The 226,469-nt window shown below is 41.3% G+C and overlaps 3 protein-coding genes across 8 annotated transcripts; 2 read left to right on the top strand and 1 right to left on the bottom strand.

Annotated features, from left to right (window-relative positions):
• The first annotated feature begins 5,221 nt into the window (after positions 1-5,221).
• LOC136288544 (fructose-bisphosphate aldolase B) lies at positions 5,222-15,475 on the top strand. Of its 2 annotated transcripts, none has more exons than XM_066181859.1 (9): positions 5,222-5,417; positions 11,837-11,974; positions 12,258-12,469; positions 13,000-13,054; positions 13,208-13,368; positions 13,592-13,675; positions 14,173-14,347; positions 14,488-14,687; positions 14,965-15,475. In XM_066181859.1, the coding sequence occupies exons 2-9, from the start codon at positions 11,863-11,865 to the stop codon at positions 15,058-15,060; spliced, it is 1,095 nt and encodes a 364-aa protein (XP_066037956.1). In that variant the 5' UTR covers positions 5,222-5,417; positions 11,837-11,862; the 3' UTR covers positions 15,061-15,475. The 2 variants fall into 2 exon arrangements, with proteins under 2 accessions (XP_066037956.1, XP_066037955.1); XM_066181858.1 differs by having other exon boundaries at positions 5,225-5,417; positions 11,853-11,974.
• Positions 15,476-17,526: 2,051 nt separating this feature from the next.
• On the top strand, positions 17,527-20,741 carry LOC136288543 (large ribosomal subunit protein mL50-like). Of its 3 annotated transcripts, none has more exons than XM_066181856.1 (2): positions 17,527-17,697; positions 18,450-20,740. In XM_066181856.1, the coding sequence occupies exons 1-2, from the start codon at positions 17,579-17,581 to the stop codon at positions 18,844-18,846; spliced, it is 516 nt and encodes a 171-aa protein (XP_066037953.1). In that variant the 5' UTR covers positions 17,527-17,578; the 3' UTR covers positions 18,847-20,740. The 3 variants fall into 3 exon arrangements, with proteins under 3 accessions (XP_066037953.1, XP_066037952.1, XP_066037954.1); XM_066181855.1 differs by having other exon boundaries at positions 17,532-17,697; positions 18,447-20,739; XM_066181857.1 differs by lacking the exon at positions 17,527-17,697 and adding an exon at positions 17,709-17,778 and having other exon boundaries at positions 18,450-20,741.
• Positions 20,742-20,914: 173 nt separating this feature from the next.
• On the bottom strand, positions 20,915-143,176 carry PLPPR1 (phospholipid phosphatase related 1). 3 transcript variants are annotated; one of them, XM_066181853.1, is made up of 9 exons: positions 142,923-143,176; positions 115,446-115,527; positions 84,488-84,595; positions 51,118-51,306; positions 38,785-38,917; positions 30,980-31,230; positions 25,343-25,519; positions 23,263-23,391; positions 20,915-22,000 (listed from the first exon to the last, which is right to left on the bottom strand). In XM_066181853.1, the coding sequence occupies exons 3-9, from the start codon at positions 84,548-84,550 to the stop codon at positions 21,968-21,970; spliced, it is 975 nt and encodes a 324-aa protein (XP_066037950.1). In that variant the 5' UTR covers positions 84,551-84,595; positions 115,446-115,527; positions 142,923-143,176; the 3' UTR covers positions 20,915-21,967. The 3 variants fall into 3 exon arrangements, with proteins under 3 accessions (XP_066037950.1, XP_066037949.1, XP_066037951.1); XM_066181852.1 differs by lacking the exon at positions 115,446-115,527; XM_066181854.1 differs by lacking the exons at positions 115,446-115,527; positions 142,923-143,176 and adding an exon at positions 95,432-95,451.
• Between the last annotated feature and the right edge of the window lie 83,293 nt (positions 143,177-226,469).

The raw sequence follows: 226,469 nt of genomic DNA, 5'->3' as shown, positions 1-226,469 counted from the left end.
CAACATTTCTATAAAAACTGTTAATAGTTTCTTCTTTCTGTGTCTCAGTGTTTTCCTGATTGGCAGATCCATCTTTCCTTACCATGTTTGACAAAGAAAGATACTCCCATGTTCGTGCGTTGGCACAAATGATGTAATTTTGATCCAACCCCATTCAAAGCAGGTCTTATTAGAGCAGGTTTCTCAGGCCCTTCTCCAATCAAAATTGAGGCATTTTAACAGGAACTTGAGGTAAAATCAAGCTCTGAGTGGAGGAATTTAACTTTGGCTTACTTTTGTATAGAGAGGGTACATATTTCACAAAATAAGAAAGGTAATTTTCTATGAGAGACAGTTATAGTTACAAAGGTATTGACAGTTTCTCTCCCAAAGTCAGAGTCTCATTTTGTGTATTTCCACACCAGCTTTAGAGACATTGTATCCAAATTCAGCAGATGGCAGGGCCCAACATGTGACTCAGAATAATCTTCAATAAAACACACCTGCCAAAAATGCATGGAAAATTAGTACTCCATGGTCTGTGCTTCTTCTACTGTTCTGGAGTAACTTAATTTCCATTGATTATCTGTCCTGACAGCTTTGGCAGAATCCACCCCATCAGCCAGTTTATCCACATACCTTATAGGCTAAGGGTCAGCAACATCAGTGTCCCTTCTCATGACTTTGATCTTCATGGTGAGCCAGGAATGCCACTTTCCCAGATGTAGAATGACAGTGATTTTTTAATGTTGATGAAGAGTTACATTTTATTGTTCTGTTTGTAAGCCTCTGGGCAGCTGTGCCTACTTTCTCTGAGAATTTCTGCCTTGGTGTCCAGTGTTCCTGGACAGAAACCACATCTACAAATGGTCTTTTTAGCAAGATGGTCCAGTTCAGATATCTGCTGTGTTTTGTATTTTGCAAACTTAATGCAAACATAACATGCAGCACCTGATTGTACTTTTTTAGGGGACCATGTGCTGCTCAGATAAACAGGTAATAAACAGCTCTTTACAGAAGCCAGGTGGTTGCCTTCTTGCTTTATTTAAAAACAAAATGTCAACAAAAAGGCACAGAGACATGTGTCATTACAGCATTTACCTTCATGTCTTGTTACAGCTTTTTCTCACAGCCCAGGAAAGTTGCCACAGGCAGCTCCATTTAAAGTTGTGTCCTTGTTTGCTATACCCACTACTGAAATAAGTGCAAAGGTCTGTGTTTTGATAACAGCAGTGTTGCGTGCTTGCCTGTTTTTCATTCCAAGTCATGATGTTTGTAGCAGCCCAGCTTTAAGTTGCAGAGAATGCAGAACAAAGTAAACCCTTCCTTGTGCAATCTCCTTGGTGGTCTGAGTCTGTTCTGCCCAACACCCTCTAGCCCCCCCATGATGTACTTGTCTGCAGACTCTGCTGTGGAGGCAAAAATACAGGGGCGTTTCTTCTAGTGGAGTTAAACATCCAGACTCTCCACGTTGGGGGTGAGGGCTGTAGGTGACTGGGGAAAACAAACCACTAAATAAATAATACCTCTGATTAGATAGGGATGAACAAGCTGGACTTTGAGAAGGTTAAGCAAGCCTACGGAGTACAGAAAACAGGAAACATCCAGCACGGCGTGGAGAGGTGGGTAGGAGGCGGACTCCACTCTCCTCAAGCCTGCCCAGATTAGACTTTAACCCCATCATGCAGGCAGCAGCCTCATGGGGCAACAGAGCCAGGTGTTTTTCATGTGGATGCATACTATTCTTGGACATCATTCCAGCTCCCAGTGGTTTTTTCCATTCCATTTCAATCCATTCTACAGATCTGACCACATACAAAAGTTGTTCTTAATTAACTTAAGTGCAGAGAGAAGCTGTTTGTTTGTAATTTTTTTGTGGTGACCATATAATCTCTGAAGTTGCTTCATCCATTTCCTTTTCATCATTCTTCTTGAGACGTACTACAATTTATCTCTCTTCCATTTACTTTTTTTTTAAATTTAAAATGCTAGTTCATTTGAGTAGTTAAAGGCAAAACATTATCAGAATTATATTGCTAGAAACAGACAATAAAAATCACAATCTGGAAAATCACAAGCAATTGAAATATTTTTATCTGTTGTCTTTAAACCAGGCTTTCTATTGATTTTAATATATTTTATCCAGCAAGACTTCACCTAAAACTTAAGTGCGCAACTGTCAGATTCTTTGACAGCAAGGCTGGATATAAAAAGGACAGCAATTAAATTAACTTCTACTAAAAAATCCAGTATTGCATTGTCAAATTCCAAAAAGTAAACCCACAAATTAAAATCTAAGTAATAACCCATGCTACATGTGAACAGAGTTTTCAATGGTCCTTAATATTTTTAAATGCATGCTTCTGCCAACTTTTTAAGGGGAATTTCAGATGAAAAAGTTGATGGCAGCAAAGCCATTAAAATAGAAAATTCACTTACGTTGTGACACATTTCTTGTGTTTTAACCTAAGCAGTCTCCTGTATAGCTAACTACCACTTTCTGTTTCTATGCTATCAAAGGCGCAACAATGAACATTTAAGCTCTGTAACTAATTTTGCATCTTGTTTGCAGGGATGTTTCAAACACAGGTATAAAGTTTTTTATATTCAAAGACTGTTTATATCATAAACACATAAAAAACCCCCATAATTTATGCCAAAAATCCCTGGTCACTGTACTCAGTTGGATATGTATTTAAGCCATCAATTCTCAGACATCCAAAGCTCAAAGTCAGCTAGTAATCCTTTCTTTAATAAATTATTATACTCTTCACTAAAAACGTGTATCAATAATCACTGCAATAGTCTACATAACCATTTTTAAGAATACAAAAAACTGAGAGTAGTTGTACTTTAATGCAACTGATCTCCCTTCTTGTTCACCCTATCCTTGTCCTTGACTGGGATCTTTGTTCTATGTCCTCTTTGACATGCCAGAGCCAGAGGGGGATGAGGAACGCCAGGGATGCCGGTGAGAGATGGCTCTACCTCCGAAACTGAACTCCCACTCGCAGCCCTGCCTTCATGGCCACTGGAAAGGTGTGAGAGTTGCCAGGTCTGAGTTCAAACACTACCTCCATGAAACAGAATTACAGTTTGGATAACACACCAATTTTGCTATGGAATAGTTGGTGCAGGCAGTGATTTGGTACTTTTTATGGGCCAGGTTAGTTGTTTGGTAAATGCAAGTAAACTGCATACTACTCATAAGGCACAAGTACCCCCAAAGTATGATTACATTTGATAGACGTATGTACTCTTCACCAGTGTAATTTTAATATTCCTGTAATTTCTGCACAGTATGGTCAGTGTGATGGGTCTGCATACTAACACCTTACAGTGACATCATCTACTACAATTCTTCATTCCATTTTCTGATCTGAAAAGGCTCCCATTCCTAAATTAAGTGAAAAAAATTAAGCATCTTTTTCATCCACCTTTTTATCTCCCCTGTCCCCAAAATCTCTGTGAGGACCTGTAATCCTTTGCTTGGAGTGCTGGATCGAAGGGTTAGATGGTTAGAAAGCCATGCTGGAAAGGCACATACAAGCAATTATCCATCTGAAAATACATTTATATACTTCTGAAGGAGTTAAAAATTTAAGGTAGACAGCTGAGGATTATTTAAAGTGTATCTAAATATCTGCCACTTCTTTTTTTCAATAAGATTCCCATAGATTTTCTCTATTAGCCTATGAGAAAATACTACAGATGAGACTGGGAATAAAACACTTCCAAGAACTTCCCTCCTGTATCTGCTTCTAGCCAAACCAGGAACAACAGGACTCAAAGTCTGACTCTGAAAAAGAAGACCATCATTATGGCACTTTCTTGGTCTCAAGAGGGTCTTAGATAAGGTATTTAATTTAAAATATTTTAAATCTATATCAGATGCTTTTGTTGTGGTGGAGAAACTTTAATACACCATGGGGTTTGTCTTTCTGCTAGGATGGGAGAAATGGAATGTAAAGCAAACACTGTAAAGCAGGGAAGGCTTTATGTCCATGTTATGTGCCACAGCTTCCTTCAGCAAAAAAAAAAAAAAAAATGGATCAGGAAGGGCAATGTGAAAGAAAACAGAGGAACACAAGCACAAAGCCTTCAACTGGACTGCACTGTCAGCTCCTTCAGAGGTTTCTGTGCTGACTGCCAGGCTGGCAGGTTCCTAAGATTTCCTACAAACACTGACCTTGGCATGCAGCTGCACAAGAGAGGCTCAAGGAGGAAGTGCCCTAAGGAAGACAGTGTTGTGGAGAGAGGAGAAATCAGGTGTCTCACCTGTCCACATAAAGGCCAAAGAGTCACTGCAGGAGCCAAACAAACGGAAAAATGACATCATTCTTCAGGCAAACACTGGGTCTCTGTGGTAAAAATGTGCCAATGTCCAAGGTTGCAGAGGGTGTTGTTCCTGAGGGTATGAAGTTTGTCCAACAGTCCTCATGCTATACTTCCTTCCAGGAATACTGGCCTGCAGGATGGGGGGAAAGAAAATAAAGCAAATAATCAAGTGTGTAGATCTGGACTTGATGAATGGTTGTAGTGTGGATTCATACAAACTGCAGTGCTGATACAGCATTTATACAGCATGGGGTTTTTTCACTGAAAAATTCTGCGAAGCAACGGAGAAGTTTGCATGTCACTGCAATATAGGTGGGCATCTCAGTGGGATTTGGGGGGAATATCTGGCTTGAAGCTGTGCAACTCAATGTGGGCATGTTTGGTCTGACAACCATTAATTTCACAGGTACATTGTATTACAGGGCATCAGAACTTGCACTTTCGTTAAACCTGATATTGTAGCATCACATTTTGCCTTTTCCTACACCAACTTTCCAAAAGGAAAGTATATTTCCATGCTAGACTTTCTGGTGAGGAAAAGCAGTGTAACACTTAGGAAGCCACTGAAGTGGTAGCAACTCATGCCAGTTAAGGATCTGTTGCATTGTTTCTGCATTTTGTTGTCTGCTCGTTCTTCCTGCAGTTTCCTAAGTATAAGGAAGCTTTCAGAAGATCTAATCCTAAATGATAAAGTTGTGCCCAAGATACCTTTAAGCAATTTCCGTGGTTTCTCTTGTAGTTCTTTTTGGTATGTTTTAGAAAGAGGAGGAATAATTTGAAATAACTGGAAAACATCTCAGTTTTACTGCATGAATCACCTTATATATACAGGGGAGGGGAAAGGGGAAGAACAGCAGGAGCATGACCAGGTCCCATTGGAGGTGTGTGGTGGTGGTCTGATAGCCAATGACCGACCTTGGGCAGTGACACCTCCCCAGCTTTCAGGGGAGGAGGGACAATGAAGGAGTGGGGGGGAGAAAAAAAAAAAAAAAAGCCCCACCAAGAATTTTATAAAAGTTAGTGATTAGAAGGACCAGGTCTCTTTGCCTGCAAACACCTCACCAGAAGCTTGTAGCAGCAGAGACACTGCCCACAAACAAGTAAGTATAATAATTTAATTTCTAAACTGTAAAGCTGGTACATATGTCAGCAGCTGAGACCCAGTATGCTTATCTACAGTGGGCTTGGAAAGTTGTTTTTTGTTTTGTTTCAATTTGTTTTGTTTCAGGAACAGCTTGTGAGAAATAACCACTCAGCCATTCTGCAGTGGTCTTCTAAAGTTATCCCTTTGCTGCTAACACTGGCTTTCTAAGCTTAGTCACTCGAACTCCTGGAGTGAGTGGGTGAATCCTCTGCCTAAGGGGACTACAGCAATTAATGTACCTGCATTGCTTTCTGTCACTTTGTTTCATGTTTGTTTTTGCTTGTGGTGTACATAAATTTCTGTTTTGCAAGGAGAACAGAGAATGACTGGAGAAGGCAGCTGGTCCTGACAGACATCAGTGCTGACAGAATTGCAATTATGTGTGTTTGTTGTGTAGCTTCTTCTGAAGCATAAGTGCACTGGTGCGGACAAGATTATTTGGCAAGGGGGTATAAGGTCTGCAGTGCATGAAAACAAAGCCTGTTTTTGCATCTGTAATCTGTAACCTTTCAAGCTGTGAACAGCCAGCGTCAGGAAATTGCTCGATCAACTCAAATCCTCACTGAGTCTGTGATCCTCCATCACTTACTCAACTTACCCAAAACTAGTCCACCTGAGACTCTCACTGCTGCTTCCCCCAGCCTCTCCTGCTGGAAATACAAGACTTGAATTCTCATGCAAGTCCAACAGCAATTTTTTACCTTCTCTGAGAAAAGCCCAGGGCTGAAAGGAAAGAAGCTTCTCCCTCATAACTTGCTTCCAAACAACCATCTTCTTGCCACCTCAGCCAAATCTAGCCATTCTGAGTGCTCTGCACTGACTGCAGAGAACAGGTCTCTGAACATAACCTCCTTTCATAGTTACTAGGGAAATGAAATAGGGACACATTTGCTCAGGGTTTGAGTACAGCTGAATCTAACAAGGGAATCAGCACAGGGAACTTCAGATCTGCAGTTCCACCTGGGACAGGATGTTGAATCAAGGTCTCTAGACAGAACATGAGAATGCTAAAAAAAATCAGAGAGCAAAAAACAACCAAGCAATTTACGATTATATATGCCCCAAAGGACCTATGGAGACGGTGACAACAGAATGTCAATCAAAAACATCTGCCCTTTTTCTAGGTGACACAAGTCTGAGTATTTCTTTTTGTCCCATACCCCTGAGACTTTTTAGAATCCAGAAATGAAACATTTTGCTAACCCAAAACCTTCATCTCAGTGCAAAGATGATGGGACAAATGTTCTATTCTTTCCTGAGAACGCCTTCATATGTACCAGAGGCGCCACTTCCACCTTGACTCCTTCAAATAGGTACTCACAGAGGGCCACGCAGTAATTCAGGCATAAAGGGACACAAGAGGTCTGTAGTCCAACCACCACTTGCCCAAAGCAGGGTTAGACACGAGGTCAGATCAAGGTGCTCAGGGCTTTATTCAGATGGGTCTTGGCAACCTCCAAGTATGGAGACATTGCAGCCTTTTTTGTCAATCTGTTACATTGCTTGGCTGTCCTAACAGCGAAAAAAATTCTTCATATCCAGTCTGAATCTCCTTAGTTTCAGCTTGTGCCTGTTGTCTCTAACCGTCCCATCACAGCCACTGCGAAAAGCCAAGCTCTGCCTCTTTGATCACACTCTGTAGGTTACTGAGGACTGCTGAGAGGTGCCCCAGAAGCCATCACTGCTTGAGGCTGAATGAGACCCAGCTCTGCAGACTTCTCCTCACAGAGCAAGTGCTGCAGCCACTGACCTCAGTGGCATCTGTTGAAATAACTCACTTCAATCTATCAGTGTTTTTTCTGTACTGCAGGGGCCCAACACTGGATGCAGTACCCAGATGTTAACTACAGAGTGCTGAGCAAAGGGGGATAACCCATCTCCTCCCCTGGCTCTCCAGGCTGGACCCCTGCTCACACAGGATGCTTGGGCCCTTGCTGCTGGCTTCTGTTCAGCTTCCTGCCTGACAGGGCCTTAGGCCATCCCCAAAGAGCTGTTCCCTCATCCCACTAGTCCTGGGGGAATGGCTGCCAGGCTCTGCATCCCCGGCAATGTCTGGGCATTTGTCTTGGCCAGACTGCATGGTGCTCCTGTTGGCCTCTTCCCATCCCCATGCCCAGGCTCCTCTGGATGGCTGCCCATCAATCAGATATATCAAGTAGTCCTGCCAGCTGTGTGTCTTCTGCTACCTACATAAGAATGTGCCCTGTCAGCAGGATGGGACCAGGCTTGCCCAGCTGTTCATACCCATCTGTTTTCCCCATGCCCAAGGAACCAGACTTATTTAGAAACAGCTTTTTAATGGAGTTCCACAGAGAAGTGAGGTCAGTAATGACAGATATCCGCTGCAGTGAGAATATAAGGTGTCTAAGCCATTATGTGTCTGCCTTCTCTAAGCACACAAGTGTAAAAGAGAAGTAAATTCAGTCAGACCAATATTGAGCCTACATGTGATAGGTTAAATTTTAGAATACTTTTCATTGTCCCTCCCAACTGTATTTATCTGTTTATGTATTCAGTTGCTTCTTCTTCAAACCCTGTTCTTTGGAAGCAAATCTTTTGTGTGCAGAGTTTGTATTGCTGACTGTCAGAGATGGTGCTGAAGGGCTGTGTTTACTAGTAATTGAATAGGAAAAAGCTACATGTGTGGGATACAAACTGTAGTTTAAAACTTTGGTCCTGCACTTTTGGAACCAATTTTATAAAAGAAGGCAGTGAAGAGACCCAAGAGAAAACCTTAGAGATTCTGATCCAGTCTTTTCCCATTTGCAAACCGGAACTCAGGTGAGATTTTTTTTTTTTAATGTAAGATTGGAAGATGCAAGTCACATGAGGTTCTTGGAAAGAAAAGATGCCAATGATGTACTGAAGTTTCTAAGATGATTGGAAGCAAAATGTAACATTGTTCCTTCTGCTATTCATCTTGACTCTGCTCTTTGGTTCTCACTATTAATATTAACAGGATGAAGTGCTTGTGCTGCCATCATGCATTTCCCCTCAGCCCTTCTTTCTTTATGGTAGCTGAGAAAAGCCCAAGTTTTCAGCATTAAAATATTTACTTTTACAACTGTGCTATCCCCTTTTCCCACACCTCCACCTCCTGCTAGCCACAGGCTGGGGGCTGAACAAAGAAATTTGTTAGCTTAAGGAGCTGTTAAAGCCTGATAAGCATTCCAGGTAGCTACAAAGCTGGGGCAGGAGGGGGGGGGGGGGGGGAAGTATTGCAGTTTTATTTTTTTGAGGTTTTTAAAATTCTACTTTAAAAAAAAATGTAAGCAGATACTACCAAGAGAATGCATTGTACTCATACAATGTAAAATAAATGGGAAATCACTTGAGTTTATGACACTTAGCCCAGAGTCTAAAATGGGTAAATAAAAATAAAGCTTCTTGAAACACCTTAGTGGTGGGACAACTCCCATTACTGTTACTGAGATCACAATTCATTAGAACGTTTTTCTTCCTGGAAAAGTTGTCAATTTAAACAGATAAATCAGATCAAGACAAATAGACTTTGTTCTTGGAAAATTGAAATGAGCTGTGCAGGTCTGGCAGCCTGGGCCCAACTGTTTTTTCTCAGGACTTGTGAGGTGACATACCCAGCTCTTTAAGAGGGGGCATTAACGCTTCTAGAGATGTGCTGGGATCTTACTCTTTACAAGGTGACTGTGTGAAATGTTACTGAAGCTTCTCCACTCCTTTTCTGCCTGCTCCCCTGCTCAGAGCATGACCTTGCAGCAGAGACACCCTTTCTGAATGCAGACATGGAGATTCTCAAAAATTATGATTCTTATGAAAGAATCACAGAAAAATAAAATCTTAAATCAAGAGGACTAGAACATTCTGCACCCTTGAGCTATTATAAGGTTTAGAACTGTTCTTTTGCCCTCATTTCTTCACCATTTCAGCTAGAAAGTCCATGCCTTTTAGTCATCCCTGTAGCTCAGCAGAGTAACTGTGAACCACTCACCGTGGCCTTAAAGATCATTTTGAGGAGACTTTGGGCAAATCTCCACCTGCTCCTTCACACTCAATGAGATACTTGCATAGAAACTGGAACTAATTATTGTCTTCCAATTCATCAGTCTGAAACGATACTGTGTTGTTTCAGTCTCACAGAGGACTCACTTGGAACAGCATTATTCACTGAAAACTCGTATTTCCTTATTTTGAAAACATGCCTTGCAGGCTGGTTTTGAGTGATAAGTGTCTCCTTGTTATCTTTAGGCAAACACTGGGAACAAGTAAGATAGAGCAGACATTAGTCTCATTGTTTATTGCACTGCTGGAAATAAAGAGTACCCATCATAACACGACTGGAGCCACTGGTGATCTTACAGTCCAGCCAGCTGGATTCCAGGTTACCTGGATACACCTCCTGGTGCTGTAACACAGCTCCAATCTGCAACTCTAAAATCTCACCACTGATTTAGTAATTCATTAGCTTTGACCTTGGACAAGATCAGATTCTTGCCTGAGCACAATTTTCCAGTCTTCTCCACAGACACTCTGAACTACTGATGTGATTCCTCACAATTTTATATAATGACTTATTTAACAGTAGTGTGGTTTTAACAGAAGTGCTCATCACCAAACTATTATTACAGTAATCATAATAACAAGCCAGTTTCCTCTTTTTAAGACATATCCAACACAGAAAGCAGGTGAGGGATAAGGAGAGTTGTAGGTGAACTTAAGTAGCTGTGCAGTATAAACCATAGATTTTCATATTCTTCTGAGTGAGCTGAAAAGGCCAAGAGCTGGGAGTGATGGAACTGTGATCACCACAGCAGAAGGATGGTTCCCAGAGTTCTGGCCACAGGCTGGCATACGGAGAGGGGGGTTCAGCTAAGCCTGTTTCAACAGGACCACAGCAAGAAGGCATTTCGGCTCTCTGAAAAGCAGGGAACTCTCCCTAATTTGACAGTCTTTATCCTGCACTCCTTCATCTTCCCTCTAAACCTAAAATGACTCACTCTGTGGTAAGCTGCATGTGAAAAATTCCAGTCTCTGTTTGGAAAGAGGTAAGGCAGACACCTGGAGACTGCATCTGACTGCTCTGTACTGGCAGACAATGCCATTTGAATCTTGCAGGATAACATTACCAGTACCAAAGTAACTTCAGCTATAAATCTATAAAGGGACATGAATTTACAGCTGTTATCATACTCTGATGACATTGTTGCCAGAAAATTTTGGCACCATTTGGCATGCTGTACAGAACTCTGTACACTATCATGAGTAGAAGACAGACTGTTTGTTTCTCCCAATTATGCCCTTCAGCAGGAAGGATAAGACAAGGATTCCCTGTCAACACAGAATCTATGTGCAGGGAAATAAGAAGCTAGACTTGGCTGCCTACACGTTTTTATAGGGAGAAATATTTTCTGGCCATCTCTGATGAAATGGGAAATGGCATGTTCTCACTCCTCTCTCAGGCAGAGCTTGGGAATAGAAAATGCAAACACTGTCCAGAGGCCTGCCCTTTGGAAGAAAACATGATTTTTGAGATCTTTTATGGGTTTTTTTAATCAATTACCTTCTGGATTTACCACCCACTGATAAAACCACAGGTTTTGCTTTAGCTATCACATATGATAAACTGAAGGGAGAGAGTTTTTCTGTTTCAGACTTACACGCCTATACACTCAGAAAAGTAACTTGGACTATTCAACTGATCAGAGAAACTGTAATTTAATGCCATATAACCCAAACTTTAATAAGACCAAAATGTTTGTCATATCAAGACAGAACCCAGATTTCAGGTTCTGGGTAGTTGCAGCTGGTAACCCCTTACCACAGCTAAGGTAGAAATGACAGATGAATTCTCCTAAGGCCCCATATCTTCTGTAGAGGAAGCAATGCACTACAGTTCTGAAAGCAAACATAGGGAGGAGAATTACAAACCCAGGCAAAAGGTTGGGAATGAAAAGTCAACGAGACACAGCAGAAAATACTGCCAAGAGACGCAGGAAGTAGAAGAGGAGCAGTGCTAGGATATGTGTAAAGGTAAGCAACGGAATAACTGGCCTTCTAGTGACAGGAACAAAAAAGTCTGCAGAGTCAGCAAATTGCTTATTTGTTACTTGGTGCATGTTTTTATGACAGACTGACCTTCTTTTATTTTCTGAGCAAATCCAGGTAAAATGCAGAGTCTTTCCCACTTTGGTTCTAGAAGGATGTAGTAGGATGTTTCTCCTGCTTTTCTTTCTAGTTTTTCAAGACACACCAAGGCTAGAGGAACTCAAATGGATTTCTGGTCATATTGCCTATGATAACATGGACCAGACAAACAGCAAGAGCCCTGCAGAGGAAACACCCAAGTGGTGACACTGGTTCACAGTCTCCCCCAGAATTTCTTGTAATTACTTGTAACAGTAATTCTCTCCCACAGAGAAATCAACATGACCCACCAGTTCCCAGCGCTGTCTCCAGAGCAGAAGAAAGCTCTTGCAGACATTGCTCAGCGGATTGTGGCTTCAGGAAAGGGGATCCTAGCTGCAGATGAATCAGTGGGTGAGTTCTGGACATCAATCAGTGAGTAGTATGCAAGATATTTTTTCCTTTTAGTTTTGCTTCATATTTGAAATCAGTGGAGTAGATTAAAAACACCTAGAAACTGCTGTCTGAGCAGAAACAATTCAGACAGGTAGGACTACAACTACAACAACAAAAGCTTACCAACTTTGGGATGAGAAGGGAAGCTCTGAACTGAAGTCCCAGTTCATTACTACTTATTGGGACCAGGAGGCCAGCCAAGCCTAGAACCTCTTTTTCTGGCCTTTGTCCGTGTCACTAGGTACCATGGGGAACAGGCTGCAGCGGATCAATGTAGAGAACACAGAGGAGAACCGCCGAGCTTTTAGAGAGATACTCTTCTCTTCGGACACTTCCATCAACCAGAGCATTGGGGGAGTGATCCTTTTCCATGAGACCCTCTATCAGAAAGACAGCAGTGGAAAGCCATTCCCAGCACTCATCAAGGAAAAAGGCATTGTGGTAGGAATTAAGGTGAGTATGTGCTGGGCTGGCATCATAATTTGGAGAAACACCATTTCCAGAGAAAGTTATATTTGGGGCTGCACTCTCTCCTGAAAAACACTGTCCCTGCGGCCCTCCCCCCTGCCCCCCGTTTTTGTCCTTGGTTTTAAAATTCTCTGCATTGCTTTTGTGCAACTAACTAGAGGCATATTTACACTAGATGCTGTAACTTTTCATACACCAACTCCTATCTACTCACCATTCACTGCAAATAAGTCTCTCCATACAGTAAAAAGTAAATCTAATCCTTTCCACATCTGACAGAATTCTTGAGCTATTTCCTGCAGGTATCTACATATACACTGCCCCTCCTCTTACCTAGTTCATTCCTTTTTCTTCCCCTTTGCTCCAACATTTCCTTCCTTTGCACCCTGAGCATGTTAAGGTTCACATATTACTAAAAGTCAGCCTTCAAAGGCAGACTAGACAGGGGTAAGAAGGTACGAATTAGACCAATTTCCACCTTTCTGTAACCCTTCCTGTTTTTCTGACCTCCACAGCTGGATAAAGGTACAGCACCTCTAGCAGGAACAAATGGAGAAACCACCATTCAAGGTAAGGAGAGATCTAAGGAGCCTAAGCTATGGCCCACACAGCAAAAGCCATAGGGTGACTCACCTGAAACACAGCCTTGGCTGGAGTCACGGTACTTTCCAGAGCTCCGTGCTGAAGAGCAGCTTTCAATGAAGTATTGCTCTCCCTCCGCAGGTCTGGATGGGCTAGCTGAACGCTGTGCCCAGTACAAGAAAGATGGTGCTGACTTTGGCAAGTGGCGTGCAGTGCTGAAGATCACAAGCACAACACCCTCTCAACTTGCCATCCAGGAGAATGCCAACACATTGGCACGCTATGCCAGCATCTGCCAGCAGGTACCTCCCCTCCAGCAGCCTTTCCTGAGATGCTGCTGCCCCTCCTCCCTGTTCCCTGTGGTAACACACTAGGTAACTCAAAAGGAGAATCCCTATGAGGGTTTTGGGAAAGACAGGGAGGAAGGGCAGCACAGCACAAAGGAATACCGCCAAAGTCGGGGCAAACAACAAGAACAGTTTTACTTCCATAGCCCTAAAGAATCCCCTGTCTTTCTTTTCCTAGAATGGCTTGGTGCCCATTGTGGAGCCAGAAATCCTGCCTGATGGAGACCATGATCTCCAGCGCTGTCAGTATGTCACAGAGAAGGTAAGAAGAGATTCCTCCCTCTGTGCTCCCCCTCATAAATCAGCAGCTAAATTTTGTGCAGTTCGTACTCACAGATCTCAAAGAGATTTGACCAAAATTGTCCTTCATAACTGCATCACAAAAAAGAGCTGCTCCTAGGAACATAACAAACTAATAGGAAATCCAAGAGTATTTTCCATGCTTTTGGATTTTCACTTCAATGACAGTATAGGCATTCTCAATTTCAAAAAGATGTATCAGAACCAAATCAAATTACCTCGATTTCAGCAGGGACAAATCCATTAAATATGAAGAGTTGTATCCTGGTCATCTCAAAAGCAGTGGGTTCTCCACAGCCGCAACTCCAGAGATAATTTTCATGAGAAAAATTCAATTTCAATTGAATTTCAGAAAATTCAATTTGATCATGCTACAGTACCAAAGAATAAGCTGTCTTTTCACAGCAGGCTGAGGTGAAGATCTGAGCAGAGCTCTATATTTAATCCTCCTGTTTTCAGGTTCTAGCTGCTGTCTACAAGGCTTTGAATGATCATCACGTGTACCTGGAGGGAACATTGCTGAAACCCAACATGGTGACAGCTGGGCACTCCTGCTCCAAGAAGTACACCCCTCAGGATGTAGCCATAGCAACTGTGACTACTCTCCTCCGCACCGTTCCTGCTGCTGTTCCTGGTGATTCCTGATTCATTCCTATCTCTTCATTCCCACTCTCTCTCTTACCTCTGACATGCCTGCTCCTCGGGCAAGTAAAGGTCAGGGATTGAGGCAGCTGAAACACTCTATTTCTAAGCCTCAAAACCTCTTTCTTGCAGGAATCTGCTTCCTGTCTGGAGGTCAGAGTGAAGAGGAGGCTTCTCTCAACCTCAATGCCATGAATCAGTCCCCTCTGCCTAAGCCTTGGAAACTGACCTTTTCCTACGGGAGAGCCCTGCAAGCCTCTGCCCTGGCTGCGTGGTTAGGCAAAAGTGAGAACAAGAAGGCTGCTCAAGAGGCCTTCCGCAAGCGGGCACAGGTAGGAGGCTTCCACCCAGCACAGAGAAGTGCTCCTCTCCATGAAGGGATACATGTTGTCACCTTTCTAAGGCTGCTTTTGATCTCAGCCCTCCTGGTACATCATATCCATCCAGTGGTGTTATTCTGTTATTTCTGCCTTGCTTGGTTACTCCTGGTAACCAAGTTGGTTGTTCTTTACACATCTGCCTTTCTTAATCCATGCTGATGGTTTCCCTCTTCTTTTTTTTTTTTTTTTTTTTTTTTTTTTTTTTTTTTTTTTTTTTTTTTCTTTTCAGATTAACAGTTTGGCTTGCAGGGGACAGTATGTCCTGTCTGGGAAGACTGATGCAGCTGCCATGCAGTCACTGTTCACTGCCAGCTACACCTACTGAAAGCACAGGAACCTTCCTTCCTCCTGTCTCTTCTCACACAGTGGAAGATGTTCAGAAATGAAAGAAAAACATAGAAATCTAATTTCCCTTACCCTGCACCTAACTGGAGATAGAATGGCTGAGCTTCCTCTACACCCTTCACTCCCACAATTTACCAAGGGGATATTCTTTTTTCATTTGCACATTCCAAGGAAAGGGAATTCTTTCCAAACAACAAACAACAGCAGCCAATGAATCATGAACCCACCCTCCCTCAGTCTGAAACTCAGCCCCTGGAATAGCAGGCAGATTCAGTAGTTCGCTAGCAGTTCAAATAGGTACCCTTTCCCATTACCACATTTTGCAGCCACAATCCTGAATCATAAAACCTGACTGTGTATTCAATCATGTCAATAAAACAGTAATTGAAAACTAATCTCTATCTCACTTTTTTTTGGTTTTGTGTAAACTTTAAAATATCTTTCACACATTTGTGGTTTTTGGTAGTTCTTGCAAAGATTGAGTCACAAAGTGTTACAGCTGGTGAGCTTGGGTGACTCTGGGGATATCAAAGGGAAATAACCAAATAGTGACACAGCTGGAAAGGTTAATCCTGCCAACAGAAGTCTGGCAGACACTAAAACACTTGGGAGATGTACACAGCAAACACTGCTCAGGAATCAGGCCACAGGTAAACAACACTACGTTCAGATGGTCTCTGGAGAACCATTGTTGGGGAGATGGGGCTGCTACACACTGTGTTAGGACTGCACACGTTGAGTCAGGGCTGTGCAAAGACTGTCCTTACAAATCACCTTTACAGTGGTGTTTTTCACAATAATTAATACAAAGCATACATGAACGCATCTTGGCCTACCTGTTGTGTGGCTTGAATAACGAGGCTGATGTTGCAGGCCAATGATTTGTTTGACCTTTGGCACATTGCTGTGTCTCTGTTAAAGGAGTAACCTTTGTTACCTATAGCACAGTCAGATGGCTGTCATGAAAAAAAAGCATAAGTGGCAAAACCAGCAGGCCTAAGGTTATGCAAGAATATTGGCCTGGCTATGTGCTACACCAATCAACTCATGAGGCCTTGGAGCAGCCCCCTAAACAGCCAGGGCCAGGTGACCCAGAGGACTCCACGTCTTTTCAGGGTCACCTCTCTCTGCTGGCTGCTGCTCCTTCTCACCACTGGCACTTGCTGCTCCTGCCAACAAATACAGGCAAAACAGGCAAAATCACCACCCTGTAACCACCTCCTCACGGCCTCTGCGTTAGTAACAAGCATGTCACACAGGCAGGAAACAAACACCCAAAATCCTTCATGTGGATCTAGTCACTGTATAATTAAGGGTTGCATTTAGTCTCTCCTGACAATGAACAAAGAGCATGTGATTTGCCAAAAAACACTCCAGAGGCTAATGCTAGTGTCAGGAATAACACCTCTTTCCTGCTTCAGCTGTGGTCCTCTGGGTCTCCACATACCTCAGTTCAATGAAACCTCTGCTCCTGATGAGCAGCATCCTACTGATACTTTGATCCAAGATCAATCTCAGAATCATTTGCATTAGAAACTACCTTAAAAATATTTTTCAATCCATCCAGTTGCAACCTCCCTGCCATGGTTGCTCTGAACCCTGTCCAAACCTAGCCTTCAACATTTCCAGGGATGGGGAAATCATCTTCCATCTTCTCTGGGCAATGTATATTAGGGCCTCACTGCCCTCACAGTAAAGAATTTATTCCAAATATCTACTTTTATCTTTTTCAGTCTAAAACCATCCCCCCTTGTCCTGTCACTGTCTGTATGTGTAGAAACTTCCTCTCCCTCTTTTCTAGAAACCACCAACACCATCAAGATTACCAAAATTTCTCCATATTTATATATTTTAGTAAAGAAAGAATGAATTAATTTTCATTGACAAGTTACCCAATTTTCATAATAATTAGTGTTCTGTCAGCTATTGGTTAATGATCCTCTCGCTTCTCATGCTAGTTAGTGTGGCTGCTCGGTCTTTCTTTACAGTCAGTCGTTTTTTGAATTGGTGGCTGTGAGTCGATGGCCTTGATCTGCCCCTGCTGTAATAACCTTTTACACCGCCGAAGCTGATTCAGCACAGTTGCTGCAACGGCTTTATTTGTTCCTTGTCTTGGAGGCTCTGCTAAATATCCTGTGGTCCGTAAATTCTGCATTCTTTGTGTCCACTGTCAATGTTACGTTCTCCTTCCCAAGCCTTGCAAACCTCCCCTAGGTCTGAGATCATCGAAGCCTGTCGAGACCTTAATTATAACAAGGCAATTCTGTCAACAAGTAATCTGCCTTTCCAACACCTTGATATCACTTAGAGCTTCTTGGCTACTTTCTGTTACACGGGCAAAATCTCCCTTCCTGTCGATTAGGCCGGAAAGCACACAAAAACCCAACATCAAAGAACGCTTTCCGGAGGAGATTTTCACACGTTTCATTTCCCAGCGAGGGAGCTGGCTTGAGGGGACGGACTACATTTCCCATGAGGTTTTGCGGGGCGCGGCAGAAATGCGTCACGCACGGCGGCGGCGGGAAGGCGCCCCCAGCATGGCGGCGGTGCGGGCGGCGGCGCGGCGGAGGCCGGGGCTCGGCCCCGCGGGGCTCAGGGCGTTCTGGGGCGGCCGCAGGTACCCGCAAGGCACAGGATGGGGGGTGGCTTCTGGTCTTCTCCGCATGCTGGACCTTCACCGGGCTGTAGCCCTCTGGAGGTGGGCTCGAGACCCCCTGAGCAAGTCCCTCAGGATTTGTCCAGGCGGATTTTGAATGTCCTTAGGGGAGGAGAGTCCCCAGGTTCTCCGGGCAACCGGCGCCCACCGAGGTGCACTGCTGGCGGGCGGATGCAGTGGTGCAGGGTTGGGGCCCTTTGGAAGTGTTACTGCTTTTGTTAGGAGTGACAAAAGAGGGATTTCACGGGAATGAAAAATAGTTCCTCTGTAACATTTTTCATGAGATCACACATGGGTTGTTGACTACATTGTGGCATAAAAGAAGGTAAATTTTTTTACTTAAAACTAGTGATGAGGTTTTTTCTACGTGTGGGTACTGATTTTCTTCAGTAGTAGTGGTTATTTTCTGTTATGCTTTTTATTCACAGTAAATTAGAAAATGGAGCTGTAACAGTAATTAATCTCGTTAAAACGCTGTTTTCACTCAGACCAATGAAATAAGGTGGGTGGGTGATTGCTCTGCAGAGGCAGCCTGTGTGGGGAGCAGCACTTCGGGAAAGCCTGTGCACTTCTGGATAGCTCACCTGGTGAGTCCGTGGGATGTGTGCACTGTACGGACTGAGTCTGGTTTCAAACACCACGATTACAAAAATGCTCTGATCCTGTCTTGAGTAGTCCAGAGGCTGAAACTGTTTCTGTTCCGGTGCCAGCAGGAAGGAGGAAAGAGAAGTGGAAGCAGACCGAGCAGTTCCTGAGAAGGAGGAGAGGAGTGAGCCCAGCCTGATCTGCCCCCTGCCACAAAGCCGGAGTTACCTCCCTCCCGAGGACCTGCAGAGCTGCCTCGAGTCCCATATCAGGGAGGTCTTTGGGCCCTCCCTTCCCGAGGACTGGCAGCAGACTCCTCTGCAGGAGAAGAGGCTGAAGCATCGCCTGCTGGCCCGGCTGGCAGCAGAGCTGGGACACGCTGTCCCCAACTCCCAACTGCACCGGATGCGCTGCGCCAGGGACCTGCTGGGTTTCTACTGCACCCCCGTGAAGGACGGGGCCAAGATTGATGAACTGGTGGCCACAGAGCTGCCCCCGAACCTGAAAATCATCTGGCAGCAGTGAGTCCCCCCACGGAGCATCCCCCTGCCTGGTTTGTACTGCAGGGCAGCAGCAGAGCCCTCTCGCTGGGGTGTGATCTGTGAATTCCATTAAAAAAGGTTCACTGAAATCTGTTCACTCAGTAATGGTGAAGTCTTCAACAGCCCTATAAAATCAGCTGCTTTCGAGGTATCTTGTTGAATTCTGCAATGTCTGTTAAGGGCCCCGTGTTATAAGTTCTTTGGGTGTTAGTTTTTCTTCCATGTTGGCTATGTATTTCGATTTTCTTCCCATCTAACCGATGATGGAGGTCTGCGTTTCATCAGATGAGGCAAGGAGTGAAGTCAGGAGAACAAGAAAATAAACAGTCTGAGAAATGCACGGTACTTTATGAGTGTTTTCTAGGAAATAAGTTGTTTGTAGTGAGGTTGAGAGTCTGCGTGATCTATCTGGGAATAATCCAAAATTGTCCTGGTACTACTACTGGGCTTTGAACCCTTGCTTCCCCTGGTTTCTTACAGTGTGCATATACACTCAGGCACTACTGCTTTTGTGTGTTACAGTGCTCAGTTTCTTAACTGAGCAGACTTCTCAAATGCTGCCTTCATCTCAAAAGCTCTGAAGAAATTTAAGAACACTTTCTTTTGTCCTTTTGACTCTTGGAGAATTACAGAATAGTGTAAGTGTACAACTTCATGTTCCACTGTGGGGTGAACTGGGGGATGTTTCACTCATCACCATGGGAGGCTGAATGTTCACAAATCTCTCCCCTGCAGCTTATAGAAAACATCAGTGTGACAAATGGCTAACTCTCATCTTGTTGGCTTCAAAGGCTATATGGGAGAAATGAATTGGAAGTTCCTTTTTTGTGAAATTATGTCCTTCCATCGAAACCAGATATACGTGCAGCTCCTAGTTTCCTCTTTAATACTCGGTATCTAAGAAAACACTTCAGTTGTAGTTGCACTTCGTGTTCAATCCCCTTTCTGTGTCTCTCCCAGGATGTAACTTTTATGGCTCATGTTATGTGATCAGAACAGAGTGAAAAACTGGTCTGGGAATTAGGACAGGCAAGAAAGGGGTTTGACAGCAGCCTGTCTTGTGTTTTGCCGTGTTTGAACTGAATCAGACTGCCATTTCCCTGATCTCAGACATGCCAGTCCTTGGAGGTGCAGACTTCATGCTTCCATCAGCACAGGAAGCTGCAGGGACTGGAGTACAAAGGAAGAGGATCAGACATGGGTGTTTGAGATGCAATACATTTAACTGCTTGTAACAAGCTGAAAAAGCAAATTTGAAATGACATCACAATCTTGGACACAACAAAATTATTCAGAACAGATTTTTCCCTTTGAAATTTTGATTACTGCTGTAGTGAGGGACCCAGAACACTTAGTAAAGGCTCCTCGTGGCCACAGAAAGCATGGCCCAAGTCTGATCCTTGCATTCCTAAGACAAGCAGACATCAGTAGAGTCAGAGAAGGAAGAAACACCACAAGACCAGATGCAGACGTTCCAGATTTTCTTTGTGTCATAGGCAAATGAAAGACTGGCAGACTGGCTCATGTGTTTGCTTTTTTGGTAATTTTTTTTTTGCTTCTGTTTTGGAAAAAATATACAAAAAACCCAAAAAGAACTAACATTGAAATGTGAGGTAAACATTCCAGTAGAAGTACAGAGGCTCCATTCTTTAAAGGAGACACACAGCAGTTATCACCATGCTAGAAAGAGATGAAGAAAAATCCTAGAAACAGTGAAATACCATTTAAGGAAGCCTTTGCCCCAGTTCTAACTTTTGTTGTTTATCCCCAACCCAAGCTTAATTGTCTTTATAATGCTTAGACAAAGTTGTTAAATTTTAAAATAGCAGTTTTCATATAAATTCTATATGGCAGAATTTACAAAAAAAATGCAGACTGCTACTACAGACTCAGCTCCTTCCCTTCCCTTCCCTTCCCTTCCCTTCCCTTCCCTTCCCTTCCCTTCCCTTCCCTTCCCTTCCCTTCCCTTCCCTTCCCTTCCCTTCCCTTCCCTTCCCTTCCCTTCCCTTCCCTTCCCTTCCCTTCCCTTCCCTTCCCTTCCCTTCCCTTCCCCCCTCATCAAAGCCCCTCAGGAAAAAGTATTTTGGGTGGCAAAACTGGCTTCTTGGCTATGCCAATCTGAATGCCAAGGAATTCCACCCTGGTGAATGAGTGGTGTCACTTTTCCTTTGCACCAGTGTCACTAGTTACCCCACAAATCTATGATGAAGTGATGAAACACTTAAAGCGCAGCCTCAGCCCCACAGTGGTGGCTTTATATCCCCATAGTCAATTCCTGAAGCCAGGTTTCACTGGGGGCTTTAGCTGGGCCTTGGGGAGGAATGAGGATCTATGGAGATGATATAGTGAGCTCACATGCTATCAGCTACTACTATAAATTTTGACGTCCAGTCTCTCTATACTGCAGACCAAGGATGTCATTTTAGTTATTCTTCAATAATTGGCACAATCACCCACACCAGAACAATCAGGCTTTGATTCGGTGAGATGCTTAAGGACATGTTTCTAGTCTGGAAACTGGGTGGTAACTGAAGTCCATTAATGCTTAGGGAGCACTTAAGTAGCTCACTGAATCAAGGATGGATTTTTGTTTCTTGTCGATAGTACAATTCAGGTTAGATTCCTGATCGCTGTTATTTTAACAGGAATTAAATATATGCAATTACTTTAGATCCATGCTGAGTTTACTCAGATGAGAATCTGACCCAGCACTTCTTATAGTGAGAAAAGGTAAAAGTGAATTTCTTTCCCCCCAAGGTATATAAATTCAAAACTGAGAAGAAAAAAAATTGTGTACAGGTATCACATGACAACATCAACAATTCCATAGATGTAGTTCCTCAGTGCACGCTTTAAACAAGAAAAGGTTCTTTTTTTTTTTGTTCTTTTTCGGTTTTGCTTTTAAAGTCTGACAATAATATTAAAGCTGACAAAAAATCAGGGCAAGCTACATCACTTCCTCATACAAAAAAAGTACAAAACATTAGCCTCTAACTAGACATAACATAATACTGGTCATCACAGTTAGACATTTAGTAACTGTGTGTCTTGGAGTATTTTACTGGAGGGTAGTAAAAAATAGCTTCGACAGCCGATCTCCCATCTCAGGTTACTTCAGTCATAGAGACAGAGTGATTCTGCAAAGATGAAAAGACAAACACATTAATGTTTGTATACAGCAGTCTGGCACTGACACACCCTACTAGTGAGCAAAAGCAATAGGAAAAACCCTTGCTTTTAAAACCTGCATTGGAGATGTATGATCAATAATTATAATTCAAGAAAATTATCTTGTTGGTTTCTGGTGGACATCAACAGGTGAAGTCCAGTCCCTACCTGTACTTCACAGTCCAGTAGCTATAAAGAGCTACTGGACTAAGTTTTTCTCACAGCTCATGAATATTTTCACTTGCTCAGCCCTTCTGGCTACACAACACAATGTGTATATATAAGTAGCACTTAATTTCTGGACTGTAAACCCACAGAGATGCAGAGTTCTGCAGATGTAGTGGAAAGTCTTCCAGAAAATCTGCCTGATCAAAATTGACTCTTCAATTAAGCCAAATATTTACGGACATTAGACAGTATTTTTCCCATTTTTTTTAAATTCCTCTTTGCAGTTTATTTCACAAAGGGTTTAATAAAAGTTGCTAAGTATCTTGCCATACATCATGTGGAACAGGCCATCTAATAATGGAAGTACATTTTAAAGACCAAATAAATCACACCAGTGTACTTTAGGTAATTCATAAACTAGTGTTTCTCCTTGTTCCCAGAATTTCTTGGCAAGTTGCATTTACCTATCTGTTTTGAAAGGACTGGGTATGATGCAGTTATGCCAACAGAAGCCATTTAAAGTTAGTAAAGTTATTTTTTTAACAGAAACACTATCAATATTGATGTTCCCATTAGCTATTTTTTGCAGGCTTGAAAGAATGCTAGTAATTTCTGATGACTTAGAGATAGAAAAATGTATATTATTGCTTCTTAGTATAGAAGATACTGAACAGTAACAAGGATAAAAAACCTAATCACTGTAAAATTTTTGAGGACAGACTAGTGATTTATCTTCAGGAAAGAGTAAATCCTTCATACATCCCAAAATTTTTCTGGAATGTAATTAGGCAGAATTATTTTTACTTTTCTCTCAGTTTTCTATTCTTCTAAGCAAAAGTTTGTGAGGCATCTGAAAACCTACTTCTTTAGCTGTGGACATGAAGAACTACAGTATTTGGTCATTTCAGAGATAAATGCCTTAAAACAAACTCTGCCGTGATGTAGATTCACTCTGCTCCATGGGCTTGAAATGAGGTATGTGTAGTCAGGTACAAAACTACTTTTTAATCTGTTGCAACAGAAAATATGCTTGCTGATGGTCTGGGTAAGAGATTTACAGTACCTGTGCACTCAGTGTCTCCAGAGGACTTTCCACCCTGGGAAAAGCCATTAGTGGCATTCCTCGTTGGTCTTCAGGCTTCAGTTTAGGAGCTGCATGACTGCCTTTAAAGTTATGGACAACACATATCCCCTGTGTAATGCAGAAAAAAACCAGAGTGAGGTCAGTGTGTTCCATCCCCAGGAAAAGCCTGGACAGGGAACTGCCATGTAGGGCACAACTGAAAGAATTTAACCTGGGTTTGGTTTCAAGGCATCATCTGTCTCAGCCTTGGGCTGCAGGTTTGTTTACTGACATGCCTGAGCATGATGGACTGCCTTGGTGATAAACCATTCTTGGCCTTTTTACATTTCACACTGGACACAGCAGAGACCCCAACGTATGCCTTATCATCCCAGAACCACTGAATAACTGAATGATACCCTTTCCTGCCCAAATACTCCCTTCAGACTCTGATTTTGTCACTTCCAAACAGTGAACACAACTCTGTGGATGGCTAAACCTCCCTCGCATCTGGATGACACCATTTAGCATCATTCCTGCATGCTTCCAGCACCACAGCTGTGGTGTTTATCCCACATATCCTTCTCATATGCATGACCACACTCACAGCATCCACATGGTGATGGACGCCAGTAAGAGCAACCATGCATGGCAGTGGGTAGCTTGAGGACATGGAAGAAAAAAAGAAAAAAGGTTCACAGGAGCTGACATGTTTGCTGGTGGAGTGATTCCTGCAAGGAGCTGGCTGTTCCCCTTCACTGCCATAGACCCAAGTAAGAAGCAGGCTGCAGCCTGGGTTGAGTCCTGTGCCAGCAGGATCTGACACAGGGATCTGACAGCACCCCTCTGGGGAGACCCCTTCCACCACTCTGAAATTTTTTCAGCTTGTGACATTTGCAGGGTGCCAGAAGGTCTGCAAGGTCAAAATACAGCTTGGGACAGGCTATCACTGCCACCAATGGGTACTGGAAACACTGACATTGTCCTGGCCTGACAGATGGGGCAACTGCCTCCTAAATTGCATGGGTGAGATTTAAACTACCCTTCCCAGCGGGAACCAGACAAATTATTCACATTAAAGTCAAGGAGATTCAGGTCAGAAACTGCAGACATCTTTTTATCTGAAATGAACACAGGAATAAATGTTGTTTGAGGGTTTGTTGATGTTGCTTTTTTTAGTACAGAATAGAAAAAAAAAATCAGTGACAGGACAATCGAGATTTAAGGGATCTTTGAAACCTAATCCCTCCTGATTACAGGGATAAAGTGTCTGTTGCTGTGCAGCGAATACTTTTGAAGCATATTTTGATTAAATGGAACCAGGCACATTTCTTGGTAATAGTGAGAATGACCTGGACTGCTTGCTGTATGAGTAAATCCTCAGCAAGAGACCTCTCACCAAACAAGACATTTAAACCACACAGCCCAGAGGAGAGCCAGTTACACTCAGTCTGGAGAGATGCTCTTCCTAGATTCTGTTGGAAGGTCTTTGATATATTTTAGTATTTTAGTATGTTTGGTTATCCTGTGAGTGGGGAATATTTTCAGCTTGACTCTAAAAGCTGCAAAGGGAGGTAGTTTTATCTCCAAGGGAATTTATCCTGACCTTCCCTTCTATTGCACTTCTTCTATGGTCCAAAACAAAATGGAGAACCAGGATCAATGCTCAGAGCCCCAGAAAACACCCTATACCTCACATTTTTGCCAGACACAAGGCACACAGAGGGGTTTTGCAACACAGAGAAGGAGTCTCAAGCACACCCTCCTTTTGATATTGACATCTACACAACCTTTTGCAGCATTTTCCAGAACAGATAAAGTAAGAACATGTAAAGCAATTAAAATATTTGAAATATATAAAATGTACAAGTGCTACCAAATTAAGACTTATCAATTAATCAACAATCAGTGAACCTGATTTCATGTTAGGGTTTTGATAATACTTTTAATTAGACAGGGTCAGAATTAGATTTTGCAGGCTACAAGTGATTCAAGTAATTACAATGTTTTAGTTAGTTGTTTGGGGTTTTTTTAAGCTGTGGTATTTTTAAAAGGAATACAGAAGGACTGATGGACTTACCAGAAAGAAGGCAACAGCACTCCCCAGGATGAAGCCTGCAATCACATCTGAACAGTGGTTTCGATACTCAGACACTCGATTTAGCCCAGTGAGGAAGGCAGCACACAGGGTTCCCAGACACAGCACAGGCTTGGCTAGCCTGCTGCTCTTTGTTTTAATTGTGCTTGTGATGTACATCTGTGAGAAAGGGCAAACCAAAGATAAAAAGAGGTTCCACCAGCAATGCATCTTTCCCACCCGGACAAATCCTAAATCAGGAAGGATGTGACAAGCCCCCTGATACATAAAAAAAAAAATAAAATAAAAAAAATAAAATAAAATAAAAAAAAAAAAAGGCATTGGGAAATGGAGAAAGATATTTCAGGTTATTCAGAGAACACTTTTAGGAGTACAAACCAAATACTGAAAAGTGATGTGAAATATCTTCTTGCATTTACCTACTGGACCTTTTCTGAGCAGTTATGCACAGGCTCAGCTTTACTGATTCTGTGCAAGTACTGGTTTGTATGGTGGCAAATACGCACTCTGAATGCACACGACTAAATGTTTGCAAAGGGACTCAGGAATTCATGCTTATACTCCTGCAGAAACTGTAATGTGCAGAGGATGGAGTGCTTACAATCTGTATGAGCTAACTGCTCCACTTTCCTAGGTATTAAATTTAGGGAACAGAGAACACTGAGAGAAACCATTCCAGCCATTTTCTCTGCAAGATGAAAGGAAACACGGAGTATGAGAGAGGTTTCTTTTAAAACAAAGTTGATTTTGATAATGTAGTTCTGGAGCATGAAGTTTCAGTGTTCTCCAAATATTTTTTGATGAACATGTTTCTGGAAGTTTGTTTGGAATTTTTTTAATACATTGTGAAACAGAGTAAAAATGTGTGGGTCACAATTAGCAGTCTGTCATTAGTGCCAGAGCCACAAAACAACAAAGATGAAGCAACCCAAGCCTGATGGCAAAGCAATTAATTAAAATCCTTTTCAGCCAACAATTATGCAAGCCTGCATGATTTCCAAAGCTTTGATAATTTCAGATGTTCCTGCTTGCTTTGTTTTTCACATCTGAACCTGATTGCAGCAGATGCATTACCACAGCTAACAGTGAGCATTAGGCAGCAACCTTGCCCCAGTCTTGGCTGGCAGGTTGAGCTCCACCTGTCACCAAAACTCACATTAAGGTTATTTGGAAACAACAGGGGAAAAAAAAATCATTGCCACTGCATGAATAATTATCATCCACCCTTTCAGCCTATGCACTCCTTCCACTTAATTCAACTGAGCAGTAGGGAGCCAGATTGCTTTCCTGTTCCCTACTGAAGCACTACTGCTGTTTGCAGCTTCCAAAGGAAAACCGATAATCTCTTTAAAGTAAGAATGCAGTCCTGCTGTGACAGCTGTGTATGCCAGCTGTAGGGAACAACCCACACGTTTGTTTCCTTACAGGTATGAGATGAAGCTGGATCTTTGGGTTACCCACATGGGAGGGTTCTCTTCATCACAAATGGCAGGTATCTGTAATTGGAGATTCACACATCTCGGCAAGAAAGTGTAAACTTGCAGTAAAAAGAACACTTTTAGCAAGGGCGGTAATCAACTATGCGAACAGACTGCTGAGGGAAATCTGTTAAACCCTGGTGAGGAGGGTTTAAAACTAGACAAACTGTTCCCCCACAAGGTGGGCTCCAGTTCATCCCTAAGTCACATGCTATGTTCAGAAATAACTGGGAGAGCCTCTCCACTCTGATCAGACTTCTCAATCACTGCAGCTTGATCTTTATTGTCCAGGCCCAAAGGCCAAGATTTTTTTTTTAGGGTTGCCACAGAATTTAGAGCGTGATTTCAGAGCTTTGTGGAAGAGACCAAAATCTCAGTCAAAGCCACTTACATGTGGTTTCCTACATACAGCAAGTGTTCTTGAAAATTCCCCACTATGCTATCCATAGAGTTAATTTATTTACAAAATTCTAAATGTCAAAACCAGAGAGGAGGAAAGAAGTGAATATAAAAACATGTCTAGAACATATTAAAAAATAAACTACACATGATTTAACTATATCATTTGTCTGTTCAGCTTTTTTGTTGTGATCTTATCAGTACGCTCAAGCAATGTATTTAGCAACATGAAGTGTGTGATAGCAGCATCTATCCATAATGAGAAAGGCAGAGTGGAAAAATCTGTCTTGCCCCTTCAGCAGAAAGTGAGGAGATTAGTGACAATTTATTTTCCTTAGAAAATTCAAAATTTCATACCAATATTGCAAAAGTCTGTGTCCTAGAAGTTTTACAGATATTTTATTTTACCATAGAGATTCCTACAGTAAAAAGCAGAGCCTTTGACAACAATGCTCAGTGCAGCTGCTCATGATGCCAAGGCCTTGAATTGATCAGGGCTGCAGCAGGTATTTGCTGTAGTGTCCTCTACTATTCAGCATTTCCAAATCTTTGAGGATTCATGTCCAGGTGCAGAGACCCACAGATGCTGACTTTAGTCATGGGGTAGATTGTAGTGGTGTACCTTTTCCCTTTCCCTGGCTGCACTATGAGCTGAGAAATGCTCATTAAGCCTTGGCCTTGACAAACTGCACTGGACTAATCCACTACTGAGTGCATCAGAAACACTGTCTGTTCCCAAGATCTAACAGGTGTCTAACAAGCACCTGTTTTTTAATGAACAACCTTGGAAACTTATTTTTCTTGCCTAAATAACAACCCAAGTGGTTGTTACCATATTTTTCTTAAATGAACTTTCAAAGAAAGTTACTGAAATTGTGGCTATGATGGAAAATTACCATAACTAAAAACCACTCTATTGTGGTCCTCTAAACAAGGGTCCAAAGTAAAATCTTTCTGAGCTCTTGACTCCCAGAAGATAAGGGGATAATGTATATGTCTCAAACACTAAATAAATGGATGATAAATGGATGGCCATGGAGCCAACAAGGACTGTTGCTAATAACAGACAAGAATTGTTGGTAATAACCCAGAATTGTTATTAACATGGCCACGAGAAATATCATGTTTTGGCTGGAGAAGGGGGGCAAAGATAGAGCATTTTTGTGTGACAACTACGACATACCACAGGAAATGGGCATGGACTACAAGGTGGGATTAAAACTACCCAAGACCCCTGAAGCCCTCCACCCATTTCCAGAAAGACTGGAAGAATGGACTGTACATGATAATTAATTTACAGAGATAAATTATTATTACAGATAATTAAATTACACCATCTTTGGGGTGAGGAAACCTGCCCATAAAATGGTATCCTCCCAAACCAGGTAGTGCCCCCAGGACCCTGGATATCTCATGGGCTGGGCCAATGGAAGTGGATCAATGCTGAAACCAGGATTGACATCCCTTCAGCTGGATTCATGCTGGAACCAGGAATGGTGATCTCTTTTTCTAACATTTTTTTTTTCCCTTGGAAAAGGAACTTAAATTCACATAAGTGCACAGCAGCTTGCACTAGGTACAGTGACAGCCATCACTTCCTGTGATCATTCTGGGAGACTGATAAAACTTCTTTAGATGACATTCTTAATTTTTTGTAAGTATGGAAGCCAGGGCTGCCAGCCCTTTTCTCTTTCTCCCACTTCAGGCATACAAGATTCATTTTCCCCTGCAGAGATCGCCTCAGAGATTGCCTTTAGAAGGTGACAAAGAAAAGTCTAGTTGATTACATATAAACCCCAGCTTATAAAAAACCAAAAACAAACACCAAAAAACCACAAAGTCAAACCAGTCACAGTGGGAGTGTTTTCAGCAGTGCAGAGAAAAGAGTGAGTACAGATACACTTGCATACGATACTTAAGGTTCAGTCAAGGGAGGAGACTCCCAGATCTCATAAGGTATCTATAAAACGAGAACCATGTCTGTGCTGATTCCATTCTCCGGCCTCCTATGTCATACCTGTTCTATTTTTCTTGCTCCATGGCTCAATTCTTCAGCTCAATTCTTCATGCAAAACACTATTACTAAGCAAATAACCTGTGTTATATGTTCAGTAGACCACATTATTATGCATACTAGAATCAGCAAGAGACTTCTCAAAAATTGTGCCCAGCACAGTTATTAAGCAAAGCTGGATATGAGCAATGCATTTGTTGTGTAATGCTCATGTTACTCCCAGCTGACAGACAAAGAAAAGAGGAGTGACAACATTTTTAGTTCTAGAAGGTGACTTCAGGCAGAGAACTGGGCTGAAATTGGACTGTGGGCCAAAATGCTTTAAGGGCAAACTTTCATGTCCTTGTGGCTCAGAACAGCTTCCATGTCCTGGCTCCACCCGACATCTTCTTATGTGAGAAGTGCAGGCCCATAGCAGATACTTCTGGAAAACTAGAGCTCAGAAATACTGAACTACTTGGGTCTTAGGCTCAGGAAGGAGAAACAGCATTACCCTTCAACTGTAGAAGTCAGCCTGTTGTAGAAAATTTGCCTCCTTAGGAAACAAGGGAGGGTGGGCAGGGAAAGTCCATGAAAGGATGTAATTAGCTTAGGACAGGACCAGGACTAAGCCTGACCCTGGAACTTCCACCTAAGAGTTTATCATGGTGTCAACAACTGCTACAACCATGCTGAGTATATTGTGAGCTCTATTTCACACATGGTTGCACATTGTTCAGAAGTAATGTGCACAAAATATTACAGGCTTTCCAAACAGTTCCCAACAAATCCTGAGCAAAGAAGTTACAGTTTATTTCTCCATCATTATTCAACATTCAGAGCAAACAGATGGATATTGAAACAGCAGTGGGTGAACTCTTCATTTTAGAAGTAATAATGTGATTTCATTCATCTGCTACCAAGAGCACAAGGCAAAATACTCAGTAAATACTCTGTCTTTAATAACTTTAAGGTTTTTCTTGCATACTGATGACCAACAGACAGACTGTGACACTATGAGAGTCAAGCTATAAGGAGAGAAAAGACCTAGGTTGATGCATTTTGAGATCAGAACCAGGTTAAGTCCTTGGATCTTTACAACAAAACTACCAATTTTTCTGCTTTGTTAACAAGACGGTTGGATCAATTTTCAAGAATCACAGAAACTTTAGCCAGAGAACATAAGAGAGTGGCTGATCTGTTTCATCAGACTTTGTAATTTCCTTCCTATGTCAGATGGGGTATGTTTCTCTGTGGTAACAACAAAATTCTGGCACTGACTTTTATTGGAACCCTCTCTGCAATGTGAGTTCAGGTCCTAAACAAGGGAAGCAAAATTCAGCCTATGTTCAGACCCCCACTGAAAGGGCACAATTTAAATTTTAGATGTTCAACAACACATGGCATGTGAACAAATATAGCGATCTAGAGGCTGTTTAAGGATCAGCTTCATTTTAATGCTCGTGAGACCGGGGCAGGGAAAAGAGAAAACAGAATGAGAAAATCAGCTGCAAAGACAAATTTAGGACCTCATGCCTCCACATGCAGTGCCTCAAAAGCAATGAACATTTGATTTGCTCATACCAGGATTAATAAAATGGAGAGAGAAGGGGATCTTTCTGATAAAGAAAAAAGCTGCCCCCAAAACAACCCACTTTTTCTCCAAAAATGCACTCTAAGAAAAATGCTCCATCTAGATGCACATACAGCAACCTCTCATGCAAGTCAGCAGTCATCACTGGCACCCACCGTGGCATATAAAGCTGAGTAGATGCTCAAAGCAGCATGTTTGGATGGAAAGGATCTCCTGGCCTTTTCAATCACCTCCACATCCCCAGTGCAGATGTTGCCATTGTTTATGAACTGGCGGTGGGCCCGACAGTCGTTTCCAGTGTAGTTGGGTTTACACACAGTCAGGAAGTAGGGAGCCAAGTTCCCAGTCACAACCTGGCCAGCATTTACAAAGATGTCAGTGGCAAAAAGTCCAAATGCAAACACTCCTGTGAGGAAAGGTTGAAAATAGTGATTATTGAAACAGGCTTAGAAAATACCACTATACCTGAGAGGGAGAGACATAATGAGAGTAGTATCATGTACTTACAACAAATCTGTGACATAAAATGGGATCACTGAATCTGAAAGAGAGTGTAGTGCTGAGTAGTGCTGTAATACTTCTCTTATCTAACATAGCTACCTAGGATTAAGTACCTCTTGGATTTTGACTATTCGCCACCTTCATGCTGAAAGTTTACAATCCTGACCTAGCAATATTTGGCAGGTACTTTTGGAAGAAACCCGATCCTTTGCTCTGGAAGACAGCTGCAATTCAACTCATGTCACTAGGAGCATATAACCACAATCCTGTAAGATGAATTATTCACTTGAATGCAGGAACTTTTCCGGGGTTGTGAAGCATCTCTTGATCAATACTGCAGTTGTCACATCCTTCGCTGACTCCCCTTGAGTGTTATCAATACCTGCTACAGTTGCTATAAACATATGAGGATCTTTCAGATGCCTGTAATGCCTACATATCAAAGGTACAGAACAGCAGGTTTGCAAAATTACCAAACCCAAATCAGCTCTCCCCTTCCCATCACTAAGGTTGGTTAAAGTGTCACAGAAACACAGAACAAATAAATACTGACTTCTGATGTAGGAATATTTAGGGTCATACAGTTTTGCTTTCTCCCTTCTGTAGTTCTGTAAGCAGAAGTCATTAAATTATAAATTATCTGGGATTTTTATATATTCAAATATGACCAAGAGCTGGAATTCTGGGGAAATCATCTTAGGAAAGCTGTGATAAAATCTGAAGAGGTGGCACCACTGTGATTATAACATCTTCACTGCTTATCTACACCGAGTTAAAAAAAATATTAAAAGGCTGCTATATTCTGAGACACAAAAAACATGAGGGACTAAAAATAAGGCCACATATACTGACAGTAACTTAAAATAAAACTGTAACTAAAATGCATTTGTTGTACAAGTGTTGAGTGGGGCTTGCCTGTGCCAGTCGGTCAGAGAGATGCTTTGGTGTCACTGGTGTCCCACCACTCACTGGGATACTGATGGGAAGAGCCCTGCCCTTGGGCAACAGCCTGGAGGGCCTGCAGAGCCGTTCCTCCTCACCTCCCTTCCCCAAGGCCAGCAAGGAGCAACACACAGTAAGATGATTCTGGAGGCTGAATGTATTAAGTGTTCTTCATGTACGTTTATTTTTATTTCCTATTAATGAACTGGTATGTGATCATGTATGTAAAAAGCCAGTGGTGGCAAAAGTAGAAGGCTGCCTTCCTCTGGTTTTAGGCTGCATGACTGGCCCCAGTCTTTTCAATGGTGTGACAGTTTCCCTCCCATTTATCTTGCTAGATGTGTTTAAAAGGAGGGAATACAGAGACTGCTCCTTTATTTCCTTTATCACTCTGATAATATTTCAAATCCATGGTTTTCCACAGCCATCAGGAACTTCTCACCTACATTAGTCAGTGCACAAAGTAGTTCAAAGGAAAAAGGCAGAAGGGTATCTTTTCAGCCTGGTGAAACAGCTGAAGTTATGACAGAGATGAATCTTGTTTAATGTACGGCACTCTGTCAAAATTTTGGGTTTTTTTGGCACAGCTTGCTTTAAATAGCAACTTTCTGATGTGCAAATTACAGGGAATGCAGTGAGGATCATTACCTAGCCTTTACAATAGTTAGAGGAAATATAAGTGTCAGGCAGTCTGGCTCATGGTCTTTTATCGTGTAAGTACAAGCCAAGAACCACGACATTTCAGAAAAAGGTCACAGGCTACACAAAACTATTTTGATCTCTAGGAAGTGCATATATACAAAGTTACTTCTCTCCATAAAGAAAAGATGTTTTAACACCTGCATTTTCTTAATATTTGGTAGCATAGAAAGTGCTGGCCCAAACACAGCTGCTAAGGCCTGCAGTAATCTGGAGAAGAGCAGAGCAATCCATGGCTGAAACCTTTATCACATTCTGACTGTGGCGCATTTTGGCTGCTGCAGTTCCCCTGTCACAGTTCTGCCAAGCTGTGCTCTGTGAAAATCACAGCTATGTGCACCAGTGAGTCTGACTGGCAGGGATGTGACCCTTGCAGGCTGATTGTATTTCATGTCTCTGGAGACTTGGAGCAAGGGTTGGCTGTAATTTGATTTAAAGGTTGTAATGCCACTGTGCCTGGGCAGTGCTGAACAGTACCCTGATGGTTTTTGTACCTCAGGAATACATCTGTTCAATGGACTTGTTCAATGACCTACAACAGCTAAACTAACTGACCAGAGCACAAAAATGTGCTATGATATGTGATGGGACTGCCAGCTTTTCAGAGGTGGACAAATTGCTCTGAAAGGCTCAATGCAAAGGGCAACTAGCCCCAGCTCTTCAGGGTCATACAGCTCATGTCTGATATAATGTCAGAGAGAAAGAATGGGAGAAAAAGTGCTTCTGACACTCAGGTGTAATGGGAGATGGCATCATCCTGCTCAGCAGCAAGTGCTTTATTTCAGTGTGCTCACTCTGGGCCAGAAAACATGGGGATGAACAGTAGGGCAGAACTTGGCATATGCTGAGAAAAGATGGGAAGTGTTGCAAGAGCGCACAAAAAGAAAGACACTCGCCCGTCAAGTTGAGAAGTGAGAAGAGAAAGATTATTATGATTTGGGGTTTATATAGGGTTTGAAAATTGTTCAGGGATTGGGGGATGAGAGGAACACCTCTCTGACCCCAGTGGTCAACTTGGAAGTCCATCAATTTGTCCTTCCCCCTGGAAGGAATGCGTATTTACAGAATATCAGTCTTTATTTATGTTACATGTGTGAGAAAGCTCCAGTCCAAGAATGAAAACACATCAGAAGGCTGAAAATCAGAGTGACAGAACAGTGCACACTATGTGGGAAGCAGGCCTACAGCTGCTCACTAGCAGAAAGAATGAAGGTTAATTGCAATTACATAAAGCCAATCTTTCCCCTCAGCCACTCATGTCACATAGTCTGGCTGCAAAAAGAGGCCTTAAAGAAGGAGCAGAAGCTATGTCTGAAAAGGCCTTCCAACTTTTTCTCATTGTCCTGACTATTCTCAGCTGTGTTTGTGTCTTAGGAGCAGCCAGAAAGAGGAGGCTGGAAAACAAAACAATAAGCAGAATGTATCTGGGAGAGATACTAGCTTAGGCCAGATATAAGAGGGCAGACTGTACTCCCTGCTACGCTCTCAGCTGCTCCAGAGTCCAAGAAAACAGAGATCAGATCTTAACATATCTCTACCTCCAGTAAGAAAGACCTTAGACAAATTAAATGTTCAAGTCAAAAAAAGAACAAACAAGGAAAGTCCTATTGAAAAATGCTGAGGATGGACAAAGTGAAGCTTGACTTTCCAGGTTTATCTCACCTGAACTAACACTTGCCTTGGCCGAAAAGTCTAAATATTTAGCAGCTTCAATTTTGAATGCTTCATTTTTAATTTCTCCACTTACACATACCTCTAAATGACCATCAAAAAGTTCTTCATGAATCCCTGGGCTGCCACCCACATCTTACTCTCATATTCTCTCTCCTATCAAGCTCCTTGTGTGGATGTTCATCAGTGTTGCCACCTCCAGCTCAATTTTTTCTAACAGAGGCATCTGCCCTGAAGAAGAACCCAGCTCTTCTCACTCACTGTAGCTTCCGTATAACCCTCTGTTCTCCCTGCAATTTATGTTCAAGCTTTCTTCTTCCACCCTGAATCTATGTAACACCAGTCACTGCAGCTGCCTGTTGACTCTGTGGAAACTCTTGCTACCAGAGGCATTTAAAATGCCATTGATTTGAAAAAAACTACCAAATCACCACCACAGCAAAACCCAACAAAATCCCTCTTGGGACCTGTAGAAGAGCAGCTGAAAAGATATTGGGAAGAGAGAAGTGAGAAGCCATTGGATGGAAATGATAATCAGGAAGTAGAAGGCTTTATTAAGGAAAAATCATTAATCCCTTAAGTAAAGTGACAAAAGAAACAATACACTGAAGGGTTCATGAGACATCAGCAGCTGAGCTCTTCAGTAACATATAATCATGTTTTCTACCAAGGATATTTATTTCATTTTCCTCTCTGTCCCAGTCAATTATCTGAATTTGTCACTCTCAACCTAACTTGCATGGAAGATGTTAATATTTCACATGCACACTCATACTCACCTAACCACTTTCTCACCTGTTTTTTAAGAAAGATTAATTTCATTGGACAGTGTCCCTGGAAGGACTCAGGGTTCTATGGGAATGCTGATCCTCAGCCCATCTCTGAATGTTCTGCTGTAAGAATCCTGTGCATCCAATAAAGCCATACATCTATAGTCCTGTGACTCACTCTGCTAAACCACCCTTCATCATTACATCTTAAAGGGTGATTTAAAAGAGACCAGTATCACTAATCCATTTTACAAGAGGAGATATGGGGATTGCAGAGGAATTTGTTGTCCTGTTGCCATGGCATCAGGAACAGGCTCAACATCAAGCTTCTGAGCACACATTACCTCATCCTAAGTTTGGCCTTGATCTTCTACTGAAGACCCCACAAAGCTCACTACTCCAGGATCTACTGCCTCCTGAGTCTGCCTGCTTCACCTGTGGATGTCCTGCCTGGATGCTGTTCTCCCCAGACATAAGGAAGACACATGGTCTACCCATGCCAGAAGAAATTCAGTTCCCAGGAAGCAAGAAGAAATTGTGGTTCTGCTTCATCTAGACAAAGAATCAGGGAGAGATTTAATATAAAGCTCAACATTCAGAGTCATGACTAAACTCAGGAGGGGAGACTCTTAGAAACAGATGAGTGCTGAGACCTTGAGGGAAACAAGGAGAGAATTAACAGAGAGCACAGTAAACAAGATAGGAAAGAAACAGAAAAGAAACATGGGGCTTTGTTAGCATTCCAGAAAAGCTGTAGTTTGTTTTGCTCCACTTTCAAAGTGCAAACAAGTCCTTAATTCTGTATACATGAAGGAGAAGTGCAGAAAAGCAAAAATCTAGTAACCAAACCCAAAAGATTCAATGGAGATTGTATTACAAGCGTCCTTGTGTTCCACAGGACCAAAAGACAGCTTGAAGTTTCCCTTTTCGCATCTCCTTCCTTGCAAAATACAAATGAATGTTCAGTGAAGTATCTAGGGCTTTCTGCTTGTTTTGTGGAAAGCACATTTAAGTTACAATTCTTAAAATCCCATCTCTTCCCAGCAGCTTCCATTACCGAGTTACGGGGAAGAAAAAGCCTCTTTGCCTTCCTAAAAATTGGGACCAGAAACTCTAAAATGTTCTCCATTATGTGCCTTACAGGGTCAGACAGTAGTGTTCATTTTTCCTGATATATGAGAACCTAGTCATATTGCAGGATTTTTCTCATCCTTTTGAATAATATAAACTGTGATGCCTTATAAGGCAATTTTCCAAGGACTTAAGTAACTGCTTAAGTAGGTACTCATTAAAATTTGCTCCAACATCTGGGTACCAAAACTAAATTGGCAGCAAATTTTTTTGCAACAAGCCAGACTGCTTGCTAGGGAAGAGAACTTTCTTGCAAGAGAACTTAATTCATCACCTCTGTAACTTTTGGCCTTAAAGTTTATCAAGAGAAGGCACACACAGAGAAATCCATGTGCAAGCAACCTGGTTGTCTTTGCACAGCCAAGTACCTGGGAAGCTTCATTTTGGAGTAGGCAGCTGTATGAAGCTAACTTCCCTGGATCATCCAGACACAGGGTACAGCTGCTCTGTCCATGCCACATTTTCAAAACACAGGTGGAATGTAAAATGAAAAACACACAGTTATCTTCAGTTCCTTTCATAAATTATTTCATCCAACAAATTCTACTTCTCTTGTTTCACTGCAGAGGCACGGAAAAGGTTTCAGGAGAAACCAAGCACACAGTGTAGCTTGAGACAAGGCAAAGACTTCAAGCCTTTTCTAGTCGTATTACCTTCATTCTTCTCAGGAAAACAAACACAGCTGTAAAGCCAAGATTCATTTTCCTAGCATAGTTTTTGTCCTACTACTCTCTGGGAGTCCACTGTCTCATTGCTACCCCTGTCTTTTCCACCAGATGAGAAACAACAGCATGAATGTTTAAGAATAAACTGTAAAAAGAACTAACTGTAAAAAAAACCATACTGAGCAAGTACTTAGCCTCTATGATCTATAGATTTCTAGTGGTTATCTCGCAGGCAAGAGTGTTTGATTGAGACTTTGCAACATGCCAAATGTGCTGGAATAGTCAAAAAGCCCTGAGTGGCCCAGCAGACACTGCTACGTCTTAATGGCAGTTTGTGTCTATCAATATATCCTGAAAGTTATGTGAAATTCAAGTTCAAGGTGAAAGTTTTAATTTTAACTGCATTTCTATGTCTTTTTGTTCCCACCAGCAGCCCACAGACCTGAGTAACAAAACAGAGGTGGTTTGCTTCCACCTCCATGGTAGCAGAAGGCACACTTCACTCTCTACCTTCCATGCACATAGCAGAAGGCCCAGAGAGAGCTGAAGGAGAAGGAAAACCACGGTTCTTCCTCCTTTGCAGCACATATTTGCTGATGACAAATATGCTAGCACAGGGTAAGACCTTCAACTCTGTGCCCTGAGGAAGTACCCCTGCCTGCAGCCAGGGATGTGCTCCATGGAAGCAACATAACACTTGCCACAGCAGACATTTTCATTCCAAGGAAAGCTCAGAAATTCAGCAGTGACAGAGAAGAAGCACCGCAGATACTTTCGGCTTTTTTCCCCCGTTGCTTGTTCTAAGTCAGACTGTGAATTTGGGTTCAGCTCTCTATCAGAGGCAGTGTGTGAGGGTGCTTCACTTCTGAGAGTGCACAAGGAGGGCAGTGCTGTGATGCTCTGTGGGGAAAACTCTTGGCCAGTGGGGAGCCATCTGAGGAGCCACTGGCCCATGCCATCAGCCAGACATCCAATCCTATGCATGAACTTGAGACTCATCATCAGTGTGATGAAGGTAAAGCGGTTTGCAAGCACCAAATAAAGCAACCTCCAAATGGTTTAATGACAGAACTTTATTTCTCAGCAATTAACTCAATGAAAACTCTAAAAAAAAGAAAATACTATGAAAATAATATTATTTTGAAGTGAGCTCTGGGCTTTTTTATGCTGTGCTCAGCTGAACATTATGTGGCAGAGCTATGGATGTTAAAATAAGAGCTGAAAAAAAAAATGCCAGATAGATGATGAGCTGGTGAGGACAAATTTGTAACTAAAATGGGTAGCTCACATAAACTAGCAATGATGGATTTATTCATGTAAGGATTTGATTGGTAGAACTTTTCTTTAAGGGTCTCAAAAAAGCATTAAGTTCAGCAGAATATGATCTAAACCAGCTCCAGCCAGCATGATATGGCATATTTTGAAAGTTACCTTGGAAATCCTGAGGGGATTATCCCTCTAAGGTGGAAGATGCCTGCAAAGATTTCACAGCTTAATTAATTTTGTGAAGTACTTTGTCAGGGCATTTCATCCTGATTTGGTGCAAGCAGGGTCCAAGCTTGCAGTGCACAGGATGCTTACCTATAAAACGTATTATTCTTCGAAGCAGTGGGTTCAGGTAACAGCACTCTCCAGTCAAAATAGTTTTCTCTTGAATAATAAGTGTTTCTCGGGTTGACTTTATGAAATACATGGATATCTCACCAATAAAAATCTGCCAAGGAAATGGAGAGAAACAGAAGGTTAAAAATTACATGAGCAGACATTAAAACATGGCTGACTAGTTCCACCCCACAGACAGTGCTTACACAGCCATGTGTTTTGGGGATACTGCACTTGCACTGAGGGGCTCAGCATGACTGACACACACCATCTCCCATCCTAGAGAGGGATCATTCCTGCAGAGAAGCTGACTTGACTCAGGGGGTGGACTGTGGTGCTGCATCTCTCCCCCCTCCCCTGGCAGTAGTATGAGCTGAGAAATGCTCGTTAAGCCTTGGCCTTGATGAGCTGCACTTGGACTAAGCCCCTGTTGAGCATATCAGAAACACTGTCTGTTCCCAGGAATTCTGCTGTCTAATGAGCACTTGTTTTTCACAAACAGATTTGGAAACTTAATTTTCTTCTCTGAATAATAACCCAAGTGAAATAATAGTTTTGTTTTGAACATTCCAAAAAAGCTACCAACTTGAATTGTGCCCAGTGTGGAAGATTACCATAACTAAAGCCAACTCTCTTGTGACCCTCTAAAAAACAGTTCAAAGTGAGATCCTTTTTGGGCTCTCAATTCCCAGAAGATAAGGGGGTATGTGTATGTCTCAAACACTGATAGTTGGATGGCCATGGAGCCAACCAAGGACTGTTGGCAGTAACAGATCAGAAATGCTGGTAATGTCCAAGGGTTGTTGTTATTAAAACACTGTGAGAAAGAACAATATTTGACTAAATGTTCTATTATCAAAAATGAAGTTTCCACAGAACCACTGATCATCATGTTAACTGTGCTTATGTATTACATATTTTTGTACGATCTGAACATTCATGCTTTCTATAAATGTAATAGCTGCTTCTCATAGGAGTAGAATCATCATTTCTTTAGCACTTAGAAGTAATTTGGTTCTGTTGCACTGAGGCCTATCTACCCTCACTAAAGCTGGACAGAATTTAATCACAGGCTGTAGAGGCAATGATGGTCCACACAGAAGTGGAAACTTCTGAAACTATCAGCTACCATGTTCTGTCAGCAGGCTTTAGAAAGAGAAACTGGGACTCTTTTACAAAGACAGAGTTTGTAATTAAAGTCTTTAAAATAATTAAAAAAAAAAGTGGAAGAAACAAGCTTTTAAGGGGGAGCACTCAAAATTATTATTTTAATACATTATTACAGGACATACACAAGAGAAATCCATAGTGTTAGGGAACAGTCAGAGAAATACCACACAGAAGTGTTTGTGTACACACACACAGGGTGGCATGGACACCTGGAGTTAGTATAAATGTCAAGGAAGTCACCTTAGTTCACTCTGACTGCTGGAATGGTGTTTTGTTTCAAGGGCAACAATTTATCCTTCTTAAGCCAGATGAGCATCCTTATTGATTACTGACATTCAAGCCAAGTATGCTCAACCTCTTAATAATTTTACCCACTGATGGCAAGAGATGTTGAGCTGTAAAATGCAGGTCGATAATGGCATCTGGAGGGGAGCTGATGCATGGGAGCTGCACTGAAATATAGCCTTTATCCCGTTTCACTCCATCTGCTCTTAAGAGAATTGGCATGCAGTTCAATAAGCTCAGCTCATTAACAACAGGCTGGGAATTAAGAAAAAGACCATCTACACTAAAGCAGTTTGAAAGTGACACTCTGTTTCAAACCATTTATTATTTTAATTATTATAATGTTCAGAAGTTTGAATTACTGCTTTGGCTCTCTCCCTGCCTGGGGCTGTACCTACACACTGAGACAATTCACACCCTGAGGGAATTCTACTCTATGAACACATGGGCTACTCGATTTTAAAATATCCTAAAGTTTTCAAATACAAGAGACTTATGTATAAAACATACTTAAAGTCCTCCTGTAACAATACATCCATATTTAATGTTCCTTTACTTCAGAAGTTAATGGAGTATTTTCCTGCTTTAATTCCCATCTTTGTTTCTACAAATCTAGCTGCCTGTCATACTCCTAGCAACTCCCATGTGTGTAGATTAGTTCCACTTAGATTTGGGAGAAAATTTTGCCAGGCTGTAAATCTGTTCAATTCTGTTCCATTGATTTAAGCAGGATTATCCCAGATTTCCTATAGCATAACAGCTCAAATTTTAATTTTTCAAAATGAATACTGCCTTTGATTTAATGCAGAGTTTAGGTATATGGCAATAAAGCTATGTTTGTGTGGTGATACAAAGTGATTCAACACAACTGGACCATTCTTGTCATGTCATCTCTGGCACTGAATTTAGTTGCTAAAATTTGTTTTTCTAGATGCTTAATATGGACTCTCTAGAAAGTCAGCCCTGCTGTTTTCTAAAAATTCAATGGGCAATTGGACACCTGATTCTGAAAGCTAATCTGTCTACATGCAGCTGAATGTGGTCTGAATAGCTCTCAAAGAACTTGTTTTTTTTTTCCTCAGGCATTTCTGAAATCAAGTAACTGCACTGATGGTCATGATTTAAACCCCGATGATGCTGCATGAGCAGGGTCCTCATCTAGCCAAGTAGTCCAGCTGGCCTCCCAGAATCAATCACCGGCACTACTGAGTACCTCACCTCCTGCCAAAACAGAATCAGCATTCCAGGAATGGTTACAAATCAGTTCTATAGCTGATCTCTAAATACAGACTCTATCCAAATAGGGGTGGAAAATGTAAACAGCAAGCAAACTGCTTTTATTTCCATTCGGGAAAACAATGCAAGGTTAATGAATTTCTGTATCATACTGGCTTAATTAGACAGTAGATATGTCAGGAGAATTGCACTGGTTTGAAAGCACAAGTGATCGGCAGTCTGGCATGTAATAGGTAATAGGGAAGCAAAGGTAGTGCACTGGATGTGTTTTTATTCTTGGTTTCCTGAATGCAATAGCAGCTCTTCTACACTAAGGACATATTGCTTGAGAACTCTTGCTCACATTCCATTTCCTATTACTAGCAGGTAAAAATACAATGATGACCGAAAGCCCCAGTATGAATTAGAGTACCTATCCAGCAGTTATTTTTCCTCTGCTGATTTCAACCTCTTCAGTGAGAAAACTTCTTCAATTTTCCCTGCTTTCCCATTACTGGCTGTGTCACCGAATACTTGCCCCTCAATGTTCTGCTCTCAAAGTCCTTTGCTGCACACGCTTTACTTACTTCCTGGCTCACCCTGCCCCAGCAGATGATAAAATTATCTGTCTATTTTCCTCTTCAACAGTCCTTTATCCATGATAGTTCTTCAGCTGGCATTTTCAGACAGTGAAATGTCTCATCTTCCCTTTTCAAGTTCTCAGCACAGCATTAGCACCTGACACTTCCAGCACTCCTGTACACATTACTGACAGTTCATAAATTTAATGATCAAGTTAATCAACAAAATACTGGAACTATTGCTTTTAAAGGGGCATGGAATCTTTTATTTTTCCTATAGTACCTGCTGTTAAGCTCACACAAAAGATCATTTGCACAACTTTGTTAAAAAAATTTTTGAAGAAAACATCAAGAAGGCTCCTTTCTGTGAGGATAAACTAAAATAAACTCTCAAGGAATGTGTATGCGGTAAAACCAGAGGAGGCTCCAGAACAGTGGCATTTTGTAGCTGACCTCCTGAGGTAATTGTGCAGTGGGGTAAGGGTGGGGAGCCGACTTGAAGAGTTGTATTAAATTTAGAAGAGTAATTATTGATGGTGCTGACAGCCACGGATGGGCCCAGCTTTTAACCCCCTTTGTTCCTGTTATCAGTTTTTCTCATTCAGGACATTGGCCTTGTACCTCAGTTCAAATGCTGTAGCAAAGCTGAGGACTGCATTCCTTCTTCACTTCCCTTCCATGCTTTTGCTTACTTCTCCAGCAACCAAAATATTTTCCCTTAGACATGTTTGTCCAAACTCCTGTGCAAGTAGAGTGACAAAATTTGTTTCCTCCTGTGCTAGAGTCCTGCTGCCCCAGTCTCACCTCTGTTTTCTTCCCTTTGAAAACCCACTACAGATTCACTGCAACTCAAGCTGCTCACCTCACTTCTCCAGTGGGATTTGCCTTGACTGTCTCCTTGCTGTCCCACTGCTGCTGGCAAAGGCTGCACTTCACGTTGGAAAATATCCTAATTATATACATATTTTTATACAACTTTAGTTAGTTTTCACAGAATCACAGAATGAACTAGGTTGGAAAAGACCTTTGATACCCTCAACATGTTTGCCTTTTCCCAGGGGGAAAGGGATCAGTTTCTTTCCAGGGAATTGTTCCATCAGGTAAAGGCCTGATTAGCTTAACATCTCAACAGACTGGGAGCAACACAGCAGATACACAAAAACTAACAGACCATCAATTCCAAACAACACCCCCCACCCCCCCCCCCCACTCTGGGAAAGGAGAGAAGAATGAGGACCTAATTAGCATCAGAGGTGAAGCTATCTGTCAGCAATAGGAAATCAAATACTAAGTAACCTGGAACCAATGAATAATAAACCTATGAATATCTATGGGTTTTGACTATAAAGTTTGTGAAAAATCTGCTATGTGTGTCATGGAATGATTTTTTCTACACACCCGGGCTACATGATGATTAAATGATTTCTGTTGCACATCCTGGCCAGAACAACATCCTGGCTAGAAATAAAGTAGTGCCTTGATTCTCTAAAACTAAAAATGTTATTGGAGGGTTTTTGTTTTTCCTGCAGTTTTGGTGACACTCACAGCCTTCTGCCTCCCCTTCACTCACTCACTCACTCCAAACATGAAAGCACCATTTTTGTAATTTTTTGACACTTCCAATGAACACTGGGATTGTGTGGATGTTCCCACTGTTTTAATTTCAGCGGTGTTATAAATGCCTATTATAAAGTTGGCTTTTTGCAAATATTAAAATGAATACTATAGGTATAATTGTACTGTATTATCTTTTATTAACAGAGTTTAGAAAGGTAATAAATGTGTATTTTTTAATTGTAACATAGTGTTAACAGTAAAAAGACTAGGTTTTTTCTTTGTAATATCTAAACTGACCAAACCAGAAGGTATAGAAGACCACCTTGCATTCCTGCATAAAGGCTGCTGACTTTCTGTTTCTTATTCAAATGAAGAGAACCAAAACCTCAGGAGACAAATTTATGAGACCCATGTTACATGACGGAGTGGAGCCACCCACAGATGGATCTACCAGATAAAATGATTGGGGGGGAAACGAAACAGATCAAAGCCAAAGAGAATGTTTGAATCACGCATTAAGGTCTATTGAATATGTAACACAGCGATCCTTAAAAATAGAAATGTGAAACCGTGAAGGTGTGCTGCTGGCTGGCTTTATGCCATGCACCCTCAGCTGAGAAACTTTTGCTTTTCTGTCTCCTAAACTGTCTATTTTTATTTTATTTATTAAACTTATAAATTTTTCTAAGAGAGTGAAACTCGTTTTTCACAAGCGGCAATTCCACATGGGCTAAGAAGCAGGAGCACCAGCGAAGGTGCATGGAAGAGAGGCAGGATGCACCACTGTGCCCACTGATACTGAGTAACATGTGGTCAGAGTGTCATAAGCCACATGCTAATATATCAGTCTCTGAGGGACCAGCCTTCTGCAGAGAAGTGGCTAAAATTAATTAGCAAGACTGCTCCTCAGAGGTGTTTTGTAAATCAAAAGGTTTAATAAGTAAAAATACCAAAATAACAAACGTTACAGAAAGCGTGATAAAGCCATGCAGAGGTGTCTGAGAAATCTCAGACACCTTGCTACAAACACCCCAAAAAGCCTTTCACTTCCTTAGTGCTTCTTTCTAAATACTGAATATTCTAGGAGGGATAACCTGGCTTGCCGCCAATAAGATCACCAAGAGGCTTGGAGTTACACTCTCAGAGCCCAGTCCATGTTCTTGTGCTGGCGCTGAGTCAATTACTCTCAGAAGGGTATGGAAGCTTCCAGGTAAACTTCCTAAAATGTCTAAAGCAAACTGAAACTCTTTCCTTATTTGGAAACATCTGCTGCGGGTGTGTGGGGGATGCTTTACTACAGCCCACAGTTTAGGACTCCCTCAAGTCTGTCTGTGAGAAAGTTACTTCCTTCTTCTGCTTTTCATGAAAAAATACAAGTGATGTCATTTCCTATCACAGCAAGACAATGGAGTTCCTATATTAGAGAGAATTATGTGAAGTACAGACATGATCTGTCTTTCCTAGGTATTAAATTAACGTTATACTGATTTCTGCAAGCTTTTAAATCCTTCAGCTTGTTAACTCTAACAGCACCCTCGTGACACAGTCCTTTTTAACGCCACTTTCTACACTGAAACCCCACCCAGGGACATGCTATAACACACAAAAATCTCTGCAGCAAACAAAACTGAACTTAGATCTTGGGACATCACTGCTCTTAGTTCTGCGCAGGTTTCAGCAAGTAGTATGACATTTCCCAAACCCTGTGCAAGGATGTGTGTGGCTGCATTTTTAATGTCACAAATAGAAAGAACCAAATTAATCAAGCCTACAGCATTCAAACAGCAGCCAAGGGGATAAGTGGATATAAGGAAGGCACTGGCTATGAGACAAACTGCATGCAGAGCACTCAAAAGCAGAGAATAGCAGCAGATGAGGGTCAATTAGCCAGTTTCAGCATGACTCCACACACTCTCCCTGGGAGAAGCAGTACTCTACCAAAAGGTGACCTTTGCAAAATGTTCCAGAGAGTGTTTCATCAGCACTGGGTTGAGCTGTGCCAAAAGCAGTTCTGCCCTTTTGCAGTGTGATGTCTCTGAGGTTTGTATCAAAACAGCTGCAGTCAGGAGAGGGATGCTCTTCAGGCCCTACATGGAAGCTCATGTCTTTAAGGATGGAGATCCCACGGCCTATACTTCAGTGTTTGCCTACCCTCATTGTTAAAGTTTGCCTAATTTTTAATCCATTTAATTTTTTGAAGCTGGTGTCCCTTGCAAGGTTGCCTCCTGTGATTTGAACAGTCTGTTTCCCTCTTCTCCACAGTCCCCACTAAGAACATGGCTGATATTGACTTTCATTTACTGCTGTGAGTTCCTTAATTCCTTAGATCTCCCTCACATTTAGCCTTAGCCCCTGAGGAATACTGATCTGCCATCTTATCTGCTACCCTCAGGACCCAGTATTGACACTGTGAAGCTGAGACACTGCATGGTCAAACGTAGGTGGCAAACACTTAGCAACATTTATATTGAGGAAAGGCACCTTTGAAGGCAAGGGGTAGCTAAGGTCTGCCTTGACACTCTCCTCAGGCAGGGCCCTGACTCAAGCCTGCCTAGGTGGATAGAGGTTTTCCCTGATAAGATCACTATCATTGATATTCCTGAGGATGAGGGACAGGGAAGAGCTCCCTCAGACACCCTCTTGTCTATGCCATCACACCCTGGACAGGTATTCTCAGCCCTCAGGAATCAATAGTGTATTTTGCAAAACCACACAAGACAATGAAACAGTGTCTTCAGCTGAATGTTGCAATGCCAGCTCACTTTTAATTTTCCAAGGATACAAACTCAATGAGCTCAATCTGCATTCAATTACTCACTCCATTCTATTTTGGAGTGGGTGGAGGTTGTTGTTTAACGAAAACAATAGCAAAGAACAGTTCTAAGTACTTTTCCAGAACAAGAAAATTGTTTTATAGTTTTGTTTCTTTTTTTATTTCAAGTCAAAAGTGTTGAAATCCACAATGTATATTCTAGCTTGCTCAAACCCCAAAACTGTCTTAGTGTTGTGCTCAAAAACCTCATACACTGTGGTAAAACTACCTAAAAGAATTATACTTAAATTCTAATGAAGAGAACACACATTTTCCACAGCCCTGCATTGTTCCTCACAAACTGGCATGTGGCTGGCACCACCATACTGTCCTGGAGAAGCTGTCAAAAGAAGTGCCTGGAAGTGTTGCACCAAACCAAGAAAGTGTATTTTTATTCTTTCAGAATGGTGTGCAAATAGCAGAATATAAACATTTACACAGGGCACACATTTGCCTCAGTCCTTTGTATACCAGCTCCTCATTCACCACCTCACAACCTGACAAGACTCCAGAAGAGGAAGGCAAGCCACCAACTGGCAGAGGATACAGCCTGCTGTGCCAGCACAGGGTGAAACGTGGTGGACAGCCCGCTGTGGCTTCTTGCAGCACCATCACCAGCAGAGCCTGGTGATTCCTGCCTGAAGAAGTTGGGAAGGAGCTGCTGTAACAGAGCTCTGAGCTGCCTCAGACATTCTTGGTTTTCCTGGTATCTGCTGCTGAGCAGCCACAGGAGAATTAGCCAAGACAGGCAGAGGTTCCCTGGCTTCCCTTACAGAAATAAATCACTGTAGTCACATGGCTGTGCTAAGTGAAAGGCCAGGAATCAAGACAGAAAAGGAGAACCATCTAGAAGAATGATGTTTCTGAAGTTTGAGAGGTAAGTGCAGATTGTAGAGAGAAGCTGGAACAATTTCCTGCTGCTTCAGATCAACAGTGTAATTCAGCTTAATTAATTAATTCATAATCAGACTGGTCTGGTTTGACTGGTTCCAACATTATCTGAAAGCAAATACCTTTGCACAAATTAAGAGCATTGGATAGTTAACAGATTACATGTAGGCTGCTACTTCCAACCTGGAAACAGAAGGAAAGCAGCTGAAAACAGTGCCCTTGAAACTTTCTGCCACTATTCAGTATTCATTTCAGTGAACTGGCTCTGTTCCTAAGCCTCTCTGCTTCTCTCAGGTGGATAGATAAATCAGATCAGATGAAGCAGAGCAGGCAAGTGCTGAACTCTGGAAGGACTGTTTAGTACCAGCTGGGGAATTGGCTGCTTTGCAGTAAGCTCATAACAGGGAAAGCAAGTCTTCAGGGACACTGATGAATGTGGTAGAGTCATCCCAGAATATTTTTAAGGAAATGTTTCAAAACCAACAAATTAAACTGCACAAAACCAGGCCAGTCACATTTATTTTGCCACTAAAAGTGCAGGGAAATGCAGATACAGTGGTACCAACCCACAGCAGCACTTCTGCAAAGTGCTCTCAGAAATAAAACATATGTACTTGTTTTCCCCATGCCCACTGTTGTAACCAAATGACAAAGACACAAAGATATTCCATTAAGTTCACAAAGATGTTCCCTTTTGGCTTGCAAGCACTGCCTCACAGCTATGCTGAAATCGTGGCTTTGAGTTCTCCCCAGACGTATGCGCACAGGACTGCACTTAATGCTGCTTGTGTCAAGGAGCTTGTACAGATCCCTAGGATACCTTCCATAGCTCCAGACGCCCTTTAGGAAAGTATTGTGGGTTAGTACCTAGCTGCTCCTGGGTTCCACCAGTAATTACTTCTCTCATGTCACGAGGTATCAGGACAGTGATAATCCGAGGGCAGATCAAAGATCTGCCTTCAGAGAGATCTGATCAGAGAGATCAGATTGCTGCTGCATCAGACCAACCATTTGCCAAATCAACCATTTTGCCATTAGGAACGGAAGCAGTAAGTGTTTCGCAGAGGAGAAACAAGTAATTGTTAAGGAAGGATTGATATTACCTTTGACTTAAGTCATGTCTTCATGATGGAGCTGCACAATGTTGGTGATTCTTCCTGAGAGCAAAGTGTAGGGAATGAAGCTACAACTTAATTGTCAGTGAATGCACACAATGCTCCCTCCCATGATACACAGTTGTGTGGGTTCTTTTGTTTCTGTGAGGTTTTTGTAGGGTTTTTTTAAAGAGTACAAATCATTACGGTCTAAATAGAAATGGCTGCATTTGCTCCTTGCACTGAAATCCCTGGGACATTCGATTGGATCAAATATTTCTTCCCAGGCTGTGGGCAGACTGAGTGAGAAGCAACACCTATTTGGCTACAGGATGACAGATGGGGATACTCACACTCTGAGCAGACTAACCAGCAAGGAAGTGAAATACAGAGTTTAGGGAGAATCTGAGCTCACTTTCTCATTTATAAGCTTTTTATTGATGACCACTGCCAAAATTCGGTCTGCAGAGTCAGCTACAAACTGAAGCAAAGTGTGAAAATACTGTGCAAAGAGAAGAAGGTCTCTCACGAGAAGGTGGGAATGAGAAATAAAGTGAAATTACTCCTATAAAGATATTGTGATGAGCACCAGTCAGGAAATACACAGAAAAACATACCTCTTACATATGCCTTGGTTGAAGATTAGCCCAATATTAATTAATAGGACATGAAATAATTGAATTATGTATTAATAATACAATACAATTATACCACTAATTACAATTTTTGATCAAACAATGCATTAATAAAGACTACATTAAAAATGGAAATAAAAATGTTTTCCCAGGGAAGTTTGACCTGCTGTCTCCTTGAGGTTGTATCTAGAGATCACTGGTGCAAAGCGTGGTGTCAAGAGCCCTGTGCTGACCCTGACCATGTCTTCTCTGTGTGGAGCAATGTATCCAGTGTAACATCACAGCACAGCCCAAGAAGCAGAGTTTACCAGTTATATCCAGCCCTGGATCCTTTCACCCAGGGTGATGATGTCCTTATGGATCCAGGCTAGCATTTCTTCACAGTTTGCATGGGATATGTTAGTTCACACAGTCCAGCTCCACACAGCACTAAGCTGAAGGTCTCTTCAGCACCCAACAACTTTACCTGACATTCACTACCTTTCATTCTTTGTGTTTAAAAGGGCTTTAAGATTGTGAAGTCTGACCATTAACCCAGCACTTCCAAGTTCAAGACTCCAACTTGGCTTTTCATAAAGACTAGTTATCAGGAAAATTACTTCTTGAGTTACTAAAAAGCAAAGAAATGCTGATCCAGTGGAGCAAAACTTGAAAGGTTAGCATCAAACTTTGGCAGAGCAAGGACTTAAACAGAAGATCCAAATAAAGAGCAACACTTATTACCCAGGGTTGTATCAGTAGTCAAGGGACAAACCGTCCACTAATGCCATTGCTCTGGAATCAAGGTATGGTTGTCACCCTCCAGCTACCTTTACAAAAAGCACTTGTGAAAGCTACATCCCTGAACACCGGCACTATGTTGATGGGGGAGTTCCAAAATGTGGGGGGTGGTTTTTTTTTTCCTTCATTTTCAAATAATCTATCACTGCAGCACAAAGTAAGATGAAAGGCTTGACATGCAAAAAGATCCAATACACAAAATAACTATGTTACTGTAGATGTTTTTTATAAACTCATGATGTAATCCACTTCAAAACACCTGGTTGTTTTCAGAAAGTGTCCTGTACCAAAACCTATAGCCTCTTCTGTAGATCCCATTCACACTTCTTACCACACTTTGTGACAAGAACCTGATTTGATGCACTAAAATTACTCCAGAACAAAACTTAAAATAGACTATGGTGAAGCATTCACCATTTAAAAGTAAACATGTCATGTACAGATTTAATCAACTTTTGAAAAGGATGAAAAACAAAATTAATATAAGGAATAAATACTAACAGGGAAGAAATAAAGAAAAATATCTGAAATAAAGTCCAAAATCACAATCTGACAGGAATTTATCTGTGTAATTAACAATTCAGCAAAGCTGGGGTTGTTGGTGAAATATGCAACTTTCTGTGTGGAAAATGGAAAAGGGCTGAAGTTTTGCTAACCAGAGACTGCAATAAATTGTTTGGCATTGTATGTACTCAGCTAATTGAGTATTTTCATCTCTGTAGAACAGCTACATTGCAGTTTACTGGCTGAAGTAAAATAGTAAAAGTAGTGAAGAAAATAAAGTTAAGTGACTGCTGAAAATAAAGATATTATAAACAAAAATGAAACAGCATTCATATTTCTCTTTGTATTTAGCATCCTGCTCATCATCTAAGCCTTTTAAGGCCATTCAGCAGTCCTTTTAATACAGCAGGAAATAATCCCGGATATACTGCACATCTGACCTGGATTTTACTTCAGCTTTATCCTGTTTTCTTATTTCCAGTAATAAATAACCTTTGCATTAGAGCCTCTCTGGAACCCAGGAAATTCACAACTAATCAGTGAAGTAAGAAAGCTATTGTAAAAGGCTTAACAAGCTCTAACCCTCACTCTTGCATTGTGATTACCACAGAATAATTACTTCTGGAGATAACTGATGAAGATCATACTAGGCTGAGGCAAAACAGAGATCCGGATAAGTGTAAATCAATTACAGCTGAACAGGGAGGCAAGGGGACAAAGATATCACAAGACTATTGTTATTATTTATGAAGTGGTCACAGGGATTTCAAATAATTCCTCATACTCACAATCGCTGTTGGAGTTGAAGCCAGCACACAGTACAGCACAAGTGGAGAAATGAAGCTCTCGTCCTCTGTCCCAGGGTATGGTTTCATCAAATTGCCATCCTGACAGAAGAAACCTTGGATATGCACCTGAAAAGTGTCAGTGTACTCAAAGTAGTAGGCGAGCAGAACAGTCCCAGCCATGATGACGAGCTGAAAATAAAGCATAGTCACAGAGAGCTGTTAGTTGCTTTTTGAACAGATGCAGCTGTGCCTGTGAGCTACTCTGGTCCCGTGGACCATCCTCCCCTCACCGTCACTCTGACAACCCATGCCGTAATAGTGTGTGAGTGTATGTGTGTGTTTTGTGCCTTTGCTTTGCACCAGCTGTTACATAAACCTTTTGGCAAACGACACTAATGAATGCCTCAGATAGGAGCAGGTCTGCACCGCAGTGCACAGGGGGACAAGAGCTTTACAGCTCAACATTATCAAAGGGCATATGAGTGTCAGCGCAACAGGGATCGATGGCAGTTGCAGGGCAAGGGGCAGTGTGACAGGAGACAGCAAGAGTGACAGTTAAAACCTGTGCTCAGTGGCAAGGAGTGGGAAAGGATTATTACAAAGCCCAGAGGAAGCTAAACCCAAAACGCTTCCCTGCTGCAGCTGCAAGCCTGTGCTGGAGAATGTGCATGTTGTGTTTATTCAGACGAGCCCTCTGTGCCCAGATGAAAATACATTCAGAGGAAGTCTTCTCTCCAGCCATTCACCTTTCCCTGGAGCTGCTTCTTTTGAGTAAAGGTTTAGAAATCTACTCAGAAATCTCCAAGCAACCTGCAAGGACTTCGGTGCACTGCCTGACTTACCCACTCCACTACAGTCACTTTCAAAAAAACTGGCTTCAGTCTGAAGCTGCATTTTTATCACAGATATGAACTGCAAGGAGCCTTTCTGGTCTCTCTTTTCATACTTTGTGGCTCCTAAATGGGTTGGTTGGAGGCTTAGCAATCCACATTTTTTGTATATATCCACAGCATCAGGTTCCCACACTGCTTCAGCAACACATTACAACAACCTCACCAAGGGTGTCCTTAACCTCACCTCATGAAAATAGGCAGATTTACTAATTCTTGCTCTCCCTCTGCCATGCTCCAAAGAAAATCTCACATCACAGTCCTCACCCAAGATAAAAATAGTAATACTGATTTATTATTGGTCTCTTGTTTAGGGGTAATGGTGGGTCGATTCAGATTAAGTATAAGGATGATGTATTTTACAATGAAGGTAGTAAAAAAATGGCACAGGTTACCCAGAGAGTTGATGAACACCCCATCTCTGCAAGTGTTCAAGGTCAGGTTGGACTGGGTTTGGAGCAACCTGGTCTAGTGGAAGGTGTTCCTGCTCATTGCACAGGGGGTGCACTAGCTGGCCTCTAAAAGTTCTTTCCAACTCAAATCTTATGATTCTAAACTATGACTACAGGATTTGATTCAAAATCTTTATGGAGATTAGTGCCACTATTGTCACTATACAACTATTTTTGTCATTACTGTGGTGGTCTGTTTTTTCTTAATGTATGTTTTTTTAATCCCTTAAAATGGTTCGCTCAGTACCATCCTCTTTCCCTGTATAGTTAGGTTAGTCCTTATTGAATCCATTTACTAGGCTGCCAATCTACTTACTTTATTGTCAATCCTCCCCAGTCCCAGCCCTCAGTTCTAGAGATTTCTGTGTTTTGCGACACCCTGTTGGTCCTCTTTAAGTTGTATCCTCCCCTTGTGTTCCCCCACTGGTTGTTGTTCTGTAAGTCCCTCCCCATGATCCTCCCCCAGTTATGTCCTATGGGTTGAATGTTTGTACCTTCCCTTGGTACCTCCCCCGTGTATAACTGAGAGTGCAGCCCCTGTTGAGATCTTCACCTCTGCCCTTCCTTCAACTTAAGTCCGCTTTGTGTTTCTGCTAATAAAATCAATCCTCGGAGTGGAAAGCTGAGCCTGTCCCATTATTTATACCCTGACTTACCTGTTAAGTGCTGAGAACGCTCAGGAGCCTGGGGGGAAAGTGTCACAGCCCCCATTGCCTCTGGTTCTTGAACCACCCCAGGAGTGCACACCGCAACATCTAACTATCCAAATTACCTTGCTACAACATAGAAAAAAGTGGAATAACCAACTCTTGGTTTTAGTATTTTGCCTCCTGCAAAATCTCTGCATCAAAACTGTACTGCGGCAAGACTACTGGAAGACCTCTGAAAATTAATTTTGGCAATTCCATCTCAAAGATACACTTGAAGCTTTCATGCACCTCTCTGGCACATCCCTGCACCCACAGCCAGCCATTAAAGTGATTGTATATTTGAGTAAGAGTTGCACTAAAATTGGAAAAAAAAAATGAAATCAGATTAGTCACTGATGAAAGTAGAGGACCAAAGAACCCCTAAATGGTTGAGGTGGGGAGGGACATTTGGGCGTCTGTTGGTCCACCCTCCTCTGTTCAGGCAGAGACACCTTGAGTTGGTTGCCCAGAACCATGCCAAGATAGTTTCTGAACATCTCCAAGGATGGAGTCTTCACAACCTCTCTGTGTCAGTTGTAAGACAGACTTAAAAGAATGTCACAGTAAAGCTGTATTTGGGATGGACATTCCATCCCCCATTTTTCACCTTTAACCATCTGTCTAGGGTTTTGTAAAGAACATGTTATTCTATTCTATCTGTTGAAACTGGGTGAAGCAGAATTGCTTATCTTTGCCCAAGTGGGTCAGTGTCGCTTATCAGAGGGTGGAGGGTTAGTTATCTCTTTTCATTGTTCCACTACTCCCATGGGGATATCTTCTGCTAATGAACCATTAAAAGCTCCCCAAGGACATGACACATTACATCGTACTATTGTAAGATGCTCCACACAGGGAGGATAAGCCTAACCATCTCAACCTAGACAAAAAAGGAGCCACAGTGCTACTAGGTATCCAGTTTTCCACCGGATCCCTGGAGGAAGAGCGGACCCATCTCACCATTACTGGACCCTTTTTTCTTCAATGGGATCATCTCTACTCCAACAGAACCACATCTGCCACTCCAGGAGGGCTTACTTTGGACTGCTTCCAACACCCTGACCAACAGGGTGTCAGGTTGTATTTTTGAGCCAGTCAGGGTTTTCTAGGATTTCTTGTTTGTTTGTTTGCTAGCTTATTCTTCTGTACTACAACATTTGTATTTTTATATCCCTAGTAAAGAACTGCTATACCTATTCCCAAAATCTTTGCCTGACAGCCTTTTAATTGCAAATTTATAGTAATTTGAAAAAGGGGGGAGTGGCTTACATTTCAAGGGAGACTCCAACCCTCCCTGGCAGATACCTGTCTATCTAAACCGAGACACCATCTCATTTTGTAGATGTATTATTTTCAAGACCCCATACCCACCCAGAATAATTTTTCTTTTTAACAAACATAAAGCAAGATGCTGCTATCTGTGTATTCCCCAGAGATCTTTACAGCAACCTCGATGAGTACAAGCACAGTCCCATAACTAAGGACACAGGAGTTAATTTAAATCTGAATTTAACTCACTGAGCAGCTATAGATTTTCTGATCAACCCGGGCAACTCAGCTTTGTTAATTAACGCCAGAGAAAGGCAATGACACTATCACTATTCTACCTGACATGCCCAGATAAACACGTTGGAGATTACAGGATTCTTGGATATAGTGGTCTTTAAACTCAGTTCCAGCACCTAATATGACCTGGGCTTTCAAGAGCAATCTGACCCACTCTTCCTATCCCAAACATACTCCCATAAATACATCAGGTTGCCAGCCCCAGCTGGCAAACACAGATAAATTATAAATAATACATAATACAACAGACAGCTGGATTTTTTCCTTTTACTAGACAACATGGAAAGCAAGTTACTGTACTTTAAACCTTCTTTGGGTGTCATTTTGAAAAAAGAATGCTTTTCAAAAAATAATGTGTTTTGATACAGGAGGAAAATGTCACTTATCTCAAATGCAGTCTCTAGACAGCTAATCTTGACCTTTCATGGTCAAATGCTGACTCAATGTTGTGCAAAAACCCCTCCTGCATATAAAATACAGCTCTTGACTGACTGACTCATTAATATTGACCTAGAATATCACAGATCACAGAATCACAGAATGATTTGGGTGGGAAGGGACCTTAAAGCTCAACTCATTCCAATCTGCTTGGCATGGGCAGGGACACATTCCAACTTGGTCTTGAGACGCCTCAATAATGAACCCAATCCTGTTCACACTCACTGTGTTTCTGTGTTTTGTTCTTCTAAGAAAGGAAAAAAAAAAAAGCATATAATCTGTGAAAAGATATTTGAATTGTGGACATAGTGTATCCTGTAGGTGACATCCGCCATCTCAGGAAAACAGCAAAAGTAGACAGCAAAAATTTAACCTCCAGCTAAACAGACACTACCATATCCCAAGGGATGACATGACATACAAGAAGTACAGTCAGCTACTACCACAAACAGAAGCAAGATTTTTGCTGCTCGTACAGTCAGCGAAGACCTGACCACTTCTGTGTTGGAACTTCCTGTGCCTCATCTTGAGTATTCACTTCTTCAAGCAGCTTCTCAGCAAAATGTAGCCAGAAACTTCTTTTTGTTCTCCCTTCCCTTTTTCCTTTGCACATGGTGATTATTTCACATGTGTTTAACATGAGTGAGATAACTGGCTGTTTGTGCAGGGAAAATTCTACTTGTAGCTGCTCGGCAGTGGTAATTGGTGACTGAGGAATGACCTGGTACAGACAACAAGAAGGTCCAAGTGCAAGAAGGGGTCAAACTGGCCAGAAGCAGGGATGTCAGTGACAGCGGGGCTCCCTGCAAGGCAGTAAACTTTCCCTGGGTGCTGGGATAAAGAACAGCTGCAGTGCTGCCTTGTACACATCCTGGAATTTGAGCACTCCGGGATCCAAATCAGTGGGCCTGAATTTTGTAGTCTTTTCTCCCTTTTCTCCCCGTTTTCAGGTTTACAATCATTGAAGGAAGAAGGGAAGAAGATCAGGTAGGCTGATTTAAACCAAAGATACAAAGCATCCCATTACATAGATCAGAAACCACAATGCAGTTTAATGCTAGCATTTTGTAAGGTTTATTTAGTAATCCTTTTAAACTCGTTTACTTGGGGAAAAATTAAAAATGCTTAATAACTTCAGAAAGGCAGCCAATGAACAGAAGGTTGCTACTAAGTCGAAGGTGCTTAATGGCCTCCATTAGCACAGTGTTTAATTGTGTCATAATCCTTAATATTTATCATCATGGTTCCATTGTGAGGTAAGAAAATGCTCTTATCACCATTTTACAGAAAGGGGACAAAAGCTGAGGAGATAAAATGACTGCCCTCAGGTCAGAGCAGAGCCTGTGGCAGAGCCAAGATTTATCTTTCTTCTGGATCAAATTTTTTTGGATTAGTCAATAATCTGCACATGAAAAGGCTCAATGATATATATGCTTAGGTCCTGATTCTGTAAAAGCTCATTCATGACAGTGTTAAGAAAACAAATAGTGTGCCTGATTTAGCCCCATTTAAAAATTCCTGCTGAATTTAGATAGATCTTGACAAGCTTGACTTAAGCAACTGGGGTGTGTTTTTCTCTCAGTCATTTATGTGGATTAAATGTACCACTTAACATCCATCCCTTGACACACCATTAAATTCTACCCTGTTTTAAGAGACCACACTGGTTCTGCCCTTACAGACCTTCCTATCACTGTACACTCTTGCTCTTCTTTAACCTGTGGGCATTCTCTGCATTCAAAAAATCACTTTCTTCAATGTTCAAGACATAGGAAGTAAGTCTTGCAATCTTCTTTGGGCAATGGGTAATTGTTTAGTGTAGAGTTAATCAGGTATCAATGAAAGATTGTGTACTGAGTATAAAGAAAGAGAATATTCAAGTAAGCTGTACAGTTAGTTACACTAACTCTAGGGTATTGGTCTCTAGGGTATAACTCTAGGGTATAGAGTCTCTGACAGCAAAATTCAGAGAGCACTAGTATCCAAATAAAGTTATTGCACTTCCAAGTAGTGGGACTGATGTCCCACCCTGTATGCACTCTCATAATTCACTACAAAGCACTTCCCCATATCCTCAACAATTGGGAGATTTTTTAAAAAAATACTGTTACTTACAGAAAAAGGTCCCTGTTCTGCAAGCAACAAAGCAAGAGGGTAACTCCCCTTGGGAAAGGGGCATGAAGCCGCAAAAGACAGAGATCAATATTAGAAGAGAGAAGACACTGTGGGAGATAGAATTTTTTGATCAGCCCAGACTGAAGACTCCCAAGAATTCTTAACAGAGGAGCAAGAAACTTATGGAAAAGAGGATGATGCTGGGAAATTTTTTTGTGTACTCTTTAGTCATACAATCTGTCTGTCCTGTAAGACAGGCACACAGCCACTGCAAAAATCTCCTTTTTCTGTGGGTTTTGTCACTCATATAAGTGATACTGCAAGTCACTACGAGTAAACTTGAAACCCCCCTAATATTGCTGCTATTTATACATGGATAAGTTCTTCCAGCTTATCAGCCTTCCCACAGACTCACATTTTACAGCACCTTTAATGTGCACTGAAAACTGAAAAACTGTTCTTGCACACAAATGGCAACATAAAACATGACTTATTTATTCCTCCTGAAAGAAGTCAAACCAGTATTTTTCATGTGGTGCTCCACAGTGGACAGTCACTGAATATCTATTGATGCCCTTGCTCAGTTTGTTTTCAGCAAATTTCAATGCTTTTCCTTCTTTAACTGAAACTGCCACAGTTTCATGAGCACCACAAACCTGCACAGGTGTTTTCAACCCTTGACACATGCTGTGGCTCACAGTTCCACCCATTTTGATCTACCTCCCCCTCTGCCTGAAGTCTAGTGACCCAACGTTATGAAAAACCTGAAACAATATGGTGTGGTTTTTTGAGAGAGGTGATGAGAGCATGACTCTTCTGAGCATCCAACAACCATGGCATATGTGTGTCCTGCAGTAAATCCCGAGTTACTGCTGAAAGTAATTGTTAAAGTGTGTCTTTGCTCTCTACTGGATAACATCAGAAATATTTAACTACGTATCCCAGACTGTTCTGCCCAGGGATGGGTCCAGGTGTCTCTCTGTGAAGGGACACAGTCCATTTCTTCTTAGACATGGAAACTCCAGTCTTGCAGCTGCAGCAGAGGGATGATAGAAAGACAGCAAATTGGAACAAATCACATTTATTATTAAATTCAAAGACCCACTTTTGCCTTTTTAAAAGCCGATCAAGCCTCTATTTAAGAATTCCCACATCTGTTTCCCTAAGTATTATTATTAGGATGAGGCCTCAGAAGCTCATGTAGGTTCAGGGATCAATTTTTTTATAAGTTTTGGCTGTATTTATTTGTGGCCAGTTGATCTCTACTTAGTAAATCAACCTTCAGCTCACAGTGCTTGTAACTGACAGGAAGAAAGAAAACATCTATTTCATTTTCTTAAATAATCAAACTTCCTTCTGGCAGAGGAATTGCAGACTTCTGTGGAATCCCTGGAGCCACTTGGGGTATTACCCAGGGTCTAGCCTTGGAAGGGTTTACCATAAAAATGACTCACGTAGACTAAAGAGAAGACTTCCCCATAGTGCCTTGTGACACTCTGTAACATTACTCCAGTCTCGTTCTCCCTGATGCCAAATTCTCATGATCTTTCCTTTCCCTGATAATCCTTTGGTTGTGGGACCCTGGTGACCAGCCTCATCTTCCCTACAGGCCACTGCCCTTGCCTGCCCCTTGTACCACCCCTGTGACCCAATGCAGTCATTGGCTGCTGTACCCCACACTTAAACTGGTACTCAGCACACAGTCTGGCCTTTTTGCTCCTGATACCCTTCGGCGCATGAAATAAACCTCACTGGAACTTTATCATACAAAAAGCCCTTCTGCCTCTCCATGCTGAGCTAGCCTCGTAGCATGTGTGGATGTGTGAGCTTGACTGCTTTGCCTGAATTTCTCCCAAGCGGCTTTTCCACTGGAGAGGCTTATTAGGATCTAAGCTTCAGCTCCACTCCTAAAAGACACACTGTTACAGACTCCTAGAAAATACTGGATTTGGATAATTTGACTTGAAACAGTTATTTTCCCAAGCATTTTTACAGTATTCTCTCTGGGAATTCTATTCAGGGTTCCTGAAATCATCTATGCTGAAAGACCTACTACGTCGTCTTAAGAAGGATCTACATTTTCACACTGTGGAGTGGTCAAGTGGTAAGGAAATGTTAAACAGGCCTTCAGACAAGCTTATATTTACAAATAACAAAGAACATGATTAGAAGCCCATGTGATCCAGATGTGCCAGCAGCTGAAATTTCACACTGAGGTATGAGGGTAGCAGGTGCTTGTCTCCCATTAGCGGTTAATGGGAATTAGCAGAATGAACCTTTCAGGGATCAAAACCAACCTCAGTCTATCGAAGTTTGTAAAGCATCTGTTGTGTGCCATCTTATCACAAGTGATTCACCTTTAAAGGTTTCATATTCACAAATGTGTAGCAGACCCAGGTCTGTGGAAAGAGACCTCCTGAGCTCTGTGGAAAAAGCCTCTTGAAGTCTGTAACTGCAGCAAATTAATGTTTGTAATGGATTATAAGGATCAGGCTGACTGCACAATCATTTATTATCGCCAAGAATGCTGCAAATCACCTACTTTTTATGAAAATACTGCAAAACAACAAGGACAAAAAATAGACACAGGACTGTTCATTACAACATTACGTTGCAAAATTAAAGAGAGCAAAAACGAACCTCTATTGGAATTCCACAGAATGGTAAAACAAGTAAAAGTGAATGATTTAATTATGCCGAATAACCATTTATTTTACACTGTCAGATTAAATATGAAATCCAATGGTCTTTCTACACTGCCACTCCTCAAAGTGTTTTCTCTTCCTTACCTTAGGTAAGGTATTTCAGAATCAGTTCTGAAATCAGTCTTTTTATGCAACTGTGGCACACAGCAACTGTGTTTGCAGCAGCCCAACACAGGATATGGCTTTGTTACAGGAGTTCTGAAGTCCATTCAGTGTGCAGGCACAAGCTGGGCAGTGAAGGCAGAGAGGCTTATTAAGGCACAGAGGCTTTTGAAGCTGTAGCTGTGTAGAAATCAAAGCAGTCTCTGCAGAGCTTGTTAGAAATCCATTTCATGAACTTACTGTCTTATTTCACCATTTTAGTAATTAAGTATGGATTAGGTATAGTTTGTAAAGCTGAAGAAGACATGCTCAGATAAAAAAAAAAAAGGAGTTCCTATCTTCCTAAGGCACTTAGTTCAGCAGAAGTTGTTTTGTGAGAGTACCATGACCTCTAAAAATACTGACATCTGGTTAAAAATTCTTTCAGCTTCTTTTTGATATAATGGTCCTTGAAAAATGGTGAGGTGCTACACTGCAATAACTTAATAACTAAGAGCTCACCCACATAAAGAATCCAGATTTCTCCAGCTCTAACTGTCTTAATGGCAACAGACATCAAGGCATAAAAATGCTCTAACCAGTACGACTCTTTCATATTTAGAAAATAAAATAAACAATAGTATGAAGCACCTTGATTACCTCAATCTATACAACTCAGATATAGCTCAATGCACTTTATATACTGCTCTAGTTTTCTCAGTTTAAAACAACACTTTTCAGCCTTTTAATGTAAAGATTTTTACTTTTCACCAGTGATTCTTATGTAATAAATTTAAGCCTACTTTCTTTGACAGGTAAGTACAATCCACAGATTGATCACAGACTGAAACTGTCAGCCTGAAGGAAGGAGGGGCATCTACCCACATCTTACCTGTCTTGTCACAACCTGAACCTGCTCTCAAGTGTATTCACTGCACTCACAAAGAGCTGGGCTGCCTTGGGAGAGCCTCTTTATACCAGCTTTGTCTGAGAAAAGCTCAGCCTTTGATGCTGGAGAGGGACAACACAGGTCTTCTCACTCTTCAGAGGGTAGATGTCCCTACAAGCTTCAGGTGGTCACCTAATGCTATGGGCACTTGCAGAAGATTTGGTGTACCTCAGAGAGGCAGGGAGATAAATGGACAAAGGAAAGATGCAGCAGCACAGGTGATGGAAACTGGAAAAAGCAAAGTAGTGTCTTTTTACTCACTGACAGCAGATAAAAGGCATTTCTCCCATGGCTTGAAGAGGGAGGAAATGAATCCCCCTCTCTCTTGTGGAATCAAGTAATACCTGTGTTGTTATTAGAAAGAAAGCCTGTAAAAATCAATACTAAATCTATCTTTTATTTACCTTGAAAGTAGATCATAAAAGCTATGAAAACGCTTATTATTTAGGAACATGACTTAGGGACATGGGCTAGTGGTGGACTTGGCAGTGCTGGGTTAATGGTTGCACTTGGTGGTCTTAGGGGGCTTTTCCAAACTCCATGGTTTTGTGACTCAGCTTCCTCTAGTATAACCTGAGTATCTGCTCACCCTCTTGCAATTTCTCTATTTTGACAATTTTTCTATTTTATTTTTCATTATAATAATCTGCCTTCTTTATTAAATCATCACCAAAAAGGTTCTTTTTCTCTGTTAGCATGTAGGTTCTACCCAGTAATGCTACATAACTGGACATTTAACTAAACCAAGAGCAGAAGGGATTCATGCAGGACAATTCTAAGGAGCTACTGTTACTGTTTCTGTGGCAGCACAGACCTTGCTATGTAGCAGATTTAAAAGAAATGTGATCTATTTAAGAACCCAGTTAGGATGAGATATATGCTAGTTTGTTGTTTTTTTTTTTTAATTTAAGGGATGGACTGATGCAGAAAACTATTATGAGCTTGATTCAAAGTAGATTTTGAAGGCTTATCAGCAGGGGGCATTAATGCAACATTAAATTCCAAATGCCACGCTACCGAACATCCATGCAGCGCCTGTAATGTTTTACCTTTTTAATATATTTTGTGGGCTGCCCTGTATGTTTCACAACATCATCTCATTTTTTAAGTATAGCTGGAATGTCAGGTCATTTGGTGGTAACAGTAATGTGGTTAATAATCTACTGCAGGCTTCTTCCTGACTTTTAAAAGAACTCTTTGTCCCTGGTTTGTGTAGTTTGAAAGAGGAGAGAGTGATTTTAAGACTAATAAATTTGCAGACTGCAGTTTCAAAGGGGATTATCACACCCAGGAAGAGGAGGTGGAATCATCCCTCTCAGTGAGTATCTGTTCACAAGCATCAGTTTCTCCTTGACATCAGATCATGCACTCAACTTTCCTAAGTTTGTACTCCGACCTTACCACTGACCTGGAGAAAGGAGGTGTTTCCAGAAGGCAATTTTAAATAGCAACATTTTCCCTGTCCACTGACTCTGAAATAAAAGCAACCACACTGATAATGTAAATTATTACTCACAAAGAATGAATCCAGGAGTTCATGACTAAAATTTTTATCTTGTGATAGTTTTCCAACATTAACAAACAACAAAAAGAAATTTTTTTCCCCCCCTAAATCTTATTGAAGGTGGTTTACAAAGGCTCTCTGTCAGAAAGCTGATCTAGCTGTGAGATAGTGACTGAAGAGGTCAGAGCTAAAAAGGAAGAGCTTTCCACTGCATTGGCTCTGCTCCCTGGTCTTATATTCAGGGCTGATTCTCAGATCCTAGCAAACTGTGATCTCAGTCTCACTTTGTTCACTAATAGCATAAAAGTTACTGAACCTGGTCAGACCTTCCTGGATTAAAATCTGTGTAATTTACATCAGTCTACAGTCTGTATAGTCTGTACATGTAGTGTAAAGAGACATAAATTTAAAATTTTGATAGGAATTACATTAGTAAATTTTCTTTTCCACAGTAAAAATCTGGAAATTTAGCTAACTCTTTCAAACTGAAGTTGAGATTTTCACATCAACACTTGATCTCAGGAATGGAATTTTTAAGGAAAATTAGGAAAAGTTTTAAATATGCAGCAATTCTGGAACTTAAAGCAACATTTGGAAGACATACACTTTAAAGACAGGTATCAGAAAGCTGCTTGTCTGCTATAGTAGCAAACTACTCTGTAAAATTAGGTAGGTCTTGCTTTCAGGGCCAGACTCTCCAGCTTTGCCTCCTGTATCTGAGACATCATGGTACGTCCAACACTTTTTCTGTCCCTCAAATACATATCCTGTATTTCACATAATATCTTTTTCTGAGGTATATGCAGACTGCTACCTTTGTTATAGTAACAAATATTTTGCAAAAAACAATAGTGAAATGAAATGTGTTCCTCAAATAGGTGTATAAATCCAGACATTCTGAACTTCCTGTGAAATCACTGGGTATCTTCTATGTATGAAAATCAAGACTCCTCTCTTAACAAAAATTGACAACTACAATTTTCCTTTAAGACCCCAAAAACATGGGGTCTGATACCCTTTCAGATAAATGTCAGGGTAAGATTTATACAAGGGGTGAAGAGAATTAACCTTTCACCTGTCAAAAGGGAGAATATATCACATTTAAAAAAATGTATTTTTACTTAGCACCTGAAGAAGATCATCACCATTACCAAGTGTTGTTAAAACCTCCAAACCACAAGTATAGCTTATTGATCTTCCCTTGAGCACATCCCGTGAGGCTTTTTAGCAGGTGGCATTAATGCTCCACCCAGTTCCAAATGGCACACAGCCAGGAAACTGCAGCTTCCAGCATGTAACACCTTAAAATGATCTACAAATTCTGGCAGAGACTAAGTAATTTTCTCAACATAAAAGTCTGCATTAAAATCGCAGCAGTTCAGTTTTTTTTTTTTTTTTTTTCAGCAACAGAAGCAGAACAGAGATATATTTTGATTACTCTAGTATTAAATTTAAAGGTGTTTTACACCTCTGGAGACAGACCTCTCCTTTCCCGCCTGGTCTGTCTCCTCCTCTCCCCATCAAGACATCTGCAGTATCAGCTTTTTCAAATGAGTACCACTGGAATTTCAGGCATGTACCAGCACGAGTTATACCTATACAGCACCTTTAATGACAAGTATGGGCACTCAATGCAGCACTACACAGCTTTCCCCAAGCTTAAAGCCTTGATGTTGAAGCTAAGAGAGAGAGGAAACGGAGAGATCTTGAGGCAGCAAATACCTGTGATCACTTGGGACTGACTGAAAATGAGTTACACTCCCAGGACTGGTTATCATGCCATCATTTGCCTAAAACAAATAGTATGAAATGCTGGGATCATCTGCAGGACTTGTTAAAAGACCTCTTACTGATTCCATGAAATCCAGCATCTAACACACTAGTAAAAACTTCAGTACTTCAAGCAACATGTGAACAGTCACTGCTAGAAACAGTTGCTTTGGAAGAGCTTGTTTGGTTGGAAGACGCAGAACATTTTTTTACCACTTCTTCTAAATGCAGGAGGAGTGCTTTCCACCTCATGAAACTGCCCACAACAATATTAGAACATAGATAATAGTCTGCCAGGATGTTCTCAAAAAACTGCTGCCCAAATTGTGCTTAAAAGGACTCAAGGTTTGTTTCTTTAAACCATGCTCTGAATTTACCTAATGGTCTGCTCCAGCCTCAGAAACATCCGAATTCATGAAACTTGCTTAAATATTTGCATACAGCAAAGCAATAAAAAGTCCTGAAAACTCAGAGCAACTCCAAAGAGTTTAATGAGAACCTGGCGTTGAATTTGCCTGACTTTGAACAAGATGTGTTCTTCTGTGAAAGCTTGCTTTGAGTTTGATTCTTTCTGACAGCAGTTCTTAACCTGGACTACACTGACATGAATCATCCAGTCCACTAGAAATAATGCAAAATCTTGTCATAATTCATTGTCTACCTAGTTTCAGTAACCAAAATCACAACATTGCAGCTTTTTTTGCTTTGAAGTACCACAGTCATTTCATAAAGAAATGTTGATTTGACTGGTGCATACACGCATTATATCTCCATGTATCTGTGTCCTCCAAAAATGCCCAATACAGGGATTGCTCTGGAAAGTTGAAAAGCAGCCTTCAGCTAAAACAGCTCCCAAGTTGCCCTAATAACCCTGTTAATGTTTTACTGACTAATGGGTTTTCACTGTACAAATGGCTCATAAAAGCTGTTAAATCCATCATGAACTCTAAAGGCTTTTTAATCTAATGATTATTTTCACCTACCTAGAGGTGTCAGGACAATTTATTCTCCAAGTGTTGAGAAGCAACCGATCCTGACAGGACACAGGATTCTGACACAACAGACTTATACATCTTTTCAGTATGCTTTTCATGATTGCTCTCTGGTATCTTCATAAGGTACCTAAGCAAAACTGTTCACAGGGAGATGGAGAGGTATATTTTGATTTCTAATGTTTCCTTCTAGGCAGAAAAGCAAGAATCTCTCTGAAAATTGAAGGGACTGACAGTGGGAGAATCAGATGAAAATGAGAACTAGGATAAAGCTAAATACAAAAGGAAGAAATATCTGCACAAAGTGAAAAGCAACCCACACACCAAAACACAAACCTTACTTTTCCTTTGCTTGTTCTCAGACTGCAGACTTCTGGATGCTAATGATGGATCAGGGGACATTTTTTGCAATGTTTGAGATGGGTTCAAGGTAAAAGAAGCTGAGGACTTTTGCCCACTCTGACATATTAAAAACCACTAAGGAGTGTAACAGGAGTGTAGTGTACATACTCTCACCCCAATGAATGCTTGTTTATTCTTACACCTTGCGCATCTTTCTTGTCCAGAAGATGCACACCAGATTGTTCCTCTAAAGAAAGGAGCTACCGATTTTCCAGCTGCTCTACAGTCCACAAGCCATTGCCTCATCCATGGATCATTGCTCCAGGAAGACCAAAAAAGCTGTAAAAAAGGCTGTCCATCAGACGGATCTAAAAGCAGCTGGTATCTTATCTGGCTAAATGAAGGGGAAACTGTTTTCCTCATCTCTGCCATTCAAGTTCAGGGAACATCTCTCCAGGGATGGAAACCTTATAATAAATTCATAGAGTGTGCATGGTTACAAAGAGCGGCTCCTCAGAGAGCTCCCCATTCTCTCACCTTCCTCACACTGAAAGCACTTGCCAAATCTGCTCCCTTCTCAGACATTTTTGGCAATACTTTCATCTCTTATGTTCTCATCATCAGTCTCCCTGTTGGGAGAAAATCTCAGTAAGAAACCAAACATGTCAGGTTCTTAAAAGATGTCACTCTGGGCAATGCAGAAGGGAGAAGAAAGGAAGCCTAATTCCAAAGCAAATCAGTACATAACCCACTTTTTTTTATTTTTTTTTATTGAACACAGTAGGTAAACTGCAAGTTGGAGAGTTATGAGGTTCAGAAAAGCAGTAACTTTTTTTAGTTAGAAAATTCTATTCTTAGACAGAACAGAACTGTTTTTCTACAATATTTCTCAGAAAATCCCAGGGTAAACATGAAGCCACAGACACTGTATATTCTTCGGCCCTTTTCTTGCTGTTTTTGAAGCACATGGTCCTGTTTCCATTGATTTTGAAAGGTGTTAACAGTCAGCCTTTTCTCTGAAAGATTAATTGCTTATGAATGACATTCTCTGGGCTTGCTTGGGGTTAGAAATGGGCAATTTCTCAGCAGTGGATGTGCACACAGAGACAAGAGGTTGTGGTCAGACCTTCTGTCACAGCAATTTCCTGCAGCAGGTCTCTCCCTCCACCAGCCACATGCCAACAATGAACACATTTTATTAGTCTTTCCCTGTCACAGAACTACTGTTCTGCTATGAGGAGTTGGGCAGGCATTCCTATCTTTTGTGTCCTTGCAATCAGAGTGCTTACTGGTGTGTACCTGGACCCTACTTGTGTTTTCTTCAAAGATGGCACTCAGTTCAATCAGTTACAACAAATTGCAATGCTTAATTCTTTGCCCTGCTGCGAAGTTCTTTTTTGTTATTATTAACTACTTCTTGCAGCAGTCTCTCTAATATTCTACATCTTCCTCCTACAGTGGCATGGCACTCTGACACGTTTAAGCATTTTTGTAACCTGCCTCTTTTCCCCACATGCATCAAAACTCTTTGATTTTTAAATGACTAATGCTTCACTGCTACCTGTTAAGGAAAGGAAGAAAAGGAAAAGCTGAGCAATTGTGTTTCAAAGCCAGCAGCTTTACAGAGGACTGCAATTATTTATTACTAAGATACATTTTTAAATGTTCTGCTGGTGAAATGGAGCTATATGTTGATAAATGTTTAGTTCTAAGAGAAAAAGATTTTTCTTTTGTTATGAAAAATTCTGCTTGTAGTTCAAGGTCATTAAAGTAAGAAAAGACTTATGAAGAAGGGAAAAGGCAAGTATTCAAATAGCAATACTTGGGTATTCTCAGGTAAATCTGAGACAAGTCACACCTTCAGACTGAAGCAGAAGTCAAGATAAAACAGGTCATATGCAGATACTGAGATCCTGACCCTCAGCAAAGGAGCAACTGTAGGCAAGTCACCCTGTGACCCACTTCCATTTCCTCATGTGTAAAAATAAAATACAGTTCCCCTTATAACTCATGTGCTACAGCAGTTATCTCAGCATCAGGGAGACATGGCAAACAAGGGAACAGTTAAACAGAGCCACCAGCTATAAACAACTGTGAAGAAGGTGCCAGACTAAGACTGAATTGCTCCTGCTGGCATTCACTTCTGAAGATCACTTAAACTGACTTCTGGCTTGAAGCTGTGTCAGCTGGAGCGGGCAGTCCAAGTCTATGTCTAGTTGGGTGTTAAACATCTTCCAAGGACAGAGACTCCGCAAGTTCCCTACATCATCTACCCTGGAGTTTCATCACCCTTAAAGGATGACAGTATTAAAGATAAGTAATGTGATGGTTAGGTCTCACAATTAAGGGATGAATATTAGGTGTATGATAAGAGAAGGTTTATTGATATATATATCTATATTATATGTTGTGACTTGTTGTTTGGACATCCTCTGTTCTCTCCATAGTCTCCTTTCGCCCTGGATGGTTGCCAAGGGATGGCCTTGGTAGTTGGGACATGTAGAGGGAAGGTGTGCACCTGTGCCCCTTGCACGACACATCTGTGAGGAGGGAAGGCTTGTTACTAGGAATCAAGCTGCAAGAAAGCAGTCTCCACCAATGGACGGTGAAGAAGAGTTGATTGGCAGACTTTGGGAGAGGCCAGGGTTACCTGATGCAACATCAAAGGTAAAAAAGGCAGAGCAGTCATTTTGTGGGTAAGCACATGGCTGTTTAGTTCACTCTCCCAGTGCTGCTCTTTCTCCTTATTCAGTTTTTTTGTTGTATTTTGTTAAGGTTAGTTTCTCACAACAGCTTTTATTAGGTTAAATGCCATTTCCTAAAGCAGTTTGTACCCACTGCACCTGATCCCTTCCCTTGAGTATCACAGGGAGGTCCCTCTCATACCGGGCAACCCAGCACAGATACATCTCAACAGCATGTATCTTACCAGCATTGGGCAGAAGGGAAGCTGATCCCTGCTGGCCTGCTGAAAATGCAGTATCTATTTTTGCTGTTCCAGCCTACCCTTCCTGAAAATGCCTGTTTACCCAGGGCACTCCACTCATGTGAGATACATCTCCACATCACTGTGACACCAATAAAATCACAGCCCTGCAAATGCATTCAGACCTTTAATTCCTCTCATTTCCTTCCCACAGCATGTACCTCAGTGTACAGACATGTCAGAGAGTGTGACCATGCACTTGTTCCTGGCTTTGAGTATACTCAGAGCTTGAGTGTGCAGCCCTGGTCTTGAGTGATCACAGAATATGCTCAGTTGGAAGGGATCCACAAGGATCATGAAGTCCAGCTCCTGGCCCTGCACAGCACCATCCCCAAGAATCACACCCTGTGCCTGAGAGCATTGTCCAAATGCTTCTTGAGCTGTGTCAGGTTGGTGCTGTGACCACTTCCTTGGGGAGTCTGTTCCAGTCTCCAAAGACCCTCGAGGTGAAAAACCTTTTGCTAATATCCAACCCAAACCACCCCTGTCACAACTTCTGCTCATTCCCTCAGGTCCTGTCACTGTATACAACAGGGAGAAATCAGTGTCTGCCCTTCCTCTTCACAAGGAAGCTCCAGATTGCAATGAGGTCTCCCTTCAGTCTCCTCTTCCCCAAGCTGAACAAAGTGGCCTCAGCCATTCCTCATATGGTTTCACCTGCTAGTCCTTCACCAGTCTCACTGCCCTTCTTTTGATACTCTCCAACAGTTTAATATCATTCTTACACTGTAGTGCTCCAATCTGTCCCAGGACTTGAGGCAGTGCCATCCCAGTGGACAGCAGAGCAGGACAATCCTCTCCCTCGCCTGGCTGGTGATGCTGGGCCTGTGCCCTCCAAGGTCAGGGATGTCCCTCCTGCCTGCCAGAACACTGCTGACTCATGTTCAGCTTACCATCGACCAGGATGCTCAGGTTCCCTTTCTTTGCCCAGTCTGTCCAACCCCCAGGGTTGCCCCATCCCCCCAGTGCAGAGTCCAACACTTTCCCTTGTTGAACTCCAAATGGTTGCTGATTGCCCAGTTCTCTAATTTGTTGAGGGTCTCTCTGTAGGGCCTCCCTGCTCCCCAGGGAGTCAACAGCTCCTCCCAGTTTTGTATCATCTGTTATCCTGCTTAGTATCCCTTTCAGTCCTATGTCCAAGTAATTCATGAAGATGTTAAAGAAATGCCCAAACTAAGCACCCATGAAAGCTGGTCTCAAGATGAAACGCTGAATTCAATGAATAAGCTGCCAATTGCTGGTCAACCAACACCTGCCATTAAACTAGAAAAAGAAAACTTGTTAATGGTATGACCTGCCTGTCATGCCAGCAATGAATCTGAATTTACTTTGTGAACCCTTTGTGCTGGGAACAGGCTGCTGACAGGTGGCACCCATTAACACCAACAAGGCAGGGATTGCTCCCACTGCTTGAAAAATCTGTCCTTTCCTGCAGAAATGAGAGGATGGGATCAGAGGTTCAGGAATTCATTAGTACTCAGTATGAAAAAAAAAATTATTTACCAACTGAGACTTATAATCCTGAATCCTGAGTGTGTGTTGTGTAATCTGGTTGTCTCACAGTGAACAAACACATCGAGTCACAAACTATTAAATGGGGTGTGCCAGAGAAGCATTGTGCCCATTTCCCAAAAGTGGATTGAAAACTTTTCCTGGTACTTCTTTACTTGTTTATGGTTCGCAGATTCCATTTCATTGTTCTTCTCTTGAGTAGTGCCCCTTCTGTTCACACCATGCTGAGTCCTTTGCTCTGTCCTTATCCTTTACTGGTCCTTCCAACCTGTTAATTCACTTCCTCACATGATTCTTAGCCACTATTCCCACTCCAACCCCATTCCTCTTAGTTTAAGCTCTCCTCTCCAGGTTGGCCAGGCTGCTGGCAAAGCTGCTTTTGCTCCATTTGGTCAGGCTGGCTCCCTTCCAAACAGTCCAGATCCTCAAAGAGGGTCCCATGGACACAGAAGCCAAACCCTGCTGCTGACATCAGCTGGACAAACACATGTATGAATCATTCACTTAAGAGGTGGACTCAGTGATCCTTCTGGGTCCCTTCTAACTCAGGCTATTCTGTGATCTGTGATCTCAACCATGGACCCATTAGATCCATCCAGTCCTCTTCAGACCCTCCCCCTCCTCCTCACCAGCAGTATCAAGGAAAGCACTCATAGTGGCCTTCACTCTCCACAGGTAGAGAATATCTCAACACTATCACTCATTGTTTTCTCCTGCCACGTGGTTCAGGTCCAGCTGGTTAAAGTGTTTCCCTGTGCAGAGCTCTCACCCAGGGAGCTCCCTCAGCACTGAACCTCTTCTCATGGCTGCAGCCCTGCACATGCAGCAGGGCCTGCTCCCCCAAGGCCAGAAGCCACCAGCTTCTAACCATCATCATTGGAGTTTCCACTTTCCAATCCTGGTAAACAGACTCCATCTGTTCTCCTGCTGCAGTTGAAGGTTCAGGGTTTGGAAGCTGCAGCATCTCTGGGCAACCTGTGCCAATGTCTCACTTGACCCTCCTTGTTCATGACTCAAGACCTGCAAGCTCAGAGCCCCCTCGGATCAGGAGTCTGGCACAGCTAACTAGAGGCTGCTGCCAGCAGACACGGGCTCACCTAGCTGTCCTCATGGGCACCATAATGTTCCTCCAAGAGTTTCCAGAACTCACCTGACAATTCCTAAGAAGCTCCCAGGAGACCAAGAAAGTCTCAGAGGAGGGTGGAGATAATGCTGTGTCATTGGCTGTGTCTGGGAAACAGGGAAAGACTGCAGACTTTTACATTCTAGGTGCAGTAGTTTTTACTTTTACTTTTTATGTCAATTACTGAAGCTATTGGTTGATATAAACAAAATTACAGGCATCATTAAAAAACTGTAAAACTCCCTGACATTGGAATTATGGATGCCAGCAATTTACAAGGACTTTTTCTATTTAAAAAAAAAGACAAACAAACAAAAAACCCTGGGGAAAAAAAATCTGTAACAAGCTAGTAAGCAGACTGACACTCCCTCTGACCAGAGGATGTAGCAACACCGTGTCAAAGACAGTCACAATACAACAGTCCTGTTTTATAGCCTTCTCTAGCTATCTCCTGGTTATGACAGATGTTCAGAGCCCAGCTGCCAAGACAAGGCTCACAACTGCCTAACTTTCTGTTGCTGAAGAATGTCACTCTCCTGGGTGCAAGGGTTGCTTGGGCTGGGGACAATGCAATCTTTTGTCTCCATTAATCAGCTCAGTATTTTCTTAGTAGCTGTGAAGCACGTTGATGTCTTTAGAAAGAAAAATCTCCAGTGGCACTGGTACACAAACAAATCACAGTGTAATTGTCATTGAGAGAGGTGATGAGAAAATGGTCAGCACAGGCACAGAAGAAGCCTTGCTGCATTTCTGATTTTAACACAAGGACAGCAGACAAATGGAAAATACCCCAGGGTATGCACTGCAGGACCCCTGCGTTGCAGATCTGGCAGAGACGACAACCCCTCAGTGCACAGACAGAGGCACAGGGGCTCCCTGTTGTTCTGCCCTTTCCTTACAGTGGCACAGTGAAACACGGCATGTGATTTTGCACTGCTGGTGTTGCAGAGCTTTGGAGATCTGCTTGCTGATGCTGCTCTGCATCCTATCCTAAATCCTACTGGAGTGAAGCATGCTGAAGTCTGGTGGAAAAAAAATCACCGGGAGATATCTTTCAACTCCAAAGTTTCCGGGCTACTTTCTTCTTCTGAAATGTCATCTGTTTCTCTGATGGTTGATATCTCTAAGCAGCTGATATGGCTTAAATCACAAAGCAGAGAACCTGGAACTCTACCTACCCAGTTTGCTCTCCCTGTTAGCATCAAGCAGTAAAGCCCCCAGAATGGCAGATGGGGCCTCTCCTAGAAGAAAAATGCTGTTCAAACCAGAACTGCAGCTCCCTCACTTTCCTGTTAGTCTGCAACATCTTGCAGAAGCCTTAAAGGTGGCAACGCCTTGCAGACACAGATGTGATACATTTATGGGGTTTGTATCAAAACACAATAATGAATCTTAAAAATCCAGCGTAGCCAGTTCTTTCCCAAGTGAACTAATTGGGCAACAAGGGATCTACTACTGAAGTTTCAGTAAATGTACTATATCAAAATTTATACTAAAAAAATTCAATTCCAGTAATTTTCTGATGGAAATTCCTGATGTGTTTGTATTTAATTATTTTGCGCTCCAATACCTTTGTGATGAACTGCTGTGTCCAGTGAAAGCCTCTGGGTCCATGACTATCAAGGCAGTGCAGAATTCATGTGTAGAAGGGAGAAAATGAAATCTAACCTTACTCTAACAACACTGACCTTATTATGTCCTTAGATGCTTATTCTGTTGCCTTGTTCTTCCAGGTATAAAAGCTTTCCATCTGAGTTGACAGCCTTGGAGCTGATTGGAGCTCAGAATCTTTGTCATTCACAGAACAGCATTTATTAAAATTCATAATACTTGCATGTGCTTCCAGATCCATGCTATTTAATAGGGTAGCGCAGGTTTACAGTCATTAGACATTGATAAATATAACACTTACTGCCAAAAAAACCTATCTGTTGATAACAAGAATGAAGGACTCTTAGACCAATAATAAAAATCAAATAGAGACAATGTTTAAAATTATACAGAAAACAGTCAAAGACATTTTACTTCACAGTCTTATTAATATGTAAAATGCATTATGAAATCCATTTTATTTGCCTTCAACATTTTCCCAGCTGAACAGGAAGGTTTTAAAAAAATCTATTTCCACTTTGAATCTCCTCTGCTGCATGCAAGTCATGTTTTGCCTGAGCCAATCCTTTAGTACAATACTTTATCACTGGCAGGCAGTCAGATTAAAAAATTAATAATGACTGCTTCATTTTTCAGAACTTGTAATCATCTTGCTATGTAACTTTGAATGCAAAGTAAGGAAGAGGAGAAGACCTGGGGCTTGAAAACTTACATAAAATCCCACCAGATTCTGATGCTCACTTTTCCCCCTTTCACTTAAAGATACCATTGTCCTTTCAATGTTAGCCCTGTCAAAACAAAGAGAAATATTCAAAGCTATTTGCTATGGCTATTTGTCATGACAAGGTTTGGATATAATTCAAGAATAGTCATGTCTGAACCTGGACTTCATGTTATTATTGTTCCTCTAGATGCTCATTTAACAGGTCTCCACATACACTAAGGGCAGTTTAATCTTGTTCTTATTAAACCAAGTCTTACTAAACCAAGGCCCAGAAGCAGGAGTCACGAAGGTGTACACATGGCTTTTACAGGGAGCTGAATAGTGGACAGTATGGAAAAGAGTGCACTGGAAATCACTTTGGGATGCAGGTATTAGGAAAAGGCAGCACAGGAATACAGCTCATTGGGTTCACAAAACAGAGTGAGGTGTCAAGGCTTGAACAGGAATCTTTTTCCAACACGTTGGGTTCTAAAATATTGATTGTGGACAAGGAAATCTACATGCTGACTACTGGAAATCAACACGCATTTTCATACTGGGCATGCCAATACCTAGGTGAAGTTCCTGCAAGAAAAACGGACTGGGCAGGCAAAATGGGATTCCAACTTCACAGAGCTATAAAAGTCAAAAAGGAAGATTTTTTAATGTGATTCATTTCTTCATTGCTTTCTGCTACCCACTGTCTTTTTTACTGCATTCTCCCTTCTCCTTTTTCTGTCATGGGACCTAGATTCCTTTTCTTTCACACTAGGTTGCATCACTTTATTAGAAAGAATATTAGGACAAGTGTTCTCCTAAGAGGACACTCAAAAACTAACCAGGTTGCCGGTAAGACAACTGGAAAACTCATCTGGACAAGGCCCAAAGGAACTTCAGCCAGCTGCTGCTTTTCTGAGCTGCATCATGCCTAGAGACCCACAGAGAACCTTTCCCACCTAAATCATTCTATGAGTCTATGACCTTTCTTTTTAACAAAAAAGAGCAAAGCCTTGGGTTTATTATTCACTTGATTGACCCTGGCTGCCCTTCTTGTCCAAACACATCTAGTCTGAGTTTTTTCCAAGTCTCAACTGCTTTACTCCTTTCTACAGAAATATGTTTTCAGTAAGAATGAAAAAGCCTGAAACTCAACATGTTAAGTCAATGCTGGTATTTATTCACATGATTAACCACCTCTATTCCCACAATTTGATCAGTTTGAGAGTTTCAGTATGTTCCCCATCACTGTGATAGAGCTTAACTGAGTTTTGCTTTGGCTGGTTTAAAGAAGATCATAGAGATCCCTGATGACTACTGACCTAGCTAGCTGCATGTCAAATATTAGCACAACTATGAAACTTGTAAAAGTACAATCTGCTATCCACTCTATTTGAAAAGGTAATTCACTCCATTATGACAACTCTTACATTCGTCAGGCTCTAATAAGAAACTAGACTACATTTATGCAGTACATTTACAGATCTTTTTGCTATTGTTTTGTAAAAAATGCAGTGTTGAGTCTTCAGTAAATCAAATAGAAACTCAATCAATAGTTCCACTGTGAAAAAGCAGCACAAACTATTTTAAAGCCTCTCTAACCTTATTCTCTCCATGAAGCATGCAAAATTCACAAAGAGTTTTGAGAAACCAAGCAGTCTGTTACATGGTATAAACTAAATAAAGGTGGTATTAATTCAATAATGTTGCACATCTGCACATAATAATCACACATTAAATTTCTGTGCTTTAGTAAAGTACGTAGCAAGTATTGACAGAGGATTAGTAGTATTATTAGAGCTCCTGCCAGGGATGCAAAGTCTAAACTCCAGAAGTTGCAATGAACAATAGATTATTGATTTTGGGGATAGACATGCAGCATTCAAGAGGTGGGAGGAAGAAACACAGGAATAATTTGGCCATTATAAGACCAAGTGTAGTTATCCTTTAAGTTACAGAATGCACTTTACTTAACTCACGAGAAAAGTGACAGCAATTGCAGCAATAACTACATCATTATTTCCAAGTTGCTTTAATCTTATTGCAGCATATTTTTCATAGGCTTCATCAATAATTACTCTGGAATCATTAAAAGTTAATAATGCCCAAGAACTGTGAAAATTAACAAATTATTCAAATGAATTTTAAACCCGTCTGGTTACATGGTTTCTTCCATTCATTTCCTGTGTTTAGGTCATAAAGGAAATTATAAGAGAAAGAAGTGCACAGCAGGTTTTGGAGTAGGGGCTCTTTCAGGCTCTTTGCACTGACCCTTTGCAAACAAGCAGAATCTCTGCTGGTAGACGTCATGGCCATCCATGGGATCTTAGGATGTGTAGTGTGATGTAGATCTTAATCAAAATAGCTGCTGTAAACACGTCACTCAAAAGTAAGAGTTACACGCCATTATGAACACCCATTTTGTTTCTTGAACTGTGAAACAACTCTTTAAAAACTGACTGTGTTATCAGTAAAATATTGATCAACCATGCACCTAACTACCACTTCTAAAAGTCCATCTGCAACAAAAGTCTTGACCATTAGATCACTCTGTTTCAAGACAAAGATGCATCTTAACTCCTGATTCTTTAACTTAAAATTGGAGCATTCCAGGAAGACCTAATACAATTTATCATTGTGAATTTATACAGATATCCTAAATCTGACCCGAGCCTGAACTTCCGAATCAGAAGTATTGTTTTAGGCATGGCATTGAGCTGAAAGATAATCCATGAAGACTCATGAACTCTAAAACAGAGGGTCCATCTGTCATCACTGTTGGAAGCACACACCATCATGAGTAATAATTTCATGTGTGTTAAGACTTGAATTACCATTTAGCATCCCATGCACAAGATGCAACAACTCTCAAACGATCAATTCCTACTACCTTACTTATTTCCTGCAAACACATCTGTATTGATCCCTTTTCCATTTAGTTTCTTCAACAGCTCCACTGAGCAGTTGCCACAGTTATGACAAAATGACACATGCAATCCTACCTGTGTAAAAGGCATATGATCTGACTTTAGGAATGGGATCTGCAAAGTACTTGCACTGTATCTACCACCTCACAGAAATTCCTGGTGAAATACATCAGGGAAGGAAACGTATCAGAGAAGAATTGTTTATTGTGAAAATGCTGGATGTAGGAATGAACTGAGAAGAAGCACCAGATGTCCCCTCACAATGCCCCAGGAGTTACAAAATAGGTCATGAAACCTGAGGTGCACTGGCCAAGCGAGTTAGAAATAGAGAAACATAAAGTGTCATTTTTCCAGAAAGCTTTTGTTATTGTTGTTGTTGTTGCTACATTCCACTGCATTCATAATAGACATTTATTTAATGTTACTCAAGTACTGGTAACTGGATTATCCATTTGTGCTTTAGAGGGAGAAGATCTCACAATTTAGAAGCCATTTGCTACCCACACAAAGGCACCCAAGTGTTGCCAGAAGCTCGTAGAAGTTCTGTGTTGATGAAGGTTTGTATAGGATGCACAAGGCTTGGCAGACCAATTCCTAAAGCTGGTATTAAAACTCAGTTGGAATTTCTAGAGAGTTGAAAATGCCAAAATTCTCTCAAAGCTAAATCACTGAAACAAATCTTTTTGCCATAAGGCTGATGATAATGTTCACCCTTGAAACTATGCTAAAACAACCTCCTCCTTTCCAATGTCTGGAGTGGCTGATTTGGAACTAGAAATCAAGTCCTAATGAAACCGGGCATGATGCTTCAAAAGACCTATTCCACTTTTAAAAATTCTCCTGATGTCAAAACTACTGTCAAGAAGTTGGGATGGGTTTGATATTTCAAAATGTGCTTTAAGCATCTTCTTTTGCTCCTGCATTTTTCATGTCTTTCCTTCTGATCAGTTCTGGAAAGGCTTGACCGTTGTACTTAGGGTTACTTAGATTGGATTTGTGAATTCCTATTGATTCCTTTCCTCTCTTCTTAGAACGTCATATAACTTATGCAAATAACCATGATAAATAAGTACCAGGATATTCCTACAGACTAAAACAACAACAACAAAAAGTTTATTTCAAGATGCAGGCCAGAGTAAATGGTGCAGCTCTATCACCAAACAGTCAACAATTTGATAATGCACTGCACCTTTCTTGATCTCCAAATTTTCACGTATCTGAGCAAATAAATAGCTCAATATTGTGTGCTTGGGAAAGAAAACATGAAAATCCCTTAGGTTTTTGAAGTAGGCAAACAAACAGAAGTTAACATATTAAGGGCTTTACAGCAATATCCATGAAACCAAAACCTAAGCATACTTCTGAAAAGAAAGGAGGAAAAAAATTGGCAGTTACATACTGTGCCCTGTGTATTTTCACATTGCTATCTATTTTAAGCCTAGTTAAAGTGGCTCAGTCATTACTGGAAATACCTTGCAACTCAGAAGGTTTCAACTACGGCTTGCAGACTTCTGCACACATAGAAACCTCCATGAACAGTGTGTGGTTCATAACCCCTTTTCTCAAAGATTTACACAAACTTTCTGATCAGTAGTTTCTCTACCAAAAATCTACCAAAGCTATGTTGGGTTTTTTTTAACTAAAAAATGAGAAAAATGCTTTTGTACTTCAGAACCAGAGCAAATCCAATTTCCCTAACTGCTGAGGATTAAAAAAACACCTGTACAATTCCTTTTCTTAGAAACCTGATTAAACAGAGCAACATATTATAAATTACAGTAGCTCTCCAAGTGTTGGCAAGCTTTGAGGCACAATGTAAACAGGTAAAGGAATTTGTTCACAGCATTTTTCTCTACTACCAAATGCATTTTTTTTATTACTCATAAAGGCAAATAATTTTTGGTACCCTTAATTCCTTCCTAGAAAAGTCTACCAGATTCATTGGTGGAAACTGTAAGATGTTATTCTGGTTGTCAAACAGATTATTTGTAATGGGAAGTTTTCAGGATAAAGGGAAGGATAAAAAAAAAAAAAAGGCTTCAAATGTCTGCAAACAGGAATACAAGCCTTTGTTCACTTATGTTTTAAAGAAAAAATCATTAAAGCACTTAATCTCTCATAGCAATCCCTTAATGTTAATTTTAAGAGGTCCTAAAGAAGCTAAGGAGAATCAAATAAAAATCAGATTTACTTCACAGTAGCTATTTAGGTGAAGTGTTTTCTGTGCTTTCTAACTAAGAGTGAAGCACTTAGAAGGGGTTTTTTATAGTCAGGTAATATGAAAGCTGCTTAGCAATTCAACAAAACTAATCCAATGTTCAAGAGACACCTATTCATTGAGATTATGCCAATTTTACAACATGGAGTTATCTAGTCACCTGGAACAAAGGAGGCATATGGAGAACAAAGAAAGCAAATACTGAGGAAAGACTGGCAAATGGGGAACATAAACAGATTTTTAGAGCAACAAGGAGAAACAGATACATATGCTACATGAATAAAATACAAAACAATGAATTCCAAGAAACAGAAGTGACTGAAGCACAGGGATTATGCAGAAAAACCACCCTGCTACAAGAGGAGCCCCTTCAAATTTGCACAGCATCTGTCAGCATCAATTCTTGCAGCCTAAGTGGGGATCTAATGACAGGCAGTTTATACAACACTAGCACATGACACATCCCTCGGGGCACTTTGTCCTCACAGCATCCCAGTGGAGCAGCACATCACATCTAAGCATGGCACAGATGGAGAAGGAAGGAACAGAATCACTGAGGGCTGCAGCTGTTTGGAAGTTAGTTCACCTTCGGATGCTTTTCCAGTAAAAGGTTATGTTAAATTCTGATGGGATTTATTTTGCACTCTCTAGAACTGGACATTATCTTGACAAAAACACTCTATTTTGAACACCCAAAATTGAAATATTACGTTTCTATGTCCTTTATGCATTTTTAATGATATCTATAAAGCTCTAATGCAACCAGCAAACTTTTATTATGAGAGAAGTGACTCTTTTTAAAAAAATAAACAAATAAAAAGTCACTTCCAATACATTCAATGTCTCTTAGAACTGTAACTTTGAGGACTACAGCAGATGTATGAGGTCATTTCACACTCCTCCAATACTAGAAAATTAGAGGGCAGCAGCCAGTACACCCATATGTACAAACCTTTTTAATTTTCAGAACACCTAACCAAGAAACTGTAATAAAACAAGTGCTGCATATGTCACGAATGTTCTAAATTCACTGAGTTTTTCACAGCTCCCCAAGCCCTGCTGTGATGCTGAGGACAAACAGAAGTTCAAGCAGCACTTGTCTCACTGACACAAATGATTTCAGTATTGCAGAAATTCTCCAGCTACTCCGTAGTTCAGCTGTTGGCTTGACTACACAAAATACTGAGAGGAAAATGTATGTAGGCAAAGAAAAAAAAAAAATGCTTTCCTTCAATGCTTCTGTAAGTTGAAAATTTTTTAAAAATTACATTTGAACTGATATTTGAAGATTACTCAATCTGTCCAAACATAAAATAGCAAAAAATAAAGGAAAATATACCCCACTCTAGAAACAGAAATCCTGTGAGGCTACAGCATAACTACAGTTCAAATCCAAGTTTGTACCAAAATAAATGTAAGACTAGAGCTTTTTATTTTTCAGATTTTTTATTTTATTCATTTGGGAGAAGGGAAGAGGATATTTTCCATATAAAATCCTCAGCCCTTTGTAATGTCCTATATATCTTGTTGTAAAGAAGCAAGTTTCCACTCTACCTGCAAAAGCTTTCCTGAGGGCAGAAAAATGGATTTAGAGTGAAAAAGTGGGATCTTCAGGTTACAGAATTTAAAGATGTGCAATGTTTTAAGTTTTAAAGAGTTTACGTACTTGAGTCTGCCCCTATTACCTTGTCAAAGTCAGAATTACAATAATCCACAATGAAGCACAATGAAGAATATACATCAGTCATATATCAAGGCCTTTTGGTACTAAGTAACTCTTTGATCAATTTAAGACAATTTACTTAAATCTGGTTTCAGAAAATTTTACTGTTTTTATGTACAAATACCCACCTGTGTATTTGTGTGCCCAATTCCTTCAGGAGTAACTGCACTTCAAAATAAATCCTTAGATAACTCCCTGAAACAACTCAAGCCCTCAGGCCAGGACTTCCAGTGTGAGGAGGAGAAAAAAGGAAGTAAAAATGCCTCATCAGCAGAATTTCCAGACCAAATTTCTCTTTTTGTTGCCTAGAGAGCCATTACACTCCTAACTCTTGTTGAGAAGGGGGTTTTCTTTGCAAGAAGAAAAGGATACTTCAAAAACCACCATTCAAACAGACACAATGGCTTTGAAGTTACTCTCATGCCTTCCCCCGGAAGTCATGTGTAGTTGTGAGGATGCTATTTACTCACAGTATGAAACTTTCCTTCCAACATCCATTTGCTAAATGCAATTACCACATTGCCTTGCACTTCCTGTCACTAATGATAAGCATCAAACAGGCTGCAAAAGCAAGGACAACACTTTATGACCTACCAAATTCAAAGCCATAATGGACTCTCTCCTACACTCCCCTAGCCTGAGTTTTCTCCTATAAAGCTGACCACCAAAATGAGCTGACCACCAAAAGAGAGGGCAAGAGCACAGAGCATGGAAAACAGTGCTGGATGAAGACCTCAGGGTAGCTCACCAGTCCCACAGGAAGAAGACTGGGATTTGCCAGGCATTGCACTTCTCCCACTTCTATGCCTGGCACTGACCAGACCTCAGGGAGCTTAGTTGTTCTGACAATTTATTCTTCATCTGCAGTAAACTGGCTGTACTTTCATGTACAAAATGTGTCTGCCAGTTGTGACTGTACCTTTCCCCACCTTCAAGTAGCACACACATAGATGGCCCATGGAAGGATGAAACACAGCACTCCCTGGATCAAACCTTGCAAAGTGGGACAGCAAAATAATGGCACAGCTGTGCTGAAATGTTACAGATGGTTTTGACACTGCTCTGCCCAGCAGGTGAAGGAGGGAGGAGATGCCCCACAAAGAGCTTTGGCAAACAAAGGCCACCATAAATAAAAAAGTAAGAATGTGAGAATTTTCTTCCTGTCATCCCAGACACTGCTTCTCCTACTTTCAATCAGGCTTGCCTGCCATCAATGCCACTTCAGCGATCAGTTCTGGCCATCAACAAATCCTCACACAGCTGTGGTGCACTACTGGCATTAGTTGGGATAGATCCAGAGCATATCAAAAACAGCTCTGCAGCCTTTGCTGCATGCTCTGGGTCCATCACTGACTCCAAAGGGCTCTGGAAGCTATGGAGTAGAGCATCTTTGCACTACTATTTAACCTCTGTCTAATGCAAACTAAGGCTGGGAGACAGCCTCCTGAAGGTTCCTTTCAGGATGCTGTCTGCAAAGGAGGGCAGAGAAAAGGAGAATCTTAGTCTCCTGCACATCCTAGTTAATTGTTTACATGTTTAACAAAACGTACTGCACCAAATCTTCACAGACATTTGGTGACAAGTGCCAGACTGTAATGACACCTCTTATAATATAATAAAGGGTCATCCAGAAAGCTGCCTGCAATATTTGGGAAAGGAACTCAGATTTGGTAAGTGGATCAAAATTAGTGTAATGATTCCCTATTTAGCCTTTAAATCCACTCATAACGTCACATGGTATTTCTAATTAGGGAATGAAAATGTTGATTAAACATTTCTGTCATTTCAGATTAGACATCACATGTTATGTCTTTAATAATAAAACTTTTGTATTTTGAACATAAAAAGCAATTTGTAAAGTCAAGCACAGGACTTAAGTTTTTATAATGAGCCATTCATCTTCACGTCAGGTTCCAGAATTACTAACTACAAGTTAGTTCAGTGGGAAAAAAATGGAAATTAGAATAATGGCTGGAACTGTGTCATATTTGTACAGACTGATGCACGATGGTATTTCAAGTATCTGAACTCCTTGTGACACCTCATTTCTACCTCTGCCACCACAGTTTCATGAAGGCACACTGCAAAACAGGCAGTTAGCAAATAGCTACTGGCAGGGCATCAGACATGACAATCACGGCTCAGCGTTATTTTCTTAAGAGCAAATATCTCAAAAACTTTTAATCAGAGGACCAGATTCCAGTGAGGGAAGCAGCACACTCTGGGGAACAGGCCTATAGTAATTTTTACTGACTCTCTCTTTTCCTATCATGGTCAGCTAGCATGGCTGCTGCTGGATTGTTTTCCCACAGAAAAACATTGTCAGGAAAGCAGGCACGTTATTTTTAGCTGTCCTGCTTTTCACAGCAGCAGTAAGGTGTCACACTGCTAATCAATTCTCATGGTTGCTTCAAAGCAACAAAAAATAGGGTCTGTCCTAACCCAACTAATCCAGCACAGGGCTCAGTGTCTGGAGCAGCTCCTTCAAAAAAAAAAAAAAAGCACTTACTTTAGCCTCAAAAACACAGCAGTGGAAAAAGAACACCACCTCCAGTGTGCCTTACGATTTACAGGGACTTTTCAGATGGAATGCCTACTATCAGTCATCTCTGCACTCCCAGCAGGAAATTAGATTTCCTGTTGTTTAACGCTATAATGCTTGACACAAGTCTATGAATTTGTAGTCCCAGTAGTGCTACATTAAAAATTTGTATTGTGGACAAAGAGGGGAAGAACATTTTTATCAAACGTAGCAGAGAGAACATCTTTTCAGACACTACGTCTCTGGTTTTGACTAATTTTTAATTTAATGTCGTGTTTTAATCAGCAAATAAACTATGTGAAAGGACAAGGAATGTACATTTACGGAGCAAAAAATCCTCATGGCAGTCTTGTCTACAAGAGGAACAATTTATGTCACTGTCATAGGTTGCCAACCAGACTCATCATTCATTTCTTTAGAGTTTTCAGAGCTGCTTGTTTAGCAATAAATTTGAGGTATCTCATTCCTAACTGTTTTTATTAGGCATTTTTCAGACCTAATTTCTGCTTTTCACTCGTTTTTACCCTTCCTTTCTCTAGCTGTTACAATAAAGCAATGACACACTGTCTCAATCAGAACAGCAATTAATCCTTTGACAGTTCATAGCACTTCTCTTATGGAAGAGTTCAATTTCTCTCAGAACTTGCTCAAAGAGTGAGCATTCCATCCGAGCAACATCAGACATGTGGCTCTGAAGGTGTTATTTACAGGCAGTTATCTCCTTTTTACCATCTAAATCTGATGGAAGCTTTCATCCTCCCTGGAAACACAGAGTTGCTTCCCTTGCCTGGAAAATAGTCCCAGCCTTATAGGCACCAGCTAAACAACCATGGATTTGAATAATGAATGCTGGCAAGTCTATCGGTGTTAGACTAAGTAAATGAAGAACCACAAACTGCCATCTGTATGGATTAAAATAATAAAACAATAATTAAAAAACCCACCACACCAATTGCCTTTAACGAAGACATGGAGCATTAACTGTAGATTTACTGCTAGATAATTCTCAGCCCTTGTGCTAGACAAGCTTCTTATCACACTTGAAGGTCAGGCATGCCTCATCTACATTTTACGTTCCACCTGAACTGAAATCAGAGCCTAGTGTTGTTTCCAAAGTCCATGAACCATCAGACTGTGAGATCAGAAATTTCCTTGAAAGAGTTTCAGTCCCTGCACAGCACAAAGATAGAGAGAGGTCTGAGGAAAGATTGGGAAGATGAGCAATCACCTGCTGCTGACCTACACCTGCAGCTATTGCCCATTCTCTGCCAAGTGCCACAGGACTAGCAAGAAAACCAGACAGAGAAGTCTTGGATACAGTGTCTCTAATTGTTCTTGCATGCTTCTACCTGAGATCTGGATAACTCATGCAGGACTTTTTTCAGGGGGATCTGATGGCACTAAATATGAAGATGGATATCTATGTGATCAACTAAGACAGCATCCTATGCTAAAAATAAAACGGCTAACAAATTATTTAATTCCTGCAGAGAAGAGCTGCCTTTTGTGTAGGTTTGGCAGCTGAATGCTACACTCACCTCAACAAAGATGAAGCAGGGGATGATAGAATAACTTTTCTGGGTATTGTTTCCTAAAGCCATTTCTCATCACACTTCTTGAGGAGGCACTGTTCAAAACTTTATATCCTGAAAAAAAAAAAAGACAGAAGTATTTCAGTATATTTCACGTTTTTGCAAACTCCAAAATGAGATTCAGAACACACAGCACTGACCTAACAGACCGAGGACACAGACTACAAAGAAGATCAAGGTCTAACTGTGTACAAAATACCCTGAGAAGGCTCTCCCTTTGCAACACAAAAGAAGAGACACACATAGGTTACAAGATACATCATATCCAGATCGAAGAGTGATAAGGATTACAATACTTTTCCCAAGCAAAAGATTCTTTCTCAGAATGGTAAAATCACATTTTTAGCCCACTGACCTGCCTACAGTGTGTTTTAAACCAGGAGATTTTGGTAATTTACTTGTAAACTTGCATTTTAAGAGACATGCTTACAGTACACCAACTTCACACATGATCGTAATGTTTATCTGTATAAATCGGCTCAAGATAACAGCATGTGTTATGCACAGAACCTCACAACCTGTAACAAGCAAATGCAACAAAATCATAATGAAGACCGGGGCCCTTTCTGCAGAGCCTTTCTGTCCTGATACAAATTCATACATTTAACACACCAACCTCTACACACTTAGCATTACTCTGGGCTACTGGCTATTCTAATTAACATTACCTTATAACACTGTGCTAAGACACTCTTTTTGCACGACACGTAGAAAAAGCAGAGAAAAGAAGACTAACACAAAGAAATTTTACTGACAGTGTGTGTCTTTTTCTGCATGCATGAGGCAACACATCAAGAAGGTAAGTTTGGTTTAAATGCCTTTATGGAGATACAGATTAGAAGGGAAAGCAGAGCTGGAAAAGCAGTGTGTAGCCCAGAGCTGCCAGGTGCAGGATTGCACAAAGCATGAGACACAGAGGAGAATCAAAATCCTCCGGTATTAATTTCAACATAAGCACATCAAGCAAGAGCACAGATTTAGGTGGGTCCAGCCTTACTTCCAACACTCACAGAGAAACTGCCGTGATGACAAGCAGCTCCATGTGTCAGGGCCAGGGAGGAGAAAGAAGGTGGAAGATGATGTATTCTGCAGAGCCCCTTCCTTTGCACAGCATCTTCCTGTGACTCTTTGTCCTCATTGCCATCTGGGTGGCAACTCAGGCCTTGGCATATGAAGCCTTTGAGGTTCACAAAGGTGTCACTGCTTTCTCACCAGCTCTCAGCAGAGTTACTTGGAGAAATACCACGATCAGCACAAGTGAGCTCATCTGAGGTTATGATGGAGGAGCTGGATCAGCTGCCAGTGCTTGCAACCTGCACCATGACATGCAGGCTCTTGTCTCACCACCTGTGAACTTCTTAATGTATTCCTTATCTCAGCTTTTCACAGTTTGACCCAGAGTTGTAAAATACACAATGTATAGGATGGATTTAGGCACAGCAGAGCTACTGTGACACCAGTGAGGCTACATTCTGTGTCAAGAATAGCTTCTGAACTGCTAACCATAGAGAAATACAGTTTCAGGGCAAACAAAATAGTCAGGAATGTCACCTGTGACATGCCTCAGACACTCCCATATTATACTGTACCCCATTCTAAAATACAAATATTCTCAAAACTGCACTGCCTATGGGAAAACATTTTACATGCCAGCTTCTCTCTTATGGGATGACACATTTGTGTCAGGCTTAGGTAGTAAGAGACCAAATGGTTGCGTGATCAGCTAATTCCCAGATTGTGGGAAAACTCTCAGCTAGCCAGTGTTTATCACAGCTGGTCTCTTCATCAGGTTACTTGACAAAAAAGTAAAGGCAATCAAAGGTGTAGTCTTGGTGGGAGCACCATCTTTTGTTTCTCTACAGCTGGCAAGGAGTCTAGGGATACTGACAGCAAAACACAGATTACAGCAAACCCCAGACGCTTCAGCCTGTACGGCAGCCAGAGATAACCCAGTTTTGCTCAAAGAATTATAATAAGATGTAAAAGAAGTTTTAGTAAAAGTCTTGTTCTCTAATCCAGAAAGATCTCTTCATATGCAACAGATTTTTGTAGTGCAAAGCCTCTGACCAAACCAATGGCAAATAAAAGCTATAATATCAGCATCAGCCTTCTCCATTTATTATTTCTATTTTTATCAACTTGACTGAATTGCTAAGGAACTCATGTGACCAAAACTGTAACAGTCTCTTTAGATCCCTGCAGCTGTGACCTTTTCAGGCCTCATACATTATCACAGCACAAGAATAGAATGGGTCAAACCTATTCTAACTAATTAGGGACAACTGTAGAGGGAAATTAATCTGGAGCTCTGGTATTATGAGGTGCTTCCATTCTTAAAACAATATATATAATCATATAATGCAATATTTGTGAATTAATTAAAATTAGTTCTCATCTTGCTCAATTTACCTCACCTGTGCATTTTCAGAAAGCCCCATACCTACAGCATAGGAGGTTACTGTCTGGCATTTCCTGGGAGAACAAGTGGAGACAGAGAATATACCTAAGTGAATTGAAAACTGAATGAAAAGGACAGCAAGGAAGAAGAGAATTCAAGCTGAAGAGATTTTCTTGCTGCAGGGATCTGTCCAGGGGAATTTTAGAATGCCCCATCCAGGTATGTTTTAAAGCCTTTTATGTGAGCATGAGGCAGACAGCTGGAAGGAACTATCTAGGACAAACTAGCATTTGCTGGCTCTTTACAGTGTAAGTTCTTGCAGCAGACACAGTACATTCAAGCCTTGTTCTGAGTGATCAGTCATCAAACCAGTTAATTTGTGATCTATTCCTCTAGAGACAGTGGTCAAAGATACGGTTTTTAAGACATGTCCTACATAGGTAGGCAGAGGCAGAGAAGATGAATGATGTATTTCAAATACTGCCAGTTGATATCTGGGTGTCAATGGAAAATACTCAACAATCCAGACATGCTAACAGGCCCTGCTCATCATTGTTTTCAACTATGTTTCAGTTAATCAGAATCAATGCATATTTGTTTTGCAGTAGCTCAGAGACCACCAGTCTCAAATCCAGGAGCTGCTGCACAAACCACAGCAGCAGCGAAGCCACTGGCACATGTGGGATACCACCTCACAGCAGAATCCCAAATCTTCTCTGACCAGAGGTAAGAAGGGTAAAACCACTAGTCATCTGGTACCAGGATGTGATGCAAACACAAAAAAATGATTTCTGTCTCTTAGTTTCATAATCTTTTCAGTAACAGCTAACACTGTTCCAAAACAAGGTATAAATATTATATTAGAAGGAACACCAACTATTTCTGTAACAATGTAAAAGATATTTGAAACATCAGTATTTCCTTACTTGAACCTTATGTTAGCAATTTGCAAACCTCTGTTGGCAATTGGCTTCAAACTATAAAGATCTTAACTCTCATTAAAATAAGATTTCTGTTTACAAGTAAAAAAATATCACCAAAACCTCTGCACCATTCCATCAATAATCAGTCTGCCCAACTGAAACACAAATTGCCTTTGTCAAACCCCCATTTAATTAAGGAAGCAAATTAAAATCAATGCTGCTGCTAACAATGATTATCCAAGCTTTGGCAAAGAACTCTATCTTTATCATCCCTATATATTATGCTATCTCTTACAGATCTCACTGTAAAGCAGGGTCCTCTATTTCCTGTGGGGGGAAACAGCTGAAGCAATTTGCCAAACATCACACAGTGACTCAATGTATAGGCTGAAGAAACACATTTTTCTCAGACTCCTGTCAAGTACTCTGTCCGCTTGACAACACAATCTCTGCACTTCAAATGTGCTTGTTAATTCCTGCAAAAGAACCACATAGTCCTCATAGTACCTTTTAGGAATACAGGTTTCCCTGACTGCTTGCTGCTGGAACCAGCAGAACACACACTGCAACCTTACAAAATAAGGGCTGATCAAACATTCCCCGAGATGTGACAGCCTCACATTCTCTCTTTGTAACTTCACCTGACATGTCCAAAGGCACATTATCCAGGTTCAATATCTGAATGAACATGCCTGTAATTCTGAACAGCTAGCAACAGGACAATAGAGGGTTAAAATGTCTCCCCCAGAGGTCTCTTCCACATAAACAAACCAATGCACCAAAAAGGGCTGAAGGAATAAAAAATAAGGTTTTACAGCAAAAGGCAGTCATTATATTCCATCTTATATATATATTACATCATATAAACTACAGACTTCTTTACCGTTTTCAAAGTAAGTGAAACCACAGTGGTGGCATGAATCACTCCAAAAGTCATACCACATGACAAAAAGCACAAATGACTTTGTGGCATGAGATCTACTTCTCTGCCTTGCACCCCAAACACAATGCAGACCACTTGCCTGAAAACAGTAAAACTAAGAAAATAACATCATGGCTGCAACAGTTAGAAGGCACCAGACAACTGGCACTCAGTTTGCTATCTCAGTGGCCCACAACACACTAATTTTTACCTAAAAATGAGAAAGTTATCCTTTGGATCATGTAGGTAGGAAGTGTGTCCTACCAACAGTGGGGCTTGGGGAAGAGGGAAGACACAATCAGAGAACCCTCTACCCAATTGCTGTGAACTGAGAGGCAGACAGCCATCACCACCATGACCACTAGACCATGAACTACTATGGTACTACATGAACTACATGAACAAGAACATGGCATCAGACTAGAGAAACTGTTTTTCCAAACCTCAGTGTCTTGAGTCACGCTCGATCTTTAGCTGTTAACTGTGAAATTGTCTAGTGGCTGATCGAAAACAACTGTTGTGCGGTAAGTTTCAGGCCTTGGATTGTGGCTGTCTGCAAGAGCACTCCTGTGTAAGCAGCACAATGTCCCACTTTGCCAAAACACTGAAAAGAGGACCTAAACTGGTAAAGCAGTTCAGTTTACTGAATCTAAATCTCACCCCAGGATACAACTTATTATAAACTCTCCTGGTTTCTGCAAGGAGAACTATACCATTCAATAGCTACACCATTCAAATAAATTGCCCTGTCAGTGTTTCCTGAAAGTGTTTCTCAGAGGTGTCTCCACAAACTCATGGACAAGAAACTAATTACATATCACTGATGACAGCAAGGAAAGGAACAAAACCAACACGCAAAATAAACCCACACAAGTTCACCATTAGAGAAAAACAATTTTTCAGCATTTAAGGCAGAAAAACACTTTCTCTGATGAGAATTCTGACCCTTTTCTGCTAGCAGAAGTCACATCTTCACATTCAGCACTCAGCACAGAAAATCATTTTATGGCCAATTGTGATACTTAAGTAATATAGTTCACAGTATATCTGAAATTATAACTTTAGTACAAAATCCACCTGGTTATGAAGAAAGCTACATTAATAACTATCTTGATTCCTAAACTCCTTCTCTTAAAAATGTGTTGCTGAATCCCTGGTGTCAAAGTAGAGTTTGATACCTAGAAGAAAGTGATGCCTCAGGTATCAAGCATCCTGTTAGGGTTGTTTTCCCTTGCTACCAGCTTCATGTAGAAAATACCCCATGACTGAGTGGTAATCAACAGTACAAAATCTATGGATAGGCAGACTGATAAGGGTTCTGCACCACTTGCATCTTCAAGAGAGTTCAAGTGTAATGTCAGCACAGCAGAGGCCTCGTAACAACTTCTCACTTTGGGGAGGAAAGTGAAATTTCAATGCCACAGCTTCTGTCAACAGAATTTTCATGTACACCAGCTGGCCAGAATTTCATAGGTGAACCGAAACATTATCTGCGTGAGTAGCAGGTATATGCATGCTAATATCCAGAAAGCCAAACAAAATGGCCACAAGCCCTGTTGTGAACCCTCTCAAACCCATGAATCTCTCGTTGTCCAGCAGGTCTGAAAGTGTCATCATGTTGGTCTGTTCCATTTGGTGAGACACTGAATTCCTTCTGAAAACTTTCACTGTATCACTTAATTTGTTTTGGTTTGAATGAAACCCACCTAAATGTGGTGTTACATCAGCAAGACCATATGAATAAAAGGTTTTACCTGCTATAGCTGATGCTCCTCTCTTTCTTGCAAAAGGATTAGTGGTACATGGTAAATGAAGAAGGAATCTGACTATGAGTTTCATTAGGGAATTCTTTAAAAAATAATAAGCAATCTCCAGAAAAAAACCAAAATCCACTAAATTTATCCATGCAATGACAAGCCTGTCCTGCTCTTAACCCACCTTTAAGTCAAAAAAGCTAACTGTTCTAGCTCTCATTTCAGCCTTTCCAACTTTAAAGTGAATCTAAATGAAACACTTGTGGGAAAAAGAAAGACTATTTCTGGCTTCCACCCATTCCATCTGAAGGCACAGAATCTTGATTCAGACTAATTAATTTGCCTTGTGATCTTTTATGAACAAATATAAAAGGCACCGATGGATTCTTTTACTTCTGATTGGTTAAAACTCCATCTGTCTTTAAGGGTATTTACAGCAATAAAATGGCAGATGTGGTCAGCATTAAAGTAACTCTTCCTATACATAAAGGATTCTGAATTACAGATATTAGTTTTATGATTAGTTTAATGAAAATATAGCAGGCTATCGTTCCAAAAGTAACACACTTGAGATCCAAAACTGCAACTGATTATCTTAATTAATCATGGGTTTGAGATATAGGTACTCTGTTTATGCTAAATCACCATTGTAAACTATTGCACAAGAGTTCTATGTTCAGTGTCTCATTTGCATAACTCACAAAAAAATAATCAACATAATTTCTGATTTGCGCCTGACAGTTTTGCAAGATCTGGCTGGAAACCAATGATCTCCCTGGTATTTGGGATACTATCCCGCAGGGCTTGCGACTGAATTTCACTCTCTGAAACCAGTTCCATTCCACTTGGTGACTCCCCATGCAAAGCATCAACAGGCATTGAGGAAACTGAACAATTTCAACAGGAGAAAACCAGCAGCGCCCACCTCAGGCTCTTAACTGGTGAAAAAAAGGAGGGAGACATTGAAGGCAAAGAAGAAAGCAAAAGAAAACTTCAAGAATACAAAGGGTAAAAATGTAATGGTGCAGATGAGAAGAAAATTGGATGAGCTACAGAAAAAGTCCGATGGGATGGAGGGTAGAGAGGAAAACAGACCATAGCTTTTCCCTGTGCTGCAAAACTACAAGACTGAAAATTTTTGCCTACCAATACAATAGACTCTGGAAAACACTCCACCCTTACCTTCCCAAAAAAATCAGTGTTTTGCAGAAGATATTTTAATATTATTTTAAAATTATTAAAATGCTGTATTATAAGAAAAAATTATTCAAAGACATTTTCCTCATTCAGAAAATTTACACTTTACTCCAGAAAACTGGTTTTGTTTTTTCTTTACAAAACCTCCTTCCACAACTGCCCTACTGAAACCTCTTGAGCTATTAAAAAAAAACCAAAACATTTGGCTGCTTACATGTTAGCAAGAATGAGAAATATTTTTATCTATAATGGAGCTTCACAGCTCTGCACAGAACTTATTTTGGGAATCCCAATATTAAAAATGTATTTCAAAAATATATGCTTCATGGTGCTGTTGTATGCATTATCTGCTGAGCCTAAGTTAGAGCAAGCTGCTGATCCACACATTTAAATGCAAGGATAAAGAACAGAACATACTTTGGGAATCCCAATATTAAAAATGTATTTCAAAAATATATGCTGCATGGTACTCTTGTATGCCATATCTGCTGAGCCTAAGTCCAAGCAAGTTGCTGATCCACACATTTAAATGCAAGGATGAATCTTCTGCAAAGTACCAGGTACTCTCAGGCCTCAGATGGACACCTGGGAGTAAATTTCCAAACCGCTCTCCTCCCACTACCCTTCTATGACAACTTAGGAAGCCAACACTTCTGGAGGGTGTTCACACAGGTCATAGTATAAAGATCAACAGGCAGAAATATTGAGATGAGCATGGGAAGGAACAGAGCACAGCAATGCTAGACAGGGTAAGGGGATGAAAATCAGGTGATTAACATGTTTCTATTTATTTCCAAAGTTTTTTTTTCCCAGGGGATGAATTCTGCATTTAAAACTTCCTCTCAAAATCATGGTGAGCTGGTTTAAAAACTTGTCATGTAACAGACACAAGCCAGTGGACTCGAGATAGAAAGAAAAAACCCATTCATTTTGTCCCCTCAGGGCTCAGCAAACTGTGTGAGTATTGATTGCAAGCTGTAATATTATGAAAGTAAACAACTGCCTCACCACAGTGTAGCCTTTCTCAATGAGGTCCAGGGGCAGGGCCTCTTGCTCCCCTTATATTCTGGTATTCATTTTGGCAGTGGAGCTGTCAGGGACACACAATGACTGCACAGACTCCCACTCCTGCAAATGTGGCAGCAAGCTCAATCTTATGTGGATCTTTCGTTGGTTTACTTGGTTTATAAAAACTCCATCTTCATCCCATGCCAAGACAGACAAAGGATTTCTAGCATACCTGCTCTTTTCCCTCATACAATACACCTTGGTAGAAGCTCTCCTTAATAGCAAGGAAAAGAATTTTTTTTGCATTCCTCTTTTTTTTAATCTCTGTCTCCATTATGCAGCCAGGGGAAACCAAGTGTAACCCCCATAGCCCAAATCTGCCCACTTCCAATGACAGTATTGTAGCACAGCTCATGAAGTTTATGTGGGCCTCATAAACACTACCTGGATGGAAAGTCAAGAATTTAAGAATGTACTGTTAGACTACAACAATCTGAAAAAAACCCCAACAACTTCTTAGTAGTCCAAATCTATTTATTACTATAAAAAATACAGTCAACTATATCAAAAATGTTTATGAATTTACACACTTTGTAATACCTCTCTCTTGTCTGTACTGTTATGCTATCCACAAATTCCTCCATGAATCCTGCTTAGTCTGGAATAAGAGAGAGGGCTATAGCAAACCGTTCCTGGCCACAGCTTTTCTCCAAGCGAAAGGCACCACGGCTGATGCTGAGAGCTTATTGCTCTTTAGTCTACTAAACACCCCTACTGGGTGGGGTGGCTGGTTGTAGCTTGATTGGCTCTGGTACCACCTCGTGTTCACAGGCCTCTGCAACTGTCCCATGTCTGTTCTTCACCATGCTGCCATTCAGATAGTTCATTTTTAAAGAGAATAAAGAATTTTAAAAGAATAGAGACTTGTTAGTTATATCCATTAGGCAGAGAAAGTGATGAAGATTATTATAAAAATAGACACTAAATGATACAACCATATAAAAGCAAGCTAAAGCTAAAACTGATTAGTTAACACCTATCACTCTTTCAGACAGCTGCTGTGAGAGTCAAAAGAGCAGAACAAAGCTTCAGGCAAGCCCTGACAACCGAGATCTGACAAACCCTTGTCCTTGCAGAATCATTTCAGATCCTGTGTTCTAGAACCTACTAGAAAAAGCACTAACACTTGTATGGCTAAAAGGCCACAATCCAGATTTTGATAGACAAGGATTCCCTAGATTTTGATAGACTGAAAACCATGATTTTTCACCCATGAATCCAGCAAGACTCTGGCAAACACTTCTCTGGATTTAAGCTCCTAATTAGGGCCAACCTTGGTCTTCTTGGAGGTCTGTACTCTTCCCTGTGTAATTTTGTCTCCTGACACCTATAAAAGCATCAGAGAAGCTCACACAGCTACTTGTTGGAACTATTAGGCATTTGATTTTTAAAACCAATACAGTCTACACGAACAGCCTGAACTGCTACAATTAAAGTGACTCAGCTCACAAAGACTAATCTTGAAATTCCTGTAGCTGAGCCTTTAATGCTACTTCTAAGACTGTGACCTCACTGAAATCACATTCTGTAAGAGTTTTGATGAGACATGCACCTATTTCAGGTCAACTGTATACAGAAAGTTAGCTTGTAGTATTTTGTAGACACTTATACACCAGCATAAGTGTGTGTTCATACAAATTCATATAAACTCAAATGCTACTGGAGCATGCAAATTGCCTGAGAGACTATGGCTGAAAATAAAGGGAACAATTTTGCATGCAATCTAACTTGGTCAGAATATGATTAAACAGCCATTTGAACACTAAAAGCTGACAGAAGCATATAAATATGCCATCACATCCTGTGCTGCTTTCTGCCATCTTTCAAAGCAGACCATCAGAATATTATGTCTTGTTTAATAGTCCTCCACTGTTGATGAACAGCTCTCACCTCTAGAATACCATTATTCTAATTTTCAAAAATTATCTGATTAGCTCTTTAAAAATGGAAAAATTATTTCCAGCAAATTGGTGTAAGACTACATATCACACATACATACAGCATTTTTGCATAGAGGAAACTGGTTTTTACAAAAACCTGTTCTTTTCTGCTCATCCAAGGGCCACCAATTTATACACTGCTTTTTTAAAATACCCCAAAGACAGGTTAGACAAATGTGCAGTCACTCCATTCATAACATTGTAGGACTTACGCACTCTGCTAAGACTCAGTTTATCACAGAAAGCAGTTCTAGATTTGGCTGATCTATGTAAAATTGCTGGTTTCAGTGCTCAAAACATCACATTTTATAAATGCACCGGAGTTAATTCCTCTAGGTATGTATACACACATGTTCATTTACACACCATTTTTAAAAATAATTACATATTGAAACACTGTATTCCCTAATCTACAAAGCACAATCAATACTAATAATATGAAATATACATATTCTCACAAAGGAAACAGTTTTCTGATTCGGAGATTAATGCAGTTTCAATTTTGATCTTCTTCTTCCCTTAGTTCTTATTTTTCTCCTGGCACCTCAGCCATAAGAACTGACATACAATAAAAATATTGCATCACTCTGTTTGCATATGTGACAGTACAAACAAAACAGGAACACGGAAAGAAAAGCCAAGAAATGCTAAATCATCAATATCCATGACAATGGAATGGATTACATACTGCAGCAAATACAGCACCCTGGTTGCTTCATCCTGTGTGTGTATCCCTTCTTTGCCTGCTATAAGCAAGTCCTTAGCCCCTCATTATCTTTAACTACCTGCTTCCTTAGGGTAGCTGTCCTAAGAGCAGCTGTCACTCTCTGCACCTGCTATCCAGTGGTTTTGATGGTATCAATATGCATCTGCTCCTGGACCCTTTAATTCCTGGTGAACTCCCAACACTATTAGAACCACAGGCTTACCCCAGTCTATGCATTTTAATTTTGTGCGAGCCCAAGGAGGACAAGAGACTTCCTTGTCTCTTGTTGAGGGCTGTCAGCTGGGACTGAGAGACTAGGGGCACTGGGTTTTATTTATTTTCTTGTGCTGAGACCACCTCCCTGCCCCTCCCCCAGAAATACCCCAGCATGATATTTACTGAAGCACTGCCCTGCTGCTTCCACTCCCTCCACAACCCTTGTGCTAAGCAAAGGTACCTGCCACAACCTCCTTCCCCTCATGTGCACTTTGCAAAGGCAGCAGTTTCCAGTGCCTATTTATATTTTCCTAGCCCTAGGATTTTTCTTTAGCTTATGAAATATCTTTTCCTCCCAAAGACTCCTATTTCCCTGACCAGGGTTCTGCCTCAGGGCATGTAGTTCACATATTTCTAAGACATAAAATTACATGCAAGACCATTCAGCACAGCCATTCTACGTGCAGCATGCAAGTCTTGGCTACATCTATGGTTTACCACAGTAATCTCCAAACTTTTGAAATTGCCAACAGTACCAGGGAAAAAAATCTGAGACATCCACCCCACCATCCTAACGTATTATGCAACTTGTAAAACATATAGAAAAAGTAAAAAACTCTAAGCTAGAGATGAAATAAACATAGTTCCAAAAATTTTGTTAATAGCACAAAATCATGTTTTTTTCACACCCCAGTGAACTGTTTCATGCACACCTTGATGTGCATGCACTCTGCTTTGAAGACCACTGGTTAAACAGACCACACAGAGCCTGAGGATCTCTTCTGACCTAAATATGCTTTTATTTGGCACATGGCTTTCTTCCAACGTAACTCTCATCTTTTAATATTACTTTTAAAGCTTGCAGAATCCAATGTACCTCCTCAGAGCCACGATTTGTGGCTGCAGGGGATACATCTAACTCTGCTTTTATAGCCACCCATTGAGCAGCTGCAGGGAAAGTTTGCACAGCATTTCCTCATCCAACCATGGCAAGGCAAATACTGCATCTCCACTTAAGAAGCCATTCAGAGCACACATTTTTATTTCAAGGGCCCAATTTCACAGCAAGCCTGTTTAAAGTTTTGGGGTCAGCTCAGTAATTTCATAAGGGACAACTCTGTGTTTTCTCATTGCGCATTTCTTTTTCTTCCTTTATTCCAGCAGCAAAGGGTGCTCCAAAATTCTCAATTGAAGAATTTCAGCATCTCCTTAACAGGAACAGCAGAACTTGTGAACCTCTGCTCTCCCAAGTGAAAAATGCGTCAAGCCATAGGTCTCTGTCCACCCCACTTCTTTGGTAACAGCTTGAGTGAGCCATTGCATTGCCTCAGTGCTGCACTCAACACTACCCATGTCAAAACTACCCACCTCAGCTCCACAATCTCAGAGTGGAGGTGCTTATGGGTTTTTTGATAATGCACAGCACTTTTAACCTATTATTTTGCTGCAAAACTAATCTTAAATTTTACTCTCTCCCAATTTACATGCTCCATCTCATCTTCTCACTCTTGTCTGTCCTTCAGCTTGCAAGTGTCACGTCCTCTTTACAGTATTCCCTTGCATATCTGGTTTCTTCACAGGACAGAAGTTGTATTTTTTCTGCCAGGTTTGCAAATTCTTGGACAATGTCCAGGACAGTCCTGCAAGAATCAGGATTCTAAGAGTTGGTATCACTGTATAACCCACATCCCTCGGTGTCCTTTCTTTTCAAATGAAAATCAAGGAAGTGACCAGTTAGGGAGCTGCATTAACAAGCTTCCACTTCCGCTCTGATACAGTCAAAACTCTAAGAGGATGTATACCTGTTTTCTGACCTCTCTCTTACAGATGTTCCTGGCTTTACTATTCTTTATCCAACTTTGCAGAAAAGTCTGCTAAAAGTAAAAAATAAAATAAAATTTTGGACCCAACTATATTGAGGGATTGAGATGATAGGATTGTAAGAACTGCACTGCACATTTCTTCCTAGAGCTTCCAGTGGAATCATGAGGTCTTGTATTATCCCATCTATAAAGCCAGGCAACAATCCTATGCACAGCTCAGCTTAAAAGCCATCATTCTGCATCTACCTCCCATTTTAAGTGGAGAAGGAACAACCAACACCTGTGTGACAGCTGGCATCTTGGCTAACAGAGCAGAGACTCACACTGACTCCTCCAAAACAAAAAGGTGCTTTAGCGCGTGTCCACTTCTCCACAGGAAACACTACAAAAGACATCCAAATTCTGCAGACCAGGTATCTGAAGGGCCCATGAGACATTTTAATCCCCAGCTGGTCTCAGCTGCTCATCATTCAGAAGTGTCCAAGCACAGACCTTATTGTTGCCTTCCACTGCTAGTGATGAGTACATCCACTGGGAGATGCTTCTGCTTCTCCTGCAGTCGTATACATCAATGATCCCTGCAGAGAGCACAACTGCCATGAAAATGGTCAAGCCTGGATTTTTCAAAGCATTGGTGATCTAACTGTACAGTCACCAAAGGCAGGGAGAACACTTCCCTAAATAACAGAGTTCAGCAACAGCTAAGATTTTGTCTCAGTTTTAGTAAAAATTCAGCTTTCAGCCTCCCAATCTCTGGATTAAAGGTTCCAGAGCTGTGTCTCCATGCATTGTTCAGGCACTAAGAAGAGCTGTAATTAAGAACTGTTAAGAATATCACTGGCTAATTACATGTGCAGGATATATTCTGACCAAAGTGCTGCCTGTCCTCTTACAACTGCCAAAAACTCACAGAAAAGCCAGACTGTGCATTCAACGTGTTCAGCAGTCACAGGCCCACCACCTGACCCAGACAAATTTCCCACTGCTTGGCAATCCACAGTGCAGTGATCTGCTATAAATGAGTGTGCAACCACTCTCTCAGTGTTGATGAACAGGAATTGGACCCAGAGGACCTCTCGCTGTATGCAGAAGCTGAACATTTTTACCTGCTCCTACCAACAATACTGGAGTGTCTCCAAATCCCACCTCCTTGCACATCCTGTCACAAAAGAAAAAAAGCTATCAGGACATTGACAGGGAGATGGATGACTGTGGGGACAAGAAGATCCACTGCACTGACTTTGGTCCCATGGAATAAAGCTCACACTAATAATGGTTGGCATTAAAGAGGCCTGTGATAAGCAATACAGCAGTTATCACAACAGGAGGCACTTGCTCATAAAAAAATGACTGTAACTAAACACAGTCAGCTTCCCCAAATGATGAGGAACATATGATAGTACTTTCGAAGTATTTGGAAAGTATAAATTACTATGCAGGTCTGTCCTGACTAGAGTTACTTCCAAAAGGATCTTCTCATTTCAGGGCCGGTCATTGCTGTCAGAGGAATAAAATTCATTCTACTGTTAAACTAGCATGTTCCTTATCGTCAAGCAAGGTTTTATAACAGGCAGGAAAAGACAATTTGATTTATGTATCTCTGTCCAGAATTCTTCTCAGAGGAAGTCCTAATCTGTACTATCTAGAAAACGAGAGACAAAAAAACCCCAAAACATTTTCAATACATGGAACTTTTTTAGAAGGGCTCTTCACAGACCTTAGACAATTTTAGCTCAGCATTCTTATGTGAAAACATCACTAAAAATCAATACAAGAGGTACCAGCAGGATGTCTTCCTTTGAACAAAACTTCACCTTCTGAAGTTTGCAGTCTGAATCATTCAGACACCAAAGGTATGCACAACTTCTGTCCTTGGCGTTGCCTTTTGTTCTCTAAGGTCACAGCAGAGACTGATAGGAATGTGCCAGTAAAGTCAGACAGAGGCTTTAAAATAAAGGCCTCTATATCCCCACAGATGGATTTGTTTGTTGAGGCTAAGAATGACTGGAATAAACTCTGATCAAAAGAAGTTTCCATTTCTCTAAGTATGTCGTTTTCCCTAGAATAATCTAGCAGATTATTGCCAGTCCAGGTAACCCACCAAAATAATCTGAAGATAAATTAAGTTCTAGAAGCTGTTTTCCAAAAATGCATGTGACTGCTAACAGTCAGTCAGCCCTCTTCAATATTATTCAATATCTTCAACTTAAATCATATTAAGGCACTCAGGGCACTGCAGGAACCAACTGCACCTTTACCGAGGACAGAAGCCAAGTCTTGTAGCTAAACCCAGAGTGAGCTCTGTGTTAACACACAGACTAATAACAGATATAAAAAAGGTCATCTGAATGCCCAGGTCAGTTTGATTCTTCTGACATGGACACAATCTCTGCATGGATCAAAAGCAAGCAGAGGCCTGTCAGAAGAAAACATTTTCAGAGGGAGTGTTGCAACAAAACTACTAGGATTTGCATGAGGAAAACATGAATCTAAGTGAGTGGAGGGAAGCGGGAAGCAGATAGAGAAAGTGTGAAAAGAAACAGCAGACAAAGGGTTAAAAAGAAAGGCATGAATTAATCACCAGAGCACTGCAAGAAAACTTTCGCTGAAACATAAAAGATAAGCTGCCAAGACAGTGAAGAACACAGCTGGAAACATAAGATACTATGATAAGGAAAACATTTTAACTGTGAAATTCAGTAACTTTGCACAAGACTTGAGAGAATGTAGAAAAAGTGAATGAAATACAATGATGTGAAAGATCCATGCTAGCACCCACTGCTAGACTACAAATGAAACATGGGCCTAAACACCATTCACAACTGCCAGCCAAGCAGCGTCCCAAGAATGCAAAAGGGCTCCACCTTGGAACAGGGTCACCTGTCCAATTCACACCTGAGCCATGCTGTTTTAATGCACTCAGTAACAATTGGATACAAACATGCCTTGGTCAATGGCCCACTGCAGAGAAAGGGTTCTGCTATTAAACTGAGCGAAACCATGCACACTAAAAACAAAGTCCAAACTCATCTTGGTGAATTTTTAATAAATTCACAAGCTTGGATGTAATTCAGTGAATACAGATAACACCAAGATGAGTGATGAAGCTGACAGGCCTGAAGGGCAGAATGCCATCCAGAGTGACCTGGATAAGTTCAGGAAGCGGGCCCCTGGAAATCTCATCAAGTTCTACAAGGCCAAGTAGAAAGTGCTGCTCCTTGGTCAGGTCAGTCCCACAGAATGGACTGAGAGCAGTCCAGCAGAAAAAAGACTTGGGGGTAGTGGTAGACAGGAGGCTGGACGTGACCTAGCAATGTGTGGTGGCAACTTAGTTGTGTCCCGCGCTGCATCCAAAGCCCTTGTAGGCAGCAGCCGAAGGGGATTCTGCCCCTTTGCCCCACTCTGGTGAGACCCCACCTGCAGTGCTGCTTCCAGCTCTGGGGTCCCGGCACAGCAAAGATGTGAACCTGCCACAGTGAGTCTAGAGGAGCCCATGAAGATGCTTAGAGGGTTGGAGCACCTCTCCTATGGAGATAGGCTGAGAGAGTTGGGATTGTTCAGCCAGAAGATCAAGCTCCAGGAAGACCTTTTTGTAACCTTTCTGGTCACAAAAAAGAAAGATGGGGACAAATATTTTAGTAGGGCTGTTGACATACAAAAAAGGGATAGTGGTTTTAAAGTTAAGGAGTATCAATTTACATCAGATATTAGAAAGAAATTCTTTTACAATGAGGATGATGAAACACTGGCAGAGATTGCTCAGAGAGGCGGTGGGTGCCCCATCCCTGGACTTACATTGAAGGTAAGGCTCGATAGGGCTCTGAGGATCCTGATCTACTGTAAGGTATCTGTGCCCATGACAGGGGAGTTGAACTAGAGGGCCTTTGGAAGGTCCCTTCCAACTAAAACCATTTGATTCTACAAAGATAACAAGCAGCTTGAAAAATAAATTCAAAGAAGCAGAATTACAGAACAGAGGTGCTGATGGCTGACCATCATCTCCTCTTCTTGATAAAGACTGAGGCCACTAACCAAAGGACTCAGAGGATCATCATAAGGGCCAGTATGCAGGAGAAAGGGCCAGGTACTGGCAAGTGTATGCAATAGTTTTACTTGATTGATGAAAGGGAATTACTTGAAAAAATGCAGACAACTTGCACTGCTCACATAATTTCTACCAGAGTAACTGCCGGTGTGTGTTGACTAAACTGTCAAGACACAGATTAGAAAATAACCTCTTGGCTTTGCATAGAAGATACATTTCCTATATCCTATACAGGCTGCAGAAGGACAAGAGGAAACCTATTATCTGATAAATTTTAAAAAAATTTATCAGTCTGAAACAGTTATCCCTTTTCAACTTCTCTGTATTCCTTCCAGAGTTCCTAGTCACAGAATATTTCACTGATTGGGGTGACAGTTTGGTAATACCCAGCACCTTATAGTGTTTCCCATCATATTTTAACTTGCTCTCACCTCACTAATTTTGTCTTAAATTTGAATGTATTCTCCTCTCCACTGCATATTCCACACCAATTTTTGATGTTGTTACTGATCTTGTTCGTAAGTCATGAAACCTGATGATTATCCATAAATCAAAGTATTTTAGAACAACTTTAAAATGGGATTTTCAAGGACCCTTAAGTAAGAAATGACAAACTACATATTTACTGTCTAAAATCATGAGACAGACAGTACTAGTTTACAATATTTACTTGAAAACTATTCTTTTTAAGTTATTACTCCTCGACTGATAATATCCTGGGTTTCTCTAGCTTTGTAATGCATATCTTCCTTTCACAAAGCTTTTCAATGAAAGCATTGTGAGTGGAACTTCAACAAAAATCAAAACAGAGATTATGTGGCCACCGGACACTGGGAAAAAAAGCTTTGAGACAAACATGAAAGATAATTCAACAAACACATTTTGTACAACCTGATCATCAAGACAAGATTCTATACACATAGTCCCTGGAGACCAGAAGAATGGAAATGCCTGCATTTCTTTTTGGGTGGTAGCAGATCTCTGCCCATCCTTAAGTGGATGCAACACAGGAAGGCCTTTTTCTTCTGTTTTTTGAAGGCATAATAGTTCCAACAGAAATGTTTTTATGGGAGCAGTTTTTTTGACAAGCCCCACACTCAAAGAAAAATGGTGCACATATAAAAGAATGTCTGTTAAACACAAAATGTCACAAATGACATTTTCTTTTGAGACACTGCAGGATATGGGCTGATGAGAAGAAGTTGCCTGATTTAAAACCAGTGGAGTGAAACATGATGGTCAGAGTTTACCCAGGTACAAACACCAAATGCCTTCACTCTCTCATTCACATTTACCAAGAAGGTATCTGACTAACAAAATCTTCTGTTCTCCAGGTATTATGATAATCACAAAGGTGAAGTGGAAGGAGAAGTTTGGGGGGGAAGAGGCAGCAATGTCAGCCCACTTGCTATTATGATCCTGCAGTAGAACAGCAGATAGAAAATAGGTCGCTTACCCAGACAATTATAAAAGTATCCTTTATTCACACACAGACCAACAAATCCATGGTGTGCAGGGAAAATTATTCAAAAACAGTACAAATTTCAGAGAACAGATGCCTTTTTTTCACCTTCAGTTTGGATAAGCTTAATATGATTTAAAAACTGCTGTGCTCTAAACCAAAATAGAGAAAAAGCACACAGAAATAAATGACTGAGTCACTATCACAGCCTTCACTGGCCTATACCACAAAGCCTACTCAGCTGAAGACACTCATCTCTGATCCTTGAGGCAATTTGCTAAATGCTGCTGTTCAGTTGGTTGCCTCCTACACTGGCAGGGAAACAAAAAAAAAAAAAGAAAAGAAAAAAGAGGTGACAGCAACCAGCTAGTTGTCAATCTTAAAATTGCAGCAGCTACATTTTCTTTGCTGACTTTCAAAATTTTTTTGTCATCTTTTTAGGTGCAAGCATAGAATATGTGTAAGTGTAGGCTTGCACTGAGTTTGTGAAATGTCCTCACAAAGGCCATGAAGACATTTCACCTACAATTAGATAATGTAAAAGAGCAGAGAACATGCAGTAATTACATAGATCCATTAAAGTTTGGAAGAATTTAACTTTGCAAAGGCATTATTTTCAAAGCCAGAACTTTTCAAGAAAAAGCCTTTTGGAATTTCAAAACCTTTTTCACTCTCCTAAGGTGATGGAGTGCATGTTTTGTCTGTGCTTGCCAAAGAAAGAAAGAGAATAAAGAAGTCAGAGGTAAAAAGAACTCAAACTTATATAATATATTGTTTTTGAATGAGTTAATTTGATTTTCAGCAAGAACACTTTTAAATTTGCTGTGGCTAAAAGCCTTAATAAGCTAAAAACCCCTAAAAAAATACAACAAAAAACCTTGAAAAACTTACCAAGCCCTAACTTTCAAAATACAACATTAAACACGTAAGCATAGTTTTTATCTCCTCCCTTTTCTCCCACTCTCCTTTTCAGAGCTTAAGCTTGTTACCTGTGGATCAGGTGAGCAGTGTTTTCTGGTGACAAATAGCAATTTTTTCACACTTCCCCTTTTCTCTTTCAGTTTAAATTTTTCGGACTTCACAGGTTCTCAAAACCAAGTACATGGTTTAGTGAATGTCTGCTCTGTCTATATTTAGCATTAATGTTTTATGATCCCTAACAGTTCCAGTCTAGGAAGCAGAAGGAGGGCTGCAAAAAAAAAAAAACCCAAAACAAATGCACCCCAGAAGTGCTTTCTAAAAGGGTAGAGTTGTTCTGCAAGGTTAGTTTTTATCAGTTGAGAGGTTCTTCTGGCTAGTATTGGTAAACCTCTTGCCTTGCCTCAAAGGCCAGTGAAAAAGACTCCTTTTTTCAGCTGTTGTAGATCATGGCAAACACAGAAAACAGCTCACCCTTCCCCAGCCATAGTGTATTCCCCTTTGCTATTCTGTGACAACTGAATTTGAGGTTTTATACCTCTGGGACCAGGTGTTTATTTTGTTCTATTCCTGCTACAGTTCTCCTTGGAGAATTTGATTTGTTACTGCACGTGAAATGCTTTATCAAAAACAAAGCCAGAACAAAAACTCCAAATGACATAAATTATTGTCTAAGTACTCTTTGCATTGATATAAAGATCTTGTATTTATTCTTGGGAACATTACTCCTGTATCCCTTGAAAACAGACTTCCTCCCTCTGTTCTAGCTTCTCCTCCCTCTCTCCTCTGTTCCTCCTCTTTCCATCCCTTCATCTTTCATCTTACCTTATTTTCTTCAGATTGAACAAGCAAGGCACTAGTCTGCCCCACATCAAGGCAGACCCCAGATTTTGAATATAAACAAAGAAACAACAAAAGCCCAGTGCCCTTTGCCCACCCACTCTCTTCAACAGAAGTATGACCTCAACTGACTGCCATCCCTGCCTCGAAGACATGGTTATCGATGAGCCACACCCCAAATCACTCCTCCAGAGATGGGGACAATAAGGTAATTTCCCTCATTTTTCACACCCTCAGTAAGCAGTTTCAGGTTTGTGAATGAAGGAGTCCAGTATGTCTGTCAAGCTCCTATTTCAGATAAAGCTCTCCAACACTGGAAACCAGGTACCCTTTAAAGCAGTTGCTGCCTGTTTCTGATGATGAAATGGCAGGAAATGCAGCCACGTATTTGACTGCATACCTATCCTAGAATTCTGGTTTTGCTTAGGACTCAAAACTGAACAGTATATTAGGCCCAATTCTACACACAAAGCCAAATTACTCTCAGACACAGTAACAGCCAAGCTCTGCAGCCTTTTCCCATTTAAGGGTTTGCAGCAAGATAAAAGGCATAGAAGTGCATTTCTCATAAGAATAACTATTCTGTTAAACATATCCCTTTTTTGGCACTATGCAGGTTTCTAATGCATGAAGTCATGAATCTGTCACCTTGAGGGCACATTCAGTGGTGGTGAATATAAATTATTCCACTTCACAAGGAACCCAGGTTCTCATTACTCTGCAGCTGGTAACAACCATTTTAACACCTACTATGATCCATATTATCAGCAAGAGGGAACCGAGCAGCTTTTAGAGAATGAGTCCTGTGGGTTTTGTGCATGCACTGAAGCCAAGCCCCAGAAGAAGAAACAAAATACAGAATTGCCTGTAAGCAAATACACTCTCAAGCATAGTATTTTAAAAATCAGAATGTGCAAACCTTTAAAGCAAATACCTATTTAATGCAAATATCTCACATATGATTCTTGTTTTCTGAAGCCACTCTAAATCCTCGGGGTTCATTTAGCCAAGGTAGCATGAACCAAATGCTTGGCCACGTGGTGTGAACAGACAGGCACTGAGGCAATGTCAGGAGAACCTGCAGGAGCCTTAGCTCTGATCCTCAGTACAAAATACAGCCTCGTCCAAGATAAGAACCTTTAATATGTGACCTTAGGCTGGACCAGACTTTTAATCAAAGCATAATCTTTAAAGTAGAAGTCTAAAATCTTTTTAAAAAAGAAAACTACAAAATGTTCAGGAAATGAAACTAGAAACTAACCTTCTAACCTACTCATCAGATTTCCTTTATCATTATCATTAAATGCTCAAAAGAGAACTATTTACATGCAAAAAAAGTGCATTTTTTTCACTCAGTAAACTTGCAACTTATCTGATTTGGTGTCAGAGAAGCATAGTATCTCATGTTGATGTATTGCCAAAGATGAAGACTTTTAGCAGGAATAAAGTGGTAAGAGTATTTAAAGTGGCAAAACAATTTCAGTTAACTGAGAAAGTTACTTTATGGTAGAAATATTTGCTGCATCTCAGTAATAACAGAAAGGGAAAAAAACCCCACAATTAGGAAGAAAGGAACTAGAACATTAAGGTGTGTTTCACAGCAGATTTGAGAAAAATAGTACAAAGTCTCATATGTAACATCAGATACTAAGTAATGGGAATGAGATAAACAAAATTGTTGATAGACCCACAAGGCTTCAGTTTTGCTTTTAAGAACTGCTGCATACATACAAGCTTGTGTATAAGTCTTTGCGTAATATTAATGTTTGTTACTTTTCTCTTTTCCTACATGTCCCTCTGCAAAACTTCTGAATCAAAGAGCCCTTTAAGCAAGACAAGTCCTGATTATAAAAAGTCAGGGTGCCTTTTTTTAGTGTTTGCTGTCACAATCAAGAATTAGACAGTAATTGAGGATTCTGTTGGAGTGCCATTTTCAAGGCTTGTTAATTTGCCATTCATCCACAATGGTGGTTTTTTCCCTACTGCTTTCTTTTCATTACCACAGAATAATTTTTCAAACTCCAGTCTGTCAATAGTAATGATTTCTGCACCTAATATACTCACACAGTGGAAACGTATTTGCCTGAAAAAGGCAGAAAGCCTGTGAACTCCTATGAAACACAGACACTGCATTCCCACGGTCTCCTCACACTCCGTGTACACAGAGGCAAAGTCTAACAGTCCTGCAAAGTATAAAGCTTGCCCTCAATTTATAGTATCACTTTTTTCATCCATCACATTGTTCACTGAAGAAGACAGAATTCTTTAATCTTTCTTTGTTAACTCCCTATGTAGCCTCTGTCCTGTAGATGTAATTCAGACCTGCATTTCACAATTGTCCAATGAGTGAGTTGGCACCTGCAGTTATTATGTGTTTACACCAATGCACTGAAGGAACAGGATGTGATGTTTATAAGCAACTACAATAAAAGTAAAAAAAGCCCCATCAAACAAACAACCCCCCACCAAAATGAAAAAAAAAAAATTGGTTAAAACCTAACCCAAGACCTTTTCAAGTCAGCATTAAGACTTTACTTTTCAAAACTATCCAATTTATTAGGTAAATGAGAAAACCAGCCCATAAAATCTTGTTGCTAAAATAAAAAAAAAAAAATCCCCAAAACAAGTGAAGACCCAAAGCAGAAGTAACTTACACATCCAGGAGAGTCAACCCACAAAATTGCCGTGCCTTACCATATGATTAGAAACTTGGCAAATACCACCATGAAGAATAAGCCACTTCATGACTAAACAGAAAAAGAAAAAAAGAAGAAAAAAAGAAGTGCTTGAGTAGATGAAGTGTTTCACGGGAAATGTGTCTCTCCAATATTTACAGACTTACAGACTCTTGAAAAACATAAATCACAGTAGCAATAAAAACAATTATTATTTTTTGAACAACAGCGTCCATTAAGAGATGCGCAGCATGGGAAATAGGAAGGAAATCTCCCATATCCCAGCCCAGTGTCCACCACTATGATATCATGAAAATCAGACAATAAAAGAAATCTATTTCTAAATGTATTCACCTTTTCTGTGGTCTGCTGACATAGCTGAAAGTGCAGTTCAGAATCCAGCAAAGTAAGACATGGATATTTCAGAAGTGGGAGCTTTAAAATGCTTTCAGAGCTGCAGGCATAGCACTTTGTTAAATTGCCACGATCTACAACGGCCTTACCAGAAAAAAAAGCAAAGAAGGTGAGAAAGGGGGGACAAACCTACTTAATGCTCTGGTCTAGAAAGGCTTGGGGAAGAGTGCAGAGATGTGGTATGGCCATCTAGACTGAACTATCTGGCTGCATATTAGGGTTGGTAAGTTTTCCAAAAAATAAAAATGCATGACAGAAAGAATTTAGAAGAGGCTTTCATGAAATTTTCTTCAAATTTTCACCTGTGATTTGAAAGCCTGACCTTTTTTTAGTTTTTCCCTGGTGAGGGGAAAAAAAAAAAGGTTTACATATTGGGAAATTTTTACCAAACAATCTTGAAAAATTTGTCTTTCACTTGTCAACTTTTTATTTAATTGTTTTCACTTTTATTGTGCATTTTTTTCTTAAATCACAGCTCTCTATTAAGGTGAAAAGATAACAGTGAGACAAATATTATACAGTGAGTAGAGGAAAAAAAAACAACCCACCAAAAATAAAAATAGACTAAATGTACGTTCCAAGTTTGTGCTTATTTCGGGAGAAATTAGAAAGATTTCAAGCACCTTGAGATTTTTAGTACACATTCCTATAGAAATTAATGCCATTCCCTCCCATGCCTTCTTATCAATTGACTTTTTTTTCTGCTGGTTTTAACTAAGCAGATGTTAGTAAATAATACACTTCTTATATCTATTGCATTAGAAAAATTAACATGAAAGATTTTTCACCTCAGCAATTCACTTATGATCCTAACTCACTGCCTGTAAGTTCAAAGACTCAGCTTCAGATGTGGTTGTTAGGCAACAAAATGACAACCAAAATGAAAATTATTTTTTAAATAACTGTCTTCATTTATAGCCACACAGTGCCCACTGCCCTCCCCTCCTTTTTAGGACACAGAAGGCATAATGAGCAAGGTTATATTGGTCAGGTACAAGAATTAAAGAGTGGAAAAGGCAAAAAGAAAAATTCTGACTTCTGGCAGCTATGTTTGGAGTCAGTCACCATCTTCAGAATCACTGGACACAGTAATTAGATGCAGTGGAGCCCATCAATCTTTATTAATGTTATCTGTAAAAATCAGAGCAGTTGCATAATTACATTCATATATCTGGTAACCACTTCTGAACACACCCAATTTCTTCCCTTTTTAAAGCCACTTCATTTTGAAAAATCATGCCATTGTTTCCAAGTCAATTTTCTGAAAAACAAATCTATTATTTGCTACTAGAATTAAAAAAAAAAAAAAGTTTTTATCATGTCTAAAACAGATGCTCCCATTTTGAAAAGGATGCCATCGATTGTACAGATCATTACAGAACAGGCACTTCCTGAGCCTGCTGAAATCAGCTGGCGAACTGCTATTAAAAGAGAACTATATTCAGTACAACAATGCTCTTTCTTTTGTAGGAAATATCTGTTGGCTGATGAGATTACACTTGGCCAAGGTATCACCCCCCATGCAGTGACGTCCCAGAGAAAATTTTTCCAGACAGGACTGTGGAGCTTCCCACAAACCCTTCTTGCCAACAATACAAGAAACCCAGAAGTAAGCACGAAAATGCTGTAATTAGCAGTTTTAGAACTGCTAATATGGACATATGCTAATATGCTAATATTACGAAAGATGGAGTCCCATAGGAAAAAGGGTACACTAAGCAGATTTTGCTACTAATTCTGTGATTGACTGCAGGATTTTCACATCTTTGGAGAGCTTAGGAAGACTGACATTTTCAAAATTTTAAGTTGAATTGAGAATGTAAGGGCATGAAAATACAAGTTATTATTAATTTGCTTTATATATTAATAATTCCCACCAAGATGCCTCAGTCTCAAATATCTGTGTTTATTTGCTCTACTTATATTCACTTTTGAATTATTCAAGGAAGTTTTTTCACACTGTATTTGCATACAGTGTATCATAGAATTGTTCTATATTCTGATTTCCCATTCTTTCTATACTAGAAGACTCTTTTACCTTCTCTTATCTTAAATCAGGATTCCCCTTCCCTCTCCACAGTGTAACAGAGGTAAAATGGCTATGATTTTCTAATATTCATACATTAGATCTAGAAACAGAACTGCCAAAAGTTTATAATGTATCCTGGCAAACCAGTGAACTTGTGTTTTCATTCTGCATTGGAAATGGCATAACTTTTCAATATGTAACTTCCTTAAAATAGCCCATTTTCAAGTCCAGAAGTTCAGATTTGTGTTTCCACTGATAAAGACATTTTTCTCCCTTGATCCATAGACAGAAGTGACCAACTATAAAACACGTAATGATAAAAGATAAACTGGTGCCAAGGCAGCTCATGATTATTTTTTTAAAAAAATTTAATGGAACAGGGTTCTAAACAGCTCCATAGGAAAGCACTTTTGTTTCCACAAGCAGGGAGGCAGCATCCTCTCCTCCTCAGAGGAGAGATGTCTTCTCCGCATATGAAAAAAAGCCAGCGGAATTTTCTACACGTCACAGTATTTAGATTTGCACGTTGCCTTGCACTACAGTGAAGTGGCCAGCTATCTCAAAAAACAGCCCCCCATTTGACAAAGGAAAATTAATAACCCACCAGCTTTACATGTTTGACGCTTCATGAAGAAGCTTGTGAACATATTTATCACTCTCTCTTGTTACTGTACTCTGTTGTCTGACTGTTCAGCATTCCATGGAAACTGGCATTTTCTGTAACACACTAAAATAAAAAAAACCCAGATAGAGAACAACATAACCACGTACCTCTAGGCTTACACCTGTTTATGCTGCTCATCCAACAACAGCAGCCTCTGGGAGTTCCCACCTGCCTCAAATCCTCACTGTGAGGGTTGCCTGTTGCTGCTAAGAAGGAAAGTACATCACAAGACTTTCACCTCTGATAGTAGATGTCAGAGCTTTCAAAATCAGTGCTATGCACTTCTAGAAGGCCTGCCCGTCCCATGGATTTGAGACACCTGACTGTGATCCTGGACAGACAGCGGCTGTTCCTACTCCCAGCCCTCTGCTGATTTCCGGCAACTCACTTCATCTCTGTGCTTCTAGCATTTTATTTTTCATAATTCAACATTTGTAATTCCAAAGAGATGCGTCCAAAGAATTCTGTGAGCTAGCTACTACACTGTTGTCCCTCAGATGAAAAGGGAAAGATGACAGCCAGGCTACAGCTTCTCACATAAAGCTGAGTGAAATGCAAGCAAGTGGTTGTGTGGGTTTTTGGCAAACTAAAACCTATCAAACTCATTTTCTTCACTACAGATCCTCTAGAGAATGGCAAAAGGATTCTTTTCCTGAGCTATGTTAGTAGAAAACTTCAGTGTGGTCAACAACATCACTGCAGCACAACACTTCTTGTGACCCATCACTAGGGTTACACTACTGAAAAAAAAACCAGCATGGAAAGCAAATCCTTTGCAGCCCCACTTACTGCTATTGTCTGACACACTGGAGACAAGTGCCAAAATTAAAAGGGTAAGCTGTAACAGCATGATGAAACACTCTCACTCAAGCTGGAAAAAATTCGTACCGTACTGGAAAAAAAACCAGCTTAAACACAGCTTAAATTCCCTATTACACAAGCCTCTAAATAGCAGTCAGATTTTCAGCTGTGTTTTTTTTTTTTTCTTTTTTTTAATATGCTGACTCCCTTCCAAAAGGTCAGAAAAACTCTGTCAAGTTCAGTTTCGGAAGGAAAAACTAAACATACCTTCAAAAGTACAACCAACTTAAAAGAAAACCCCAGCATACAGAGACACTCCCCCTTTCTCTGGTCCAAGTCTCGTCTCTCTCTCTACTCAGGAATCAGGTCAGGAATTCGTCAAGCTCACGGAACAGCACCATTTTCTGAATATTTTTCCTCAGTTATATGACCAGAACCCTTCTTGCTCCCTTCAGTAGTCCAAATTACTAATCTAAAGTCAAGTGACTGTCCATGTCAGGTTATAATGGCACCAAGGACTGAAACACTAATTTTCTTTCACTGTATTACTAAATTTATGCAAATACTCAAGTCTTAGCAAATATTGGCCAGATGGGAAATTTTGTAGAAACCATCTACTGAGAAGTGTACTGCCAAAATTGACACAGAGTCGTAATATTAAGTCATTTGCTTAAATCATTTCTCACAACTGCCTTCCCATGTATGTGAACAAAACTCAGCTCCTTCATGCTCCATTAAAGTTATATTGCTGTATTCTCCATCAAATAAAGGAAAACAAGTCTTTGCAAAGCATCCAAGGGATATGGACACTGTGTACTACTGCTAACAGTTACTTTGCAACCAAAAAGAGAATTCATATTAACTGTGACCCATAATTGCAGTACAGAAGCTAGAGAATGCAGCTTCTCACAAAAAGCACACAGATCATGTTCTGTGCAGGTTTGTTTTCAAAACAAACTTTCTGCAATTTTTCACAATGCAACTTTCTGCATTGTGAAAAAGAAGCAGTGCTGTAATAGGTAAAGCCCTATTCTCGATAAAAGCAAAACCAAATCATGTTGCCGTTAAGTTACTGTACTGAGAAACTGCTGATTTCTGATCAATATATTCCAGCCTGTCCTGTTCCAGATCATGGCACTATCAATCCACCTGTTAGTTCACTAGTGTGAAACTCATGGTGTTTTTCTGTCTATCCAGGCCCATTAGTAATAAGAGAACTCCCAACTTTTTTTTTTTTTTCATTAAGGAATTTCAAAGACAGTCTGCAATACGCTTACCACATGCAAATGTTTTTGTACAATTTAAAACCATGAACTGTAGAATTATATCCAAATAACAACACAGAATTTCGTTTGGCATGTGAGAAAATAAAATTGAAGGATGAGTTTCAATTCATAAACAGGATAAACAGATAAGATTTCGCTTCATCCTATTGAATAATTACATCCTGGTACAGTGCTTACATCATATTCATTATGAAGAGACCACAGTGTACAGCATGCTAATTTTGTCTAGACAATGGCTAGATGACTGACAAATCAGAAGATGTACAGATTTGCTAACTAGCTCTGCCTTGCACATTCCTGGAAATTTGTTGAGTTGTAATTCCCCACTCTATTACTTTCATTAACCAGGACAGAAAATAGAAAAGTTGCTCATTACACTTGCATTGTGCAAGTGTTCACATGGCACCGTCTGCACTCCTTACACCTCCCAGCTTGCAGCGGGTTCCCCTCCAGGTCTGTCCCTCAGCCTGGTGTGAGGACTGAAGAAGGCTCTCATCATTGTTTGAACCATAAGGAACCACAGGGTTGTTCCATCCTCCTGCTGCTATGAGGCTGGGCCATTTGTGCAGCTTAAAAAGAATTTACACTTACCAGATCTCTCTTCTGCTATGTTTTTGGTCTGGAAATATGCTTCACTTCTGGCATTGTCTAAACTGCTTTATTCTGGTCTAAAATAAGCATTCTAAGTACTCAACAATCTACCTTATTAATACAATTAAAAAAAAAAAATTAAAAGAGCACCAGGCACATAATCCTTACACCATAAAGGGGAAGGATTCAGTTCCTGACCACAAGAGCCACATTCTCAGTCTTGCAGCAAATACCACTGTTGGCAGCATTTTCCTGCCTCGCAAAGTCCACAGAGAATATGAAGTCAAATTTCAAAACCTCCTCATGAGAATTTTTCTGCTGTACTTTTTCCTCCTCTGTGACACCACATATCTACTCCCTCGTATTTCTGCCCAACTGTCAGGTGATTACCATGGAAATACCATTCACAATATTCAAATGAAACATAAAGAACTTGTAACCTGCCCATGGTTATTGCTTTAGAATATCCTTCAAACCTAACCAGTGGAATAAGATTTTCAAATAAAGGTGACATAACCTTGATGTTTTGTGGTTTTTTTCTTGTTAAAGTGAAACTTGAAAGGCTAAATAAACCATATACAGCTAAACAAAATCCTCTTTAGGGATTTGCTGTGGCAGAGGTGAAGAAAAATCTCACACTTATGACTAATTCCTTAGCAGATCTTGGAGAGTTTTCTTGTCCAAGGCCTGTCCGGAGAGGGAGCAAGCAGAGGTGCTCTGTTTCCCAGTTGTTTCATTTCCAAAAAGAAATCTTTATTTCAGACCAGTACCATTACCCAGCCTCCCTCTTATTGATCACAAGGAATTTCTCCATCAGAGAGGTCCATAAAGCATTTTCCTTGCTTCCTGTTGGTACTCAAGGACTGTCCTAGGGTGACTTTATGATGCTTGTATCCACAGTCATCTGTTCTGTTTATGTTGGATATTGTGTTCTGTACCTTTAAGACTGGTTCGGAGAACAAAGTGAGGATAAAGAGAAGCGCTGTTTGTTTTCAGAAATTGCACTCACTCCTCCAGATTTTCCTCCTGGACTGTTTTGTCTGCAGCACAGGCAGACTGCCGGACAGATATGTCCTTTGCTTTTAGCTGGTTTTCAGCTAGCTGAGGCAGGAAGTTCCCTGGACTGTTCCTTTTTCCTTTTTCTTGGACCTGTTTAAACCTGTTCTGGACTGAAAAACCCAGAAAACACCCAAATCTCATGCCTACAGCCCACTGGGGCCCAGGACAGCATTTTCCAGTGCTGGAGGGACTGATAAGAGACTGGAAGAGCTGAGCTACAACCCACAGCAAGGACTTTCTCAATTTAGCCATCTCTCTTCATAATGGCAAGAGGTTTCATTGTTTCATTTCATCAATTTTTTTATGCTTGTGAACACTTTGCTTGTTGAATAAATAGGTTTTTTCCACTTTATTCTCTAAAGAAATTTTGTCCCAGATGAGTTGGGGGAAGGGCCACTGGAACTTGCTATTCTGGAGGGACTGCATTTGGAGGTTTCCTCCCAAATTTGCCCTAAACCAGGACAGGACTTTTTGACTGACTGCTAAACTATAGCAACATAAGCATTCCTGAAAATTACATGGCCAGCCTGGGGGCAAAAGGAAGTCTCAAACTCAAAACAGAAACAAACAAAGAAGATCAGAACTGTTAATTCATTTCGAACACAAGAGCAGCAGGCCACTGTCAGCTGAAAATAACACTCTATCTTGGCTAATCTAGTTATTTGTCTGAAAAATATTTAAACCACAAGTGCAACCTTATGCTACTTGCTCTGCATCTCTTCAGTGATAGACCGTAAGGTGATTTTTTTCATAAGAAAATCAGAAAGACACACAATAGAGGCCTAGCTGTCTGAAGAGCTAGAAGACTTAGCTGTGGATCCTGTAAGAGATTCTCTTCTCATAGAGATTTTTAAGTTCAGAAGGTTGTACCCCTTAGTGAATTCTTTATGTGACAAACCTGAACAAGACGAAAACACTCCTCTTTTAAGGCAAAGCAAAAATACCACCTGTCGAAAACACAGAAGATAAAGGGACATTTTCTTTTCCTTTGATGGAATCTGAACTCAGAACTGTCAGGCACTGTTCTGACACTAGACATGACTGGCAGGTCTGGTACTGGGCTTTTTACAGGCAGCTTAATATCAGGAAACTCCCTACATCTAGCTATAGCAACAGCACTTCAAAACGCCTGCTAAAAACAATGAGAGACTGTAAAAATAGCTGGAATTATACCTGGATCTCTTAGCACATATATTGAAGGTTGAAGCTCTGTTTGGTTCAGTTTAGGACAATCTCCAGTACATTTTAAAGTTCACTGAAAGGAAAAAAAGAAATTATTAAAGACAACACAGATTTAAAAAAAAATGTTTTCTTTGCAAGGACAGACTGATCCTAAACTGTGTAATGCCTTTTTATGGAGGATTTGAATGTAGTGTGAGGGTGTTTTTTTCTACTGAAGAATGCAATGGGAGTACTTTGCTTTATATAAAATAAAGTTCATGCACTTGTAAATTTCTCAAAGCCAGATATGGCTCCTTTGCTTTTTGCAATAAAGCTAGAAAGAGGAACGCTAATATTCTAATGAAGAACATGCTGAATATCTATTAATGATCAAAATAAAACCAGTCCTCCTTTACCACCTTATGGTGGCTTTATGCATTACTCCTTTCCATTAGGTAAAAAACCCAAGAACAACAAACCGCTACACGAGTGAATTTCTAACTGTAATGGCAGCTGACTGTAACTATATTTCCTGTTATCATTTATCAGTCATGCCAGTTTCAAAAGATATCTTATTGTAATTTCATAGAAACTCTCAACTCCTCTACAGCATTGCAGAAATGACTGAAATATGAATACAAAGGAGATGGGAGGGGAGGGGAGGGGAGGGGAGGGGAGGGGAGGAGAGGGGAGGGGAGGGGAGGGGAGGGGAGGGGAGGGGAGGGGAGGGGAGGGGAGGGGAGGGGAGAAGGAAGGAAGGAAGGAAGGAAGGAAGGAAGGAAGGAAGGAAGGAAGGAAGGAAGGAAGGAAGGAAGGAAGGAAGGAAGGAAGGAAGGAAGGAAGGAAGGAAGGAAGGAAGGAAGGAAGGAAGGAAGGAAGGAAGGAAGGAAGGAAGGAAGGAAGGAAGGAAGGAAGGAAGGAAGGAAGGAAGGAAGGAAGGAAGGAAGGAAGGAAGGAAGGAAGGAAGGAAGGAAGGAAGGAAGGAAGGAAGGAAGGAAGGAAGGAAGGAAGGAAGGAAGGAAGGAAGGAAGGAAGGAAGGAAGGAAGGAAGGAAGGAAGGAAGGAAGGAAGGAAGGAAGGAAGGAAGGAAGGAAGGAAGGAAGGAAGGAAGGAAGGAAGGAAGGAAGGAAGGAAGGAAGGAAGGAAGGAAGGAAGGAAGGAAGGAAGGAAGGAAGGAAGGAAGGAAGGAAGGAAGGAAGGAAGGAAGGAAGGAAGGAAGGAAGGAAGGAAGGAAGGAAGGAAGGAAGGAAGGAAGGAAGGATGGATTTCACTAAGAGTGATACACCTGATCCACATGGCCAGCCTGGGCATGGCCTCACCTCCAAAGTAATCTGGGATCTGCTGCCTGTGATCAAGAACTGTTTGGGAGAAAGGACCCTATTTTGCCTCTGTAGTGCCAGCATTTAGAGAATACTTAAGCAATTTTGAAGAAGAGTTTCATATAAATCAGCACAGACAAGCCTGAGATGAGTGACTTTCCTCACACAGCTGAGGAGAGAACCAGATCCTGCACAAAAATTCAGCAGTTTTTTTGCTTGGTTGAGATCATGTTTTCTTAGTGCTAAACAAAATGCAAAATCAGATTTTTACAGTATCCAGAGCCCCTAAGAATGAAAGAGATATTTATTTAGAGAGTGAAAGGTGCTTCCTTAGCAGAGTTTTGTGGTGCATTAATGCCTCCCTCCCCACACACCCCTCAGAGGGGCTGGAAGGGATCAGGACATGCTGGCTCCTCTCTGGGCTGCTCCTGCACTCTTCCTCCAGGATGAACTAAGCATCAGGAAAACTGTCCTGGACTGCCTCAAGGCCTGTTCCTGGGGCTGTTTCGTGCTCTTCCCCCTCCTGCCCCTCACTCTTCTGCTCTTCAGCGATTCCACCTTTTGTTCCACACTTAGCAGTGTATGGCTGGGGGCTGGGTTGGTCACGACCAGCTCCAGATGGCTACTACCAGGGAGTCACTATGGAGCTTGGAGCTGGCGGAAGCTGCCTGGCAGTGGACTCAACCAGCCCTGAGCAGCCCCCAGCAGAGACACGGACACTGATCACCCTCCAGCAGAGATCCTGAAACTGATCCCAGACAGACACAGATTTATCTGGATACTACAAAGGATGTGATCAAGGGGGAGAGGGAAGGAAGAAAATCAAACTGACTGTTCCAAGACTTGTTTGCTAGGGATGTTGGCATATCTGTGTCTGCTAAACCACACAGTTCTGTGCCCAGCTTAAATCCCAGCAGGACTGGAGGAACCAGCATTCCCAATCTACTCATTCCTTGGCCTTAGATGTTGTGGGCACTGATTCATGGCTTTCCTCTCTGCCAGGGCTTGCAGGGAGAGGATAGCTGGCAGCCCCTCCACACTACTGTGCTGCACCTGGCTCTGACCCTTGTCCCATTCCCTATCTGCTGGTTCCAGGAAATCTCCTTGCTCTTTTCATCTCAGCAAGATGGAGGAAATCACATTACTCTTGCTTAAGGAGAAAAGGGTGACATGTCTCGAAGACTTGGGGATATAGGTGATTTTCCTTATGTATTATGACTGCGTAACACACTAAGTTTCAGTCATATCCAGCAAAACAGACAACTACAAAGTTATGTAGTAACAAGTTGTAGTCAAAGAAACATTGGGCAACTGCACCTGTGTTAGATTTCACATAAATGATGCCAATGTGAACAGGTAGGTAAACAGGAACTGCCCATCTGCAGGAGCAGAACTGGCTAAAGGCAGCTGCTTTGCCTGACCAGTACCTACAGACTTGTGATGCCTGTGCTGCCTGAATGAGGACTCCTCAGGAACCTGGAAGTTTTGCTTTAGACCTCATTCATTGACATCAAGGGAATTGGGGTTTCCGGTTCAGAATTCAGACTGCAACAGGCCTCACCTCCTCAATGGAAGAGCCAGGGAATGCATTAACACTGGGATTTTATTCACAAAAAAGACCTGTGTGGTATTAAAGACAAGATGCTTGCATGCAATAGAAGCAAACGGAACACCTAGACCGGTCCCAACAATAAGAATAAACAGCAACAGTGAGTTTGGTTTGATATGAAGAACTCTTCATTCAAATCAAATCAAATTTTCAGCTACATGCAGCAATTTTTAATATAAATAAAATACTGTTAAATCTCAAAGAAAAAGCAGTTGAAGAGAAGGTGATTGCACTGTCCCTGGTTCTATTAGCTCTTCCATTTAGAAAGGTCCCATTTCAAAAAAAGCACATGGCTTTGATGTAACCATTTAAGTTCAGACTGTCGAACAGTTTAAAGGATATGTTCAAGTAGTTTGTTAAAACTTCATAAATCATTAGAATCTCAATATGACATACTCCCAACACCACAATATTCTATGCTATTACTTAGCAGTGCGTGTCTTTTCTCAGATGTTTTTTTTTTGACAATACTGTACTGGTTATTACATTTATGATGCAGGGATTTCAGATCTCTCCTCCTTCAGTCATTGCTATGATGTCTCAGTGCCTGGGTCAGTCTTCCCTCATGGAATGGTTGAGAATCAGTCTAATATGGCAGTGGCAATGGTTCCCAATTGTGACAATACTTCTCTGTATAAGATTTTCCACAGCACTAAGCTTAAACTCTTCATTTACTGGCATCTGTGTAAATTGTACCATCAGTTGCTATGTGAGGAAGGTTAGCCCTGATTAGGCCAAGCCTGGACATTTTAGAAAACCTTGACCTTGCTATAAACTTCTCAAAACTTGGGCGGGAATGAGTAAATAAAATCTAATTTGAACCCATTAAAAATACAAAGCGGGGGGGGGGGGGGGGGGGGGGGCAGGGAGCAATGCTGGGAGCATGGTAGGATTCCTTTTGCCCACCAGAGGCTCAGCTCACAAAATGGCCTCTCAGCCTTTATACCCTGAGATTGCATATGCCTCATTAATATTCGTAAGCAGTCGTTATGTCCTTCTGGCCCCTCCCACAGTCCATTGCTTTGCCCATATATGTATACTTGGTTCCTCCTGAGGCATGTCAATCCGTGCCTTTAATTGATGGAGCCCTTCTCATATCCCGATTGGTGGTGTAATGTTACCTTGCCAGGCCTCCCAGCAGCAAGTGTCCCCCTACTCCCTGCTGCCTGTTACAAGGGGCAAATATATTCCCTCCCCCACATGCTTTTACAGACCTGTAAGTTAGAACTGCGAGGCAGTGACCACAAAAGGGGAGGGGAGTATGGAAGGGAGAACAGAAAGGGTTCAAAACTATACTGGAACAACAAAAGTCCATGTCAAAAGAACTGTAAATCCCAACAAAACTTCTCCCCACCATACTCAACAACTCTTCCTCATTTGCATGAGCCAATCACCACACCTTATTCATAACAACCTCAAAGCTCTGTGTGCCTGCTCAAGTGACACTGCTGTGAATAGCAACACACACCCCAAAGCACTCTTTGAGACTCTTCAAGACTAGAGGTAAGCTTCTCCACATTCACATGGCCATGACTGCAACAAACAGATCTTCTAAACGTATTTCAGCTCTCGTCATTTCATGTGTTTTAACATGCCTGATTTACAGTCTTTTAGACATGCTGATGTTTGAATGGGAGATTTTTTTTGTCACCTTGCTGCTATTGCAAACGCAAACCAGAAATCAGCTGGAGATAAAACCATAATAACTGGGGATTTGGTCTTTGTGTATAAATTGGGCTGGCCTCAAATAATTTTGGATTTGTTTGGATGAAGAGGTCCCATCAGAGATCCTATTGTGAAATAGGGGATAAAGCAAGGTGAGGACAGAAACTAGACCTGCATTGTAATAGGCACACAAAACATCAGAAAACCAGATCACTTTCATATGCTCAAACTCACTGTTTCTCCAACAAGTCCATTAGAGACCACTGCTCCCTCAGAAGGGTTCACCCAGGTAATCCTTCTTAGGTCTCCCTGCCCTCCCTGGACAGTACTGTCCTGTCCTCCTTCCTTCCCTGCCCTGCATAGGGGGAACACTGTACCCTTTGACACAAGACCAAAAATATCCTGCTGGTCCTGCTGTGCCACCATGCAAAACCACGCTTCTCTCTCATCACTGAATTTGCATGCAAAGTTGCTCCTCTTAACCTAGATCCCAGCTAAAAGCACAGACAGGTCCTTTGCCCTTTGTCAGGCTATTTACAAGCTGCCTCTTCTGCCACTGGAAATATTAGTGGCTGCCTATCTCATGCTTATAGCTCCTTAACAGCAAGAAAACATAAACAAACATCTTCTCAGCAGGAAGTGCTTGCTTCCTTTCCAGGGCTAAACCCCTTTGTTGACAGCCTTCCTTCCTTCTATCCAGTAATCAAATCCTCTGAAGAAGGATAAAACATTAGGTCAATATCCACACTGACATTTCTTAGCTTAGCAGGAAAGGTTTCCCACAGAACCTCTTAGCTGTGATTAATGCTGTGAAGACATTGGTAGGCAAAGCATGGTTGGGCAAAAAAAGCACAAAACATTTTTCATGGATGTCACCTCCAATTAATAGATAAATCTACTTCAGCTATTTCCATCTCTCTCTCTCTCTCTCTCTCTGTGCTCATGTGGCTCTCTCGGGAATTAAAGCCTCGTGAATACATGCTTGTTTTTCTCTTCTGTACACAGAAATCACATCCAACTCGGGAATTCCTTGGACTGAAATGGTTGGAGGTGAAAGAATGTTATAAAGAAGCACTGTATATGTGCCATTCCAAGGCACCGCTGTACCCTTTCCTGGAAACCTTGTTTTATTACATGGATGTAGTCTGGCTGAGAACCCTGAACCACCAAAGAAAATGAATGCAGCTCCAGCTGGAAACTGGTTTTGATGGTCACCTTTTAAACAACAGAATACTGTCTAAGGAAAGCAAAATATTTATCTTCCAAAAAGCCATTGCTCAAAAAATAAATTTTACACCAGAAAGGTTGACTTCATACTTCTGAATAGTCCAGAATACTCACTGGTGTTCTTTTACAAAAATCTGCATGTATTTTCACTTTAATGACAAAAAAAGTGAGTTTTGCATATGTGGAGGCAAGAAGCAGAGGGTCAAGAACGAAGAATAAGACAGAGCAGCAGCACCAAAAACAAGGCAAAGTCATTTGGTGATCAGCCAGCAGAAACAAATTTTACCTGCATCCTGTGTAGGGGATGGACCCCAATTTGATGACACAAAAAGATCATGAAACAGGAGAAAAATCCTACTTCTGACCCACACTTCCAGGCTGTGAATGTATCCATCAGGGACCAATGACACTTTCAACCTCACCTTCTGCCACCTGAGATTCAACTGCTGCACAGTTTCAGGTGCCCTACACTCTTCACAGTCTGATTTATTCTTAAAGCTACAGCTGTCAGAGTCATGTGTTACTATTAGAAAGGTGAAATTAAGTAAATTTCTCTAACTCACAGTCGCAGGGATAATGCACAATAACAGAACATTTAGGAATACGAAACAAACAAAAGCCAAAGGAAAACTAGCTGAAAAAAAGAAGGCTGTTGTTGTAACTCTTTAAGCTCCCAGTGCAAAGTGCAGCAGCAACAAGCTGCAAAATCTGGCAGCTAACAAGTCTGCCCAGATAAAACAAAAACTGAATCTTCCTTATTGTCCTTAACATATGAAGACTTACTCCATTCTGTGTGTCCTCACGACTGCTTGGAAACTAAGGCAGTAGCAGCAGGTACCAGTTTTCAGAGGTCTAAATCTGTGAGGGACTAGGACACCCCCAATTTAGCAAGGTCAGAGGCTCAGTTATAGCTGAGCCTGTGCTCTTGAAGTTGCAGGGCATTTATTTGCATCACCATATCTATTCTTCCCCCTCACACAAAGCTTACCATTGCCTGGCATCTCCTTTCTCTTCAGCCTAGTCAAGCGTGAGTGACGAGACAGGGAAGCACTACAAGGAGCAGTCATCTATTTAACTGATCTCTGTACAGTAAAACAGGTCTTTGTTGACACAACTGGAACAAGAAACACAGCTAAGGCTACTTCTACATTATGTGACTCACTTGTAGAGGAGCTTCTAGCCTCCTCTTTTTACATGCCCCAATTTTCTTGCAATAGTGTCTTAAACTTTCTTTGGTAGGGTTTTAGATAGATAAAGAAATACTGGAAGTTAAAGGAAGGAACAGCAGGTAAAATAGCACCCTACTTTTTGTATACATTTTTATGTTTGATTTTGATAAATCCATGCAGTCAGGACTCAGAACATACGTATGGAAACCAACAGGAGTTCACCTGTGCTAGGCATCAAGAGATTAATGTGACATGCTTGCTATGAGCTCTTAAAAATGTAAGGTATTTTGTAATAAACATAACCTAAAATATGTATCTGAGATTAAATCCGGCCCTACTGGGAAAAGGAAGAAACTTCAATCCACTCAGTGTAAAGTCAGTTGCAGTAGCAGAGCTCTGGAAGGGAGACTAAACAGCTGGGCCAGAGAATAAGGCAGCTGAGAGAATCTGAGTCTGAGGGATGGTAGGATGAATAAAGAGGACAACAGAACAGATTACTGAATTTCACAAATAGAATCTGCATTGACACTGAGGAGAGCCAGAGAGCATAGCACCAGTCTTGGGTATCCACTCAAGTGTAGCAGTCAGTGCAACAAATATCAAGCCCCAAACAGCATCTAATCATCCAACGCCCTGTGTGAATTAGTCATGTAATCCCAATCACCTTAAATCTGACTGGTTCCTTTCTTCCCTCTCCATTAGCTTTTCCTTGTTTATCTTCTTACACAGCAGAAGACTTCATCCGACGTTAATGCCCATATTCCACATTGAACACATGAGGTTTTCTTTTACCTCTTGCCAACTGTCTCTAAAAGCTGCCAGTCAGCAACAAATCACACTTCTGGTGTAAACCACTCCTTTCACCCTGTGGGCTCTAGAAGATAGTTGAACATGGAACAGCATCTTCTAGAAAAACAATGAATTTCTGACAAGCACTCCCCTAAACAATGCTCAAAGTTTTATGAGTACCACATTGTCTATCTCTGTCTTGCTCAACCAACACAGAAACTTCCAAAATGATAAGCCAAATTAACAACCTTGTTCAAGAAATGAAATATTTTTAAAAATTTGTTAAATCAAGCTGACATTTCTTGGAGACTGACAAGAAAAATAAGAGAGTAATAATTAATGTACCCTATGCTATAAGCCTTCCTTGAAGACTCTCTCATTCCATCTTACCAAAATATTACCAAACTCAAATTATTGTTCTTGCTATGGTCAGGTACAGGTCTTGTATTGTCTAGGCACTACTCTCTTCCAATTAAACTGGCAGGGCTTCAGTGAAGCCAGGGCTTTTCTCCTGACTGAGATTTTGGCCTCAATTAAATGAAAAATTTCAGTCCTTTCCAACGTACAAAATTAGCTACATCCTTCAATGATTTTCTTTCCTCGATGCAGCAAACCACCTGTTTTTCCACTTGTAGGGTCATAAAGCAATGCCAATCCCAAAGCTTGCAAGAATTGACAAAATATAAATTTTAAAGTTAATCAAGCAAAATGGATTAACTTCAAAGCTTTGATGCAATCCAAGGTATGCTGAATTATAAGACATGTTGGTCTCTAATGTCTCATGGTGCCATCACTCTCAAACAGGAAAGCTGACCAGAAAGAAAAGGGAAGACTGAGAGAATTGGGATTGTTCAGCCTGGACTAAAGGAGGTCAGAACTTAAGAGCATGTTCTAGTACTGAAAGGGGCTGGAAAAGAGCTGGAGATGGACTTCTCAGAAGGGCATGGATTGACAGGAGAAGGCAATGGCTTTAAACTGAAAGAGGATGGGTTTAGATATTGGCAAGACATTCTTGACTATGAGGGTGGCAAGGCTGGGGTGAAACAGGAAGCTTTTTCTCTCCAAATAGTTTGACTGGATTAGTGGTCACAGGACCAGAGTACAGTAATACCAACGAGAAGAAGGGGCTAACAGTAAAATCCACTCCTGTATATTAGTCCGTCTCTTTAGTGTGTGCTAAGATTAATCAAGCACACTGAAATTAATTAAAACCTTAACTGAGAAATCTGATTGCTTTGAAAAACTGCATTTCTGAAACTAATCTCACGTTCTGGGTGGCTGAGGGAGTATTTCCTATGAAACATTTTTAGGGGTGACAGGAAGGGTGAAGAAGCACTGCTATTCATCACAGAGAGACAGCTACCCATCACCGAAACAGTCGTCACTGGTGCAGCATTCCCTCTTTTGCATTTAGGAAAGAAAAGGGCACTCAGACTTTGCTTTGCCTGACTCCTACAGACCACTCCACTGTGACTGTGGTGAAATGGAAATGTTTCACAGCACGACCGAGATGTGCTGTAGATGTTGGATTTGGTATCACTGCAAAAGAAGGCCAATGCAAATAAATGTACACTGTGAAGTCAGAAGGATGGAAGAGGTTAGCTTTGATGCTTTTCCAGAGAGCGTAAGTCAGAGGGTAGAAGATAAGTGCAGAGAGGTTTCAAGGGTGAGTTTGTGGCAGAGACAAAATGAATCCCATGGCGCAGGCAAGTGAAATCCATCAGAGAACCCACAGGGCTAAGTTCTGCTCTTTTTCACAAGCTTTCACAGAAATGACAGAGATGCAAGTGTCACCAGAGCCTGGCCTGGCGTCTCCAGCTGGGCTTATGTGCAACTGTGGATGTAGAAGGTAGATCTGGACTAGCCACAAAAAACAGCACTCACAGCTGCTACTGTTGAGGCAGCTGCACAAGTCAAAGAGCAGGTTTTTCAACAAAAAAGGAAAACAAATCTTCACAGGGAATGGCAGAGATGATAAAAACACTGGAGTGCAAAGATATTCTCCCACCTTTTACCCAAGGACTGCAGGCCGTCCAGAGAACCAATTTAAGTGAAACTGGTTAATACTCCACTTGAAGTCTGCACTCATGTGAAGAGAGGGATGGCAATCATGTCAATTATGTAACAGCCTTTTGGTGAAAGGAAAACCTACTACTTAGCAACACACCTCCAGGTTAAACAAAATCTACAAGAGAAGACTGTATGGTACATGAACTAAATTCATAGAATTTCATATACTTTCTCATAGTAATAGTTTTTGTAATAAATTTTCAAATTCTTCCATTTCATCATGCACAGAGGGTTACTGCCTTTCAGTTTCATGTGCTGGGTTTAAAAGTATATCCATTAGAAAAATAATAAAGTTGGCTTTCTTGAAATATTTTTCTTTTTGACCGTGATAATTGTTCTTTCCTCAAAACCTATTTTCAAAACCATTTTAAAAAGGACTGTAGCTTCTTTTCAAGAAAGAAAAAAAAAATACAAGGCAATTGATCTCTGTCTTGGTTTGGAAAGACAAGTGTCTGCCAAAGAAAGATGAGGTTCCCTTGAAATGGAGAATGTAAACCCCCTCCCTCCAAATTATCATAATTTTGAAATTAACGGGACTTTCAGGGAAAGATACAGGAGTAGAAATAGCAGTTCTTTACTAAGAATATTAAAAAATACCAATGCAGTAGTACAAAAAAAACCCAAACAAGGAAACAGAATAAAATCCTAGAAACACTGACAGAATCAGAATACAACCTGACACCCTGTTGGTCAGGGTGTTAAGAGCAGTCTAAAGTAAGTCCTCCTGGAGTGACAGATGTGGCATAGAGACGAACCTGTAGAAAGGGTTCAGTGGTGGTGAGATGGGTCCGATCTTCCTCTCAGAATCCAGTAGAAAAACAGGCTGTCCTGGTGTTCTGACTCCCAGGTTTTATCCAGGTAGAAATGCCTGGCTCCTCCCCCTGGGTGGGGCATCTCACCATAGGATGATGTAATTTTATCAGTCATGTGGTGGGCCTTAATGGCCCATTAACAGCAGATACCCCCGGAGGGAGGATGGGTCATGGAAAAGCTAAGGACACGGCTCCATCTGGTTTTAACAGCTGGCCCATTATCAGAAGGCACCCGCCCCCTCCCCACTGGAGTTATGAGGAATGGGTTATACAAGATATAAAGAAAAACACCTCACCAACTGGTTTCAACAGATAGCCAACAGAATACACATTTCTGGTAACATACTGCAACCCAAGACAACCTCAAAAATATTTTTCCCCTACAGTTTCGAAAAAGAAAACTTCTATAATTGGCATATATCATTAGCAAACTCAGCTATGCTGCAATAGTAATAAGTGTGTAGCAAAGTGAGACTAAAATTTTCAAGTGCTTTTTAGTTCTAGGCTAATTTTCCTTATATTATCTGGACCCTTGAGGGATACAACAGCCTGTACTATGGTCTAAGCCATGATAAAAACACCATTTCTCAGACAAATTTCTCTGTTACATTTCCACCACTTTTGTTGAAAGCACTGTAATTCTTTTATCCAGTCTCTCCTTTCACATCTGCATCTAGACACCACATACATCTTGTAGAGCTCATCTCAAGCTTCTTCAAACTCTGAAAAGACAACATTAGGATTAATTTTCAAAGGTACTCTACTCAGGATCATGCTTACAAATCAAGTAGTCACTAGAAATATGAGCAGCTCAGATGCCTGATTTGTACCCATTCACCAGCAGATGAACTGCACTTCCAACCACCGATACTGGGACCGATATAAAAGCATCAGAGCAGTCACAGATCACAGTCAGTATCCCACCTGACAGCAGTAGTGTAGTGGTTTGAAAGCAAAACAATTGAGAGGCTCCAAGTCAGAGATACACTTTAATAGGAAGAAAGGAAAGAAAGTAAAATAAAATAGATGCAATAATACAAAAGACCACTGACAGAGTCAGAATACAACTTGAGCAGAGTGATGGAAGCAGTCCAGATGAGGTGGTCTTCCTGAAGCAGTAATCCTGTAGAAAGTTCTGGTAGCTCGGGTCCTCTGGAAATCCAGTGGGTAAGCGCCCCTCTGGTGTTCAGAGTGTCAGCTTATATCCAGGCTGGAATGCTTGGTTCCTCCCTCTGAGTGGAGCATCTCACAATGGGATGGTGAGTCATGTGATAAGGCCTGATGGGCCCATTAACAGGAGATAGTCCAGGAGGGGGTTATCTGTGAGTCATGTGGCAAAGGTGCTGATGGGCCCATTAACAGAAGATAAGCCAGAGTGGAGGAGGCAGGGAGCACTGCCTCACCTGGTTTCAACAGTTTATGAAGATGGTGATAGAATATACTTCAACCCAGGACAAGTAGCCTCCAGGTGCTCGGTGGGTAATAGCAAACCGCAGGATAATAAAGTTACCTACAGCCTCTTCCTAATCCCCTGAAATACAGACTCGTGACCTAAATGCATCCAAGTACCCACCCTTTCTTCTTCTGTCAACCTAATTTATATTTCCAGCACTTGCTTTCTGGCCAAATCACCAGAAGTCAAACTTCCTGAAGAAGTCACTTGGTGCTAGCAGCTCTTCATTGTGATGCCACACATTCCAGAAAGCTTCAAGTTTGGTTGTTGTTTTTTTTTGTTGTTGTTTTTATGTTGTTGTTGTTGTTGGTTTTTTTTTGTGCAGAGAAGCTAATTTGAGTTGATTGTCTTCCCCTAAGACTGTGAAGACGGGAGACAACAGTAGCAAAGCAGAGTGGAAGGTGACAGCAAAAAACGAGGCGAGCATACACTGAGGGCTGACTCAAAAGAGTCAGCTGGAAGAGAAATGCCTTGATAAATTGGTGTTCATTGTTTGTCAGCATGCACAGCATATATACTTTTAAATGAACTGTACTGTGAAAATGTCCCTTGGAAAACATTTGAAATCAAGGCAAGACAGTCCATTTGTTTAATTAGCCTTTTTCATGTTAAGTAAGATAAAACTTAAGTTGTTCCAGGGCGGATTCAGATTGTGTATTAGGAAAATTTTCTTCATTGGTCAAGCACTGGAACCAGCTGACCAGGGAAGTGGTGGAATCACTGTCCCTGGAAGTGTTCAAAAGATATGGAGATATGATGCTCAGGGATATGGTTTAGCGGTATACGTGGTGATCAACCAAAGGTTGGATTGGATGACTCTAGAGGACTTTTTCAGCCTTAATTATATATGATTCTATATATGAAGGGAGGGGAGCACTTATAAATAGTGGGTCAAACCCTGACCTCACTCAATCAGTGTAAGTGTTGCCAGTAGGTTCAAGAGAACCAGAGATCTAGTAAATTCTAAAAAAAACCATAGCAACAGTAGAAAGGTGGTCTGAAAGTCTCTTGCAGCGTAACTTCTCCAAATGTGAATGAGCTGATGTCAAAAGATTTATAATGTAACATGAAAAGTGGATACACATGGACTTTATTTGCCATTTACTTTTTGTTCCTGTTTCATTTTCAGGTCAGTAACAATGGCCAGGATGGGAGCTTCAAGTTTTATCATCATAATGAAGATTTCTGAAAAATTAGCTTTTCAAAGTAACACAACCATTAGAAAATGTTTGAGTACCTGCATTAATCACTGCTTAACCTGAGCAAACCAGGAATCAGAGGAAAACACAATCACTTTTCAATCTGGCCTAATTTCATCCCACTTAATCCACTTAATGCCATGCAGTACACAAAACCTAGACTATGTGCACAGGGTTATATGAGATATGAGCCATCTTCTGCTATAAAGCTGTATAACTCCACTGCCTGCAATGAACCAGAGCATTGTCAGCAGATCAGTGCCACGAGCTGCATGCAAAGAGGAAAAGAAACGTGTGCTTCTCTGGAGGATACTTTTAAAGCTCAGATACCTTTTCAGAGGCTGTTGCTGAGAGAAGACATGTATTACTGTGTTTAGAACATCAACAAAGGAAACTCCCTGCCTGCTTGCACAGGAGGTGAAACCAAGAGTGTGTTCTGAGAGCACTGGCAGAGTAGAGCTGTGTTGGGGACTGGATTTCTTTCTTTTTTACTCATAGAATTTTTCTCCATAAGCTGCTGGGAAACTAACTGCTGGGTCCTTAGGCAAAACAAAAGAAGTGGCTAAGGCGGGGAAACGAGTGTAGCATAGTTTCTCTCCGAGGAGGGACACACCGTGAGATTTGGGGGAGCAGGTCAAGGACGGGGCTGGGGGCAGCCGCTCTCTCTCGTGCTCGGCATCGGAAGGAGGAGGGTCAAGCTGTTGCTTACTGCGGGCAGAATTCACTGTCACCCCTGGAGCCCAGTCCTAGGGGTCTGCTGCCTTCTGCTCGTGTGCCCAGCAATCCTGAGCTGGCCTTTTCCTGCCCTGCTGGGAGCCAGGCCGCCGCTGTCCCGGCCCCGCCGCTTCTCCGGCCCTGCCCTGTGTCTCTGCTGCGCTGTAGCCCCGCACCCCCTGCCCTGGCGGGACATGCCCACAGCTCCAGCTGTCACCGAGGAGCTTCTGATACATCTCATCCACCAGCCCGGGATTTCTGCTCACTCCTGCCCTTCCGGCTTGGTGCTCCTCAGCCCTGCAGAGGCACGGGGATCAGACTGCCCCAGGGTTTTGTGAAGCAAAGCCTCTCCTCCATCCTTTCCCGTCTCGGCCGTGAAGGCCGTCACGAGGTTCCTGGTTTCTGTTTTGATGTTAATGCCATAGTTATTGTTGTCTGTTTGCCTTGTTACACATACTAGTAAAGAACTGGTATTCCTATCCTCATATCTTTGCCTGAGAGCCCCGTAATTTCAAAATTATCATAATTCGGAGGGGGGGGGGTTACATTCTTCATTCCAAGGGATGTTCCTGCCTTCCCTAGCAGACACCTGTCTTTCAAACCGAGACAAGTTGTAAGTGTTGTAGGCACACCAATAAAGGAGCTGCATGGCCTTAATCCTGACACAACAGTTCTGCAGAATAGGGCTGGTTTAGAGATATGACATTCTGCATTAACATATCCATGAGTTGCTAAATTGTTTGAGCTTGTTCCACTCTGGAAAAGCTTTTTGATTTGATGCTTTTCATTTTGGCGAACAGTTTTATTGCAGCCAGTTTTTCAAATTGTGAAATTATCTTTCTCAGCAAATATATTACTGCTACAACACGTAAGAATGAGTGAGTGAGTAAACATTTGGTTTTTCCACTTCCTGAGATGTTTTGTCTGAAATAGGAAAGCACTTTCCCTATGCAGCCTTAGTAGGACTAGCAATTGCTCTGGTCAATGGTGAAGGACATCCTTCGTAATGAGTACTGGAAATACCAGTATTTCTGGTATATACCCCTACATACAAGACTCAAAACATATTCCTAGTTTACTTTATCTATTTATCTTCATGCACCCCAGGACCATGTGGGAGAGACCCCGTCTTCTGCTCAGCCTGGAATGTATAAAGAGAGACCAACTCTCATTCCTATAACATTCTGTCATTGCCAAAAAAACTGATGCTCACAAAACCACTACCTTTAACATAATTCCATTCCCTTCCTTCTCTACCTACACCTTACATCATTATAATTTGCTTTCTCCCCTCCACTGAAATCCCAGCTCTGAGGTAACTCATACTCGTCAAACATGGATATAGTGTGCATACATTAAATGCGAAGTTTTGCACAATTTTCAGCCTAAGAGCTACATCCTCCCAGCACCTCAGCTCTTGTTTGCAAGCTGTCACTGCTCAAATGTTCACCTATTGTTTACAGCAAACTGATAAAACAGGGCACGAACTGCTTCTGCTACACTAATGCAGAAGGAAAGAGAAGTCCTGAATATTAGTTTCCAATTTCCACCTGTCACTCACCTGAACTGAAATACTTCCATTACCCACTGTGCTTAACAACTTATCAACAAAACCTTCCAGCAGAAGAGCTGTTTGAAGGCTTTAAAGCAAAATAATTTTCAAAAAGCTACCAGTCTTGAATCACTGATGGCTTGAACAAAACTCTGAGTCTTTCACTGAGGCCCTTAAGGCTTAAGAAAAAAACACTCAAAAGGTGTGATTGCTACCAAGAATGCCTTAACTAATATTTTCCAGTAATCTCAGTTCACTTTTCTAACACAATGCAGTGACTGAGGAAGTTTTAGCTTTCCGTTTCTGTCATCTTCACAGGTAGATGGAACCAAAACTGTAAGAGACAAAGGTAAATTAGGATTGAGAAGATCAGTGTATTAAGGAAGGCCAACGCTGGAAGGCTGAATATCCAAGCAAGATGGTCAGAGAACACCAGACTCCTCTGGTAGCCAAGCTGGGAACAAACCTGAAAAGGACCTGATGCTTGGCAGCCAGACTGCTGAACACTTTGATACTGAGGACCTGTAAGGAAACAAACCCCAAAAGAGCTTCACAACTTGGATAGTCACACTGAAGTACTCATTTAAAGCAGAAAAAAACCTGGAAGTTTTTGTACATGAAATGTTGTTGAGGCGGATGAAGGAAACGGACATGACTGGTTTGAGTCCTGAAGTGCACATCTCACACATCTGGCTTGAGGGCAAAGGGTGTGGACAGAGGAGAGAAAAATGTTTTTTTCTATTACAAGATGACAGAGGAGACAACAAGGGACAAAGCACCACATAAAAACCCATGCTAGCCTGAAGTCTGGGTGGACTTGGGCATCCTGATCTCCTTCATCTCTCTCTGCTCATGAAGCCATTCAATGCCAGTAAAACCCATACAGGCACTGATACCACCATTTCACTGGGGCACACGATGCACAAATCTCAAAATGTGCTTTACTTTAAAAAGTGCTCTCACTGTGCTCCTTCTGATGCTGTTCTCCACTGTGCTGTTCTGATTAACATACCATTGACTGACTCACTCACCTCTTCCTACAAAATAGTGTACATTTTATTCCGGATTTCCATTTCCTTTGTTGAGTGATTTGTAATAGAGACAAATAAATAAACTTTCCCCTTTTAATTTATTTTACCTGCATTGCTGACTGGCTTCCGCTGAAGATCATCAAGCTAAATGGAATTCTACAAGCAGTAATAGTCAGAATTTTGCTATGGCTATCCATCCCTACTTTGAATAACCAAGAAGAAGAATGGTAATTTTAAAATCATTGCTTTTTGTTGTTCCACAATACAGTAATGTTTTTTAAAAATCATTCCACCTCACATCATTGCAAACAGCAAGTGTGCCCTCCATGCACTGCATGTTAAAATTTAGTATGAGACCTGTGTAATGGGATTTAAAGTTGAACAGCTTATTTGCTAGCCCTCCATACCAGGGCAAACATCTTAGAACCAGGAATCAGCATGATCTCAGCAGGAATTTTGAAACCAGAAAATACATATCAAAAGAATAATGAAAAGTAGCCTCTCACTCAAATAATTCTGTTCTTTTGAATTACAGTTTTTTAAAGTACTCCTGTCTTTGGAACTACATTGCTCACACTTAGAAGCCAATTTTCTTGCCCCATAAGAGGAGTAACGCAACCAAACATCTGCTCTCAGCTGAGTGCATTTTAGATCTGTGAAATCATTTCGTTGAGTTATTCAGCCAAGAACCCCATGAATAACTTTGGACCAGATTAAGTCATCTTGCATGACTGTGAGAGACATCGATCACACCGAGTCTCTGACAGCAGCAGATGTTACCTCTACTGTATAAATGAAGCCAAGGGAGTAATTCCTCTTAAGATAAATGAAGCCTTACTGTTATAAAAGGATGGCAGCATTAAGAAAGGGTTATGAAGATACTAGTTTCCCAAGAAGAAATGACTGAAGACTTGTATGTTAGCCAAGGTGATGTGTGGTAAGCAGATGACGACTTAAAGAAAGCAAACAAAAAAAAGTCTCTCTTAAAACACTAGTCAACACTAGCTGTTTCTAGTATCAGAAATGAAGGAAATGAGGAAAAATACAAATTTTGTCAGAAATTTCCTTGGTGTTAATGCTGATGTCTACAATGAAAAAGTCAGTCCCTGTATGTGTATCATCAGCATCACCACTGCCACACTGTCCTGAGGAAAGCAGAATATTCTCCCCTTTGGTTGTCACTCTCTCTTTGCAATGCTGCACCAGGCAGCTGAGATGAGGCTGGATGTGCTGTCCTAGGAGGGCACAGACATTGTGGACATTCAGCTGCTGACACGACTATGGCAACCACCAACACAACTGTTTCAAAGCAAACACCCCTTACAGTTCAACAAGGTAAGTCAGCGTAACGATGATGTGGTTGTTGATGCCATCCTGGACATGGGTGAGTAGTAAAGATCTCAGTCACGTGATGAACAACATACGAGGACTTTTGGCCTCTCTCCAGATCACCAGGGATATACTAACATCCATTCCTAATTTAACTTTGTCTAAGCTGAGATGGAATACAGTTTATGTCAACTATCAATTAAAACTATCAACAGTAATTCTCAAACATCAGTTATCTGATAATTAAATGATTTTTGAACACTGAAAGAATGCTTATAGGGCTGCTTGGCTGCAAGACATTATAGAAGAAGTTCCTTCTTGAAATGGATTAATTGATGTCGTAAGAGATTTGTTTTTCCTTTGAGCACCCCACTGGTGTCAGTTCCAAAGACATGAGCATTTCATTGGATAAATGACTGCAGATTAATTGCAGGTCACTGTCACTGGAAAATACAGACTGCCATGCCAGGAGATACAGAGCTACTGGTATTCAAAAATGTCAGCAAGTTTCTATACCATCTCCTTGACCCAAATATTCTTATTTAGAGAACAAAACCAGCAGTACAACAGTGAGGTCGATGCTATTTACTCTTTTTTGGCCATTCCAGTAAGGGTCTCTTTCTGTTGCTCTTTGTTCAGACTGACATTAATATTTCTTCATGCAAATAACTTATTAATTACTACTATGGTGATTTGAAGTGAGGTCTGATCCCATGCTTCGGCAACAAGATTGTTACAGGTTCTATTAAAAAATAAGAGCGTCTCAATCTTCTATTTCAAGAGCTGTTAGAATGGCAGGAAAATCTGCCTTTGGTAGTCCTATTTCTGTAGGGACAAATGTAGTCACTTCCTGAAGCACCAGAGACAATACTGAATAAATGCAAGATGCCCAGTTTATACTGCTGCTGCTCTGTGGAACCCTAGCTGCACTTTCCGTTCTCCTAATAGGACTGCTGAATCCAAAGGAAAAAGCATCAGAAGAGCTGGGGAACACAATTTTGGTCATCAAATCTAGCAGGTAGTTTCAAAATTGAACTCTGGGTAAATAAAATTACTCAAACTGCAAATTATAAGGAGATAAAACAGTAACACAAAGCAAATAAAATATTTCATTATATCTGAAATGACACCATATTTTCCTTCTGTTAGCAAGAGGAACAGCTTATGGCTTTGGTCAGCCTAAAATAATTTTCTTCCCAGCTCCCAGTTATTTCCATCACTGAACCACAAACTCATGAAATTCTCTCTAGAAATCCAAATAATGAACACAGATATACACACAAACATAATTAACAGACATAGGGATCCTTCACTAGATCCTTGTTTTGTTTTCCTACTTCCAACTCTACATCCCTTCTCTAGATTCCAAAGTCAAAAGTAGAATCTTCTCTGTCAAATTCATGGCACTAACACAATACAGAAAAACAGCACTCCCAACTGGAAATAAACAAATAAAATAAACTCCCCTCACCCCCAATAATGCTATTCAAAGTCCTACACAATTTTAACAAGACCTCAAAAAAACCAGCCCTACAGAAAAAAAGAAAAATTTATATGCTTAATATTTCTGCTCAATAGTTTGGGCCAAAACTTTTCAAATCTGAGTAATTTCTGGCAGAAATCTGTATGTTGCAGAATTTTATTTTGCTATGGAAACTGCTTGAATAAGAGAAACAAAGCCATAGACCAACCATTTCTAGTTAAAATTTCCTCCTCTCTCATGCAAATCATACAAGTCCTTGAACAGCATTCTCTTTAAAAGATCATCTCTTGCAGCACAGGCACAGCTTTTCTCCCTGAACACCTGTGAATTAGTAATATTCTGCAACTGCCTTGCATAATCTGTGAGCCTACACAAGTGGTGCACAGCCAGCTCCCCCAGCCCCAAGAGCTGAGCCTGCTGACAGCCCATGGGCTGTCCAGGTGCTGCCTCTTTGATGTGGATTACACCTCCTCTGGGACAGGCAGCAGGGCAGATTAATGTGGCCTTTAACCACCTCAGCACTGCTGTTTCCGTTTCTCTACAAAGCTCAAGCTGAACATCACCGATCCCCTCATTTCCCTTCCTTTTACAGCTGCTGGTTACATAAGCTGTCCTTATCTAAACTCAGGTACCTGAATGTTTCTGAGCTTCTTCTCAGACATTTGGGTCACTGGCTGCATACACTGGGGCATGCACGAGGGCAGCAGCAGATGTACTCTGTGCGACAACCCCACATTAACAATGGCTTCTCTCCACACTGCTGTAGCAGTGCCTGATTATGTACAATGATTTGTCTCTTGTGTTTTTGGCAGCCTTACAATAGTAATGTGGTGGCGAACAACCCAAGACCCAAGACCCACTTCTAGTTTTCCCAAAACCACAGGCTGAGCCAAAGGGCTGCCCTCTGTCTGATGCTCATCAGCACAGAAAACCAACCCACAACCATAAAGCCAGGAAACCACTTAATGGCTAGAATGGATGATCATACAGGCCTTTTCTAGCCTCAGCGGCTTTATGATTCTATGTCTGCATTCAGAGTACGTAGCCTGTGCAGCCGACAAATAGGGTCTCACTGAAAGCCTCAGGAAGCTGGGTATTTCTTGAATGGCACTTTATTTTTCTGGCACTTGATTTGCTGAAAGACACTACCTACTTGTGATAACTTTCATGACCGTCAAATAGTTTTATATCTTCTCATGTCTTTTGAAATAACATTCACTGTATCCTCAAGATAAAAGAACAATTTGTGTGAGTGATGCAAGGATGTGAAACCTTCATCAGTTTGTGGCTTACATTTGCACTGTGGAGAACTGAAAATCCCTTCACTCAGCCCAGTGTTAAAAGTATAATGCTGGAGACTGGTTTCTTCTGCCTGATCTGGTCCTATTTTTAAAGAAACATACCCACTATCACCATGTGTTTTTTAAGGTGGAGCCCATTCTACCAGCAATTCAAATCCCTGAATACTCCAGTTGCTACAATGATCTAGTGACAAATAATTTTTCACACCCAGCTCTATAAAATCTGTTCCACTTTTCACCATGATGGATTACAAACACTGGTTCTGCAATCTAGCAAAGGTTTGAGCAACTTGACATCTCCCTAAGTCACACCAAGGTGATGCACACACACTCCTGTTCGGCACACGTGTGTTTTCCTTGCTGTTCAACAGCATTCCCAGGTGTCTCCATCAAAAGTTGTGCTCAGAGTAATCTGTGGACATGGTCCTTACAAAGAAACGAAAGACATCTGGGGACACTTCGACACTACTGGCATTTGGGGGCAGTCTACACGGCTGTTACCCCACAGCCCTGTGTTTTGTAGGCTGTCCTGCTCTCGTCCTGCTTACTGACCGTGGCATATCACAAGGTAGGAGAGCCTTAGCGCAGGAGACCATGAGCTGGTACAGCAGCTTTGCTCTGTGAGAGGCAAGACTCCTTCACAAGACTGTGTAAACTGTGTAAACTCAAAATTGTTCTTCTGGTTCCATTTATCCAAATACAGCATTGCCATCACAATAGCATTATTCGGACAGGTTAATGAGTGTGTTTTATTGGTATCACAAGCAAGCTTTGAGCACAAAAGAGAATGATTTAGGTGTTCTAAAAAAGAAAAGGCATCCTTTAACAACTAATCTTCATTCTTCCAATACCTTGCCTTTTTCCCATATATTATTCTCATGGGATGCTCCAAAAATCCCAGCTGCATTATACAAAGTTGTATTTTTTCAAGTTTCTTGCAAAATATCTCAGTTAATCAAGAACAAATAGCTTTGTTTCACTTCAGTTCATGTGTTACTAGATGTCTCCCTTCATGCACAAGGAATGGAATGAAGTCTGGAACAAGAAGAAAAACAAGTTACCATAGAAGAGCTACCGGCAATTACTCACCAAATACAATAAATTATTGTATATATGGAAATAAAATGTACTTCTTTTTGTTGTCACTGAGTATTTTACAAGCGTGGGTGACAGAAGCACAGAGCAGAATACAAATGTGATACAACTGCCTCTTGCAGTGTGTACATTTCCATTTGTTATAAATGCATATTATAAAGTTGGCTTTTCACAAATATTAAAATGAATGCTATATGTATAATGTAGAAAGTTTTACTGTATATTTTCTTTTCGAGTTGCAAAACTTCTTGTAGTCTTTAAAACCCGTCAAACCAGTTGAACAAAACTGAATCAAACTCTCACCAGAAGATACAGGGAGAGAGAATCCTTCTACATTCCTGAATTGATTAGATCAAGACAGTGGTGGAACAAAAAAGCTAAAAGAAAGAATTCTTTGATCTCCTGGTATCAGAAAGACTATCTAATAAAATATTAATTTGGTACAATGGGGCAAGTTTTGAAGGAAAGGGGGCTAAAAAATCAAGGGAACATCTGGACTCAAAGGAATGTTTGAAAAATGCATATGTAGAAGGAGCATCCCTAAAAACAAGGATCTTGAACGGGTGAGTGTGCTTTCTGGTGAGGCACTCTTGACCAAGAAACTTTTGCTTTTCTGTCTCCTAATTGTCTATTTTTGTTTTTTATTAAACTTATAAATTTTTCTAAGAATGTGAACTTCATTTTTCACATACTGAAGTTGAATTTTTTTTCCTCTTCCTCTCCTTTTGATAGATTTAAACTGATGGATGGTGAAAGCAGGATTCTGAATCAACTGGAGCCTCCGTTAAGCAGCAAAAAGCAGCAAAACAAACATCTGGAAATTCCACACTGCAATCTCATGCTCCTGCTTGAGTTACTCAAGAAGAGCAGCTCTTCTAAGAGGGTCCAACCCCCAGCTTCTGTAGAAAGCTGTTAGCTTTGACAACCTCTAAGAGGCAGCATTCAGGTCCACTCACATGAGACTCTTGCCAGGGCCAACCAGGCAAGAGATTCAGATGTGTTTCTGGAGACTTATACATCATCTGTCTTCAGACAGGAATGAAGCTTGATTTTGCAATTGTGCAGAGCTCGATTTCAAAATCAGTTCCTCCATCTGAGATTGTAACAGTGGACTTGGAGGTATTAAGTGAGTTGGTGTCTCACAGGCATTTGCTGTGATTTCTGTAAAACCTCTTTGTCTTCAATGGCAAGAGCCATTAATGATAAATGTTGTTCCTCCATCGGATAACTTTTCTGAGCAAAGGATCAGCCTTCCACTTGCTCGAGCCCAGCAAAGAGAAAATAAAGTCAAAAGAAGGCGTGTACTGTCAAGGCTATTTAAACAAATGGCTTAAAGGAGTAGACAGTGTGGCAGTGTGGCACACTGTATCATCATGAATAACACTGACACCCTCAAACAAGAAAAGTGAAAACTTTACTTCAAAAGCAAAGGATTGCCAGCCCCATAGCTAACTTCAAACCTCTATCTAGCAGACAGAATTCTGTTATTTGGCAATGAATGGCATGACTTTATAGCTTATGCTGGTCCTCAGATCCCTACAGATGTTAAATCAATGATCAGCATGTTTCTGCACATGGATCTGTCTTGAAGCTAATTCTCTTTCTGGTTAAGACAGGAGAATAACGCAGCACAAATCCTTCAGGAAAACAGATCAAAACACTATTTTATGCATATAAGCCCATTCTGTCCCCACTCCTCTACTTGTGGCAACCCCTATCTGACTAATTATGTCTGACCTTGACCACTCCCATACAACTTTCACTATAACCAGAAAGTATGGCAGCTCCACAACACATTCCACATGCTGTTATGAAATGTCCTGTACCCTGCACTAATGAAGCTCAACCCTTTTGAAAAAAAATACAGAAAACCCACTTGGGTAAGGAAAGTTACCTTGTACTTCAAGAGGCTGGACAGGCATTGATCCACTTGTTTATTAGGGAAAAAAGTAGTGTAACAAGTCAATCACATGAATGATGCTACCCTCCATTCCTGATGACACTGTGCAATTTCCCCCACCATTGTTACATGTGATTCACAGAATCATAGGGTTGAAAGGGACCTTTAAACACCATCTACTTGCAAACCCTCTGCCAGCAGAAGGGCCACCTTCCACTAGACCAGATGGCTCAGTGGCCTTGAACTTCCAGGTATGACACATCCACAACTCTGGGCATGCTCACTACATGCTTTTGTAAATACATCTGATTGTTTACAACACAGGCCAGCTGTTGAGCTCTGTTCTGATAGGTAAAGGCTACCAGTAAAACAGTTTTCCAAAAAGGGAGAAAACAGGTGAATGCTGACCCTATATGTAACAATCCGTAATACTATTATTCAGAGGAGATAGTACAAGTCAGATTCTGTAGCCTCTCCTTTTCAGACCCACATCCATCCAATAGATGTTGATGGTAGCACAATTTTTACAAAACATGAGATTTTTCAAAATCAGCACATGCATCATGAGCAACAATGCCCCTCACAATGGGTCTCTCAGCTGCTTTCAAGCAAGCATTTCTGAAAAGCACCACTGAAGATCAAGTTTCACTCTAGATATGCAGACCTAGCAAAAAATACCTAACAGGGAAGAGAGAACACGTGAGCAAGCTGCAGCACCAACTCTGCACGCCAATGGCAATAAACATGGTGATCATTATTTTGTGTTTGTTATCTTTTTTTTTTTCATTATTATTATAATATATATATATGATATATAATATCATCATTGTTTTTTTGTGCTCCATCCAAACATCTAACTATTAAAAACTCCAAGGTGTTCAGGTGTTCTTCAGAAAACAACTGGTTTTGCAAATTGATGTTGGCACCATCTTTTCAGTGATTAGATTAAAAAACAAAACAAAACAAAACATTTTTAAAAAATGCCCTGTGAATGTGTGAATGGTACAGGGCTAAGAATTCAAAGTAACATCAAGCTGGGCTATCTGAAGAGCATGGAATTCCTTCAGAGTTGGAAAATTCAAAGCACAGAGCATCACTTACACCCAGGCAGTGCCATAGCAGACATTATGCAGCAGGTTCTGGAGAACTTACCTCCCAGCTGCCAAACACAGAACACAACTGAACTGGTTTAACTCACACGACCATCTCACCTGGGAAGCAATGGTCTAAAACACATCAAAGATTTCAAAAGAACTCATAATCTGGGGTGTCCTCACTCACTTCCTAAGAAATCAGCATTCTGCTTTCAGTCACAGCTGATTTCACCACCCTGGTGTGAAAGCTAGTGGAGGACTGACCATGTATCACCAACTTGCTGGGCACAAATCAGGACAGGGTGAAGAGACAGGTACCTAAGTCTTCTGGCATCAGCACTACAGAATTTATCTTTGTTCTACCTTTATTTTGAGAAAACAAAGATAGGGGAAAATTATCTCGAAGGCAGATCTTACTCTTGAAGAGTCACCAACTGAAAAAGCTTTTTCACCCTAACTTCACCCAATACACATAGAACAGCATTAGTGGATTAAAGAAATGTTTATTCCAAGCACTGATGATAGGTAGCTGTTTTCCATTAGCGAAGTTTGCATATCTTGAGGGTCTAGTGCCACAATAAGTGACAATTTCCACAATAAAATTTCAAAGTGATATTCACAATAGCACCTCGTTAACACAACCGGAAAAGCATGTCCTCCGTTCTGTTGTATTATCCACACAACTACAAGATATTTGTGGCTGCAGAAAGTATTAAGAATAAAAACTAGAGCACAAGAAAGTAGGCTGATCAGTTCATCTATACTATCTGATGGAAGTAATAATTATAGATATGTCTGCCAATTAAAAAAAAAACGCAAAAAACAAAGTACAATGGTAGGTAGCGTCTTAGCATTGAGGCAGGGAAGAGTGAGCACCGAAAAAAAACCCCAAACTTTTCCATGATGACCACATCTGTCAAAGAAAATTGAGGTACATTATGAAATAAAAAATCAGCTGAAAATTCAAGTCTCCTTCTTCTGTTACTGAACTCTCTCAACCCAGACAAAATGCCTCCAATTGCACACTAAGCAAAAGGTTCTACAACTGAGCAGATGTGTCTACATGGCTTAGGAATTAAGGATATGGTTCTTCACTAGTTCCTTCTCTCCTCTGATGTCTCATCAAACAGAAAAAAAAAATACCTTTATTGTGTGTTGGAACAGGCTAATAAGCACCAACAACCAGCACAGTTCTGACCAGGTTTTTGTAGTAATTCTACATATGCTGAAACAAGTTCACATCCACGATATCAAAGGAGAAATGCCACTTGATATCCTTGACGATATATGTTGGTTTAGTTATCTTTTTCAGCATCATTGGTTTTCCACCCAGAGTGGGCAAAAGCCAACATTGAAATATGCCACTTGAGAACCAGCAGGAAAAGTCAGAGGAAAGGAAGGCATACAAATAAATATGGGAAGGTAGTTAGGAGCTGTTGTCATAGCTCCCACTGCTTGAACAGTTCCTCAGTTGATGTAAATTCTGCCCTTCTTCCTTCCCTCTGTCAAGCCTTGAAAGCAGATTCTCTTCCTGTACAGTATATTCAGAGTTAGCTGTGGACAAATGCATAAAAAGACTTCCCCTAAGGTCTTGCCAGTCTTTATTTTAAGAAACAGTCAACCCAAAAATCAGACCTGAGAGCAGCAGAGATGACTTAAAAGAGAGGGAGGTCCACAGCAATGTCCTCAGATTAAACGGGATCCTGAAATTCAAAGGCTGAGGGGAATCACACTCAGGGGGAATCACACTGAGGGGAATCAGCCTCAGAGGTAACCCCCCTCTGCAGTAACTCTACGTAAACCTTCCTTCCAAAGCAAGCACAAAACCCCCATTGTACAAGAACGACAGGTTTTTTAAAAAACTCCGTCTTGTGCCCCAGTGGAAATAGGCAGAAATCTGTGCACAAAGACGTGATCTCTGGTTTTTCTCACCATACCCCACCTCAATTGCAGTAGGGGGGATGTCTGCTGGGGTCCCTGCTCTGTCCAAAGTGCTTTCACGCCCCACAAAAGACAACACCGCATGCAGGACGAGCGCTGTTACTCTGACACATTTATTTCTCAAGTACTCACCCACAAGGAGCCAGAGAACTACTGTACAACCTTAGAGCTTGAAAACCTCATCTCTCTACCTGCAAGCTATCGACAGCTGATAAAAACGCCTGCATTTCTCTCCTTTCCCGGAGAAACAGAGGTTTTGCATAGATGCAAAAAGACCGAGTATTAGGGGTATCTCAAAGCATCCAAACCTGACAAGGACATCGCACACAGTGACATTTTAGCATCTCTGCTCCAAATCCTGTCTCCCCGCATGCGGCACGTCCATCACGCCCTGCCGCCGCCGCCGCAACCTCCTCCCGAACCGCAGCCGACCCGCACGGCCCCGCGGCTTGGCGGCAGCGGCGGCGGAACCCTTTCCCGGGAGGTGTTCTCGGGGGTGTTCCCGGGAGGAATCCCAAGGGAAAGGGCGGGAGAGGGGCCACCCAGCACCTGCCAGGGGAAAAGCGGCGATACCCCCGCGCCGCTCCCACTATCCCTGACACCGACCCACCGCATCCCGCATCGCCACTTCGCCTCGCCCCGGCTCCCGCCGCCTCCTGCAGCCCCCGCGTCCGCCGGTCCCGCACGGGCATCCCCACCGCCCCCCCCCGCCCCCCGCGCCCCCCGGCCCTGCTCACCCCGCGGCGCAGCAGCCTCGCTACGGGCGGCGGTCTCCGGGAGGGCGGGCAGGCAGCGCTCGCCGGCCGGGCATCGTGGTCCGCCCTCCGCCGCGGCGGGGAGGGCCGGCTCTGGGACTCCCTCCCTCCACCGCCTGCTTCCTCGTCCTCCTCGCCCCCTCCCTCCTCGATTTCCCGCAACGCTGCCCGAAGAAGAAGAGGCTCAGCTCCCTTCCTGCCGCCGTTCCTCCTCTGCTTTCCCCGGGCACCGGAGCCGGCTCCAGCCCCCGCCCGGCGGCGGGGCGGAGGGAGGGGACAGGGGCCGGCCGGGAGGGGCGGGCGGAAGGGAGCGGTAGGGGAGGGGAGGGGAGCGGGAGGGGAGGGGAGGGGAGGGGAGGGGAGGGGAGGGGAGGGGAGGGGAGGGGAGGGGAGGGGAGGGGAGGGGAGGGGAGGGGAGGGGAGGGGGAGGGGAGGGGAGGGGGAGCGGGAGGGGAGGGGAGGGGGAGCGGGAGGGGAGGGGGAGCGGGAGGGGAGGGGAGCGGGAGGGGAGCGGGAGGGGAGGGGAGCGGGAGGGGAGGGTAGGGGGAGCGGACACCCAGGGCTGCCGCGATTTCCCAGCTCGGTCCGTTTGCCGGGGCTGTCCTCCTCCCTGTGGGTTTGAGCAGGGTCCGGTGTCCGGGGACTTCGCTACCTGCACTCGGCGGTGGCTGGCGGACGCTGGAGGCAGGCGGACATCTCTGCCGGTAGCTTCTGCTCTGGTCCCGCCACGGGGAGCACGGTGCCCAAGGGGTTTCGCCGGCATCACGACAGCAGGACTGCATCGGGGACAGAGGGATGCGGTCTGGGTGACCCGCAGTGGTGTTGGTACTCCAAAATCCTGGGGTTAGAGAAGCCCTGAAGCCTGGAGCAGACGGGTAACAGTGGGGTGGGATCACGCGGTGGTAGTGGCTGGTGTGACCCCCTTCCCCATTCCTCATGCAGGGCACCGGGCAGGACTGCAACACTGCTGCATGGTCTTGTTGTTCTGAACCCTAAAGCTATCCATGGCCCTGTCCACCTGAGAGCTCCCAGGACACTGAATTCATGGTGTCCAACAGAATCTTGTCCTCAACAAACTGCCTTAACCACTCAGAACACAAGCAGAGGAGTTTGTTCTTTCTCTGTTTTAGGCTTAGATTTGCCTCCAACTCACAGAAGTGTTTCTGTAACTGAGAATGGTACCACCCCAACTACCTTCAAGCTAAATTCCTAGTTGGCAGGGCAAAGAAAAAAGTGACTCAGGAGTTATTCTACTGCAAATGAGCACTGAGTCTTGGCTTCCCACAAGTGTGTGTGGTGTGTTCTTGTCAATATGCCTGAAGTGTAAAATTGAAAAAGAAATAGCACCCACAAGCTAGAGTAAATAATGCCAACATAATTTTTATCTGTGGATCAATGGGATTTTTTTCCTCAGTTGCCAAAATATCTTGCAAAAGCATTTTTAGTATTTACTACCCCACCATTTCATGGACAGGGTGCCCTATGCCACATGCCAGTGAAGTGACTTGCCAGAGACCACCACTAAGCCCAAACTGTGTCTGACCAGTATGGACCATGGACCAATGAACGCAGCCAGATGAGAGTTTTTCACTGAAGGTTTGAGAAGTATTAAGTTTTGTCTGCTGCAATGCAGAGGAAAACTTTTTTTTTATCCAAAGCCCTTTTCCTTTGTAAGACACCAGGAGCATAGGCAGACCCCACTGAAGGATGAGAGGTATTTGTTCATTTAAGCAGTGCAACAGCATCAATATGTTTGGTCTGGTCATACCCAAAGGCTGATATTTACCCAAGAGATCAAACTATATTAATTTCAGGAATGACAGTGTGGAAACTTAACATGAGAATGTATTTTTACAAGTTTTCCATCCTTCTAGTTTCATTGTTTCTTCCATTATTTCTCTCCAAAAGAGCCATCTAATGTGCTTGGTGGAGGCAGAGGAAGCAGAGGGAAAGGAAAGCACTCACATACCTTTCTGCTTTTTCCCCACTTTATGCCATCACCAAGTCTAATAGCAGCAAAGCAGGAAGACATGATTTGTTTTCCTCCTGCTTTTTGGTCATATGGATTTCTGACCCACTTGTCATTTCAGGGAAGCTCAGCTGGGCATGAGGTTTTCTTTCCTAGTGTGCTTGTTGTGTGGCTTTTATGCAGCCACAGCAGTAGCAACAAGAGCTATTTTTAGCCCAAAGTAGGCCAGGCAGTTCCAGAAGATGTATTAATAGGAGGAACATTTGAGAATGAAACAAGCAAACAAAAGAGAAAACAAACTGAGAAGTGTAAACACAAATAATCTTTTACCAGAAGCACTTGCTAAATAGTAAATATGAGGAACTGCTTCCTCTGTCTCAGAAGACATGACCTTACCCCACAGCAAACAAACTAATGCAGGCTCTCACCAATATGCATTGCCTCCAGAACAAAGTGTCTTTTAGCACCCTGGACCTGGAATGGGATTTTTAGAGAGACTCAGTTCATCAGACTGCAGTATGCATTAGTTCCCCAGAAAAAGCATGCCTAGCCTAGAAGTCAAAATAGATATTAATGTCCTTCCTAGAGATCACTTCGCATTTATGTTTTGAATCAGAGTGTAACTGGTACCCAAAGTGTGTTGCCCAACTTGCTGGGAGAATTCACACCCATGTTTGTAGTGAAATCCTGTGGGCAATGTGCACCTCTCTACAGTAGGCAGAAAAGAGGCGAGGATGTGTACTGTAGGAGAAAGATTCATATTTTGCTGCTAAAAGCAACAAATCTTAGTTTTCAATCAATGATAATTCAGTAGGAGGCATAGGTATCTGTCAGGTCCTTTATCCTTGTTGGAGTCTGAAGACTGGTTGCAACAATTCAGCAGTCTGTAAATCTTTGTGAAGATTAAATGCAGCAACATTCATCACGGACATGTACTTGCCACATGGACTCACAGGGCTGGTTTTTACCTTTTTTTTTTTTTTTTTTTACTTCTGGTAGTAGTTGGTTGTCTTTTCCATTAGAAGTTCCAGTAAGACATCTCACATTCTGACTCCTTCATTCTACTGAAGCCAGTTGTGCAACATGCTGAATGCCTGAGTGTTTGGGTAGATGCGATCCAGAAATCCAGGACAATCTGTGTCACCATAATCATATGTTACTCCATCAAGTATTGTAGTAGGATGCTTGTAGTGACAACGTGTTTACTATATATAGCCCACATTTGCTTGCTGCTAATGTTGTGAGACAATTTCCTCAAAAAGCAGAAAGAATCAGCACTTTTTGCTTTATCTCTCTAATTGACAAGCATGTCTCTCTGTCCCTATCTGACTTTTTTCAACAGCAGTGTGAATACATACAAATTTTCAGATGAAGTGACATCAGAGTTTAGTGCATAAGAATTCAACCTAAGGCCTCACTGTTACGATCTGTCCATAAATTTGCCCTGATGGTTTTTTCAGTTGCAAAAATACAGACTTTTTTGCATAGGTTTTTGAATCCAGATTAACTTTTACGTATTTCACTGTCCAGAACAGCCACACCTTATTCAAGTCCACACTTCTTGATGCACAGAGCAAGAAAATGACAGCATACAAATGCACAGACCAGACTGCAGCTGTAGGATTTGTGTACAAGCCATAGAGGTGAAAAGTTTTCTACCAAAATAATAAAAAATAGTTTTATGACTAATCTGGGGATTTTGTGGTTTTTTTTAGCTGAATACATTCTGTCTAAGAACACTGCACTTAATTATCTTTGCCACATGCTTGTCAGGCAGCAATGACAGGTTACCAATTCTAGCCCTGCCTGAGCAAAATTAGGATACGAGTCTGCAGAGAACCTACAGCTAAGTGTGTGACCGTGGTGGCAGGTCAGGTGTCACTTTGAAGAGGAGGGGCTGACTGCTACAGAGCAGGCAGTGAATTCATGCTGGCAGGTTGCTTTTTACTATCCTTTATTTTCTCCTGTTGTCTTGAAATGACATTATATGCACACTCCTAATTGCTAGTCAGAGACTTAACCATACCACTGTTTTGGTGACAGATGTTCCCAGTTAAGGAAATGCAGTACACTTAATTGTGTAAATCACTGTTACCTCAATAGCAGAGCACATTGCTGTGTTGTAGAATCACAGAATGATGGTTTGCATTGTAAGAGACTTAAACCATCTTGTTTCAACCACAGTACCATGGGCAGGAACACCTTTTACTAGACCATGTTCCTCAACTGTAGTACTAAAGTCCCTTAAAATCCAGATTTACATGTTTACCTTATATCACAGACAGAAAAATCAGTTTTTCTAATATCTGAGGGGGCCTCAGTAGGCCACCATCACATCTGGAAAATTCCCAAGGGGCTACAAAGGAAGCAGCATCCCTGACCAGATGTGAAACTCCAATTCAGGCACTGGCCAGGCTGCAGAGGTGCCATAAGAAGTGGGGAATGTTTCATCCTTGGAAACATTCAAGGTCAGGCTGAGCATGGCATTGAGCAAACAGATGAAGTGGAGGGTGTCCCGGTGCGAGGGGGTTGGAATGAGGTGGCCCTTAAAGGTTCATTCCAATCCAAACCATTCTGAGATTCTGTAAGCCTGTCTTCACAGCAGCCAGACTGAGAGGCCAAGTCCACTTGAGTTGAACAGCAGCCCAAGCAAGCCTCTCATGAGTAACTATGAGTGACCTGTCAAATTGCCAAAGTCCTGAAATAGGTCAGGAACCCTTTCTGCTGGACTCTGCCAGAACAATAGTCTCCAAACTGCTAGAGTCTGTGGCGGAATACTGCTCAGGCTTGGGGAGAAGAGATAGTAGCAGAGAAGCATCAAGGATTTCCTCTCACTCTTTGCAGACGAGGTACTGCATAGCTAATTAGTTGCAGGAAAATGCACCATCTGTTATGCCAATGTAAGATAACAGTACTCCAGTTTCAGGGAAGACCAGCTTCATAAATAACACTGTACCCAAACCTTCCTTCAAATGAACTCTTTTGGCCACAAGGACATGTGATGGGAGCTGCTGTTTCTCATTAAACACTCAGTAGGCTAAATGCAAAGACCAGTTTCTTATCAGACATCAAAGGATTCAAGCATAATAAACAAGTTAAAGCCCACAGAGAGAGAATAGACTGATTTCTAACATGTCACACTGCTGCTACAGCTATGAAAATCCTATAGCTGGCAGGGACACAGAAAAAGATTAGCAGGGAATGGGAACAAAGAGGGGTGTGAATACAATGAGTAACACACTTCGCAGTGCAGAGAAAAATCCAAATTACTCACTCTTTAAGGAGAGAGGAACCAACTTTCTGCTTTTCAACATCAGATTGATGCTTTCTAGCAAAATAAAACCCAAACTACCTCCATGTTTACATATAGACACCCAAACAAGGCTACTGATAGAGTATGATGCACCTACATTTGGGAAAATAATCTTGTCGCTTTCTGATAGCAAATTGTATTTGCATAGTGAAGTGTACTAGCAGGCAAGATCAAGCTGAGTGGGTGTAGGCGGGTAGTATGCTTCAGCAGTAACTTAGAAAGCTGTTGCCCTAGCACATTTGAGGAGTTTATGTTACTCAAATCTTGGGTGCTTTTAGCATTTTTTTTAAGTTTTCTTAAAATTTCTGGCATCTTCCTACTAACAAGAAAGAAGATGCCATCTCCATGTGGATAACAGCAAATTCATAATCACTGCACAGGAAGAGATGAACCGACCAGAATCTGCATCTAAATGGAGATGCCCTGTATTTTTTCTGGTATGTGCCTAAATTCAGAATCCCAGAAAAAGAGTCCACAATATCTGAGAGCAAGATGTGCACTGCAGCCCAGTTTTCTCTATTGTCCTTGATCTCTTGCCCTAAAGCCTCAGATCAGGACACACCCTCTATTATTATGAACATTATTTGAACCCAAATTTTTTACTGCTTGGATACCTTAAGAATAAACTCTGCTTTTCTTCATAGCATTTGAAAGAATAAAAATAAAATAAAAAAATACTGGCAGTTTCAGATTTGGCTGTGTTGCAGAGGTAGGAAGAAGGGCTGTCCTACACAAAGGTATATCAATTTAACTAAATTTGTAACCCTGGTATTTATATATTTTCGTATCAACTCACAGGAGTTTAACTTGCCTTCCTGATTTTGCTGAAGTAGATTTTAGGTTCTAACCAAGGTACGCAAGATTTTCCCCAGTAAACTTTCATGCGTTTTCACTTTACATTAGTGTAGTAGTTTGAAGGCAAAACAAATGAGAGGCTCCAAGTCAGAGATACAATTTAATAGGAAAAAAGAAAAAGGAAAGAAAGTGAAATAAAATCGATGCAATAATACAAAAGACCACTGACAGAGTCAGAATACAACCTGAGCGTAGTGATGGAAGCAGTCCAGATGAGGTGGTCTTCCGAAGCAGTGATCCTGTAGAAAGTTCTGGTAACTCGGGTCCTCTGGGAATCCAGCGGGTAAGCACCCCTCTGGTGTTCAGAGTCTCAGCTTATATCCAGGCTGGAATGCTTGGTTTCTCCCTCTGGGCGGAGCATCCCACAATGGGATGGTGAGTCATGTGATAAGGCCTGATGGGCCCATTAACAGGAGGTAGTCCAGGAGGGGGTTATCTGTGAGCTGTGCAGCAAAGGTGCTGATGGCCCATTAACAGAAGATAAGCCAGAGTGGAGGAGGCAGGGAGCACTGCCTCACCTGGTTTCAACAGCTCATGAAGATGGTGATAGAATATACTTCAACCCAGGACAATTAGTTTTCTTAATTCTTGTACAAACATGTTGAGCTGCACTCTCTCTTCAGGTAACACTCATACTCAGTGGGATTCTATTTTAATGTTCAGAGCTAATCATTCCTGTTCCATCACTTTTCTTGCTTTTGAATATTGTTTTAAAAAGCATAATCAGTTTTTGGAGGTTGATCAGAGGGTGAGCAGACCCTGCACCAAAAGACAGCCAACTGATTTTCATGTATTCGTGATATTTTAAAGTAAAGGGCATGAATCTTGTGGCCTGTGCAAGGTTGTACTTTGATGGTGTTTCACATGATTGGATTTGTTCATGTTGCAATTGCACCTTAAGCTGAAGTCCAGCAGCATTCATGAGTTGGGTAAATCCTTCTGACCATGTAATCCAACAGTGTATTCCTGGACCTTTACATCCTAAAGGGAAAACACAAACTTCTAAGTGTATTTTAGTCTGATCTCTAAGGATGAACAGTCAAGCATCCTTACTGAGCTATTGAGGGGCATGCTACAAGACCTACACTAAAAATCACTGCTAGTCATGCAGGCAAATGATAGGAGCACTGGCTGGACTCTGGCCAGAGGCTAACCAAGCTAATCAGCATGTAGAAAAATTTTGGACACGGTGTGAGGGAACTGTTGGACATGTAGATATCCCATCCCTGGAAACGTTCAGTGTCAGGTTGGATAGGGCCCTGAGCAACCTGATCTAGCTGAGAATGCCCTTGCTTATTGCAGAGTGGTCAGACTAGTTGGGCTTTAAAGGTCCCTTCCAACCCAAATTATTGTATGGTTCCACAAGAAATAACAATGTGAGATAGTGACAGGTGGTTCCACAGAGAGTGGACGGACAGAAATCATGGGCAGCTGAGGGGCTGTTGTGTGAGATATAGCCAAACTCCACAGATAACTGGGGGGAGCACTAAAGACCTTTAGGGAAAGACAGCCTTGTAAAGCTGCCAAACCCATGTAACTCTATCAGGTATATCACATCAGACAGGTTACAGAATCAGAAATATCAAATTTGGTGTCTGGCAGAAAAAAGTAATTTGAAGTTTTTGATTTGTGAGGAAACTGAGGTGGACATAAGAAGGTACTGGCATGATGAAATGAAAGGTTGAGATGTGAAAAGGGATAATAAGGTCTGCCGATGATTTAAGTGGGGCTGTCTGGGGTTATCTGGCAGTCTGCCCTGCCCTTGGGTGTGGCAGTTGGAGTAAGACAGTGGAAAAGTCCACAGCTGCACTGTCACCATTTGAATGGTGCCTGATTGTGGCCTCAGAAGAACAGGGTAAGAACAGTCCACCCGTGTATCCAGAGGGACCAAATGGCTTATCCTTGTAACACCATGCAGACCCCATTTGAGGTCTGGTGGCTTTGGGGGCTGAGCACTGTTGCCTAACCAAACTCCCAGTCCCAAAGTCCCAGTCCTTGCTACTCTCAGTTGCTGCTCTAGGGAAGGGCCAAAAGATGCACACTTGTGCCATCTCACCGTTCATATCTTTGCATCCCAATCCAGTTCCAGCACCTGTCATATCATGGCCACAGGTCCAAGCTGTCAGTCATTCGCAATAGTCATTTGCTACAAAAAGCCCTTGTCCAGTTTGCACAAGACTTTGAAGGTCTAGGAGAAGCTTTGGAAAACCTCACCTGCCAACATTAGGGCAGAAACAGTTATCAGGTATATCAGCCAGTGTCTAAAACTTTTTTTCTCTGGAGTAGGAGTAATTTTAAAAGCCCTTTAGCAAGGAAATCACTTCCCACTAACTGGAAATGAGTTGTCTTTGGATCATCTGAGGACATGATCACTCCCTTCATACTTTATTTCCTTCCTGCATAGAAATTTCCCCCTCTGCACTCATCTGTTTACTCATGACTCCACTGCTGAGCTCAAAGGCTACTGTGATGCCTCTAAGCAGTGAGGTTTGCATCAGAACAAATGCCATGATAAATTTCTCTATTTGTCTGTGCTCAGCCTAGCTACAGTGCCTGAAGTTCAAAATTAATTTGAAGTTTGTAGGATACCTCTCTGGAAGGTAGATTATTAAAAAGAGATGACATTTTTGAGTTTAATTGCACTGTCATTTGTAATCTTTTAAAGTCCAACAGCATCCTCGTGCAGTAGCTGAGAATTAGGCGCAGAAGTCATAATGGTGGGTCAGGTATCTGGGACCTGAACTAATCCGGCAGTTGGGTAATCTCACGTCAAAGACGTCATGTAGTTCGGTGGGAAAATATGGCGTTATACTCACAAGAGCATTCAGGGTAGCTGCTTCATTTTACAGGTTTTGATATTAACCTGCTCGCTCTTCTGGCAAAGCAGATTTTTAATTAGGCATGAGGAATGGAGCTCCAGAAAGGCTGCTTGTGAAGTCTGGGGATTTAACAACTAGAAATGTAGCTGGAACAGTAACTTCTTTAGAAGGTGCTGTTTGAGAATAACCTCATTATGTCAGTGAGTGCTGATCACAGGACAGCAGGAAAGTCAGCCTCACTGATTCCCTCCTGCTTGAAGGAATTATCTGAGTGATGGCTCAACCAGCACTGACTTTTTTTTTTTTTTTTTTTTTTTAGAGATACTACAATGGAAGGAGGAAGCCTGAAGAGGAGCTCCTACAGACCACTGCAGATTTACTGCCCATTGCATTGCTATTTGCAGGTCTGATATGTAGATTTGGGAAAGTTCTATTCCCACTCCTGCCCTGTATCAGTGCAAGTCAGCTGCACAATCCCTCTGACTCTACAGCCAGTCTTGCTCAGATATAGGGCCAGGGCCATGCATCTTCCCTGGATGAGCAGAGCAATGTACAGTTGACACCGTGCTGAAGTCCAAAGGCTAGCCCCACCCTCCCGGCACCGGTACCAGGGTGGAACACTACTCCCAAGCAGGCAATGGGAGCAGGGGCTTGTGGACGAGCTGTGGCACACAGATGGGGATAGGTGCAGGCCTGGGGCAAGGAGGAGGCTCTCTGATTTGTGTAATCCAAGGTTTATTCAAGGAACAAATATTTGGAGGGATGAGGCAAAAGAGGCAAACAATTCCAGTGACATCAGGTTATAAACTGGGGAAGATCTGGGGGTGGAAACTTACAACCAACCAATCAGAAGGAGTGCTAACATGATTACCCATTACATTTGTGAAAAAAAAAGAAATTGTCATCATACAACACAGGACTGTTAGAGGAGGGTAATCAGCATCGCAGTTGTATTATTTTATTTCCAGGAACGTGTCATCCTTTTCTTAGAACCATTTTCACTTGGAAGGAATAGGAAGGCTCTACCCCTGCACTGAATGACTGTCACTGCACCGTGAGATACTGACCATGATGAAACTCTTGAGCTACGTCTACTGCTATGGCAGGAATTCCAGATACATTTTTGCTATAAAGTCACACTAGCATTCAGCAATAAGACCTGCCAGTCATGGTGTGTGTTTCTGCATCTCTCCAGAACTCTTAGCAGGCACCACTGCTTACAGGTAGTAACAGCCCTGCATTAACTTTTGAGAGGGAAGCAAAGAATTTAATTTCTATCAGTGGTGAAAAATGAGGCCAAGGCATGGATTTGGAGTGCCTCCATGTCTGCTTCTCTTCAAACTTTCAAAGTTTTTATTTATAGACACAGCTGACAAAACAATGTTATTTGCAAGATTAAGATTTAGGTTTTATTAAAAATGCAGGGATTTGAATTTCCCTTCACAATATTAAGTGTTGAAGGACTCAGATTTCAGTGGTTTCAGACGAAAAAAGCTGTTGCCCAGGACAGTAGAGGTTTTTTAATGCCTACTAGCAGATGATCTTTGTTAACACCCATCTTAACAAAACTGGAATCTGAATCATAGCAAAGGTTTTCTTTTCTTCATAGACTGTTAAACTGAGACTATTTAGAAAGTGAGGTGTTTGCAATTCTTTGGTGTATTTTGGTAAATTTTTGGTCTATACTGATGTATTTTAATTTAGATACCTCAAATACTGGGAAAGGTGCTTTGGAGAAAGCAGAATTGTTAATGTAATATTTGTTTGCAGTGTTCATGTAAGTTGAAAGGTAAAAGCAGATACGGACAGTAAGGTACATTGTTAAAGGCTTAAAGAAACCCTATATCTTTGTTTTGAAGTCTGTGGAGCCACCCTTCCAGTTTTTACTCTGTTTTGGCTATTTTTGCCAAATGTTTACTTGCATAAAGCGCAACTTGAATGGTAAAGTAGTAAGATTGCTCTTTCTGCAACATATACTTGGTTTATTCTTAAATATTTATCCTGCCAGATTTCAACAGTTATTACCGTTGTCAGTATTATTCCCATCCTACAATGTGGGAGAAAAAGCCCTGAATGCAAAGAGACGCAGAAGCTTGCTCAGTGTCATCCTATACACATAGCAGACAAATTCCCCTGCCCCAGGCAAGTCTCAGAGCCACCAGAACATAAGAGATATCACTAAACATTTAATTTGCTGTCCCTGAAATACACAGATTTGGGAAAGACTTTATCTTCAATGATTTATTTCTGTTAAAGGTTTGAACTTGAAGGCACTCAGAAAGCAATTATTAAGCTATTTTGGTGAAGTGATTTGTGGATTCAAAGAACACTGAACACAGCATGGAAACCAAGACCCACCTGTCAAAGGAAAATCAAGTAAAGAGAAGTTCAAACAAAGCCCATGTCTTAATTCTTATTACTTATGGATATGCAAATACATTTGTGTAGCCAACAAAGGTATTGCCATAAACATGTGCTCAAATGACATCCACAGAGGACTGTTTTCTACCTCATCCTTTTTTCCTTCTCCTACCCCCCGACAGGGATTCAACCTAAATGGGTCATGAATTGACTACCTTTGATGTGAATGGTAAACATTTCATCTCCTGCTCTACAAAGTCTGCCGGTTAATATTTATAGGGATTGAGGGATATTTGGGTTATTTGAGAAGGAGCATATACATATTCCCACAAATACAGAGAAGGAATGGAAGGGAAGAGATTGTCAAGACTTACAAAGACATCAGATTGTGAAGAGTCTTGTGAAGATGTCAGATGGTGAAGGAGCTAGTTATTTACAAAAGGAGCTGAGTTGTTTTAAAGAACACATTTCATGAAAGTTTAATATTGTCTTATATTGTGCATCTTAAATTCCAGGCTCCTGAAAGAAGGTGATTTCATGGGAATCTCCACTTTCCTTGTTCATTCAACATTCTTGTTAAAAACAGTCGCCTAACAGTCACAAGAAAAAGTAGAGCACTTTCAGATGGAGACCTTCAAAACTCTTGAATTATGCAAGCTTCTTGATTTTCAAAGGTTTTGCTTCATCTTCAGAAGTGCTGATACAGGGCTTCAGTGGAAGCCCCGACTGACATGAGAAATCATAAAGCTCATCAGAGGTCTGGGATTTCTTTCTCAAAAAAGGCAATGAATGTAGCTTGCAGACAGAGTGTAATTGTTAGGACTCCTAAGTCTGGCAGAGGGCAGAGGTCAGGCAAGAATAGCTCCACTTTTCCTAAAGGAGGAAAGCTCTAGGCTTTGCATTTTTCATCTTATCCTGGACCCTTTTCAACTCCATGATGGTATGGATATCAACATATTCCTTAAATTTCTCATCTGCTGTATGTTGGGGGTATTGCTCTTCACCTTTCCATTTTACCACACTGTTCATACATGGGTTATTTCCCTTTGAAGAGTAGGTATTATTCCACCAGATACCCCACCTGACACATTTTACTGTTTAATGCCCCATCGTATCCTGGAGTATTGGAGTAATTTGTGCTACTGCAGCTTAGAATATCTTCGTATGTTTTCCGCATCCAAATTACTGTTTCCCTTTCTCATCACCTTTGGTCTCAGTCCTCAGCTGTGCAGATGGGGATGAGGAAAAACTGTATAATTAAACACTAAGGTGACAGCATATATCTTTTGGTAGGTGTGCCATGGGCATATGTCTGAGAGCACAAAATGTTCCCAGCAGCACCTGCTGAGTACAATGCTGAGCCTATCAGTACTACAAACTGTCTTGAAAGATATTGGTAAAAATTGAAATGATAGGAAAAAACAACTTGAGGTGTGTGAAGGTAAAAGTAATCCAACTGATGTGTTTAGTTCAATTCCCTGCTTTGCTGGCAGCTCCAAGTGCCTTCTTCCAAGTACTTTGTGGCTTTAGGCCAGCATGCCTATGATCTACCTGCCCTCCAGGGAAGTCAGGTTCATGAACTGAAAGGTAGAAAATGAACTCAAGATCCATTAGGGAATATATGGAGGCTGAACCTTGTTTTCTTCACAACCTGTGGTGTGCCTTATATCCAAACTAGAGTATAAAGTGAGAAAAGTGGGGTTACAGGTATAGCATTGTGCATTATTTCAAGAGACAAGAGGTCATATCAGCCCCTTCTCTAAATAAATGGTCTGGATGGACACCTGGTTAGAAGGGGGAGCTTCCTGAATCCCCACATGAATCAAAATCTCACTCAGAGTCAGTGGCTAATAGCTACTATAGATAGTAGCTCAGGATAGTAATGAAGAACTAGAAGCTTCTCAGGTAGTGTAGGCACAGTTACCAGTTACAGAACCTCCATCACCAATAAGCCTTAATCCTTTGGAGGGTCTAAGAGGATTTCTGATAGTAACTCCGTAATGCCTAGAAGGTCTGAAAGAATTTTAAATCACAACTTAAAGATAAGTTACTTATCTTTTGTTCTCTAGGAGCTGGAAGCAGATTACACAATGCTGTTGGCAATAACTCCACATAGATCTGGCAGAAGTTCTGATTTCATCTGCAGAGAGCTCTCATTCAGCAAACGTACCTATGTTGTCACAATTTTGCTTTAGTTTTTGAATGCTCTTGACTTGCAGAGCTGCCAAAACTGCTTAAACCCCCAATTACAGTTAATATGGAACAAACAGACAAACAGATAGGTACATAGTGCAGGTGGATGGTTCCTCTGTTATAATGCAACTTTAAGTGAGAGCAAAATGCAGACTGGGGCTATTTGTGCTGCCCATGGGAGGAGAGGAATATTTACCTTTAACTCTCTCATGGATGCAACACTGGAAGTTTGCTAAAAGGTGCTTCTTTTCTTTATAAATGCATAAAATGCCCCCAAGGTCTCAGAACATCTTTCCTACTTGCAAATTTGAAGTATTGATTATTTATGAGCATTTTGAACAAAACAGAAATAATATATATTGAAATCTAAGTATATGGTGTTCTATATAATACTTTTATAATAAAGTATATGTATATGTTTCCAATAAAACAATATATCATATAAAAATATATTGTATATTATATATATAATGTGTACATATAAAACATTTTTCAAAAGGCCCCAATGTCCTTTGCTTGGAAATATCTGGAATCCCCCCAACTGAACCAGAATTTCCGCGGCTCCTCCATATGGACTGTTTGTAATGTTTTCCTCAGTTACTCTTTGAGAACATAATATGCTTTGGCATGAAGCTTCTCATGTCCTTCAGGATAAGCCTCTCTCTCTCTGTTACTTAATCAATTAGTACTTTTTACATTTTGAAATTCAAGGTCTGCTTAGGTTTGCCTTAACTCCTTCCTAGTTTATTTTGAGGAGCCTTAAGTTAGAATGGAAATGGTTATGGCACTGTAACCCCTAATTTCCAGAATCAGAAGGCTTTGTACCATAGTAGGGATATACAGAAAAGTTAAGAAATAAATAATGAGACTTTGGCTATGAAACCTTTCCCAGTTGCCTACATACCTCCTAACGGTCAGGGAAGAACAGTTATATTCTTCATGAGAAGTACCAGGTAGAACTGACAATATTAGGTGCTGAAAGGCACTCTCCATTTCAGCCCAAACTCTTCCCTTTGAATATTCAGTATAATTTCTCCAAGGAAAATAAATTCACCATATCAAATTCCTTTCATCAGCCCACTCAGTGGAAAGTTGTCTTTTCAAACACACTCTATTTTTTCCAAAGTGTCTCCCCACAAGAGCATCCTCAGCACTCACTCTTCTCTCCAAAAAGCTCCCAGGAGGACTGGGTGATCTTCCCCATGTTGTTAGCTGTTCACCCCATCTGGAGGAGAAGCAATTATCCTCAACTGGGCCAGACCCAGTGGATATTCCTGGGCCAGCTGTGATGGCTCTTATCAGCCAACATTGCATGACTTCCCAGCTGTAAGGTGATCTCTGCTCAGAAAGGGGAACAGTGTGAACTTTCAATGACAGACATGAGGCTAAAAGGAGTGATCCTCAAGCAGTCATGTAAAAAACAGGAAGTCTCATTAATACATCTGATCTCTAAGGATAATATAGTGCAATTGAAAGTCAGACAGGAAACAGTACTGATGATGTTTCTATGTAGTCTTCTTCCAGCTACAGGTAGAAAATAATTTATCTCACCTTTATCACGTGTCATCACCCTTGTGGCAGCACTGCTTTCTGTTCTTAATTGGATGTTTCTGATTTGTTGAATGGATATTGTTTTATATATTTGCCTTTTTTGGTTTCCATAATTAATTTGTTGCCACAGGATAGATTGATTAGGGACAGTTTTTGAATGTTTGGCACTTAGCTTTGACCCAGCAAGTTGTCTGAAAATATGCACCACCTGAGTAATCCCTCTGTGTTAGACCTAGCATGGCTAGAGTGGAACAAAAAATTCATGACCTTATTGATACTAAGGATATGCTTTTTTCAGTCAGTATTGATTAGCCTATCCTGGAAATCAGAGAATGACATGAATATGAATATTTCCTTCCTCCTATATAGATTAATGCAGAGATTTTTAGAAGGGATTGGAGGTTTTGCTGGCAGAACATGTAGCAGTGTAAAGGCATGGATTTATTTTTCTTCTCATTACAGAGTAAGACACCAGACTCTGGAATACCATTTCCTTTGAAATCAAAAGACTGACATCATGAATTTCCAAAAAATGTAATCTGCTAGCAATGCCAGAGCTGGAATCTCAAGTTCTTTATACCAACATTATTTGTTTTGCTCTGCAGTTCACATTCATAAACTCCATATTTATTGATTTTGTGTGATTTGTTGAATGGGAACATTTTATAATTTTGTTCCAGATAGGCAGCTCCCTCATAAATGTATTTATAAAGTACTTTTATATGCAAATACTTATTTCTGCAGACAACAGTAAGAAAATACCACAGAACTTCATCAGCTGCAGAGCTGGTTTAGAATAGTTCCCAGGCCAGAAGATGCCAGGACTAAATGAGAGCAAGGCAGAGAGACATGGCTGGGTGGTGGGCTTCACAGTGCTGAATAAGTGGTTGGACAAAATAATGCTCTTTTCCAGCCTAAATGATTCTACAATTCACAATCCTATAATCAATGTAAGAGAAGATAATACAGGTGACCTCACCCCTGATAAGTATCCACTGTGTTAATTACCCAATTCAGCCTCACTCCTGATGAGTCACAGCCATATCAAATAAGGATGAGTAAGATAAAAGAGGGTGTGGGCTGGTGAAGGGAGGATCGTTATGGAGGAGGGGCTTTGAAGAGCATGAAGGAGAAAGTTGTAAAGTAGGGTCCTGGGGAGAGGGAATGACTGCTGTAAGGTCAGTCTGGGTCTGAGGTTAGAGCCAGTTGTTGCAGCCTGCAGTTGTAGTCTAGCTAGGCAAAAGCCTTAATTCAGAGTCTGCAAACCAATACAAGCAGTTATAGTTTAGCAGGAAATTACCAGCTGTCAGAAGCTGCAGGGGAAACCTATAGGAGGAGCTTGCTGCAGCCAGACTCAGTGAATAGTTGGAATTAAGATAGCTAAGCTATGAAGAGGAATAAACCAGGACCCTTTTTATGGTGAGTTTAACAATAAGTCTGTGCCTTGGCTCACTTTTACCCTCTAATAAGAGGGCTACTGAAAAAAAAAAAATAAACCAAGGTTTATTAATGACTGAATAATGCCCCTGGATATTTTCCTCTTTGGCATTGGCCTTGTATACTGTTCTTGTTGATCTCCTATTATTGTGGTGTCATTGCCACTGCCAATAGTGAAGAGTAGCTGGGTGGATTCAGCACGGATTTATGAAAGCTAAAGTTTTGTTCTAGGAATTTCAGACACACTGGCACCTTTCTATTGATCACACTTCAAAAAAAGACCCAGGAACTGAAGACAAATATCTTCTGAGTTGTTTGAAGCAGATTTTCCCACTTCCTCAAATCGATCATTATAAGGCCCTATTTTCCCTGATGCAGCTGTAACTGCATTGACTGTTAAATTGGTGTTTTTCATGCTTCCCTTTGCTGTTACACTACAACGCACTCTATGTGTAATAATTTTTCTGTAGTTTCTTCTTTTTTTATGCTCTGGAGATAAGCAGGACAGCTCACAGCACTTATTATTTGTATTATTTTTCAATTCTGATTTATTTTTGATTGCACATTTTCAGTGTTATCAAGGTTCACATTATACCACTAGCCTATGACATTTTGCATGGTTTTTCTAACCATTACCATTTTTTGCTAAGGAGTATTCAAAAAGCAGTGATCAGTTGGATATCCTGGATAACCAATCCATTAATGCTGATGTGCTTGGTTTCTCTCTGTTTGTTAGGAATAGTTATTTTTGGAAATGAGACAGAGAAGATGTATTGTAATTTCTGGTGTCTTCATTTTAATGGATACAGCTATTGTGATATCTTTGTCAGTACAATGGAAAAGAGAAAATTAATTAAGATTTCTGTGTTTGAGGTTTATTATTTGAATGGTAACAAAAGAAAATGTCATTTGCTTCCATTTTCAAAATGTATAAAAAGTAAAATGTGTCAGCTGGTTGGTGACTGACTCTTTTTGTCTGTATTGCATGAGCCAGTTCTTCTCTTGTGTAGCAGCCTGGCCTTGTGTCTGGAAGCAGCATGTCTCTGTTGCTCAGGGACAAGACCAGAGGTGTGGGGGTAGATGCTGCTTTACCTACGAAAAGTCACTTTTGGATAGGAAGAGGTCATTCTCATTGTGCTGGAGTTGCTGAATGGTGAATCCTTATTTTAAAAACATAAGTAGTAGCAGAAATGCCAGACAAGTCAGTTGCAGTATGTCAAGTGACACCTGAGCTCACACTACGTGTGTTTTTTTGTAAGAAAATGACTACTTTGCCAAAAATATGCTCACAGCACTGTGTCAATTTTAATCACTTATATTTTCCCCATTTTGTGATCATTTATCTGTTCTGCTTATGTGCTATTTTCTGTCTGATATCCAGGTGTAGTGGTTTGAAAGCAAAACATATGAGAGGCTCCAAGTCAGAGATACAATTTAATAGGAAGAAAGGAAAGAAAGTAAAATAAAATAGATGCAGTAATACAAAAGACCACTGACAGAGTCAGAATACAACCTGAGCAGGGTGATGGAAGCAGTCCAGATGAGGTGGTCTTCCGAAGCAGTGATCCTGTAGAAAGTTCTGGTAACTCGGGTCCTCTGGGAATCCAGCGGGTAAGCACCCCTCTGGTGTTCAGAGTGTCAGCTTATATCCAGGCTGGAATGCTTGGTTCCTCCCTCTGGGCAGAGCATCTCACAATGGGATGGTGAGTCATGTGATAAGGCCTGATGGGCCCATTAACAGAAGATAAGCCAGAGTGGAGGAGGCAGGGAGCACTGCCTCACCTGGTTTCAACAGTTCATGAAGATGGTGATAGAATATACTTCAACCCAGGACACCAGGTTATCATTTGGAAAGGAGACTGCCCAAGCTGATCAGCATTCAGCACCGTTGTTTGACCTGTTTGACTGTGAGACACAGTTTGGCCTGTGAGTTCTGCGTGCATCTAGACACACACATGACCTTGAAGCCAGATGGAAAAAGGACATTATTAATTCAGCCAGGGATGATATGTACATTTTCAATTAATTAATGTACAGTTCTGGCTTCCCTCAAGACAACTTAAGACAGTAGAGAGTTGAAGTGTAGAAGAAATTAATTGCAGATATGAATTTTCCTGTGATGAGTGCTTCATAATATCTCAGTGCTAACATCAAAGCCTCACAGCAGTCCAATGCCTGTGCTTTATTACTGCACATAAGGCCAGCTCTAAACTTGTTCCAAAAATGAGACAATGGAAGTGCTTATTTGGGGGCATTTCCTTAGCTGAAATTTCATACAGAGAAACTTCTCTGAGAAAAAGATGTGATGTTTTCATTTGTGACTCTGCATTTACCCTGTGTGTTGAACAATGATTGCAGGAAAGTTGCTAAACCCCTTTGTTTATACTGCTAATATGATGACTTTATTTTTTTTTTTTAATTTTTAGAGGATAAATGCGGAGAAAAACAAAACTATCATTGTTTTCTGAGAAATACACATGGAGTGTGGCTGAGAGAGGTCCTTGAAAGCTTCAGAATGATATTAAGTGATACAAGAGCCATTATTTAATTAATACTAAATAATAATTGCATGTTCTGTAACTGCACACAGTGCATCTTCTGTGCCATTGTTTACAGAGAGAACAAAACCCCTCTAGAATCACTCCTTCACTAAATGAAAAGTCCTTGTGACAAGGACTTGACCACTCTACAAAAATAGCTGTGAAATGTTACTGTATTTTGGTTTTGACACTGTGGTCATATTCTTCTAGTACCAAGCAAAGCAAAAGGCAAATTCCTCTAGAACAAAGAATAGAGTGTTTTGTGTATGCATGCATGGGAAGAGTTGTCAGTCATGCAAGAAAAACTGCAAGTTATCAGGAATTTCAAGGGTTATACTACAAAGGGTAAATCTAAAAACTGCTTAGTAATTATAGACTTAATGTCTTGCATGCACTTAAACATCTGTAAATTTAATACAGAAATAGAATAGATTTTGGTGTCTTTAAAGAAAAATATTGTTTTGATAATAAAGTATTTTCTAATATGTGTTCAAAATGAAAACAATAAAACAGGATCTCAAAAAATACTTAATTCTTGTCAAAGGCTTAGAATCTCCAAAAGAGCTGCAAGATTTTTCAAGTGTAAGTTGCTTTGCAACGAATGCTCTTTAAAAGCCTTGGGTTTGAAATCTGCACCCAAATATTACATATGAATTTGCTACTTCTTTTCTTTTTTTTTTTTTTTTCCAAACACTAATGGACTTTGTAAAGAATCAAGAAGCAATTAAAAATATCTCTGTGATGTACTTACTCTTATCCAAACTAATCTTGAATTTTACACTCTGCAGAGTGGCAAAGGCAAGCTATAAAAAGAAATAACAGCTCTAGAGCAGAGGCTTCTGTTACCTCAAATATCACATTGTGAAATCAGTATTTAGGGAGGATGGAATAGTTCTAGAGCCATTAAAAACACATTAAGTTATCCCATTAGGCTAAAGTGTAGAAACATGACCTGATATACTTCTATTTTTTCATGGCTATCCTTGTGCCTGAGAGGTTCATGTGTGTGCTGCAGAAATACCAAGCTGCAAAGAACTACAGGGGCTGATGAATTGCTAAGAAAGCTTTTAATGGCAACTTCTGTACTGAATAGGGTTTGGGCTTTTATTTGGATGTCAAAAGCATAACTGAGCTACCTGAACAGTGGCTTTTTGGTGTGGATTACACGTGGTATTAGAAATGCTTCAAAATCTCTGTATCGAAGATGCTATTTTTGTATTATGCTTATCAATAATCATGACCAGTACTCCTCCCTATGTGATTTATGAGAACAATCACAAGGGACTACGGTAAACCTACTGCCTCCTGCCAAGATGCAAAGGCACAAAAATGTGGCAACAGCTGTGTCTGGCACGATCAATGCCATCCATCAGTTCTAATGTGAAAAGAAAGGGACTTTCCTGAAGCTTTCTTGGCCACCCTTGTGCCCAGGTCCCATTGCTAGTAATTGAATAAAGGGTATTTGAATCTTGTATATGGCATCAAAAATCTTAAGAAATAAGCACTCCAGCCTTAGAAAACAGCTGGAACATCTTTTAATTATACCGTGGCAGTAAGTCTGAGCAACAGGTGTTATTCCATGTTGTTTGTGTTTTTATAAAAAGACAGGTCACAGCTCTTTCATCCTCTGTACTTCTGAAGCACTGCTTTCCAAGCATCTCATATTAAATGAAATTCCACTGAAAAACAAAATCTTCCCAAAGCTTCTAATCAATATAATTTATTCCCTCAGTGCTGTAACAATATCAGTTAGGATGGTCTAGCATTTTTTTTCCCTGTTACTGAAGTACACTTTTACTTGGAAAAGTAAAAGCAGTTGAAGGCAGTTCCTGTTTCACTGGTAGCATGAGAAAAGCACTTAAAGACTACAAACAGAACTTGTGGCCCTGAGTGGTCTTGACCCTCGTCATTCCAAGTAGCATGGAAAATATTTTTTTTAGCTTGTGAACATTGCTGAAAGGACAAATTTTTTTTCCTGTTCTGCATCAAGTAATTGAGTTATTTGTCATTTCTATTTAAAGATGTTCTATTTTTTCATTTTGAATGGACATAAACTTCCATAAATTGATTTTTTTATACATTTCTCTGCTATATTAAAGGTAAGGTCAGTACATGGAAATAATTCCTCACAGAAGTACTTTACAGTCATGTCAGACTCGTTTTTTGATAAGTGAATCCAGCAGATTTCTGTAAATATCTCATCTTAATGCATTTTCTGCAGCCCATAAATGCTATCTGATGTGTACTTAATGTGACCTCTCCAGCTTTTCTACAAACTTTTAAATTAGGCAGAAATACTCAGAGAGCACCACTTGATCCTAATTTCAGAACCCGGAGAAACCTGTGCCCTGTGGGTCTCAAGGACTCTGTTACATCAAGGAGAACACTCCACAGCTGTCTTCAGGCAGGAAGTGGTGATATCACAGCCACAGGAAAGAAAGCAGAGGCCAGGAAGACCCATGGTATGGTCTGCTTATCCCAGTGGATTGTAACCCTGTCAATTTCCACCATTAAAAATGAAGGAAAGGAAAAAATTACTTTATTGCATGGGCACCTTTTTCATGGTATAGGTGTGGGTTGCAGAATGCACTTGCTGAAGAAGAAAGGCAAAACCAAATGTCTCCTCATGGGCTACCAGCTCCTTACCAGAATTGGTGTGCACCACTGCTGTGCTTTGCTGGTGGGTAATTATCAGACTAAATACTCTTTTTTTTAGGTGGAAAGCACAACCTATAAAAGATTTACAAGAAAAATTACTTTGATGCATGTCTCCATCCCTATGCAGCTGAAAGAGGCTTTGCAGTTTTTAAAGTCTTTTGGATTTATGTTCCCATTCAATCAGACTGGACATTTAGAAAGTAAGTGAATTTCTATCAAGAAAAAAAAAAGAATCCTGGTTTTGTTTGGGTTTTATAAGGTCAAAAGCAAGCCCAAATTTTCCACTGCCCCTTTAAATTTCATTTATATTTCTTCGAGATAATTATTTGCAAAAAAAATCCAACTAAACCAGATAGGTTCAGACACATCGTAAGGATCTCAGGTCAGACCCATAAATGTGGGTCTGAATAAGCAACAAAGATGAGGAGAAAATTCACCACCTCAAAATACAATGGGGAAATACCCTTTCATTCTGACACCTTGCATGAATCATTTGAATGATATACAGAGGTCTTTGTGCAGAGCAGTAGTCCCTCCCAACCATGCAGCACATTGCAGCAACGTGGCAGTTTATTTATTCCCAACTTCACTTTTAGCTTCTATATTTATGCAGTTGCACCAGCTTTGAGAGTTCCCCCATGGAAACACATTCTGCTCATGACTGTCTGAAGAGCAGGTGGGAAGAAAGGATCCCTGGCTGTAACCTCACATGCAGCCCGATTCTAGATACTAGAATGAGTTCTTTGAATGACAAGCTTTTATAAACACTGGGCACACCAAGGTCATCAAGATAAACATTGTTAAATGAGGTTCACATAAATCAGTCCTTGGCTTGGGCCCTGGTCACTCTGCAGTGGAAATGACCAAATACTGGTGCAGCAGCTCCAGATGAAGGAAATCTCCCTGTTCCTCAGCTTATTTCAGTGAGTGGCTGTACTTGGGGTGAATGCTTAACACATGCTTCCCTACTCTGACATCCTGAAAACATAAATTCTGCAAACTGCAGCATAAGCATTCTTCTGACTTCTCCAGGTAATTGGTTTTATGGATACTAAGAGCTGGACAAGCAATATAGGTATAGTCTGCACAATTTATTGCTGTAGCTAATTATAAAGTGTACAAGTGCAGCATGGTACAAAGAAAGAAGGCTATACAAGTGCACACATGTATGAAGTACCCCTCTGTCCTTCTAATGAAAGCCCCAAACAAAATTTCCTGAAGTACTTCCAGTCATCATCTTAGAAAATGCAATCCAATCTTAACATAGTTAGTACCTTCACAAAGTAACCTTTTAAGGCTGGCTTTAAAGTATTTGGCTAGGCATCACACTTACATTTAAATACTCCGAGCATTTTGAACCACAAATTCTGAAATCCTTTTAAAAAGGTGGAAAATTAATACTGTGATTGCTCACTGTAGAAAATAAGGAAACTTCACCAATGGCTTGGTAAAAACCAGTCAACTTTAGTTATGTCAGTCAGAAATTATTTATCTCTTGTGCTTCTCACTCAGGCATGAGATCTCTCTTAAAGTTGGTTACCAAGCCTGCCTTCCCTCCACTGAAAAGGATGAAAGCTCAGTGATCAGAAAACACCCATTTCATCCGTCTTCATTTTTTGACCACAACCTGTTCTTCAATTAGCTTTTAAATTAAACATTTGTTTCCCCAATACCAACAGTTCTACAACGTGTAGAATTAGTCAAATTAATTAGTCAAATTAGCAACAGGAAAAATCATCATGCTAAGATGTAAAACCTATTTATGGGCCAGACTGAAAGCTCAATTAAGTTAATTACTGACTTAGCATTTAATTCAGCATGCCTCAGTCTACGTCTGTGTTTGGTTTGGGACCAGTTTCACCTCTGGAATTTGGCACTGGCTTGACAGCCACACAAAGAGGGAGGGTTCCAGCCCCTGCAGAATGTGTGCTCAGCCTTTCCAAAGGAGCTGCAACACAGACTCCTCTGTGTATGCAGGTGAACCCACAGAGGATGATGTCTTTTGGAAGTCAATCCATGCTGGGAAAGGAGGACAGCCACTGCTGGTGGCTGAGAGTGGCTTCCCTGACAGATTCTATTATTCTCATCAGGATGAATGGACCTTGGAAGCCCCTTCTACTGCAGTGCATGCATTTTTTCTGCCACAGAACTGCAAGGGCAGGGTCGTGTCTGAAACCCCCTGGGTTTGTCTAATTTCGTACATATGCTTGAGGGAATCCTGCTGCTCTCAGCAGCTCTTGGTGTGGGACAGAACTGCTTGGATTGTTATTTGAGAAGTTGTACATTTACCACAGAATGATGTGAGTTTGAAAGAACTTCAAAAGATCGTCTAGTCCAATCCCTGTGCCATGGGCAGGGGCACCTTCCAGTAGACCAGGTTGCTCAGAGCCCCATCCGATCTGGCCTTGAACACTTCCAGGGATGGGATCTCCATAACTTCTTCTGGGAAACCTATGCCAGTGCCTCTCTACCCTCACAGTCAATATTTTGTTTTCAATATCCAATCTAAATCCACTCTTTGTTCGTTTGAAACTATTTTCCCTTGTCCTGTCACTCCATGTACTTCTGTTTAATTGACTGCTGTTGTAGCAAAACAGTTCAGTCTCTTTGAACTTCAGAGGGACCTGAACTTTACAGTTTGGTACTTATGTGGCTCACTAAGCTCACTAACCTCACAACAAAAAGACAAATGATCCTATTTTCAAACTAACATTCTCAGTATGGCTAAAATCAGTAAGTAATGGCTTGCAATGCCTTGGATTCTCACCTGGATTTATTGCAGAGCTGGGAAGCTGGCTTGGCTGTGGCTTTGCTTTGTTACAGGTAAACCAGAGCTGCTGTGCATATGCTCCCAGGGTGTGCTGTAAGGATAGCAAGCATTAAAGGGAACTGCCAGTCAGAGGGAGGAAGATTACAAATATGAGCAGCAAAACTTAGTTGCAGCTTGGAAAGAAAGAAGAGGGTACATACAATTGCTCTAAACTAATTAATTCATCCACCATCTGCTTTCTCTTCCCTTCCAAACTATTCATCTGTGTGCCCTTTTTTAGTTATTTTCTCACTTTTCCATCCATCTGTCTGCCTGGATCAAGTCAGTTTATTATGAAGATAATTATCATCATCAATATAGCAGTGCTTCAGCACATATTAATACCTGAAAAAGACTGAAGCAGAATGTAATAAGAGGTCATTGGGTAAGGTGTTCAGGCAACGATTAACCGTGTGGAACTGGTTAATGAAGGCAATGCCCTGAGAAGCATGAGGCTCCTGCACACATCTCCCATCAGCATCGTGGGGTCCAGAAAGCCCATGCAGAGAAGTTCCTTCTGATTCAGCTGCTGTGGCTGCAAGAAGTTCTGCCACCCTTCCCATACGTCTCCTCCTTCATGGAAATGAGTTTGCTGCTTACAGCAGAGAAAAATGATGCTGTCTCTCCTCTTCAAACCTGGAGTCAGATATTTTTCAGACATGCAGATTAGGTTGTTAAAAGGATTTTGGCTTCAGCAGATGCAGAGAAATGCTTGGTACAATGCCAGAAGAAAAGTCACCCTTCAATAGGGTAAACACTTCTGAAAATCAAGTGCCTATTTTCTGCTGGAGTCAAGTGGATCCAGATGTGATGCTCAAAATTTGCATCACCCAGACTAGTCTGGTCTCTGCTGTGCCAGGTGTTGTGTGTGAGTGTTGTGTGTTGTGTGTCATGGTCACATAAAAAAAATCAGCCCCTGCCAGAAATTTCCTTCAACATCAAAGTTGTCATCTAGCAGAATAATGGCAAGTCTGGAGATGATGAGGGGCATGTGTTGGGTAGAACAAACATAATGGGATGTGTCTCAATCAATCAGGTCAGGCATCTTGCACCCAGATAATAAATACCTACTGCACCAGTTGATGCCAGCAGCTCATTGACATCAAAGAAAACATTTTGCTTGTTTGGGTAATTGGAAGATCAGTTGTGAATCTTCTAATTTCTTTCCAGCCTGGAGTTCTCCTGATGCAAGTGAAAAAGTGGCAGGCCCAAGGTGGGGTAAGCTTGGTGTCCCTAACCATGGAGTCAGTCACCCTTTTTGCCAGCTCCTTACACAGAAGGATAAGACAGGATTTTCTAGCTACCCACCTCCAACAGTGGGGTCTTTGTAAAACTACTGCAACTACAAAGTGGACTGCAGAAGCCACTGAAAACAAGCAGTGTTATAAATGCTTCATGACCAGTTGCACAATTAAGTAAGAACTTGGGGAATTGTAGATGAACACAAATTTCTAGTCTGATTCTGTGAGAAGAAAACAAAAATGTCATGAACAATTATAATGCCTGACTGGAACCACAGAAATTGTAAGAGTGATAGAAAAGATGCTCCACAACTGTTTTCTTGTCTTTCCCTTACAACTCGTAAGCTTTTCAGCCTCAGCCAGTGGAAATCAGCTGGGCAAGGTCAGCTGAAAGCAAGTATGAGACTGGCTTTCCTTTTCAAGGAAATGTAATGGAAAGGGCCTGGAAAGTGGGGATATGATGTCTTTTGGAAATAACTGCTTTTCCTTGTCCTGAAGCTGTTCACAGCGTCACACATCACTACGCCTTTGTCTGGAAGCAGGTTTCAAAATATATGATGGAATAATTGCTTTGTTTATTTAATAATTTACTTTGCTTAAATAATAATTTGCCAGAGAGGTTATTCTAACACAAATCCATGCTGTGAAGTTCAAGGGCATACTAATGTTTTCGCAAAGGCAAAAAAACTTGGAGCAGCCTGAGGATGTTCTGGTGCCAAAGTGAAAAAACCATGGAGGAGTCTGGCAGTTCAGTACTAGCAACAGGTTTGACAGCTCCCAAAGAAGGTAATAAAGTATATATGAAGGATGCCCCATTCCTGGAAGCATTCAAGGGCAGATTGGGTGGAGCTCTGAGCAGTCTGCTCTAGTGGGAGATGTGCCTGCCAGTGGCAGGGGGGGTCGGATTAGATCACCCTTAAATGTCCCTTCCAAACCAAATCATTCTGTGATGCTATGGTTCTTCTTTCTCTGTGGCTGAGTTTTAAGCCAAACAAAAGGTTCTAAATCCTTGACCAACAGACCCCAGGGCTGGCACTGCAGACAAAGGACTTCACTGGAATCAGAAATCCTGCTGGAGCAAATGGGAAAATGGATAGCTCTAATGCTTCCCTGTGATGGCATGTGAAATCAAGGCTCGACATGTGCACAGTGCCGTTTTAAAGCTCTTATCGATCTTCTGTGTCCTTGCCACCTTTCCATGCCCTTGCTTATCAAGAAGAGCACAGTCATTTCAACTCCCCAACGTGTTCTCATTGAAAATCTATAGCAATGGTTTTGGGTCAGTGGTCTGATAAAGTCGGACTTTAGTGCTGTACCATGAATCTCTTTGGTGGCACTTTGTCAGTTCAAGAGCGTTCAGCTCCTGGCAGGTGGAACGCAGGTCCTTGGGGTGGGCATTGCTGAACCTGCTCCCTTCTGAAGGCAGCAGAAAACTGCAGAGGCAATGGCTTCTCTAGAGGCAGCACATACCTCATGCATTGCTGGGAGGTGAAAACATTTCTGTGGTATATTTGTGTAAGCTCAGACCTTTGGCAAATCTCAACAGAGTAGAAAGGAGCAGTCTGACTCAAGTGCTTCTCTCTCAGTGCTATATGCATTTTAGCACACGTGCACAAAATAAGCGCAAGCAGCTTTTTCTCCTGTACTCACATTCATTTCCAGCTACAAAAAGCTTTCAAGTGATGCTGAGGTAAGGATACCCATTCTAGTAGGAAAGTAGTAGAGCCTCTGGAGTGACACAAAACCACATCAGAGATCTGTGGAAGGAATTTGTGAAACACACTGGAGTTGGAGGTCATTTTTCAAACATCTCCATTGACAGGTGGGCTGAGAAGTGTCAGGAGTTCACAACAGTTTCCATGTGCACCACAGCCACTCTGCGCAACAGCTGAAATATTTGCACAACACTCATTGTTTCCTTCCTCAGATCTATTCCTGAGAGGCTGCCAACAAAGCCAAAACTATGGAAGAGTGGTGCATCATGTTTTTTCTCAGATGCCATCCCAAATTCTTTTGAGAGCAGCATCATTTTGCAGCATCTGTCTCTAAGCTGTTCAAACTGGACTATCACTGGAAGAATGAAACAGTGGGACATACTCATATATTTTTCCAAGTAGCATCCATGCATTAGTACCAAATATTCAGCTAGGAGAACATAGATTTCTTCTTACTGAGGATCATGGAACATGAGCCATTTTACAGCATTCCCCACATTCAGCTGCTGTTTAGTAACATGCACAATCCATTCTCTTCCCCTGCAGTGATGAGAAGACAGACGTCACAAGGCTCTCTACTCAGCTGCTTGCATGGAATGCCTCTGTATTTACCTTGAAGAGCTTCATGTCCCCTGATGTAATTAGCACTGTCCACAGAACTTAAGTGTTGTATTGCACCAAAGGAGAATCCTGCATTGTTCTCTACTGATGGTCCCAGACATGTTGGAATACCTACCACTGGTTGAGACCTCTCTGTAGACTTTGATATCAGTGTTCCCACAAAGGCAGAGTAATAAATCATGGAGCCATGGAATCACAGAGTCACGGAATCATAGCACGGAAGGAAACTTTAAAAGTCCTCCAGTTCCAACTTGCCTGCTGTGGGCAAGAAGACCTTCTACTCGATCAGGTTGCTAAATTATACATTGTATTTTTAATCTCTTTTATAGAGCCAGCCATAAGTTTATACTAAAGAAAACAATTTATTCTGCAAAAATGTTTATGATGAGGGATGTGGCAAAGCACTGGAACTCCTGTGACAAAGTGGTCTGAAGGAAAGTTAGGTCCAAACAAGTAACTGTGTTTATCAGTGAAATGACAATATTATAACAGAGAAGAACCTTTCAATTTTAAAATAGCTTTTTATCATAATATAATTTATAGAGGAAGCTAATCCTAGTTTTCCATTAAAAATTCAGGTTTTTTCACATTTGCATCATGCTTTAGCAACCACGATTTCCTTGAACAGCCCATGAAACTTCTAAATGTGGAGCTTCTGTTACATTGAGGTGCAAAAAACAGTGACCGCTTTACTAGATGTGAAGTTTTGGATCAGAGTTTTCCAAAACTGAAGCCACATATTGTTCTTCAGCTGGATGAAATGATAGCAGGGAGAAGGTTCTGGCAACTTGGACAAAAGGATGCCTGTGCTGCCAGCAGCCCAGACCACAGGACAGATGTGTGGAGGTTGCAAGGACAGACTGCTCAGCATCCATCCTGCTTCCCAGGCCAGTTTGTGCAGCCGATGATGACGTTCTGTGATTTCAGGAATAACAAGGGATCAGCAGACACAGCTTTGTGATGGTGAGAGGTAAGGACACAGAGAGTGATGTGGACCAGAGCTGCAGACCAGGGCTCACCCCCTCATAAACTAGTGTCCAGCTACTGTCCACAGGCCCTGTCCACGTGGATAGGGCTGCTTTACTCCAGAGGCAGGGATATGAAGGGATCTGAAAGCCTGACTCTGCCTCAATGTCAAAAGTTATTCCAAAGGAACTGAGCAGCTCCTTTTACTATATTGTTGTTGGCAGACCCTGGTTGAATTGTCTTTGAATTTCAGTTGCTGGATTTATTTTCAAGAAATTGAAATTCTCATATTCTGCCTGGAACAAAAGATCAGAATTCATCCACTTCATCTTTGCAGTGAATTGAACTATCCCTCACAGAGGGAGGCAAGACATACCAGCTATAATGGATGGTGAGCAAGGTCAGCTGCTCCTTTTATCTGGAAAGAGAAAGTTTTTTAAGCATCATTGCAATCAGCATACAAAGAAGGTATCAATTTTCAGGCCCTCTTTGCAACAACAATTTATTTTTAAAGAAGGAAAAAAATATTCCAGTTAGTTGTTATGTTTTTAAAAGGAGAAAAAAAATTGTCAGGTGAGAAATCCAAATTCCAATCAGGGTAATTTTAAAGAGGACAGATCATCTGGCTGTAAAGTCAAGGGCAGCCTCCTATAAATCTCACACACATCTGTGTTTGAAGCCTACCAGTTACCATGGATACCATGACATTGCTAGTCTTATTTATAGCCCTGCACTATATATATTGCTCTCCAGACGGCATAAAAGGGAGAGCTGACTGTGAAGGAATCTGGGAACTGCACATTAAAACAGAGACGTAGAGGGAATAAAGCTAATTAAAGAGGGGCTGCCGGGGTTTGATGTTGGCTTTTGCAGTGCCAAGCTGTGACACCCTCCTCACGTCACAGAGGCAGTGGGGAGGAAGGTGGCTCCATGGCTCCTTCACCACGCCTGCTCAAAGGACACCCTTGGCAGGGGACAGTCATGGCACCCTTTGGCATCCCCAGGGCGGGATTTACAGTGCTGCTTTTTGTTCCCAAAGGACAGAGGGGAGCCCATGGGTGGCAATGCAGGCAGGAGAAGTGCTGGGAAGAGAGTTGGCCACCTCTGGCTGTGCCCCGGGGACAGGCAGCAGCAGAGGGATGCAGCAAAGCAGGACACACTGCACATTGCTCTTTCCCAAGAAGATCTTATGTGACTTTTCTTTCTCTCTGAAACAGGCTCCTCATACATGTGAGAAGTCATATGTGTGGGCATGGATGTGTGTGTGTATATATATATATATATATATATATATATATAAAAAGATGGGGGGTGTGTGTGCATATATTCAGCTTTGTGTGTACATATATGCATGCATATTACAAAAAATATATTTTTTGTTGTGAAGAATGAGAAAAAAAAATCAAGTCAGTGACAATGTTTGTGGAGTAACTGCCTTGTAATATGGGATAAAGAGAAGCCTGGAGGGATGGAGGAAGGGAGGGAGGGAGGGAGGGAGGGAGGGAGGGAGGGAGGGAGGGAGGGAGGAGGGAGGGAGGGAGGGAGGGAGGGAGGGAGGGAGGGAAGGAAGGAAGGAAGGAAGGAAGGAAGGAAGGAAGGAAGGAAGGAAGGAAGGAAGGAAGGAAGGAAGGAAGGAAGGAAGGAAGGAAGGAAGGAAGGAAGGAAGGAAGGAAGGAAGGAAGGAAGGAAGGAAGGAAGGAAGGAAGGAAGGAAGGAAGGAAGGAAGGAAGGAAGGAAGGAAGGAAGGAAGGAAGGAAGGAAGGAAGGAAGGAAGGAAGGAAGGAAGGAAGGAAGGAAGGAAGGAAGGAAGGAAGGAAGGAAGGAAGGAAGGAAGGAAGGAAGGAAGGAGAGAAAAAAAGAAGAAAAAGAAAAAAGAGGAAAAAGAGAAAAAAAAGAGTGAAAAGAGAAAAGGAGGAAGGGAGACAGGGAGAATGGAGGGTGGGAAGAAGGTAGAGAACAGAGGAAGGGATGAATTTTTAATAAAATGCTTCCCCAGTTTTTAATCTAATGCCACTTCCAAGAATCAGGTTACTGCCTAGCTCAGCTGCCAGCCCCAAGGGCAGTTTCAGCTGCCCATGGGTAAATCAATAATATAAATACAAAATGTAAAGGAAAAGGTCTTGAAAAGGGTAAACAATGACTTTGCCATCTGCAATGCAAACAAAAAAAAAGTTTATTAAAAATAACATACATAAGGGGCTTAAAGAGTGTCTTCTAAAAAAAATTCAGGATTAATTATTTTGGTGCAACTACAAGCAGAAATTCTGAGGCAGGATTTGCTCAGACTATAGCTGAGCTGAAAGCTTTCTGGGAAGCAGCTGCAAAAGAGGCCAGATTACCTTATTTAAGAGCTTGCACCACAGTTTCAAGACCGTCTCTTTAACAGTGAGTGTTTTGCTGATTAAAGACCTGTGGGAATGAGTGGAAACTGAAGCCTGTGGAAAAAAATTGACTAAAGCCTGACCTAAAGAAGAAATGGGAGGTATTCTGTGACTCTGGCAATGACAGAGAGATGTTCCTTTCAGAAATTGCATGGACCTTAACGGGCATTGATCCTGACATTGAAATATTTTAAAGACACGCTATTTAAACTTGTTTTTGAAAGTTCTATTATAGGTGCTATCTACTTAGCTGCTTTTAGAACTGTAAATACAAGTAATCAAAAATGCTTAGACTGTTTTGCAGGGAAAGACAAAAAAGCAGACAAGTAAACCTCCTTGTGAACTGGCATTTAATAAAACAGTAACTGCTCTGTGGTGTGCTTGGAAATAATTTCCACTTTGTTTCCAGTTCCCTTTTCCTGTTTGATGTCTGCAGGCTAACACTGAATTGTATTCCCCATTATTAGGGGTACAGATATGGCTGGGTAGGGAGGAGAGAAAGAAAGCCCTGAAAACAACCCAAAGAAAAGATATTAACATGAAGAGGAGACTCAACCAGAGCTAGACCCTGTTCTTACTAATTTTTTAAAAAAACAGAAAATTTTCTCTTTAAAGTCTTATAATGTAGGAACTGAATGTCCCAATAAATTAATGTGGATACATTGTGGCTGAGCTTCAGCATGAATTATGGTGTCATGGTTTATGTCTCCACATGGATTTTGCCCCTCAGCAGCTGCTTATGCCACATCCATACAGAAGCAGATATTACAGTATCATTGCACCTTTGCTGTTGTCTGCAAATTACTACATGGCCTAATGCCACTGCAGGCTTTTGCAGTACTATTTTTTTCTCTTATTGATTAAACATAAATTATTGAGGAAAGTAACTAAGGAAACTCCAAGGGAGCAGAGATGATGGTCTCTGTAACTAGAGGCTGTCTGTCACTGAATGTTATACTTCTGACCTGATAATTTGATATAATGCTCATAATCCAGGATACTCTTCTAGGAGTCTATAATTTGGAATTACAGAAGCATAGAATGGTTTGGTTTGGATGGCTCTTTAAAGATCATTTGGTTCCATCTACCACCACCATCCAGTGCCCCACCTTGGGGCAACCCACTAGATTAGGTTGCTCAGGTCCCCATCCAACCTATTTTAGGATTTAGGATTCAGGACTAAGGATCTACTTTTGTTCAGTGTCCCACCAGACACACTAGAGAGGGAGTGGGGGAATCCATGTACCAAAAGGAGAACAGATAAATCTTGAGGTGGCAGCAGCAAGGACAGTTTTTACATTCAGTTTTACCTACGCAAGAAAAGGGAGGAGGGGAAGTCACTGAAGCTGGAATCCAAAAGGCTTTACACCAGTCTAAGTTGATTTTATTTTTAATTTTTGTTTTTACAGGGAAACCCTGTGGGAAGCAATGTTCCAGTAGGGTTCTATGGGAAAGTGATTCCTCTAGCAACTATTCTAAAACATATTGACATTTGATAATGAATAATGTTCACATTTTTGAGTTGCACATATATGAGCCCTCCTAAACACCACAATTCTGGTTATAAAAGAAAGTGGACTTTTTAGGGAATCCTTGAGGATACAAGGTGACACATTCTCAGCAATTCTGTCAGAAAATCTCTGACCCAAACCCTGGAAAACATACTGCACTTGTCCTCCTGAGGCATAGGATTTCCTCTCTTCACCCTAGTGTACCCCTCTGACCTTTTAAAATTGTCCACAAGAACACGGACATTGAAATATATGCTGCTGGGCACAGTCTGGGATGCTGGATCAGCTTCAGCAGCTGGAGGCCATTAGCCACTGCGGCTGACATTGTGTTTCCATTCCACGTTCATCCCTTTTTCACAGAATTAGGAATAAACAGAAGAGGGGATGCAGATGTTACCAGTTGTTTGCAGTGCCAGCACAGGCTGTATGCTCCAGGCATTTCCTACACTCTAGATCAGACCTGGGTTTAAATGTCAGAGGCAGAAAGACAGAGAATAACTTAGCTATGTGAGCAAGCAATTCTTGGTTTATTGAAAAGAATTTAGGAAGGTGTTGCTTTCCATAAAATTCGAAGTGTTAACTTAGGGCCTGAAGTGAAATCTCATTAGATATTTGGGCTTAATGATGAAAGGCTATTAATAAAATTTGTGACTTCTACCTTCTAGAATGAACAGCAATTTTTAGTGCCCAAACTATAAAGCTACCTAAAATCTCCATTATTCAATGAAGACTTTATTATCAGACTGCTGAGGTGTCTTTTTGTAGTTGTACTGATTTTAATCATGATTCAGAAGAGGCAGCTTTCAGATGCAAAAGTTGAAATGCTTAAAAAAAAATAAATGTAGTGAATGTGCCCAAGTTTTATAACACCGTAGCTATAAATTATTAAACCTATAATATACATGCATTGCTTTAGAGTCTGAAGGATTTTCATATAGTGCTACATTCTTCTCAGTATGCCAAGAAAGTAAACTTACCTTCCCACTGTTCTTTGATAAGTTCCCATCTATTCCTACATATTGAGCTCTCAGCTTACCTGGACAAGTTCTGTTTTCCAGGTTCAAAGGTTTCCACTCAGTCCTCAGAGTGTAGCACTCAGAATAATTCCATCAGAAAACTGGTCCTGTTGCTCCCCAATGAAACCCTTTAACAAAGCATTACATAGTGCAAACAGTGAACATCTGCCATGATAGACTCTGAGACTGAAAACAGGCAAGTGTGCGCCATTTCAAATATTCAATCATGCAGTGAAACCAGAAAATCTAAAATAAATGTTAAGTTACTCAAACACCACTGTAAGCAGAGAACAGCATGTGAAGAAAACCTGCATATAAATTTAGCTTCTACACATGAAATGGCTTAAACCAATGTAGATGACTCACCAGAAGTACCAGAAAGTGCCAAGGAGCTGAAAGAAAATGAAACACATTTCTGTCTTCTTGGAAGCTGTGGGAAATCCTTGCAATTAGAGCTCCAGGTCGCAGTAGTTTGTAACAGTGTGTATTTTTCTGAGCGCAGCTACAGCCTAATTAGATCTCAGCCAGCCTCTCCAGTGGAGGAACTGCTTGAGAAGAATTCAGGCAAGCAATCAAGCTCAGACATCCACACTCGTTACCAGCTAGCTCAGCAAGAGAGGAAGAAGGCTCCCAGCCCCAGATAATTCCAGCAAGCATTTATTCCACGTGCCGAAGGTGGATCCAGGAGGCCAAACAGAGCGATCCTGTGATTCTTCTCAGTTATATAGTGTCTCAGGTTCGTGGGTGGTACAGGGGGACGGGGCAGGGGGCAAGTGACCACAGGGAAGACAGAAACTGGACATCAGGCCCCATAGCCAATGGGGAGACAGGGAAAGGGGATACCATGGGGGAATGATGGACTTGAGAAACCCAGGGAGCAGATTCTGCAATGTTTGCAAGGAAACATGGGGGAGAAGCCTTTGTTACACCTGGGAGGGGTATATTTAATATTTGCTTTTCCAGGGCAAGGAGTTGGAAATTCCTTTAAGGTTACAAGGGACTCCACAATGGTTCTTCTTGTAGAACCTGATTTTGCACTTGGAAATGTTCCTCAATGTTGTGCTTTACTCTTGCAAAATTACTGCTCTTCCCTGCATTTGCCATCATCCCTTTCACCAATGTCAGCTCTTTAGTATTACTTACCCATTCAACAGTATTTGGGCTTTTACAGTATTTATAATCTTTGTCAGAACAAATGAAGAAGAATCGTTTACTTAAGCTGCGGTTCTCCATTTCTAGTCAATGTCCCTTGCATGCTACTTGGCAATCTGTCTTTTTGATCATTAGAAGCCAATATTGGACATCCAGAGTGGCTCCATCCAACCTTTTATCCACCCAGCCATACTCAGAGACTGATCTAACCTTTAGTGAATATTAAAGCTGCCTCAGGTAATGCAAATTTATGTAGTCAGGAAGGCTTCCCTATGGATCTGCTGAAGACACCCAGGTCCCAGTTGTGCTCCAGCTTTGCCTCTGATGAGCATAAAACTTCTTCCATGACACTCTCTGCCAAAATTCTCCAAGGTGTCCTTTCTGTGGCATGGAGGAATTATATATATATATATATATATATATCAGTCTCTCTATTGGCAACAGGGATATCCTGTAAAACCTGTGACTTGGTAACTTGGGTTACAAAATTAGTCTTATGTTGATTTACTTGAATTTCCTAAACTGTTTTTTCCTTCCACTTTAAAAAGTATATCTATCATTTATTAGTAGTCAGCATAGTAATAAGAACTCTCACCTTCCCAGTAAGTTTTTGCCAGTATTGTTATCCTGAAAGAAAAAACCAAAAGCCAGTGCTCTGGAGCTACTAAATGTTGACAGGCAGCACCAAGCAAAAGTATCAAGTCTCTTTTCCCAAAGACCTCTTTTTCTAATCTGGGATCTGGAGAGAACAGTTGGATCTGGGAGAACTGCTTATTGGTCTAATGGGTCAATACAGGCAGTTTGACAAACCTGTTTTTACTCATTTCAAAACCCAAATGGTGTATTTTGTTGGGGGGAAAGGAGTGAGCAGCATGAAAATGTCACAGATTTTGGGAAGAGATGAAGAATTGTTTTAAATATGTGTCATACCTAGGAAGAATCCCAGTGGCAGGATCTTTAGAATGACATGATCTTTAAGGTCCTTTCCTTTAAGGTCCATTCAAAAATGAGTCACTGAAATGCCATGTGTTAGACTGGAGAAATGCAGGTGCCCTAAGTATGAAGCAGCCCTGGTCCCATGTTTCTTCTGACACAGTGATTTGCTGCAAATTGACTTTCCTGATGACAGGAATCTCTGTGAGCTGTCTTTCTCACATTGCCGGGTATCATTTTCCTTTTGTCTTCAACGGAAATACCTGCTTCTCACTCCCCTGTGCAAAAATTCAAACAGGAGCTTTGCTGTGCAAATACCTGACTAATGAAAACCCTGCAACCTTGACACCAAGAACACATCATGAAACAAGAAAAGAAAATTTTGGGAAGACAAAGACTGTATTTTCATTAGGACAACAATGGTAAAAAAAACTTCGCTCCAGAAAAAAATTAAGGACAGTTGATAAAATCATAATAACTTTTTAGGCAGCAAAGTGATCAAATGGCCTAGTTAACAACAGAAGTAATTGCTTTCTGTTTGTCTAAGCACAGGCTGTGTTTCCTATGTCCTATAAAGAGTAATTGCAAATGGCATCATTTTAACTTCCAATCTCCTGAGACATGATTGAGAGTAAGGGTGTATGGTGTCTTACCCTTGACCAAAAAAGCACACATTTTAATTTGGGAGCACTATACTGCAGATGCTGCCTTCCTGAAGGTCACTGGGTAGTGGTCAATTTAGTGGCAAGATAGTTTGTTTTCAGTTAAGTCCTCAGTTCTGCTTCCAAGATTTACTCAATATAGCTGATGCTGTGAACATGTCATTGCCACCCAGCAGAAAGGATGTATAGCTGTTGCAGCTGAGAGTCAGGTATGCAGAGGAAGGTACTTTCCTGAGCCAGTAGATTAATCTTGTATGAATCTTAATTAGTTTAGGAGCATCAGTGACTTAATCAGGATGACCATGTAAAGTATTTCATCATACTTATGAAACAGAGACACCACTTTTTTTTTTTTTTTTTTTTTTTTTTTTTTTTTTTTTTTTTTCATTTTAAGTATAGTGGTAAACAGCTGAGGAAGGGAAAGAATGAGGTCCATCTTTGCGACACCTCCTTCCCCAGTCTTTTGTCTGTGACTCGTAGGGAATGAGCTACTCTGTGCTGCTGCTAGTATCTGACAGCTGTGCATTTGACAGAATCCCCTTCTTTGTGTGCCATGTGTCTCCCACTTTTAGGAAAAAAATTACTACCACATAGTTCATCCCCATGTGCACATATTAGGTCAAAGTAGCAAATCAAATTATGGGGGATGAGAAAAGTGTAGGAAGAAGAAAGACACAGGACATTTATTCCCATATGGGATGCTGGTTAAAACTAATTTATTGTACTAGGAAAGGAGGGAAAAGCAAAAGTGTTATCTGGGAAAAGTTGGAGAAAGCTGGGTGTTGATCATACTCTAAGATGTTATTTACAATGAAACATTTTAATGCAAGAATATTATCTCTTCATTGTGCTCTCTAGATTTTAATTCAGGATCTTCTTGACTAACCAGTGCTCTCCTTCTGCAACAGAAGGCATCTGCTATCGTACAGCACCTTTCTTGCCTCTCTAATGTGTTCTGGTGCTGCTTTCATGAAAAAGGTGCATTTCTGAAGCCCTTGCCTGTTTCTGACTTACCTCCCTGCTTACTGATTTATGTATTCTCCAGGCTACAGCTTGGCCTTCCCAGTTTCTCAGGCATAAAAGTTTCCATGGTAACCTCGTGCATGAAGGTAAAACCATAGTGGAAATCAGTGTTCAGCCAAGGAGCTCCTGGTGTACAGGAAAACTGCTTAGGACCAGATTAGGAAATATTCTGGCATGGTAAGTGCAGATCCCATCTGGGGTATTAGTGGCTTTCTCAGCTGCCCTTTTTTAACATTTCCTGCCTTTTCCCTGTTGCCCTGATGCTTCATCTTGCCAGACCTAGTGTAGCAACCCAAAGTACACTGTGATAAGACACTGGGTGTGGGTGTCCTGAGGCTGCCCTGCCAAGCCTGCACCATCATCCCTGGAGGATTTATTCCTGTGGCAGCTAGGGGAGCAGAAATAGGGAGATGAGCCCTTCAGCTAGCACTACCTCTCCTGCTGAACTACAGCTGGTCAGTTCAGACCAAGTCTGGACTCCGGCTTCATATTGGAGGTGAACACTTGTTGTTGTGATCTGTCACCTTGAGGCAGTGTGTAACAGGAGTCTAAGCCAGAGAGGAGCCAGTCATCTTGTTTCAGGTGTTTGTACTCCTGCCAGTAAACTCACTGGATCATCCCCTTTTTACAGACAGCCATGAGTGTTGAAAATTTTCTTATAGAGTCATAAATATTTTGGGCTGGAAGGAATTTTTAAAGTCCTATCAATCCAACCCCCCTGCCATGGGACAAGGATACTTTTCACTAGTTCAGGTTGCTTGGACTCCCATCCAGACTGACCTTGAATATTTCCTGGGAATGGTCACCCACAGTTTTTCTGAAAAATCTGTGCAACTTTTTCACCATCCACATCATAAAAAAAAATTTCCCTATATCTAGTCTAAATCTACATTCTTTTAGTTTGAAATTATTAGTTCTTGTCCTATCCCTACAGGCCCTACTAAAAAGTCAGTCCTCATCTTTCTTACATGCCCCATTTAAGTACTGAGAGGCTGCAAGAAGGTCTCCCTGGAGACTTGTCCAGGTTGAATAATCCCAACTCCCTCTTCCACAGCTTTGTCACAGCTTGAAGAGAAAGCGTACGTGGATTTGGAGATGTATTTCCTTGTGCTTCTGCTCTCAAGAGTCACTGCAGTCTGACCACACAGCCTGCCCAGCATGGTAGGACTTTGCTGGTCAAGCTTCTGCTTTTGAAAGGGTTTTTTTTTGAAAAATGCACTGGGCACCCAGTGGGATGGTACAACTTATTAAAACATGAAAACAGCCTAGACTGTCCAAGTGAAACTTGATAGCTGCCCCACAGCAAAATCTGGCACAGCAACAGTACCAATAAGAGAGAGACAAGAAACTGGTAATTATCCACTCTAGTTGCAGCGCCAAGCAGACCTACTCATTTACAGAATCACAGAATTGCTTAGGTTGGAAAAGACCTTTGAGATCATCAAGTCCAACCTGTGATCCGACACCACCTTGTCAACCATACCATGGCACTGAGTGCAACATACAGTCCTTCCTTAAACATTTTCTGGGACTGTGACTCCACCACCTCCCTGCACAGCCCCTTCCAATGTCTTATCACCCTTTCTGTGAAGAATTTCTTCCTAATGTCCAACCTAAACCTCCCCTGGTACAGCTTAAGGCTGTGTCCTATTGTCTTGTCTCCCTTGTAACCTGGGAGTAGAGCCTGACCCCTACCTGGCTGCACCCTCCTGTCAGGGAGTTGTAAAGAGTGATAACATCTCCTCTGAGCCTCCTTTTCTCCAGACTGAGCTACCCCAGCTCCCTCAGCTGCTCACAGGACTTGTGCTCCAGTCCCCTCTACAGCCTTGTTGCTCTTCTCCGGAGAGACTCCAGCCCCACAGTGTCCTTCCTAAACTGAGGAGCCCAGAACTGGACACAGCACTCAAGGTGTGGCCCAACCAGTGCCAAGTTCAGGGGAAGAATCACTGCCCTGGTCCTGCTGGCCACAGTATTCTTGACACAGGCCAGGATGCCAATGGTCTTCTTGGCCACACGGACTCACTGCTGGCTCACATTCAGCAACTCTTTAGGTACTGACAGGAAGGTTAAGTTCTAAAAAGAACTGCTGCCTCTTTCCAAAATACACTTTTCCACACTTTGAATACTAGGTGGTTTCCTTAAAGCCCTGTGTGTCCTGATGAAGACGACTGCAGCTCCTCAGGGACACCAGGGTTGTTCCCAGCTCTGCCTTCCTTATGCTTGTCTGTTACCAGTGACAGCATGTGCCATCAGTGGAAGAGGAACTGTGTTCAAATCTATTCTGAAATGTACACTCTCATGAAACTCGGAGTATTCTGCAGTAACAACACGAAGTCTTTTATGCTTCTTCTGATTTTAGGAGGTTGTTCAGTGGCAGTACTTTCAGCAGTTATTTATAAAGATTATTATCTGCTTATTTGCTGATTCTCCTGCATGATCTGTTGTTGGGGATTAGATTTCTTCCTTACAGAATTTTTTCCCTGGTTCCTAAGTTGCTAGGAAACTAACTACTAGATACGTATGGGTACTTATGCAAAACAAAAGAAGTGGCCAAAGTCAGGAGAGGAGTGTAGTATCCAGATGCTACATTTCTTTTGCCTCTGGGAGTTTCTCTCCGAGGGGAGAGGTACCACGAGATATTTTGGGGGTTGGAAAAAGGACAGGACTGGGGGCAGCAGGGCTCACTCTTGGCGCCAGAAGGAGGGTCAAGCTGTTGCTTACCGCAGGGAGAATTCAGTGTCATCACCAAAGTCCAGTCCTAGGGATCTACCACCACCTGCTCGTGTGCCCAAGAATCCTGAGCTCATTTTTCTTTCTTTCCTGCCCTGCTGGGGCCACTGTTGTCGCACCCGTGCCTCTTCTTTGGTCTTTTGCTACGCTGCAGCCCTGCACCCACTGCCCTGGCAGGACACTCCAGCAGTTCCAGCTACCACCTCGGAGCTTCTGCTCTATCTCATCCAGCAGCCTGGGATTTCTCAATCCTGCTGTTCCAGCTTGGTGCTCCTCAGGCCTGCAGAGGCACGGGGATCAGACTGCCCCAGGGTTTTGTGAAGCAAAGCCTCTCCTCCATCCTTTCCCGTCTCTGCCATGAAGGCCGTCACGAGGTTGCTGGTTTCTGTTTTGTTGTTAATGGCATAGTTGTTGTTGTTTGTTTGCCTTGTTACACATACTAGTAAAGAACTATTATTCCTACCCTCATATCCTTGCCTGAGAGCCCCTTCGTTTCAAAATTGTAGCAATTCAGAGGGTGGGGGTTTACATTCTCCATTCCAAGGGAGGCTCCTGCCTTCCCTAGCAGACACCTGTCTTTCAAACTAGGACATCTGCTTAAACTCACAAATCTAGAGTACTCTTGAAGAAAAAACATGAAGACTTTGTGGAACTCTGGGGAAAATGTGTAGTCATCCAATTCAGATGTATTTTAACTATAATTCTTAGTTCTCCATATGCTATGCCAAAGGCAAAAGCAAACTTAGTTGTGGAGCAGACTGGGAATATCCTGGAATAGCCCGTTCCCTGCCCCTGCAGAGCAGGCTGCCAGCTACCAGCAAACATCACCTACAGGCATGCCTATTTTTGGAGATCTCTTTTGTTGTGGGAGCAAGTAAGAGCTAAAGAAGGACAGTTTTCCTATTCTGAAATGTACTTCTAGGAATGCACTGTCCTCGTGAAACTGTGAAAGTAGTATTTGGGCCTAATTTCACAATACAATAGGTTTACCTCAGATCCAGTAACTGGCTAATCAGCTCTGGAGACGGATGGAGTGTCAATAACTTTCAAACCTTCTCATCATTGAACCCACTTGTTTGCAGAAAGGGAGAGGTCAATCAGCTCTGACATTCTTCAGTACACAGCAGAATATCTGACCATGTGGGTGCAAGGCAGTGAGATGGACTTGCTATGGTCAGTTGGGGAAAGGCCGGAGCAGAATCTGTCTAGAACAAGAACATATACAAATTGAAAGAAAATTTTATCTCTGAGATGTTTTGTGAATGCTTTGTTATTCACTAGTTCTGTCCTACCAACGCATGATGTATTTGCTCTGCATTTGGTATTATCCCACAAATGACACAATGAAGAATCACTAATACACTAAGTTGAAAACTTGTGTCTCCATCTGCTAGGGATTAGCCTCCAGAAAAGAGAGCAATTTTTTGCTTTAAATGCTAGGACAGCAATTACTTCTTACAATAAGGGCTGGAAAAATCAGGCTATATTTTGGTCCTCTGAGGAATGACAAGTTTCTCACTGTCATTACTTTGATTACTTGACCACAAACTGCATTTTTGTAGCTCTCTTGATGTCTGCCCTTGAGCCATCTTAGTTAAAAATGCACAAAACACTGTGTGATGCAACTTGGAGAGTGCAAAGCAAGGATTTGATTTTAATTATTGTGAGTATAGATTTATGCAACTGACAAGATGATAGAGCTAGAAATACACCAAAAATCTGACAGAGAGGCGTGACATTGATGTTGGCCTACATCAGGGTATTCTTTTGTCTCCATCTTTACACTTGATGTTGCATTGGTAAGAGGTGTGTAGCAGAGAGACTCCTAGGAGTAGGGCTAAAGGAACACCACCTTTTCAGTCTGGTCTTCATTTAGGTTTGTAAAAAACATAGGTGTCGCACTTTGGGACACAAAAGAATGAAACAGGCAGCAGGAAAGTCAGCAGGAAAGTTCTCTCTTTTATTTTCTGACTCTATCTATATATACAGTTCTTTCAGAAGGCAAAAGATTAGTTAAATAGGTTGCCACCTTTTTGATGTCATTGGTGAAGATCACCATCAATCACCTTTCTCCTCCCAGAGGAGAAATATGTCAACAAAAAGATAAATTCTAAAAATATACATGGTTTTCTTGAAGCTGCGTGAGAACAAAATGCAGACACTGAAAAGCAGGCAAAGTTAGGGCGACACACAGGTGTGAGCCATCATCATTTTGATAGCATCATGTGTATCAGTACTGCTGGAAAGTCATAGGTGTCAGGGCAATGGGGATTTTGCCTACAGACTTTGAATTATTCTCTGTGGACACAGTCTGTGAAGGTTTTTCTTCTCAGATTCAATGTCTCATGGATACCAGGCCACCCGAAGTAGCATTTTGTTCTCATTTTATCCTCTCTGCCTGGATCCTAAAATTACAGAAACAAAGCAGCCTGATAGAGATCTGCCTCCTCAGAATGTTTCCTGGTTTGCTCTGACATGCCCCAGCACTTAACCTCAGCAGTGGAAAATGCTAAACCATTTGTCAATTTTGGCACAAAAGCTGCTTTACACAGTGTTCTAGGTTTTTTTCTTCTTTCTGGCCCCTTCTTGTGGAAGTTTGCTGTAATATTTGTAAATAAACGTCCAGTTAGAGTCTACACTGAAGCTGCCTGAAGCTTGAAACCATTTATGGTACTAACAAACACTTTAACTGTTTCCTATTAAGTGTTCTTCTAACCTTAACAGCCAATTAAGGCACCACACACCGTACACGTGCCAATTACCAGAATGCCTTTTCTGCACTGGAATTAACATAGCATGCAGGAAATGCCTTGTGAATAAATTAATGTTTTCTTGGCATTACATTTTCATCTATTCCTGCAGATTTATGTGACCATCTTACTGTCTGGAAAGATACACAGGCCGGAAAGGGAAACCTTCCTTCTGAACCTCAGCTCTGACTTCCATAGCTGCTCTGCGCTTTGGCAGCTGCAGCAGGAGGTTATGTGCCCCTGCCTCTTTGTCTGAAGCCTGCCAACATTTCCCTAATAATTGAAGTGTGGAGCTGAATTCAGGGGTTTATTTGGGTTGCATCCCAGATCTCTCTGACAGAGAATGAGAGTAAGGGGGTTTACAGCTTTGGGGGTTTTTTTGGTTTTTGTTTTTGTTTCTGTTTTTGTTTTTGGGTTTGTTTGTTTTGTTTTGTTGTTGTAGTGGGGTTTTGTTGTTGTTGTTCTGGTTTTTTGTCTGTTTGTTTTGTTTTACAGTGCTTATTGCTGTACAAACAGAACAAAGTGGTGTCTTGTCCCTGGGAGCTGCAGTCCAAGATAGGTGCAGGCAGTATTTTGCAAAGAAGTGAATAGTTCAATAAACAGACGAATCAGCAGTGCTTCGTTTCCTGAATGCTTCTCTCCAAGGTGATTGATGCAGATGGGCATGACAATACAAGTGCTTGTGACAGCTTGGTTAGCAATTAAGAGTATTTATAAAATTTTCTCACCACCTGGATCACCATGTTTTTCCTGCAGTCAGCATCCCTTTATCATGGGCTGGGTGATTCCTCTCTCCTGCACAGCCATCTACTAGTGGCTAGTCACAATTTTTCTCTCCTGCCAAATGGAAAATTATGATGGATGCAGAGATCCTCAGGGAGCCATCCACAGCCCTCAGTTTTGTAGCTGGGGTAGACAGAGTGGAAGCACAGGAGGTAGATAGATATGTTTGAACTGAGAGCAAGCAAAAAATAAAAACCTGATTGTGTTTTGTTGCTATCAGCTTTTTCTTTCTGGTTTTTAGGAATCTTCTGTGATTCATCAGGCAGAGGCAACTAAAGAAAGCAAAATAAATTAGTGTGTGTTGAACTCTTTACTATTGTTGTGTAGAAGAGAGTAAGAAATCATGAACAATTATTTCGATCTTAAAAGGAATTTTCCTGGAAATAGAACATTGGTTTAGTGCATAATGACATAATCAAATCAAGGGTATTAAAGTGAGCAGTTGAATTGGATTACTTAAAGGATTCAGGGTGAAGGGAGGGTATCCCTAATGAGTATGAGTGATCATGTGAGATCTTTACTTGTGTTATTGCAAGAAATGGCATAAACCCATTAATGATGTTGAGGTCAGCAAGAGCCAGGGTGTCAGAATCTGAGGATAAATTGCATCAGATGGAAAAGTCAAACACAAACCAACCAAAAAAATGAGTGTGAAGCAGGTAGGATTAAGCTGTGGGTGACACTGATGGACTTGTTGAGAGCAGTTTGAGGAGGTGTTGTGATTTGACCCCAGCCAGCAGTCCAGACCCAGACAGTGGAATTGAGGAAAAGAATCAAAAGGCTAAAAGCTGGAAAACTCATGGGTTGAGATACAGACAGCTTATATAGGGAAAGCAAAACCCATGCACATAAGCTGAGCAAAACAAGAATTAAATTCCCTGCTTCCTACAGACAGGCAGGTGTTCAGCCATCCCCAGCAGAGCAGGGCCCTGTTACATGTAATGGTGACTTGGAAAGATAAACACAAGACAGATACCATTACTCCAAATGTCTCCCACTTCCTTCTTCTTCCCTCCACTAAGCATGATGCCATATGGTCTAGAATGTCCCTTTGGTCAGTTTGCATCACTTGTCCTGGCTCTGTCCACTCTTAAACTCCCAGGTTGTAATGGTTTCACATTCGCCTTGGTTTCTGTTTACTAAATTTAATATACTGCTTTGCATGTCTTTTCTGCTGTGAGGTAAAATCAGGAGAAAAAAGGCAAAACAGGCCCAACTTAAAAGTAAACAGATAGTTTTATTAACGCACACTAAAAAAGGAAAGAAGAAAAAAAAAAAACCCAAATGAAACTTTCTAAACAACTTCTTCTCTTACTACAAAATGTTAACTTTCTCACAAAACAATGTAAAAAGGCAAAACTCAGAACTCTATATCAGTACCACTTATAAACTGGACTTTCTTTCAGTCTTTAAGAGAGAGAAGTCTCTCCTGTTTCGTTCTGGTAACTTTCCACACGAGAAGCAGTCTGCTTGTGGCTTCCAACTCACACAAAAGCAGCCTGCCTGGGAGCTTCTGCAGTTGTGGAACCTCCCGTGTCACATAGCCTATCCCATGACTGCCTATGGGCCCTAGACTCACAGACTGGGGTGTCACTTTTTAAAGATAAGCAACTTCAAAGGCAAAGAACTCTTCATCTCAGGGAACAGACTTGCCTTCTCACTTTTTCCACTGGCACACTGGGCTTCTTCTCATCTCTCTCTCTGTTAAAACCTCTTATGGGATCACCAAATTACAACTTCTAATTCAATATTCACTCAGTTAATCATAGATACCTTTGCTTAAAAATCCACAAATCATCTCCTGAATTCATATTGTCCACGATTTAAAGGAATACTTCAGCATATTCATATTACAGTCTGTTACCGTAACTCATAGGAGATTTTCAGCCTAGGTCTAAGGCAGGTTATCTCTCCCACTTAAGAAGTCACTCTTAGTTTACTCACTTAGATATCTTCATATTGTCCCTTTACATATCTTTAATTTAGCCTTTCCTCTCTTGCTGAGAAGGGTTAGAGTTTTAAAAAGTCTCAATCTGTGTCAACAAAGAGTTAAAATCCATGCCCAGATCATGTGGTCTCTGCCGTGTAGCAGCTAGGATTTTCAAAAGCTGCAGGGATCTCAGAGCAGCCTGGCTGGTTGCTGCCTTCTTTTTCACCCCTTGATCTCATGGCGTGGACCTGCTAAGAGCTGGCCCCTGGGCCACGGGACAGGGCAGGATCCCATCCTCCCCGGGCCGGCAGCGCCGGCGGTCAGCGCCGGGACACGGCCCAGCCATGGTCCGGCCCGCCTCTGCCGCGGCCCCCTGGCACACGGCCAGCACTGCCGAACTGCAGCACTGCCGCCGGCAGCCGGGGGAAAAGGGGCTCAGCCAGCTAGGACCGCTCCTCCTCGGCTGCCCACGATATTACCTGGTAGCCAGCTGGAAGGAAGAGGGCAACTCAAACACAGTCTTAGCTTTATACGGGTATTACCATAAGTCACATTCCGTTTTCTCAGTAGTCAAACCACATGCCAATAACCAGTAACTGGCCCCGGATAGGTCCCTGTCTTTTCCAAACAATTCTAAGGGTCCTGACAGGGCAATATTCCATATTCCCGTTCAGCTAAAAACCAAACTGTGTTAATCCATAACACAGGTACTCCCAGGTGCCTCCCAAGGTGGCCGCAGGAGGAGCAGAAAAGGCCTTGGCTCTGCAAGCCCTGCTCAGCAATAACAAAAACATCTCTGTATTATCAGCTCCACGTTCAGCACAAATCCAAAACACAGCCTTATACCAGGCCCCGGGAAGAAAATAACTCTACCCCAGACACAATGAGCAGAAAACACTTAAAAGCCCTTGCAGAGTTATGTCTAGAAGTTTCCCCATATTCCAGAGTGGGGAGCAGAATGCATTTTGCATGGACAGCTAACTGTACAACGGTGTTTCCACTGAAGACTAAAACTGGGATAGCCTTTCTGAAGCCAGAGAAGCCCATTCAGACCCAAACGCATTAGCAGTGTGACCGAGGAGGAAGTCAGCTGTCTCTCTGCTATCCCAAAGAACAAAAAAACAACAGAGGGGCAATAAATGAGCAATCTTTAGTTAAAAATACTGGCAAATAAAAGGCTAAATTGCTCAGCTATGCAATCTGATACTTATCAGGCTGGTGCCATAGTAAAGCCTACCTCTAAATGCTCCTTGTTTAGTTCCTGGTTAAAGCAGGCTACCTTTGCTACTGACAAACAGACCAGTGCCATGCACAGCATTCTGACTGCTCTGTTCTCCTGATGTTAAGTGATTACAAATCTGAAACAAGATTTGCATTGGAAAAGGAGATGAAAACCAAGTTTTTTTATAGATTTGAGTTTATGCATGCCTTTTGGGTGTGTGCTGTATAAAACTAACTTGAATAAAAGACCCAGACAAATATTAATTCCAACCTCCTCTCCTGCTTTTTGCTGAGGAAAATATGGCATGGATGCTGTCAGCCTGCAAGTGACAAGGCAAAAAAATGCATCTACTGTGAGAAGTGTGTTGTTTACTCATCTATTTTACTTTCAAATTAAAATTCTAAACTATTTTAACATTTCTTCCTGATTTTGTTCACCTTGATGATTTCTTATCATACAAATTATTGCAGAGCAAAAAATCAGCTATTGAACAGAACATAGACTGCTACATTGCAAAATAAATTACTAGGTAATTAAAAGTAGATTCTGATGAGATAATTTGGAGCACAATCTTCACACTGGTGGTAATAGCTGATGTGAATAAAGGGTAAAGTGTGTTCTCTCTTCTTACTTTAATCTTCTCAGAATGAGAAGGAGATTATTTTCCTTTTTTGTTAGACCTAGGTATCACCAGAAGAAAACATTTAAATGCACAGACAAGGCTTAGGGATCTGCAGCAGCACAGGTATATATCTCTTCATCATGATCTCACTACAGGGTGTTCACTTCATCTGTCTTTCTAAAATGTCCCACAGTAGTATGCAAGACCTGGATCCTGTAATCTGTCTAATCCACTGGAAAGTGAAAGGACTAGAGGGAATGGCCTCACGTTGCATCAAGGGAGGTTTAGTATCAATATTTGGAAAAAAAAAATTTCACTGAATGTGTGGTCAGGCATTGGAGTAGACTGCCCATGCAATCGCTGTCTCTGGAAGTGTTCCAAAGGTGTGTGGATGGGTCACCCGGGGACATGGTTTAGTGGTTAACAAGGCATTACTACATTAGCCCAATGAACTTGCAAGTCTTTTCCAACCTTAACCATTCTATGCTTCTATCTTCCAGGAAGACAATTCATATTAATTCCTGTGGGCCCAATGATGCTTATTCTAGGAGCAGTCCCTTGGACTTGTATTATGCAGACATCTTGCATTTTATGCCTGCCTTTTCTAGCATGTACAGGCAAGTAGTTAACACCACAGGAACTCACACCATCAGTTTCCAGTGTAAAGCTGTGAAAGACCTATACCAACCCATCTTGATGGTGCAGTTTCTGAAAATTTTCATGTTCATGTGGCTTACTAGCATCTCAGGTTTCAGCACTGGAAGGTTTTGGAGGCATTGATTGCCCTAAACATGATGTCTTGAAAACTTCAAACCTCTGTCCTTCTGCCATTGTACTGTCGTGGTCTGGTCCGGTGGTGAAGGTGCCGCGACCTTCCTCGCTACAAGCGTCTTTAAAAACACGCCCAGATCGATGGAGGCACAGGCACTCTGAGACGCAGAGTGATCAGCTTTTTTGTGCACTCTCAGGTGCAGAGTGATTAGCTCTTTTTGTGAGGCTGCCTGAGCAGCAGAGCCAGGTGACACCAGGCAACACAGGAGTAAAAGCAGCAAGATGGGGTCTTTCCGAACTCCAGGAGAGCTTCTTTATTCCACGAGGTCTGAAGGGGAAAGAGCTGGCTGGCCCTAGGGGAGAGGGACTATATAGGGTAGCCAGGAGCGGGGTTTCACAACTTGGCCAATGGGGAAAGGAATTCGGAAAGAGACCAGTCAGGAAAAGGATCCAAAACTGACCCAACCAGTGAAGGGGAAAACCAGGAACAAGGGAAATAACCAATAGGGTATAAAACAGTAGCATAGAACTGCAAAGGCTCATGGATTGAAGCAATTTTTCTCACCCTGAGCTACAATGAAATCTCTCAAAGGGACTTCCCAAAGGGAGTTCATTGGAAACTGAGGCAGCCTAGGGGCTGCACACTCTCCAAGGGAGTGAATAGTTTTTTGTGGATGGTCCAGGGACCACCGCAGTGTACTGTATCAAATGCATTCTGAAGCATGTTTACATTTTAAATTTCATTCCTACACTGTGTTATTTCATGAACCAAAACTCTCTTTTAGACTTCTGTCACCTTCTGTGTTCTATTAATGGCTTATGATGTGTTATCCTGGGTGTGGGGTTTATATTCTAGCTGGGTGAAATTGAGGAGAAAACAGACGCAGGTATTTTTAAGCAAATGTAGTAGTAGTACTTTTGTATGGAGAATGTGATACACAGACACTCCATCACACATGGTCATCTGGTGTACAGTACAGCTCCAGCTGGTGGAGATGGAGCAATATTGATACAGGCAATCAGAAATCGCATATCTGAATGTCTATAACTGCACCAGAAATCTCTTGTCAGTATAGTCAGGTCTGCACATGTCTTATTTCCACAAAACTGTCTAATTGACAGTCTTGAGGAATAGGTACTTCATCAACCAAACCACAGCGCAACACACTTCTGTGGTAGCTTCTTCAAAATCACCTCCAAGTGTTCTACAAAACTCTGCTACTCTTTATGAAGCCTTAGAGAACCAATGTAAAAGACATGAGGATTTTTGATAAAAAGGGACTGTGGGATATCGTGGGAAATGTTAGGGAATGTAGAGAATGCAAGTGATGTGAAGAAATGGACATTTTTAAAACATGCATAACCTCTCTCAGTGCTGACCTCCACATTCTACCCCTTCAAAGAGATTAAAAAATATGATTTCATTTGGCCTGTGGATCAGGTCCTTCATTTTTTACTTAAATTGTTCGTACAGTTTCAAGGATTTCAACAGAGTTGTATTGATTTCTGTTTCTTGAGAATCTGCCTACCACGTTTGATCACATTGCTCTGGTTTTGTGACTGGGATTTCATGTCTGAGAACTGTCAGTCTCCTGAGAAAGGGCATGAGTATGGAGTGCCCTGGACAATATTTCAAATTGTGCTGGGCATTTGTTTTAGGAGGTAGGAAGTATGACAGAAAAAGAAAAAGCTACTGTTTTAATGCACTCTGGCCAGTAGCAGAGGCCACAATGTTCCTTTAGTAGATAATCAGAGAATCATAGAAATATAAATACATTTGAGTTGGAACAGTCCTTGAAAACCACTGAGTTCCAATCCCACTGCCTTGGACAGGGACAACTTCTGCTAGACCAGATTGTTTAGGGCACCATCCAGCCTGGCCTAGGACACTTCCAGGGATAGGACAGCCACAACTTGTCTGGGCAATGTGTTCCAGGGCCACACTGTCCTCACAGTAAAGAATTTCTTTCTCATATTTAATCTAAACCTGTCCCCTCTCAGTTTGAAGGCATCACCCCCCCTTCCTAACATGCCCTTGTCCTACAGATCCCTCTCCAGCTCTCATGGAGCCCCTTTAGGTATTGGAAGAGTCTCTAAGGTCTCTCTGGAGCCTTCTCTTTTCAAGACTGAAAAACTTCTACTCTCTCAGCCTGTTGCCAGCCTTCTCAGCATCTTTGCAGACTCCTTTGGACTTGCTTCAACGGGTTTATGTTTCCTTGTGTGATTCGGACTGAAGTAATAGCAATGATCATGAGCAGGAGTCAGAATTTTCTGTCCAAACCAAACAAACTTTTGTCAGCACTCCATTTTTAGTATTCTCTGCAGCATGTTTAATAAGGTAATTCTTCAGTGCACTTGAATCTTTAAATATACCTCCAAAGGAGACAAGTCACTGGCTCATGCAAAATTTCCCTGAAGTATGTAATTAATTTTGATACACTGAAAATCCAGCAGGCCTAGACTGAGTTATAACGTTGAACTGCTTTATGGGCAATTTAATGCAAATTGGGAACTTTTTTCTTTTTTGCGAACAGCTTTTATCTAAGGTAGTGGCTCTTGTTCTGGACAAAATAAACTTCTTGACTTTTGGAACACAGATGCATTTCTGACATTTTGTCCAGAATCGAGAAAGATTTTAGTAACACTATGTGAAGTCCCAGAAGAAACCTAAACATGCTAAATATTACAGATTTAAAAATAAATTGCTAATTTCCTTATCTGTGAGTAAAAGGCAAGTTTCCAGGACTTCAGCAGGGGGCTTTTGTATTTTCAGCCCCTATCATGTTTTTGCACGGAAAGTGAAGAGTTGGGATGTTTTTCTTGACCTTTAATATTTATCTGTGTTCCATTTTTCAGGGTTGTGTGGCGTACCTGATATTATGAATAATCTTTCTCACAAGCGGCTTTGTGCCCTTCACACAGCATGAAACTGTGTCCAAAGATCCACTGCATGTGAGGTTTTACGGCCAGTGTTTGGCCTCTGAGTAACTTATGCAGCTGGTTGCTTCTCTGCTCACTGGTGGAGTAGACTGAGGAGCAGAAAAGGCTTTTGCTCAGTGCAGGTCCTGCTCAGCAGTAATGAAAACCCCTGTGTTATCAACACTGTTTTCTGCACAAATTTCAACACAACCCATACTAGCTCCTGTGAAGAAAATTAACTCTATCCCAAGCAGTGCATTGAAGTAGAAAATGTTCAAATGTTAGCTCAGGGACTATCATGGCTGAGGCGAAGAGGATGCATTTAAGGATTCTTGATGGTGGTCCTTCCTCAGGTGAGACTTCCGTGTGCTGAGCAGCCTCTCTTCCTGTACCATGCATTTCTCTCCCTCCTTGCTGTGGAGGGAGGGTGATATGAACCACCCCTCTGCCCTGCACTTCACCTCTACCCACACTCCACCCTGGGGTGTTTCTCTCAAGTCAGAGAGGACTCGGTCATTCCCTTCAGATCAGAACTGAGACTGTGTTGTAAGAACTTTTCACAGACCAGGCAATGATAGGTGAGGCATGCAAGCTGCTGCAAAGAAACTAAGTTCATGATTTACCATAGCTCTCTGCTTTTATGATATTTGTACCACTGCAGGTGAGGCAGGAGAACTTCACTCTGGTTATTTTGTGGTGACTGTGAGCAGCCAGGCAGTGGTAATGTCACTCTGAATTCACAGGAAAAAACACTGACTGAATAAAACTTTTTCAGAGTGGACATGGAAAAGTGAGAGCGTATTTTAGTGTCAGAGAAGAATGAAATCTTTTCATGTGAAATTGCTACCAGCAGCAAAAGGTACTGATGATAGAACACTAAGTGATCCAAGAGCATTGTCACAGTGTGGTGGGATGGGGATTGGTCAGCAGTTGAGTAACAACAAGTAAAGAGCTGATCAATAGCAAACAACTTTTCTTGCATTAGCAATGTACCTGATTTCCAGTGAAGGACAATCTACTGTGAAACAATAACTAGGAGCTGTATACTATATGCAGATGAAAAAAGGAGAATGAAGTACAATGGGGGGGGGGGGAACTGCCTTTCCATTTAGAGTAACTAATTGAAGGAACTCTTTCTAATCAGATTCTAAACAAATATGCAGTTGTCAAAAGTGACACCACTGCCTGAGCATTCTCACACGATTCAAGAAGTCTCGCTGAAATATCTGCTAGTATAAACAAAGAACATGAGACTTGTCTCAAATCAGGAGCATTCTCATTTTATTCTCACTTTATTCAATGACAGTGGTATTTTCTGCATATATGTAGCTTCATTCTTCAAAACATCAAGAGAAAATTACATATTCAACTGCAAAGCTCCTGAATGATCTTGAAAACCACTAGCAGAAGGCAGATAGACTGAGAAACGTTTTGGATTGATTAATTTTCCCTAAAGAAGGTTGTCCTTTGTGAAGTGTTAGCATGTGGTGAAGCTTGAGTTCTTTGTCCTCAGATGCTGCTAACTATATGGTGAAAAGTTCACATTAGTTTTGTTGGGTGAAGGTAAAGAGTCAAAGAGACAAAAAGATCCAGTTCAAGGTTGGAAGCAGAGAGGTTCCTTTGGGAGGCCATACTAGGGGAGTAGGTGTAGGCCTGTGTCCTGCTGAAACTGCTTCTCTATTAAACCATTCAAATTGCATCCTCCTGGATAAAATGGACAGTTTGCAAAAGATCTCCAAAGCTGATGGACAGAGGGTTGCTGGTTGCTGATTTATAGCAGCCCACCTCAAAGCCAGCAGGTCAGGGGATGTGTTTCTTGGTGTTGGGATATTAGGGATGGAGACAGTAGGAGAAGCGAACACTTCTTTTAGGTCACACAGAAAATGGGTGGCAGAGCTGTGACCTCTGAAAGCCAGGCTAAGGGAGCAGTGGGCTTTGGAGAAGGGAGAATTTCTATACCAGCACTGTCAAAGACTTTCTGCACAGCACATTTTGATGATTCAGAGTTTGTAATGGTTCTGATTATCTGTCCAAAACTGTTTTTATGAAACTTGGATAGAAGCTGGTTTTTAGGACAAATGGGTACCTTGGCCTATTTCAGACTGCTTTGCAGAGTCAGAATATCATTACAACAGATGATGTACTCTTAGTAATTCAGCGCACAGTTCTGCCTCCTGCTGTGTGGTTCTAGCATTTTATTCATGCATGCTGTGACACCACAGTCCAGTAAATTAAGTATATTCATGTTTTTAGCAGCACATGTAGAAATGAGTAGTGCAAACCTCCTGTTGTTTGCACAAGAATAAGCAGGGAGCTTGGTTTTTTACTTACTCAGGTGAATGAACACTGTTGTTGAAGTGGGAGAATAATAGATGCAGGTGGTAGAATAGTTTAACAGCTCTAAATGATTCAGGAATGTTGATTGTGTGCCAGTAGCTTGTTAGCTAAAGGTGTTTGGAAAAATTACCACTCCCTCCAAAAATCTGCCAACATAGATTTACCTGAGAAGAGTTCTTTGAAAATACGGGATTATAAAAAATTTTTGGGCTATTTGTAGGTGTTTCCTAGTGGACTAATTCTTTCCAGAAAATAAGACAAGGGAGGGGGAACTGACTCTTCGTATGGGAGTTATTTATTTATTTATTGATGCACCCTGGTGTTTCGCTGAATGTTGCTAAGGCAAAATTCCTGTGCTTAAAATGAGTTGTGATAAAAAAGAGAATTGGATTGATGGATGCATGTATTAATTGAATGTAAGAGGTATAATCCATCAAGTGATGCATGTTGGAGAGGACCCCTGGTGGTCTCTGGTCCCTTTTGTGGTCCAAATGTGACTTTTGGAACAGGACTTTCTGACTCAGGTTGCTTTGGGCTGCTGGGTTTAAATACCTGCAAGGCTGGAAACTTTACAAGCTCTCTCCGTTCCTTTGCTGATGTTTGACGACTTTCATTGTGACCAGAGATCCCCCTTCCCCCAGCTGGGGTGGGTCTGGCTCTGCCTTCTCTACACCTTTTCTGAAGGTAGTTGGAGAAATTCAGTGTCACCCAAATGATTACACACTTCAACAGGTCTTCTGCATTTTTCATTCATCTAGGTTTGCGCTGAATACCTTTCCTTGGATGTCTGTGGATTTGTATCTTTTCTCTGTCAAACGATTTTCTGATAACCTAGTCTGAAGATTCTGATCCTATGAAACCAATGGTAAAAAGTGAAGGTCTTAATCTTAACGTGATTTTTTTTTCCTGGTGGTCTGCCAAATCCTGTTAGCTAAAGCATGGCCAAATTTCCCACTATGTGTGAGAAAAGATAATGGAGTAGCGTTTTCCATCTGCTGTGTAGGGACACTGACTTTTTTACAGTTTAAAGAAAAAACAAAATAACATCTATCTGAGGATGAACAAGGAATAATTGATGGGTTAGGCAATAGGGAGGTTATGACTCTCTCATTTAAGATCTCATTTCAGGGTTTTTTTTCTAATCCTGGTGTACTCATTGGATATATTTTCTCAGTATCAACTCTTCTCTACCATGACTATTGCTTACTGTTGCCCCTAGTTTTGGTTTAATTCATGGCAATTTCTCATTTAACTGCCTTAAAACTGGAGTGACTGTTCATCTCAGTTGGGACACAAGAGCTTTCTCTGCAGTAAGAATTTGCTGCATGGACAAGGGGAGGAATTATTTAAATATCTTTTGTTCAGTTTCCACTGGGTAACAGGGATATCTCTTTTTTAAATCTCTGTAAAAACTATCACTACAATATCTGGGGAAGTTAATGCTACAAGTCATGATTTTGCTGAATGCAAGTGTCTCACAATACATATAAGAGAAAAAAATTACTCTGGGAAATACTACCCCTACTGACAGTGACACCAAAGATGCTGGTGTATGGCCAGAGCTGAGAACTACCAATTTTCTTCAAATCAATACCCAGAGGCATCACTTTCTTTCTGTTTGGTCCCCTGATTTTGAAAAACTGTTCCTCCTTTCTCTGAGGAATCCAGTCCATGTCTTCTTTGCACTTCAAACCTTTTGAAAATGAGTTTTCACAAACTCTGAAAAACAACTTCTAACTGAAATAAAGTTCTGGAAGAAGGCAGTTTTAGAGTCTTTATCAGGAAGAAATTCTTGACTGTGAAAGTGGTGAGAAGCTGGCACAAGTTTCCCAGAGAAACTGTGAATGCTCCATCCCTCGAACTGTTCAGGGCCAGACTGGGCTCTGAGCAGCCTGGTCTAGTGGAAGCTGTCCCTGCCCGTGGCAGGAATTTGGTACTAGATGGTCTTTTAAGGTCCCTTCCAACCCAAACCATTTTGTGTTTCTGTCATTCCAAACGTCTTCTGAAGTCAGGGCTTTCATCCCCCAAAATAATATACACTGGTGGAAATAATTTGTTGACAGTCAAGTGGATCCTCATCAAGCAATTTCAAACACACTCTCTTTTTCTTAGGAAGGACTGATGTTATCATCAAGGTCTAGTAATTGCCATTAGCAAATGAGTGCCACAGCTTGAGTGTGACATACACATATTGTATCATTTTAAAAATTCACAGCTATAAACACATTTGTTTGTTTGGTGTTTTACTAATTCCCTGAGCTACATGCTCTATGTTGCCTCTAGCTTTCTTTTCTCTGTGGTTTTACAAATTATTAGATTTCTTTTAATTATAAATGTAACACTTTGAGTTTTTTCTAAATACTGAACAGTGTGTCTTAATATTTGGATTTGTAACTGTTCTGACAGATTTTCAGGTATCTGATAGCTAGTGAGTGGGAATAAAGTGAATTTGTTTAACCTGAGAGAGTCAGTAAGAAAAACGAACCTAGATGCTAAGAGAAACGAGTCTTGTCTTTCTGTAAAACATTATTTTTTTTTTATTGGTAGAACTGATGAATAAACTGCCAAAACTCTTTCATGCCTTACCATGTGGTTCCCAGAATAAGTAATTCTTTTAGAGCAGGAATTATTCATTCACAGTTTTGCCATTTCAGAAGTCTAGCTCTCTTTAGTGGTCACAGTGAAAATCTCTAAAATACCTTTATCTGGGTGACCTTTGCTGATTTTTTTGCAGACAGCTTGAAAAGAGCAGATTGCAATTTTATTTTTTTTCTGGTGATCATATGCTAAGTATCTATTGATGTCTGTCCTACATCCCTGTTGTTTGCAGGGATTTCCCTAAATATGTCAGGACCTCAGATATTAAATACCTCAGATATTCCTTTATCTCAGGAGTGCATGACAGGGAGAAGAGGAGCAGAATGTCACTTTACCCTGACAGGTTGTGCAGGTACAAAGGCTGACAGGGAGGAAAGGAAATTGTTGCTGTGCTGAGATTTGAAATGGCTGTAGCCCAACTTTGTTGATGTGGACAACAGCCATGTATCTATTCACTATCCAAATGGAGGTGCAAATAAGGAGGTATCAGGTTTTTTCCTGATCTTCTTCTCAAGAACCTGCATAAAGACCTTTGCTGTTCCAGCAATGGAAAGCACTTACCGTGGCACAGACAGACAGAAGAGGGAAATTGACATCCTGAAAATCCTAAGAGCCTGTCACAGTGAATGGAGTGCAAAACTGGTATATGTCCAGTGCTGTGTAGATATCATAGGATCATAGTTTAGTTTGGAGTTAGGAGGTACTTCTAACCCACTTGCTGCAAGCATTGACATGACCAGGCTGCCCTGAGTCTCATCAAATCTGACTGGGAATGTTTCCAAGGATGGGATCATGGGTATCCCTACCATGATTTATCCCACTGATCTCCACTTTAGTGCTAGCTTTTAGGAAACAGAGGCTGACCCAAGAGGTGCCGTCATCCTTTCACCACCTATTGCAGGTAAGGTCTTGCACACCAATGCATAAGAAAGACAACTTGCTTCCTTATAGCTAATCATGATGTAAGTGTCATCACTCTGATTAATCATCTCCAAAATTAGTGAAAGTTACCCCTCTTGTTCTGGGAAGGGGACAATATTTGGAAATAGTGTAAAATAGTGAAGTTTAAAGCAATAAATGTCACGCTTGTGCTCTTGAACTGTCCATGCTACCATGTGTAAAGCAATCTGCCTTCCAGAGGACAGTTCCTTTAAAATTTAAGCTTTTCTGGATTTGTAGTATCTGAAGCGGGTGGACTGGATATATCCTGGGTGTTATCTTTCTTGCTTCCTGCTGTTCCAGCATAGATCCCTGTTGTATCTCTCACTTTCTGTGGATGGATGTATTGTACTGCGGCTCTAAATGACTGGTTCATCCTCTCCTGACAAATCTTAACAGATTGGTTCTAAAAATATTTTCTTATCTTAGAGTAACTAAAATCCAATTAAGTAAGTGAGAAGAAGAAAAACAGTTTTTTATCACCCTGCCAAAATAAATTAATTTTTATGGGAGTGTGTGTGTCAGAGCAATATGTAAACATTTGTCACTGGCCCATCAGTTGCATAAAAACTGCATGGCACAGTGGTAGCCAGCATAAGCAACAAAGAAGGTTGCTTGGGCAAAACTTCACCTGACCTCCTCAGCTACTTACATAACATTCCCTGTGACCCATTCTCCTGCACTATTCAAAATTGAAGGAGTCCTCCAGTTCCTTCAGCTTGGCAAAACTTCCTGCCTCAATATGCCACCAGACAGAAAACAATTTTTTTTTGAAGATGAGTTGTCAGTGGTATAAATATACTGTGTCATGTTCATAAGGAGTGTTTGTCAGAAAACAGCATCTCCAGTCACTTTTCATCCATTTCAGAATCACTCATGATGTTTAGAGAATTGAGGAGATGTTTTAGCTGCTTTACATCATTTTGGCAAACTTGTTTCTGAGGGCAAACATCTCAGTGGACACTAGTGTCTTTTAGGATGCTGATGAGCCAGCTGGTGTAGCAGGACTATAACTCACATAGCACAGGTCCAGGGTGGTCACAGGGTTGGGCATGGCAATGAGGTGGGTTAGCCAAAACTGTGGGTTCAAAGGCAGCCAAAGCTGACATTTAATAATTGAGAGTATCCAGTGTAATTCCATTACTTGCCCTGGTGCAAATTCAGCAAGAGCATGAGTAGCTGCCGAGGTCTGATTCCTCAATCAGAGTAAGCCAATTTTCTAATTCCCAGCACATGCAGGACATGCTGGGTGAATTTTCCTAGGAAATCTTTTTTGTTTCTTTGCTTCTTCTTCTTTGGTTTTCTTGGTTTTTGCTTGTTTGGGTTTTTTCTTGCTTTCTTTTCTGCTCAAAATGGCATTAGGAGTGATATTTAAAGGAGTAGCATGACAGTCAAGTTGTGAGTGAAGAACAGACATTGAAGAATGACAAGAAAAACAACATTTTGAGCTGTAAGCAGTACCTGACAATTTTCGCCAGGAGAAGTACAGCATGTGAGTGCATTATTCATCTCCAGCCACAAAGGATGCAGAGAGTATATCAGTACTTTACAGCTTGTAAGGAGATGGCACAGCTGGCTTCTGTTTTGACACATCAGGCTGCCAAATTTAACAAATTGGCAATAAGGTGTTTTTTATCTAATATTTTTACACTAAATTAATTAGCAATTACGTTACACTGTTCTTGCACTCTGCTGAACTCATAAAAAGCGAATGGTGCTCTGGATAATTTTGTGCTAGAGGAGCCTGTGCATTCCCCAGGAGTAACATAATCGTCCTGCATGAGACATGTTATAGACTACATCTAACAGTTAAGTGTACCTGTGTGAAACCTGTTTTGATTAGCTTCATCCTTTGGGCAAAGCGCAAGGTTTGAAGGTTCAAATCTCTTGCCTTTGGCTAACAGAGTTCCTCAGAGAATATTCACTCCTGACTTTTGAAGAAAATTTTCTTCCATCTTGCCCTCCTTGAATAGGACTAAGAACCTTCAAAACATGTATGTAGACCACACATAAACCCCACATTTTCTCATACCAAAAAAAATTAAAGTTCTTGCACTGCATTGTTTTACAGGGGCCACAAACATATCTAAAATCTAAGTGTCTGTATATAATAATATCATAAATAGCTGTCAGAAGAATTAGGTATTTGGATTGCACAAAAACATGGAAATAGCAAAGTAAGAAATCTTAATCACTTATGAAGTTTAGATTCACATATTTAAAAATCTGATGCATTCTGCCAGACTAATGACCAAGATGCACTGCTGCCTGCAGAAATTTATCTGATTGCACTCTACATCATTATTTGATGCCTCTCTAAATTCACATAAGTAAGCACAGGTTCCTGTTCTGTACTTAAGGACAGAATTATGTCTTAGAGCTAATGCTGCAGTGGAGGTCTGAATGGTCACAGCATAAGATGAGGTAATGGTAATACTGATGGTAATGCAGCGTTATGTATGGCAATACTGACACTGGAAGGTGTTTATGGATTTGTCTTGGCATATTGTATCACATGCTCCAGCTAAATACTGAATTAATTCTTCAAAGATTTATATTATAGTGCTAATATGACTAATTATCAGTCTACAGTCTGTTGCATGTAGCTTTTTTCTCCTATAGTAACTGATGACAAAAATATTTTAAGTCTAGCGCCTAAAGAGGCTACTTTAGGATATTTCATGCTGGTAAAGCAAAGAAAACAGATACCCAACCATATATATAACTTTAAGAATGTAAACCTTTTGTTGAGTAAACTATGTATGTAACACAAGCTGTGATTTAGCTTGGGAGAGTGGTAGTAAAAGAGTGCTTCTTTTCTGGAAACTGGGGAGGTAAGGTACAGCATTCTTGATGGCAGGTAAATACTTGAACTTTGTTTGCCTGAACCCATTCTGTTTCACAGCAGTATGAGACAGAACAGGAAATGCACTTCAGGGTAATAATGATACTTTCTGAGGGATTAAAGTGATTCTACCTTTGACCTTTGGGCTTTAATGTTGTCACATTGTTCACAGTGTGCTAATAATCTAACAAACTTTCATGTCTTGTCATGTCTCATTGCTTGAGCAAGGTATGCCATGCCGTGCATTATAATTATAATTTTGCTATTATGTGCTGTGAAATTGTAAAACATGGAAGCTAGGCCCCCAGATTGAGATTAGTGATCTCAAAGGAGACCTGAGAAAGAATTTCCTCTGGACAGATAACATTCTTTTCTCCAAATGAGAACAAAACTGTCTGGTTCCTGTTTTGTGCAGACCCAGGCATCCCTCCTTTTGGTCTTTCAAAAGGACTTTTTTAAACTGTGGGTGGGTTTCTTTTTTTTTTTTTTTTTTTTTTTTTTTTTTTTTTTTGCCTGTGCTTGTTTTTGTTTGTTGGGCATTTTCTTGTTAATTAAGAAAGTGAAGTGTGGAATAAGGGCATAAAGCAATCACTGGCTACATATCTTTCCCAGTCTTACCTGGTGGGGTCAAGCACAGAAGTCCAGGAGTCTTTAGAAAAGCCATATTTTGAAAATATCTTGAAGATAGAGAAGTAACAGAGAAAACATGACCTGAAAAATCCAGACAGAAATTCCCACTGATCTTCTGGAAGTGCTAATGTATGCAAGAGAGTTACTGGGCATCCTGGCAAAGATCATTATAAGATGGAATAAATAATGAGCCTTTCTGAGTTGGTTCATTTGGATTTCATTCATTGGGATTTTGCTGGTGTGATGACAATATATGACTCTGATTCTGAATTTTCTGGATATTCTTGAGCATGGCTAAGTACCTTCACTGCTGCTCACTCACCCATGGGCTGGGGAAAAATTAGAAGGAAGGCAAAAGCAATCTTGCATTGAGTGAGAGGTGGAGCAAACATGTGTGCCCCAGGAAAGCAAAGAAGGGATTTATTCACTACTTCCCGTTGGCAGGCAGAAGTTCAGCCACTTGCTGGACAGCAGATGTGATGGCTGCTTGGAAAGTGGAGGACAAAGGCCATAAGCACGAGTGTTGTTGCTTCCTCCTCTTTTCCTTAAGCTTTTATTTCAGACTACAGCATTATATAGTCCAGAGTATTGCTGTGGTCAATGCACATCACTGTCCCAGCTATGTCCCCTGCCAACTTCTTGCCCAAGAGAGAGTAAAGTGGCAACCTGAGGAGCAGAGAAAGCCCTGACCCTGTGCAAGCACTGTTTGACAGCAGTCAATGCAGTCGGCTGTCAAGCCTGGTTTAGTAACAAAACCTAAACACAGCACCTTATGGACTACTCTGAAGAAAATTAACTCTTCCAGCCAGACCCTGTACAATCTCCACCTTCTCTTCTGTAAAATCTGCATCATGTTCAGGTCCTCCACAATCCAACAGATACTCATCAGCCAGCACCCCTTTTCCCATCCTTTATAATATATTCCTATACCCTTCCCTTACTTTGTGAACCACCTTCATTAAATGTCCATAAATGTCCATTGGCTTCATTTACCGCATGACTTGGGCTCTGTCTGTTGTGGTGGTCACTCAGGACAGGAGGCATTGTGTGTCTTGTGGAGTTTTTGGGTTACAAACCCAGCTCAGCTTGGGCTACCACTACACTTTTCAAGTTTTGTGAGGGCCTTGCCCTCTGCAGTTGGATTGAGATGAGGATTGAATGGTTCCTGCTTTAGAGCCTTCTGTAACACACAACTCACATTGTGAGAGAAACCAGTTGATACATGCACCCATTACACTGGGAGAGATCTGATCTCTCCAGATAGATCTGGTCTAGATAGGAAGAGGGCTGGAAAACCCATGACTGAAATTGTGACAGGCATCCCAAACTGTGGTAGTTGCAGTCTTTTATCTTCAGAAGACAAAATACTTCCACAATGGAGAAAGAGTTCTCGTTCTCCACCCAGGAGAAGTCTTATAATAAATAAATGAATGAATGATTGAATTAATTAATTAATTAATTAATAACAGCTTGGTATATGTACCATTCCAGAAATAAATGTTATGAAATGTTACATATTTTTGTATGAAGCCAAGATCAGTAAGTGAATACTGCAAGCATTATATTGTTGTTAAATGACAATACTTTTAGTGATTACTATATATGACTATATATCTATATCAATTGATTGTTCAAGAATTTCTGTTTGTGATTTAAGAACCATAGAAATAAAAAAAAATCAATGTAGCTTCTGCACAATAAAAGAGGAAAGAAATATTGAAAGCCGTCAAAGATAAAATTAATTTATTCTACACTTTTTGTTTTCAATTAATGAGTTTAAAAGAATATCTGATAATTATGGAATTTAAAAATAGTGTAATCTAGGGTTGTTAGAATGGTAAGGAGTGTCAAGGTACACAGTAATATTAACTACTCCTGCTTCTAATTTCCATTATTAAACATTATAAGAGTTTCAGCTTCTTTTTCCACAGTTGCTGAATATATAAGAATAAAACTTCCCAAGGACAGATGAGATTTCACTCATTCAGTCGCTGACTGAAGTACCTTATGAGTTCATAGACAGGTTTGTGGATACTGCTCACAAACCTTTACCCCAATTAGATTATACCAGAAGCTGATAAGGGTTTTATGGTCTGCTTCTCATCATCCTATTAAACATAACACCATATGGACTGGAAACAAGGTGGTTCAAATGATTCTGTGTGGGGTCATATAGTGGTTTGAAGCAGTCTGTCAGTTTCTCTTCACAGGAACACATTTAGGAAGTTTGTGCTGATGCTATGATTATTCTGGGAACTCCATATTTTCAATAGATTTCTAAATGGGACTGTACCACTTAAGATAGCCAGCAGCAAATGAGTCCAATGGATTCCAGCTATTCTTGACTTTCATCTGTGTTAATGAGGGTGAAGAAGTTGGAGAACTGCTATAATAATTTGTAATGGTAACCACAGTTGCATCACATGACACAGACTTTTTAAGTATTTGAACAAAATATTGATTTTCTTTTTAAAATTTAATGAAGAGACTGTGACTGAAGGAACATAGTACCTTAGTTCCAGTATTTCATATCTCTTGGATGTTGGCATAAATATCTTTGAGAGTGTGGAGTGACTGGGAAGACAACAGAAAGGAACCAGTCAAGCAACTCTCTCTTGGAACAGCCTGTCAATGCCTTTAGTCTCATGCTAAAATGTCCATACAGTGTTATCTCTTGTGGTCTCCGTCCAGTTGATTTACGATGAGAGGATGTGTTTTTATTCCCAGACAATCTTCTTACAAGGCTTGATGAGCTCAGGACATTTGCTACGTGTTTCCAGCTCTGGAGGTGGGGAAGACATAGCTTTAGTGCTCAGCTAATGTGTAGACAGATCAGAATATAACTCATACAGCAAACAGAGAAGCCAACAGTCTAGTTTTTATAGTCAATCTTGCAAGTAAAAAGAAGGGTTTTTCTAGGTACCAAATCTTTCTTAAGCCAGGGACAGAGAGCTTGTGTGCAACTGCATAGAATTGTAAAAGCATGCCTTCTGCAAAATTGCTTCTGAGTGGGACTGCAGATTAACACACCTAGTGCAGGTATCTGGGAGTGCAGCTGCAGTGTGAGCTCTAGGTTGTGCCCTGGACTGGGGAAAATAGCTGGAGCTCCAGGCGAGGAGCTGGGAATCAGGGCTGACCCTTTGCACAAAGGGCATGGTCACCTGGAGTACAGGCCAGGGCAAAGCTGTTGGTCACCCAGAGGCTCTGCAGGAGCCTGTGGACAGCAGAAGTTCCCAGACACAAAATCACTATTGGAAGAGATGTGCAGACTGTGAGGGTACAGAAGTCCAGGCGTGACTTTATTCGGGGTGACTCCCTGGAGATACCAGCTTGAGCTATTTTTTAGTGTGTTGTTGATCATGGTTAAATAAATTAAAGGAGACAGGTGTCTGGGACTCTGCTGTGGTGGGAAGCTGGGGGTTGAGCCAGTGAGAAACTTTCTGAGAAACTTGTCTGACTGAGAGTCAAGTCACTGTAGCCACCAATGTACAGAGGCTCCAGTCCCAGCAGTGGCAGTTGCGAGTGGTGTGGGTATGATTCCATTTCCCATTTTTTTTTTGGCTGCAGGATCAAGCCTTTTTCTTCCCTTCTCTTATTTCCCCAGACTTCTCTGATCTATTTTGAAATATTGTGCTGTCCATGAGCAGGGTGTTTCCCCTCCTACCTTTTAAACTTCTATTAGTCTGTTAATCACACTCAGAAAAGGTTGGTAGAAAGTGACTATCTGGTTTGAAAACCAAAAGTGCAGCTGTGAAATTATAACTTCCCAATGAAGAGGAAGATATTGACATTTTTAGTCTTTTCAAGTGAAGATTTTGGCACAGGGCCTCATGTTCACTATATTGCTTTATTAAAGGGGGCATACTTACGTCAAGAGCTGTTCAAGGTTTTCATTCAAGTTTTATACCCAAAAAGTATTTCTAAGCCTCGTGCAAAAGGAAAGCCCATTCTCTAATCATGTATTGGGGATATTTTTCCTCAGATCTGAGAGCTGGCTTTGTGCATGGATGATAATCTCTAAGCTATTTTTGGATGACAGGAAGGCTCTGTAAAAAAGCTTTTCACATTGGTGACTCTTGTGTGTTATCTTATACACAGAAAAATACTTCTATGCCATATTCTGACATTTTGCTATGATTGACTTGAAATATATAAGATTATCACTCTTGTATAAATCATATAACATTTATGAGTACATACTACTATAGAAGTGCAGATCTTACAGACCATAAACACACCCAACTACCTCCCCAGTGTTTTGACTGTAAAAGAAGCAGGAGGTCACTATTGAGGAGTATTCTAAAAACAATGCAGAAATGAATGCAGTAATTTATTAAAAAATATAAAACATTTATGGATGCTGGCAAAAATTAAGACCCCCATATGGAATTCTCCTGAGGAAAAACTCAGAGGAGGTTATATAGAAATCTTATTCTTTTCTTTTGGTAAAAGTGCGTAAATTCTGTGGGGATTTTGGAACAAATGTCATCAGAAATGTCACTATGTATAAAGTGCATTACTTTAATGTCTGTGTTGTTCTAGTTCCACTCGTGAAAGTTGGATATTTTTATTCTTCCCTGAAGTTTTGATTTGTGAAATACAAATGCTTTAGGTAAGTGAATTCTTGAACTGTGGTATTGCACACAACAAACTCATAGGTTTTTTTGGCAAGGAAATTGAAACTCCTCGTTGCAATAGATAAAATTACTACTCTTGATGGCATGGGTTTCTGAAACTTTCCAGACAACATTCTAAACCTTACTTACTTTATGCCTTAGTTAAATTCACTATCCAAATCTAAGCAGCTGACTGATGCTCTCACTTGTGTTTCCACAAAATCCCAGTGGTAAAAAGATAGGAGTTTCTGTTTCTGAATCTTCCAAAGACCATGATAAAATCTATTCTCCATACTTCCATATTTCTCCTGAGTCAGTTATGTGCTGACTTTAAAGTGAGATATGTAGAATTTTAATGTAGCTCAATCCAATTTTATATTTCACAACATTTTGTAGAAGTTGAGCCCTTTGCAACACAGATATGTGCATGATGCAGAAACAACTTATTAATAAGTCAGTAACAGAGCCGAGAATGAAATGCAAACTAATTGCTCAAACTGCTCTAATTACTAAATGAAAGCTCTTCCCTACCATGGAAAATGTACAGATGGAGAAGGAATTGTAGTAGCATCTCTCTGTAGGGCAAACAAAATGCATCAGATACACACGCTTGGGGTCAAACAGTATGATTATCTTTTTTGCAGTGTGTGCTAATTGAGATGCAGTCCTGTTCCTTTTTTCCAGGAAAAGGCCAATCTTATCATTACACGACCAATTTCTAAAGCACTATCTTTTTTTCAAGTACATAATCAGAAGGTCAAATGACATGGCACTAAAAAAGCCCACTCCACTTAATTCATTCTTCAGAATAAATCAAGTGGGATTGTCTTTAAAAAACCCCAAAAAACGCTTACCATGGCTTCTGAAAACCCCCAGTAGTTTTCAGCAGTTTTTGAGTCCAGATGCAAGAGCAACAGTTATTAATTGTCAGCAGTAAACAAAATGTCTCATCTGGTTTTCCAGTGGGTGTTTTAGGAGCTGACAAATTTATGTACATGTTGTTAATCTCTTCCCCAAACCCTTCTTCAGTTTACTCTAATAGTTTCCCCTCCATTTCCTTCTGTCTTTTGGTTATAAGATGCGACTCAGGACTTTAAAAAAACCCCAAACAGTTAAAGGTCAATAGACACCAAGTCACTTAAAGAAGGGACTTAACAGCTAAATATGTCTGCTGGACTTTCTAATTAAATATTACACAATATTTTGTACCGTACAGATGAAAAGAATGTAGGAATGAGAAAGAGATTAGCTATGAACCGGCCCCCACAGGGTGTCTGAGCAATAAAAGCCTTACTGAGCCTCCACAGCCCCAAGGATTGGTGGGCTTGACCAGAACCTCATGATGCAAGTCATACCAACCTCATCAAAAGTCATGCATTTGTTTTGAGGGAGATGTTTTGTTGTGCTGTCCTTGGCCAGCCACGTTGTCTTACAAGGATTACTTAATTACTTAAATACCCTTGTTAAACCAGACTCTTCATTGAGATTACACCCCAACTTGCTGGAAAACATTGACCCAGGGGGTCTCTGATCAAGATATCAACAAAAGTTCCACGAGACCTTGCTAAATCCAGTGAAGAATTACAGCTAAGCATGATTTTTCTCAGAAAAAAAAAAAAAAAAGATCTTGTTCATAGAAGATTTGGAAAATAAAGTGAAGTAGGAATAAAGACATCCTAAAATCTGAAAATGTGGCTTGAAAGCAGAAGAAAGCAATTATCCTTATGTGATTCCCATGCATGAGTTTTCTGGTGCTAAGCTACAGCCAGTATTAAAGTAGTGGTAGTGATCATAATGTATGGAAAGTCAAGACCATAAAGAGTTATATTTAATTTATCTCCTCTTGGAATATAGGTATCATGTGAACTTAGCCTACAACTTAGTAAAACTTTAAAATATATTCTTACTGTTCTCCATGAGGGTGAGAAACGTCAATGGCTCCTGAGGTTACAAAATCTGGTGACATTGACTGGACAGTGTATGACAAAATGAGATATTTTCCTGTTTTTCTTCATTTCAAAGAATAAAGAATTCTGCTGCCATTTGCAGAAGAATTTTGTGGGAGTTAATTAAAAGTTAATAGACTTACTGTTGTTTTATAAACAAATATGTATTTTTTAGTGAATTCACTATTGTTACAGAAACATCAAACCAGAGAAGAGTTTGATTCACATTTTTTTGGTAAAGCTCAGATGTCTTAAAAAGCCTTAGATTCTAATAATCAGCTTATGACTTTGCAGGACTGTTAATACCATCTTTTCTGCAAATCCAAGGAGGACAGATATTTTTTTAGTCTTGTGCATTCTTTCACCTTTTCTGGTGGGGAATCCATATCTCAAGGTAGACTTTTCTTTTACTTTCACTAAAATTCATTGATACCAAAACCCTTTTTCCCCACTAGTGAAAGGTTGAAGTTGTCCAGATTATGTATCTATGAATTTGTATCCATAGCTAGTGAGCAGGAAGGATGTTGGACCTTCCTACCCATTCAGCATTGTTGGAGAGAGGTAGGGCTGCACACCTCTCAGGGTGTTGACAATGCTACCACTGAAGTTTCTGCCTGTGCCAGGAGTAAAACTGACTCTTTTTTGAAATAGAGAAGGATTCAGTGCAGGTAGACTGCTGTATGAACCTCAGATAGGTTGAGATCTGGGGCTCTGGAAATGAGTGTTGGTTCCACTTCTAGCTGCAGATCCTGCAGAATGTGGCACTTCAGCTTCTTCTGTCTGGATTATGTAGTTTAGATACAGCCAGCCTCTGCAGCTGTTTTCTTTTTATTACTTTGGGTTGTTATTCATTTTAGTTAGTGAGACACTGCAGGAGCTGACAGCTATTCTTTGATATGCCACACATTATTATTTATGGGCAGTTATATTCTTACATAGTGTACACAGCTATATCTCTATATAGCCTACAAAATTAAAATAGAAAGAATAACGTCAGTAGCTTTAAAATACTTCCTACATTTATTTTTGGAATGCTGGAGACTGTGGATCAAAAAGTCAGTGTCAGGAGACCACTAATGTAGGACAAGGTACAATTTCAGGTGTAATTTATCCCCTAATATTGATAAAAATACTTTTTTTTTTCTTTTTTTTTTTTCTTTTTGTAAATCAGTGTTGTACAGCGGAAAGAATAAAAACTTTGCACGAGAAAACTCTCAGATTTCTGACAGTTTTGAATTCAGGGTGGCTTCAGACAGAAGCATTGTTCAAAGTTAAAGCAGCCCTTCTAATTTGTTATGCTGTGTGACATGTCAGAGTTACTGTGTGCCTGCAGCCTGACCCTGATGAGGAGACCTGGGCTCAAACTGATGCATTTCCTTTGCAACTCAATTAATTTGGTTGTTTTCCCTTTCTGCCACCAGGACAAGAAAAGGATAACTCTTGAGGCATTTTTATGTCTTGCATGTGACACAACACTGAAATGTGGCTAGGAATGATTGAATTCTGCTGAAACAGCAATATGCTCAAAAGCTGTTATGGGTCAAGAATTGTGTAACCAGCAGGACCAGGGCAGCGATCATCTCCTTGTACTGGCACTGGTGAGCCTTCACCTCAAATGCTGGCTTTACTTTTGGGCGACTCACCAGAGACATTGAGAGGCTGGAACATGTCCAGAGAAGGGTAAGGGAGCTGGTGAATGGTTTGGAGCACAAGTCTGATGAGGAGCAGCTGAGGGATTTGGGATGGATCAGCCTGGAGAAAAAGAGGCAGCTCAGGGGGTACGTTCTTGCTCTCTAAAACTCCTTGACAAGAGGTTGTAGTCAGCCAGTGGTCAGCCTTTTCAGTTAACAAGTGATGAGACAAGAGGAAACTGTTTGGGTATTATAAAAAACAACTTCACCAAAAGTGATGAGGACTACACAGCTGCTTTAATAAACATATAAAGCTGCATATGGTCAAATATAACTGGAAAACATTTTTCTTGTTCTAATTTCATTATCCTAAAACTGCTGATAAAACATCTGCAGTGGAACGTGCTGGGATGAATTACTTTAGTAATACTTTGTGTTTCATTAGAATGATTTAAGTCTACAATAAATGTCATGGCATTAACATTTTATGCCGAGGCATGAAGAAATGGCTGCTGGAAGAATCAACAGCCTTTCTAGAAGTCAGCATGTTCTGTCTGTTTTTATGAGACCACTGGTCACTCTGCAATATTAAATGATGACTTTGCTGGGAGAATTATGTTCTGTGTGTGATGTTTTTCTTGGGCATCTGCCCAATTCAAGGATGAAACTGCCAACAAATGTGATAACATCTCAAATCACCACACTTGGGTATGGTTCAAATGTCCATTTCATTTGGCAGATATTCCTAATAAGCCCCCCTGAGGGCAAGTAGCATTTTCCCTTCGAATTTGCCAGAAAGACCTGTCCTAACATACTGTTTGTGCAGCAGTAGATACTGATTCATGGTTGCTTCTTGCTTTCCACCTGCCTCTCCTCAGTCCCTCTCTAGCAAGGCAGTGAGGACAGACTCTTCCCATCCACCACTCAGCACAGGTCTGTCCGCTTTTCAAGCCCAGTCTGGACTTACAGGGGCTGTTCTTGCACTGCTAACAGGTCCCCCTGCCCACACTGCTAAAAAGACTATGACTCCCTCTTCTACTAGTTTGCAGCCCTTAAAACAAAGGAATTCAGGAAAGGTGGGCATGCTTCAAAACAGAGATCCTGAGAGCACAAGAACAGACTGTCCCTGTGTATCGAAAACTGAGTTGACAAGGCAAATGTCCAGCCTGGATGGGCAACGTTCTGAAGGAGCTTAAAAATAAAAAGAGGATGTATCATCTTTGGAAGGAGGGTCAGGTCTCACAGGAAGTATTTAAGGGGGTTGCTAGGGCATGTAGGAAGAAAATCAGCTCAGTTCAAGCTTAGGTTGGCAACTTTTGTAAAGGATAATAAAAAATGTTTTTGCAAAAATATTAATGGTAAAAGGAAGCCTAAGACCAACCTTTGCTTCTTATTGGATGAGGGAAGGAACCTAGTAACTGCAGATGAGGAGAAGGCGGAAGTGCTTAATGCCTTCTTTGCCTCAGTCTTTAATGGGAAGTGGGCTTGTCCTCAGGACATCTGTCTTCCTGGGTTGGTAGATGGTGTCAGGGAGCAGAATGATCCCCCTGTTATCCGGGAGGAGGCAGTCAGAGAACTGCTGAAGCATCTGGATATTCATAAATCTATGGGCCCAGATGGGATCCATCCCAGGGTGATGAGGGAGCTGGCAGATGAGTTTGTTACAAACGTCATCTCCTCTCTCCATCATTTACCAACAGTCCTGGCTCACTGGTGAGGTTCCAAATGACTGGAAGCTGGCCAGTGTGATGCTCATTCACGAAAAGGGTGGGAAGGAGGATCCTGGTAATTATAGGCCAGTTAGCCTGACCTCAGTACCCAGTAAGGTAATGGAACAGTTTATATTGAGTGTCATCATGTAGCACTTACAGGATGGCCAGGGTCTCAGATCCAGCCAGCATGGGTTTAGGAGGGGTAGGTCATGTTTTTTCCTTTATGACCAGGTGACCCGCCTGGTGGATGCAGGAAAGGCTGTGGGTGTTGTCTGTTTGGATTCCAGCAAGGCCTTTGACACTGTTCCTGACAACATACTTCTGGAAAAGCTGGCAGCCCACAGCTTGGACAGGAGCACTTTTTGCTGGGTTAGGAACTGGCTGGATGGCCGGGCCCAGAAAGTGGTGGTGAACAGTGCTGCATCCAGCTGGCAGCCAGTCACTAGTGGTGTCCCTCAGGGTCTGTGCTGGGGCCAGCTCTGTTCCATATTTTTATTAATGACATAGATGAGGGTATTGAGTCAGATGACACTAAGCTGGGAGCATGTGTTGATCTGTTGGAAGGTAGGAGGGCTCTTCAGAGAGACCTGGAATGACTGGATGTATGGGCGGAGTCCAGTAGGATGAAGTTTAATAAATCCAAGTGCCGAGTCCTGCATTTTGGCTACAATAACCCCGTGCACGTTATACGCTGGGGACGGTGTGGCTGGACAGTGCCAGGCAGAAAGGGACCTGGGGGTACTGGTGACAGCAGCTGAACACGAGCCAGCAGTGTGCCCTGGTGACCAAGAAGGCAAATGGCATCCTGGCCTGTACCAGGAATAGTGTGGCCAGCAGGAGCAGGGAGGTCATTCTTCCCCTGTACTTGGCACTGGTGAGGACACACCTTGAGTGCTGTGTCCAGCTCTGGCCCCTCAGTTTAGGAAGGATGTTGAGACACTTGAGCGTGTCCAGAAAGAGGCAGTGAGGCTGGTGAGGGGCTTGGAACACAAGCCCTATGAGGAACGGCTGAGGGAACTGGGGTTGCTTAGCCTGGAGAAAAGGAGACTCAGAGGTGACCTTATCATTCACTACACCTGATAGGTGGTTGTGGTCAGGTGGGAATTGGTCCCTTTTACCAGGCAGCAACTGACAGACTGAGAGGACAGTCTCAAGCTGCGCCAAGGGAAATACTGGTTGTATATTAGGAAAAAGCTTTTCATGGAAAGAATGATAAAGTACTGGAATGATCTGCCCGGGGAGGTGGTGGTGTTACCATCCCTGGATGTGTTTAAAAAAAGACTGGATGCGGTACTCGGTACCATAGTCTATTTGAGGTGTTAGGGTATGCATTGGCCTTAATGGTCTTGGAAGTATCTTCCAACCTATCTTCTGTGATTCTGTGTACCAAAAATTTTTATTAGATTTTTGTCATCAATCTTTACTTCCAAGGAACAATGACAATGGAAAGAGCTAAATTACTCAGACTTCAACAAAAAAGTCTTGCTAATTTCAAACGCATAGCAAAAACCTGCCCAGATGTATCTACCAGTCACTTTACAAACATAAACTGTGACCTACAGACATGAAAGTAGGAAGTTTTCCTGCACATACAACTGAAAGGTATTTGGAACATGGAAATAGAGGTTTAGACAAACCTTTTGGAGACAAACTCTTTCCTCATTAAACAAATTTACTCAAATAATTTCCTTACTATACCTTCCATTTTATATAGAGGACAACATGCTGTATGGTTGCTATGAATGTTTAATCAAAAGTTTAGCAAAAAACTTATATGGACCCTTGTCTAAGTGGCTTCATTTGGAAGAAGCAGCCTCACAACTGACTGCAAAAAAAGAAGAAAATTATTTTCCTTATGATTATTGTTGTTACTTTTCTTCTCCAATGCACAGGTCCAACTGATTTTTAAAGAGAATTTTATGCCACAAGACCAGAAAATTGCCAAGAGCAACAGGAAAACACGCCTAGTGATTATCTTGCTTGGATGGTTTAAAGAGAGCATAGGTTGCTCCTACTGAGCTCCCTGGATGAGCAAAGAGCATGTTGATGCTGTAACAAACACACCCATAGCATGGTAGTCATGAATAAGGCAGCAATCAGAGGAGGAAGCACAGTTTTATTTTTACTTCTGGAGAAACAAAGGCAATTAATTATTAAAATGGGAAGCTATCTTACAAAACAAAAATCAAAAAACTTCAGTCTAATCCTTTCACAGAGTCATAGAATGGTTTGGGTCCCCCTGCCATGAGCAGGGACATCTTCCAGTAGATGAGGTTGCTCAGAGCCCTGTAAAAGTAGACCTGAAATATTTTTAGGGATGGGGCATCCACTACCTCTCTAGGCAACATGTGCCAGTGTTTTAACACCCTTGCATATATATACTTCAAACAAGTGCAATCCCAAGGACTAGTTTTGGAAGCAATTCCCAGATGTCCGGGCTGGAGTTGCTCCCCTCCACTCTAAAGCTACATGTTAAGATGCTGCCAAGAGCTGCTGGAAAAGTGACTAGCAGATTGAACGCTCCCCTGTGCTTGGAGGGGATGACAGCAGGGAAGCGGGAATTGCCTGTACTTTTTTGCCTGTACAGTCCTACCTTGTACCTGCAGGAGCAGAATACTCTGCTATACCAAATGGGACCCATGAGAACCTGAAATACATAAAAGCCTCCTCGCAGCATCAGAAATGTGGAGCTGGGAGTAAATGATGAACTGTTAAATTCAATTGTATTTGCGTGTGTAATTTTTCTGTATTCTATTATTCACTGTTGTTTGTACAAATGCTCATTACATCAGAGGGTAGTACTGCTTCTTCTGCTTAACTGAGCTAAATGTTTACAGTGGGAAAACTCTAAAAATTGTCACTCTTTTTCATCAAAATGACATGGGGAACTTGGGACAGTGCTTTCAGTACAAGCTTCCACTGGTGTGGCATCTCCCAATCCTAATGGTTTTGGAATTCCTTGGCAAATTTGAAGTTACTGTTCATCTATGCATGCTTCTGTCACATAACCCATAAAGTAACTACCTAGATGTCTACTCAGAGACCTAAGCTTCTATTTAGAGCATTAATGGAGCTTGCTTTTTAAATAATTCACTGCATAAAGTTATCTTTTTAAAAAATCTCACTTCATATTATCACTTCTAGTTCACTTGTTTCAAGATTGCCAATCCCCAGTTATCAATTATTGTGAACTAAATACTCAAACATACGACTTTTAAAAAAAAGAATCATTCCGTTTCTCTATGCCTCCAGGGTTTCAAGCTGGTTCTGTTGATATATTAAGTTTTACATAGAGTTGTGAAGGCTAGAAACTTATCACTTCTCTGGGGGAAAGCTAAGAGTGTAAAAAAATGCCAGCTGCTGAAATAATGAAAAAAAATAATGAGATATAAGTAGTAGAAACATATGATTTTCAGAGTGCACTATTGTTTGAAATGGAAAAATATAAAATTTCTATATTAAAGGGAAAAAAAATACTGGCATCCAGGGTATGTAGACTCAGTTCCTTTTACAAAACTCTTTTCTCAGAAAACTCTCTCTGCTTCAAATGATGAGTATTTTGTGTACAAAAACCATTTTTTTCTGATCAGAGCTATTCTAGAACATCTTTGCATTCAGAAACCTGAAAAAGAAGTTCTTTTTTTTTTTTTTTCTTTTTTTTTAGAACATTTGGTTTAGGCTTGAATGGACAAGAACTGAAAAAGAAAATTAGGGAAGTATATAATGAAAAGTACTGCAAGGCAGTGACACGTCATTGATTCATTGTGAGGAAAGGGGAGTCACCTTCCCTTTCCCCTGCACTGCTTTCCTATCTCTTTCCCCTGCCTGTTACTGTCCATATGCTGCATAGGCTGAACATGTTGGCCTCTTAGCTATGCTGGTGTTTTCCTCCAAGAAAACACTACCAAAGGCTAAGTTTAGGAGACTTAGTTAGTTTCAAATGATAAATCCATATTTCACGCTATGAAAGTGCATTTATGGTTGGGGGGAAAATTCCTGAGGTCTTTATTGCTTTCCTACAGCAGTGCTGCATTATAGATATCTCTGCATACATGAATGAGTGCTGCGATAGAATAAAATAAGATTAAAACTGTCCATTAGTTTTGGAGGGAAAAAGGAGACTTGGTCTGTATGAAAAATCTGTAGACTGATGGTTCCTCTGGAAAACATTAAAAAACCTCCTCATTAAAAATTTAGTTTACTTCAGAAAGTTTAAGTTTACATTAAAAACAGAAATACTTTGATTTCTCACTGCTCTGCAATAACCTGGGTACTGCTTCTTGAATCAAGGACAAGTGGATGCCTGTATCCAAGCAAATGACATTAGCTAGTGTGGAACTGGAATCAAGCAGCACATAGGCAGGATTTTCAGTCAAAAAGGCATTTGTTTATTCTCCATTTTTTCCATCTTTTAACAGAGATTATGAATTTCAAAAAAAAGAAACCCTCTGGGTGGTGATATTTTTTCCTATCTCTGCATGGAGCTCTTTGACTTTTAGCCTTGGAAATCTATTGCTGTAATTTCCTAGTCATTCCTAGGAAGATATCTACATATACGAAAGGAAAACTTTTTAATGACTTACTGAAAAACTTTTGAGAGATGAGATTAAATGTGTCCTCTTTAGCTCCAATGCACTAATTTGATTTGTGTTAGTTCTGTGCACAGAACTCATTTCTGAGAGAGCTGTCTTCATGTAAGTGTTTGGTGAGTTTGAAATGATAAATATTTTGTGCATAGAAGAGAACTTTTTCCAAGTGGCATCATTCCAGCTCTGTTTAGTTTAAGGTGTCCAAATGAGTTAAATCCCATGTTTGTGGGCTGCAGTATTCACTTGTGTTACCTGTGGGGAAAGAAGCACTGTTTTTCAGCGAAGTGACTATTAAATCATCTAGACTGTAAGTGGATTATGTATTCACATACGCTTATACACAATTGAGTGTCTTAGCATTTACATGTACAACTCCTAATTGAATTTTGTCACTAAAAATTACAAACACAAACTCCAGAGCCATTTGGCTTTCATTTGTCCCAAAGTGAAGCCTCCATAGCAGCAGCATGCTAAAGAAAGAGGTTTTTCTCAAAGAGATATTCCAGGAAGAAATCTGTCAGTGATAAAGAGCTATTTACAACTTTCCTGTGCTAGAAACTCCCTTGGTCAGCTGCAGTTTATATCTGGACTGCCCTGAGCCCTTTGTTAGACTCTAACCCAGCCACCCTCCTAATCATTGTCTGATGTCAGAAGCGATCCCCATTTGCGAAGTGCTGAAATTGAGACAAAGAGTTTTGTCCCACAGAAAAGTTGTGGACAAAATACAGAACTTTAGAGTGTTAAGGTCGTATCTTAACAGGAATTTCAGCCTTTCATTCAAGATGCATTTGAACCTGAAAGTGCAAAATTACAAACAGATTTGATGGGGTGCATTTTGCTTAGAAATTTGAAAGAAAAAAGCAAATTTCACTTTAAGGCTGATAAAACCTTAAAGGAGATGAAAGTTTCAAATTCTTTTAAGATTTTGGACTTTGACAAAAGGGATTTTGCATGCAGTTTTATATGAAAGAAAATAATTAACAAAGTTGATGGAACACAAAAGGAGAAAGCATGATTGTCTTTAACACAAAGCAAAGGTATAACTAACATCAAGGCTGTACATATAAAGAAGGTGCTTAAGTTTAGAAAACTTAGGCCCAAAGAGAATTAAAACGAGCAGTCCTGTCTGGCATGCAGAGTAGGATTATTACTTCCCAACTAAACTGATTTCTGATTAATTTTTGTGGAGTCAGTTTCTGCTGGGAAACAATAAGCAATTGTCAGATTTGCTGGCACTAGTCTATTTTGTTTGAATCTTTCAGAGGAATAAATGTCCCTTAGCAAAAGCTTTTCAAATGTCCCATTGCCTCCAAATTGGCCTGCTGCCTTCACCTGTGCCATTCTCTAGTGCTCAGCACCACTCTGGATAAGAAAGTTTCATTTCCTCTATAAGGACAACAAGAAAATGCCTCTCAGCTCTGGAAGAAATACTGAGAATTATGGTTTTTTTATATTGTGCAATCTGAAACATATTAAATGGTGTTAATTAAGAAACAGGTCCGATTTCATAGCAATCATCCTCTGATGCAGCAGTTTCATCCTCTTATGCAGAGGTGTGCACATCCTGTTCCTGCTGAGCTGAAGCAGGTCTGACACCCAGGTGAGCTGGTATTGGTGATATTTGAGGAGCAGGATAGGATGCCAGGGAGGTCTTGGCTTGCTGGCCGAGAGTGGCAGACACCTTAGATGTTGCAAATTCTTTTACTTAAAACAATGATCGACCAGGGGATTTTTTTGTTCTGTTTTGTTTGTTTGGGGTTTTGTTTGTTTTTTATGTTTTTTGGGGTTTCTTGGGTTTGGGGTTTTTTTCTTTGCAGGGGTATGTTGTGTGGGTTGCTTTTTTTGGTGTGGGTTTTTTGGTTTGGGGTTTTTAATGTGGTTTTAGAAGCTTTTAAATTTAGTTCTCAGCTCTTTTATTCCTGACAGTGACAGATTTCATCATTTTTTTTTCCTCTGTGACAGGAAGGCAGTACGCATAAATGGAAAATTTAGAAAATGTTGAGAGAAACCAGGAGAGATGAAATATGTAGGCAATACTGGATAAAAATTTCCTTGAGAAATCACGCATAAGACTTACTTTTGTGTTTTTTAAGGCAAATGAATCTTCATTCTCTGAATTATTTAAGACCATCATTTGCTGGCACAACCTTAGCCCTAAAAGCTTCTTGATCAAAAGAAAAAAGGAAAATATCATGTCAACAGCTTTCTCTGCCACACACTACATCACATGGCCTCAGAATATTGGAGTTATGTAAATGACGTGGGGGAAATGCAATTGTCTGTTTCTGCCCTCTCAGCACATTTCCACAAAGTTATTGATATTTCTGCAGGCCCTGATGACTGTCACTATTGTTACAGCTCAGTGGAGCTCAACAGTGCTGGGCAGACCCAGGGTCTGGAGCCTCTCCTGCCATAGACCCACTGTCACTTTCCCTTCAGAGAAGAGAATGTAAGGTGGGAAGCAAGGGAAAACTGACATGTCCCAGTGCTGACTGCAATTTCCAAACTTTTCAGAATCTGACGCTTCCACTCACCCTTTTTTTTCTGAAAAGGTCATAAAGGAAAGCTGTTAGTTGGTGGTGGTGCTTCTGAACTTTCTCTGACAAAATAATGCTTAGGCATTCTTCTGATATTATACTCACCTTCTTCAAATTTGTCACCAGTTTCAAACACTTACCAAGCAATCCATTAGGAAGGTTTTGTTTCTTCCCCAGTTATCCCAGCCAACAGAACTTCTTTTCCTCCATCCCACAGTCAGCATTTTACTAATTTATGTATGTATGTATTTATTTATTATGTTAAAATTTAAACTCTTTGAGATTGTCTGATTCTGTTGAATCAATATGCCTATAAAACCTGAATGGTTCCTAATTAAGTCTTGTCACACATAAGGAATAATATGCAGAGTGGCTCTTATTCAACAGTGAAGGATAAAATTTTTGCACTGAGCAAAAATTTTGCATTAAGCAAAGAGACATTGATGATGCCCCAGTTTAAAGCAATTTTAAATCTCTTCTGTCTATGAGAGAAATTTCTCATATTTCAGGAAGAAAAGAGAATGTGGAATGTGAAACTACCTAAATTTTAATTCTTATCATGAATGTTTCAGTACTGTGCTGAAAGTGGCCATTTTGTTGCATTTTGAAAATCAAATGGCTGCTTTGTTGTTTCTCTGACAACATACCTGCTTTTGTAAAGTTCATGGAAGTTGGTAGGTATGAGTCAGAGTTAGCTATTTTCATGACTTTCTTTGAAAGTACTATAATTTTTCACATGGGCTGATCCTTCTTTATCTCATTTTTCACTCTAGTGGCTCATTTCCTGCATCCCTTTCCACAGTTTAGTGCATTAGTGCATTACTCACCTTCATCATATTATCTCAGGTGCTGTCTCCAGCCTCTCAGCCTGCAGATTCAGACAGCTGACACAGAGAAGCACTCAGTAGTTATTCCCACAGATGGACTGTGGCACACAGTTTTCCACAGAAAACATGAATCAAGCCAAACTGTGTTGAATTCAAGTTATTTCTAGCAATATCGTGCCATGGCATATCGTTGCTTATTCTTACAACATGTAGCTCCACTGGAGTCAGTGAGCATCAGGTTCTTAATTACCTTCAGAGGGTATAGTCCCTGTTTAGAAATTAATTCCCTCAAAACATTTAATTCTGTGAGATGGAACAGTAGATAAATCCATAAGTATGTGCAAATGCATTTTCCCAAGGCCATTTTGCTCGTATATGCTTGCAAGGCTTGAGGCTGTGTACATGCTGTAGAAACAAGGTCTTTTTCAAGGCATGTGATGGTGTAGCCTGGTCACCTGGGAAGATAAACCACGGCCAAATTGCTTCTTTTAGGACCATTCATGTCCAAAAATGAATTAAAGATGGATAGCCAAGACTGTCTGTTCAGTAACAGCAGAATGACAAATGCCTATGCCTTCCCTTTTTTCATGCCTTCAGCCCCAGAACACTGTTAAAATTTAAAAGTTCTAATGAACTGCATGATGGATAGATGCATCAGAAATTAAATTGAAGGAAAGAAAAAGAGCATTTGATGAAGAGGAGCTATTGCTTGAGAGTCAAATATATATTGATAGAAAAGTGGCCTAAATCTTCTTTATAGATCTTCATTTCTGTTAATGTCTGTTTTCAGGAATGATAACTAACACTGATAGAGAGAATTTTTTCTGAAAGCCAAGAATGGGATAGTTAATCAGAATTTCTGGAAATTAATAAACATGTGATTTCTAGATGACACACATGCCTTTTGAAGATCCCCTTTCATTTCCCCAGATCTGTAATATTAACCCTGCTTTTAAAAAAAACCAGTAGGTGTGTGTTAGAGCTTCTTCACTGATCTGTTCATTCAAGTTTACTGTCATTTGGCATCTGGAAACAGCAGTCCTCCTCCTCATTTTGTCCTTTTTCTTCAGAATTGAGAAATTCCTTAGAATTAATTCTTAAGAATTAGGCCAGACACCAGAGGAGCTGACTCAGAAACAACTACACAAATATAAAAGCCCTCCTCCTGTCTGTGCAAGCTTCCCAGCAGTCCCTGAGATGACAGATATGTCATTCACTCTGTCACATAGCTAACAGCCTGTCCTTGCAGCAGTGTGTGCCTGGAATCCAGTCTCAGAGCAGAAAATGTCTTACCCCAAGTTCAGTGTTTAGTGAAGATGATCTTGACTTAAAGGCAATTTTCATGTTCAAATGCCAAGGTCTTACCAAGATTTAAAAGCTTCTTTCCTCCCAGTTACTCCTGTGACCCACCACTTCATTTAGTGGACAGCCTAATTTTTTCTTTTAAAGAATTATTGAATTACACTGTCCAGTCTAGAGACACTGGCATTCCCTGAACATGCCTGTGTAGAACCTTATTCTGTCCAGAAGCAAACAGATTAGTTAATGCACCCACTACTTATCTGAACTATTAATAGATGACTAAACCATATTGTGGCAAGCACTGCCTTTCAGTTGGGCAAATGTTGTCATCTGTAGTGCTTGTACTTTGTATTACTATACAGCCTGAAACACAGAAGGAAAAAGGCATGAAAATCGTGCTACCTTGTTTGCGACCAGGAGTGGGTATGGTCAGATTCTTTATCAGAGATTTCAGGGAAAATGTGCTTGGCAGGATTAGTCACAGTGCAGGCTGTGATTGTGCCTGCTCCAGCATGGAATAATATCGGCGATTGAGAGATGGGGACATCCCGAGCTCTGATCAGAAACCAAATGCATTAAGCATACCAGGCGTTTATATAGGTTTTTCTTGTATGGCACTTATATAGGGTTTGATTTTTGGTAACCATTTCTCACTGGTTATATATTCTTTATGACATCAGTCACTTGGTAATTACAAAGCTTCACAACATGTTTCCTGGTCACTTCTACCCCAGGGATCATTTATCTGTGTCTGTCTCTACCACGGTTTTTGCTCAATCAGGCCTAAGATATCGGGCTGCTTTATCAGTTCCATTATATTCTCTGTCTTAGCTCCCATACAATCAGGCTGCTTTTGGATCTGGAATTTGGACTATATCTTCCTGCATTACTACAGGATAATCCTTAGGTCACTACAAGGCTGTCAGGAAGAAACAACAGTTAAAATGGCTGTGCTCATCCCTGGAGGATGACAAATCATATGGTTTCAAAAAGTGCTTTCTGGCTGCAGTAATTGTTTTTGAAAAGCAAACCAGAGACAAAACCACAGAAGATCTCTGCTCAAAAATACCCCCACAAATGAGCTTGGAAGGACTCAGGAGGAACAAGAATAGAGTTGGCTGTCTTGATGGCATTGATTGATGGTGCCCTTTGACCAAAACCAGCTAAAACCAACCCAGCACAATCAAGCCAATCCAACCCACACAACCAGCACCATCTCTCTTGGAGATACTAGGATAGGGTTCAGCCTAGAAAAGGACAGTTTCATACCTAAGTTTTTGTTGTACTATAACTGCAGGAATTTTAGGAGAATGTGAGGGCACAGCCTTAAGGCAAAGAAGGGACGGGGAAAGACATCAGGAGGAGGAGAAAACAGTGCCCAGAGACTGTGTGGGAGAAACAGTTTATTTCCTTTCTCTCCAATAATGAGAAGAAATAACACAGGAGCCCTGCTAGTGGTGCTATCAGGGTGGCCTCTTGCTGAGGAGAGCCCTGGCACCTGGAATCCCTCCTCTTTGGGGGACATTTGAACACCCCAGGTGAGTTGCCCCTGCCCTGCCAGGGCATGGAGGATCTGTGGCTGCTGCCTTGGGCAGAGACACCTGTAACCACCATCTCCTCCTGCCCCAGACTGTCCTTGGGCTGGTCCCATTCTGTGGACATGGGCTTAGGTGGGGAGTAGCTGTGACCCTCACAAAGGGCAGCCTCCGTTTTGTCAGCTTCTTCCTCCTCCACAGAGACTGTAGGGCTGCTGGTGGGAGTTCCCATCCATGAGCAGGAACTCAGGGATCTGGAGCTGCTGGACCTGCTGCTGTCTGCTGGACTGTGAGTCTCATCCCTGGCAGCGTGGGAACACAGCAGCCTCTGAGCCCCCTTGCTGTACTGGTTCATAATGATGTTGATGGTGCCCTGGACCAGTGGCACTGTGTACTCCTCCAGAATGTCCCGTAAACTCTCAGTCACGAGGATCTCCTCATCTGGGCCATAGGTGCTGAGACAGTGCACAGTGCAGCACAATGTGCACTATATCAGCCACCATTGTTCCCCTGCATGGTCTCCATTCTCTGGCGCAGCCAAGTCCGCACAGGGTCCAGGACATGCTGTTGTTGACAGAAAAATTCTGCCCACACCTCAGGCAGGACACTGCCCATGGCCTGGAATGATGTGTCCTGTGGAGAAGATGGACAGGACACCACAGGTGGATAGGAACTGGTCTTATCCAGGCTGTCAGGAGCTCCCTCTGCCTGGCTGCTGGCTGCTGGCAGCTCCTCAGGGACTGTGATGGATGTCTCTCATCTGTTCCACGATCAGAAAATCAGACAGTCACTATTATTCTTCTGAAGACTGGGCACACTGGATTTCTCTATGTCCACCATAGCATACAGTCCAGGCAGACCCCATGGTGGCAATAAAAGTCATCCCAAGTGTCCTCCCAGAAGGGGGCAGCTCTGGTTTGTCTCCATGGCCATCTCTGTGCTCTGCAGCACGTTGGGAAGAGCAGAGGATAAGGAGCTGCTCCCCTTTGACAGTGTCACATCTGCAGGAGGGAGAGGCCATGGTCACCAGCTGTCCTGGGACAGGGAGGGGGAAATGGCCAAGCCCCTGGAGAAGGCCACCCTCCCAGCTCCCTGAGTCCTGTCACGCACCCCACAGCTACCCTGGTGGGACATTTTCTTGCACAGCTCACCCTCAGTGCTGCATCTGCAGTGATCAGCTGCCCGAAGCAGGCAGGGCAGGAAAACACGAGTCATGGCTCTGAGACTGGCACCAAGATCTGCCAGGAACAGGCACCACACAGCACTAGAGAAGCCTGGTTTCATCCTCCAGACCTCACAGAGTTTCTTGGATGGAGTTCAGGCTGGAACCAGGCTGGCCCAGGCTCTACTGACTCCAAATAAAAGCAGTGAGGGATAAAAATTCCCAATCCATCTGCCCATGATGTCACAGCCCATTGCTGCTTGATGGCAGCAGCCTCCACATCTCTGTGTTGTCACAGAAGTCCTTCTTGCCCTGCAGGCACATGACATCAGCTAACACTGGGGAGTTCATGCTGGAGACCTGACGCATTTTCTCAGGAGGATAGTCTGGCAGGGATCAGGTTTCCCAACATGATTTTTGACATCTCTGTGTTAGGGGGCTTCAAGCCCCAGCTGGACAAAGCCCTGAGTACTTGGTATAACTGCAGCACCAAGCATGGTTTGAGCAGAAGGTTGAACCAGAGGTCCCCTGCACTCACATCTGTTCTGTGATCTTTCCCTAATCCTGTGGGAAAAATCAAGTTTAAAATGGTGATCAGCAGAGTCCCTTTCAGCAACTTTAGAGGGGGTAAAAAATACTGGGGTTTGGATTCACATTCTATTTTTTGCAGCACTTGTCAAAGTGTGAATTTCTCTCTCCACATAGCCTTGTCCCACACTACAGCACCAAACCCTGGCAGTGTAGCAGATGGGCTCAAACTCAGAATGTCAAAAGTATTTCCCTCTGGATTGATGGATAAACTACAGTCATGAGGGAGCAGCAGACTAATCATTAATTCCCAGGGCTTTCCTATAGTCTAGGCAGTGAATT

The sequence above is a fragment of the Chamaea fasciata genome, unplaced genomic scaffold (assembly GCF_029207755.1).
Source record: "Chamaea fasciata isolate MVZ Bird 193981 ecotype frontalis unplaced genomic scaffold, bChaFas1.0.hap1 SCAF_4, whole genome shotgun sequence".
In the NCBI taxonomy this organism is placed as follows: Eukaryota; Metazoa; Chordata; class Aves; order Passeriformes; family Sylviidae; genus Chamaea; species Chamaea fasciata.
Note: the sequence above shows the minus strand (reverse complement) of the source record. Positions and strands in the feature narration are given on the sequence as shown.

Coding starts and splice junctions, on each gene's coding strand:
- PLPPR1 (XM_066181853.1), bottom strand. CDS start 84,550: ATGGCTTTAGGAAACAATACCCAGAAAAGTTATTCTATCATCCCCTGC. Junction 51,307..84,487: donor CCTGCTTCATCTTTGTTGAG/GTGAGTGTAGCA, acceptor CTTTATTTTCAG/CTCGTCATCATGGCTGGGAC. Junction 38,918..51,117: donor CTTCAACTCCAACAGCGATT/GTGAGTATGAGG, acceptor TTTCCTTGGCAG/ATTTTTATTGGTGAGATATC.
- LOC136288543 (XM_066181855.1), top strand. CDS start 17,579: ATGCGTCACGCACGGCGGCGGCGGGAAGGCGCCCCCAGCATGGCGGCG. Junction 17,698..18,446: donor GCGTTCTGGGGCGGCCGCAG/GTACCCGCAAGG, acceptor TTCCGGTGCCAG/CAGGAAGGAGGAAAGAGAAG.
- LOC136288544 (XM_066181859.1), top strand. CDS start 11,863: ATGACCCACCAGTTCCCAGCGCTGTCTCCAGAGCAGAAGAAAGCTCTT. Junction 12,470..12,999: donor GCATTGTGGTAGGAATTAAG/GTGAGTATGTGC, acceptor TGACCTCCACAG/CTGGATAAAGGTACAGCACC. Junction 14,348..14,487: donor CGTTCCTGCTGCTGTTCCTG/GTGATTCCTGAT, acceptor TCTTTCTTGCAG/GAATCTGCTTCCTGTCTGGA.